The sequence below is a fragment of the Capra hircus genome, chromosome 10, assembly GCF_001704415.2.
Source record: "Capra hircus breed San Clemente chromosome 10, ASM170441v1, whole genome shotgun sequence".
NCBI classification, from domain to species: domain Eukaryota; kingdom Metazoa; phylum Chordata; class Mammalia; order Artiodactyla; family Bovidae; genus Capra; species Capra hircus.
Genome location: NC_030817.1, coordinates 59,068,331 through 59,356,688, shown reverse-complemented (window position 1 = coordinate 59,356,688; position 288,358 = coordinate 59,068,331). Strand labels below are relative to the sequence as shown.

At 41.8% G+C, this 288,358-nt stretch overlaps 3 protein-coding genes and 1 long non-coding RNA gene across 14 annotated transcripts; 2 read left to right on the top strand and 2 right to left on the bottom strand.

Annotated features, from left to right (window-relative positions):
- ABHD12B (abhydrolase domain containing 12B) lies at positions 31,429–54,355 on the top strand. The gene is made up of 13 exons (XM_005685643.3): positions 31,429–31,765; positions 36,816–36,943; positions 38,202–38,304; positions 39,999–40,118; positions 42,053–42,083; positions 45,500–45,545; positions 45,650–45,779; positions 46,202–46,239; positions 47,750–47,829; positions 51,690–51,772; positions 52,842–52,920; positions 53,520–53,638; positions 53,738–54,355. The coding sequence occupies exons 1-13, from the start codon at positions 31,704–31,706 to the stop codon at positions 53,763–53,765; spliced, it is 1,047 nt and encodes a 348-aa protein (XP_005685700.2). The 5' UTR covers positions 31,429–31,703; the 3' UTR covers positions 53,766–54,355.
- PYGL (phosphorylase, glycogen, liver) lies at positions 40,373–93,055 on the bottom strand. The gene is made up of 21 exons (XM_018054351.1): positions 92,790–93,055; positions 87,957–88,058; positions 84,631–84,709; positions 82,400–82,503; positions 73,755–73,886; positions 70,281–70,392; positions 69,676–69,758; positions 66,358–66,501; positions 65,745–65,837; positions 64,912–65,058; positions 64,410–64,573; positions 63,810–63,924; positions 62,643–62,744; positions 62,344–62,491; positions 62,181–62,239; positions 61,937–62,078; positions 58,903–59,110; positions 57,851–57,985; positions 57,346–57,412; positions 54,442–54,614; positions 40,373–41,943 (listed from the first exon to the last, which is right to left on the bottom strand). Exons 1-21 carry the CDS (start codon positions 93,030–93,032, stop codon positions 41,940–41,942), a joined length of 2,556 nt encoding a protein of 851 aa, XP_017909840.1. The 5' UTR covers positions 93,033–93,055; the 3' UTR covers positions 40,373–41,939.
- Positions 93,050–113,367, top strand: LOC108636992. Of its 5 annotated transcripts, XR_001918687.1 has the most exons (4): positions 93,050–93,521; positions 104,719–104,795; positions 109,329–109,728; positions 110,636–110,669. It is a non-coding gene; the product is annotated as an uncharacterized LOC108636992 (long non-coding RNA). The 5 variants fall into 5 exon arrangements; XR_001918688.1 differs by lacking the exon at positions 109,329–109,728 and having other exon boundaries at positions 110,636–113,367; XR_001918685.1 differs by lacking the exon at positions 110,636–110,669 and having other exon boundaries at positions 109,329–109,816.
- Positions 126,898–247,794, bottom strand: TRIM9 (tripartite motif containing 9). Of its 7 annotated transcripts, none has more exons than XM_013967067.2 (13): positions 246,767–247,793; positions 181,134–181,229; positions 178,597–178,719; positions 162,698–162,808; positions 161,439–161,592; positions 152,835–152,992; positions 151,109–151,247; positions 139,081–139,269; positions 136,545–136,586; positions 136,100–136,123; positions 135,039–135,288; positions 131,234–131,396; positions 126,898–128,965 (listed from the first exon to the last, which is right to left on the bottom strand). In XM_013967067.2, exons 1-13 carry the CDS (start codon positions 247,586–247,588, stop codon positions 128,903–128,905), a joined length of 2,334 nt encoding a protein of 777 aa, XP_013822521.1. In that variant the 5' UTR covers positions 247,589–247,793; the 3' UTR covers positions 126,898–128,902. The 7 variants fall into 7 exon arrangements, with proteins under 7 accessions (XP_013822521.1, XP_013822519.1, XP_013822520.1 ...); XM_013967065.2 differs by having other exon boundaries at positions 134,985–135,288; positions 246,767–247,792; XM_013967066.2 differs by having other exon boundaries at positions 134,985–135,288; positions 152,835–152,980; positions 246,767–247,792.

The following is a 288,358-nucleotide window of genomic DNA, read 5'->3' as shown; positions in this document are numbered from 1 at the left end:
AAGGGGGAGGAGGGTGGATGAGGGAAGGAGTGGGAGTTTGGGATTAACAGATGCAAACTAATATATATAGGATGGATACACAACAAGGTCCTAAGTATAGCACATGAACTATATTAAATATCCTGTGATAAACCATAATGAAAAAGAATATATACACATATGTAACATATATGTGTGTATGTATAACTGAATCTCTTTGCTCTACAGCAGAAATTAACATTGTAAATCAACTATGTGATAAAGCAAGATTTTTAAAAGTTTTTTTTTCCTTGTTTCATCTAGTTTCTGCCATGAGAGTCTCACCATACAAGTTCTCTCCCCAGGCATCACTTTTTTTTTTTTTCCAGGCCCCACTTTTTAACTTGCAAGAATCCTTAAGGATGAGATTGTCATTCATTTCCAGCAGTGATTCTTGGGGTTGAGGAGATGTTCCCTATGGAGAAAACTCAGAATTGGCGGGGATTGTGTCATTTCAAAACCACAATATACTCTTTCACAAGGGGAGTAAATGGAGTGGAATTAATGCTGAAAATTACACACAATCCTCCTTCGGCACAAAGGAGGGGAAAGTGTGCAGCATGGCTACTTCATGGTGTAGCTTTGCAATGACAGTCCTGCCAATGAAGATCATTTAATGCAGTGTGCCTGCAATTTAGGTTGCACAGGGTGAAAGGTTAGTCTTGGTCCAGACTGAGTCACTGGAAGAAAGCAGGGAATTGCCTTAGAAGCTATCACTTGAGATTTTCTCTGTTAAACAAAAAATAAAGATAACAGCAGAAATAGTGGCCAAGCATCAACTCTACATTATATGCAATGTAAGAAAAAAATTAAAAGACATGTAAATGTTTACCCATAGTTAATACCCTTCACAAACCACATTCCTTATCTCTTGCAGTTTATCTGCCACTGATATCAGCTCTTACTTTAAGAAGAGCCTTGTTCAGGGACCTAGTGTCCTTAAAGTTTTTGTAGTCGACACTTCCCAATGGCTTTCTGCTACATTTTCCAGTACTGGATTGGCTTTCTTAGATTGTTAAAAAGCTGTAAAAAGTTAGCTAAAAAATAGTCCAGGGAAAATAAAGTTATTCTTTGTGTCTTCCTGCAGTAACTCTGTAATGATTAATTTAGAGTCAAGATAACAGAACTTAATTAAAAAAGGGAGTGAGGGTGGGAGATTCTAATTTCGTAAATGTCCTGGAATCTACAGAGTTATCTTTCTCTGATTAAGGAAAGGCTACAGCTCTAACCAAACTGTGTACTCTCCCTTAAAGTCATAGTTGGCTTTATGTTATTTCATAATTGCAGAATAGTAAAAAAACAAACAAAAAACCTAAACTAAAACTCTCCTGCCACTCTGTGGTAACTCCCAGCTCCTTCTATACTTGGTGTCTTTCTTATTTCTCTGATGGTTTGAACTAATCAGGACAGTGTTTGTGTAAGCAGTAGAGCTGCATCAAGGAGGGCCAAATACATAAAGCAGATTATCAGTAATAATCCAACCCAGGGACTGTCTGGGTGAAAAGGACATCACCCTCTCCCCAAAGGCCTAAGGAAATGGATGGTGAAAGGAGGAAGGGGAAAATCTGGGTTCCAGACTTACAAGTCAAAGACCACAAGTTTGCATGACAAAATATTGATGGTAAGAACCCAAGAATATGCCAGCAAGAAACAAGAGATACACAGAAGAGGGATGGGAAAGAGACAGAAAGCAAACAGATTTACATTTACATTTCCTAATTTGTACATTAGGAATTAGGATGCCCTTTATCTTCCCTCATTCAGCAAAAATAACTTATTTTTAATTGGAGGACAATTGCTTTACAATATTATGTTGTTGTGTTTCGGCCATACAACAGTGTGAATCAGCCAGAAGTATACATATACCCCCTCTCTCTTGAGCCTTCCTGCCACCCCACCCTACCTGCCTCACCCCTCTAAGTTGTCACAGAGGACTCTGTTGAGCTTCTTGTGTTATACAGCAACTTCCCATTACTTATCTACTTTTACATATGGTAATGTATATGTTTCAATGTTACTCTCTCAATTCATCCCACACTCTCTTTTCCCCACTGTGTCCACAAATCTGTTCTTTATGTCTGTGTTTCCATTGCTGCCCTGCAATTAAGTTCATTAGTACCATTTTTCTAGACTCCATATATGTGTGTGAATATATGACATTTGTTTTTGTTTTTGTTTACTTACTTCACTCTGTATAACAGGCTCTAGGTTCATCCACCTCAGTTTAAATGACTCGAATTTGTTCCTTTTTGTGGCTGAGTAATATTCCATTGTATGTATATATGTAGCACAACTTCTTTATCCATTCATTTGTCAGTGGACATCTAGGTTGCTTCCATGTCCTGGCTATTGTAAAGATTATTTTTTTAAAAGTAAGCATTAAACACCTACTCCATGTCCACTACTCTCCTGGGAGTCAAGAGGTGTTCAAAAGAAACCTCAGCCTTGGTCCTTACCCTTGAGGAATGTGTTACTGTGCCTTGGGGAGGCAAAAGTATGCACCCAGGAGAGAGCGAGGGGACTGTGAGGTGGTACTGGACGCTAGTCTGGTCCTGGAGTCGGGGACACACGTGTATATAATAGCAGAGAAGAGAGGACTGATTTCCCTGAAGCATGTCTTCTATCAGGTCCTTCAGCCCGTTGCCTTTCATATCAAGTCCTAGATCTTCTTCCTGATATTCAAGACGCTACTTGATCCACACAAATGTGTGTATCTTCACTGTCTCCAAACAAGGGACCCTCCTCCCGCTGTGCTCGTGAGTGCCCCTGCCGCTCCCCTCTGCTACTCTTTCTGCCCAGATCATCAGTTCCAAGACACTTTTGATGCCCTGTCTCTGTCCACTGTTCTTTGTTTGACCCAGCAAGTTCATGCGCAGAAGGAAGTAGTTATTGAACATGTATCCTTGGGAGCCCACAGATTAACCTTTGAGGTGCTTTCCAAATACTTGGACCTCACGTGGAGAAGAGATGTCTCCTGTGTGTGCGTGGTGGGGTAGGGAGGCTGGTCTTCACTTTTGAAAAATCTCTTTTTTTCACGTGTCTGGGATCTGGAAATACTCTACTGTTAAAAAGATGTAAGGTCTAAAGACTGACATAGTTTCCTTCAAAGTAGAAGAGATTAAAATTCTAATTTAAGAACCATTGGTATTCCTTCACCTCATACTCTCTTAAACGTTCAGTCATCATGACATGAAATCTCTACCTTTTTTTTTCTTTAAAGAAAGAGACCTTTGAGTGGAAAATGATACAACATTTTCCCCCAAGCAAGAATACTTTAAGTTTTCTAGATTTGAGGCACACACAAAAGAAATGAGAATCTGGGAACATTAAAAAAAAATAGTTTTTAAATAAATAAAACAGTTCTGTTGAAAGAAAGTGAGCTATATGTGTAATTCAAAATTTTCTAGTAGTCATATTTTTAAAGTAAAAATGAGCAAGTAAAATTTTTATATTTTATTTAATTCAATATATGCTCAATACTATCATTTTAACATGTAGTCAATATAAAAATTATGAATGATCTGATTTACGTAAATGGCTGTACTAAGTCTGAAATCTAGTGTGTATTTTGCAGCTCGTCTCCACTCAGACTAGCTGCCTACGGCTGCGGTTGGTGTTTCAGGGAGTGCAATGTTAGAATAAGAAGAGGGTTCTTATTCATCCCACCCAACACCTTGTTGTGATGAGGAGCCTGTGTTCAGGAGGGCTTGGCGATTTGCTCAAGATCATGTATCAGTCCCCTGGGCTGGGCTCATCCACATCTACACTCACCCTCCTATGCAGGCTCATGGGTGATGCAAACCACCTTCTTGGAATGAAACACAGTTTTAAAATATTCTTAAAAACTACCACCCTCTAAAACTTTTGAATGCCTAAAAGTATTTTAAAAAAACAAAATTTCAGAAGGAAATAGCCCAGTGCGCCCTATTCTAACAACTTGGAGATGACGACCTTGTAGGCCATTTGCTAACACCTGCCCCATCACCTACCTGTTTTGTGCTCAGCTGTGCCTCCACCTGCAGGGGCCTCTGAGAGGGAGGGCTGGAGGCCCAGAAGGTAATCGCTGCTGTGTGTGCCTGTCCTCTGGGGATGAGTGGGAGGGGTGCACTCCATCCTCCAGCCTTCATCCTGCCTACATCAGCTCCTGCCGGCATCCCAAGGAGCTGTGTTGTTTTCCATGATTAATCTCAAAGGCTTTGGAACAACTGGGTGACTTTTGTCTTCCACTCTGCACATTTTCCAGTGTTTTATATTTGGAACCAAGTCAAAGCTGAATGCAGGGAAGATGACCATTTCAAACACAGAAAATGAGACCAATAGGAAGAGAGTGTCGCCTCCAATAATGAGAACATTTGGGAGTAAACCGAATAATGAGGTCATCTTTTGCACCTGGATTGATGAGAGAGCAATGAGATCCTTCATTACCAAAAACAACATAAATCTTTGATTTGCATTTTGTTTTCAATTTGGACCAAATATGCATGGTTCTCTAAAGATATAATCTAGACCTCTTCACACCAGAATACTGAGGTCAATGTGATGATAAATCTTATGGCAGTGAGTTCTAGGAGTCATATTTCAATCTGTGGAAAAAAAAAATGCTTTCTTGGAGATGAAGTTTTGGGATTATGATGAGATGTCCAGATGCCATACTCAAAGCTTTAACAAAAAAGCACTTTGTCTGATTTCTGTATTATTGAGAAGTTTTCTACTGCCTCCCCTCCACATCATGCAACCTATTTTTGGATTTTCCCAAAGTACAAATAAAAGGGGATTGGGGGACTAGAAATCAGCAGGGGGAAAAAAAATGAGTGCCTGTTTATGTGTATCTGGTCACACAGCAAAGTGTTGTGTGTGTGTGTGTGTGAGAGAGAGAGAGAGAGAGAGAGAGAGAATAGGTAGGTAGATGTGCCTGTTTATCCTTCCAAATGCCCCCTTTGCCTCCTCTACTTGCTCTATTCCCTAAGAAGCCAACCGAGATGAGCTGTATTAAGGGTATCCTTTGCACCTAGCATCCCATTAGTTTGGCTGATGGGGTCAATGGCAAATGATTGGATGGAGGAAAGAACATGAGGTTGGGGTATTTACTCAGCCTGCTACCTCCTCTAGGGTCTCTATAGGCTGGCTGCATCCCTTAAGATCACAGCCTCTGTGGCACAGCCAACTCTACACAACGCTCTGTCACCAGTTCTGCCAGTGAAGCCAAGGGTTGGTAATGGTGCCCTCTGGTATCAGCTTCCAGGCAGGTACTACCCTTGCTCCTGTGCACTCAGCTCACCCCTTTGTAAGTAGTCCCTTTATTAACTGTTCTCCAAATACCTAATTTTAGTTTATCCACTATATCCTTCTGAGACTTTGATTAATAAAGGAAGTATGCATACATACATTCCTTGTTCCAGACAAAAACAAAAACTGTCTTCCCTCTATTTGCACAAATGCCTTGAAGTTTTCTACTGCCCAGAATTTTAGGTCAGTTCCCCAGAAGGAGACCCTGAGATAAGGATTTGTGTGCATGAGTCTTATTAAAGAAATGCTCTAGGAGAAGCCTGTAGGGGAGGGTTAGGAAGAAAACAAGATAGAGAGAGTAGAAGAGAAAGTCAGCCAAGGGTACAATTGCAGGCAAAGTCCCAGCCTCAGCCTAATCCTGAGTGAAGTTCTGGAGCATAAATTGCACCTCAGAGTTAGCCCTGACTTGAGTCAGAGGTGCTGGGTTTTCCACCTCCTGCAGCAGTCAGTCAGAGACCCAAGGGCATCCAGGCAGAGCACCACCAATTTATACTTCACACACATCCTTTGTAATGTGACAGCATTCAGAGAGGGGAGACATACTGTTTATTAATTGGCTTAATCATGGAGTTACTGGTGGAGAGGAAAGAATTGCCTCCAGATACCAAAAAAGCTCACAGCAGATGCTAAAGGGACACCTCCTTTGAAAAAACACTGCATATAGACAGTATTTTCTTTTAATGGATTTGGATAATATACTTTAATATTAGCAAAAAACAAAATCATATCAGGGCTGATAGTCTTCTTAAGCAAAGTCATCTTTGTAGGAATCTTAGTTACCAGATGCAGGTAGTAGTTCTATGGTGTGTGTGCATGTGGTTGGGAGGGGGCTATATCAACACTTGCCATTTCCCTCTGAAGCTTCTAACACTTAGAAATTTGTCATAGAAGCTTTTCTCATCTGCAGTTCAAACACTTTTTTTTTCAGCAGGAATTTAGCTGAAGTTGAAATCACCATCTGGCATCTCATATTGAACCAGGTTCTTTGTGTGCCAAGAACCTCTTCTCTTGGCAGTGATGTTGACTGTGATCTTTCAAAAATGTTTCTTGGGTTGGCAGTCTTGACTGAGCAGAGCAAGCAGCCTGTCTTGGAATTTAGGGAGAGATATGCTGAGCAAGTTGTTGCTCCAGGAAGAAAAGCACAAGGTGAAAAGTTGAACCTTAGGTTTTGAAACCCCAGAAGTCATGTCTTCTATTATTGAGCTAAAATCAGCTAGGAGGAAAAAAAAAATCTCAGCTATATGATTAGTAGTAGCAAAATGTTCCGTAAGACCTAGGAAAGGAATATTCAATTTGAAACAACAAATGCTATTTAAGCACCTTCCAGGTGCAAAGTCATATCCTCTGTGCTGTAGGGACAAAAGGATGACTAAAAAGGGGCCTCCACTCAGCGGTCCACCATCCAGGGGCTGGGAAGTACTTAGGTGGAAACCAGGCAGCCTCTACCAAGGAGCAGAGCTGGTGCTGTCTGCCCTCCTCCCGCATGCTCAGGGATCCCTTTCTCCATTTCTGTGCCCCGCATCAGCTGACAGGTTTTGCTTCCACTGGGCTGCACCTATGACTCTTCTTTAGTGGCTGCTCCTGGGTACAAGGTACATATTCAGAGAGCAGCAAGTGCTGGGGAGCCTAATTCCTAGCAGTGAGTGCTCAGTGTGGGAATACAAAAGCCCAGTTCCCTTTGCCTTGGAGAAGGGCTTCAGTTGCCGTCCCACCAGATCAGGCTGAGCGGCTGCTCCTGGGCGCTTGCCTAGTCTCACACAGTCTCACACACGCTCTGTCTCTTCTCTTTCCCTGTCCCACTCCCCTCATTCACTTGCCAGTCTCTCTCTTCTGGAACATCCCCTAAGTAAAACCTGACTCTACAAACCTTCCGCTCAGGATCTTCTGCTGGGAACCTGTCTGAGGACAAGGATATAATGATATAAACAAAATGTTACAAGAGCAGGAAGGAGTGATTGATTTTGCCTGGTGCTCGAGCACCTCTCCATAAAAGGAGGGGTATTTGAACTAGGCCTTGAGGGGTTATTTGGATTTCACCAGACAGATGGAATTGAGGGAGGTCATAATAAATCTGGGGAAAATGCATACATGTGCAGGGATAATGAAGGTAATGGTGGGGTGAGACCACCAAGGTAGGCTGGGAGTGAATGAAGAAGAGTCTTGAATGTCATTAAAGAGTTTGGGCTTTTAAAAAGTTGTTCATCTTAGATATCTGAGCAGGGAAGAAATGATACACTTCTCTTTTAGAAAATAATTGAGCAGAAATGTAAAGGATGGGTTGGAGGGATAAGAGACAAACAACAGAAGTCAGTTTGGGGATCACTGCAATATTCCACAAGGGGATGATAAGTGACTGACTTAGAGCAGTGGGTGTGGTAATAGGAAGGAAAGGATGGATCCAGAGATCAAAGCAAATGGTCTTGTAAACTAACTGGATGTAGGTGGGAAAATGAGAGCAATCAAAAGTGGTCAAAGTGTTGCACTGGATCCAAGGGTGAAGAATGGTATGGTACCATCAGCAAAGTAAAAGAATCGAGAAGAAAAATCCAGTTGGAAAAGAAATCAATGAGTTCATTTTTGGATATGCTGAAATTGAAGGAGACACTAGAGAACCCTAATAACTCAGACATTTGAATGAAATCAGAAAGTAATCTGAGAATAAAGAACAAACAAACACATATTCAGAGACTCATGAAGTTCTAGTTCAAGGTTAGACCAAAGAGACACTTTTAAAAATTAGCTTTCTGGATAGGAACCAAAACAAGAAAATCAATGACAGAAACTTGGACACCTTTTAGGAATAAGAACACTTGAAATTCACTTGTGACAAAAGTGCAATATTTCGGTTTCAATATGATTTTACTTTGCTGATTAAAATGAGGGTGGGGAGTCTATACAATCTAAAAATTAGATCTGATATATCAAATTTGTATGGCTGTTTCTATGGACTATGAAATTCTGTGAATGATGAAAACAGTCTTATGATAATGGTGCTGAAAGAAGAAAAATAGTGCTTTGAGCGTTCACAGCCCATTACCCAAGGGGACACATTGCTGGTGGAGGGGCTACTGGAGTAATAGTTCCACTAACTGACAGTGGCCATTTCCTGGCCCTTAATTATTGCTGCTCATTTGCTTATGGCCTTGCATTGGTTTTTTAAAAATTAGTCAGTTTGTCCACGTGGGAACTGCCATTCCTGTGTTGCATTGACATTTCAAGAGCACACAATCAGAAGAAAAAACACAAGTCCAAACTATTTAAAAATGTTTCCAAAAAAATGTTTCAGTTGAGGAAAGTCTACTGTATATAAGATACATTGTTTCAAAAGCCAAGTGAATTTTAGGGCAGCAGATAGGCCTGGGTACCCTGCAACAATGTTCCATTTAAACTCCTCTCTTTGAGAGCATTTAATACTTAGGAACAACACTTCCTCCTCTCCTTCATAGGAGGCTGTAAATTTCAGAAGCCAAGTTACCCGTGGAAACAAGAAAGAGGAAGAGTGAGTAGAAAATATAGAGGAAGGAGGGCATTCGTTGTGTTTATTCGTTCAATCTCTCTTCCTTCCTCCCTGGCTCAGTCCCACCTTCCTCTCTCCCCCACTTTAAGGAATATTTGAGGACCTACTGTGTGCCATGACTGTACTAAGTGCCAGGGAAACCCCTCAGGGAATTTACACCTGTCAAGCTTGATTTCAGATTCTACATGTCAATAAAAGCTAACAGCACTTGTTCTTCCCTCCTATGCTCTCTCACCTTCGCATTGCTTATTAATGTATATTAGGTTCGCCCATTTGTCAAGCGCATGTGCAAGGCATGACCTAGCTAGGCTGCCTCCATTTGAAATCCAACTCTCTCACTTAATAGTTGTGTCCATTTGGTCAAGTGACTTGACCTTTTGAACCTCCGCTGCTTCATCTATAAAATATCGATAACAACAGCACAGACCTCATAAGACAGTTATGAGCATTTTAAGAATTAATTCATTTAGAATTTGAATAGGCTCTGGTACATGGTGAACAATTAACTGATGTTATCCATTGTTATTTTTAGCACACACGGGAAAGTAAATAGTTGAAACAGACTGTATATTTCAAAGAGCTTACAGTTTTGCAGGTGGAGACAGACAGGTACACAGATAAAGGCGAATAATGTGTGGTGAGTGAAATGATGAAGAAAGTATGCTTAAACTATGGTGGGGGATCACAAAGAAGGGAGTGGTGAATTCTTTTGGTCAACTCTTTTGAGATGGATGTAATATCAATCCAAAGTAGTGTTTTATTTCCCTGACCCCTTAGGTAAATGATCCTTTCCTATTAAATGCCTGTTTTGCTTGCTTTATTTGCCCCTAGTTATTCCACGGTGATAATTATGTAAGCACAAATGAAAGCTTTTCACGGGGGGGGGGGACACTGTGGTCCCTCTTTATTTACACTCTGAGTAAAGGAGCTTGCCATAGCTGGTGAAACTAGACTACATTTTTCTGATTTCTTATGTTCAGTGGCATGTCTCTTATATAAATCAGACTTGTTTCTGTGAAGGGAAAATAAGCCTTTTCTCCTGCAGGAGGTGGTCTAATTCTTTTTGCCAGTGACTGATTAAGACATGGCCATAAGAACTGTACAAAAAAGATCTTCACGACCCAGATAATCATGATGATGTGATCACTAATATAGAGCCAGACATCTTGGAATGTGAAGTCAAGTGGGCCTTAGAAAGCATCACTACAAACAAAGCTAGTGGACGTGATGGAATTCCAGTTGAGCTGTTTCAAATCCTGAAAGATGATGCTGTGAAAGTGCTGCACTCAATATGCCAGCAAATTTGGAAAACTCAGCAGTGGCCATAGGACTGCAAAAGGTCAGTTTTTATTCCAATCCCAAAGAAAGACAATGCCAAAGAATGCTCAAACTACCGCACAATTGCACTCATCTCACATGCTAGTAAAGGAATGCTCAAAATTCTCCAAGCCAGGCTTCAGCAATACCTGAACCATGAACTTCCTGATGTTCAAGCTGGTTTTAGAAAAGGCAGAGGAACCAGAGATCAAATTGCAAACATCCACTGGATCATGGAAAAAGCAAGAGAGTTCCAGAAAAACATCTATTTCTGCTTTATTGACTATACCAAAGCCTTTGACTGTGTGGATCACAATAAACTGTGGAAAATTCTGAAAGAGATGGGAATATCAGATCATCTGACCTGCCTCTTGAGAAATCTGTATGCAGGTCAGGAAGCAACAGTTAGAACTGGACATGGAACAACAGACTGGTTCCAAATAGGAAAAGGAGTATGTCAAGGCTGTATATTGTCACCCTGCTTATTTAACTTCTATGCAGAGTACATCATGAGAAATGCTGGACTGGAAGAAACACAAGCTGGAATCAAGATTTCCGGGAGAAATATCAATAAACTCAGATATGCAGATGACACCACCCTTATGGCAGAAAGTGAAGAGGAGCTAAAAAGCCTCTTGATGAAAGTGAAAGAGGAGAGTGAAAAAGTTGGCTTAAAGCTCAACATTCAGAAAACTAAGATCATGGCATCTGGTCCCATCACTTCATGGGAAATAGATGGGGAAACAGTAGAAACAGTGTCAGACTATTTTTGGGGGCTCCAAGATCACTGCAGATGGTGATTGCAGCCATGAAATTAAAAGACGCTTACTCCTTGGAAGAAAAGTTGTGACCAACCTAGATAGTATATTCAGGAGCAGAGACATTACTTTGCCGACTAAGGTCCGTCTAGTCAAGGCTATGGTTTTTCCAGTAGTCATGTATGGATGTGAGAGTTGGACTGTGAAGAAGGCTGAGCGCCGAAGAATTGATGCTTTTGAAGTGTGGTGTTGGAGAAGATTCTTGAGAGTCCCTTGGACTGCAAGGAGATCCAACCAGTCCATTCTGAAGGAGATCAGCCCTGAGATTTCTCTGGAAGGAATGATGCTAAGCTGAAGCTCCAGTACTTTGGCCACCTCATGAGAAGAGTTGACTCATTGGAAAAGACCCTGATGCTGGGAGGGATTGGGGGCAGGAGGAGAAGGGGCGACAGAGGATGAGACGGCTGGATGGCATCGCGGACTCTATGGATGTGAGTCTGAGTGAACTCTGGGAGTTGGTGATGGACAGGGAGACCTGGCGTGCTGCGATTCATGGGGTCGCAAAGAGTCGGACACGACTGAGCGACTGAACTGAACTGAACTGAACTGATAAGATTAATTCTGACCAATGGGACCCAGGGAAGCTGAGGGGGTTCTGGAAAACATTTTCTCAATAATGTGAAGCTTATTCTTCTCCAGATGTCATTGGAGTGGCATGTGATGGCTGATATTGCTGCAGCCATTTTGTGATAATGATGGGGGATAGCAAAGTAGAAAGATGGAAACAAAGTGGGCCCCTAAAGGCCTCCTTGTACAGCTGGATTTACAGACTTGGGCCTGGATCCACCTCCAGACTTCTTGTTGAATGAGGAAATATCTCCCCCTTCCTTTTACTGTTTCAGCTAATTTCAGATGGGTTTTCTGTTCACGTTCAGTTAACGCCTTGTGGAAGCTTGTCCCTGAGTACTTGGGGGTACCTCCCTGCAGGAAGATTGTACACTCTCTACCTTTCAAGCCCAGGCATGGCTGTATGCCTTGCTTTGACCAATGTAATATGAGCAGCATGATGTGGGTATTTCTGGGCATTTCTTGAAGCCTGTGTGTGGCTTGCCTTGCTTCCTCACCCCTGCCCCCATAATCAGGGAAGCAAGCTGAGATGGAGCCTCTGCCAGCCTGGTTCCTCAATGAATACAATAAGCAAACCTTCTGTGACAAGTTGTGGCACGAAGAAGAAATAAACCTTATCAGACTTCCCTGGCTGTGCCGTGGCTAAGATTCTGGGCTCCCAATGCAGTGGACCCAGGTTCAACTCCTGGTCGAGAACTAGATCCCACTTGCTGTAACTAAGAGTTTGCATGTTGCAACTAAAAATCCTGCAGGCAGCAACTAAAGATCAAAGACTCCATGTGCTGCAACCAAGACCCAATGCAGCCAAATAAATGAAAATGAAGAGTGTATATATATATACATAAACCTTGTCACTGAGCTGCTGAAATGTAATGTTACTGTTGTTACCACAGATAAACCCAGCCTACTTAAACTGGTAAACATCCTAAAGACTACAGTGACTAAAAACAATGAGGTTAAAGCAAGAGCTTGAGATACAGACCTTTAACCCCAGGTAAATCAACAGTAACCAGAAAGAACGGGCTCCCTTCTGCCTGCTCCGCACACTTCCTGGTTAGTGAGATGAGCCTCAGAATGGTAAGTAATTTAATCTAAATACCACTTTAAAAATGTCTTCACTTCAATGCATTATTCAGAGTAAATTAATCACAATGTATTGAGTGTCTCTTTAGCATCCCTGACACTTGCCTCATCACTTTGCCCATCAACTTTTTTTATAGTGACCTCACTATGCACTCCTCTAACAACCTCCCCTACCATGACATCTGCCCAGGGGCTTCTGGAAATAGGTCAATGATATAGCTGGAGTTATGCAGCACAAATAAGACATGACGGTGATGTGTCAGTGGGAGAGAGGAAAATGCTGACCGTGATATTAGCAGTTCATATCAGTGTAGCACTTGCTTCACGTCAGATGCCATTCAAAGCACTTTATACATAGTAACCCACATAATGCTCACCTTATGAAGCAGGTATTATCATTATCTCTCCTCTATAGAGGAGGAAACAGAGGCACAGAGGGGTTAAATATTGTATTCAAGGTCATGTAAACTAAAATGTAATGATACTTGAGTTCTATTGTAGGCAATCTGACTCCAGAGTACTGTTCTAAAAATAATGCTTTACCAAGAGTGGGTGGGGAGGAGTACTCTTTTAGGGGCAGCAGTTCTTGGAGAAGCACAAGATTAAGAGACCAGTTGAGTTTCGCCTGACTTCTCTGACCAGGGATTGATCCCACCCATGCCCTCATCAGTGAAACATGGAGTCCTAACCACTGGACTGCCAGAGAATTCCAGGGTGTTGTTTTTCAATTTGCGAAAACACATCTACATCCTGGTTTCCTCAGCTACATGATCGTGCTGCTGGTAGCTCTGTCCTATGCAAGGTGACTGAGGCATGCAGAGATCCTGGTATTGAGCTTGCCTGCAAAACCACCAGCTGAGTGTGGTTGGGGCTGCTGTCACATTCTAAGGACAGATCCCCAGAGGGTGCAGAAGTCTTGGGTATGTGGAGAGTTATATAAAGGTGTGAAATGACATCTGGGGATTTCTCTAGGAGTCCGTTGCAGGGTATGAATTGTAAGGTGACAGGACCAGGGGAAGGCTGTCTGGAGAGTCACTTCTGAGGCCTGCAGGCACAATAGCGGCTGAGGCGCACCCAGTGCCCTGGGACGGATGACGGGATAAGCCACTGGGATCAACTGTGATTTGAGAGAGTTGAGGGGGCATTTTCCTGAGCACTGAAAGGGGTACACAAATGTGCAGAGGGCTAGGGAGGGGAGAACAAGGTGCTGGGGTCTAAAACTGTTTCAGAAAAACTTGGGAAATGTAGCTCAGGAGAGATAACTTAGTTTGGGGAGCTGCAGTGAATTGTCAGAAAGCCCCTTAGGCTGTATCTCTAAATTATACTTCCAATGTGAACACTTCTTACCATCCCCACTGTGGTCACCGCTAGCACCTACAAAGGGCCACCTAGGGGTGTCTCTGCAAGACTCCTGGCAGTCTACCTGACCTCCCTGCCTCCATTCTGGTCCCTTCCATGTGCCTCTCAGAAAACAAAGTTATCTTTTTAAAAAATGGAGTCCATTCCTGTGGTTTCTTTCCATTCTTAGAATAAACTCCAAATCTTGACTCCATAATCAACCTGCCTAACACCTGGAACTCATCTCTCACCACCAGCCCCATGCTCAGTCCACCGCCCCCCCACCCTGGGGCCACAGTTTTGACATACAAACACACCAGGCTCCTTCCCGCATTAGCTGCTCTCTTCACCTGCAATGCTTCCCCCTCTGTTCTCTGCATAGCTGGCTCCTTTGGTTCTTGATCCATACATCATCTTCTCTGATGTCCTGACCACACTGTCCCCTGGCCCTCACACTCTTTCACTTACCCTCCATCCCATTGGCAGGGTCCCTCTTACTCATAGCACTCATCACTATCTGAAACGGTCTTGTTTGTTCATTTGCTTGTTTATAGGGCTGCTGGGGCTGTTAGCAGTCTCCCCTATTAGTTTGAATGGGCTTTGTCTGCCTCGATCGTGGCAGTATCCCCAGCAACTAGATCAGTTCCCAGTGCACTGAGGCTCCATAAATTAAGAAATAAGTAATTTACACTTAATTTCCACTAGTAATACATTACAAACAATTTACTTATATGTCCCAGTGGGGAAAAGAAGAAAAATTAATTTTATTTATATTTAATTGAATATTGATGCATTCTTCAGATGATGGCAATGGGACAGCCATATTTGAACACAATTTTGTGGGGATAATCTACTACTAGAAAATTTGAAATTACATATGGCTTGGAATAAATTAGTTTTACATAGAAGATTAAAAACCCAGGAACCACGAATTATAGGTTCCTATTTTTAAATATTATGAAAATATAAAACTTAAATATTATAAAAATGTAAAATATAAGCCACAATGTTTCTATAATGAAGGCTTTAAAGTTTGTAAGAGTAAAGAATACAATGTCAAAATCTACCTCACCATATTTTCTTTACTGATTTTTTTGAATAATGCAATGGAAATGAATGTTTATTTGAGGTCTGTTAAAATATTAACATTATACTTTATAATCACAGTTGACTATTTGTCTTATTTCTGGATTCTGTACAACAAGATTGTTAATGGAGAGCCCTCTGGGATATAATCATTTTCAATCCACATATGACTAAATTTGGTCATATCTGCTGATTGTGCAAAGAGTTCTTTCTGAGAAGTAAATATTAATGCTGACTGGTTTTGAAAAAAGAACCCTTTGGAGCACCTCTTCTTTTTTCCATTTTTAGACACCTCTGTTAGCTTCTTTAACACTTGGATGGAAGTGTTTTTAAAGGAGCTTGTGAAGATTCGGAGAAGATTTTATTTTTAATATCCCAGATTGCATCCCCTGCATTGAGTGAGTTTTGTTGCATGTGCTCCATCTGTCTTGGAGATATGGAAAATTCAGCAGGAGAAAAATGGAAGGGCAAAATTGCTTCCCTAGCTTTACAGAATGTCTGAAAATGACTTCACATGTAAAAGCTAGAGTATGGATTCCTCCACTTCAAACTTCCCGACACTACCCAAGTGCCTGGCACTCTGCCTTCTTAAGTGGGGAAAGGAGAAATTGTTTAGTTATTCCCTGGTTAGAAAGTTTGCAAGTTTGAATACCTTTTGCACAATCTCTATTTTGCACAACTTCAGTAAAATTTCTTATCATTTTAGGTGACCTTAATGAAACACAGGGATTGCTTCTCTTATTATGAATATTCCCTAAACAAGAATATAATCTATTAACTTGCTGGCTACAGTTGATCTAGGATTTCTGATATCTTTCTTTCATGTTTCAGGCTTAGTATCGGATAAAAACCTTGAAAAACACAGCATTTCTTAGCCTCTCCCCAGCTGCACCTGACAGTGAAAGAAGCTGGAATCTCACTCTTCACTGGACATTACATCAAATTTCAAGTTTCTATTATCTTTATCAAAAGCCATTAGAGAGTACTTAGTAAAGATTTTGTTTCTCTGAAAATTGGCCTATTATATTTGTAACTGGAGCACTTCATGGATTGGGTGTCTAGGAGATCTAAGTGCTTTTTTTCCATCCAACTATTGTTTAGCATGATATTTGCATGTTTACTGAGAGTCTTGTAGGCTTAGAATGTGGACTTCTGGAGACTAAGGATCTTTTACGATGTGTGTAGCATCAAATAAAATATAGATTCTTCAGTATATTCTCAAAAGGGACTTTAACCTGAAGCTATAAAGGGATCCTCCTTTGGTGTGTATTTATCTGCAAATAACTTTTTGAACAGAATCAAATCTTCAGCAAACAAAATTCACAAACTCATTATGAACCTACTTAATTGAAATGATGCTAGAATTAGCTTGTTAATTTGGGGAGGACTGTTATTTCAGAATTATTGTGAGTAAAGTATTTTTGAGCAAAAGGCAACTGTTGGAGAAGGTGATACTTAAACATCATGTGATATTTAAAGCTGGCTTTGCAGTCTCCAAATCATTGCCCAAGATGATAAACGTATCCATCAGTGCCTAACCCACATAATATCAAGTTTTCTCATGTCCTGTGACTCATCTGGGAGCTCTACTCACTTGCTATCAATATCTCCTATCCCGTTACAAGACCTTGTCATCACTTAGAACTGCTTCACCTCTGAAATCCTGAACTTGGAAATTCCACTGTGACCTCAGCCCTACACATTTCCTCCCCCTTCACCTTCATCCCACCCATCTTCAGCCCTACCAAAGCACTGGTCTTCAGTCTTCCTGTATAGTAGCCCCCAGTCTTCATGGATTTAAGACACTTCTCATTAGACACAACCCCCCTATTCCTTTGACATGCTGGCACAGCCAGTCAACAAATCCTCAGTCTTGCACCCACCCCTCCATCTGTTTTCTTTGGCCCTTGAGCATTACAGGAGAAGATCACATAACACATAATTAGGTAGTCAGGTGCTAGCATGAATTTTATTTCAAATCTCAACTGGGTACTCAACACCACCTGGAGTCCTTTGATCATTCCTAGATGGTTCCCAGTATAATCTACCAGATCTGAGACAAGCAGGACTGGATAACATGAATTACAAACACTTAAAATAATACTAACTTCTTATTCAAAATATATAAAGTTTACTTTCTCCTCCTGGATTTTATGCGAGCCAAATTTCCCCCATTTTTGTGTTTCCTCTTATTTTCATTTTCTTTCCCAGTTTTACAAATAGATCACTTCTTGGAGTGATTAAAGAGTTTAGGGGAATACTAAAGAGTTTAAGATGATCACAGGATATTTACTATAGACCTACTAGGTTCCCATCTCTATTTTAGGCACTGGGGATACAGCAGTGAGCAAAATAACTCTGTCTTCATATAGTCTATATTTTAGCAGCAAGGGACAGAAAATAGGAAATCAGTAAAGTTATACTGTGTCAGAAAGTGGCAGGTGGGACTACAGAGTCCTGCTGGGAGGCACACTGTGGAGAGGCTGCTCTGTGCAGACTGCCTGGGTTCAAATCCCAGGGCTGGTACTTACTACATATGTGACCCTGGGCAAGTTACCTAACCTCTCCATGACTCAGTTTCCCTGCCTGTAAAATGAAGAATTTCATAATGCAAACATCATGGAGTTTTTATGAGGATTGAAGGGACTTAATACACACATAACATTTCCCCTGGCAAGTACTACATAACTGTCAATGATTTTATTGAGGTTTTGTTTTTTCCTTTTTTTGGCCACATGGCATGTGGGATCTTAGTTCCTTGAGCAGGAATTCAACCCACACCCCCTGCATTAAGCATGAGGTCTTAATCACTGAACTACCAGGTATGCCCTAATGATCTTATTTTAAATTTAAATGATGTGACTGACAGGGAGTTACTATCCAAAATATACAAACAGCACATACAACTTAACATTGAAAAACAGACAACCCAATCAAAAAACGGGCAGAAAACCTAAACAGACATTTCCCTGAAGACATACAGGGATATGAAAAGATGCTTAACAGTATTAAATATTAGAGAAATGCAAATCAAAACCATAATGAGGTATCACTTCACACCATTCAGAATGGCTATCATCAAAGTCTACAAATAACAAATGCTGGAGAGAGTGTGGAGAAAATGGAACCTTCCTTCACTAAGGTGGGAAAGAAAATTGGTGCAGCTACTATGGAAAACAGTATGGAGGTTCTTAAAAAATAATTAAAACTATAACTACCATATGATCCAGCAATCCCACTCCTGGGTATATATCCAGAAAAGATGACAGTTGTACCCCGATGTTCACAGTACCGCTATTTACAATAGCCAAGACATAGAAACACCAAGTGCTCATCAAGACAATTGGTTTAAGAATATATGGAATATTATTCAGCCATAGAAGAATGAAATTTTACATTTGCAGCAACATGGACAGACCTAGAGAATGGTAAACTTAGTGAAATAAACAGTGAAATAAAACGTGATGCAAAAAGGTGAAATAACAGAAAACATGAAGATGAAGCGCTTCTCCCATAGGAGTTAACAGACCCTTTGAATCCCACCCAGTTGGGCGCTTCCGCTTTAAAATGACGTCTGGCACTACTGTCCTCTTTTCCCGTCCTCCTGCCGCTGACCTACTTGCGTCCACAAGGGATCCCCACCCACACCTTAACTAACTCCTCCCGTTCTGAGCCTGCTCTTCCTCCAGCGTGCCCGCCTACTCAAGAGCAGCCAGCCCCCACTCAGTCACCTAAGCTGGGTGCCCCACGTCACACCTGCCCCTTCCACCCTCCGTCGTGGACCTGGCCCAGTTCGGCAGTAGAGCTCAGCTTGGCCGCCCTCTCCGCCCATCTCCACCTTCTGCTTTCTCCCTCAGATGACCACAACCGCCACCTCACCGCTAACCTAGACTGGCCTCACCCCCCTTCTTCCAGGGGCACCGACAGATCCACCTAGAACCTAGGTCTGGTCCTCCGCATTGTGAAACTTCTGCCCGTCTTGCTAGCAAGCTCCTGCAACCCTGCGTTCGGGTGCCTCTACACTTGTTTCTTTTGGCTGCCCCGCTGGGCAGCATGCGGGGTCTCATTTCCCGGTGGTCCAGCCCTCACCCCTTGCATTGGAAGTGCAGTCTTAACCACTGGACTGCCAGGGAAGTCCCGCCCCCTCAATTCTTGAGTTACCAAGGTAACCGAGGTTTAGAGAGGGGCCTCTAGCACCTCAGCTCAAATCCTTGTTCTCCCTGCGCCACACTTCAAGGTCTTTGAAAAATCCCTCTGCCCTCTGTGTCTCAGAGACCCACGCTTTAAAATGGAGCCGCAAGAGCAGTTGCCCACAGGGGTGTGGGAACTAGGTGATATACACGTGGAATGTTCAGGGCACGGCCACGGTGTCCTGAAAAGTTCAAGAGCCTCTTTCTTATTTCATGTTTCCTTCGTGAGGAATGGCCTTTCTCCTGTTCTCTGCTCTGCCAACAGGTCCTTTAACGCTCAGCTTGGGCATCTCCCAGTCCAGGAACCTTCCACCCGCCACCTCCCGCAGGCTGGGTGGGGCTGGGCCCTGGGCTCTAGGGCGCCCCCTCCTGCTCATCTCACCAAAACGCACCACTTGGCTGCGTCCTGCTGGAAAATGCCTAGACCTCCCTGAAAGGACTGCGGCTTCTTCCCTTCTAACCCAGGAACTGGTCAGAACCAGGCATAGGTGGCTGTTCAGCAAGGATTTGGAGGCTGAATGGATTAAAGAGCGAATACAAATCAAAGAACAAAGTGTTCAAGAAGAGCCAGCTCTCTTTCCACTCTCCTGACAATTTGCTTTTCAAAGTATCGCACAATACACAGGTTTATCTTACTACTTTTCTGAGTGGTCCTGTCTGCTTCCAGCCCTTTCCTGGCCAATTCTTGGGCCTGATAGCATCGGGTTTCTGAAGAAAGAAAGGGAAAAACAGTGTGTGTGTGTGTGTGTGGGTGTGCAGGAGGGGGCAGGAAGGAGGCCCTCAGCCTGCTCTCAGGAAATGGGTATCTAGGGACACCAGAGGCTTAACAAAGAGGACTTCAGCAGCAGGAGCAAGAACTAAAGTATATTTTTAAGAACAGAAGAGAAAACCCTGCTGTGTTGAGTCCTGCCTGAGGGCATGGCCAGCACGGCAATGGCCCTGACTGTAGTTAGAGCTATCCTCATTCTTTTCTTTTCAAGCCCTACAAGAGAATTCATTTCTTGGGAAAAGATTAGACAATGCAGAAGGGCATAAAGCAAAACAGCCTTACCCACCTACTCCCAGTCCTACTCTCCATAGGTAACCTCTGCTTCTGGGCAGATTTTAAAATATACACAGGGACACATGGCAGTCACATGTCTTTATGGCTGAAATCATGTTCAAAGAAGAAGAATCACAGGTCTAGATTTGTTCAGAGAGAGACACTGGATGGAAATAGGGCAATAAACACACACCTTTCCCTGCTACTAGTGGAAGAAAGAAACTATTTGAAATAGAACACATACAAGGAACCCTTTTTATCTGAGAGGGCCTGTGGTGTGGGACCCAAGGGGAGAGTAGGCTTCGGAGGTCGAGTCCAGGTTCTGTTCTTCCTGTTGGCTTCTCAGCAGGTGAGAAGTAGGTGGAACGCCCCACATTCAGAGTGGCGAGGGCATCTCAGGATGCTCAAAAAACAGGCCATCTCACCTGGGCCTGAGATCGCTTGGTTGAGAAATGCCTGGATTGGAGGTCCAAGAGGGGAGGACGGAGGGCTGGCCAGTGCAGGGCCCGCTGGGAGCAGGAATCTCCGTCCCTCAACCTTCCCCACCCCCTCTCTTTAAAGCCACCATCACACTTCCAACTTGGCCCAGCCAAACAAAGGCAATGGGAAGCACAACAGCTGTTGGCTTGGGCTTTGGAAAGCTGAAGCAACAGCTGTGCAAGGGGGAAGCCGGGAGCGGGAGGGCAGCCCGGCTGAGCCTAAAAGTAAAAACCAGCCTGACAGCCTGACAAAGGCCTCCTGTCGGGTGCAGCGAGAGGGGCTGACCTGATGGCTCCTTGCCAGGCTGTTCTGGGGCCACCGTGGGGAAGAGCCCAGACTCCCACCCTCTCCTCCCTCTCCACCTCCCCAACACCCGCTTTGGAGGACTAGCCTGCCCTCAGTAAACACCCCTGCCATCTGCAACTTTGCTTCTAGGCCTGTCTCATTGCCACCCTGTTCTGGGATGTGAAGATGGACTGGCTGTAGTACCTTTATTTACAACATCTTCCAGCAGTGAAAGCGAACCAAGTACCGGTACTGGTCTGTGGTCTTCAGTTTTCAGACAGGCGGGGATGAGATGAGCAGTCTTTGGCGAGGAAGAGGGTGTGCCACCACATCCCCCTATTTAAAAAGGAGCCCTCGCCACTGGCTTGCTCTGTGATGTTGTCAGCACCGGGCATTGTGGGCCGTCTACACAGCGAGCCTCCTGACCTTCCACACCACCCAGAGCTTGCTTTCCTTCCCCTGGCATTGGGATATCGTGTTCAGCACCCTTCAACTTGGACTGGTCAGGAGGAAGTTTCTCAGCTTTAAAAGACCATCAACCTCCTAAATGGACACTAAAATGTTTGAGAAGGACATTAAGCACCCGTAGGGAGCAGAAAATATACACCAGGAAGAGTAAATGTTTCTCATATTTAAAGTTTAAAAAAAAAAAAAAGTGTTTCTGTTTGGTTTAAATGATTTAAAACAGAGCTTGGCCAGCATCAATGTCTAGAGTCAAACTTTCTGGTTCAGAAGTGTCACCATTGCTATGCCTCCTCATAAGCTCACTGCTGCCCCCGCGTGTCTTATCTAAACATCACAACACAATTTTCTACTCTGCAAATAAATGGTGGAAGCCCTCCACCAGTCTGTTTTGCTCCCATGACAATAAACAGAACAGAATTAACTCTTGTGAGTGAGAGCTGTGTAACCCAGGTGAATTTTCAACAAGTCTTTAGTTTTGGAAGGCTTCATTATATAGTGTTTCTCTCTCTCTCTCTTTCAATTCATTGTGCCTTTGATGAGCTGATACATTTAATCCTTAGAGGGAGTGGTGATGATTATATGAATGATGTTAGTCCTACTAATGATACCCTTTCCAGAAAAACCACATGACTTATTCATTGATGTGCATTAGATTTATTTTACAGCCTTCAACAGAAATCTTATGTTCAGCATGATTGAAGGTTTGCATCAAGAGTCTCTGATGTGAGATAACTTCTGATACAAGGCTCAAACAAAACACACAACAAAGTGTAACCTCCCTGGGCTCACCTGGTACCTTTATCTTCAGTGGGGAGATTGGATCCCCGTTTTGATGTGGACTAGGCTGCTTTTGTGGGTGAGTGTTAAACACCAATTCTTCCTGTTTCTGGCTTATCTATCTAGTTTATCTGAGTGGCATCTTGCTCCATAGAAACTAGGGTCACAAAAAATATCACGTTGTCATGGGTGGAATTTGGAAAATGTCTTCCATCTTGAATAGACTAAGAGGCTGCTCCCTTATGTAGAAAGGTTGAAATAGTCTCCTCCCCAGCATGCACGGAGGGGATGGCTATTTGCTCCCAATATTCCTTCCAGCGCCTTCCTATACTGCAGTGGTAGCCTTGGTGTCACTTCTCAAAGTCACCTGCTGAAGCAGCCTTCTGTGGTTCCTGAGTGCTTATTTATGGGTCTTATTGATTGTTCACTGTTCAGTCCAGGAATAGCTCTGAGGGAGAATGCTCAGGTTTTACTTCCTTCAAAACAATCAAACAAGTTTGGTCAAATTCATTGCCCACATAGGACCCACTGGGGAAGATTCTCTTAGACCCGACCCCGTGTCTACTCCCAAAGGAAAGTTGTGAGGGGTGTGGTCTGAATGGGCAGCCAGGAACTGAAAAAAAAGAGCTCTTGATGGAATGTTCATCATGTTTTGTAATTCTGCCAGTCACTGATCCTGTGAACTAAGGTCAAGATCAGCTTTACCGCCCCAGAGGGGAAGGCTGAAACCATGGGATACAAACTGAGATACAAGTTCGGTGTTTCTGAGCCTTTTGAATTACTCTGACCAAAGCCTACCCTGTATGGCATATATGGAGATATTGAACTCTGAGAGCCAAGGTACCAAGCAACGTCTGCAAAGGCAGCTGAGAACCAGGCAGCAGGGGCTCCAGAATCTCTACAAGGAAGGAGCTCTGAGGAATTATCTGACTGCATGTGGTGCCGGAGAGAATGTCCGGAGGTTGCATGTGCATTTAAGCACAGTTTCAACTGTGTCTTTATCAGAGGTTGCTCTGGGGGCTGTTGATGGAGTTGCCTACTGAACTGCACTGAAAAGACCAGTCCTCCAATTTTTCAAAGAAAAGGCTCTTTCTACGTATAGAGACCTGGTGTGAAGTGTTTAATCAGTCTAGGTTGAAGTCTTCAACAGAGCAAGTGATCTGTTGATTGTTTGACAATTTTAGACATTTCGGGGTGGGGAGGGGGAAATGCCACCAAGACTTGAGACTTAGCAGCTCAGTCTGGAGGGGTCCATTTCCCTAAGTGCCCTCAGGAGGGAGGCAGAGGAGGATCTGGAGTTCAAACTGACCTTTAGCCTTGTGCCCCTGCCTTTGTCACTGACTTCTGCTGTGTCCACCCTCCCTGCCAGTTGGGAGCATGCTGCTTGTATTGCTGTATGTGTGATTATAGAGCAGCAGGGGTGGGTCAGGCTCAGCACAAGTTTTTTTAAGCTACAGGATGAATACAGTAGTATCTCCTTGGATTATTGATTTTTATTTAGAGGTTGGGGAAATGTTATAGTTCTATAAGAGAAATAATGATACAGAGTCTGAATTAGTTAAGACTGAATTCAGCTGGAAGTAGCAGAAAAATCCAAAGTGTCAGTTGCTTAAAGAAAATGGACGTTTCTCTTTTTCTTACATTCAGAAGTTTGATAGCTAGTCAGCTCAGAGCTGGTAAGACCTTCTGCAGGGCAAGGATGCGGGCTCTCTGTTGCTATTTGACCTTGAGTAGCTTCCATCCTCAAAGGCATCTCATGGTCCAAAATAGCTGCTGGAGAAGGAGCCTTTGAATTTGTATTCCAGACAGCAGGAAAAGCAAGTCCTTTAGGGACACTTCCAGAAGTCACATTGATCACTCCCTTTATGTCACATAGCCACAACTATCTGCAAGGGGGGTTTGGAGAAGTGATCTTTATTGGAGGAAGATGTCTACCATCTGAAATTTGATAGTCCTTTGATTGTATAAGAAGGGAAATTGAGATTGGGGGTCATTTTAAGCAGACTCTCGGTGATGCTGATGCCACTGGTCCACATGGACTGCATTTGGAGTAGCAAGGGACACAGAACTACATGAGCCGGCCCCTGCCAACCCTGCCTTGCCTCCTTTCTCTCCCCATCATCCCTGTGCTTCCTTCTGGTTGGAAGTCTGCTCACAAGTCTTGTCATTAAAATCTCAGTTAAATTAGTTTCTCTATGACCCAATTTCAATTTGATAGCACTTAATCTGAATTTTTATCATGCATTTATCTGTTTGTATGATTGGGATTTTTTTGTCTTCTCCCTCTAGAATGTCAGCATCATGGGAGAAGGGAAGATATTTGTCTTCTCAACACTGAATCCCAGGCACTTTCAATAGCACTAAAAACATATCTAGAGAAATAGTACAGATGAACCTAGTTCCAGGGCAAGAGTAGAGACACAGATGTGGAGAATGAATGCATAGACACAGGTGGCGGAAGGGGAGGGTGGGATGAACTGGGAGATTAGATTTGACATAAATACACTGCCATGTGTAAAACAAATACCTAATGGGGACCTGCGGTGTAGCACAAGGGAGCTCAGCTCAGTGATCTGTGATGACCTAGATATATGGGATTGGGGGTGGGGTGGTAAGAATGAGGTCCAAAAGGGAGGGATATACATATATACATATGGTTGATTCACTCTATTGTACAGCAGAAACTAACACAATGTTGTAAAGCGATTATACTCCAATTAAAAATAAAGAACATATGCTCAAATGTCTGTGGGATAAATGAAGAATGTTGCAGTCTCCCTAACTATAATATTAGTTTTGAGATCACAGGTCTTATCTTTATTTCCACTCTCCCCCACAGTACCTAGCAGGGGGTAATATGTACAGTGGGCATTTGATGAATGTTGAGTGGGGTCTCACAAGAGAAGGAATACCTGTCAATTCCTCAGATGGGTCAAAGGTAGAGTAGGGCATGATGACTACACAGAGCCAGGATTTTGGCTCTCGGTAGGGAAGGTGAGAACAAGCGGTGGGCCCTGTAATGGCTTTCACAGCAGAGCTTCCAGCCCTGGATTCTTCCTTTCTATCATCATGCAGTTCAGAATTTTATACATGTGAATCAGAGGATGCCAGAGGGGGTTACTGAGAATGCATGAGATGAAAAGATTGTAATTGTGTGGTACTGGACTGATTGCAATACAGATAGATTCAAGTTTTGCAATTATGCAATTACTCATTCATGTACTTATGAGCACCTGCTTTGTGCCAGGTGTTATGCTAGGTGCTGGGGATACATACAGCCTGTGTGCATGACATTTTGTTCCACACTGGACAAAGTAATGTCAAGCCCAAGGATTCCTAATTCCTATGGTGCAAGACTATAAGGTTGCATGTTAAACACTGTAGCCTTTCTGCTTAAAAATTGTTCAGTGGGTCACCTCCCAATGCTACTTGCACTCATGACTGGATTAATGAACCAATGTTTGCTAAGTCATCTGTGATTGCTGGGTTGGGTGGGCTCCTTTGTGAGTTCCCACCCTCTTTGATTCTCGGCAGGTTGCCCCGACCTTCTTATGTTCCTTTGTCTCACACACAGTAAGGAAGGGAGGGAATCCCCTGATGACATCAATTTTAATTCCTTTCAGTAGACCGTGAAGTAGAAGAGCGTTTCGGCACAGCCTCCTCTGTGTGTATACTTGTTTATATACTAGCATTTATTAGTAATTAAATTTCAGTGTTAGTCTGTAAGCCATAATGCTGATAATCATCTTTTTAAATTAATTCATTTGGATATGGCTAGGAACCTGACAAAGATACTATCAAATACATTCATTAATAAATAAGATCAATACTGTGCATTTGTGGGTTAAAAATCTTACCTTCAAAAGAAGAGTTCTTGTATCTATGATCTCATTTCACACTACATATGATTATTTTAAAACTCCTCTCTAGGGGCGGGTTGTTCCACACATGCACAGCCCGGGTGAGGATAATGAAGACCTGCCTCAGGCTACCTGACTTGATTCTGCACCACAAGTCAGCGAGCACTCCTGTCCGGGTCCCCTTGGGTCTCTCCCTGCTTGTTAAAAAACTAAAGGCAAAGATGAAAAAATATACTAATTTCAAGATGTGCTGAGAGCACACACTTGGGGCATGAACAGGGGAGCTAAGGAAATGAGGCTACTTTCAGGATCGTCTTTGGAGACAAATAGAGACGCACACAAACTCAGGCACAGACGACGTCAACTAATATTAGGCATCCAGAAAGCCCAGAATTGGAAACCTTTAGTCTCTTGGGACTGAAAAGCCAGTTCCTGTTTATTTTTTCTACAGCTGTGACTTATTTCCTGTCTTCAATAATTTCTCTATGCATGTGCCTTCAAGAAGATATTTTTACAGATTCTTGCCATATCAGTTAGCTTTTCCTGTAAGACTTCCTCTGGAGTCAAAGCCCCATGTCTCTGTTTCCCCTATGACTGGAATGTGGACCAGGAAAGTGCTCTAACTCTGAACTTGTTCGAGGGGCATTTAAAGAACAACTCAAGTAGAAGAAAAAAAAAAATCCTCGATGATGACTCTCTTCTCCCCTCCCAGTGTGTCTTGTCCTGAAATCAGCCGCAGTGTTTCCACTTCCCAAGAATTCAGCTGCGTCACAGGGTAAAGATAGCTTCAGAATCTCCTACCTGGATGTCTAATGAGACAACAGGACCCTGTAGGTGGTGGTGAATTCCTTCACCCTGACTGCTCACAAAGCAGTAATGACTAGCCCGTGATTAACTGTTTTAATTCTTTTCTTTTCAAGGGTTAGTGGGAGGACCAGTAACCCAGCTTACAGCTTGGTCGTCACAGCCCTGCCCCTGGGGATGCTCTGACACAGCTGTAGTGTCCTGCTAGATCCCGGTGCCCTTGTGCAGCGCATGCTACGTGTTCACATGCAGTGGGTGCTCAACACACACCGAATGAATGCAGCGTATCACCCATCATTTGGTGTCGCTGAGTCTCATTTCCTCCATGTAAACTGAGAATATCAGCAAATGATTGCTTATATATCTTCCAGTCTGAACGTTCTAAGGGTCCTTTTGGACAGCCATATAGAATTATATCCCCTCTCCAAAGCTGTTTCTAAGCAACAGAATAGTACTTCCCTGAACTCCTTGTTTGACCTCTTCAGCCTACAGAGATGTTTATCACTGAGCTTGCAGCACCACATTATCTGTAACACATATTTTTCATCTGGTGACACATCTCAGATTGGTATTGAGCTTTTCATCTGTGTAGATCCTGTCCTTTCCTTACATTAGAGTGTAAGCTCCCGAAGCCAGACATTTTATAAAATGTGCTCTGTAAATGTTTGTCAAATAAATAGATAGCACATCAAGAGATCATCTTAATTTTATCCAGAGGAAATTCTGGGCTTAAGAGAAGCAGAATAATTCAAGGGTGAATTCCAAGCTTGTAGTCTGGGAAACTTGTGTGCGATGATGCTGTTCTTCAAGAGAGAATCTCGCAAGAGGAACAGGTTTGGAGGAGGGTGTGGAGGAGGTAAACTTAGTGACAAGCTGCATTCTATACCTCCTTCTTGGAGATTTTCGAAGAACATTATCCAAATCATTATTTGAGATGAGATCCTGGCCAAAGGAATGTATTTTACTGTGTGTAGCCTAGAGTTCCCCAAATAATTGGACATGGACTTCGGACACACTGATATAACATAAGACGAGAAGCAGGGCTGGGAAAGAAGCCTGCAGAACAACTAACGTTTAAGGAAAGTCAGGAGGAATTTGAAAAGGAGCTGTTAGAATGGCTGTTACCAAAAAGACAAGAAATACGAAGTGTTAGTGAAAATGTGGGGAAAATGGAACCCTTATGCCCTGTTGGGAATGTAAATTGGTGTTGAAAATGAAACTACCATACAATCCAACAATTTCATTTATAGGTATTTATCTGAAGAAAATAAAAATATTAACTCAAAAAGATATGTGTCCAGTGTCCATTGTATCTTTATAGTAGTCAAGATATAGAAACAAGCTGTGACCATCAATGGATGAATGGATAAAGAAAATGTGATATATATATATATGTATATATACACAGTGGAATATTATTTAGTCCTTAAAAGAAGGAAATCTTGCCATATATGTGACAACATTGATGGACATTGAGAGTATTATGCTAAGTGAAATAAGTCAGAGAAAGACAAAAGACAAAGGTCTCACTTACATGCAGAATCTAAAAATAAACAAAAGCTAAATTCATACATACAGAGAACAGACTGGTTGCTTCTTCCAGAGGTGGGAATGAGGATGGATGAATGGGTGAAGGGGTCAAAAGATACAAAACAATCTTCCAGTTATAAAATGAATAAATCCTGTGGATGTAATATACAGCTTAGGGGCTACAGTTAATTATACTGTATTATGTATTTTAAAATTGTTAAGAGAGTAGATCTTAAAAAGGTTCTCATCACAGGAAAAAAAATTATAACTGTGGTGATGGATGTTAATGAGATTTAATGTGGTGATCATGTCAAAATATATAAAAATATGGAACCATTATATTGTACACCTGAAACTGATTTAATGTTATATGCTAATTATATCTCAATAAAAGAAGAAGATGAGAAAGATGTGGGCTTGATCTCTGGGTTGGGAAGATTCCCCTGAGGAGGGCGCAGCAACCTACTCGTATTCTTGCCTGGAGAATCCCCATGGACAGAGGAGACAATCCATGGGGTCGAAAAGAGTTGGACACGACTGAGTGACTAAGCACAAAGCACAAAAAAGAAGAAAATTCAAAGTGAATAAATACTTTCCTTCCAAGAAAAAACATTCTCCAAGTAATGGAAAAATCAGTGATTTGTTGCTTGCTAGGTCTTTGTTCCTCAAACGCTTTCTCACCAGTGGTTTACCGCCACAGCTGTATAGGACAGCTGTTTGGGACACTCTTTTCCTCTAGAATAATCTGAGGTGGTTAAAATTAATCTATCTCTAAGTTGGATCTTTTTTCCTACTAGAAGCACAAATAACGTTCAGCTATCGGTTTCATACCCATAGCCTTGTCTTGCCATTTCTATGACATCAGAAAGGATGTGTTCACTTATGCAGTTTATCTGTGCATTTCTTAGGTCACTTTTCTACAAGTCAGGCTGTTTAAGGTATAATTTATGTTTAGTCAAATTCCACCTTGGAAGGTTTCCAACTCAGTGAATTTTGGGAGCGTGTGCAGCCATGCAGTCACTGTCACACTTGAGAGGTAGGCAGTTTCCAGCAGCCTAAAATGCTCCCTCGTGTCCCTTTGTAGTCAACCCCTTTCTCCAGGTCCAGGCCCTGGCACGCCCCTTCCCACAGCTGTATTGATTTCTGTCCTGAGGGCCCTCTTCAATCCCTATTTTGTGCTATCATTTTATCTGCAGGTAAGTGTCTCCGCCAGACAGGATCCTGCTTTGTGTCCCTGTAACACCAAATGTGGTGCCTGGCACCTAACCTGTACACAGGAAATAGGTGCTTAATGAATAAATGAATCACTTGCTTTTTATATTTTGCCAAATCATTGCAGAGACTCTGCTCTCTGACTTATAGGATGTGTCTTTTGAAAAGGGGCTATTAATGCTGGAGAAAGTTTTCTACCAGGACTTAAAAAAATTTTTTTTATCTTTTAATTGGAGGTAAATTGCTATACAGTGTTGTTTTGGTTTCTGTTGTACAAACAAGCAAATCAGCCATAATTTTACTATATATGCATATATATATGTATATATATCTCCTCCCTCTTGAGTCTTCCTCCCCTCCCCTCCATCCCACCTCTATAGGTCATCACAGAGTGTCAGGCTGTTTTCTCTTAAGGTTTTAATTTATACGGTCTTTAAAAGCAAAAAAGGGCCATAGTGATTTCTAACTTCAGAGATTTTGCTGAGCATTTCAAACATTTCCATAGACTTGGGGCTTACATCTTTGCTCAATCAGCACATAGGCCTCTGAGCTTTCAACCTGAACAAACAGATGGACATAGAATCTGGGACCAAAAATATCTGCTCTCTCTCCCTCCCTGTCTGCCCCCCATCTCTTATCCCTCCACCTCCACAAGGCATGCCCCAGGGATCCTCCGGAGCTCCCCAGAATAAGACCTAGGAGATTCCAGACCCACTGATGAATGACTCCAGGTATGGAATCTGATGCTGGCATAACCTTTCTCACCACGCAGGGTGTGACCCACCTGCAGCTGGCTCATCAATCAGGCTTAGAATCCTTTAGTTCTTCCTGATCTGAATCGGCTTCTATCTTGATGTGCAGCCAAAAGTTGACATTCCTAGAGCAATTCCAAGAAGCAGTGAAGAAAGCTCCTCCTCCTCTGACCACTTATCTGAAATTGCCCAGCCCTGCAAGGGCTTTTGGTGCTTTGCTCCAGTCTGGCCAGTTGCACTTTCTGTGGGTGAGCAGTCCCCCCTTGTGCCTTCTGCTCAACTGGCAAAGCCCCCAAAACTTAGACACACTAGAGACCACATTTTCCCTCTGAGAAGGCTGCACCTTGCCTCCCAGATGTAGTCTTGGTGCTGACATCAAATTGCTTTCTCGTCACACTTTGCCTGGTGGCTTCCCTGGAACAGCTTTAGCGGAGGACAGTTTCTGCTCCCAGGAGACAGTGCTCTATGCAAGCATAAGCGCATTCCCACCAAATCTTTCAAAGCCGCAACTTCTGACGCAAGAGGGGTGAGTTGGGGGGGTGTGTGTGTGTCAGCAGCTAGGTAAACAAAACACCAAGAAGGTGGTGAATTTGGACACATGGAGGAACTGTGTAGTTCATAACCCTACAGACAGATAAAGTAGTAGTCAATGGAAGTGAGCCAAAGACATTTTTACTATAGTAATGATGACAGGTGTGTGTGTGTGTGTGTGTGTGTGTGTGAGACAGAGAGAGAGAGAGAGAAAGAGAGAGAGAGAGAGAGAGAGAGAGAGAGAGAGAGAGAGAGAGAGAAGGAGGGAGAGAGAGGGAGGAGATGGGGGCTGGTAAGGGAAGATTCCGGAAAAGGGGGAAAACAAAAGGGAGAAAGAAAAAAAGGGGGTTAAAGTGGAGGAAAGTGTAGATTCTTCAGGAGGGTCTTCTAAAGCTGTAACTCTCAGACTTTTATTACTATCAGAGTAAGAAATGTATTTCAGTCCACCCAGGGCGCGCACACACAGAGACGTATAGGATAAAATAGAAATGAATTCGCGCGTGGCCTGCTGGAAGAGTAAAGCACTTGTTCCTATCACAAATCCCTACGTGTGGCCGAGGGTGCGGGAAGACAGCCCGGCTCGGCTGCGCCCCGCCCTGCGCTGAGTAGGACGCCCCGCAGCACCCGCCGCAGGGCCCCCGGGTAGTCGCCGCCCTCTCGGGGGAGGAGGGAAGCCGGGGCACGGCTCCCGGCTCCCGGTTACCTGCGAGAGCTCCTGTGGTGGCGGATCGGGACGCGACGCGGGATGGAGCCGGACGAGCGGGACTCCGTGGCCGCATGGTGGCACATGGTCGTGCGGAACCTGCGGTGAGTGTGCGCGGCGCCCTGTACGCCCCGCTGCCCGGGATGCGGCATGGAAGGTACCACCCGGCGCGGACCGCGGGGCTGCTGGCCCCGCGCTGACTCTTGGTGCTTCGGAGGCTCCCAGGGCTCTTGGACGGCTGTTTCCTCAGCCCCTACCAGGGCCAGTGAGACTCAACCCTATGATTTTTCAGGAACGTGTATCCCTTTGGTGCTTCTGAAATAGAGATTATAGAGATTCCAGAGAGCTGGTTCAGGTTTCTATAAATCTCTTAACCGCCTTGACACTTTACTAACAGCGGGATAACACCAGTGACAATAATAATCTGTGTTGTTGTCTTGGATGGCATTCTGTTAGATCAAGGGCCTATCTGTATAGATGGGAAGGGTTAGAAAACCACCTCCCTGAGTGTGAACTCTGCCGTGGAGTTAAGGAAGACCTCTCCACGATGCTAGAGACGCACAGTACATCGCAACCATGACTAGGTCAGCAGGTTTTAAATTTTCTTCCTTCCATGAATCCTTGGCTTGAGCAGTAATCTTAGACTACCTGAATCAACCAGCAAGCAATATGCTGCCAGTCTTGTTGCCCTGAATCCAGGTATTGGTTGGAACACCCAGACCCACGAGCCTGGGTATCTTGTTTTGTTTTGTTGGTGGGGGAAGGTATTGGCTGTTTTGTATACTTTTCTTCTTTGTCTTCCTTTGCTTTGTTTTGCCTAACTTTTGTTGACTACAAAATATCCAAGAATCACATCCAGGCACAGAAGACCTCAATTTGGAAAATCTGAGGGGCTAAGACAACCCTGATTCCCTGTCTTCTCTTCCTGCTGTGGCTGAGGGCAGGGGGCAGAGTGCAGCTCTCCCTGGCTGCGCAGTGCCGGCTGGAGCTCCCTTTTGTATTGGCTCTGAACACCAGGCCCAATGTCCTGACTGGCTACACTTCTCAAACTTCACAATCATGGGTCTTACATCCCTGAAGCAGCTGTTTTGGGAAAGCTGGCATTTACCACCTTTTACTTTTGAGTTCTTTACAGAATGCGTGACTGGTTAAATAACACTTATTTGACAGAGAATCAAAGCTGCTTTGTGATTTTAGAGAACAGCCCACTTTGTTGATAGAGGAGTGGAGATGGGGCGTTGGGGATCCTCTGTTACTTCTACACGTGTGCACGCTCAGTTGCTCATTCATGTCTGACTCTTTGGACCCTGTGGGCTTTAGTGTGCCAGGCTCCTCTGTCCATGTGATTTTCCAGGCAAGAATATTGGAGCAGTTGCCATTTCCTCCTCGAGGGGATCTTCCCAACCCAGGGATCAAACTCTTGTCTCTTGTTTTTCCTGCATTCTTTATCACTGTGCCACTTGGGAACTCCCTATTACTTCTAAATACTAATTACTAAAAATAAGTCTTGAATGTTTCCTGAAAGGATAAAATACTTGAGCATTTCTTTATCTGAGCGGAAAATTACTGATCTAATTTAGATCAGGCTGAGGTGCAGACTGAAATCCCGCATCTTAAGTCCTTTTTGTTTCATGGAGCCTGGTTAGATCAGTAAACATTCCTGGAGGGCTCCTTGGGTGCCTGGGATGGCCTGTAGCCGTGGATCTATTGTGATGTGTCATGAGATTCAAGGAGAACATTTAATCATGATAATTACAGTGATTATTTTTTAATGCCTTGGGAATGGATTTATTTATCTTACAAAAGTCTCATCAGATGTAGTTACTTCTTAACATGGATGGGCCCAGCAGAGTAAATCTCTTGCTGCTGATTTTCTTTGAATTAGAAAAATGGAAACCATGCTCAGGAAAGAAGTTGGGGGAATCCAAAGAGCTATTTCCCCTTTTATTTTTCCCTATTTCACTTCAAGCCTTTACATTTCTAGACGGTACTTAGAAAATCCCTACGAGAAGGCTGACAAACTTTTCCATCCTCCCCAGTATATTGGTCATCTACTCCCTATCAGATATTTGCCTAGGCTCTGGGCACACCACCATAAATAAAACAGGCAGAACCCCTGCTCTTGGGTAGCTCACATTCCTACTCAAAAGAGAAGGAAGCCCTTCCCTGTCCCCCAAAGCTACCAATATGCCTTGCCTCCTAGAAATACACTCTTTTCTGTTCTCAACCTGTCATTCTATGGATATTTATGACACTCAGCCCAGGGCTGCCCTGATGGTTCAATGGTAAAGAATCTGCCTGGAATGCAGGAGGCACAGTTTCAATCCTTGGGTTGGGAAGATCCCCTGAAGAAGGAAATGGCAACCCACTCAAGTATTCTTGCTTGGGAAATCCCATGGACAGAGGAGCCTGGTGGGCTACAGTCCATGTGGTTGCAAAAGAGTCAGACATGACTGAACGCCTAAACATCAAACAGCAACAGCCCTGTGCTAGGCAGAGTGGAAAGTAAAATCAGCATTAGCTGGGACGTGGTTCTTATCACTGGGGATACAGGGCTAACAGTGAGAAAAAAATCAGCAAAGAATTAAGGGTCAGACTCTGGCCCTGACTATAATTAGTGGGAGGGGTGAAAAGAGAGGGTAAGTCACCATGGTAAGATCTGTCTAGAGAAGATTTGAAAAAGAAAGGACGCTTGAGTGGATGTGAAGGAAAGAGGTGGTCTGGTTGGGAGGAAAGGAGGGGGGAGAAAGAGGAAACTTGGTGTTTGGTGATCAGTATGTGTTGGTGGGATGAATGGGCACAGGATGCCCGTGCAGCATGTCTTAACATTTGGAACTGTTGTCTTGCCAACTGTGGTCAGAGTTGGGCTTCCCAAAGCTGGTACTTCTGAGCATTAAGCAAGAATGATTGGCCCTGTAGCAGCTCAGGTTCCAGTGCCAGTAAGAATCATCCAGTTAGGTTCTGTGGCCCCTGTGGGATGCTGTGCAGTTACAGCCACAGCTGATCAAAGGGTAGGCAAAAGAACACCAAAGCATCAAGGTGGCTGTTTGATGTGCTGGCCGTGAGCGAGGATTGGACTGAAACCACATCCTCTGCTCAAATAAGGTCTATTAGCCGCTGGTGACTTTTGATCCCCTATTGATCTAGGGGAAGTCAAACTGACAGCCCCCTAGTTAAAAGGAGCTGGTGTGCATTATTGATGCTCGGAGGGATCTGGTCACTGTGTTCTCTTCCCGCAGTGCTTCTCAGAGAAGTGCCTTGAGCTATTTGAGAGAAGGGTCCTGTATGAATTATTCTTTAAAAACAGAAGCATATTTCCCTCTATTGCCTCTGCTTCCCAAGCACCCTGCTACCTTCAAAAGGCAACTTAGTGGGAGACTAACACGCAGGGTAGCGGGAGTTCAGAGAGTCAGGAGAAAGAAAACCGGATCCAGCCAACTGGAAGGAAGCATAAGAATTCAGTTCTGCCTGTCTGTCTGCGCTTGATCTGTGGCTCAAAGTGGCTTCTTTGGGTTTTAGTTTCTTATCTCTAAAATTGGAACAACAGTGTCCTCTCCTTCCAGCCACCTTCACAGAGGCTATTTTAAAGTATGAAACAATCATTTTCATTTCTTTTTTTGCTGATTTTATGGGTATGCAGTTGCCCACGGCTGATGTATTTGAAGAGCTGTCCGTCACCCTTAGCCTGCTTATCTTTTCTGCTCCCCACAGAATTGCTGGAAATTCATTAGAGATTCATTATCTTCTGCCTCCATGCCACTTCCAAATATGTATAAGTGCCCTGGTTTTTAAGTTATTACGCTAGAGGGAGGGTTTTTTAGAGGTCTTTCTTTGATGCTTTTGGTATCTTCTGAGAATATGGAACAGGATGGAAGAAGGGAGTGGGAGGAAGGAGGGACCCTGAGAGAGGCAAGGATGCAGAAGAGACAAGGATCCTGATATAATTTTCTGTAAGAACTGGACTTGGCCAGAGCCCAGCCTCATTCTTGGGGCTCATTTTTGCTTCAAGGATGACGAGGAGAACTCACCAGGACTGTGACAGCTGGAGATCATCATGGAACTCTGGATTCACGTGGCTCTGCCATTCACTGGCTGTGTGACCTTGGGAAGGGTACTTAACTTTTCAGCCTCTTCATTTGCAAAGTACAGGTATTAACCTGTACATGTAACGTCTTCTAAGATGCCTCTAGTCTAGCAGAGAAACCAGGACATGGAAACAGTGCATCACACATGCTTTCCAGCCCCCACAACCTCATAATTTGATTACATCGATGGTCTTCCCATTGACCTTTCACAGTAGGAAAAGGGATTCATTGAAGGAATGATGTGAACAAAAATTGGGAGTGGAAGGTGGTGACACTGGCTTCCTGTATCCCTCATTTCTGAAAGGTTCGGGAGATGCTCAGCTCTCATGGGAGATGTGACTAGAGACAGAGGTGGCATGAGTGAGCCCTCATGGAAAGATCGTAAGTTGTCTGCTGGAGGCTCCCAGTTTGGATGGTTCATGCCACTGGGACAGTAGAATAAACAAGATGTGTGTGGCTCACCCTGTACCACCCACTCTGTGTCCCATCACCTGCCCAGGGCCTGCCCTGAACCCCACCCTGCTCTTCACGATCCCACTCACCTCAGAAGTGGGTTTTTTTCTCGCATTGGCTCATCTTTTTCCAAGACTCAGCCAGAAGGAGGGGGAATCTGACGATTATTCTTTCACTGCTTTATGCTAATACTAATAATAGCTAGCACATACGGCACTGAATTGTGATTAAAAACTGCAGCAGCTGTTAAACAGTCTGAACCTTGTTTCCTGCTAACTTTGGGGTCCAGCCTTGGCTTCCTGTGGGGTACACTGAGAAAGCAAGTCTGACTTGGGTGCATCCGTGTCCCCGCCTCTCCTATCCCGTCATATCAGGGCTTTCTGAGCAGCTGATCGGGGGCTTGATTGTCCTTTCCTCTCCTGGTTCTCCCATAGTGCCTGGTCTGGATCTGCCCTAATTACATACAGTTCTGTAAAGGATTTTGCATCAATGCCAGCTTGCCTGTAATTCCCAGTGTCAGTCTGTGGAATTTGATTTGGATGTTAGAAGGAGAAACAAACCAAGACAAAACTTGGACTGATTTTGAATACCTTATTTGTTTCACAATATCTTACAGATCTTTCCCACCCTCCTGTTCCACACTCGGAAGGAAAATTGCCACTCTATGTGACAGCTTTACAAGTAAATCATTAAAAGAACACATTTGCCCTCCTCTGATGCACATGCTAATTTTTGTAAACTTTTGTAAGTATGTACCTTTTGTGAATCTGCCTTCATATTTTTTTCCCCAATTAAAGAACTCACTGCCCTTACAGTAATGACATAGTGAGAAAGATATGTCAGCATCTTTGTGGCTAGACTTAAATTGTCTGGAACCTAATTATATTGCCTTTGGGGTCTAGGATGAATCCTGGTGAAGTGTTGGGAAAGGTAGAAAACCATGGCCTTGTGGGCGGGATTTCAATCCTGGAGCTCAGTCCTCAAATTAGCTGTTAATCTGGATACGTTAGTGCTTTCTGTATTCTGTGCCTTTTCCTCTTTTTGCTTGTATCCCTAGAGAGAGACAGGTTGATGTGAGAGATCTGTTTTCCTGTGTTTCTACTGAAGGCTGTGTTAGTGTGGCCCATGGTTCTTCTGGTCACAGGTGGTGCTGTCACCTGCCTGTGTCTAAGTGTTACGTTGACCTTGGACATTTCAGGGTTTATGGCTAGTGACTATGTTTCACTTGGTGCAAAAGGAACGCGTGACTTAAGTAGCAGAACACTCATTACTGGGACTTCCCTGGTGGACTAATGGGTAAGACTCCATGCTCCCAATGCAGGGGGCCCAGGTTCGATCCCTGATCAGGGAACTAGATCCCGCGTGCCACACCTAAGAGTTCAAATGCTGTAACTACAGATCCCGTAGGCTGCAAGGAAGACTGAAGATCCTGAGAGCCACAGCTAAGACCCGGCGCAGCCAAAGAAAAAACATCCAACCAAATAAAACAAACCTCTCTGCCCCAAAACTCATGACCCCATGGACTGTAGCCCACCAGGCTCTTCTATCCATGGGATTCTCCAGGCAAGGATACTGGAGTGGGTTGCCATTTCCTTCTCCAGGGGAACTTCCCGACCCAGGGATCGAACCCAGGTCTCCTGCGTTGCGGGCAGGTGCTTTACCCTCTGAGCCACCAGGGAAGCCCCATTACCTTCTTCTGTACCCTCCTATTTTTTAGATGAATGGTCTCCTTTGCTTTTCACTTGAAGCAGGGATAAAGTGGAATAAACTCTATTAGGGGCTACCACACTGGTGCTATTTTTAAGTCTAGCTTTAGAGTATTTGTGGGGGTCAATGCTTCTGCGGGCTAGTCCTAGTTTATAAAATAAAATACTTTGGTTGGAATTGAGTGAAGTGCTTGTAACTTAGAAACATGTCAAACATGAGGCTAACTATTTTTTGGATTGTGATTAAAAGACATGGACTTTGATTCTGGGAGTTGGTAATGAATTCTACTTTCTAGTCAAAGCACCATTTCTTGTGGATTTAAAGAAGCCAGAGTTGAAGATTCCTCACACGGTGAACTTCTACATCAAAGTCGAGCCTGGGGTAATTCTGGGAATCTGGTGAGTGCGCTGATTGGACACTGGGGTGCTTAGCGGGCGGGGCTTTCATGTCACAGGGCACAGGTGGGCAGCGCTGTGTTACTTGCCTGTGGAGAGGTCAGTGTTCCTTGGAGGAAGCTGTTCTACACACCTTCCCTTTGTATTGACATTTGACCTGCTTGAATTTGCTTTTTGAGAATCTTACTTTTCAGGTGCCTTGGGTCGTTCTCTTCCTTGCCTTATTCCTTGTGTGATTATCTGATTAATGTGTGTCTTTTTTACCAGACAATAACTTCATAGGTGGGGACTTTGTTAGTGGGTTTTCATTGCTCAGCATGGTGCTTGGCAAAGGCACTCCATAAATATTTGTCCAACAAGGTCATGCGCATCCTACTGTCTGTCTTCTGTGCTAATCTCAACATTTTCTTCTGTTTGGTCCTACCTGCTTGTTCTTGGCTGCCAGTTTTCCAGTACCTTCTTGGATATCTCACCTCCCTGAGTTTGAACATGTGACCGTGGAATATTTAGGAACCAATATGGGTTCACATAACTTTTTTCTAATCTGTAGGGTGCAGTTCCACTGATAGTGCTGGAATTTGAAAATATTTTTATTCTTTGCTCTTGCCCCACCTGCCCTTGGCTGAGTGAGTCAGCTGTCCTCAGGACCACTTATCTAGCTGGCAGTGATGCCTGTCTTTTTCGTACGGAGGCCTTGGGGGTTTGATGTCAGACTTTTTGCCTCTAAGTGATTGGAGGATTGAAGATTCGTCATCATGTGGCCAGTTCTCCAAGTCCCTCGGTGACGTGTCATATGGTAGTATTTCTGTTGTCAGAGTTCATTGATTTAACAAGGCGGGAGGGGGCGGGAACTAGAGCTCACTCAGGTGTTTAAAATCACAAGGTCACTCAGTTTCTTGAGAAGAATAGCTTAATTTCATATTTAAGTTCTTTTCTCCTACCCAAACTGGTTTCCCTTTAACTTTTTTCCAGCTTGTTTCTTCAGCCAAAATAGCAGCTGGCAAATACCTACTATCTTTTACTGGTTTCCACTCAAAAGATTGCATTTCAATAAGCCACACCTAAGAATTGCAGTTTTGGAAGCATAATTGGTGTAGGAATCAGAAGAACTAAACCGTAAATGGTCCAAAGGGGTTATCCCTGGGTATGGGGGAGGTGGGCTAGGGCAGTAATAATTTTCATTATAAGATGTTCATGGTATTATATTTTAATTGGTACCATGTGCATATATTGGCTGTGTGCGTGCTAGGTTGCTTCAGTCGTGTTTAACTCTTGGTGACCCTATGGACTGTAGCCCACCAGGCTCCTCTGTCCATGGGATTCTCCAGACAAGAATACTGGAGTGGGTTGCCATGCCCCCCTGCAGGGGATCTTCCTGACCCAGGCATCAAACCTGTATCTCCTATATCTCCTGCAGTGGCAGGTGGGTTCTTTACCAGTAGGGCTGCCTGGGAAGCCCATGCGTATATGACTCAGATAAATTTTTGTATATAAATAGATTAAATATTTACATATAAAACTATAACTTATTATATATTCTGATAATTACTATGGGCTTTCCCAGGTGGTTTTGTATATAATATGTTTTATATACATAAAGATGTATCTGATTGACATCAGGAGGTTTTAGACTGTTGGCGAGGATAGAGAATTCTTCTCTGTGTCCATGTTGGCTAAAACCTTGCCTTACTTTTCAGGCACACGGTTCCCAGCTGCCGGGGGGAGGATGCTAAGGGGAAGGGCCGGAGCTGGTATGAAGCAGCCCTCTGTGATGGCAACCCAATTGTTGTTTATCTTCATGGCAGTGCACAACACAGGTTAGTGCCTTTGCTTGAATTGTTTTTTCCCCTCAAACAGAGCAAAAGACCATTTCATTCCTGTTGGGGAATGAAAGGCAGAGCTGTTTTTAACTCTGTAAGCATCCTTCCACACATTTGTTTCCATTTGTTGGAGTTCAAGGGTGTTCTGGCAATATAGGCTTCTCTTAAAAAAAAAAAAAAACTATATATTCCACATGTAGAATAATGTGGATCCTTAACTGGAAGGGAGACAAACTTCAAAGTGTGGATACTGATTTCAAAGAAGGCAGTGTTGCTTTATTCTGTAAGAGTGTTGGGAATGATGAACTGAAGCCATGGATGACTTGATAGGAAACATACATGAGGTATGGAGGATAAGGAGAGTTTCCACACAAAGGGTCTTCTCACAGAACCACATGGAGATTCCTTCATATAGCAGTGAATTCTAAAAATCAAATGTATGATCTCCAGGAGAGATCCCCTAGAATTCTGATCCCAGGCTCTGGGGGCCACCTGACTAATTCTAGCCTGGAATACTGATGCCTCAGCCCACTGCTATCGTCCCAACCTTGCTTTGTAACAAAGAGTGCCTCCTGGAAGCCTGACTCTGCTTTGATGCACTGCCAGCCCCTCTGTGGGCCTGGGTCATTACAGTGGGTGATGAATATTGGCTCTGACTCGGCTCTCAGCGTGGGGGAGGGGCGACGCGCCTCAGAGACCCACAGACCTTGCCCAGTCTCTGGGCGGGGGACACTTCAAACTCAGTGACAAGCTGTGGCCTCTGCCCCTCAGCTCCCTCGCCTCTGTCTCTTTTACTCACTGTCTTTTGTGTCAGACAATGGCTTTCTCAAGCCTTGCCTTTGCTCAAGGTGCCTTCTTGAGGTATATGCCTTAGAATCACATTTTACTGAGATTTCTTGTGAAATCAACGTTTTTCAACATTGTTTAACATTATTCCAATTGTGCAAACTTGGGTACGGTGCTACATTGCACTCTTCTTTAATGTGTCCTCTGGGTCACACTATCACATCTGCCCTCTGAGTGAATCGGCTCTTGCTCCCAGTTTTCCTAGATTTTCTGGCTTGGGGCTGGCTACCTTCCTCTGTCCTGAAGTCTCAGCTTGTTTCCAGCAGTACTGAGCTGGAAGGAGGCCAAATGACAGGTCACAGGGAACCTAGATGAAAAGAGTGGTTCTAGACTTAGGATCCATAGAAGCCTCAGAGGGTCCGTGAACTCCCAACCTCGAACTGTACATGAAATTTGAAGAGTGGATACATTTTTCAGGGCAGTGGGTCCATAGCTTTAATTATAGGTTCCAAGGGTTTCATGACTCACTACTGTTTAAGAAATGTGGCTCTAAAAATTCAAATGGTTTTTAAAGACTCCTCTGTCTTTTGAGTCATCTTTTTCTCCCTTTTGTTGTGGTTCATAAAGAGCAGACTATGGTTATTTGGAAGAAAGTGTTTCTTGACCCTCCAGGGTTGTGAGTTTCCTCACTTCATCATGTCCTTCATGGCAGAGCAGACAGGATGTAGGGAGATCTCACTTTAGTGAACTTGACTGTGTCATCCCTTTTCCTGAAAAGCCACTTTCTGGGACTCACGTTCCTTTGGCTTCTAGAAGTATTCTGAGAAATAGGTTTTGCTGTGCAGCAGTGCAAGAAGATGGATCGTCAGCAGTTCATCAGATGCTTATGTGGTGAAGCGCTAGTGGTCTGGGCAGGCGGTGCTCACTGTGGGGAAGGCGGGGAGTGGGGAGCCGTGGGGAGTTCACCCTGATGCAGGCACGGGGGCTCCAACACCAGGAAGTAGTGCCCTCTCCCCTGGTTATTTATTTGTCTTACCTGAAAAAGAAAGCGGTGAGGTCAGACGCCAGCACCATGATAGTGATTTTTGTTGAATGTGCCATCATAATTCCTAACTCTTGCTTTTTCTTTTAAACCTTCTCTACAGGGCAGCTTCTCATAGACTGGAGCTAGTGAAGGTACGTCTGAAGGGGCCTCAAGGCACCAGTTTTACATCTCCACTTATTCTCTTCTGGGCTACAGCCCTAAGATCTTCCTAGCCTACAGCCTGGTTATTTCCTGAGAGCTCCCTGGTGTGGGGGCCAGGGGGCGGGTGGTGGTGTCTGGGACCTAAAGTCCCTTGAATGCACTTCTTTTCCTAAACTGACCTTGGGGGATTGAGACAGATGTGAATGTCTCTGAGTCTCAAACACTTTCACGGATTTGTTCCTTTCATCACCAGATGGAGTTGAAGACACATTTCTTTGCTTTTTCTGAGGGCTGGGTTGAGAAAATATATTAAGTGCAGAAGCCACCCCTTCTACCGGGAGCAACCTTTCTGTGGTATGGGGTAAAGACAGAATGTCTGCTCTTACATCATTCAGGCCCTTCTTCGGCCCCACAAAAAGTTCAGCAGAGGGAAGGTGGCCAGCTGCAACTTGGTGTCCTCACCAGCTGCTACAGGCTCTGGTTTATTGGGGTGGCCCCTGCACTTCCCAGCATGAGGACGATGGCAGCCTCCTCCCCTCACCATGTCTGACTCAGAGCTGGCTGGTGAGCTACTGTTTAGCCCTCCCACACTCCCGTGAGGTGGTTAGGAATCCCTCCCTCAGGTGATCTGGCTGCTTGTCTTGTTATTGATCCCCAGACCTGATCTCTCCTCCCACAAGCCAGCTCCCACCCCAGAGTCCTTTCCTGATTTAACAGCATGAATGGGGTCCAGAATCCTGTCGGGCTCAGCACTGTAGCACCATCTTCATCCCCCTTCCCCTCTTCAGACAGGGCCATCCTCTCCTGTCTACTCCCCTCTCCATCACCCCGTGTGGTGGGCTGGATTACCACTTTGCCTGGGGTGATGATGCCTATTAATTTTTAGTTTTGCTTTCTACTCTGAACCCCTCTTTGTCCTTTCCAAGTGGGAGGGTGTGATGCTGATGACTGTGAGAATATATATATTTTTTTCCCCTTCTACTCTTGGCAAAACTCAATTGTATGTCTCCTATGTCGTAGGTGTAGAGGTGAAGAGAAGCCAGATCCTCCTGGTGGTGGGTGGGATGTGTAGGGATGCTATGATAAGACTTCTTCCTCTGGGTAGATTCTGGATTCCACACACCATAGTCATCATTTTCCAGCCTGACCAAACTTCCTTAGCTCTTCATTGTCTCCTTTGGATAGGCAATTTTCTGTTAACAATTAAGTCCTTATTAAATTGTCCTTCTTCTCTCTCCCCCTTTCTCATTCATTCATTCATTCATCACTTCAATCATACGGCAAGTAAATGTTTTCATTTATGTGCTGTTCCCACCTAGTTTTTAATCTCTATGAAGTTTTTATGTTACTGATTGTTTCTCTATATAATTTTATGTCATGCTCTTTTATTATTTTAAGAATGTTCTTCGATGTTTTTCCATAGTTTTCAGTTACCCACTTAAATGGTGCTCATTCTCCATTATTTATAGACAATTATTTATTTACTTAAATATTCTACTCCTCTTTGATACAATTTTTTTTTTCTAAATTCTTTTAGAATTGTATTGCTACAGAAAACTTTAAGCAGGTAGTTTATGCTTCTTTTGGAATTTTTTTCCTAGAGATAAATTCTTGGGAGTAGGATCTGTTGTTTAAGTTGATTGTCAAGTGGTTCTTCAACTTAAGGAACCACAAACAACACATGGGTGTTCCAGTTTCCCTGGATGCTGAACTGCCCTGTGTCTTGGATAACTTGTTTGGAAAGAATGTAGTTTAAATGTTAGAAAGTTTCATTTAGTTCTTCATTATTAGTTCAGTTGTATTTAAAGTTCAGTGTCTCACATCTAAAGGTTCCCTTGGTGGCTCATACAGTAAAGAATCTGCCTGCAGTGGAGGAGACCTGAGTCGATCCCTGGCTCGGGAAGATCCCCTGGAGAAGAAAATGGCAACCCACTCTAGTATTCTTGCCTGGAGAATTCCATGGACAGAGGAGCTTGGTGGGCTACAGTCGATGGCATTGCAAAGAGTCGGATGCAACTAACAGTTTCACTTTTCTCTTTTTCCTCCCACATCTATGCCTGGTACGGAAAGCACAGTGTTTGAACCCAGGCAGGCCCAAGTGTGATCTTGGGTCTGTTGCTGTGGTTCAAGTTCTGGCCATTTGGATGTGTGTGAACAAGTTACTTAAGTTCTCCAAGGCTCAGTTTCTTTATCTGTAAAATACAGATAATACCTACCTTGTAAGACTGTTGTGAAAACTAAATAAAATTTTAGAAGTGCCTGCATAGTAAAGTTTTGTCCCCCTTTATCTCCCTTCTCGTCATCTGTCATTTGTATTTTTTCATTAAAAATTATGTTTTTATATTCTTTTCTCATTTATCTATTCAGGGCTTGAAAGTGGTTTCATGTAATCCAGTGATTTATTTTTGATCAATATTAACTCTTTATCTGTTCATACTTAATATGAATATCTTCCCATTATTGACTGCTTCTACTACAACTCTATGTAGCATTCTTTCCTTCAGGAAGTTCCTACAAAAGATATTCACTATGTGGCTCAAACAGTAAAGAACCTGACTGTAATGCAGGAGACCTGGGTTCAATCCCTGGGTCAGAAGATCCCTTTGAGAAGGAAATGGCAACCACTCCAGTATTCTTGGCTGGAGAATTCCATGGACAGAGGAACCTGGCAGGCTAGAGTCCATGGGGTCACAAAGAGTTGGAGATGTCTGAGTGACTTAACACTTTCAAGGTGCTTTAAATTTATTAAATTATATTTTTGGCTTCGTTGCATCTTCCTTGCTGTGTGTGTGGGCTTTCTCTAGTTGCAACAAGCAGGGGCGCTACTCTTCATTGCAGTGCACCAGCTTCTCATATTTGTGGCTTCTTTTGTTGCAGAGTGCGAGCTCCTAGTTGCGTGGGTTTCAGCAGTTGTGGTGCACGGGCTTAGTTGCTCTGTGGCATGTGAAATCTTCCTGGACCAGGAATTGAACTAGTGTCCCCTGCCTTGGCAGGCAGACCCTTAACCACTGGGCTACTGGGGAAGTCCCCCAGGTACTTTAATACATCATCTCATGCAATCTTCCAACCATCTCATGCAATACTTCCGCCTGAAAGTATTGTTTTTCACTTCTCAGAATAGATTACACAAATGTTAATCTATGTAATCTATGTTACCAGCTTGACCAAGGTCAGATAGCTGGTAAGTGACAGAGCTAGGGTGTGACCCAGGCTGTGTGATTCTGCTCTGCTGTTCTTTCCTGTTGAGTCTGATCTTAAGTTTGATGTCAAACACCAGATTTCAGAAATGGATCTTTTCTCTACCTGTTAACCATTACCACCAGGATTATGGAAATGTTGAGGAGGTGAGGCCACCTTTTTGTTTGCATCTCCTAATTAAAGTGATAACAGCTCCTTTGTCATCCAGGTGCTGAGTAATGGTGGCTTTCATGTCTTGTCTGTTGACTACAGAGGTATGTGTTAAGAACAGTGTACAAAAAGTTTTCAATAAGCAGGGGACTTTTGATGGCCTCATTTTGGAGGTAGTGATATTATGTTTGCCCTTCCTCGTGGGCAGGGTTTGGGGACTCGACGGGTACACCCACGGAGGATGGACTGACTGCAGATGCAGTTTGTGTCTACGAGTGGACCAAGGCGAGAAGTGGTACCACCCCTGTGTGTCTCTGGGGCCACTCTCTGGGGACAGGGTAAGTGGGGTCTGAAGATGGGTCTTTAGGTGGATCCTTGGGGCGTTAGTGTCATATCATAGGCAGCAGTGAGCAGCAGGAGGACCCCTGAGCTGGGAGACAGTTTCTCTCAGGTTCCACAAGTGGCAAGTCTCCTTACACTCAGCTTGCTTGTTTGTAATTCAAGGGAACGTGTCATGGCTATCTATGGCTATCTGTCACACTGACGCCCATTCCAGAACTCTCCTTGAGAGTTTTAAATGAAAGGATTCTTGTTTAGGGTCAGTGGACTCCCTTGAAATCCTGTGCAAGATTTTGTGTTTATGCACATTTGAGGGTCAAGAGCTTTCATCAGATGCTCATATTGGAGGTTGCATTTTATACTGCTTACTTGACTGTTAAGTCACTGCTTCACATGTGTACTAATTTTCATTTCTTTACAGAGTTGCAACAAATGCTGCGAAAGTTCTAGAAGAGAAGGGTATGATAAAATGCTTACATGACATACTTTCTTGGCTTGAGATGGGAAAATAAAAACAGTGAAGAGACTATTGTGTACAATCTTAACACAGAGATACCTACAAGCACCCCAACTTTAGGCAGTTCTGGATACTGTAATGAATTTTCTTTTTTAGTATTTAAAACAATAGCTGGTTTTCAGAGGCATGAAATTAAAAGTAAATACTAAGGAAAGAGGTAAAAATTACCTTTAAAGAGCCATCATGTGAAGTGATAAATAAGTATTGTTATGGAGTAATCTGCTACAGGAGGGGAAAATTATACTTTATGCAATAGTAGGCAAGAGTTGCTTTCTGCAGCCCTCCTTATGTAATATTTATGTCATTGTTTCTCAAAGTGTTCTGAGAACTGCCTTTATCAGAATCTGCTGGGGGTGTTTGTTATAAACACAAGTATCTTGGATCCTGGCTGTCTTCATGAACTAGATACTCTATGAATAGGACCAGGTGATTTGATTCTGATATGCATTGAAAGCTTATAATCACTTGCATTATATCTGAAACTTTACTTGGCAGTACAGGTCAGGGTGAGTTACATAAACATTTTAAAGCATGTCACCTGCTATACACAATCTTAATTACTTATGGAAATAAAGCAAACATCATTTCATTGTTCCTTTAAGCTCTATGGCTTCTTTAGTGTTGACAATGCTGAATTACCTGAACTAAATTCCCACATAAATGAATACTTCACTTCCTGGATAATGTGATTATCTTAGAACATTTTAAATCCATTAAGTGCCCAGCTTATGAACTTTTGCTACCATGTATTTTAATTTTCTCTATATCAATACTCCATAAAACATTATTATTCTTATGTTATAAAGTCAATATTTAGATTTACCTCCCTCTTTTTGCTCTTTATTATTTCTAACATGTCTATGCTTCCATCTGGGATTTTTCTTCCACCTGTCTGTTGGTGAGGAATTCTTTCCGTTTTGGCCTGAAAATGTTTCTATTTGCTCTTCACTTTTAGAGGGCATTCTTACTGGGCATAGAGTTCTAGAGTGGCAGTAAAATAAATATTTCACTATTTTACCATTTGTTATTTTCAATAAGTTATTTTAAAGTCCATGTATGGTAACTTCAGCATTTGATCTTTTGTTCTCAGACAGTGTTGGCCAATACAACCTAGTCAGCTTCTGCAGAACACTCTCCCTTCCTATAATACTTTGCTTTCTTAAATTATCCAAGTCATGAAAATCTGCTTGTTTTAAAAGGCAGTGATTTTCTTTATCATGTGCACAGAAATGTTAAAAATGCACATTCTCACATTTCCCACCCTCAAGATCCTGACTTCTCACTGAAGTCTGGTGCGGGGTCACTACTTTGCATTCACAAATTTAACAATTTATTATGATTCACAAATGGTTTTGATGCAGGCAGTTCATGTACAAGACGAGGATCCGTTATTTAGGAAAGACGGTATTTAAATATGATAGGGGAGTTCTTTCTTTTTCATTATTTTTCAAGGATTTCCAGCTGATGCAATTATCCTGGAAGCTCCATTTACCAACATATGGGTTGCAAGTATCAATTATCCCTTGTTAAAGGTGAGTCTCATACATCTTTACAAGATGTCAAAGTGCAGGCTGTTTCTTAACCATTTTTCCTTTCTTAATTAGTCTTATATATTTCTGCTATTCTAACTTGTGATAGGTTAGTAGCCAGTTATTATTGAAGGAGGGCACATGGCTTTTGTATTTTTAGTTCTTCTATTTCCTTCTAATAGATTGAGTGGCTTGTGTATGTGCTGTGCTGAGGTGCTTCAGTCGCGTCCGACTCTGAGACCTTACAGACTACAGGCCGCCAGGCTCCTCTGTCCGTGGGTTTCTCCAGGCCCTGCTCCAGGGGATTTTCCCAACCTTGGACTTGAATCCGCATCTCTTATGTCTCCTGCATTGGTGGGCAGGTTCTTTACCACTACCACCACCTGGGAAGCCCTTGAGTGGCTTATTAAGAGCCAAAGCTTTTTTTCACTGGCCCCCCCTCCCTCAATTAACTAAATTACACCTCTTCTCTTTTATAATTTTTTCATAGATAGATTTGACTTAGGTTCACTTATTTACTGTCCCTTTTCAAAGTGAAAACAAACCTTTCATATGTCATTTTTAGCCCTATGAATGTCAACCACGTATCTTTCATTATTTTATGATAAGAAAGTCTCTAAAGAGTTCAAGAAGCTGCCAAATGGTTTTACATGGCATCCCAGGCAGAGAAGACAATCTTTCCAAGAAGATAAATTAGAAAAGATTGACTGACAAGATGTGTTTTTTTTAATCTGTTGTATCTGTACCATTAGCTAATTTCATAATTTCATTCCATGTCTCATGCTCAATTGCTTACAGTTACACCTCTATATAAATGTTAGTAAATGAGAGAGGGAGAAAAAGGTGAGATTCTTAGAGGAGCCCAAATTTGCAAATTGTTGATTACTGTTGGAAGGCATCTTAAGGGTACTTAAATCCAACGGTCTACCCTTGGAATTTTTAATACAGTAAATCATCATAGAAGTGTCTGGAGTTTGCTTAACTATTTCAGCTTATTACATCCTGGGGCAGCTAGTTCACAGAACCACATAATCTTAAAAGGCCTGTACACCCTAAACTCAACTCATTACAGGAATCCCCTCTACAATCCAAAATACTGAATGCTGAGTAATTTAAGATTCAATAAATCATTAATTGGTTCCAGACAATTAAATATTAATTTAAAGATAGTTAATTGACATCTGTTACTATTACTCTGAATAATTACTAATAAATTCACTAGCTTGTAGACATGTTACAGTTTAGAAATAAGTTTACAATTTACTTTTTTTGAAACTTTGTTAATTCTGAAATTGAACATGATAGAGACATCTATGATTTAATAGTTATAAACCGAACCTCCATGTAACCACCATTCAAGTCAAGAAATCAGCACCACTGGCACTCTGGAAGTCTCCTGTAATGTTACTTCTCAATGCAGTGAGCCTCACCTCAGGTGTAATCCTTAGTCTGAAGTTTATGGTAATTATATTCTGCTCTCTCACTGTGTTTTCTATTTGTGTCATCTCATCTGTGTTCTTTTGCCTCTACTTTCTGGCTTTCTTCTGACTTGGCAGTTGTTTCAAGGAGCAAAGTGGTGTTGAGTGTGAGGCTCACCTCTCTGGGCATCTGTTCTCTCTGGGGTCTGGACCACTCGAGACCTCACTGCCTTGGTAGATCTCTGAAACCTTCACAGAAAGGTTTTAATATATTTTCTTTAAGAACCATTGCTCTGGTGTCAGACTTTCTGGTTTTTTTCCCCAGGGCGTCACTTAACAGCTATGTAACCTTGGGCTAATTGCTTTTAATGCTTCATTAAATCTATTCAAGATTATTTTGATAAATAAATTCACATATGAAAAGCATGTGTAAGAGTGCTGACACAGAATAACCACTCAGTGGCCATTAGCTGTTTTTATTAGCAGTGGAGTGCCGTTGATAAGGCGCTGTTGACTAAGAAAGTGTAGGTGGTATGAGACATGGATACAGTAAAAGGCATAGGTCCTAACCCTTAAGAAGTTTTCTGCAGTTGGGGAGATAGGGATATAAAGTAATGACATGGATTTCCATGTATCACTTTGGAATCAATTAGTTGGAATAGGAAGGCAGCATGGCATAGTGGAAAAAGACTCTGGGCTTCATAAAGCTAGACAGGTTTGGGTTTGGGTTCAAATTTTGTTTCTGCCACTAACCAATTATGACTTTGGTAAACTACTTCCCTTCGTTGTATTTTTCCTATTTTTATAATGAGGTTGATACTGCATAGGGATTTGGTGTATTTGTATTTTTGAATTAAGTACAATAATCATGCAAAATATGGGCACTTAACAAACACCTGTTCCTTTTTCCCACCCAGGTACAAGTAGACTAAGCTAGGTGTTGGGGGAGGGCCCAGACAATAATTTCAGGGGCAGGAGAATTCAGCGAAGAGAAGGGTCTTGTGCACAGGTGTGATCATTGAAGACTTACAAAGAGATAGGATCTAAGCTCATTTTTTAGTGAGGTGAGGGAGAGGGAGAGCAGTTAGGAAACACAGACAGGAGGGGCAAAGGAGAGCCAAGGCATGTGGCCAGAGTGGGGCGATTCTGTCTTAAAAGATACCCGAGAGGCACGGAGGACCTCTATGTAAGAGCTTTTGCATTCGTCTTCCTTTTAAATCCTCACAGCACCTGAGTCCGGCACCATTGCCTCCACGGAGAGCTGAGGGAGCTGGAGGCTCAGTGGCTTGCCCCATTGCCACTCGCCCTGTAAAGAGGAAACAGGACTCAGCCCTACCTTTTCTAACTCCTGGCAGACAGATTTTGGGATGAAAGACTGTGGCCGGATGTGGATGGCCTTGCAGCCAAGAGGAGCTGTTTGTTTTTCTAAATAGATAGAGTTCCACTCCCTACAATCTGTAACAGCAGATTTAAAGAATATTTATCTGGTGCAATTCCAGAACCGAGAGGACGCAGGGAGACCAACTAGGAGCCCCTGGAGGGGAGTTGGACCTGTAAGTCCCGAGGGGCACCCCTGGCTGGAGAGGAGTGCGGGATCACAAGAGTGGATGGACTGAGGCCCACTTTCTCCTCCTTCCTCTGGAACCTGAGATGAACTGCTAAAGGGCTTCTCTTATTGAGCTCTCATCAGAGGAGTCCTGATTCGGGGGTAGAAGAACCAAAGACAAAGGAAAGAGAAGACAAGAAATCTTGCCCTTAGCACTGATAAGGGCAAAGGAAGGGAGGGAAGGAGAAGCAGTGTTAGAATCTCCAGACCACACCTGAATGTGGGTTCTGTGCTTTGTGACCTTGCCAGAAACACAGGCCGGGCAGACCCTGGGGAACCACGCAGGTTCCCGCAAGCAGCAGGCCCACATCCAAACTGTGAAGCAGAAGTTTGTCTTTACTGGCCTCAACCTGCATATTCTGTACCCACTGCCCTACCAAGTGTGAAAATGTGAAAGTATTAGTTTCTCAGTTGTGTCTGAATCTTTGTGATGCCATGGACTGTAGCCTGCCAGGCTCCTCTGTCCATGGGATTCTCCAGGCAAGAATACTGGAGTGAGGTTGCCCATTTCCTTCTCCAGGGGATCTTCCCAACCCAAGGATTGAACCTGAGTCTCCCGCTTTGGCAGGCAGATTCTTTACCACTGTGCCACCTGGGAAGCCCCATGCACTGTCTACTTTATCATGTGTGATTTCTTTTTTCTTCCTTCTTGTATTTTCCAAAGTATGGAAGTGAAAGTAACATGCATTGTTTTTAAAATCATGAAAGTTATGTTTTCCAAAAAAGTTTAGTATATTTAGAAAGTCACTACACTATACTACTACAGTTCATAGTGAGAACCTCTAACAAATGACATAGCTTTAGGCCATATTTTAATTTTTTTCCTTTTTGAAAAATAGATTTACCGGAAACTTCCAGGATTTTTAAGGTCAATTATGGATGCCCTGAGGAAAGACAAACTAGTCTTTCCCAATGATGAAAAGTAAGTTAATCGTGTAAAGATGTCCTTTATTAGATTCGGGGGGGTAATTATCATGTGACTTACTGAACAGGTAGATGAGAATTCTTAGATGGGCAGTAGGATTTGGGGTAAAGTGTCTACAAATTTTTAGTATTTGTATTATGTTTATGTCTAATTTAATAACTTTACCAATTCAGTACTTTTCTCTGAAGTTATGAAGGGATTGGTAGCTTATGGTGTTTTAGGACCTTTTAAAGGTCCTGTAGGGTCTAACCTAGCATTCCTTGGAGGAATCTCTGACTTCTAGGCCTTATTCCCCACGTAACCAAAATCCATACACCATCCAGCCGACTACCCAACAGCAAGTCCGGTGACTAGAATGTGCCAAGCTAGCTTCTCACAGTTGGAGAATCTAGGGTGCTTGCAAACAGGTAGTCGTTATCAGTAGGCTTTCCTATTTCAACACACTTGAGGAATCTGACATCCGAGGAGTAGCAGTGAGTCACTGTGGCAGGATTGGCTGGTATCAGGATTTGGGAGGGGCCAAGGAAGGGCTTTTGCCATTCTTCATGTCATGGCCTTTTTGACTTACCAAATAGGAAGTTGACCAGGAAGCTAGTTGGACCTGTTAACATCTCATGTCCATCCTGTACATTTATGGGGAAATGTAAATAAATTGCTACAAAGAGTTCTCTTTGGTCTTGTGGTAGTTCTTATTATTTTTTGGTTTTGTTATTATTTTTTTAATTTTAATTAAAACATTCCACATATTATGAAATATGGTAGAATAAGAAAAAAGTGAAGTTCTTTTAATTCTGTACAAATTCATTTTTTTTTGTTATTTTCAAAAATCACATAAGAATAAATTAAATACCTAATTAAATTATATGAGTAAATAGAAGAATCTTGGCTGGGAGGAAAATGTCATTATATGAAGCTTATTATATATAAAGTTGTTATTCCTGGTGAGGGACAGAAAGAGTGTCTTTTATTTTGGGTGAACCTCATGTTTTGCTAAAGCCTGAACTTAGAAGAGGAGGAATCTCAATGTATTTCTTGAACTGAATACTTTTCTTCCACTTGTTCCTAGTGTCAAATTCCTGTCTTCTCCCCTTCTCATCATACATGGTGAGGATGACAAAACGGTACCTTTGGAATTTGGAAAAAAGGTATACCAAGCTCAGTGGCTGACGGAAACATACTAATGTCGCCATTTTCTCAGCCAGCCAAAATTTGATTAGTGCCGAAAGAAGGGTCTCTGACATTATAAAGGATTCCGTGCACCCTGAGTTGCTTGCTGCCTGGTGTATACAATAAGTATCAGTGTGCGATGCTGTTCAGCTCAAAGGAGTGTTTGTGGGGGATCCTGCTTCCTCATCTGGGGTCTGGATCAGCAAATGTAGAGAAGATCCCAGAATGCTCTGGGAACTTCCAGGCAGTCTTCCCTGCAGTGGCTCTAAAAATAGGGATGCTGTTCCTTTTTTTTAAAACACATAGTGGGGGTCCACTGAAGCCCCTTGTCCCCCTGCAGGGAGGTGCTGGCAGGGGGACGATTAGGTCTTGTCACTGTTGTGTGTGCTGTGCGGCTTTCCTTCCTTGGTCGTAGAGGCAGCCACTCAGAGATATGCAGGGTGCCACGTCACCAATTAAATGGAACTAACTCCCTAAGACAGTTGTTTCTGTACCCTTTCAGGAAAATTAGCCTAGGAAAACAAAACGAGAGCTTCAAGGATCAGCCTTTGAGTCCTTGTCTTTGTGCCCCTTGCAGCTCTACGAAATTGCCCACAATGCATATAGGAACAAAGAGAGGGTGAAGATGGTGATCTTTCCTCCTGGCTTCCGACACAACTCCCTTTGTAAAAGCTCTGCACTGTTACAGACCGTGAGGTAAGAGTTGTTTTGCTAAATGCAGTGAGGGCTGCTCTGGCTTACTTAGACCATGTGGTGGGAAAGGCATGTAAGATCATCGAGGTCTTTTTCCTGCAGAGATTTCCTGAGCCAGCAGTGGGCGTGAAGTCTGAGAACAGCAGAGAGTGAAGACTTGGTCTGGACACTAGCTGTGATGTGAACTTTTTATGTAAAACTGTATTGGGCTGCTTGAGTGAGCTGAACCTGCTGACATTTTTACAAGTCACCTGCCATTTTAGTAAGGGAAAGAAAGCATGGATGTTGGGCATTATGGAATGTTCTCGTTTATCTTATCATAGCCTGTTTTGGGGAACATGCAGAAACATCACCGTGGAGAATGAGAATTTGGTAAAAATTTGATTCCATCTAAAAATGTACAGTTAACCACATTCTGAGGATATTTGTGGATACGGTGGTCTTTGATCTGGACCTAGACAGCAATATAAGAAAGATGCTCCAATAGTTAAACAATTTGTATTTCAGCTTAGTTAATTTAAAAGGCATTAAAAAGCTCCCAGCTGTTTTCTAGCCTTCTGAATAGCACTGGGGAAAGTCCTAGTCTGCTCCCCAATCTGCTACAAAATAGAGAGATATGGCACTCATATAGCCTTTGGAAAGTGACACTTTATTAGCCCTAGTAGAGTCATACACTTTCCCTTCCAATTCCCAGAGATACTTAACTAGATTATTATTTAACAAAATGAAACAAAATCAAAGAATGTTGTAAAAATGTTCAAGTCCAGTAAGAAGCTATTTTTTTCTCAGAACGTTTTACGACTTACTTTCCATTGGCTTTGTTCGCCCCACCGCTGGGTTCACTGGACAGGGAAATCTTTATGTCAGAAGGCTCCATGTTCCAGATGTCCCGGGCGTACTCCTTAATCGTTCGGTCACTGGAGAATTTCCCCGAGGCGGCTATATTTTTGAGGACCATGATGTTCCAGGCCTTTGGATTCTGTAAATTACACACGCATCTAAGGCCCAGGGCCTGAGTGCACACCAAGCTGTGTGACAGGCATCAGGCCAGGCACATCCAAGAGTAATTCAGGGGGAAGTGACAGGAGTAAGCTGTAATGAGTCACAAGGACACGTGTTTCACAGCTGGGAGCTGGATAGGCAGCCTGTGCTGTTCTCCTATTTAAGATTGTTGTGCTGTGCTAAGTTGCTTCAGTCGTGTCCAGCTCTTTGCAACCCTATGGACCATAGCCTGCCAGGCTCCTTTGTCCATGGGGCTCTCCAGGCAAGAATACTGGAGTGGGTTGCCTTGCCCTCTAGGGTATTTAAGATTATATTTCTCTAAAATGAAAAAGAAAGTATTTTTCACTCTCAGAGAAACCTTAATTGATCATTTCTGCCATAGTTACAATGTTCTAGCATGTAAGCTGTATTTCCTATCTTCATTTTGAATGAAGATATCTCAGCTTCCTTTAAACTCCAGGGGAAAGGAAGGGACTAACTTCCATTGTCTGCTAGATGCCATATAAGAAATTTACCCTGTGGCTCATGGTCAGAGCTCAAGAAACACTACTTTAGAATGTTAGCTGTCACACAGGCAAACAATCCCAAAGGAGACTTTATTCACTGAATTCTCTTTCCTCAGTTTTTTCTGAAGGTAGATACTCCAATAGGTTTACACTGAATCCCAGATACTCCACTGGGGTTTGAAAACAGGACCAATTAAGGTTTTAACTTAAATAAAAAATATATGACTATATATCTAAATAAAATACATCTCTCATAATTTTATGTAAAAAAATATAAGCTATTTATTTTACAGCCTCGTGATTTTGTAAAGGACTCTAAGAAGGAGTTTGATGGCAATGACTAGAATATTATTTGAAAAAGATAGCAATGCATTAAAAGCACTTAAAACAAAAACTAAAACTGTGAGTCTGAAACTATTCACACTTCGGAAACTTACTAAAATAAGAAGAGAATAAAGGCTTCCTTTTTTCATGTTCTTTATTTAAGGGGATAATGACTAGACTTCCCAACCACATGGGCCATGTTTTCTACGCCTCAACAGTGCAATTATTGTTAAGAGTAAAAGCTGCAATTTGCACGAACAAGAAAGTGGAGCGGAATGTGGGGCCTCTAGGTGGGCATCCCTTGGATCAGGGCCATTATTTTAACAGAAGGGACTACTGTGCAAACCCCACATTCACATTTGTGCTTACGCTCACGTATATTTTCCTTTCCTGCTCTGTTTCACTTCTACTTTTTTTCCTCAACATTCTTTCCACACACGAGCATGGGTTGAGGGCAAGAGGAAGAAGCTGGAGGTGGCCATTCTCCTCCTCTGTCTTTGCGTTCCCAGAGGCCGTGTGTGGCTGCTTTCTCCAGTGTTCCAGGAGCTGGAAGTGAGCTCCTCTGCTTAACTCCAGCACTGCCTCTGCTTGGGAAGCATGTAAAATTGGCTTATATACACTTAAGGGGGGGCTGGGATATGCCATAAAGCAGTATGGGCCTTGAATGATCCTATTTTAACACTCCAGTGGGATATCTGGGATGACTGTAGGAATCGCCTTGTCACCTGGCTTTGGAAAAGAAATATAAATGTCAGTGAAGTAGGTTTCTGTTGTAAGCAGTTACTGGTATGTCCAAAGGGCAGGAGGGGGAGATTGTAGGAATTTCCATGGTTCTGCTATATAGTGGCTTTCTAGCTGGGGAGCAGAAATGGGGACTGTATGGGCAAGAAGCCAGCGCTGGAGTCTTGGCACAGGGCCAGCTTCCTCCTGTATCTGTTCTTTTGTGGTTTCTGCAGTTCGCTAAAAGTCTTTCCTATCAGAGATGATCACCTTTCCATATGCTTACCAAATGTACCTAGAGGGTTGGGCTATTTGGTAACGATGCATGATTTTGCATATGGAGGGTTCCTCACATGGTTCTAGCCTTTTTCTCTTCTCTTTCCCTCCCTCCCTCCATCTCTCTCTCTCTCTCTTTTCCTTAGTATAGTCTTTCTTGTTTCATTCCTTTTTTAAAAAAATTCAAATATGAACCCCCCCCCTTTCCGTCCATTTATATTCTGTTCATATAGCACCACTCCACGGATAGTCCAGGAGAGGTACTTATTTTGCAACTTTCAGATACCCTCCAGTATTCTAAGGCTCAGTCTAAGAATCCCTTTAGCAGATTTTTCAAATGCTGACAGTGATTCTACCCACTACTAGGTCAGAATCCCTGAGGGCAGTGGGCATCTGTACTTTGAAAAAACTGCCTGGTGACTCTGATGTGCTTCTGCTTAAGGGCCCTGGCACCAAGGAGGCTCCTTGAGGGGCCACGGCTTTGTCCCTGCTGGGTCTCAGTGTCAGCACGGTGCCTGCCTTGGAGGAGGCACTGGTGTCTCTCTGCTGAATAAATGAGTGGGTAAAGTGAGTATTTAACTTGGCTTTATACTCTTTAGTTGCTAGGACATGCTTGCTACATGGTGGGTGCTCAATAAATACCAAATAATTTGTGACTTTTTATTTGGATATTAAAAAAATTTACAACTGCTACTGAAATGTCAAATCCCAACCTTGCCTGAACTTGGGAACAGTCCAGTTTTTATCTGAAAAACCAACATTGCTGCCTCACTTCCCTTTTTTGATTGGTTAGTGGGGCCCTGTTATTTAGAAAAAGAAACTAAAATTTTAATGAACAGTAGTAAACTGGCATCGTTTGTTAAGTCTCAGCCTTGAACTCACCATGTACAGCTGGCTGACTTTTTCTTGACATTTGACGTAGGCTTCATAGTCTGCAAAAACTTTAAACCTGTTTTTGTGATTAAAAGGAAAAAACAAAGCATCAAAAACTTCATTAACAGATGTGTGTTCAGATTCCATTTAAAATTCTCTTTTGCTTAATGACAAGCATGGCTAGCTTACCAGTCTGATATTTCTGTTTGTAAGGGTTTCAATCAGCCCTCAACCTTTCTATGGGTCTTTCCACAAGTAAGAATGTTATCACATGGATGCATTTGAAAGCTGGGTACACCACAGGAAGGAGGAAACGAACACCAGATTTGTGGATCTTATTCTTAAGTCTTCCTAGCATTGTTAGTGGAGAATACCTACTTTTTCTTTCTAAGCCTAAATTAGTTTATCAGATCGCAGATCCATGCTAATCTACATGGTTATGTTATAGTTGATTTAAGAAGTTCTCATCCTTTTTCCATGGCCCAAGTAGCACCATCTTCTTGTGGGAACTCACCTGTCATGATAAAACAGCATGTTGACTAAGTCTTTGAAGAGGTCAGGCTGCTTGGGAGAAAAAAATCCCTTGTCAATTTGATCAATGGCCAGCTTCAGCTCTGGAAGTGCCTCATAATATTCTTTTGCGTCATACCTGTGGGGTAGGTGGTGGGGGAATAATAAGAAAAGGTTCTGTTAGTGTTTGTGATTAACAGCACACTAGATGGTACATTAGTTGTGAAAAAGGCATTCAAAAATACTGGCATTTATAGTCATAGAGTTCAACAGGAGTATAAGTATAAATAATATTTAACTAGATCCTGATATTTTTCCCCCACTAAATTTGATTAGTTCCTTGTAACCAAGACACTAAGGACAATAGATAATAAAAATCCTAGTCACAGAGCAATAGTCTAATCTGGTAAATAAAGTAAGATTCATTTCAAACAGACTTTATGACTCTAAACAAACAGGTGCTTTTTGGACCCACAGATCCCCAGATATGTTGCTACTGGGCAAAAGTTTACTTCCAAGGGCTGGGAAGTATATTTGACCTCCTCCAAATTTTGTGATTCCCATGGTTCCTTTGAGTGGCACTCTTTATTTACTTCTCATTTGAATCCAGGTTAATAAACTTATCCAGATACTTAGCGGAACAAGTATTCTGGGTGCTTCTATACAACCAGGCCTATTCTCTACTGCCTTTTAGTCCATCTCTTAGAGACCTTAAAGGAACACTAGATGGTTAAATTATAGGCAAAACTTCAACTCCACACTGATTCAGTTTTTTGATCAAAGTAAAAATCACAGATGAGGGCAAAGTGAGTAGCTCACAAGGCCAGCTCTGCCACAGCTGGTAGCAAATAGCAAGGAGCCCGTGTACCTGTGCCCAAGCTCCTTTAGCTTTCACATGCTGGGCAAAGGCTTAATCTGCAGTCAGGAAGGTCCCCTGACTTATAGGAGATGTTCTGCAGCCATGTCCCATGTGACCCAACTTGATGGGACACCTGGGTGGGGGAGGCAGCCTCCTGGGGGGATATACATGCTCAACAAGCAGGACTGCCCTCTCACCCTTTCTTGTCCAAAGCAGCCACGTCCTCTACTCTCATGCCGAAGATGAACAGGTTCTCTTCCCCGGCTTCCTCGGCCATTTCCACGTTGGCCCCATCCATGGTCCCGATGGTCAGGGCCCCATTCAGCATGAACTTCATGTTGCCTGTCCCTGAGGCTTCGGTGCCTGCGGTGGAAATCTGCTCCGACAGATCTGTGGCTGGAATGACTGCAAGCAAGGCGTTAGTGATAGAATGAGTGGTTCTGTCTCTCTGGATCTGCTTATATAGTATCTAAGCATTCATCTAGCTGGTCTGTTTTGATCATTAAAGTAGTACATGCACATTAAGATAAACATTCAAATGGTGTAGGATGGATCTCATCCTTCCCCTCAACTCTAGCAACCACTCTTGCCCACTTCTGATGTGTTATCTTGGTGGTTATGCCCACAACGCTAAATAGGTATATGCTTATATTGTAGTACAGTTCATGGGGTCACAAAGAGTCAGACATGACTGAGTGACTAACACACTTTCACATTGTCTCTCTGCTACAAAAGTTGACACTACTGTGAAATAAAATTCAATTTTATGGCAAGACAAGACAAATTTAAACAAGAAAAATTTTTTTTCTGCCTTTTAGTCTCCTCTCTCCCCTCTACTGTGCATTGTGTATCTTGGATTATGCATGGACCATACCTCTCCATCAGCAGAAATATCCCCATAGAATGTAAACTGATACAGCCACTATGGAAGACAGTATGGAAATTCCTTAAAAAACTAGGACTAAAACCGCCATATGACCCAGCAACCCCACTCCTAGGCATATACCCTGAGGAAACCAAAACTGAAAAAGATACACGTACCCCAGTGTTCATTGCAGCACTATTTACAATAGCTAGAACATGGAAGCAACCCAGATGTCCATTGACAGATGAATAGATAAAGAAGTTGTGGTACATATACACAATGAAGTATAACTCAGCCATAAAAAGGAACACATTTGAGTCTGTTCTAATGAAGTGGATGAACCTAGAACCTATTATACAGAGTGAAGTAAGTCAGAAAGAGAAAGAGAAATATCACATACTAATGCATATATATGGAATCTAGAAAGATGGTTCTGATGAATTTATTTGCAGGGCAGCAGTGGAGAAACAGACATAGAGAATAGACCTATGGACACAGGGAGAGGGGAGGAGAGGGTGAGATGTATAGAGAGAGTAACATGGAAACTTACATTACCATATGTAAAATAGATAGCCAATGGGAATTTGCTGTATCTCTCAAGGAACTCAAACAGGGGCTCTGTGACAATCTAGAAGGGTGGGATGGGGAGGGAGAGGGGAGGGAGGTTCGGGAGGGAGGGGACATGGGTGTACCTATGGCTGATTCTTGTTGATATATGACAGAAAACCACAAAATTCTGTAATGCCCTTCAATTAAAAAATAAAAAGAAATATCCCCATAGAGAGCAGCATGTTCCTAGCACCAACAAGACAGCTCCTTAAAAGATAACATTCCCTCTTGATCTTGTTAGGACCTGATGACCTACAACTTTGTACTTGGCAGATCTGGATTGTAGAAACTGTCATTAATACGGCATTTAGTGTAGAGCTATGTCTCAAAAAAAAAATTTATAGACCTGCTTTGACTTCTAATGGGTGGAACAGTTCTCAGAGCTTTCTGATCTGCAGTTCCTGGGTTATAATCCTCAATTTGGCTTGAATAAAATTTTCCATTTCTTTCTTAGATTGATTAATTTTTTCATACACCTTATACTTTTCTTCTCCCCCGTCTTTCATTCAGCTTCTGTTATGGTTTTATTTCTTCTATTTGATAACTTTATAGAATGAATATTGAAACTTCCATTTCTTGATCCTTAAAATTCAGAATCTCTCCTTTAGCATCTGAGGAAACTGGATTGTGTCATGCCTGTTACTTCTTATCACCTTCCTTCCACTTTGGAAGGAAGCATCTGCCTGGAATGCAGGAGACCCGGGTTCGATCCCTGGGTCAGGAAGATCCCCTGGAGAAGGAAATGGCAACCCACTCCAGTACTCTTGCCTGGAGAATCCCATGGAGGGAGAAGCCTGGTAGGCTACAGTCCATGGGGTCACAGAGTCAGACACGATTGAGCGACTTCACTTCATTTTACTTTACTTCCACTTTGACTGCAGGGAAATAAGCCACAGGCAACTGAGGCATACCTGTGGCTTGATTCACACAGAAATACTGCCTGCAGCATCCTCCCCACCCCACTCAATATAAAGCATAGGGCTTTGAGAGCTTATTTGTGGATTAGATATATCTTCATTTGCATCCATAAGAATCTGCCTCTTTGTTCTTTATGCAGACAGTTCTTAAATTGTAACATCAGAGGACCCAAAAACACCTCAAAAAGAGAAAGGTCCCTTTTCAATTTGGGAAAAGGGTAAACACACAGTTGGCACCTGCATGTGGATGATGCTTTGTGATACAAACAAGTAAAGGTCCCAGGGGAAGAGAAAGGGATGTGGCTTCTTGCCAGTCGGGCTGTCCCCAGGTGGGGATGCCAGGCTAGTTCTGCGTGCCTGTCTGAGGCACATCTAAACGTAGGGCTTTGGCAGCCTGACACAAGTCCTCACTCCCTGCTGCCACCTGAACAAATGACAGCCCTTCTTTCCAAGAAGTTTCCAGAACAATACCTGGGGACTGGGGAATTGGTGTTCCACTGCAAAACAGGGGCTGGGAACTGAAGGGCTCTTTTTGCTTTTGTAGAGCGCAGTCTGCACTTTATCAAAACCTCAGGGCCGCCTCCTCCAGCACCCAGCTTTGACCAGCAGAGAATAAAATGTGCTTGCAAATGCGACCTCTGATGTGGACCCTGGGGACACTCACCTCAGTGTCAACTGGGCCACCTTAAACATTCTTAGCCTAGGGTCTTATTCTGCCTAAGAATGGCACCTTCTATCCTAAGTCACAGGCTCCCGAGGCCAGTGGCTCCATTTTCCTGTAGTATGTGATCCATCCCTAGACTGTGACCCGGCCCCCATGGTTCGTGAGGACCGCACTACCTTTTTCTGCAAGAGACACTCTGTAGTTTTCCAGGAAGATGAGTTTCAACTTGCTTCCAACCATAGGGTCATTGTTCACCACCTCTGCCACTGATGTGATCAGCTTTATGATAAGTTTGGCCATGTAGTATCCAGGGGCAGCCTTGGGGAAGAGTGTGGACATAAGAGAAGGCAGGCATGAGGAAGTGGAGAAACGGCAAGAGAGGAGAGCCCCCACGTCCCCAGGGAAGAGAATCAAACTTACTTTGCCACCGATTATAACTGTTCTGGGCACGAATAGCTTCTTTGGGTCTTTCTTAATGCCTGAAAAAGATGGAGATAGGGGATGGAATCGATGACGGTGGACAGCAGGGGTGCTGAGACCCACACCTCTGGGGGGCTGTCTGGGGGCTGCAAGGCCGACTCACGGTTGTACATGGTGACCACGTGCAGGCAGTTCAGGAGCTGTCTCTTGTACTCGTGGATCCGCTTCACCTGCACGTCGAACATGGAGGACGGGTTGATCTTCACTTTGTACTCCTTCTCCAGGAACTGAGAAAACTTCAGCTTGTTCTCCTGTTGAGATAGAGCCTGGGGTCAGAGCCCTTGAGACTCAGAAGGAACCGGTGCAGGGGGTGGTGGTGGCGGTGGTGGTCTGTTTTTAAACACTGGAGCATAAACCCTCCAAGTCAGTGCCCAGGAAAGAATTCGTGCGGGGAAGCCTCACCTGCTTCACGTTGGAGATCTCGCGGAGGAAGATGTCGTCGCCCAGGAAGCTGTTCAGCTTCGTCAGCTGGCTCAAGTCCTTCACGTAGTCCTCCCCAATTTTCTTTCAATTTAAAGCAAAAGGTGACTTTAATCAGAGAGGGCCGCCAAACCCACATGAGCAGTTTCTATCCATCTGTGGTGGGTGCTCACATTCCTAAAACTCATCTACACCCCACAGCACAGAGAAAGGCTTGACTCACAGAAGATGCTAGAAATGCCGTGTGGGAAGAACACTGGCTAGTTCCTCACAGGCAGTTTCTCTGGGTTTTGTTGTGTAGTCACTCAGTTGCATCTGACTCTTTGAGGACCCCATGGACTGTAGTCTGCCAGGCTTCTCTGTCCATGGGATTTCCCAGGCAAGAAAACTGGAGTGGGTCGCTATTCCTCCTTCAGGGGAACTTCCTGACCCAGGGATGGAAACCACGTCTCCTGCATTGGCAGGTGGAGTCTTTGCCATTGCTGCTGCTGCTGCTGCTAAGTCGCTTCAGTCCTGTCCGACTGTTTGCAACCCCATAGACGGCAGCCCACCAGGCTCCCCTGTCCCTGGGATTCTCCAGGCAAGAACACTGGAGTGGGTTGCCATTTCCTTCTCCAATGCATGAAAGTGAAAAGTGAAAGTGAAGCCGCTCAGTCAAGTCTGATTCTTTGTGACCCCATGGACTGCAGCCTACCAGGCTCCTCTGTCCATGGGATTTTCCAGGCAAGAATACTGGAGTGGGTTGCCATTGCCTTCTCCGTCCTTGCCATTGAGCCACTGGGAAAGCCCATTAATTTCAGTGGTATTAAGTGTTAAAAACAGAAAATCTACAAAAAAGGGTGACAAAAACTCAGTCATTTATATGATCTTTGTTATCCTCTTTTATTAAGTAGGGGTATCGCCTGGGTATCATGAGTACTGTTAACCAGGGCTAGTTACATAATGTGTGGGGCTTCCTTTTCTGAAATTAAGATTTTTAAGATGGCTACAGCAGAAAATGAAACCAAGCACAGTGCACGTGGGGCTGCACAAGATGCTGGCTTGCGCCTGAAGCCAGCCCTGCTGCAGGCTGGATTAGCAAACTGTGAGTGTGCTCCCTGCCTCCGCATTCCAGTCCTGCCCAGCTTCCCCTCAGCACTCCCCGGTTACCTCTGCTATTAACTCTGCCAGCCCCGGGTTGCAGAGTAAGAGCCAGCGCCTTGGAGTGATCCCGTTGGTTTTATTCTGAAACTTGTCTGGTTCTAGCTCACTAAAGTCCTTGAATCTGGAGACAGAAGAGATACATCACTGAACTTGGCTGGAATGGCAGGTTCCTGCATGCTGGATGAAGCTCAGAGTTACATTTAAGCAGCACAGTGTAGGCTTAGAAAGATTAAACAAAAGTGTAGGGAGGGGCTGACAGCAGCTACAGCTGTCATTCTAAAAATAAATCCATTTGCAATTCAAAATAATGACAAGAAAAAAAATCTAAATCACCCCCATATGATTTCCTGTCACTGACATATAGATCAGACTTTTGAGCAGAATAAGAATAGTTTTTTTTGCTCCTAAATCTAGAATTAGGATGGTTAAGAGAGGAAGGTCTTTTCCTTTTAGAGAATGGTTCTTTGCATAGGAAAACAAAACAAAACAAAAACTTTTAAACATTTCATGGGGCCTTTCCTCATCTCCAGTGGTAGCCCTGCCTTTACTAGTGCTGTTCTGTTACTGAGCAATGTGAGACCCACTGCGACGGGGACGGAGGCTCACACTTGGGTCTTCACGATGTCTGAGTGGATTTTAGCCACGCCGTTCACAGCGTGGGAGCCCACGATGCAGAGATGGGCCATGTTGATCCTTTTGATTCCTTCCTCTTCTATCAGAGACATCCTTCTCAGACGGTCAACATCTTTAGGAAACAAGGCAGCAATTTTCTAGGCAAAGGAAGAGAAAGGCCTTACTGATCACTCAGGTTTCTGACAACCCTGGGTAACATCATTCACTTCCCAACCAAAACCTTCCATGCAGTAAATACAAAACCTCACTCCCACAGAGAGGTGCTGGGATGTTAGCCCTGGGGAGATGCCATCCCTCCACTTCACAATATTTTCAAAAAGGTGTTGTTAACAGAGCCCCACCCAGACTTGAATGCTTTTGATGTATCAATGACAGAAAGATGTTTGGGCCTCAAGTAAGAGGGAAGACTGTAGCTACCCTTAACATCTCTAGACCTCCTTCTCCAAAGGGTTATGAATCTGTCAAAGTGACTTACATCTAAGTGCTTCTGATTTATCTCGTAAATGATTTGCAAATGTCGAGGAAGCAACTTCTCCACCAGCTCTACAGGCCAGCGCTCCAGGGCTTCTGGGAGCACCGTGTGGTTGGTGTAGGCGAAGGTCTTCTGGGTGATCTCCCATGCCTGGGGGACAGGGGGTTGGGGTTAACGGGGTAGCGTTGTGTGTGTCAGCTGCTTCCCTCTACAGAGAGGCTGCCCGTAGGTGCACCCCATCCCTCAGGCCAAACATTTCCTCAACTCTGGCCTGTCTGCCACAGGACGATTCTATCTGCATGTATACTATTAGTAGGTTCCTGAATGGTATAGGTAGTGGGAACATGTTTTCTTGGGGGTGGAAAAAAAAAAGCAGCAAAACTGTCCAATAAAACTTAACATAGCATGCTGATAAATCTTCTCTATTATCCTAACTTGTCTTTTATTTATTAAATAGACAAAATTTGAGGAATAAAGCTTAAGCAATGTTCTGAGAAAGTACAAAGTATGATTAAATTCAATGGGGACACTTTCAATTAGCTCTAATCTGAGGCTAGAGAGTTTAATTTAGAATCCTTTTAGACAAAGAAATGGGAAACACAATATAAGCCTTGATACAGCTACTGAGCTGTGTCCCATTAGCAAGGTGTTTATTTCTTAGTCTTACTCGCTCCAAGAACTGAGAAATGTCAGCACCAGTGCAAAGTTCACCTTTCCTTGTTGTAAGTTATCAACAGTGACTTATTTTAAAAACTGTAAAACGGAGCTTTTGGCAAAATCTCTCAATCACAGATATTCTGGTCACTCAAAAGAAAAAGAAGCCAAACTCTCCAGACCTTGGACCAGGGCAGTTTTTCAATATCCACAAAAATCCTCATCAGCTCAGGGATGGCAAGTGCAGGGTGGGTGTCATTCAGCTGGATGGCAACCTATAAGGGGAAAGGAGAGCAACATGAAGGTGGCCGGCGGCCCATCTCTGTCTTCCTTGTCCTTATCCATACATGCACCAAACAAGCACCTACCTTTCATGGAACGCTTGAAGTACACTGTAGCTACGCAACTTTTTAAACAGTTGAAGTCGATTTAAAATACTGTGTCAGTTTCAAGTGTACAGCATAGTGATTCAGTTATATATATATATACACACACACACACACATTTGTTTTATAGGTTCTTACAAGCTATTAAGTAATTTCCCCATGCTATACTGTAAATCCTGGTAGCTTATCTGTTTTATGTATAGCAGTGTGTATCTGTTAATCCCATAGTCCTAGTTTGTCTCCCCTCATCTGCTTCTGTAACCACAAGTTTGTTTTCTACGTCTGTGAGTCTGTTCTGTTTTGTATACAGATACTCTGATTTTTTAGCACTGAGACAGCTGATGAGTAAGTCTGATGGAAGTCTTGATCCTCCCCGTGATTCCCACCTGCATTCAGACTGAGTACTTGCCTGATCTGGGAAGGCATCAAACGCAGTTTCGGCGCTATTGCTGGAGTCAAACTTGGAGGCTTTGAAACGTCGGATGACATCTTGCAAGGTAGCAGCCACCACAAAATACTCCTGCTTCAATCTTAGCTCCTTCCCTTCAAAAAACTTCAAGCCAGAGAGATTGAGTGAAAGAGCTCACACTAGGAGTGGCCAAAACATGACTGGTATCGCCTGCTGAGGGGCCTATAACATCTAGGGGATGTCTGGTGGAAGGTGGCAGGTTGAAGGCCAGGCATTAGCCTCCTGGAGCTCCATGAAAATGACAGTAAGGATTTTAGAAAGGCATACTGATAAAGGATGAAGGGAATGGAGAGAAGACAACAGCAACAACTTTCAGAAGCTGAAAAACAGATGGATAAATGGTAATTGAGCCAGAATATGCAGGAAAGCTGATTCTTGACCTAGTGGGGAAAAGCCAAAGGAACAGCCCAGTGTACACATCGAAGCTCCCCAAAGGCCCAGAACCTGTCAACATTGTGTGCCTTTAGACATAGGGATGAAGAGGGGGTAAAAAGTTAGTTGAGAGTCTAAGAAGCCCTTGGCCTCAGACCTCATCTCCAGTTCCCTCAAATGAACAGTCTCCTTTGCCACCTCAGGCAGAAGGTGGAGATCTATTCCCTGGAGATGGTTAAGCAGGTGCAGGTGGAGGCAGGAGTACCATCCCACACTAAAATGGGGGAAGAGGGTTCAGTGAAAGTGTATGTACTGAATGCTGGTACTTTCAGCCTTCTTCTCCCAACCAAATTTGAGAACACAGGCAGTTAGTGTTAATTCCACTGAGGAAGACAGCTGCAAGCATCTTCTCCAGGGAATCTGGCCTGCCCAGAAGAGAGAAACTGAAGACATGGACATGCAGAGCTCCACCAGGAAATGGCCCCAACAGGCCACAGGACAGTGAAGCCAAATAGATAAATCCCAACCAGAAGTACAGAGCTCCCCAAAGCTTGCCAGTACCTCTTTCTTTTAGTGGGCACTTTAGGGCCATTAGCCATCTAAGAAAAGCTTCCAAAAGATGTTGAAATAATAAAAGTTAACTTAGAAGAAACAGAGATTAAAGAACGATTATAAGACTACTATCAATAATATACTCAGATAGATTAGATTTTGTATTCAAGAAATAAGAATAAGATGCTTTAAGAAAATATCTAGAGTAAAAAAAGACTACTCAAAAATTAAAACATGATAGCCAAAATGAAACAGATTGAGAGAGTTGTGATTGCCCATAAGGTGAGTAGGAAGACAGAGATGATAAATAAAAGACAAAAGGTAAGAAAATTAAAGAACCAGTTGAGGATGTTTAATAATTCCAGACCATTCCTCAGAGAGCTGTAGTCCTGTGTTCCCAGACTGAAAGGGTACCCAGGTGTGAGGAGTGAAAATAGACTCACACCAAAGCACCTCCCCCTCTAAAAAAAACTTTCAGTACATTTTAGTACACTTGGAGATAGGGGGTTTAGAGGGGGATAGAAGGAGAGGAGGAGGGAAACTAGAAGCTTCCAAAGGGGAAAAAAGCAGAATACAAACAACAGATCAAGAATTCAAATTGCACTGCATTTTTTAGCAACATCAAAAACTAGATTAAAAAAAAAATCCTTGTGTCTTTGATATCCAGGCAAACTACCAATGTGAGGGCAAAAAAAGACCTCTTTCAACATGAAAGGTCTCAAAAAAATTGGCCTCACATACACCCTTTCCCAGGAAGCCCTAAGCATGTGTACTATCCAAACGAGGGATCAAACAAGCAAAAAGAAAACGTGGGATCCTGGAAACAAATGACCTCAGAGAGCATAAGAGCACAGAGGTCCTTAGAACGGTGGGAAAGTCCCTCCAAAGATGCCAGTGGAGCAGCCAACCAGGAGAGATCCAGAAGGGACTTCAGAAAGACTGAGTCAACAGAATACTGAAGGTATTTGAATATATTGAGAGGAAATTTCTACAACTTTGGTAGAGTATAGGATAGGTTAGGGCAAAAAGTACTCAGAAAACCAAGCCAACAAAACAAGCATCAACTCCAGGAAAAACAAAAACTTTTTACAGAAAGGAAAAATAATGACATGAAGATATGGACGGGCATAGATCAGCTGTCTGTAGTGTTGACAGGTCATAATAATGTAAACACTAATTGAAGAGCTAGTGAAAATTACCATGTGATCATGTTGAGAGACTGTGTGCTGTGCTTAGTCGCTCAGTCATGTTCGACTCTTTGTGACCTGAGTCCACCAGGCTCCTCTGTTCTCCAGGCAAGAATACTGGAGTGGGTTGCCATGCCCGCCTCTAGGGCAGATTCCTCTGAAATGTACTGAAGTTACATTGTTTCTCCCAAATAAAAAATAACATATACCATTAAGTTCCTGATAATGCTGCAGCAAATCCACTTACTCCTCCTTGGAGACAGGTTTAACAGCAAGTGGGTATCTAGTCTTAGGACCATTTATGTCCTAGTCCCCAAGATCCTTATTTTGTGGCATCTTTGTGGAGCAGACTACTAGTTGGTTGCTTCTGAGATTATTAGTTTTTTTTTTTTTGGAGATTATTACTTAAAAAAAAATCATTATAGCTTCCAGAAAATTATTTTACTCATAGAGAAGTTAGAACTAAATACATTTAAGTCCACTAAGAATTGATAGTAGTCATTTGAGATTCAGTCTCAAGTGGTTTTTTTTTTAAACTAAGTTATTTTTAGTGTAAATTAGAAACAGTCCGCAGTCCATGTGCTGCAGTCCATGGGGATGCAAAGAGTCGGACATGACAGGGTAACTGAACAACAGCAACAGGACTGATACCTGTAAGAAAAAGTTAAACAAGATAAACCAGTGGCATAAGAAACAAATGTCTGCTGCTGGGTCTGTTCTGAGGTCCATGACCCCCACCTCTCCTGGGGGCAAAGGGGCAGAGAAGACCCATGAGTGAGGGGAAGAGGACAGGCAGGACCCTTCCACGGGCTTCTGATGACAAGGATGAAACTCCTGTTTGGAAAGGAAGAAGTGCTTCATCCCAGCTGCACCTCATCTTTTATATCCAGATTTTGGTTTGAAATACATGGACAGAGCCTCCCAAATAAGGATGGGTGAAACACCAGTTCTGATTTCATGAACTGTACAAAGTTGTTTTCCTTACTGGGACAGGAGGGGAAATCTAGACAATGCAGGACGAGATATGGAGATTATTCCTCACTGATAGGAAGAAAAACATTAGTAAGTATGTGCTTTATGGCTCCTGAATAGGCACTTGTGAAATAAGCCACTTGTTTCCACTGAGAAAGCCAGCTTGACCACTCACATTATCATTGGGATAGAGGACCCGGGAGATGTTCTCGGCCAGATTCCGGTCCAGCACGGCCTGAATGTAGTCTCCAACATTAACTGAAGGAAATGTTAGAAAAATCAATAAACAGACAGGCCAGCTGCTGTCTTCAGAACCCCCATGATCTCATCTGATGCTTGCTGAATACCCTGCTTGTTGAATACCCCAACCTTTTTGGGACCAGGGACTGATTTTGTGGAAGACAATTTCTCCATGGACTTGGGGGGGGGGATGGTTTGGGATGATTTAAGCACATTACATTTAGCGTGGATTTTATTTCTAATCTAATGCCACTACTGATCTGACAGAAGGTACTGGTCCATGGCCCAGAGGCTGGGGACCTTCTGTCATGTGGGGTTCCTAAAATTCCTAAAAATTCAAAAGGATTTCAGCAAAACTTCAAGCTCTCATTCACAGGAGAGTCTATGAAGGTCAGACTGAAGGACTGCTTTAACCGTGTTCTCCATACCTGCTCCATAAAATGCTTAGTCACTAAAGAGTTCATATCAGAAACTCAGCTCACTTTCGTTCTAATTAGTAAAGAAAAAGATTAAAGACACACGAGCCCATGCTGTACTCACAGTCTCTGAGGTTAAAGTCATTGGGCGCCCGAGCAGACCAGAGGCGCATGGTGTTTACGGTGTTGTTCAGATACCCAGGCACTGGGGTGTCATATGGAAGGGCCAGGACCACCTGTGGGATGAAACCAAAGCAGCTGCTCACTGTTGCCCACATAGGAGGATGTAGGTTGCACAGAGCTGGGAGACAGCAATGGGAATTTGTTTCCTGGCTCCATCACCAACTCAGATTGTATGATCCCTAAACCAAGATGAGGCTCCCAGGGCTGGAGTGTCCTCCTCGCACTGGAACAATCTGAATGGCTGGAACGATCCAGACAGATGGACCTCTCTATCAGTTTCACGTTGACTTCCATTTGTGTCCTTTGCCCTGATCTGGATGCAAATCTTTTGCATTTCAGATCAAGCCATTGCTCTAAGAATAACAAAATATGATGTGCAAAGTAGCAAATGTGAATCTGTACCCACTAAGAATAGTAATCAGGATAAGTTTCATGTTGGTTATTCAATGATCTGATTTCAAATATGGTGAAAAATCAATGGAATAGGAAATGTACGAAGATAAACATGACATACCATGTTTAAAATGCTATGCTAGAGTTTTCACAGTTGCATGAAGAGTTATTTTAGTGATCTAACAAATCAGCTGATAATTAGCTGGGACGGGTCTAAAAGGTGAGCTTTGGAAAATTTAGCTCAATATTTGTGATGGTCATGGAAATAGAGAACAGGAAGATGAACTGTGTTTTACATGACTTTAAAATTTTTGTGAGAAAAGACACTTCTATTCCTGCCTCATCAGAGTCAATCTCTGAGGAAGGGCAACGACAGAATGGTTGAATTGGTGGACGCTAGAGATCGTTTAGTGCAACTTACTCACTTTGGATACAAGGGGAACGAGGCTGAGACGTGACCTAACCAAGGTCACAGACAGTGGTAGTGTTGAAAGCTAACCGCAGATCTCTTTAATTTGGTCTGCTCAATTATAAATGAATGAAGGACTTTAGTCTATATCAATGACATACATTCAGTCATACTTTCATGAACATCATAATCATAGAGTAACAAATCACACTGACTTGAATATCTTTTACTAGGAAATTAAGGTCTCTGGAGATTCTTAAAGCAAGCTGTGATCAATCAGGAAGTCATTTACAGAGTGGGACTGAGGCCGGATTCAAACATGACTCATCTTCCTGACCCTGGCAGCATAACTGAGGCAGCTGGGGAAGCGCATGGCTCAGAAGTCCCTTTAGAGAACTTCGGGGAGAAATCGCCACCTCGGAGCTGACACGGGCTGCACCTTCTCCGGGATGCTCTCGTGGTGGTGGGAGCAGGAGAGCCGGGACCCCCGTCGGGAGCCTGGGCACTCGCTCAGAGCTGTGGTGCAGCGTGAGGCTCTTCCTGAGAAATCCTTCTTTCCTTCTCTCTTCACAGGTGTCACACCTGTGCAGTCTGGACGAATTCCCCCTCCTCCTGTCCCCTTCCCCCTAATTTTTCATAGCATTTCTGCAATAGGTCACTTGCACTTCTAATCCTCCCTGCTGTCTGCTTCCCTGAGGACCTGAACTGACACAATAATGACACAGACAGTTCAATTTGCTGGAAGCCCTCAAACAGGCACACACCAGGTCTGACTTCATGCTCTCTGACCTCATTAGTTACAAATCTGGGGGCTGATCAGGCAGTAGCATCAATCCATAAAGTTCTGCACGAGAAGGGTGAGCTCATTCTTTATTACATCTGCCCCATAACCTTGCCTTTGTGGGCACAGAAAAATACACTCTCCCCAACTGGATTTCTAGATATATTATGAAACTGTCTAGAGGCACTTTGTAAATACATCATCAGGTCATCATAAGGTTATCAGTGGGACCTACGGAGTAAACAGAATGCTTCTAAGATTGAATGTGTAAACTGCATACATTTAAATAGATCAGAAGCCTGGAAGTTTTAGACATCAAATACTTGCTAGTTTAATACTCAAAACATGTGAGAATTCTTTGGGCATATTAGCAATTGATTTGTTGCAGTTTTCCTGATCATATTTGTAAACAACTGTAACTCAGACTGTGGTCTATTGTTTGACCAAAATAGAAGTGGAGGAGATATAAGGAAATATCTTGAAATCACCATATTAAGTTATTCCTTATATCATTATATATAATGACCTATTTTAGCTTCTAATCCATTACTTCATATGCTGCAAAAAAAAAAGACTTTTTAAAAAAAGTCTTACTTTTCTGAACTGTGACTAGCTTTGCATGGATTAGCAGAATAAAGCATTAGTTTAAAAGTCTGCTATAACATGGGCCTTGATTCTTCTAAGATAAAATGAAGCATTTATTTATGAAGATTAGTCCACAAACCAACTGAATGTAGCATTACAAGACTGAGTTTTGCCCCTGATTTTGCTATATAACAAAGAACATTTCCCTGGTCTTTACTATTTTCTTTAAGCTTTTAAGGAATGGCCAATGAGACATCTTTTCTGGCTTAAGACTATATTTACTAAACAAGTATCTCAAGTGGAGCCTCCTGACTGGACAGTGCAGTCCAACAGTGCTTAGGGCTTTTTTATCAGGAAGTATGAGGAGAGCAAAGCACAGCTCCTCCACTGAAGGGGCTGAAAAATAAATTGTTCAGTAACAGGGTAACACTCTACTCTTTGTGTGTGCATGCTAAGTTGCTTCAGTTATGTCTGACTCTTTGTGACTCTATGAACTATAGCCTGCCAGGCTCCTCTGTCCATGGGATTCTCCAGGCAAGAATACTGGAGTAGGTTGCCATTTCCTCCTCCAGGGGATCTTCTTGACCCAGGGATCAAACCGGAAAACTGAGCCTCTTATGTCTCCTGCAATTGGCATGCTGGGAATGCTGGGGCTGGGGCAGGATCTGCCCCTGCCTGCCCTCGGGCTAGGGGCAGGATAAATACACGTCCAGGTATTAAGTCCACTTGGATAGACACCAGCATTATTCCTCTAGCAGTGATCTGGCACATAATAACAGCATGTACTTTGCAATATTTTGCATTGTTTTTCTTGAGTTTGTAATGAAATTTTTTGGTAATCCGTTGAATAAATACTTCAATTCTAAAATATTTACCTCTTAGAATTTAAAAGTCAATGTACATATGGCAGTGGTGTGAGGAATGACATTTAACTTTATTCACTCTTGGTTTCAACAACGGTATGTAAAACTAGAGAGCTAAGCATGCTGGGATTATAGAACTGATTAATCTCTGATAAAGTAGATGCTGAAATGACCCTGGTAAGTCACTTGGCCTTAGGGAAGTCACTTCTCTCTTGACCTCAGCACCCTGGTCTCCAAAATGAGTGGGTTTCACTAAGAGAAGTAACCCATTTATTTATAAAAATACATTGTTATTCAATATATAATACACTATACTGAATACCATATACACATCATACTGTGTTGTCCTCTATACAACGCTCAGTGTGAGGACCCTTGAAATACCTGGGTGTCGATCCATTTGGTCCCAGCCTCTGTGTGCTCTACTCTTCCATAGAAGTGAACAGGCAGCATGAACTCAGGGCGGGCCTTCTCCCAGGGGTTTCCATGCCTGAGCCAATCATCTGCCTCTTCTATCTGCAAAAAAGACATGGCTTATAATTTGTTTTTCAGGAGATGTGGACCTACCCTTCAGTTATAGCAAATCAAAAATATTTTTGACTGGATTAACTTAGTACTGCTTTGGCAAGAAAGATGTTGGTTCTGTCAACCTCAATTCATCTTTGTTATTATCATACAGCCTAAATCAACAATACTTGGTAATATTGCTCTAAACGTTTTATACATATATTATTGTGTTTAATCCCCATAGCAATCCTATAGGAGGGAACTTACAGCTTCTCCCTTTTTAAAGGGAACTATAATTGCTCAAAGTTGTATGGGTAGTGAATGATGCAGATAAGATTTGACGGTAGGTCTGTGGGTTCATCAGTTGAAGAATTGATGCTTTTGAACTGTGGTGTTGGAGAAGACTCTTGAGAATCCCTTGGAATTCAAGGAGACCAAACCAGTCAGTCCTAAAGGAAATTAATCCTGAATATTCATTGGAAAGACTGATGCTGAAGCTGAAGCTCCAATACTTTGGCCACCTGATGCTGGCCTGACTCATTGGAAAAGACCCTGATGCTGAGAAAGATTGAAGGCAGGAGGAGAAGGGGACGACAGAGGATGAGATGGTTGGATGGCATCACCAACTCGATGGACACGAGTTTGAACAAGCTCCAGGAGTTGGTGATGGACAGGGAGGCCTGTTTTGCTGCAGTCCATGGGGTCACAAAGAGTCAGACTCAACTGAGTGACAGAACTGAACTGAACTGTGGGTTCTAAAGCCTGTGCCTTAATAATCTGGGAAGCCAACTGTCTAGCTTGAGGGAAAGAGAGGCCTCCCAGTGGTGTTTACTGTTGGATACCTGGACCTGATGGGTCCTACATCATGATTTTCTGTCAAGAGCTTTGTGCCTAGAAAGCACAGAATCAGTGGAGAAAAGCTACTCATAGAAAGCTCCCTTATTTCAGTACAGGTACAGAACACTATAACTTTTTTTTTTCCATTAAAAAAAAATTGAAGTATAGTTGAGTTACAATATTGTGTTAGTTCCAGGTGTTCAGCATAGTGACAGTGCTTTTGCAGATTATATTCCATTCAGTTCAGTTCAGTTCGGTCGCTCAGTCATGTCCGACGCTTTGTGACCCCATGAATCGCAGCACACCAGGCCTCCCTGTCCACCACCAAATCCCAGGGTTCACTCAGACTCACGTCCGTCGAGTCGGTGATGCCGTCCAGCCGTCTCATCCTCTGCCGTCCCCTTCCCCTCCCGCCCCCAATCCCTCCCAGCGTCAGAGTCTTTTCCAGTGAGTCAGCTCTTCGCGTGAGGGGGCCAAATAATTCCCTGTGCTATACAGTGTATCCTTGTTGATTATCTGTTTTATGCATAGTAGTTTGTTAATCCCATACCCCTAATTTGTCCCTCTCCTCTTCCTTCTCCCATTTGGTAACCACAAGTTTGTTTTCTATTTCTGTGAATCTATTCTGCATATGCATTCATTTGTATTATTTTTTAGATTCCACATATAAGTGATAACATATTGTATTTGTCTTTCTCTGTGTGACCTATTTCACTAAGCATAGTAAGCATAATATTCTCCACATCCATCAATGATACAAGTGGCAGCATTTCTTTTTTATGGCTGAGTAATATTTCATGGCATATACATATCATATCGTTATCCATTCATCTGTTGATGGGCACTTGGGCTGCTTCCATGTCTTGACAATTGTCAATAGTGCTGCTATGAACATTGGGGTACATGTATGTTTTCGAATTAGTGTTTTCACTTTTTCCAAATATATGCCCATGAATGGAATTGCTAGAACATATGGTAGTTCTATTTTCAGTTTTTTAAGGATTGTCCATTGGGTCCCATAGTGGCTGCAGCAATTTATATTCCCACCAACAGAACACCATTACATTTTGTCGTCTTTGTTTAATTTAAACCTCACGTAATTTTGATCTGATAATGAACTATTACTTACAGTTCATTTTGAAAATAACACATATTAACAAGGTAAGGAATTTATTTTATTGATAATTTCAATGTATCCCCATGTAGTTACATCAGTTTACAACAAAATATTTCTTATGTAATTTTTAAAATCAGAATTTGTATTTAGGGCATCCTGGACATCAAATAAACTTTATTTTCTATAAAGAAACATAAAAATACCAAAACAACGACCAAACATACGGTGGGAAGGGGGTACATTTTTAAAGATATTATTAGTGAAAACTTTAAAATATTGTATATATATTAAAAGATGGAATTGTGTTCTGGCAAGAAGGGAGGGTTAAGGTTTTTTAATACAAAGTTCTCTTGTCAGTGAGATTACCCCAAATATGGTTATTTTACCTATTTGCTTCATCACCCTTCCCTCATAGAAAACTCAGCTTTAGTTTAAAGAGATATTAATTATGAATTATCACACAATACTGGATGCTTCATGATCACCTACATATGAGTTCAGTGTCTGCCCCAGGCAGTGTGGAGAGAGGTGAACAAACACAGCTAACTTTTGAGATATTAGATAAAACATTAATGTCAACAGCCAGACAAGCTAACACATATCCATTTATTCAAACACTGATCATGACTTTATATTGGGAATGTCAGTAAGCTGCCCATTAACAGGAACTACCAGCAACATGATGAATGAAGAGGGGACTCACAGAAACAACATCTTTAGATAGAAGGTCTGCTGGAGACAGGAGAATGTAGCAAATGCAGGAGGAAGCCTAGGGAAGGCTGGGCCTAGATGTGAGCTAATCAGTAAAATGCATCCTGTTCAAATGCAGAGTCTCAGGCAGTATTTGCCTTTAAAAGTCTGCATCTTAACATGAAGACACTGGTGCAGCCAGGAGCTACATGGTGATACAAAGTCAGGAACTATAATTCAGATCTGAGACTTCTGTTATCTCCGGCATAAAGAGAACAACAAAAAAGACAATGAAAATTTAACAAGGAAAGGACAGAATTTTTATCAGTTGATAAGAGATTGGTAAAGTTAGAGCCCACTAGCTCATATTAATAACTAGAAACTTGATGAAAAATAAATGAGAATATCCACAAAGCATCAAACATCCTTAATTACAAAACACTTCTTGCTGCACTTAGGCAAGGGGGCAGGTTCTGGGTTTCAAATACTAATTAATGTGAACACTAATCTCTGTAACAAGAATGAACCTTAGGGCCTAGATGCCTCATTTCAGCATGCAGGACTGTTGTTAATATACACCTTCAGGTTGTACATGAACCAGGAGGACAGTGAGGCAGAAACAGCTTTCCTCTCAAAAAATGTGCACAGGTTAAGGGGCCAACATACTTTTTGCTGATAAATGCAGCAGATTCAGACTGTTCTCCCCTCAAGCAGAATGAAATGTCCATAGAAGAGAAACTGAACTCCGGGCTTCCCACCACCAGCCCCTCCCGTGCAAGTCCGAGGCTGCATTTGCTCTTTTGAGGACACACTGTTAAGTGATAAGGGACTGACTAGTCAGCCAGTCACTCTCAGTGCAATCCAGTGTTGGTCTGATTTTTCCCCAGCAAATAATGGCTGATTTTAATTCCACTGGGTTACTTAACACATTCTGTAGGAGAATAGAACTCCTAGCTTGCTATTCTTTATTGAGTTTCTTCTTGATTTTGCCAAGGAATCTGTCAAAAATTCCCTCAATTATACAAAGCTTGTTTTTTAAGGTAAATTGAAGCATAGATGTTTCATAAACACAAGCTGGTATGAGCAGATCAGAAGAGAAAGAGAGAACTGCCCCCCACCCAATCCACAAAGGCTGTGGGGTGGTGATAAACCTCCTCTATCCTGCTTCCTTCCAACAAATTAGCCTGTAAATTTAGATTTCCATGTAGCCAGTGATCCCTGAATGCCCCAGCTTGCGGAGCCATATGAAGAGCAAGGGCCAGATGGGAGGAGAGCTTTCATTTATATCCAAGTGGGCTGTTTGGATCTGAACATCCCAGATGAAAAGGAGCTGAGATAAAGCAAGCAGAAGACTTGGAGTGGGGAGCAAAGTGCCCCTCTGGGTAGGGGTGAGGAGTGCGTGGCAGCTGGATTTGGCATCTTCCTAGAGAAATTACTCAATGGAATCTATTCCTGCCAGCATGGAAGCAGAGGTCAGCTCAGGGTCTCAGTCAGTGATTGAATACTAAGAAATGCTTTTCCTCTCAATTGTGGGCTACACAGGACATGAAGAACCAGTGAGTAAAAATCAGGTGGTGTCAACAAACTTTGCTGTCTGATGAAATCAATCACTGAAAAATGTTTCTGGGGAACACCGAGAACTCAACAATGGCCACAGGAAGCTTGCTGGGTAATGTGAACTGTGCATGGCTAGTCAGAGCAGGCTGGTCACGGGCTCTAAGAGACAGAAGGTTCCAGCAGATGGCTCGATTCAACTCTGAGATTTCTACTGCCAGCATACTTTTCCACCCAGAACTTTAGCACGTGACTGTTAAACTTTTAATGTGAGGCTGTCGCAACTGTCTTTCCCCCTTTCCCTCCCAGTGTCCAGTCATTTTCAGAGAACTATTCCTGATAAGGTTTCTATGATCCCCAGTAGAGTTCAAGGTAGGTCAAGCATTTTAGCAATAAAATTATTTTCTTTGAGGGCAGGGTGGAGTTCACAAAGAACACTTTGTTACTGCAAATCTTCCTTGAAGAGCGCCTTCAAAAACTGAAAGTCCATCACCCTTTAAAAATCTTCCTGCTGCTGCTGCTGCTAAGTCGCTTTAGTTGTGTCCGACTCTGTGTGACCCCATAGACGGCAGCCCACCAGGCTCCCCCATCCCTGGGATTCTCCAGGCATGAACACTGGAGTGGGTTGCCATTTCCTTCTCCAGTGCATGAAAGTGAAAAGTGAAAGTGAAATTGCTCAGTCATGTCCGACTTAGCGACCCCATGGACTGCAGCCTACCAGGCTCCTCCGTCACTGTCCATGGGATTTTCCAGGCAACAGTACTGGAGTGTGGTGCCATTGCCTTCTCCGAAAAATCTTCCTAGCCTGTGCAATTTTCATTAGCCTTTTCTATGGTATGAGCAACCCTGTAGCTGATGTGAGCCGGGGAGTGACCATGGGCTGAAAAAGCATGTTGCTTTCCTGAAAGATATATGTGTATATATATATATATTTTTTTTTTAATGGAAATAGTTTCTTTTTTATGGTATGATGTATTTTATCTTTGCTCTTTAAAATCCCATCCCAGTGAGCAATGGCTATGGTAGATAAAATTAGGTGCCTTTCTGACTCAATTTCATAAAACAAGTGATAAAGGATAATAGTGAAGCTAGCTTTGAAGACTAGCCAAAGCCATTTGGTCTCTCTTCTTCTCTTAAAACACTGGGGATGTATACTTCTTGGGTCTCACAGGAGAGAAGGGAAGGTTTCCTGGAATAAGGCCATTTAAAGGTAGCAAAGGTTAAAAGTGTGAATAACAGAGTGGTCTTTCATAACACTTTGGGGAAAATGCACTTGAAAGAATTTTCTTGAGATTGAGCAGCTGAATTTAAAAAGAAATCTTTCACAGAAAAGTAAAAAATAAAATCCTTAAACATTGTGGGGCATAATGAGTATCACACAGGATACAAAGACTGAGAATGAATACCATGTATTGCTTGGTTATGGTGTGTTAAAATCTTGGTCCTGCTGGAAATGCCTGCCAAGCTGGGCTTCTTACCGTGTAACCCTAGATTTCTTCATTGTAGAAGGCAGCCAATTATTTTTTATAACTTTTTATGATTATAAAATACACATTTCTTATAGACTCTGACTCATGTAGAAGAATAAAAGGATAGTCAAAGTCACCCATAATCCTATTTCCCAGTAATAATTAATTACTACTGAACCTTTGAGATATGTATATATATACACTTTTTTTCCCTAGCATTTTATCTTTTTTGTTTCCTTTGGATAGGTCATACTATTCACATGATCCTATATCCCTTTTTTTCAACTAACATAAACAATTTCCCATTTTACTATAATTAATCAAAAACATAATATCAATGGCTATATTAATATATTATACAATGCCACAGTTTGTGAAAGTATCCTCCTTTTATTAGGCAAAATTAACATTATTGAGTACCTATTTGTATGCAAGACATTTTACATATTTTTATCATAATTTTGGGAAGCTGGCATCTCTATTTTGCAGACAAGAAAACCCAGGTTCAGAGAAGTTAGGTAACCTAATCAAGGCAGCATAACTCATAAGGGTAATGAGTTGTAATTAGGCCTCAAATTAGAAATGAGATCTCAAATTAGAGCCCAAATGTTTTTTCCTACCCAATACTGCCTCCTAATTGGTTTAGGAGTAGCTGAAGATACCAGTCCCATCACTTCATGGCAAATAGATGGGGAAACTGGAAACAGTGGCTGACTTTATTTTTGGGGGCTCCAAAATCACTGCAGATGGTGGTTGCAGCCATGAAATTAAAAGATGCTTACTCCTTGGAAAGAAAGTTATGACCAACTTAGACAGCATATTAAAAAGCAGAGACATTACTTTGTCAACAAAGGTCCGTTTAGTTAAGACTATGGTTTTTTCAGTAGTCAGGTATGGATGTGAGAGTTGGACCATAAAGAAAGCTGAGTGCTGAAGAATTGATGCTTTTGAACTGTGGTATTGGAGAAGACTCTTGAGAGTCCCTTGGACTGCAAGGAGATCCAATCAGTCCATCCTAAAGGAGACCAGTCCTGGGTGTTCATTGGAAGGACTGATGCTGAGGCTGAAACTCTAATACTTTGGCCACCTGATGTGAAGAGCTGACTCATTGGAAAAGACCCTGATGCTGGGAAAGACTGAGGGCAGGAGGAGAAGGGGATGACAGAGGATGAGATGGTTGGATGGCATCACTGACTCAATGGACATGGGTTTGGGTAGACTCTGGCAGTTGGTGATGGACAGGGAGGCCTGGCATGCTGCAGTTCATGGGATCGCAAAGAGTCTGACACGACTGAGTGACTGAACTGAACTGAATTGAAGATGCATTGGTGGTGGTGGTTTAGTAGCTAAGTTGTGTCAGACTCTTGCAACCCCACGGACTGTAGCCCGCCAGGCTCCTCTGTCCATGAGATTTCCAAGGCAGGAATATTGGAGTGGTTTGCCGTTTCCTTCTCCAGGGATCGAACTCAGGGCTGCTGCATTGCAGGCAGTCTCTTGAATTGCAAGCAGATTCTTTACCAACTGAGCCCACCAGGGAAGCCCCTGAAGATACACTGGTCCTTAACAAAATTTGGAAGTTTGTCTTTCAATAGGTTTCCAACATTCTCCTTCTGGGACTTTGCTCGATGCAACCTCTCATCAAATAAAATCTTTTAGTATCTACTTTCTTTGGCCCAGAAAGTGTCCAAATACTGAGGGAGGAAAAACCAGATGGTGACGACACTCAGCTTCTCATCCTTCCCTTCCCTGGGGATTAGCTCTAGCCTAGGTCCCCCAACCCAATGCCTGAGTGCGCTGCCTTTGGACTGACTCTTAGAACTCTGACAAGGGCTCAGAGAGGTCAGGCTTTTTTGAAAATCCAGTATCTTTGGGGTATGGGTATGAGACAAGGATAGGGAGAAAGAGAAAGCCTAAATCACATTTAACCTCAAGGAAAACTGTCCGTGCACAGACAGCTATATGACTGTACCTCAAAGGATTACTAAAGATAAACAGAAACAAATACTTAAGAACTGGTTTGGTTATATGAAAATAAAATGAGGGTCATTTATATGGATTAATTACTATTTGTGCAATTTTCTATGGAGCACTATAATTACACATATTAAATATGTGCCAGATTTATTTGATATAATAGTTAACAAGGCTGCCTACTGTTATCTTATATAAAAAAAAGCAGAAAACTGAGTTTATATATCTAATAAGATAGGCATATTAAGATGTGAGTTTGAGCAACCTCTGGGAGATAGTGAAAGACAGGAAAGCCTGGCATGCTGCAGTCCATGGTGTCACAAAGAGTTGGACACAACTGAGTGACTGAACAAAAAAGGCATACTAAAGAGGGCAAGACTCTGAATGTAGAAAAGAATACTGATTGTGACTGGGAAATCTGGGGATGCAGATTTACCAAAAGTGTGATCTGAGGTGACTTCACCTCTTAAGAACCTCAGTTTTCTCACCTACAAAAATGGTGACATGCTTCCTACCTTCAAGGGCTATTGGGAGAGATCATGAGTTAAAAGACATGCTCCTCCATTTTGCATGCTGCAGGGATAGGACATTGCCCATTACAAGTGGTCTGCATTCAGGTACTCAGTGATAAGTATCTTCATAGCATCCCTATGAGTCTGGCACTGTAAAAGATGCTATAGGTCTGGTGGTGAATGATACTGGTGATACTGGCAGACTCTCAGCTCTTAGGGAACTTACATGGGGAGCAAAGTGGGAAGACTGACAGAATTCATCAAATGCTACAGAAATTAGTAATACCCTCTGTTAAATTCTGTACATTATAAATCATCCAGAACATCAAGACAAAATTTTACTGACAAAATTAAAAAATATGAGTCACATACCTGCCATCCATCTCGAATCTTCTGATTGAAGATTCCATATTCATATCGGATGCCATATCCATAAGCTGCAAGCCCCAGAGTTGCCATGGAATCCAGGAAGCAGGCTAAATTAAACGGAGCACAAGCAAAAGACAGAGTTATCAAGGTAAGTAAAAATGTGTCTTTCTCTAAAAAACATGGCAGCCACAAAACATTTTTCTATGAGAAACCATATTTGTATTTTAAAGCACAGAGACTGCTGCACAGTGAGTATTAATTTTTTAAAGTCACATTTCCCCAATTACAATAAAATAAATACCATAGAAAAGTTAGAAAATATAAAAATGCATAAAGAAGAAAACAAACATCATTTATTATCTCACAATCTAGAAACTACTACTACGTACATGTTGGCATTCCATTTGAGAATAGCTAAGGAAACTGGTCTGTGTTAGACATGTCCTTGTCTCTTGCACTGCCCTTTCTAGAGAAACCTGTCTCCATGCCCCCTTGCTTGAAAGACATGTATAATTTACATATGACCCGTCTGACCGACTGGGACATCTATGGCAGACTCTCCTTCTGGCTAATGGAATTCCAGTGTTGTTCACATACCAGGTTATGCTTCAGGGAGGCTGGACCTGGAAGTGAATATTGCTTGACTACACTTCTAGGCTAGTTGAGTAATTCTTGACTAGATTCTTCATGGTAATTCTATGTCCTTCACCAGTTTTGGTTTTGGCCTCAGCATACGATGAGTCATTCTATCCAATGAGAGCTGCTAGGAGGTCTGCTGGGTACAGTTAAAGAGTCTCCTTACCGCTGCTGTCTTTTTTCCATGAAAAGTCAAAAGAACCACAGAGATGCAGAGTCCTGACTGAACTGTGCTGTTGAATAAATAAACCTTGGAATGGCCAACCTCTAGAGTTGTTCTGTGATAATACATGGCCTTGTTGGCTGAATTTCTTTCTAACTTATTTTTGGTTCTGTGTTGCTGCACTCAGGCTTTCTCTAGTTGTGGTAAGCAGGGGCTACTCTCTAGTAGTAGTGCACAAGGCTTCTCATTGCAGTGCCTTCTCTTGTGGCACAAGGGTCCTAGAGTGCAGGCTCAGTAGTTGTGCACGGGCTTGGTTGCCTCATGGTGCGTAGGATCTTCCCGGACCCGGAATCAAACCTGTGTCCCTCGCATTGGCAGGCAAATTTCTAACCACTGGACCACCAGGGAAGTCCAGGATGCATATTTTTAATTTAATGCTATTGGTATTATATTTTTAATATTTTCCTCTATATTTGTTGAAAAATAATTTCTGGATTAAAAACAAACTGAATCCATACAAAAAAGGATATTCATTAATTAAATTGAACCAATCATGCGAAGAGTTGACTCATTGGAAAAGACTCTGATGCTGGAAGGGATTGGGGGAAGGAGGAAAAGGGGACGACAGAGGATGAGATGGCTGGATGGCATCACAGATTCGATGGACATGAGTTTGAGTGAACTCTGGGAGTTGGTGATGGACAGGGAGGCCTGGTGTGCTGTGATTCAGGTCGCAAAGAGTTGGACACGACTGAGCGACTGAACTGAACTGGACTGAATAGTATAACAAGTGTATCACTGCCTACTAGTCAATCAAAAAGCAAACTGTCCAATGCACAAGATGATAACACAAGGGCTAAACAACTTATGTCCTACCACACAAGTATGTGAATTGAGCAGTTGTGAACAGTGAAGTGAAGGGGCCACTGTGGAAACCCTTCAGGGCACAGGAAGCATCTGGTTAGCTTTGGGGTTTGAAGCAATGTCGCCAAACTTTTTAAGCAATGTCTCTTTTGTTCAAGTTCCTCTCTCTACTGTCTGTCTGCTGCTGCTAAGTTGCTTTAGTCGTGTCCGACTCTGTGTGACCCCAGAGACGGCAGCCCACCAGGCTCCCCCGTCCCTGGGATTCTCCAGGCAAGAACACTGTAGTGGGTTGCCATTTCCTCCTCCAAAGCATGAAAGTGAAAAGTGAAAGTGAAGTCGCTCAGTCGTGTCCAACTCCTAGCAACCCCATGGACTGCAGCCTACCAGGCTCCTCTGTCCATGGGATTTGCTGGTCAAACCACAGTGCAGAGCCAAAAACAAATACATCTACTACTAGGTTACATCTTGCACTTCTCCTAGACAGTCTGCTGGTTCTATAGGAATAGTCATGCGTGGCATCTGAGAAGGTGTCAATAGCCAGACAACACAGCACATTCACAACGTCTCTTACCAGCAAGCCTCCCAAGACCACCATTGCCAAGCCCAGCATCTTCTTCAATTTCTTCTAACTCCTCCATATCCAAGCCAAGCTGGGGATGAAAGGAAAACAACATTGAACGTGGATACAAACAGGCCACTTCAGAGAGAGCAGTCATGTCCTAAAGCTCTGGGTTGGGCATCCAGGTTCATCTGTGAACTCAATCCTTCCAGGTCCGTCAGTGCTAGAACTGACATCAGATAACCCCTGCAGATGCTTACTGAAGATGCAGACTGTCTGCGAGGGCACAGCAGCAGATTGGAGAAGAGTATGGGCTCTAAATATCCATTAAGACTCTATTATTTATTAGTTACATGACCCTGGGCAAGGTACTAAATCTCCCTATGACTTTTATCTCCTGTTTAAAAATGAGGACATGGGGGCAGTCCAGTGGTTAAGACTCCATGCTTCTATTGCCAGGGGCCTAGGTTCAATCCCTGGTGGGGGAACCAAGATCCTGCAAACTGTGCCATACAACCAAAAGAAAAATAATAAAACTAAAAAAAAAATTAAAATAAAATGAGGATAATAGTATCTGTTGGAGAAGGAAATAGCAATCCACTCTAGTATTTTTGCCTGGAAAATTCCATGGACAGAGGGGTCTGGCGGGCTGCAGTCCACAGGGTCGCAAAGAGTTGGACATGTCTTAGCAACTAAAATAAAACAATGACAATAGTATCTATTTCATTTAGGACTGTGAATTAAATGAGATTATACAAACAAAGCACTCAGAATGATTCCTGGGTAGATATTCCTCAATAAATACTGGCTATTACTATTTCTTAGTTATTTTTTTGTTGTCAGGGTAAAACCTCAGAAATAGTCTAGTACTAAGTCCACACTACCTGGACTAAATTTGAAAATTACGGAAAGATATGAGGTCAGATTCTCTGAGATGGACTAAAGTTCATCTTTTCATGACCACAACGTATTTACTCACTGAGGTCAAAGGTTGTTAACCCAAAACCAGTTAGTGAGTTGCTGCCTGTAAGATCTGGGGCCAGACTGCAGTCAGGGAAACCTCAGTCCTGTGGTCCAGCTGGGATGGGCCTAAAATCCTCTACTTCTCTCTGGGGTAGATAACAGATTGTAAGGGAACAGTCTCGGGGAAGATAAGTTAGGAGTTTGGGATTAACATATGCACACTCTACTACATATAAAATAGGTAAACAACAAGGACCTGCTGTATAGCACAGGGAACTATACTCAGTATCTTGTAATAGCCTCTAATAGAAAAGAATCTAAAAAGGGGGGGCGACAGAGGATGAGATGGTTGGATGGCATCATTGACTCAATGGACATGAGTGTGAGCAAGCTCTGGGAGTTGGTGATAGACAGGTAAGCCAGGTGTGCTGCAGTCTATGGGGTCGCAAAGAGTTGGACATGACTGAGCAACTGAACTGAATATATATATATATATATCTGTCACTTTGCTGTACACTTGAAACTAACACAATATTGTAAATTAACTATATTCAATTTAAAAAAGAAAGAAAGAGAGAGACTGTGAGAGGCTGAGGAGCATCTATAACCTTGGGGATGGATGGAATTAGTTGACAGTCAGCTCTCTGTCCTCAAGTGTTAGAACCAACACAGCCAGAGGCCACTAGCAGCAGTATGGACTCATATCAAAATTGTGTAGTCCTAGAGATCGCTTTTGGAGAAGGCAATGGCAACCCACTCCAGTACTCTTGCCTGGAAAATCCCATGGGCAGAGGAGCCTGGTAGGCTGCAGTCCATGAGAGTCGGACATGACTAAGTGACTTCACTTTCACTTTTCACTTTCATGCATTGGAGAAGGAAATGGCAACCCACAGGGATGGGGGAGCCTGGTGGGCTGCCGTCTCTGGGGTTGCACAGAGTCGGACACGACTGAGGCGACTTAGCAGCAGCAGCAGCAGCAGAGATCACTTTGGACTACTCATCTTATCATGAGGAAACTGATGATCAGATAAATTAAAAGACCTGTCCTTTGCTGCCTAGATAATAATCTAGCCCATGCCTGGCTAATGATGGTCCTTTGTGAAATGATTGCATTCTTATCTGAAAGTGATGCAATCCATGAAATTAGATATTGTTTTACATGGAAACATAATATACACACTTAAAAATGCATGCTTAAAGTGGATACCCCAGTTGCCATGGGGCTGGTTACCAATTTGAATTCCTATCTTTATATCAAAAGTTGCTTTCTGGTACAAGTCTTGATAACTGCGTCTTCTAAAGAGTTCAAAAATGGATCTGCCTCTGTTCATTGTTAAAAGGGCTTTCAAATTTGCTCCCGGTTCACTAGAGTACTGGGGTCCCTGTGACGCCAACTGCTAATACCCTAATAATTAGGGTTAGGGTTAGGGTTAGTGCTTAGGATTTGTAACACTCTTAAACATTCGAGTCTAGAGTAGGCTATACTCCTTGAGCAAGGAGTCACTTCATCCCACCTGGTTGGATTCTGGTCCAAAGGAAGTATATTTTTTCAGCTGATATCAAGGGAAGCAAAGAAAAGGGAAGCAAAGAGGAGCTGCAACTGTTCTTTGACACGGAATGCTCTGCTAAACCCACATGAAGGAAACCAGCCCTGTGACAAGCAGCTGTCCACATGAGGAGACAACAACCCCATGCCAGGACAAAAGCAATTTAAACAGTCTCTCATCTAGAGTGCATCTTTGCAAATACACATTCCTCCCATCAACCACATCAGAAAAGTTAATGACTATTTTTGGTAAGAATATACTTGAAGGTCAGGAGAAGACCAGTTAAATATGTTCATACAAACAAATTAGCACATCAGGTTCAAGACCTCAAGCTTCTCATTTAAAGAGGAAGTGTATTTTTACATCTCATGAAGCAATGGAGAAAGTATGACAACAGAATTTTAAAAGCTTATTAATTTCAGATAATGTCTTGATATACAAAGAACAGTCAAATTTTGATCATTTTTAAAAAGTAGATAGGAGTCCAAAGAAAAGCTTGTGATTCTGACAGCAGGGACTCAAGTACCCTTTAAAGGCTGTTCAGATGCAAATTTCTAAACCGCAATTTGTTGTGGAATGCTGTCAAAAACTGATTGCAGAACGAAATTCTCATGGGGCAAAACTAGTTCTCTAACTGTGTTCCTCTTAAACCAGAGATCAGTAGTAATATAGTGTACATGTCTAATAGTTTGTAACAGCCATGTCTACAGAAACAATTTTTCATCTTATTTTTTTCTTTCTTTTAGGGAGGATGATCTCTCCCCGAGGTTCCTGAGTTGAACCTGAAATTTAAAGGGAGAGAATAAGAGAAATACAGAGATAATGTACCTGGTAGATGGCCTCGTCACAGGCATTCTGCAGGCCAAGGTTGATCATGGTGTTCTGTAATGTTCGGCCCATGTAAAATTCCAAAGAGAGGTAATAAACCCTCTGAAACAAAGAAAAATGATGTCATGTGAACAGCTACGAGGCCAACCTTACTTGTCAACATAAAAACACGAGGTAACCAATAAAAAACAAATAGGCAGGACTACTTTAACTCAGGTTCAGACAAGACGCCTATAGATGCGTGAAGGGCTAAAGAAAAGCACTACTGACAAAATGGGAAAACCATCTTCTATCCTGGTTTTGGTAACACTTAAATATCTTTTACTCCCGGGGGCGGGGGGCGGGGGGGAGGCAAACTCATCTAACTAAGTAGATTCAGTGTTTTGTGGGTTTTTTCTTCTGATTCTCAAGCCTCATGAAAAAGCGTATGTTTTGGGTAAACAGCGGTCAGAATGACAGAGCTCATCATTCATCCGTAAAATGTTCCTAGGATGATGGTCAGGTGGGCTTGGCTGTGAGTGTACCTCAAGTCATCCAAGAAACACGAAGTTTAACTCCTTTCAGACACACCCACTGGCTACAAAGTAGTCCTTAACTGTTAGTGCAAGTAATATTATAATTAAATATTTTAGGATTAAAATTACTCTAGAAAGTCTATGAATTGACAAGTTTCTTCTGAATAACAAGTTTACTGGGGTTTGTTCTCAGTGAAATGGGACACTTCTCTATCAGCTTAGAAACTAGCCTTTGACATGGTGAAAGCCAGGTAAATACAACTGGAGTTGAAAGTGAAAGGTGCAAAGCTCATACATTACTAAAATCCTAAACTATAAGTACAGTTTACTAATTTAAAAAAAGGATCATTAACTTTATCACCCTCTTAAAAAGGATTTGGTCAAGCAGAAAATACTAAAAAAAATATGAATACAGTTCAATATAAGGAATGCTTATTATAATATTTAACTCATTAGTTACACATATATACTTAAAATGTTATAAGAAAATGTCAATTTAGAAATCTCAGTTTTCCCCATTTTCATTTTATGAAACAATTGAATTCGAAGTCTCCTATGGAGAGTCAGTATGTCATTTATTACTATTTTCCAGAGCACATCATTATTACTTTTATCCAAGTTGCTTGAATATCTATAATGCTATCATTAGGGCTCTCATTAGTTTATTAGATACCTTTGTGAGTTAGGAAAAGGGGGCAGATGCAGGCCAAAGGGGTGCAAGTTGCCACTCACCCCCATGACTGGTGCCCTGGTACCACTCACAAAAAGGAAGAGCTTCTCAAGCCACAAACATCCATTTATATAACATCAGGGCAATTATTTTCATTCTTCTCTGTGTGCATTTTCATGATCTCTATAACCACTATGTATGGCATTTTTACTTTTTAGTGATCTAGAAAAAGCTTGCTTATAAACACAGTATATATATATCAAGCACTTGCAATTGTGAGATCATAGCCCCAGGAATAATGACTACATCTGTGTTAATTTTCTTTCTCTCCCTCTTAAGAATTCTAAATTAGCATGAATTTAAGAGTTTTTCAGATATTTCAAGCTCTTCCTAAAAAAAAAAGTTGCTGCTTAAAATAAAGCATTTTAAAATAAAGTAATTAGAGAAGCTTGTTGCATGACAGATTTTCCAAAGACATGAATTTAAGCTGATTTCCTATTTTTCCATTAATAAATTTTTGGGGGCGGGATTGAGCCTTATATTTGGGGATACAGAAGACCTTAAAAAATTGATCTCCCTCATCCTCTTAGTTAGTGGTCTCTATTAAACATTTACAACATACTTCTGGTAGTGAAATATTTGAGCATTGCCTATATATGCTATAGATTATATACATGCCCTACTATTATTAATCTTATGTATATTTTACAAAAATAGAAATTTTCAAAGGGCTTATAAAGATAAAATAAAGAAGACAAAACAGTATGTAATATTTTAAAAATAATTTAAAAATTTCCTAGCATTAATTAGAGGCCCTGGTAGTTCTGGGAAGGTGTAGAGAAAAGACAGCAACACAATTGAGCCTTGCAGGGCAGGTGAGAACTGGGCAGAGGCACCTGGTGGGAATGGCATTCCAAAGGAAGGGTGCAATGTTGGCAGAGACCCAGAAGTGGGGAGATGAGGACAAGGATGGGGATGGCAAATCCGGTTGGTGGGAGAACATGGTAAGCCCAGGAGGGTTATGGGAAATAACCTCATCTAGGATGTGACGGGCCTTCAGTGCTAGATTAAGAGGACTGTGCCAGATGACCAGAGCCAGTGCTATAGATCTGAGCAGAGGGCACTTTAGGAGGTTTAATGGGATTGCAAACTCAAATGCCTTTAGGGGCCAGGCTGAGAACAACGAGGAGTAGTGGGCCAAGAGCTGGGTTGGACATGTCCTGCCCAAAGGCACGGAAAATAAAATTGCTTAAAGATGTCTAACAGACCAAACAAAATAAGTCTGCTAGCCATTTATTCAGTTGCATGCTGCCAAGTTTAACCACTTCTGGGGAGCAATCACTTAGAAATCTAGTTCTTGGGAGAGCAGAGATCAGGGACTCAATTAGGCAGAGAAGGGAGAATGGAGGAGAGTGGGTGATTTCAAGGCAAACTGCAGAAATCAACAGAATTTGGTGAATTGCTGAATGGGGAATACAGGAAGAAGTCAAAGGTGAAAGCAGAGTGTTTTGTCTGGATGACCTGTCAGGATGACAATGCCATTAGCATTAGAAACACAAGAGCGGGTGGGATTGGGAGGGATGATGATTCTGAGTTTTTAACATGCTGAGTTTGAGGGAATAAGGGGAGATCTAGTTATGATCACCAAGCACTTATAAATGTAGGAATGGGGTCTGAAAAGGAATTGAGACTAGAGATCCAGATGTGATCCAGATGTGGGATTCATTTGCAGTTGCCAGGCAGAAGGGGAGGTGGCAGAGAAGCTTGGACACACCTACTGGCTCCACTCTGTGCTGAGGGCTGGGACCTTTGATTAACACGTGTGGAACGCATCTTGTTCACTTGTATCACTATCAGAATACCTGGCTTGAATGCTTGCCCAGTGCAGAAACAAGAGGAGAAAACTATGAAGTCCCAGTTAAGTCACTGGAGAAGAAACATACAAGGCGAGCGTGTATTCTATGGCACTAAATGCTTTTGAAATGTATGTGTGTGTCAGGGGAGGCGGGAGTTCTAAAACACGGCTCACCATCTCACACTCCAGCTTAAAATCTTAAAGAATAATTTTTAATGTAGGTGCAGTTCTCTCTATGCAAATTAAAAATACAGTAAATATATGCATTCGCAGTCAGACACGACTGAGCGACTGAACTGAATTGAATTGAAACATATGCATACATAAAGTGTTTTCTAGGATATATTTTGGGGCTTCCAAGGTGGCACTAATGGTAAAGAATCTGTCTGCCAGTGCACAAGAAGGCAGCAGTGGTGGGGTTCAATCCCCGGGTCAGGGAGATCCCGTGAGGAAGGAAATGGTAACCCACTCCAGTATTCTTGCAGGGAGACTCCCATGAACAGAGGAGCCTGGCAGTCTGCAGTCTGCGGGGTCTAAAAGAGTCTGACACCACTGACCGCAGTGCAGCAGCAAGAAAATATTTTAGCAGTTGCTACCTTCCGGTAGAGGCCTAGTCATCAGGCGTGAGGAAGTTACTTTCCATTTGAAAGTTTCATTAGAGCTGCAATTTCTCACTCTGAGGAATATTTTGCTGAGGGGCTCTTTGAGCACTTGGAATATGGACTATTCTTTTTCATGCTTTCTGTGTTAAAACAATTTGTAATAAATGTTTGGGCCACCGTCTCCAGGATTTACCCATTTTTCACTCTTTCCAATACACTCTCTCGCCCTTATTGGGCACAACACAATCCTCGCTGCCAAGTCCTCCTCCAGCCCCGGTGCGGGTAGGAGTGGTTTGTGAACGGCGGTTCCTTAGCAGTCCGAGGGTGGCCTGGCCCTCCCCCAGCCAGCAGGAGCCAAGTTAGTCCAGGAGCTCCACACCCTACTCCAGGTACTGGGGTGCGGGGGGGGGGGGGACGGGTGGTGGTGCGAGGATACAGAGCTCTGAGCGTGGCTCCGGACCTCTACCCCCGCCCCCCGCTACTCCCCGCATCCCTTCGTCACACTCCGGCTGTGCTTTCGACCAGCCCGGGTCTTGCACGCAACCCCCATCTCATCTCCTCCTCTAAAAAGGTTCTGTGGGCTGTGATGCGCCTTTCTCCGACTCCTGCCCCACCTGCTCCCTTAAATCTTATCACCATTTGCCGACCTCGGCAGGTCTCGGCTCCCTAAACCTTCAGCTCCCCACTCCCCCAACCCCGCACCCCGCAAGGCAGGTTTTTATCCCCTTTGTTCTGGATCGACTGTTTGGGGCCTAGAACTGTGCCTGGCATTCAGACTGGAGCCGCCAGCTCTCTCTAGATTAGATGCTGAGAGTAGATGCTCCCCAAAAGTTTGTGAAACCAGTGGACAGGCGAGGGAGGCTTGGGCTTCTGCTCCAGGAGATCCCGGGGACGGGAAGCGCAGTGGTTAGAGTGGCGATGGCGCTCGGATAACCGAGACTTAACTGGGGTGTTGGCAGAATGCCAGATCTGACCCCGGCTGCACACCCGCCGCCCACACACTCTACCCCGGACTTCGCGGGGTGTGTGTGTGTGTGTAGGGGGAGAATCGGTGTTAGGAGAGGTCACCCCCAGGGCTCCACCCATCCTGCCAGGGCCATCGCCCCGACGCTCGGTGGCCGCCCTCCCAGAAGGGCAGGACGCCGCGGAGGGCACCGGGAGCGCCCGGCGGCCCCGCTGCGCGGGCAGTACCTTGGGGCACTTCTCGTAGTAGTACTGCTGCGTGCGGATCCAGCGCCCCACCAGGTGGTCGCGCACCGTGTGCGCCAGCGCGAAGAAGTAGTCGCGGGGGGTGGCCACGTTGCGGTCCTTGACCAGAGTGAAGTGCAGGTGCCGATTGAAGCCCTTCTTCAGCTCGGCCACGTTCTCCACGCCCACGATGCCGCGGATGCTGATCTGCCGCCGCTTCTCCTGGTCGGTCAGGGGCTTGGCCATGGCGGCAGCGGGCAAGCGGGACGTGCGGCTCCGGACCGGCGGCGGAACAGGGGCGGAGCAGCTCTACGCCGCTCGCCGCTTTTGAGTCGGAAGAAAGTGTGGGGTCCGCCCCTGGGCGCGGCGGCGCCGCCCCGGGTCCCAGCCCGCCTGCCTGGGTGGCGGAGGGAGGGCCCGGCTCCCCCTCTCCCTGCCTCGGGACTCTGGGCCGGCGGGGCGGGAGCGACGGTCGGTGCCAGCCGGTGGGGACTTCTGCGGGCGAGAGTCTGCGCACCCGCTATGCCTGGATGGGGCCCCGGTGGGCACTGGCGGCTGGAGGGACCTCGGGTGAATCTTCTTGGCGGTTGAAATGGGATCTGTGGTAACTCACGGACGCTCCCTTCAGGATCTGTGGAAATGAGGAAGCGGGGAGAGTGGGGAGAGGAGGGAATCCGTCCTGCTTCCCCGCTCCGGAGTGTTGAGTATAAGAAGAATGTCTGCTGTGAAAGCGTTGTAAGTAGATGGAGTGGGAGTGGGTGGGTCCCTAGAGACAGAGAAAGGGGTTGGGTGGGGGGTGGGGGGAGCTTTCTTGACCTAAGAGAAGGTATTTTTGGCCTAAGCCATTTTGTGATCTAAGCTTGGCCATAATATTTGTCCTTGAACAGGTCACAGCAGTTAACTATCTTGAGGGAAGTAAGAGAAAGCAGGAACAAAGGGAAAACAGTCAAGAAAAAATAGTTCGGTGATAAAGAGTCCTAGTTCCTCCTCAAGCGACATACGTAACAATCTGATGCTCATCTTTGAGTTCTGCAGGAGCTAAGGCCCCCACTCAAATGGAGGATGGAAGGATGGAGTGGACCCTTGTGACTTCAAGTAACTAAAGCTAGACTTTTGCCAGGCGTTTGCCGATTTCTCAGCCCAAGCCCTTTCATGAATATACCTGTGCCTTTAGCTTAAATTTTCCCCAATTTTGCTATTCAGAGAGGCACTGGTTTGGGAAAGATCCTGTGTTCTCCTTAATTGCTGCAAATAATAAATCCTTCCTTCTCTGCATCCTTGGCTTGGTTGTGTCTTTTGGCTCAACTCCCACCAAGAAGAGAACACAGCTTTCAGGTACCAGCATGTCGCTGGCAGCCTTTTGCTTTACAGACGTTTATTTGTTATGTTACTATTATTGCTGTTATTTCTCACCTGGAATGGGTTCTACCACAAGCTTCCGGAGAGTCAGCACTCTTATCTCAGTTGTCACACATCCCTGTTAGTTCTTGGCATCGCCCCCATCTAGGGTCAGAAAAAGAATCCTAGGGCACCCCCTTTGCTGTCATTTAGTTTTTGAGGACCCAGGAGTTCAGAGTTCCTAACTCTTAGACTCATGCTTTGTTAAGAGGATGAGATGGTTGGATGGCATCACTGACTCAATGGGCATGAGTTGAGTAAACTGCGGGAGCTGATGATGGACAGGGAGGCCTGGCTTGCTGCAGTCCACCAGGTCTCAAAGAGTCAGACCCCACGACTAAGCGACTGAACTGAACTGAACTGCCTTGTCAAAGCACTCAACTGTTCATCTGTAGAGACAGGTTAGTGAGAATCAAAGAAAGTCCTGAGTTGGACCTTCAGACTGATTAGGTGGCAGGAGTTTTTACTTTGTCCCCTTGTTTGAACTATGTTTCAAATGAAGGTAGGGTGGAGGGAGGGAAATGAGAAGGTGTGTCCTGTAGTAGGAAGGGGTAACTCACTGGGCTGGTTGCCTTGTTTACATGAAACAAAGCAGTCTGTGTTATTTGGCAGTACAGCCTGATCTTTGCACTATTCACCTTCCAGCTTTGAAGGTATTTATTTGCGTGTGTGTGTGTGTGTGTGTGTGTGTGTGTGTGTGTGTAAACCTTGGCAAAGGCAAACAAATGATATTTTAGGATGTCAGAATCTTTTTCTTTAAGCTAGTTTTAGAAAAGGCAGAGGAACCAGAGATCAATTGCCAACATCCGCTGGATCATGGAAAAAGCAAGAGAGTTCCAGAAAAACATCTATTTCTGCTTTATTGACTATGCCAAAGCCTTTGACTGTGTGGATCACAATAAGCTGTGAAAAATTCTGAAAGAGATGGGAATACCAGACCACCTGACCTGCCTCTTGAGAAATCTGTATGCAGGTCAGGAAGCAACAGTTAGAACTGGACATGGAACAACAGACTGGTTCCAAATAGGAAAAGGAGTGCGTCAAGGCTGTATATTGTCACCCTGCTTATTTAACTTCTATGCAGAGTACATCATGAGAAATGCTGGACTGGAAGAAACACAAGCTGGAATCAAGATTGCCAGGAGAAATATCAATAACCTCAGATATGCAGATGATACCACCCTTATGGCAGAAAGTGAAGAGAAACTAAAAAGCCTCTTGATGAAAGTGAAAGAGGAGAGTGAAGAAGTTGGCTTAAAGCTCAACATTCAGAAAACGAAGATTATGGCATCCGGTCCCATCACTTCATGGGAAATAGATGGGGAAACAGTGGAAGCAGTGTCAGACTTTATTTTGGGGGCTCCAAAATCACTGCAGATGGTGATTGCAGCCATGAAATTAAAAGACGCTTACTCCTTGGAAGAAAAGTTATGACCAACCTAGATAGCATATTCAAAAGCAGAGACATTACTTTGCTGACTAAGGTCCGTCTAGTCAAGGCTATGGTTTTTCCAGTGGTCATGTATGGATGTGAGAGTTGGACTGTGAAGAAGGCTGAGCGCCAAAGAATTGATGCTTTTGAAGTGTGGTGTTGGAGAAGACTCTTGAGAGTCCCTTGGACTGCAAGGAGATCCAACCAGTCCATTCTGAAGGAGATCAACCCTGGGATTTCTTTGGAAGGAATGATGCTAAAGCTGAAACTCCAGTACTTGGGCCACGTCATGCGAAGAGTTGACTCATTGGAAAAGACTCTGATGCTGGGAGGGATTGGGGGCAGGAGGAGAAGAGGCTGACAGAGAATGAGATGGCTGGATGACATCACTGACTCGATGGACGTGAGTCTGAGTGAACTCTGGGAGTTGGTGATGGACAGGGAGGCCTGGCGTGCTGCAATTCATGGGGTCACAAAGAGTTGGACACGACTGAGCGACTGAACTGAACTGATGGTATTAATTTATTTTAGAGACAGTCCATCCCAGAATTGAATTCTGAGCCCCCCCAAATCTTAATACAATTTATTAATAGACTTCACTGTTAATAGTAGGCCAGAGCTGATTATTTTGGGTTGATGTGGTGGTGGGGGTGGGAGTCTAAATGCAGCTCTCACCATAAAAATAAAACTTTAGATCTCACAGCTCTGACAAAATATCCAGGTCCCTAGGCCTGGATCCCTTTAGATGCTAGGCCTTTGGGGGCAGAGCCAAGACTGAGTTACAATATACAATACCTGTAGTACTGATGACCTGGAATAGGAAAGCATTTTAGAATACACAAGGATGATGGTTTGGCCATCTGAATGAGGCCAGAAATGCCCTAAATTAAAAGTGAGAGCAACATCAAAATAGCTGATCTTACAGAGAGAATAAACTAGTAGTTACAAGTAGAGAGAAGGAAGGAGGGAGAGCTTAAGATATATAAATGCTTTGTGTAAAATAAATAAGCAACAAGGATATATTGTACAGCAGAGGGAACATAGCCATTATTTTGTAATAACTTTAAATGGAGTATAGCGCTTCCTTGGTGGCTCAGATGGTAAAGAATCTACCTGCAATGTGGAAGACCCAAGTTCAATCCCTGGGTCAGGAAGATCCTCTGGAGAAAGAAATGGCTCCTCACTCTGAGATTCTTGCCTGGGAAATCCCATGGACAGGCGAGCCTGGTGGGCTCCAGTCAGTGGGGTGACAGACAGTCAGACATGATTGAGCACCCAACGCTTTCAGTTTCACACACTTTAAATGGAGTATAATCTACAAAAGTATTGAATCATGTTGTATACTTGAAACTAATATTGTATGTCAATCATACTTTAATTAAAAGTAAATTTTAAAAAAGTTGATCTTAAAATAACCAGGCCTCTGTGGTAAAGTTTGAGGGGAGGCTGAAAAGGCAGATCTCTTGACAAATTAGATTATAAAAAAAGTGTTTAAAATCAGTCTTTTAAAAATATAAATTTATTTATTTTAATTGGAGGCTAATTACTATACAATATTGTATTGGTTTTGCCATACATCAACATGAATCTGCCACAGGTATACATGTGTTCCCCGTCTTGAACCCCCCTCCCACCTCCCCATACCATCCCTCTGGGTCATCCCAGTGCACCAACCCCGAGCATCCTGTATCATGCATGGAACCTGGACTGGCGATTCGTTTCACATATGATAATATACATGTTTCAGGGCCATTCTCCCAAATCATCCCACCCTTGCCCTCTCCCACAGAGTCCAAAGGACTGTTCTTTACATCTGTGTCTCTTTTGCTGTCTCTCATACAGGGTTATTGTTATCATCTTTCTAAATTCCATATATATGCATTAGTATACTGTATTGGTGTTTTTCTTTCTGGCTTATTTCACTCTGTATAATAGGCTCCAGTTTCATCCACCTCATTAGAACTGATTCAAATGTATTCTTTTTAATGGCTGAGTAATACTCCATTGTGTATATGTACCACAGCTTTCTTATCCATTCATCTGCTGATGGACATCTAGGTTGCTTCCATGTCCTGGCTATTATAAACAGTGCTGCGCTGAACATTGGGGTACATGTGTCTCTTTCAATTCTGGTTTCCTTGGTTTGTATGCCCAGCAGTGGGATTGCTGGGTCATAAGGCAGTTCTATTTCCAGTTTTTTAAGGAATCTCCACACTCTTCTCCATAGTGGCTGTACTAGTTTGCATTCCCACCAACAGTGTAAGAGGGTTCCCTTTTATCCACACCCTGTCCAGCATTTATTGCTTGTAGACTTTTGGATCACAGCCATTCTGACTGGCGTGAAATGGTACCTCGTTGTGGTTTTGATTTGCATTTCTCTGATAATGAGTGATGTTGAGCATCTTTTCATGTGTTTGTTAGCCATCTGTATGTCTTCTTTGGAGAAATATCTGTTTAGGTATTTGGCCCATTTTTTGATTGGGTCGTTTATTTTTCTGGAATAGAGCTGCAGGAGTTGCTTGTATATTTTTGAGATTAGTTGTTTGTCAGTTGCTTCATTTGCTATTATTTTCTCCCATTCTGAAGGCTGTCTTTTCACCTTGCATATGGTTTCCTTTGTTGTGCAGAAGCTTTTAAGTGTAATTAGGTCCCATTTATTTATTTTTGCTTTTGTTTCCAATATTCTGGGAGGTGGGTCATAGAGAATCCTGCTGTGATGTATGTCAGAGAGTGTTTTGCCTATGTTCTCCTCTAAGAGTTTTATAGTTTCTGGTCTTATGTTTAGATCTTTAATCCATTTTGAGTTTATTTTTGTGTGTGGTGTTAGAAAGTGTTCTAGTTTCATTCTTTTACAAGTGGTTGACCAGTTTACCCAGCACCACTTGTTAAAGAGGTTGTCTTTTCTCCATTGTATATTCTTGCCTCCTTTGTCAAAGATAAGGTGTCCATAGGTGTGTGGATTTATCTCTGGGCTTTCTATTTTGTTCCATTGATCTATATGTCTGTCTTTGTGCCAGGACCATACTGTCTTGATGACTGTGGCTTTGTAGTAGAGCCTGAAGTCAGGCAGGCTGATTCCTCCAGTTCCATTCTTCTTTCTCAAGATTGCTTTGGCTATTAGAGGTTTTTTGTATTTCCATGCAAATTGTGAAATTATTTGTTCTAGTTCTGTGAAAAATACCGTTGGTAGCTTGATAGGGGTTGCATTGAATCTATAGATTGCTTTGAGCAGTGTACTCATTTTCACTATATTGATTCTTCCAATCCATGAACACGGTGTATTTTTCCATCTATTAGTGTCCTCTTTGACTTCTTTCACCAGAGTTTTATAGTTTTCTATATATAGGTCTTTTGTTTCTTTAGGTAGATATATTCCTAAGTATTTTATTCTTTTCATTGCAATGGTGAATGGAATTGTTTCCTTAATTTCTCTTTCTATTTTCTCATTATTAGTGTATAGGAATGCAAGGGATTTCTGTGTGTTGATTTTATATCCTGCAACTTTACTATATTCATTGATTAGCTCTAGTAATTTTCTGGTGGAGTCTTTAGGGTTTTCTATGTAGAGGATCATGTCATCTGCAAACAGTGAGAGTTTTACTTCTTCTTTTCCAATTTGGATTCCTTTTATTTCTTTTTCTGCTCTGATTGCTGTGGCCAAAACTTCCAAAACTATGTTGAATAGTAGTGGTGAAAGTGGGCACCTTTGTCTTGTTCCTGACTTCAGGTGAAATGCTTTCAATTTTTCACCATTGAGGATAATGTTTGCTGTGGGTTTGTCATATATAGCTTTTATTATGTTGAGGCATGTTCCTTCTATTCCTGCTTTCTGGAGAGTTTTTATCATAAATGGATGTTGAATTTTGTCAAAGGCTTTCTCTGCATCTATTTAGATAATCATATGGCTTTTATTTTTCAATTTGTTAATGTGGTGTATTACATTGATTGATTTGCAGATATTGAAGAATCTTTGCATCCCTGGGATAAAGCGCACTTGGTCATGATGTATGATCTTTTAAATATGTTGTTGGATTCTGATTGCTAGAATTTTGTTAAGGATTTTTGCATCTATATTCATCAGTGATATTGGCCTGTAGTTTTCTTTTTTTGTGGCATCTTTGTCAGGGTTTGGTATCAGGGTGATGGTGGCCTCATAGAATGTGTTTGGAAATTGACCTTCCTCTGCAATTTTCTGGAAGAGTTTGAATAGGATAGGTGTTAGCTCTTCTCGAAATTTTTGGTAGAATTCAGCTGTGAAGCCGTCTGGACCTGGCCTTTTGTTTACTGGAAGATTTCTGATTACAGTTTCAATTTCCATGCTTGTGATGGGTCTGTTAAGATTTTCTATTTCTTTCTGGTTCAGTTTTGGAAAGTTGTACTTTTCTAAGAATTTGTCCATTTCTTCCACATCGTCCACTTTATTGGCATATAATTCCTGATAGTAGTCTCTTATGATCCTTTGTATTTCTGTGTTGTCTGTTGTGATCTCTCCATTTTCATTTCTAATTTTATTGATTTGACTTTTCTTTTCTTTTTAATTTTTATTTTTACGTTATTTTACTTTACAATACTGTATTGTTTTTGCCATACATTGACATGAATCCACCACGGGTATACATGCGATCCCAAACATGAACCCCCCTCGAGGCTGGCTAATGGTTTGTCAATTTTATTTATCCTTTCAAAGAACCAGTTTTTGGCTTTGTTGGTTTTTGCTATGGTCTCTTTTGTTTCTTTTGCATTTATTTCTGCCCTAATTTTTAAGATTTCTTTCCTTCTAGTAACCCTGGGGTTCTTCATTTCTTCCTTTTCTAGTTGCTTTAGGTGTAGAGTTAGGTTATTTATTTGACTTTTTTCTTGTTTTTTGAGGTATGCCTGTATTGTTATGAACCTTTCCCTTAGCACTGCTTTTACAGTGTCCCACAGGTTTTAGGTTGTTGTGTTTTCATTTTCATTCATTTCTATGCATATTTTGATTTATTTTTTGGTTTCTTCTGTGATTTGTTGGTTATTCAGCAGTGTGTTGTTCAGCTTCCATATGTTGGAATTTTTAATAGTTTTTCTCCTGTAATTGAGATCTAATCTTACTGCATTGTGGTCAGAAAAGATGCTTGGAATGATTTCAATTTTTTTGAATTTACCAAGGCCAGATTTATGGCCCAGGATGTGATCTATCCTGGAGAAGGTTCCGTGTGTACTTGAGTAAAAGGTGGAATTCATTGTTTTGGGGTGAAATGTCTCATATATATCAATTAGGTCTAACTGGTCTATTATATCATTTAAAGTTTGTGTTTCCTTGTTAATTTTCTGTTTAGTTGATCTATCCATAGGTGTGAGTGGGGTATTAAAGTCTCCCACTATTATTGTGTTATTGTTAATTTCCCCTTTCCTACTTGTTAGCATTTGTCTTACATATTGTGGTGCTCCTATGTTGGGTGCACATATATTTATAATTGTTATATCTCTTCTTGGATTGATCCTCTGATCATTATGTAGTGTCCTTCTTTGTCTCTTTCACAGCCTTTGTTTTAAAGTCTATTTTATCTGATATGAGTATTGCTCCTCCTGCTTTCTTTTGGTCTCTATTTGTGTGGAATATTTTTTTCCAGCCCTTCACTTTTAGTCTGTATGTGTCCCTTGTTTTGAGGTGGGTCTCTTGTAGACAACATATATAGGGGTCTTGTTTTTGTATTCATCCAGCCAGTCTTTGTCTTCTGGTTGAGGCATTCAGTCCACTTACATTTAAGGTAATTATTGATAAGTATGATCCCATTGCCATTTGGGTTTATTGTTTTGGGTTCAAGCTTATACACCCTTTTTGTGTTTCCTGTCTAGAGAAGATCCTTTAGCATTTGTTGGAGAGCTGGTTTGGTGGTGCTGAATTCTCTCAGCTTTTGCTTGTCTGTAAAGCTTTTGATTTCTCCTTCATATTTGAATGAGATCCTTGCTGGGAACAGTAATCTGGGCTGTAGGTCATTTTCTTTCATCACTTTAAGTATGTCCTTGCCATTCCCTCCTGGCCTGAAGAGTTTCTATTGAAAGATCAGCTGTTATCCTTATGGGAATCCCCTTGTGTGTTATTTGTTGCTTACCCCTTGCTGCTTTTAATATTTGTTCTTTGTGTTTGATCTTTGTTAATTTGATTAATATGTGTCTTGGGGTGTTTTGCCTTGGGTTTATCTTATTTGGGACTCTCTGGGTTTCTTGGACTTGGGTGATTATTTCCTTCCCCATTTTAGGGAAGTTTTCAACTGTTATCTCCTCAAGAATTTTCTCATGGTCTTTCCTTTTGTCTTCTTCTTCTGGAACTCCTATGATTCAAATGTTGGGGTGTTTAACATTGTCCCAGAGGTTTCTGACATTGTCCTCATTTCTTTTAATTCGTTTTTCTTTTTTCCTCTCTGATTCATTTATTTCTACCATTCTATCTTCTACCTCACTAATCCTATCTTCTGCCTCTGTTATTCTACTATTTGTTCCTTCCAGAGTGCTGAAACTCCAGTACTTTGGCCACCTCATGAGAAGAGTTGACTCATTGGAAAAGACTCTGATGCTGGGAGGGATTGGGGGCGGGAGGAGAAGGGGATGACAGAGGATGAGATGGCTGGATGGCATCACCGACTCGATGGATGTGAGTCTGAGTGAACTCCGGGAGTTGGTGATGGACAGGGAGGCCTGGCGTGCTGCGATTCATGGGGTTGCAAAGAGTCAGACATGACTGAGTGACTGAACTTAACTGAACTGATTGCATTATTCATTACATATTGATTCTTTTTTATTTCTTCTAGGTCCTTGTTAAACCTTTCTTGCATCTTCTCAATCCTTGTCTCCAGGCTATTTATCTGTGATTCCATTTTGATTTCAAGATTTTGGATCATTTTCACTATCATTATTTGGAATTCTTTATCAGGTAGATTCCCTATCTCTTCCTCTTTTGTTTGGTTTAGTGGGCATTTATCCTGTTCTTTTATCTGCTGGGTATTCCTCTGTCTCTTCCTCTTGTTTATATTGCTGTGTTTGGGGTGGCCTTTCTGTATTCTGGCAGTTTGTGGAATTCTCTTTATTGTGGAGTTTCCTCACTGTCGGTGGGGTTATATAGGTGGCTTGTCAAGGTTTCCTGGTTAGGGAAGCTTGTGTCGGTGTTCTGGTGGGTGGAGCTGGATTTCTTCTCTCTGGAGTGCAATGAAGTCCAGTAATGAGTAATGAGATGTCAATGGGTTTTATATTGAAGCTCAGGGCTGTGTTCCTGTGTTGCTGGAGAATTTGCATGGTATGTCTTGCTCTGGAACTTGTTGGCCCTTGGGTGGTGCTTGGTTTCAGTGTAGGTATGGAGGCGTTTGATGAGCTCCTATCGATTAATGTTCCCTGGAGTCAGGAATTCTCTGGTATTCTCAGGATTTGGACTTAAGCCTCCTGCTTCTGGTTTTCAGTCTTATTTTTACAGTAGTCTCAAGACTTCTCCATCTATATAGCACCGTTGATAAAACATCTCCTTTCGAAGACAATGGGCTGCTTTTCTGGGTGCCTGATGTCCTCTGCCAGCATTCAGAAGTTGTTTTGTGGAATTTACTCAGTGTTCAAGTGTTCTTTGGATGAATTTGTGGGAGAGAAAGTGGTCTCCTTGTCCTATTCCTCTGCCATCTTAGGACCACCTTCCTAAAATCAGTTTTGAAATGATCCAAAAGGATACATGTATCCCAGTGTTCATTGCAGCACCATTTACAATAGCCAAGACATGGAAGCAACCTTAATGTCCATCAACAGAGGAATGGATAAAGAAGATGTTGTGTATATATATATACTCAATGGAATATTACTCAGCCATTAATAAGAATGAAATACTGACATATGCAGGAACATGGATGGATAAAGAGATTGTCATACTGAGTGAAGTAAGTCAGAAAAAGATAAGTATCATATGACATCCCTTAGTGCTGAATATAAAATGAAATGATACAAATGAACTTCTTTACAAAACAGGAACAGACTCTTAGACTGAGAGAATGGATTTATGGTTGCAGGGTAGGGGGAAGAATTGGGGCAAGGGATAGCTAGTAGTTAGGAAGTATGGGACTGACATGTTCAAACTGCTATATTTAAAATGGTTAACCAACAAGGATCTATTGAATAGCACAGGGAACTCTACTCAATGTTATGTGGCAGCCTGGATGGGAGGAAAGTTTGGGGGAGAATGGAGAATGTATCCATTCATGTATATGTGTGACTGAGCCCCCTTGCTATCCACCTGAAACTATCACTACCTTGTTCATTGGCTATTCTCCAAATTAAAATAAAAAGTAAAAAAATAAAATAAAATTAGTTTTGAATATCTCTAGGATGGTCACAGTGTGAAGCCAGTTTTGGGTCATTCACAGGTTGGTGTGAAGCAGCTCAACAGGAAATGGAAAGTAGAGTAGAGCAGTGAGATGAGGGAAAGCTAGGTCTGAGTAGATCTTCCTCCCGGGGGGCTCTCAGCAGCAAAAGGGAAAAGAATTGTCTGGTTTCTTAGGTAGGGAATGAGGAATTAGGGTGTACAAAAGAAGAGATGGAAGACACTAAAGGCAAACTTTCTATTTCTTGGTTCTGTTTAAGACACTTTCTAATGGGTGGATCCTAGGTCCCCAACTACTTAGATGGACTAAATTCTTATTGAAAACCCAGGATAATGATAAACTGATAAACACACTGTTACTTCTGTAGCTGGTCAGTAAACCTGCACCCCTGAGTTACATATCTCTCAAAATGGAAAAACTATTAACAGTGGGATGTCCAAACTATAGTATGGGAGGAGGGAACCTCCAAGCTTATGTGAAAGGAGTGACTTAGTGATTTAGGAGGAACCATAGATCCAGTTTTGAATGACAATGGATCACGCTGTTGGGACTTCCCTGGCAGTCTAGTGGGTAAGACTCTTTGCTTCCACTGCAGGTGGTGTGGGTTAGATTTCTGTTCAGAGAATTAAGATCCTGCATGCCCTGTGGCACAGCCAAACAAAACCAATGAGTCACATTGTCAGAGTCTTTTTCACTTCTCTTCCAGTCTTTCTAGAAAGTATTTGGTGTTAGCATGTCTTTAACATTTGCTAATCTGCATTTTTAACAGAAAGCAGCTCCAGAGTCTACACCTTCTTCAGGTTTTAACATCTAACTGGAATTTAATAATATTGTCTTCCATTTATGGTAAGTGATACTTTATCATTTAACTCTCACATAAACTTTGCTTTTTAAATTTTAAGTTAAAGTGAGTTTACTTAAAGAAAAATTATTACTTGGGTTGCACACGGGTTGACCAAAAAGTATACAAATGTAACTGAAGTTTGGGAAACACAGAGTTTATGGTCTCCTGGGTCCCTTTGAAATCTAACATCTGCTCATTTTGTACTGGTCTAGGACACCAAGGCCCAGAGAGGTGAAGTTACTTAACCAAGAAGATTACTATCTTTGAAAACATTTCCTTCAGTTTCTCCTGACTAGAAACACCCCAAACTGTAGTTCCCTGAGAAAGTATCAGACTTAAGGTCCTCACGTTTGTTCATACTTCTCTTGGCAATGGTGACCCCTGTAATTCCTGTTTCTCAGCTGCGGCTTCCCCACGGCTACTCTGATGAAATGGCCCTTGAGAATAGCTCAACAATCCATGCACACCTCATAAGACAAATATAAGTTATACTCACTGTCAGAAAAGAACATGAGCAAGTGCGTCTGAATCTTCAGAGAAGCAGATGCTAAGACAGGATTCAACATGCAAGGATTCTGTTAGGGCAAATTCTCCTGGGGAAGAAAATGGGGAGGGAACCAAGTCAGCCTGAGAAAGAGTGTCAGGCTGTGATGTGAATCTGACTCCCAGTGAAGGAGAGAGGGAGGGATCCACGAGAGGGAGCATCCCAGACTGCCCTGAGTTCCAGGAAGATCCAGCAAGGCCACTGGCAATTCTGGAGCCAAAGTCAACTGTTGGGAGTCCCCATGCTCTCTTGTTAGGTGAGCTCCCCAGGGAGGCGTGGCACCTGCACAAGCCCAGCAAGGATATCTGCAGCCCTTGATCAGTTGTGTTCTCTGCAGTTGGAAGTCTGGGAGGCCCATTCTTGTGGCTACCAGCAAGATATCAGATAACAAACATAGGTTAGCAGCCACTATATTCCAAAGTAGGGCTTACCGTGTTGGCATCCCACTTTCATCAAATATACAACTAGCATTTTCCAAAAGCTCTGGTTAGGCTCTTAATGCACATTCCTTCATTGAAACCTCTTACCAGCTCTGTGGGCAAGTTTTATTTTTCGTTTCATTTTATAGATGAAGAAACTATGGCTCAGAGAAGTTAGGTAGTTTGCTCAAGATCACTTAACAGATAAGAGGCTGAAGAGGTTTTCACATATTTGTGTTGTGTTTTCCTTCTTCCGAAACGGGTTTGGGATCGGTTGAGTAAACCTGAATTCTCACTGCACCTTAGCTGACCTAGTTATCCTGTCCCTTTAGGTTGTTTTGTACTGTTCTCAGGCCTTTGACCTACTTCTAATCAGTTCTGAAATCCAGGGAAATGCCAGAAGTCCAAAGTGGCCCACAAAGGGGCATTGGCACAACGGAGATGCTCAGTGTAGAAGATGAGCTGAGCTTTGTACCCAGTGAATGAATTTAAGTACATTTCACTTGGTATATTTAATGTGTGAATCTGTCAACCAAGATTACTGTCTAGGCTCTGCTGTTTTAAATATTTAGTAAGACGATTGAGAGCCTGGATTTATTATGCTACTGAGTGCCGTCTGGATCTGGGGATAGCACACTGAATGCATTGCATCTCTGTAATTGGCTGTAACTGAGACCATTCATTTGTTACTTGAATATATTTGGCTTGTTTTGGAAGCAATTGAGTGTTCCTGGCACTTTCAGATCCTGTTATATCTGATTTGCTCATTAATACGGTACTTTGGTTTGTTAGGCGTGGTCCGGTGGGAGTTTCTGAAAAGCAGAAAATATTTAACAACTCATTTCTCCCTATGTCTCGTTCAGTGGATGGTTTTAGTATGCCTGTTATAGAATATGCTGGAGAATTGCTTAGTGCCTCACTTCTGCAAAGTGAGGTTAATGCTCTCTGTTCTCCTCACTCCCCAAGGCAGCTAAACTCAAAAAAGATCTGAGTAGAGAAGTGTTCATAGAGACACTTTTCACAATAGCCATAGGGAAAGTGAAGTCGCTCAGTCGTGTCCGACTCGTTGCGACCCCATGGACTGTAGCCTACCAGGCTCCTCTGTCCATGGGATTTTCCAGGCAAGAATACTGGAGTGCGTTGCCATTTCCTTCTCCAGGAGATCTTCCTGACCCAGGGATCAAACCCAGGTCTCCAGCATTGTATGCAGACGCTTTACCATCTGAGCCATCAGGGAAGGCTCAATCTTTACCATCTGAGCCACTTAGGAAGACCCACCAGAGAAGAGTTAGGAAATGTTAAAAGCAAAAGATATCAACTTTGGGGTTGGGATTATATTTTGAAATCTTAGCCAGCATTTCCCTTTTCTCCTGGTCTTTTACTTTTCCCCATCTCCCTTGAGGAGCCACGCTAGCTTGCGCTCATTGCTGATGAAGGATGTAACCCCTCTGGTTTGTTGCTGCTTGGATTGGCTCAGACAGTAAAGAATCTGCCTGCAATGCAGGAGACCTGGGTTCCATTCCCAGGTCAGGAAGATCCCCTGGAGAAGGGAATGGCTACCCACTTCAGTATTCTTGCATGGAGAATTCCATGGACAGAGGACCCTGGCAGGATACAGTCCATGGGGTCTCAAAAAATCGGACATGACCGAGAGACTAACACTTTCACCTAGGTTAACATGTGCGAGACACATTGAATGAGAGCCAAGAGTCTGGGAAGACTCACAAGAGGGAGAAGATAGCACAGTGGGTGTGAGGGGAGCAGAGATGTCACAGTCTTAGAGCAAGAAGCTGGGAGGGAGCCTGCTTCCTCGGGGAGGCAGCAGGAATGCCAGGGAGCAGCCTGCGATGTTCTCTGCTTCTTTGGAAGATCCAGGGAGGAAGCAGCTGCTTGAAGTCTTTCAGAAGTCAGGGCTTAGCCATGGTCAAAGACTCCCCACCCCCAGAGAGGCATGAAGCAGCCTGTGGGTGAAGACTGGATGAGAAGGCTGACTCAGAAAACACCCAGGGGAAGACTTGTCAAGGCTTGGGTTTCCCACCTCCACCATCACTGGTGCTTGGAGTGAATGGGCCAGTGAAAGTGAGGTCACAGTTTCCCTTTCCTGGAGGATGAGAGTTCAAATTAGAAATTTAAATTATATGTAAAAAATAAAGCTGCGTTTCGTACACACCTGAGTTTATGCACTGTTTGTATTTGCTTTTCCATCTAGTATTATTACTGATGCAACAAGACTCGTGTTTCAGAAAAAGCTTTCACCTTGTTATGGGAATGAATGAGAAGATGAGTTCTGGGAAAGTTTTGCAAGGAGATATGAGCCAATCCTGACCGAGGAAGGGAAGTAAGAAGTGTGCTAAGCCTAGGGTTTCAGTAGATAATCAGCGTGCAACATGTACTAGAGACAGCCTCTCTGCCACCTTGTCTCAGGGCCTTCATCGTGCTGACCTGAGTGCGTCCACATTTTGACTTATATATGCATAATAGATTTATTGCAGGAATTACCTATAAAATGTATAGCTGCTATGCAAATATTACTGTTTTTTTAAAGACTTTTGTTTTCTTAAGGAGTAAACGGAAGGAATCACAAACACCAAGTTCTCAAATGCAAACACTTTAACTTCCCTGAGCTATTAATTATCCACCTTTAAAACTCTAACCAATAGGATGCTTGGACATTTATCAGCTTAAAACACATTTTTTTTCAAGTCTGGAGCCCAGGAGTCTGGATGATGTATTAAAAGTTGATCCCATGCACAAGTTCTGGGCTTTTCTTTTTTGGATTTCTTGTTGTCTTAGATGGACTGAGTTCATCTGATGCAGTTTTGCATAGCATACCCTATCTCTGTTTTTCAAATTTAATATTTTAATTTATTGATTCATTTTAAAAATATTTAAGCATTTACTATGTGTCTAGCCTTGTACTAGGCATTTAGTAAAATCAGTGAACCAAACAGATGACAAAGTAGCTAGACACCTTGTTTCCCATTCCCTGGTTTCCTGGGAGCTGACTCCTCTTCATCCGCCTCCCCTCTCCCATTTCTACTTAAGTAGAAGTCCATATACTTATTGTGGGAGTGGTTATTTTATAACAGTGACTATAGGACTCCCCTTTGGTCATGTTCTTGGTGAAAGAAGGAACTGGAAGTAAGGACCAACTTGGAAAGTCAACAAATCAAACATTTAATGAACACCTACTGTATACGTCCACAGTATACTATGTTCACTGTTAATGGTCTGAAGAATACAGGCCATGATCTCTGCCTTACCAAGAACTTTTAAACTATGTTAAGGCACCACACTCACATGAAAATACAAGGCAGAGTATGCTAAAGGAAAAAATAAGCCCAACTTTAAGGGCTAAGTTCATAGGGAGGAAAGAGCATCTTGTATTTGTCTTGAAGCTACATGACAACAGCTGTTTTTCTTTCTTCTTGGAAGTGCTATTTCCTCTTCTACCCTCTTGAATGATAGTATATTAGTCATTGAATCACAGTACATTTCCAGTTTAAGATGAAAACGTTAAACTTCACTCCACCCATGATTTTCATGACACATCATCTATTATATTTTTTTAGATTTAAATGTGAGAATTGCAGAGACGAGCTTATACCAGCAGGTGGAGGGATTTGCTATTTGAACTCATCTCAGGACATCAAGTGGTTCAGCAAAGGATGTGACTGCAATTTAAATTATTGCTTTATTTCTCTTTCTTTGTTTCAGATGTTTATGCACCAAAACACTCTGAACAAATTACCTATATTTTAGTGAAAAATAATGTATGTAATTTTATAACAAATTACTGTACAGCAGAAATTAACACAACATTGTAAATCAACTATGCTTGAATAAAATAAAGGAAAAACATCAAACCCAAATTACTTGTACTCTGAAGAAGATGAATTAAAATTGGTTATTTTCGTCACTCTATCCAGAGCACAAAGTAGATGGCACTTTCTCCATTTCAAAGTCTTAGATGTAAATATATATTGACATCTAAAGAAATAATTTTGACTTCCCAGGTGGCTCAGTGGGTAAAGAATCTGCCTGCAATGCAGGAGATGCAGGTTCAATCCTTGGGTCAGGAAGATCCCCTGGAGGAGGGCATGGCAACCCAGTCCAGTATTCTTGCCTGGAGAATCCCATGGACAGAGGAGTCTGGTGGGCTACAGTCCATGGGGTTGCTAAGAGTCAGACACGATTGAATTGACAGCACACACACTAAAAGAAATAGTTTATTCTCATAGAGAACATTGGAGAACTCTTTTTAAACAAACATACGACCTTAACATTCTTATGCTAGATGTAGAACACACTCAGAGTTGGGTGTACTGGTGCCTTGGGCTCCCACGTGAGTCAAGCGTCTGAGTTTGCAGGTATCAGAGTAGCAGGATCTCTATACTGGTTTATCTGAGGTCTATCGCAGGTTTTCAGGCCTGTCTGAGCACATCAGTGAACTGATGAGACAGGGCTGAGTAAAATCAATACACCTAGGGGAGCTGGAATCATCCGGGGAAGAAGTCATGCCCTGCCTGTTGCTGGGGCAAGGGCATGTCCAGCAAGCTGCGGGAGTCTGGTGGAGGCTGAGACGCTTCCGGGGCAAGAGTTCACCCTAAGGGTAGAAGGAATCTGCTGATTAGCTTGTGCCAGCAAGAAAAGCCCTAGTTGTCAGAGGAGAGCAGTAAGTCTGATGGGGATTGTACTAGTTTCTTGATAACCTGGTCTGAGTGTTTAGAAGCAGGATTCCCATGAGTAGATAGAAGGCTGTTGGTAAAAACGGAAATAATTTTCTCAGCTTTTAAAAAAGTTCTCAGATTTAAGAAATACGATTTTACCTTCTCACCTGAACAGGTGACTCAATTTCTTGTGCTTCACTCCTGCACAGCTTGCCTTCCCAGGTTGCTCAGCAGTAAAGAATCTACCTGGCAATGCAGGAGTTGCAGGATACATGGGTTCAATCCCTGGGTTGAGAAGATGCCCTGGAGTAGGAAATGACATCCCACTCCAGTATTCTTGCCTGGAAAATCCCATGAAGAGAGGAGCCTGGCGAGCTACAGTCCATGGAGTTGCAAAGAGCTGGACGGGACTGAGCAACTGAGCACAGCAAAGCAGCTTGCCCAGCGTGCCGGACCCAGTAGGGGAGGGTCTAGGGGAAGTGCTTTGTTCAGAGGGGAGAGGCATTGCCCGCAGGACTGACAGCGCAGGGAGACACCTTCTGGAGACTCTCAGAAATACAGGACTTGGTGTGCAGGAGTGGAGGTTTGGTCCTGAAAATGGGAGCAGGAACCAGTGACATTTGTATTGCAGTTAATGAGATTCTTCTGACTCAAAGGCTCATAAGATCTGGAGAAATAAACATTACATATATACTGTTGGCCAGGTTCTTAGAGTTACTGAACATTTACTAAAACAACCATAATAACTATGTCTGTCTTTTTCTGTATAAGCTCTTTGTAAAATCCTCCATTTGGGTCATATGTTTATAGCAGTTAAACAAACTTACAGACAGGTGTATAAATCTTAAGTATTTACTACAGTGAATTTTCACAGTTTAATAACTTGTGCAAATTCTGCTAAGACAGATGCAGAATATTAGAAGCAGCTCTGAAGCCTCTCTTGTGCCCCTTCTTGTCTCCTTTTTGAAAAGCTACCCTGATTTCCAGTATAGTAAATAACTTTTGCCTGTTTTAAGCTTTGTATAAATGCAATTAATTAAACAATTATTTTGCCTACCTTTTTTTTTTACTCAACATTATGTCTGTAAGTCTTATTTATGTTCTTACCAAATTTGTAGGTTTTCTTTGTTGTATAGTGTTTCATTATATGAAAGTAGCGCAATTTTATCCATTTAAAAATTTACTCATTTTTAAATTATTTCACTGTTGGTGGACATTTGAGTTGTATCCAGTTTTGATTATTATGAACAAAGCTGCCATAAAGGTATTGGTACATGTTTTACTGCACACATGTCCTCCTTACTATTTCTGTTGGGAATGTAATTGCTAAATCTGATCTATAGATTTAATGACTTTTATTCTTCCCAATGTGGAAAATGTGGTTTAGCTATACATGTTCAGTTCTCTTGCTGTAAAGGGATTGAAGTGATGAAGACAGTGAATTTGACTATGAAGCTATTAATATTACTGGAAAAAGTTGGCATTACTTAGAATAGCCAGGTACTGACAAATTGGGTACTTAATGTTGAATCCTTATTCGTTATCATAAGCTGTGATAAGTGGTAAGAGTGTACACTGTTGTACTGCTCATGTCAAATTGAAAAACATTTAGGATAGTTTTCAGCTGCTACCTAGAGTATGTTTTTTTAAAAAATATTTTTATTTTAACTGGAGGCTAATTACTTTACAATATTGTTTAAGATTCCTCCTCCTGGAAGCTAATTTTTAATATTAACCTTAGGAAGATATGCTTGGAAAGTAATTTTCAAAAATTGTTTCCATTCATCAGTAGAGATGGCTAAAAGTTAATTGCAACGCTATAGTTTGTAGCCTTTGCTACTGGAAGCTGAAAAACATCAGTTGATTTTCAGAGTTTTTAGTTTTAGTTTATCAGTTGACAAATCTTGATTTAAGTATTGACCATTGTGTTTCCTGAATTTATCTATGAAGACTGAATGGAAGGGAATAACACCAAATTTAGGTTCCAAGAGAAAAATGCTCTGTGATGTGGGCCTTATCCAGAATCCTATGGCCAAAAATATCCCCGGGGTCAAAGTTATCCAGTGGATCTTGGCCCTTCTCTGTAGACTCTAATCTACAGGACCAACACTCAGATTTGCTGGAAACTAACATTTATTTCTACTTGGCTTTTAATTATAAAAAAAGTATGTGTTTATTCTAGGAAACTTGGAAAGCATATAAAAATATAACAAAACTCTCATGTAATAGCAGTATCCTTTGTTAATACATTTCAGAATATTTTCTTTCTGGTTTTAAATTACCAGATTATTTTTTCACGTAACTCATTTATTCAACACATGTTTTTGAGAGTTTCTTATGTACTGATGGCAAGACTGTATACAACCAGAGATCTAGCAATCTCTTACAGGGTTTCCAAGACTTGAACTTACCCAGCAGAATCTGGAAGATCAGAGGTGGTGAGGGCCAGGGAGAGGGACCTCTGGGAGAGACAGTGCGGAAAGTCGTTGTCATAGCAGCCCTGAGACATCTGTTGTTAGAAAGGTCTGCTTACAATACTGGCTCTTGTCTAGCATCTGGGAACTTGGCTTTCAGGAGTTTCCCCACCATTCCCTAATGATAAGGATGGTTCACTGTGTCTAGACTGTGCAAATACCATGGTCATGCTGAAGACCTGCTTATCTTCTGGGACTCTAGGATTTTGACACGTGAATGGCTGAGAGTTCCTACATGACTGGCCTCCACTAAAAACCTTGGATGGTGAGACCAGTGAGCTTCCCTGACAGACACTTGCCAGGTGTTATTGTTGGAAGAATTAAGTACATCCTGTGTGACTCCACGGGAGAGGACTCTGGAAAGCTTCTTCCTGGTTTCTTCCAGACTTTGCCCCATGAACCCTATTCCTTTTACTGATTTTGTTTTGTGTCCTTTCATTAATAAACTGTACCTGTGAGTATAACTACTTCTCAGTCCTGAGATTCCTTCTAGCAAATTACTGAACATGAAGCTGTCTTGGGGGACACCTGATATGGTGATCCCTCCTTGGGAGATTAAATTACCTGGTGAATCATTACCTCTACTTTTTTTTTTTTTTTTAATTAATTCTACTTTTAAGGGCTTCCCTGGTGGCCCAGTTGGTAAAGAATCCGCCTGCAGTGCAGGAGACCAGGGTTTGATCTCTGGGTCAGGAAAATCCTCTGGAGCAGGAAATAGCAACCTGCTCCTGTATTCTTGCCTGGAAATCCCATAAACAGAGGAGCCTGGTGGGCTACAGTCCATGGGATCACAAAGAGTTGGTCACAACTGAGCAACTAAACCATCACCTCTACTTTTATGCTGGCCTTTAGGGTAGAGCTGGGAATACAACTCCTTGAGGGAGTCTCCTCAAATGCGATGCTATAAGAATGGAGATGTGGTCAAGGGAAAAATGTCCCAGGAGGGTTGAGGAGGCTGCTCCTGAGGAATAGCCACTTACTCAATCCACACTCTCCCCTGTCCCAAACAATTCTACTACAGAGAAACAGTCTCACTGGTGTGAAAAAAATTGCAACTGAAACTATTCAGTGTAATTTGGGGGGGCTCTGAAGAGCTCCCATACCATAGTCCTTAATGTATCAGTGCAGAGAAGAATTCATGGAGAGCAAAGTGGTAGACGATTAGTGATTTATTAGAATAGGACGCTTATGAGGCTTACAAGTGGGTGGGCGAGAAAAGCTGAGCCCCGAGAACTTACTTGGCTACAGTTTTATAATCAAAGGAAAAGTGGGGATGTCAGGAAGAACTTTTTTGTCTTTTCTGAGTAGACGTGTTTTATCATCAGCTCCTCCTCCAAGTTGGGCAGGGAAGTTTTCTTGTCCCTACGTAGTCAAACTAGGTTCACCAATTATTGTGTCTTATGTGTGAAGAGAGCATGGCCTAGGGATCATTAACTTAGTGAGTTCACCGGGCAGCTTTTGGGCCTCATGCCACCATTGTTTTATTGTTTTGGGGCACGTCTCATGTTTCTGGTGTATGGTTTTGTTGCTAAGGAATCCTGCTTAGTTTTGTGGTTAAGCAAACCTACGTTTTTGAGTAATCATTAACTTACGGGGTCGTCCATATTTTTTCTACTTATAATCTCCTAGTGGGATTAGCTATTTAATCACCTATGTATTATCCCTTTACTCTGTCCCTATGACAACTACCAACAGAGTTCAATATACCCTCAACACAAATATAGCCAAATGCTTAAGGAAAGCCAACAGCCTGACAGGTATGGATTCAATAGACAGAACCGACACACAATTGGTTCAGTTCAGTTGCTCAGTTGTGTCTGACTCTGTGACCCCATGGACTGCAGCACACCAGGCTTGTCTGTCCTTCACTATCTCCCAGAGCTTGCTCAAACTCATGTCCATTGAGTTGGTGATGCCATCCAAGCATCTCATCCTCTGTCATCCCCTTCTCCTGCCTTCTATCTTTCCCAGCATCAGGGTCTTTTCCAATGAGTTGGCTCTTCTCATCAGGTAGCCAAAGTATTGGAGTTTCAGCTTCAGCATCAGTCCTTCCAGTGAATATTCAGGGTTGATTTCCTTTAGAATCGACTGGTTTGCAAAAATAGGAAGTCAAGAGATACCAGGAGTAACATGTAAGTCTGGCCTTGTAGTACAAAATGAAGCAGGGCAAAGGCTAACAGTTTCGCCAAGCTAACACACTAGTCATAGCAAACACCCTTTTCCAATGATACTCAATCAGAAGAGAGTTAATATAGGAAACAGAAGAAAACTTAAAATTAAGTACAAATATGTAATACAATTTAGAAAATTTTATTTATAGAGTTCTCCTTACTGAGTGCACTATATGCCTTGGGAGAAACACTGCATGTGTTAACTGGGCGTTGGCTTTATTCAGTCATCCCTGGGCATTGTGGTTTACTCTCCCATCTCCAGATCACTTCTCTCAAGCACTGAGGTACTTCTCACTTAAAGTTGGCGCTGGTTTGTAGAGTTAGGGAAGCTTCTCTAAAGACTTGGTAGGGAGGGTGGTAATAGAAGAGAATTAACTCACAACACAGGAAATACCTTGAAATCAGATATTACACATCAGAGACCATTGGACAAACACTGTCAGAGGGAATTCCTTACTGACTCTTTCTTTCCTTAGGTCCTATTCTGCTTCTAAATTCCTGGAGACCAACCTTTTCAATTAGAGTGTCCCCCCCCCCCCCATCTCCTCTTTCTCTTCTGACTCCCTCCACCACAAGTTCAATCCCATGGTTGCCAGGAGAAAAAAGAAGTCCTTTAAAATGAAACAAACAACCCCCTATCCCCAAATCTTATCTGCACAAAGATGAAACCCTCACATTACTGCACAAAGCAATTTAGCTCCATACTCTCTCAGTCATCTTTGCTGGGCTGAGGCTTTCATTTCATATAATCAGAGGCCCCTTTAAAGCATTTTAACAAAAAATGGGGGAGAAAGGAAGAAAAACAGCAATTTTCATCTAAAGCAGTTGTTTACAGTGTTAAACAAAACTTGAGACTTGAAAATTCTTTAAATCTATTTTAATTTTATTGGAGTATAGTTGCTTTACAATGTTGTGTTAGTTTTTGCTATACAGGAGAGTGAATCAGCTGTATGTTTATATATCCCCTCTTTTTTAGATTTGCTTCCCATTTAGGTCACCACAGAACATTGAGTAGAGTTTCTTTTGCAATACATTAGGTTCTCACTAGTTATCTATTTTATGCGTGTGTGTGTGTTAGGTCGTGTCCGACTCTTTGGCAACCTTATGGACTATAGCCCACCAGGCTCTTTGTCCACGGAATTTTCCAGGCAAGAATACTGTGGCATGTTGCCATTTCCTACTCCAGGGGATCTTCCCAACCCAGGGATCAAGCCTGCGTCTGTTGCCTTAGTAGGCAGATTCTTTACCACTGGGCCACTTGGGAAGTCTTGTCTATTTAATACATAATATCAATAGTGTATATATGTCAATCCCAATCTCCCAATTCATCCCACCCTGCCCCTATTCCCATCCCGCCCTTTTTCTCTTTTGGTATCAATGTTTGTTCTCCGTGTCTGTGTCTGTGTATCTGTTTTGCAAATAAGATCACCTGTACCATTTTTCTAGATCTTTAAGTCTATTTTTGAGGATCCATGCAACACACATAACTTTGAAATGGAAGGTTTAATTTGTTACTCCAAATTCCAGTGGAACAACTTGCATGCAAGGGAGGAAGTTGAGCAGCCCTTGGAGGAGGTAATGTGTAGATTAATGCTTCTTTGTTATTTGTTAAGTAAAGCAGAATGGTTAGGAGTGAATGCCCCAGAGCTAACACATAGGGGGTTCAACTCCCAGCTCTGTCACCACCAGCTGTGTGACCTTGGGCAAATTACACAAACTTTGTCAGGAAGATCCCCTGGAGAAGGGAATGGCAACCCACTCTAGTATTCTTGCCTGAAGAATCCCATGGACAGAGGAGCCTGGGAGGCTACAGTCCATGGGGTTGCAAAGAGTCAGACACAGCTGAGCGACTAACACTTTGCATGCTTGTGTGTGCATGCTGAGTTGGTTCTGACTCTTGGCGATCTTATGGGCTGTAGACTGCCAGGCTCCTTTGTCCATGGGCTTCTCCGGGCATGAATACAAGAGTGGGTGGCATGCCCTCCTCCAAGGGATCTTCCCGACCCAGGGACTGAACCTGCGTCTCCTACATCTCCTGCATTGGCAGGTTTCTTTACCACTAGCGCCACCTGGGACGTCCTGTGTAGATTGGCATGAACTATAATATATTCAAGTTACATAAATCTTTTTAAAAAGTTATTTAAAGCTGAAACCCAATTGTATGTGGAGCATTCTCCATGGCAAGGATCAACAGAGCTTAATCAAGAAGAATCCTAAAGAGGTGCTGTATTAGGCACACAACGTATTTTCTAATTCACAATAGTCCTTATAATAACCCTATGGTATAGGCATTATTATCTTTAGTTTATGACAAACTTACGCTGCTGCTAAGTCGCTTCAGTCGTGTCCGACTTTGTGCAACCCCAGAGACGGCAGCCCACCAGGCTCCCCCAGTCCCTGGGAATCTCCAGGCAAGAGCACTGGAGTGGGTTGCCATTTCCTTCTCCAATGCATGAAAGTGAAAAATGAAAGTGAAATCCCTCAGTCGTGTCCGACTCTTCGAGACCCCATGGACTGCAGCCCACCAGGCTCCTCCATCCATGGGATTTTCCAGGCAAGAGTACTGGAGTGGGTTGTGCTGATTGAGACTAATTAGCTTATCTGAGCTCATATTAAATAAGTAGTTGCTCTGGGTTGAGAAACCGGTTTTTGTGACTCTATAGCCCATGTTGAGACAGATTTTCAGATCAGCAAGGCCCAAAGAATAATTTAAAAAAAATCAACAGTGTGGCTCTTTATGCCATGAGAAAAAAATTCCCAGCTCTGTTTTGAGTAGCTTAGAGGCAGCAATTTCTGTATTCATTGCTTGGAAATTTTTATTAGGTAAAATTGGCTGTGGCTCCAGTTTCGACTGAGTTATGGAAGTTCTGTTGTTTTCTGAGCTAAATAAACTTGTGAGTGTTTAGTATCCTGAGCTATAAAGTCAATACTGAAGATAACATCCCCCTTCACTGTTTGTTTTCTGCTGGGATTAGAAATGAGCTTCCTTGCTTTCTACCATTTCTTAAAGTCTTGCTTTTATAAACACACAGACACACACACACACCAAAACAACTACCTGCCCCCCACCACATCCCAGAAATTAAATGCACAGACATAGGCAGCATTCATTAATCCAAATATGACATAAATATAACCTATCCTTTTGCTTTTCTTGTTGGCTGCACCCATCCCCACCTTTCTGCAAACAGCACTCAGCTTGGATTTAGTGGTTGGGGTCCTAGTCATGGCATCAGTTAAGAGGCAGACACTGGAACAAAGTCAAATCAGACACTGCCTTTCTGGAATCAAATCTCAGCAGAGACTAAAACAGGAAATGTTGAGGAGTGTTTCTGCAGTCTTGGGGCTTGGAGGCCATTGCTGATTAGGTCCTGCCCCAAAGCTTTTACCCCTGGCTCCCTCCCCCACCCACATGCTCTACTTGTTCAAACCTCACTTCCTCAGAGAGGTCAGTGGTGACTACCCCAAACCTTCTATCTCCACTAGCCTGTTCAATTTTTGGTATAGTGTTTACTGTTTAAAATTATCTTGAGCTTTATTTACTTATGATTTGCTTTTCTCTGTTAGAATATCAGTTCTAATAAGGTTGAGACCTTGACTATTTCATTTGCTAGTATCTCTAGTTATTATAACAGTGTTTATAGGACTTAATAGGTGCTCATTAAATACTTATTGAATGTGTTGCATGGGGTACACCCTCTGTGCAGAAATCACAGGGGCCTATAACCAAATGGTTAAGCGCATGAGACTTGGAGTTAGACCATCTGGGTTCAAATCCTGGCCTGCTGTGTGGCCTTGGGCAAGTTACTTAACCCCTTTGTGCATCAATGTCTCATTTTTAAAATGGTGAAAATAAAAGTATGTAAGTAAAATGAAGATTAAGCAAGATGATTCACTTACAGCCTTTGGGCATTGCATGGAAAATTATAAGATTCAGTACATAGCTACTATATTATTAGAGTATTTCTCAGTTGTAAGAAGCTTTTGTTGTAGATTGTAAAATTCACCACTGACTTAATATTAGTTCTTTTGGAGAAAACCAAAACCAAATACAACATTAAAAAAATCTAATTTATGACAGCACATATTTATATTCAGAAATACATGAATACTTTCTTTTTCAGAATGACAGTCACAGTTGGGGTCTAAAGTGGCTCTCACTCTCTCTCAAGTATGGCCCTTGGCCATACATGTATGTGTAAGAGTCAGGTCACCCTTGCTGATGATCTAGACCTTGTCAGCATCTTCATGATGCTGCAGAATTATTTATTTGTTTTTAAATTATTTATTTATGTATTGACTGTGCTGGGTCTTTGCTGCTGCTTGCAGGCTTTCCCTAACTGCTGCCAGCAGGAGCTACTCTGGTGGTGTGCAGGCTTCTCATTGCAGCGGCTCCTCTTATTGCAGAGCACAGGCCCCAGGGCACGTGGGTTTCAGCGGTTGCAGCACTTGGGCTCAGTAGTTGTGGCTCATGGACTTAGCTGTTCTGCAGCATGAGGGATCTTCCATGACCCCTGCACTGGCAGGCAGACTCATCCACTGAACACCAGGGAAGTCCTGCAGAATTATTTAAACACATATGAAAGAATACTGTGGGTTCTGTGGGATTTTGTTTGTTTGCATTTCCCTCTTGGTTACTTTGTTTGTATTGTCAGTAATTGAATTACACATAACTAAAGAGTTTTTGGAAAGTAGCTGGAAGCTTGTGACATATTTGGACATCTGAATGATAGTTCTTAGCACATCAACTGGTCCTAACAATTGAAAATCTGTGATTTGGTCTCAGAACTTTGGCAATTTTTGTTGCTTTTAATCACATTATCCAGTGTGCAATTGTTATATATTTTCTTTTCTATGTTACCTTGTAGGGGAATCTTTTAAAAGATCTTTCAAGTAACAGTTACGATGGAAATTTAAATCTACCAGTTATCAATGCAAATAACTCCACAGAAGTAACAGACTGATGAGCTGGTAGACTCTCACCCACACATCTTATTAATTTTCCAAGTGAAAGTGAAAGTCGCTCAGTCATGTCCGACTCTTTGTGACCCCATATACACTACACAGACTATACAGTCCGTGGAATTCTCCAGGCCAAAATACTGGAGTGGGTAGCCTTTCCCTTCTCAAGGGGATCTTCCCAGCCCAGGAATCAAACCAGGGTCTCCTGCATTGCAGGCAGATTCTTTACTAACTGAGCTATCAGGGAATACGTCCAGGCAATAAAAACTGTCTCTGAGGACATGCCACCCACTCTTTCCTTTCCTGCATTCTCAACCTTGGCGGCATGTTAGAATCACCTGGGGAACTTAAAAAAAAGCCCACATTCTCAGGCTGCGGGCTTCCCAGGTGGCGTTAGTGGTAAGGAACCTACCTGCCAATGCAGGAGATGGGAGAGAGGTGGATTTGATCCCTGGGTCAGGAAGATCCCCTGGAGGAGGGCATGCCAATCCACTCCAGTATTCTTGCCTGGAGAATCCTATGGACAGAGAGCCTGGCGGGCTATAGTCCATGGGGTTGCAAAGAGTCAGACACAACTGAAATGACTCAGCATGAATGCATGCACTCAGGCTGCATCTCTAACCAGGTAAATTAGTAGCCTGTTAGCAGTATTTTTAAAGTCCTCGGGATGATGTCAATGTGCGGTGAAGATTGAGAATCACCCCTTTACCAGTGGCTAGTGAGTTTCTTTTGACACATGTAAGCTGTATCTTCACTGAAGAGATGTTAATGTGTGGAAAACAAAATAACCCTTGCATCTGAGAAATAAGAAAATAGAATATTATTATTATTGTTATTATTAGTCTAGCCCTGAGAAGATTCAGACCATGAAAAATATCATATTGAGTCAGACCCACTTGGAAGGTTCTATGTTCTTCTGTTATCCTTTATTGTATCTTTGAAAGTTCCTACTAGGAATGTGCCCCAGTGGTTGAATTTCCTCTAGTAACTGCCAAAGACTTGAGAAGGGGATTGAAGGTGAAGCCTAACACCTGAGACATCTAAAGAAAAAGAAAAACCCCTGTGAATTGCATCTGACTCTCCTCGTCGCTGAGTGTGCCCTGCATCCTGTTCTCTCTTGTTCCCATTAGACCCCTGAGGTGGCATTCTGACTGCCCCTGAACTAGCCCTCAGAGCTTCATCTGATCCACTGGGATTCTGTCTCCCCAAGCAATGAAGGGCAGACACTCAGGTTCTCTTAACATCAAGGAAAAGTGTTCCCTCAACTTGGATGAAGGACAGTTAACTTACACACAGCGCACATAACTATACTAATGTTTTGATTCTTGGTCCTAGTTGAAATCTTGAAGACATGGAATTTAATAGTCCAGCATGGAGTTCTGGCTGATCCTAAGAAGTTTTTAAGATTAACCGATTTCCTTGTTTTAAAAAAGTCCCATTAAAAAAAACTGAATTATCGTTGATTTACAACATTGCGCTAATTTCTCCTACACAGCAAACAGACTCAGTTATACACATATATACATTCTTTTCCATGATGGTTTATCCCAGGAGACTGGGTACAGTTTCCTGTTTTATACAGTAAGACCTTGTTGTTTATTCATTCTAAATGTAATAGTTTGCATCTGCTAACCTCAGACTCCGAGTCCACCTCTCCCCCTCCCCTTTTCCCCCTTGGCAGCCATGATTCTGTTCTTCATGTAAGACGGACCGATTTCTTTCTGATACTTTTTTTCCCTGCAGGCATACCAGGTCTAAGTGCTTAGCAGATAGTTTGCCTATTCAGCAAAGCTCATGTATTGTTAACTATGAAACCAACCTCCTGAGAAGCTGCAATTAACCTTCACCTACTTATCATTTTAAGCTTGGCAAATGATAAGATTGGAGGCTTATTTCTTTACATCTGACAGTCACACTTCCCACAGGCAATTAGCAAAATATATTGAGTGGAGTGGTCTTCTCACAGATCACATGTAGAAATCAGCCTTTACAGAAAGAACATTTAGGATCCTCATTTACTTCAGATGATTTTCTCATTAGAAACAACTATTAGGTTGAAAACACAGTCCAGAGTACAGAGGAGTTCGCATTTAATACCTCAACCTTTCCTTAAAAGGAGTTTGTTAAATGGCAGCATAACAATAAATCAATACATTCCATAAATCTATATCACTAGAAGTGGGTTTAGACAGGATAAAAATGGTCCCAGTTAATTAAGGAAGAAAACAGATGGCTACGGTATATGGGCAGGGATAACACAGGAGGGTTTAAAATGTAAAATACTGGTTGGAGAGGAGGTTTAGAAAATTGATAAACCTATTGTATAAACTTGCTTGCTCCTTGAAACAAAAGCTATGACAAACTTAGACAGCATATTAAAAAGTAAAGACGTCAAAAGTCCATATAGTCAAAGCAATGGTTTTTCCAGTAGTCATGTATGGATGTGAAAGCTGGACCATAAAGAAGGTTGAGCACCGAAGAATTGATGCCTTCAAATTATGGTGCTGGGGAAGACTCTTGAGAGTCCGTTGAACTGAAAGAAAGTTAAACCAGTCAATCCTAAAGGAAATCTATTCTGAATATTCATTGTGAGGACTGATGCTGAAGTTGAAACTCTAACACTTTGGCCACTTGATGCAAAGAGCTGACTCATGGGAAAAGACCCTGATGCTGGTAAAGACTGAAGGCAAAAGGAGAAGAGGGCAACAGAGGATGAGATGGTTAGATAGCATTGCCAACTCAATGGACATGAATCTGAGCAAACTCCGGGAGATAGTGAAGGGCAGGGAAGCCTGCCATGCTGCAGTCCATGGGGTCCCAAAGAGTTGGACAACCACAACAACATTGCATAAACTAATTTACAGTGACTTAAGCCTCCCTGAGAAAGATCAGATGAATATTTGCTTTTTGTTCTGGTCTATTAAAGTTTTAACTATTTAATGTTTAACCCCTTAATATCTGAGCTGTGATATGATTTAAAATATAGTTCCCAAATGGCTAACCTATTTTCAAATAATATTTTCAACATTTTGGAGTAATTTTCACTTCCTCCTTTGTAATTCTTTGTTCAACATTCATTGAAGTCTGAGTTATCCTGTAGCTGATTAAGTCAAACTATATACCATTTTGATTATTGTGGCTTTGAAATAGATTTCAATGGTGTCATATAAGTGAACTTTTTCTCAGAATTTCCTTGCTTATATTCTTCCATTAATTTGTTTTTACTTAATTTATTTTAATCAGAGGATAGTTACTTTACAGTACTGTGGTGGTTTTTGCCATACATCAACATGAATCAGCCATGGGTGCACATGTGCTCCCCCATCCTGAACCCCACTCCATCCCTCTGGGTAGTCCCAGAGCACTGCCTTTGAGTGCCTTGCTTCATGCATCGAACTTGCACTGGTCATCTATTTTACATAACTTCCAGTAACTTTTGCAGTAGAATTTGACAAAGACATTTTGTACACATTGTCTCCCAAGAAGATGATGTTAAGAATCGCTGTTGACACTCAGAATCTTACGGAAGGGACAGAACTGACATCATCACAGAATATGTGACACTTACATAGAAAAGTGTTCTTCATAACACTCGACGTGCAAAGACCTTCATGACACTTGACATGAAAAGACCTTCATGACACTCGACGTGAAAAGACCTTCATAACACTCAACAGGGGACACGTGCAAATTGGAGTGTTTTACACTAAATTTTTGCTTTCACTCTCAAAACAATGTTTCTATTTCCACTTTAGAGACATGGAAACTGTGGGTGAGTTTTCAGTTTGCTCCAGGGCACGCAGCTGGCACACCTTGGAACCAGGCCCAAGGGCCAGAATTCAGACAGTAACTGCCAGATGCTGTGCTTTCAGTCACTATGCCTGAAAGTGACCACTCTCAGGCTGTCTGACAGTGCAGAGGGTAGAAGTAACTTAATAATTATATTTAACATGTCTTTCATCTCTATTGCACATAGCACTTTTACGTAGCTTGCCTTGTTTGTGCTCCTTTCTTGGTTCAGAACATACAGACCCATAATTGGACATGTTGTTTGTTTATCTGGCCGTCTTAGTTGTGGCGTGCAGGATCTTTAGTTGCAGCATGTAAACTCTTAGCTGTGGCACGTGGGATCTAGTTCCCTGATCAGAGACCAAACCCTCCCCACTTACGGAATCTTAGCCACTGGACCACCAGGAAAGTCCCTGGACATATTGTTCTTATTGGAGAATTTAAGCCAGGGTGGAAAACAACTCACTGGTTTATATCTTCATGAAGTTTCTCTCATCACAGTGGTTTCTTTAGCTTTATGGTTTCCTTCATCATACACATTAAAAATTGTGGCCATATATCAAAAGGCAGTTTGTAAGTTGTTAATAGGTAATTGAAGTTAAACATTATTCAGCCATGCTTGTTAATGAAATTCTAATTTATCCTCATTACTTAGAGAATTTTATAAAAAAATTTGGCAGGGGGGAAAGGGCAAGAACACCAAAACATTAACCCTTTTAGATTTCACCGTAAATGCTTATTTCTACCTGGTGGGAGAAGGACAAAAGCAATGTGGGCAAGATTCATACCCACCGGGGTATGTGAGAGCTATTTTGAGTTGTTTCCTTAGCGGCAGCCAGGTTTTCCACTCTCGCCAGCACTGTGGTCAGGAAGGGAGCTGGCTAAAGTCCACGGTAGGAGGTCCAAGAGCAACATGTACAGGCAATCTTCACCACATAGCAAGGGGAAGCAAACCAAAGTCCTTCCCCTGACTAAGGGAATATGGGAAGAGGAAGAAAAAGTCAGGCCAGGAGTTTGGCTTCTCAGGCCTCGATGACCCTCCGCTTCTGCCGTGGGCTTTATTTCAGAGGACAGGTTTGGGGAGATAGGAACCTAGACTGTTAGGTAGTGAGGGAGGCTGTAAGGAGAGTCCTGGACATGTCCAACATGGCCTCTCACCCCTCTAGAGTGTACAACTCAGTGCTTTTTAATATGTTTATAAGGCTGTGCAACCATTACCACTATCTAATTCTGTGGTATCTGATTCTGTACTTGTAGCTTTTCTTAACACATCTGTAGCAGAACAGAGCTATTAGTTCAAAGGACCAGGCTGATGTTTCTGCATGTGTAATTAGCAACGTCCAGTGTTCACTGTTTTGATACTCCAAATTCTGTGTGTATCCAAAAAGCTGGTTCTTCAGAAAGACACAATTTAGGTAGCCTCAATTATGTGTGATGTAGCATGTCAGACTCCAGGTTCCCTGACCACCAGTCTCAGTGGAAGTAGCTGGCTCATATATTTGAAGAATATATGCAGATATCTTCAGCATATTCATATAAATTATAAGGTAGTGTGATTCAAGCACTTCTTTAATTACTATAGTTTCTTTGATTCATAATCAGAAATTTGGACTCAGTAGAAAGCCCTTCTTTCTCGTCAGTGAGTTAAGTAGATGGGCAAAAGATAAGCACACACATAGAGACAGAAAAAGAAGATCTCATTTCCAGAAAATAGGGTGATTTCTTGCAAATCACTTAATCACTCCTATGAGGAAACAGGCAGGGGATCAGAAGTTCTATTAACCTTAGCACCAGGGAAAAATTAAAACATGGCTAAAGCATCCCAGTAGTTAGAGGAGAGAAAGGCAGAAAACCAGAAGATAGGGCCAAGGAACAAGAACAAAGTAACAGGGTAGAGAGTGAGGAAAGAAGAGAGCAGAAACCTGGATGGATACAGAGCAGAAGCTTCAACAACTGTCAGAGGTTACATTCAGAGATTATAATCTGGACCGAAATATTATGGAACCAGGTTCATCTTGCCTGAAGCACAGTGAACCAAAATGCTGAGGCTTTTAGCAAAGCAAACAGGGAAACAAATCTTAAACCCGTCTTCCAACCGAAGGCAAGGGGCTTGGGATATTTAGGGCATAAGGAAGGAGGTCGGGCTGGGGCATAGGGCTTGAGGGGCACAGGGAGGGGCATGTGGGGCGTATGGGGCACATGGAGGGGTGTGCCCGGGAAAGGTGATAGCCAAAAGGTGTGATAATGGTCATTCTGCCCAGCTGTAACTAATTACAGCCCCTCTGATCTGGAGAGGCCCGTGGGAGCCCTAGGGAAAGGTGATTGCAAAAAGGTGTGGTAACAGTCATTCTGCCCAGGTGTAACTAATTACAGCCCTCTGTTGTCAAAAGGTCACCAAGGGGGACACCTGCCTGCACATGCCCAGTTGAGGGGTCGGTCGGTGGTCCCATCCAGTCTTAATAAGCTCAGCTCCAACTCAACACAGCTGATGCCAAGTTCCTGGAAAACAACTGCCACAAACATCTTGCAGTTTAGGCTGCTTACTACTTGGAAGATTTGCAAGTCTTAGAACAGCAATCTAGATTGGTGAAGGCAGGTGAAATGGATTTAAGCCATGCTTTCAATATGTTTTTAGATGATGTTTTTCTTTGAATATAAACCCAAGGCAGTTCATTTTAAAAGGCTAATAAGGGAGATGAACAATGTTGTAATTGTTTAAAAACAATTGTATTGCTTAGCCACTCCAAGAAATGGTGACGGAACCAAGTTAGAAAAAGTCAGTGACACTCTATCTTGCAGGACAAGTTTGCGGCTCTTCTAGGAGCAAGTTTGTTAAAGTAAGTCCCCAGTGATGGGAGGCATACCCTTAATGGCATCAACTATTAATATTTTATATGAAGCTAAGACTGAGGAGGTCAGTACCACCAGGAGACAATGCCAGGCTCCTGAGGAGACGGGATGAAGTACATATGCTTTCCCCAGTCCTAGGGGACCTTCCAATGACACTTTGCTGAAGAAATATTGCTCTGGCAAAGGTAAACTGTTGTCCCAAATAGGCCAAAAACTATGATATTCTAAAGAGACATAAAATGTTCTCTCATAAAAATCATTTATTGGTACACCAGAAATATCCATTTTCTTTCTAGTACAGGAGCTATATGCATCGATAATTGCAATTCTGTGTGAACTACGTGTTACCAGTCACTAGAAATCTAATTAGCAGGATGAATTTAATAAAGAACAAGAGTAACTATGAGTCTACAGCGGCCCAGCCATCAAGTCTCATTGGAGAGTAAATCAAATATCAAATTAGTGTTGGCCTGCAACAGAGTGGTTCTGTAGCCAAGAAAAACCAAGGTGGACACAAACAGGATAGCACCCATTCAATAAATTAGGTACACTTAATTAGAAAAACACCACAGCAGATAGAAATAATCTAAATAAAGCACAAAAGTAAACTATTAGCTATTTACATATATTACTTTTTGCCCAAACTTTAATTTGCTAGCTTTCCCATTCTACTGCTTTTTTTTCACTACTTTTTTCTTTTTTTCATGGTGAATTTCTTGACTCCCTGGCAAATATTTAGACAACTAACCAGAACTTCTTTCAAGGTCCAACATTTTCTAAAACTTCATGTCAAACAAAAGAATCTGAAAGGAAGCTTATATAGGTCTATCTCTACATGGAAGTAATACGTTTATTATTCTGCTGTTTTGCTATTATCTGTTAAGAGCAGAGCAGTGACCTACAATTTCATTTTCCTTCCAAACATTATTTGAACTAGTCCAGAAAGGTGGGTTGTGAACGGCAGCTGAGTGGATGGACAGTTCACCTGTGACAGGCACAGAAAGCGAGTCTAAACGGAGACAAGAGCATTAATCCTGAGAATGGAATGCTGTGAGCTGCAACTTAAGATCCCCCATTACTGAGAATGAGAGCGCCTCCTTCTGGTTATTACTTTTTGTTTTCACATTAAGTTTTTAAGGCTTAGTATCACTGCAGCATTAACAAATAGGAATGCTGACATCCTTTCTACTAAAGAAGGGCTTTGTGATGAATGGCAGCAGGTACCATAATTAAAATAGCACAGTTGGAAAGGCATTGAGTTGGTATGTTTCTGGTGCTATGGCCAGACTGTATGGATTTTTAGCATCATTTTGGGGGATCTGAAAGATCTTGCCAATGAGCTTCTTTGGCCCTTTTTATTTCCTTTCTAGTACTAGTAACAGTTTGCAATAATTTTATTTTTGGTTTGTTCTCCTAGGACAATATAAGCTCCAGGAGGGCAGAGACCACACCTGTGTATTCACTATTGTGTCTCCAGCATCTAGAACAGTGTCTGGTCCATAATAGGTTCTCAATTAAAAACTTGTGATAAATAAATGAACCAAATCATGAAGTCCCCTGGCCTGCCTATGTTTAGAGACTTTCCAGTTTCAATCAGTGACCAGGGTTTCTGACCCGTCCTAATGACCCAGATGTCCTTTGAACCTACACTGCTATGAACCTCTATGCAGTTGTGTAGCTATCATTTTTGTGCTTCAATGGATAGTAAAACTTTTCATTGCTGAAAAGACTAGCTATGCAGAGGTAACACTGCATGAGAAGTCACAGGGTAAGAACACTCAAGAACATTCTAAATGGCAAGCTCTAAGTTTAGCTCATTCTTCCCTACTTCTCCCTACCACCTACCTCTTCGACAGAGCTTAAGAAAAAAGTTACTAGGAGAATTTTCTCTTGGCAGTGCCAGTTCGTAACTCACCAATGACACGATCAGAAGAAAAACAAAAGATAACTCACCTACATAAAAATTAATGTAAATAAAAGCAAAATCTGGGTTTGGAAACAAAGTGACACGGTGGGCTGTCTAGGTCCTCTGTTGGTTAGAACTGCTGACTATGGAAGAGAAAGCAGGCTTTACAGCAGTAGAGAGGCTGGAGGGAAGGGTGTGTGTGGGGGCGCTGTGGGTACAAGGACCAGCGTTTCTCCTCCTCTCCCTCCAGGTCTGGCTGAGCTCCTTGCGGTCACTCTCAGGCGGGAGGTAAGAACAGGCAGCTGGCGCCTCCACGGCACATTCTTAGGCTATTGATGCTCTGCTGGAGTAGAAGTCAGGGACTTGGAGCCCCGTGTGAAGTGTGACCTAGGGGAAGAGACTGTGAGTCCTGGAGGCACTTTAGGAGCCCTCCCCCCCCAACCCCACTGGACCCTCTCCCCGCTTAGGAACAAGTGGGCTTGTTCCTAATTCAGAAAAGGATCTGTTCACTTTTCTGTAACATCTGTTCTGGTAGACATCACAGAGAACTCCAGTAGAATTCAGCCTGTGCTAAGAACCTGGGCACCATGCTGGGCTCCCTGATCCTGGAGACACTTGATAATATGATTCGAATCCACCTGCCTCTTCAAAGAATTCTGGGGAGATTGTGCTCCTTATGACTGAAGAATGAGGCATTGATTTGCAGGTGGCAAAGCCTTTTGGCCACATTGCAATGGTCACTGCCATATCCATGGATAGAGAACAGATGAGCAGACAACCCTTCCCCCGTTATTTGTCCCCTAGTTATTTCAATCAGGATAAGCCTTTCACTTTGGGATGGCCTAGATGATTGCCAAGAATGAGGAGACATGGGCACTTAAACTATTTCACTGATTTCTGTCTAACCTCAGACCTCAGTGGATGGCTGCACCAATCAGGCTAGAACCATTTCACACAGTGCTCTCTGTCATCTCTCTCCACCTTATCCCTGTCTTCCCCAGTCTAAGAGTCTTTCTCTGAAGATACTCAGAACATCCCAGAAACCTCTAAAGAGCATTGAGTACAATAGTCTTTGCAAGGGAAACAGCTAAAAAAGCAGAAAACTTTGAATGAGTGTTTTCCAAAACACACTTCTAGGGAAATCTATGGCTTTCTTTGGTCCAATGTAGAGCCAAACTCTTGATGGATTAGATTTCAGCCTTCCAGAAAAACCCATCAAGTTGCAGCAAGAGAGAAGGGCAGAGGTCACTGGGTTGCAATCACTTCTATTGCACATACTGATAAACAACAATGGTTTTTTAAAATAGCTCCCAAGATGGCAGTTCTGTATACAACAAAAATTACGAGCACTGTGTTGATGCTTAAGCCCTATCTATCTTTCGGCACCCATTTGCTGAGTGAAGCTCACAGCCAGTGTCAAGTTCCAGCTCAAATTGGAAGTGAGCGCTCCCATCTCAGCAGTGGCTGGTAGGGCACCCTCTCGCACATGCCCTGATCTGTTCTCCCACCGCCCCCCATCTGCCCCAGCTGTGGTTTCCTGGCCCTTCTTTCCCTGTGTGAAGCCCTTCACATCTTAGAAACTTTGCCCTGGCTGTTCCCTCTACCTGGAAAGCCTTACCCAGCTCACTCCCTCACTTCCTTCAAGGCTCAGCTCACCTGTGACTGCAATAAGGCCCACCTATGCTGACCACCCTGCTTAAGACTGCCGCTGCCCTCCCCACCCTGGCACTCTTGGTCCCCCACCCTTTCCTTGTCTTCTCTCCACTGCATATTGCCTTGCTGCTGTTGTTTAGTCGCTAAGTCGTGTCTGCCTCTTTGCGACCCCATGAACTGCAGCACGCCAGGCTTCCCTGTCCTTCACCTACTCCCCGAGTTTGCTCAGACTCATATCTATTGAGTCAGTGATGCCATCCAACCATCTCATCCTCTGTCACCTCCTTATCCTCTTGCCCTCAATCATTCCCAGCATCAGGGTCTTTTCCAATACTGCCTTCTAATATACTATATAATTAACACAGCAATTGTGCGTATTATTTACTGTGTCTCTTGTAACTAAAATGCAAGCTCTAAGAGGGCAAGATTTTCATTTTTATGTTTTCATTGATAAACAACAATACTTAAATACTTCAGTAGTGCCTGACATATCAAAGGCACTCAGTAGATATTTATTGAATGAACAAATAAGAAAACCCTGTTGTTTATATTTACAAAAAATCATTACTAACTTGCAGGCAGGGACTATGTTTTCTCTCCCTAACAGAAGTGATAAGTCTGCAGTGGAGAAGCCCCAGATTTCTAAGCATCTTGTTAGCACTTCAGGCTCACACTTTCACTTCTCAGGCGCTCCTGGGGCTTTGCGGCAGTCATTTCATTTGCTTTCAGGACATCGGTTCAAGAGCTTCCTTTCCACTAGAGAGGAATCTAGGGCTCAGGAGGACAGTCATTAGCCTGCCACCAGAGAATCCCAGTTTCCCCTGCTGCTGTTCACCAAGCTGTGTCTAAATATAATGAAGGGGCTTATGCTGGTCTGGAATTATCTCCCTTGTCACGTCCTCCCACCCCGCACCCCTCTCCTCCGTGTCTTGGTCTGGGCCCTCCAAGGTGGGGGACTAAGCTCACCCCACGGGCAGCCTCACAAATGGAGCAGCCGCTCACCTGCACGTTCCTGTTCAGACTGACTGCCGGGAAGAAGAGGCCCTCCACGTTCTCAAACGCGATGGGACCTTGCTGTTCGTCGTTGATAAAAAACGTCAAGGTTTTTCTATTGAAGTCGAGGAGGACCCCAATCGTGGCCCCCTTTGTGATCCCTCCCTCAGTTCTGTGGAAAAAGAAAACATAGGGTTTCATTTGCCCGTCCTTCCAGAAGCTCCGTTTGTATGGTTAAACCAGTTATTTCTTAATCTGTTTAAAATTCTCATTCCCTACCCCCAAAGCCTTCTAACACACTTTTCCTCTTAGTGACCCCTCCTCAAATACAGTTTTAACGCCACAGATATACTGTTTCTCTACTTATGTGCCGCATGGATAGCTGTGTTGTGCTGTGCTCGGTTGCTTTAGTCATGTCTGACTCTTTGTGACCCAGTGGATCATCATAGCCCTTCAGGCTCCTCTGTCTATGGGATTCTGGGATTCTCCAGGCAAGAATAATGGAGTTGGTTGCCAGGCCCTCCTTCAGGGGATCTTCCCACCCAAGGATCAAACCCACGTCTCTTATGGCTCCTGCTTTATATAAAAAAGTCTCCTGCATTGGCAGGTGGATTCTTTACCACTCACGCCACCTGGGAAGCACATGTATATAAAAAAGTAAGATCTGCTTGCTCCCTGAACCAATTCTCACATTGAAAATACACAGGTTCACTGTGCTGCTCTGCTATTGCTAAGAGTGAACCCCTTCACACACAGTCTCCGCATGGAGACACAAGCATCAAAGGCCAGGAACAAAAAGCAGCCTTTAGGCTATCAGAACTTTGCCTCGAGCTGTGTCTCAAGTTGTGAATTAAGCGTCATTCAATCCAAAACGATTTAATTTGAAAGTCAAAGTAAAGAGGCACTTAAGCTGAACCTAGAACACATGCATGAAAAATTAGATTTGGGGCCTCATGCTATTCATCAATCAGAAAAACTCATTCCAGAAAGATGGGAATTTGGGGCATACTGAAATTGAATTGAGAAGCTGGAGGCTCTCCATGAAATGGCAACATTGAAGAAGAGGAATCTCCTCTCTGTAAGGTGAAATAATTGTACTTTAGGAGCTGGAGTGATTGTCACTGGAAACAAATTGTGTCTTATGCTTTAACTGATGGTTTCATAAAAAGCCATTAAGCCTAGACAATCAGATCTGTCCTTACCTCCTCACTGAGATCTAGCAGTACTGAACTTCAGCCTCACAGACCTGTGAGAGTGTTTTTCTTTTCCCCTTGGGATGCAGAACACAGATTGTGCACAGTCGTTAAAAACACCAGGGTTTCAATGGTGTCTTGGCAGTTTCTCAGTTTCAGCAATGATGGCCCTGGTGACACGCAGTTTACATGCAAGGGGACGTGTTCTGCTTTAAGAAACTGTTTCTCTGCATAGTACGGCAGTTGTGTTATTACCCCTTCATTCCAAAATAAAGAAGTTGAAAGGGAAAAGTAAGTGGGGTACATGGGTGATGGCATCAGGGAGCTGGCGACAGAGGGTCCCTCAAATGTGAATCCCTGAAGGTAACAGCTTCTCTACACATAGTAGGTAGGATTTGTGACCAGGCTGGAATGGCATGTGTGTGTTGCAAGTGAAAAGGGAAAAAATGAGGAGTGAGTCTTTTTCTTTCCTGTTCCCGAGAACCAGGAAGATAAAGATAGCAGTGAGCAGGCCTGAACAGTCCTAGCTTTTTTTTTCACTTTAACTGCTCCTGAAAGCAGAGACATTACTTTGCCAACAAAGGTCCATCTAGTCAAGGCTATGGTTTTTCCTGTGATCATGTATGGATGTGAAAGTTAGACTGTGAAGAAAGCTGAGCACCGAAGAATTGATGCTTTTGAACCGTGGTGTTGGAGAAGACTCTTGAGAGTCCCTTGGATTGCAAGAAGATCCAACCAGTCCATTCTAAAGGAGATCAGCCCTGGGTGTTCTTTGAAAGGAATGATGCTAAAGCTGAAACTCGAGTACTTTGGCGACCTCATGAGAAGAGTTGACTCATTGGAAAAGAGTCTGATGCTGGGAGGGATTGGGGGCAGAAGGAGAAGGGGACGACCGAGGATAAGATGGCTGGATGGCATCACTGACTCGGTGGACATGGCTTTGGGTGAACTCTGGGAGTTAGTGATGGACAGGGAGGCCTGGCGTGCTGCGATTCATGGGGTTACAAAGAGTCGGACACGACTGAGTGACTGAACTGAACCGAACTCTGTAACTAAGTTTGCTTCTTTTGCCCCCTAACTCTGCAGGAGCTACACTTCACACCTATTTTCCTTTGACTCTATGCTAGACACATCCCCTGTCTGGTGTTTACCCTTGTAACACCCTTCCCATTGTAGTTACACATCAGAAAGAGGGCCACAGAGCCATGGAACTGCCAGCCTCAGGTGCTGGGTTACTGACACCAGCCAGGATGACTGCCTTTGAAACAACACAAGAGGAAGAAATCCAGATCCTAACACCTTTGTTCCCCATCTTATAGAAGCCCCTAGACTCCCCATGGTGGGGGAGGCATGAGCCTACTGTGTTCCCCTTTCCACTGGCTGAGAATTTGAAGCCACCTTTCTGTTTCCTCCAAACTCTGTCTCTGTATTTTTCATCCAGCTTTGGTGGGCAGAAAAGGCCATGATTTTGGCCAGCAACGTGTTCATTTCAAGGGACAGTGGACCAAGCTCGACTGAATGCAGATGTAGAGAAACTATTCAAGGGAAGAGGAAGTGGAGGCCTTAGGAGGCCTACTGGCTAGAAGGGAGGCAGTGATGAGCACACAGAAAAAGCTGAGACAGTGGAGCCCACTGCCTACCACTGCACGACTCACTTTCCTTCTGACTGAATATAGCTGTAGTTCCCCACACCCCCATTCCAGACACCAATAAGAATGTAGCTTGGGGATGTATTTGAGAATAAGGTGGACCATGTTCCTAAAAGACACTTCTCTACCTAGGAAATTTGTGAAAAATACATTTGAGGAAGAAAACACAAACCAAATGAAAAAGGAAGTCTAGAGAAAATGTTATAGTATGAGTTAAATTATAATTGTCTAGATTTTGGTGGTAAAGGAAAACCAAAAACAATTCCTGTGTTCTCTTTCCCCAGCATACTGGGTGCTCTGAATCCATATAATAATAAAAGGGTTCTTCAACTATAAAACTATCCAAACTGGCATCCGTAAGATTTAAATATATCATAAATTTAAAAAAAAACCATAAGATTTAGTTTAAATTAAAGTGTTCAATACCATTTAACTACTAAGAAGAACAGTGGCTTCTATTTTCAGATGCCTCTAATGGGAGGTATTTTTGCCTGTTTCATTTAATCATAGGAACATTTCTGCATGGAAAAATATGATTTTCCTAATTGGTGGATTTAGAAACTGATGTTCAGAAAAACTGAGTATCTTGTACACAAGTGCTTTTCTGGTAAGTTGTAAGACTGTGTTTTAGAATCCTGGAATGTTTTTCTATGATAGATATTCATGAGGATTCCTAGTTTGCAGCCCTAAGTGGACTACAGCAATGAGGGGTCTAAGAAAGTGCTCATGTCCCTATCATTATGCAAAAAGCAAAACACCAGGATGGACTTGGCTAAGAGCAGTAGAAGGCCTACTTAATAAAGATGGCCTGCCCGACTTCCTTCATGTTGTCTATTTAATAGGTCTCTGAACTTGGGCTATCGTTCTGGACCAGAAGCCAACATGAAGAAGGCTTGCTTGCAGGGGGCTGCAGGGTACCTGTTGGTGTGCGAGTTGTTGTGCATGAACCAGCTCCGGTTATTGTCCACATACATTGCCCAGGCTTTGTCGTCCTTTCCTAACATCACATCCTTCATCACGTCGATGCGAGCCACACCGAAGGCGGGGTCGGGGTGGTTGTCGTAGCGATCCACTGTCAGCTCCCAGTAGTGGACGCCCTTGGAGAAACCGGTCTTCCCCAGAACCACGCGGTCATCGTAGCTACTGCAGGTCACAGTCAGGTTGTCATTGGAGAAGATGATGTCAGAGTGTGCCGAGCCAGGGTCGAAAGCAAACCAGGCCACTGGGGACAACAGAGGGGAGGGTGGTTGGTTACTAAGACGGACCCAACAAGTTCACACTGTAATTTACTCCTGGGCAGGAGAGGAGTGTTTTGTCCCATTTTCATGCTTCCATGTGGGAAGGAAGTGTCCAGAGCCAGAAGGGGACATGAGTGAGCAGACAGGGGGCATGTCCTGGGACCTGGAGCTCTCTGCACCCAGAAACAGACGGATGACACACGACCAATCCAGCAGGGTTTACCTGGCTCAGACTGCACTCCCAACCAGGTGATCTGGGAGTGGAGTGGCATCAAGTCCCTTCACCCAGTGACTGGCAGAGCAGTACACCAGAGACATAAGGGGAGAGGGATGCACTAAGATGCCTGTGTAACCCTGAGACGGGAAGGCTAGTAACTAGAGTCCTAGATGGAGGAGGGATAAAACACACTCAGTGAAACACGGAAATACGCCTTCCACAGAAGTGCTCAATTTAGTTGTTTTGAAGATTTCCTCAGTGTTAGTGAAAACTCAGAAGCTTTGGAGCTATCAGCAACAGAAACTAGTTCTCACGAGTGATTGAGACTTGGATGTAAGACTGGTTGCTTCCTTCACCACAAATACAGTGTGTGTGTTATTCTTAAAACATGTAAAAAGTATTGGCGATTAGGTGCAGATGGAATGATGTCTTTGTATACAGTGCTGTGCCCGGGTTCTAAATCCCACCTACCAAGAACCTCCTCTGGACAGACGGAATCGCTGATTTATCAAACCTGTGAACCACCTCACATGCATTTTGGTCTTTGCTATTGGTAACAGAATAAGGTTATTCCATACCTGCCAACAGCTTTTTAATGTCAACTGTTGTCATTCCAAGTGAAAGGCATGGGAGAGAGAAATAGGAGGCAAAATTGACACTGATAAGAATACATGTCTCTCTTGATAGACTAACACCAAAAAAGGGCTAAGTTTAAAACTGTGTACACTACAACCATTGGTCTGATTAGTACCTTTTGCCCACAAGTTTTCTGCTTATAATGAGTGCGTGCATTGTTGTACAAGAAATCTGAGGGAAAAGTAATCTTCTTTGAGGTACAAAATTTAAAAAGACAGGCATCTTTTTCATTTTTTCTAAATATGAGAGAAATTGCTATAATGGGATTTGAATGACAATTCAACAATTTTATTGACATAGAATAAGCTGCTACCATTTATTTTGTGAAGGGAATGGAGCATACCAAGCACATAAGTAAAAGATAACAATTACAATAGGTATACTTGCCTAATTGAGAGTAAGATGTAGATTGTGTCTCAAAATTGCATCCTATAAAGAGATACTACACATCAAAGCTATGAAACAACAACCAACTCAATAAAGATTATTTGTATACACGTAAAAAGCACCAGCTGAATAGCCACCAGAGGCCTGATTCATGAAAAACCAAAGCCCTTTTTATGTTAGTTTACTTGCTGGAGTAAAAACTGCTTCTCTTCTCTTTCAAAATGAATAGTAGATCTTTTTTTTTTTTTTAATTTAATAAAGTCTCTTCCAATTGTTTCTAAACTGTATAGCTTAAATTTTTATCGTATTCTAAGTTTAAACTTTTCCATTAAAGTTTTCATATTCAGAAGAAAATGAGAAGAATTCATCCAGTTGAAGTGGAGAAATCACTGAATCTTGATAAAGCTGCATTCTACATCACTATCCCATGTTCTTCTGGTTGTGCCAAAAGGCCTTTATTGTGACTTGGGCCTGAGTCAAATGATAATTATAGAGTTAAATATGTGATGTAATCCATATGTTAATAAAGACATCTGGTAATTATTAATAATGACATGAAATAAATGTAGTAAAAACAAAAATGACCTCCTCTCTTTCTTAGATTGTTTTACTACATCATCCTTTTCACCTAAGGGAGGGGAGCCAGCATGATGGCTGATGGGGGTGGAGTGACCTCAGAAATACATTAGAATCACCTGTGGGACTCTTGCACCCACCTCCCCCTTCCTTAATATTTGGATACTCTTACCTCTTCCATGAGAGGCTTCATCAGGGTGGAGGAAGCATTCTAGTCTTAAAATGTTCAAAGGCGTGTGAACTACAATTTAAAGTGGTGTCAGTGACTGAAATGTGTTTTTGATGAGCACCAGAATATCTCCTAGAAAGGATCATTTAATTTTTTTTTTCAACTCAGTAAGGCCTTTATGTACTCAATGAAGGATAATACACTGAATTAAAAGAATTTTGAAAGAATTAAGAAAGCACCTTAGAAGGGACTAATGATTGAATTAAAAACAAAACGTAAAGATTATGACCTTACTTTTGGTTACTTTTTCTCTGAGATGAATTTATTTGCAAAAATGGCTGATAACTTGTTTAGTTTCTATCAATTATCATCTCAATTCCTATTCACAGGTGAGAACTTAGTGAGTATGAAACACATGGAGTTTTAAAACTGTATCTCATCCAGCTTTGGAAATAAATCTGTAGAACGTGAACAGGGCTTTAAATTTTTTTAAATGAATCATGCCTTGTGCAAACCTTTTTCAAAACAAGCTTTCTGAAATCTTTTTACACTACTTTAAATACACCATCGTACATTTAAGGTTCAAAGATACAACAATGGTGTCAATTACAGCCATCAAATATCCCCAAACCCACATTTCATTTTATTCTTGAGACAATGTACATTACAAAGACTATAACAATATTTCAGTACATTAGACACAAGTGAAGAGAGTTCCATAACAAAGCATTTTTAAAAGCCAATAGTGCACAGAGAAACAAGAGGAAACATAAAAGCACAAAGGAAAACAGTCATTTTAAAGAGAGCTCGAAGTCCCTGCATACTTTTTGCACTGTCATGCTGTGGCCTTCTTCATTCCAGGATGTGGGATGAGCAAACAGAATAAAATAACAAACAAAAGAAGCCTCTGGAAATGTAAAATGTGCATCATGTGTAGCCCTGATTACAATATAGTCCTGAAGAGATCAAATAGGTCTGCGCCTTAGATATTTTAAGATTCTATTTTCTAGACAGAGTTCACAGAATAGTATCACTAGTCCAACTTGAAACCTGAAACCCTGTCACAACCCTCTCAGCTGTGGGAAACTTCCGGAGGCCTTACTTCTCAGTGACTCCCATCTTTGGGCCTTAGGCTAATTCAGGCTTTCTGATTTAGCTGGTGATTTTTCCTTCCCTTTGCTTAGAAAAAATCAGCCTTGAGTACACTGTCTGACCAGTGAGCAAGGCTTTTGCAGAAAACACTTTCACTTTCTGCTCTCTGGTTTGCCTGCTTTGCACGATGCATTCTGCTGTTGGCAAGTTTTTTACTTTTTTCAGTAAAGATCTCTTGAGTCTATGTTTAATCAGACCACTCCAGGCTGGATGCACTGATCCAGTCTCCCAGACACAGCTGGTTTCCTGGATACAGCAGGGTTGCAAACCTCCCAACTAAGGCCACACACAGCCTCCCCTCAGCCAGCACCTGTGCGTGCTATGCCATGGCATGTGATGACAGAGCAGGGTTCCCACGGTGGGGGTACCAGCTTGTGCAAAAAGAACAACTTCACTCATCACTTTTCAACACCATTATATACACTGACCACAGCTCGATGTTAATCCTCACACCACACAAACATGAATGCCACAAATCTCCCATCATCCAAATGATCCTCATACCGGAAGCAGGCCACAGACATAGAGATTAGCTCACTGCCCTCCGCACGCACATGAACAGCAAGAACAAAACAGGTATTTCCGAGATGCCTTCAAGGCACAGAGATCAAGAGGAAAGGTCAGACGAGCTTGGCTCACCCGGTGCATTGAGAGACTGTAAAGAGGAATGCAAGCTCAGCTGGTGGGGTGAGGATCGGAAATCAAAGTAGGCTCTCCCGGGGAAGCTGGGTTGTAGATTAAGGGTGGAGGAGAAAGGACTCATTCTACGGAGCGGCAATCTTTCCGAAGGCACTGGAAAAGGGACTGTCTGTTCTTCTGAGTCTGTGTCTAAATGTAAGATCAATGCAAACTAGAGATCAGAAATCTGCCACCTGCCGTGCACGCTTCCCCAAGACCTGCCTCACGAATGCATTTTCACAAAGCCTCATCCACCCCATAGAGGCCAATGTGGTTTAGGGAATTCTCGGCAGGACAGAACTCAAACCAGAGGATACTTCAAACATCACAAACGATTGTCTTCATTTTTCCCTTGATTTTTATGGGTACAGAAAGTATTGGAAGTTTCCTTTTAATTAAATATCTTTAGAGTTGAACCTAGAAACCTTAAATTTACCCATTGATGACCAAGAGATCAATATTTTACCCTCTTCACATCTGTTGGATATTACTATCTGTACAACAATGGTCTCTGAAAAGGTTTCTATTTAGGAGGTGATGGTTTTTACTAACTCTGTGCTGTTCCATATGTTCCCTTTTCTCTCTTAATATATACATTTCTGTTTCTAAATGGACAAGATGGTTTGTCTATACCAGCATACTCAAGACTTGCTCTTTAAATCAGAGAAGGACAGTGGGCTGAACAAGTAACTAGGGAAGGAGCCTTACCTTTGTTTCTGAATTAAGATCAGCCCTTAGGGGTGCCCTTGAATATCTCTGGTTCTCTAAGAATAAATGACCACGGGCAATGGTGTGGTACATTGGTCCTTATTGGCAAAAATGTCTTTGTTTTCAGATAGGTCTGGAATGAAGATGGCTATTATACCATAGTAAGACATATCAATTGCTTCATCTAGTTTTAGAATTTAAAGTAATTTAGAGGTAGTTTCTCACCTCTAAATTACTGAAATCATTCCTTTCTCATTTGTTAAACAATAGGTGGTTGTACGCTGTCGATTGATCTAGTTAAAGACACATGTTTTACCAACTGGGGACTTCTTAGAACTCAATTTGATAGTAACAAATCAGGAAATACAGAGAGCATATGGTAGAATTCTAATTCCAAAACACCAAGGAAATGTCTTCTCATTGAAACAATAATTTTGTTTTGGTCGCTAAAGTGTTCCTGGGAATATTTTTCTGGTTTGAGTCTATTAGCATGTTCCTCTGTACTAAACATATCCTTCCTTATTCTATCAAAATGCTGTTCCATGCATGCTCAATGTAGCATATGCGTGCAGACGGGATCCTATTTGAGAAGCTCAGAGCAGGGCACTGGCAGGTTTCAGGTTAATACTGCCAACCTAGCCTCATTTTCATTGTTGAACTTATAACATGAAAATTAGCTTTTCAGGCTACTTGTTTTTAGCTTGGGGGAATTTTTCTTTTCTTTTAATAAGGAAAGTACAAACAAGGTCTTCAGAGAAAAGGAACTGCTATTTATGGAGCTGAGGCATTGTGTTCCCAATAATACATTCCAATTTTCTTCTACCTAAACTTCATATGGTTGGAATAAATCGGCATGTGTGACCATTTCTTATTAAGAAATGATTTATAATTATCTCAAAGGAGAATTAGTCTTTTAGTTTAATAGAAAAAGTTGAAAGACAATTGCACACCACCACAAACTAATATGGGCATCTTTTAGGGGGAGAATTTACAACTGTATTTATCTCAGTAAAATATTTTTAACAAGAAATTTCTTAGAAATGTATTTTTCACCAGGTGATAACAATTAACTCATTATATTTAAAATACTTGTTGCTCCAATAATTAAGGAAAAGGACATATATAATGAAATGAATTCTGGAGTATACTGAACCCCCGAGTAATCATCTGAAAACCAGTGAAGAGATGTGTACTATATCCAGACTCAGGGAGCAAATCCAACCCCATCATACTCACCTCTTCTATTCTCAGCACCAGGAAGAAGCACCTAGAGTTGGTGATGGGACCACTCTGCAGGATGGGGGCTGAGGGCAGCTATGGTTATTCACGGGGTTAGTAACTGAACACTAAAATGGTTAGTTTTTCTATCCTTTTCTGTGAACCATTATTGATGACCCAGTTTTCCTTGAGTCCTCTCAGTCTTGAGCCATGTTCTCTATTCAGGCAAGCTTACTTAATATCCATGTTACCCAATCATTCCATCTCTGCTCTGAGTTTTTCTTACCTGTGGTCTCCCATTCCCTACCAGCTGGGCTCTTACCTTGTACTCCTACCCCATTTTCTCTAAGAAGTTTTTTAAAACATGTCCTACTGCTTCATGAAAACTGTCCAAATGAAGCATGAGAGAGAGAGAGAGAGAGAGCGCGCACCTGATCCCAGCAAGATGCTTTGTGCCTTTCTCCCTCGGCACAGGGTGCAAATGTCAGGTCAGTTGCCTATAGGTCATCTAAACCACTTGATAATACCTTAGGGTGCAGGAGTCTTAGAGGGAAGACACTTATCTTGATATCAGCTGAGCAGCAATAATAAGCTTCCCCTTGAAATCGTCTAGGTTAGGGATCTCATGGCCTCTGGGCAGCCCCCTCCTGTTGTAGTTATTGCTTACATTGTTCTGGATATACCACTTTGGGAGCCCTACTTCTCAAGTGTAGCATTACTATCTGAGGCGATATTCAAGAGCAGCCACAGTTCCCTTTAAAAATAATCACTTTTCTGGGATAAATAGAGTTGATTTCCAATCTTTCGTCTAAGGTATGGATCTCAAATCTTTACTCTCCTTATTATGCCCCTCTGGACATGTTCAAAGACATGAACCAAAGACAATAAGACAATATTGGGAACAGTAATGCTACACCCATGTTTAGCCAAATCATACCACTCACACTGAGCATACACACAGCTATGGTGTGCATTCTGTTTTATACCCTGGGATGCAGAAAGGATGTAACCGACTTCCTTCCCTTCCCTCAAAGCACAACTACTGAGATCTGGAGAAGACTTTTCAGCCATTAATATTCTACTAGTCGTGACAAAGAGGAATTGGGTCAGTGTCTTTTTCAGAATACATGATATGAAGCTATGGTTTAGGTCATAGCTGATATTCAGGATAATCATTATTAATTTTTAACACATTGGTCACTACAGAAAGACAAATAGCTCCTTAAATATTTAAAATTTCTAATGTTTTATCACATGTAGTGATCCTGTCTGCTGAAGAGCTTTAGTAAGCAAAAGCAGTTTAGCCAAAAGAGCAAAAGAATGCCAGCTGAATACTGGTGTAGCAATTTTGGGCATACCAGTAACTCTGGGAGACGTAACAGTCCCTCTCCCAGAGGGAGACTGTTTATAATGGGAATGTGTCAGGACACACTTTCCCTCAACTTGGTCAGTGAGCGTCATTTTCCTCTGGTCTTTGCCTGGACTGCTTTCCCTTTCCATCTGGAACTGGCTGATTCTGGAGTTGGGGGCCCCTGCTTGAAAGAAACAATCAAGAATTATCAAAGCAAAGATTGACTGGGGGTCAAACTAATTATTTACTGACTTTTGGGCTTGAGGCAAAAAAAGGATATTTAAGTGGTGTATCTCTTTTTGACTTACTGAATATTTATTTTTTCATTAGCAGACACTGTATTAGAACTGAGTAACTAAATGGGAAACACTTAGAGAAAATGTCTTATACTATTGATTTTTACACTTTTGAAGACAGAATTTCTCGACTGATTTCAACATGCACAGTGCACTAGAGATTTCTACGGATGTTGTAGACTCTTTGGAAGTGTGTAGTCTTTGACGTCTTAATTTTGGAATTCAAAGAGGAAAAGCAAATTGACAGGTACATTAACCCAGCTTCCTTTATGCTCTTGTAGAATTCTTAGTTATCGTCCTGTCTGGTATGAAAAGCTTCATAACTTAAGCAGCCTTTGGATACTAGTTCAACAAAATGGTTGTATTTCAGAGCAAAATAAGGCAAAATATGTCACTACGAGTTGCACAAGCAGCATTAAAGATGAGTTCCAGTTCAATTATAAATAAGCTGTAAAATAATTTGCTTTTTTGGGAGGAATTTAAAGAGACTAAGAAATGAATGAAGAAGGTGACGTTTCCTTAAATGATCTAATAAGCACCCCAAGTCACAATTATGTCCCACTGGTACATAATTTACAATGAAAGGTGGTATTTTAATCTTTCTTAAGTGCGGCATTAATTGCAGTTGAGAAGTGAGAAACAAATCTGTTTTGAAAATCTCCTTTTAAAAGAAGAAATGAAACACCCTCTTTCTACCCTGGGATAGCTGCACACTCTGTCACCAATTCCTCCATTCCAATTTAGAACATCAGGGCATTATTTATAAGGAAACTGTTAATACAAAAGATTGGGTGCAAAAGATTCCAAAGGACTAAACTGCTCCCCAGAGGGTCAGATAGAAAGTGCATTCCCCAGAAGCAAGAATAAGGTTTGGATCCAGTTCAGTCCTATGAAAAATCAGGAAATTCCCTGGGATGTCATACATGTTGTCAAAATCAGAAGGAACAAAATCTCTTTTTTTCTCTGGGCTTTGAAAGCTATAATTATGCCTCTCACTTTGGATTTTGTAAAATCTACCCAAATTTGTTCAGGTATGATTTACCTACCTTGAAGAATTTGTCCTGGAAATGCATATTCTTCTAAGTAAACACAATTTTGGGGGGAGGTGGTGGGCTGATGCTCAGAGTCAGAAAGAGTAAAGCACAGGCAGACAGGAAATATCTCCAGTGGACTGTATACTGTTCTTTATTTGATCCTTTATTAACTATTCCTATTAGTGTTGAATTTTCAGTATCACAGGCAGCCTCTAAGAACCAACCTGGAGGATACAAGAGGTGGCTACGCTTGTTTATAGCATTTGCTGAAATAATTAACAGCTTTCAGCAGTAATTTTGAAGAAAACCAGGGTGTATTAATTGTAAAGAATTTACAATTCTAAGTTCTAAGTTTACAATTCTGTTCTAAGTTTAAAGTGTTAGAGACAAACAACCCTCTGCGCCCTCCCAAACAAAAACAAAACCCTGAAGTCCAGAAAGATTAAGGAACTCATTTAAGTCACACTACCAGCTGTGATGTGATTGGATAAAGACACAGGCAGATCAATTCCTGGTGGATACAATTTTGGGGGTGGTAAGGTCATTGCTCTCTTTTGTGCCTTGGAAATGTATAAAATGTAAGGTTGATGCTATAGGCCATGGGGCATGTATTGGTGGTCTCAAGGGTGACCCAGCTTTGTGCAGATGATCCAATTATCATTCTCCAAACCCTGCATTATACTGAGGATGAATCTTTCTTATCTATATATAGAGTAGTTCTGGGACTGTGGTGGATACAGATTGAAAGGCAAACACATCACTCTACCCTTTGGGATTCTGGCCACATGGGATGGGTAGGCTGAGAGCAGATGAGGTTCTTTTTCTCCCACAAGGTTACATCTTCTCCTGTGGGATGGGGGATGTCTTAGCGCAGCAAGGTTTAAGAGTACAGTAGCTACCCCGGCCCCCGATTGCTATAAATTATCTGCAAAGAGATTGTGAACAAAGGCATCTGGGGTCAGGCTGGGCCTACGTTTTGCCTACATTGTGCCTGCATCACTGACTATTCTCTGGGTTATTTCCTATGATGTGTGGGAGAAGGTGCTATCACACTTGAAAGGGAACTGTGATGCTGAGAGTCTAATGGGGGAGAAAAGGGCATTTTAATCTTTATGAATAACCTCTTCTGTGTCCCTTTTTTAGAAAGCAGTTTCTAAGATATCATTTTAAGAATCCCAACCCTTTAGTTGTCATCAGATAAAACAATCCTGGAAAGTGTTGGGCAGGTGGCTCCTGTGGATGTTCAAGAAAGAGGATGCTTGAGAGCACATTTTCTCTGTGCTCTGAGCTCCTGTGTGTGGGCAGTGCTGGAATTTACAGCCTTATCTAGAGCCTGATTCTCTCATGATCACAGATTATTCTTCCCACTTGGCCTCACAGTCAAGATCTGGAGGGCTGAGAGCTTCTGTGAATAGTAGCTCTTTGGTTTCAACCTGAGCAGGGCTCCCAGTTCCAGATCTCACTTGGTGGGGTCCTTCCAGGACCTCAGAGATGCAGCTCTGACATCCTTTTCCTTCCCAGGCAGCAACTGGCCACTGCCAGCTGAAAAACGTCCATGCTGGGGAGAACCTCAGCCTGGGCAGGTGTGTGTATGTGTGTGTGTTAAGGAATGACAGCCATTCCCACATCTCTTTCTTAAAGTAGGAATATTATTCTTTAGAACAAAACTCTAATGTGACTCTTTGAAAGTGTTAAAAGTCCTATTGCTGCCTGGGGTTTCTGGATGAATACGTGAAGCAGCTACACAGTACTGCTTCCACAAGCTGTTTTCAGACATTTAGCAAATAGACTTAGGATAGTTTTCTCTCTTTCCCTCCTTTTGGTTGAGTGCAAATAGCACTGTTCTAGTGTCAGCATCAAAATGTACTGCGCTGGGCATTGGAGCTGAAAGGCTTGGGCCTGACACATCATTTATCCTCTCCTGGGCTCCATTTTGCCATATGTAGAGTGGGAATAACAACAATAATATTTTCCTCCCAGAGCGTGGTAGGCAGAATAATGACCTGCCAAAAAAAATGTCCATGTCATAATCCCCAGAATCTGTGACTATGCCACCTGATATGGCAAAGGGAACTTTACAGATGTGAATAATTAAGGATCTTGAGATGGGAGATTATCCTGGACAACCAAGGTGGGCCCAAGGGATTTAATCACAAGGATCCCTTGTAAAAGGAAAACAGGAGGATCAGAGTCAGAAAGAGATTGGAAGATGCTATGCTGCTGGCTTTGAAGATGGAGGAAGAAGAATGAGTCAAGGAATATAGGTGGTTTCTAGAAGCTGGAAAAAGAACAGAACAGATTCTTCCCTAGAACCACTTCCAAGGAATGCAGTCCTGCTGATGCTTCACTTCTAGCCCAGTGAAACCCATTTAAGATTCTGACCTCTAGAATTGTAAGGTGAAAAATTTGTGTTGTTTTAAGCTACTAACCTTGTTGTAATTTGTTAAAGCAGCAATGAGAAACTAAAACATAGGGTAAATCTGGAATGCTACAGCAAGAGAACAGAAGAGAGGTTTAGACACTAGTGATGGGTACAGAGGTACAAAGTCTAGAATAAACAGAAAAGAATCTTTATGTTTTCCTTAGGCCCTTACAGAAAACGGATTGCGTTTATACAATTCCTCCACTGAATTTCAGTATCCTAAAAATATTTGCTGACTTTCACATTGCTGTCATTTTTTACAGAATCTTTTAAAGGATAATGAAGAAAGTTCTTAGAAGCTCTACACAAAATGAAGTAGGGCTTATTATCATAGTATTTGGTGAGGGGAGAGGGAAGTACTTACATTCCATAAAGCCTTGTGAGATATACTTGAATACCCTGTTACCAAGAGTTCCAGAATACATACTGACTTTCAAATGTATAATGTGGAAATCATTCTAAAATACATTCGTACTTTCTGATTTTCTTAATCTGAGCATATGCACCAAGAACATTCGCTTTTGATTTTTTGGATTTTTCAGTTTTTCCAGTTCCTCTCTTTGGTCAAGGTTGCCAATAGCCTCAATTCACTTTTATACCAAATTCTTCTCTTCTCTAATGTGATGCCTCCAATCTGTTGCACTCTTTGCAAATGGGTCAATGAACTCAATGGAATTGTGGGTAAACTAAGAGTAAGTGAGAGCCAAGTGACACCAAGGGCTCTGCTGTGAGAACATCACAGAAGCTTCTGTATCTTTTTTTTTTGTTTACCAATCATAGATCATTGTTGCTTATATCTTGATTCTAAGATGACTACCCATGTTGTAGGGTGGATATCTTGGTTCTGGAGAGATGGGGGGGGGTTACCGTAGATTTTTGCCACCCTGAGCCAGGTGCCATGAGATTCAGGGAGGAGGAAGAATAGAGCCCATAAACTCTAGGGCAGGGCCATGCTATGCATACCTGTGATCATGAAATCAACTGCTCAGTTAATTTTTTGAGAGAATGAGGATTCTTTTGCAAAGTCAGCTCAAGGCATATTTTGAAGTCTTTGCCTTGCGTACAGTTATTCCTTCTGTTTAGATTTGTCTCTCTCTCTCTGAGAAGTCTTTCCTTCCCTTTATATCATACTCATTTTCCCTTCAGTATGTTGTATTTCATGCCACTATTAGATGTAAGACAATCATATTTTCTATGAAAATATGAATTAAAAAAATTCTCTTAGAAACGTTTTTACTTTTAGAAGAAGCTGCTTGTTAGTTGAAATTAAACTCTAAATACTAGAATTAAGGTGATATTAAAAATGGAATAGCTCATACCTTTCTTGTGTAAAATCTGGAAGCAATTTGCAAACATAGATCAAGAGTCTTTAAAATGTTCATATTCTTTAGTAATTCTTAGAATGTGTCCAAGGAGCATGATCTTTTTATGCAAAGGTTTGTATTTTTTGCACAGAAGGTGCAACTCTCTGTGCTTTAACTTCCTGAAGGATTGGTGAGCTGCAGCTTCTTTTCTGCTGAGAAGGCTGCATGAAGAGGCTCCCTAGCTCTGAGAGATGAGGGGAGTCAGGGAAAGATCTTTTACCAGCCAGATAATAGTATTAGTGAATTATTTGAGTGCTAGGAATATTATCTTTGGTCTATCTTTATTTTTTTCTCCAGATTTGAAACAAAGGGGAAAAAAAGTACACAGTCTGTTTAGATAGGTAGGAGAAAAGTAGGGGGAAATAAACAAAAATTTTCTGTCCTATTCTCACCCATGTCTAAATTTTTTTTGGCAGGAGAATAGACTTCAAGACACAGAATAAGCCTGAGGACTTTATTAACAGAGCCTTGTTATATAATATTTTAAATAAATACTCTTTTGCAGATGGTTTCAGAGACTGTGACACAGCCATCACAGATATTAAATGAATCATATATATATATATATATATATATATATATATATATATATAACCAGGCTATGGGCCTTATTTTAAAATTTCATTAAAATTCTTAACTGCCTACAGTTAAGCTTCTTCTTCAGTCAGGATACTTTGGTTTAGATCTGCAGCTGGCCTTATTCTCATGGCAGTTTTAAGTCCATTCCCAAGAGCTTTGCTTTTAGGGAACTAACTAGACTTGAATTCATGTAATAATGTGTTTTCCTTTTCTTATCTCTTTTGGTAACACATTCTTATTGTTTTCCTGATTCCCTTACACAAGTCATGTCTTCCTTATGGTCCCTTTTCCTTTTCTCATAGTGTTTATCATAACTTGTAAATATGCAATATTTGTGTGTCTATTTAAGGCCTGTCTCTCTTCCTAGACTGTGAACTCCGTGACATCTGGGGTGACCTCTGCTCAACACTGTATACCCATATCATAGCATACAGCAGACACTTATCAAATAATGACCAACAAATAGACAAATATATTTGCTTTTGAAAAAAAAAAAAAAGGTAAGAATTCACAACAAACAATGTGGACCTTTGCTCTCCCCCACATAATGTTTTACCTTTAGGTCAGCAGAAGGTTTTGTGATAGTTCAAAGGGTAAAGTGACAAGTGATTTCAACCTTGGACTAAACGCATGAAAATACAAGTTAGACTTGCTATCACATATGAAATTGTACCCTTCTGTGATACAGACTTTTTATTTTGAACCTTGGAAAGGGGTTAATTCTTGCTAAAAAGAACATAAAAGATTTTGTTAAAGTAGAAAGCAAACCAACCATCCCACCCACAATAGCAGCAAAGAAAAAAACCTCAAAAGTGAACCTTTTCAGGAATGGTAGGAAATGAGGTTAATAAAGTATAAATTCATTTAATGTTATCAAAACTCTGTTAACAGCATTTTCTCATTGATTTCTAAAAAACAAAAATGAGGTATAATTCTTTAGGTCTATATTTTTCTCAATGGTTACAGATTGATCAAATCTCTCTCTCTCTTTTTTTAACAAGCTATTTGCTATGTTATTTCTTGCTTTCTAAATCTTGTCTTACTGTTGTAATGAACTAGAATGAGGGAGAAACAAATAGAACAAACCAAAGTTATGGAGAAAGTATGTGTGTGAACTTTATTTCATCATGAGAAAATCACTTCTGTGCAGTAACAGAGAATACTGACATCTACACGATGATAGGGTGTTCTTTGTATTTAGATACATACCTTATATTTGTACACAATATATAAAATTCATGGAGGAAATTAATTTCTACAGTACAGTTTCTTTGTTGGAAGAGGACTTGTTCCGTTAGTTTCTTTTAGAAAATGACCCCCAGTTCTGTGACTGTGGTACCAAGGATCGCAGTTCCAATCCTGTAATTTATTAGACACCATAATCTTATGAACATTAATCGAAACTTAGAAACTACATCCTCCTGCAGGATGAAAAGAGAGATGTAAGTGCTCAGGCTGCTATGTTGTAACTGATTTTAGCAGAATAGTATGATTTCCATGATGCATTATGAATAGAAATAGTTTTCCCGTAGGTCTGGTGAACAAAGATTAACAACATTGCTACAAATTGTCTGCCTGCTCTGATGGCATGCACTTCACTCTTTAATCAAACTGCTGTATACACACATGGGAAACCAGGCCATCCCCCGTGAGGCCCTTCTGCATGGCACCTAGGAAGGCTCCTGGAGGGCTTTAGCACTTAGCTTTGGGAAGGCAATTGCTCTCAAGCTGGTAATTCTCCTCCCAGAGAGAAGCTGCCAAAATGAGGGTCCCAGAGGAGGCTTAGCTACCACATCCCTATAACCCGAGTCAGGGTAGGTCACGTGGGTTTGTTCCTTTCATTGAATTCTTCTCTTTGAGTAGCATCACTCAGACACACAAGTGCTCCCTAAGTGTGGTTTTCACAGCTAGGGGCCTTGCAACCTTGCTGTGGGATTTAAGTTGTGCTTGTTTTTAACCATGTGAACCATTTTAGAGGGTGACCGGCACATGCTGAGGTTTGTGGGAAGTGGGAGAAAATGCCACCACAGTTCTTTCAGCTAACATTTTGAATGTGAACAAAATCAACAGAATTAGCTCTGCAGAGGGAAGTTATGGAGAATGCCATGGGACGGGGGTGGCTCCTGTGATTAAAATGACACCCAGAAGGTCTGAAAATGCTTTGGCACCGACCACAAATTCCTCACCATAGGTTGAATTTCATGTATAATGATTGCTTTTAGAGTAAAAATGTGAAGTGGCTCAGAGGTTATACCTGGCCATCAAATCCAAGCCCCTCTCCTGAGATGGGTGGCTTGCCTCTGATGACCAAGATATTTACAGTATAGCCAAGAAGCAAAAGTTTTCTAGAGATGGACCTGTGCAGAGGGCCCAGGCAGGCTAACCAAGCCTAGAGGGACTGGCAGAGGTGAGAATGGCCAGGTAATGCCAGGGTGCTGGTCTCCTCCTGTCTGGTGCCCACAGGGAGCCTGGTCCTGGTGCATGAAGGTTAACCAGGAGTGGCCAACAGGCCCTCTTGGCACAGCCCTGGGCCCCATACCCCTTGGAAACACATTCAGTTGGATAAATCCACAGCTGGAAAAGACCTTGGCCCCACCCTCAGACACGAGCAAGTGCTACAAAGCAGTTTAGAATCCTCTGGGCAAAACTGGCCAGTGACTTGTGTCGTGGAGAATGGGAGCCTGCCCTAGAGCCTAGGTAACATTCGCCTCACACACCGCGGCACATTCAGGCCTTCACTTGTCAGCTTCTTCCGCTGTAGCTTATTTAGAGTGTTATCAAAGGAAGCCGCCGGCCCAGGCCTTTGGAGCTGCTGCTGTGGACACTTTGGTCTGATCCCGTCCACACACCATGAGCTCTCTAAATGCAGGAGAGAAACAGCGGCTCTGTGCCAGAATGCAGGGCAAGTCATGGAAACACTTGTGAATGTGGGCAGTGGTGGGGTTACCTCCGGGCTTGCCAGCCATTCTAGATGCCTCGCAGTTCTCGCTCTGAGGGATACTGCTGAAGGGCCTTACCCTCGGACGTCTGCAGGACCAGCGTCTTGCTGTACTGGCTGACTCCTGTTTTGTTGAAGGCCTTGATGCGAGCATTGTATGTGCTGTTGAAGTGAAGACCATCCACCGTGCACATGGTCTCCTTTCCAACATATACTTCCTGAGGGTCAGAAAAGATCGGGCCACCATTTAACTCTAAACTTGGCTCAGAGAGTAAAGAATCTGCCTGCAGTGCAGGAGACCTGGGTTTGATCCTGGGGCTGGGAAGATCCCCTGGAGAAGGAAATGGCAACCCACTTCAGTACTCTTGCCTGGAGAATTCCATGGACAGAGGAGCCTAACAGGCCATAGTCCACGGGGTCACAAAGAGTCAGACATGACTTAGCAACTAATACAATACTTTGTTCTAAGTTATTCAGGAGGCAAGTGTTGCAGGATGGATAAGAGAAGGTGCTTTGGGGTCCGCCTGATCTGACTCATCCTGTGAAATACTGGGCTCTGAACTGACCTCTTTTAGCTTCAGTTTCCTTCTCTGTAAACCTGGGACAAATATACCTATCTTATGAGGTTGGTGTGTAGATTATATAAGGTCATATGTGCAAACTGACTAGCATAGTGCCTTGTATTTAGCATGGGTCTGTCAGCTCACTGAATGCTAGTTATTAGCAAATAGGGCTTCAAAGATTAAAACTGGGTATTTGGGGTCACAGGAGTCAGACAAGACTGAGCGACTAAACACCACCACCACAGATAGCACTATCCTTATTAAGCTGGCATAATATATTATATATAATATGATATAATATATTCAGTATATTATACCTACTGAGCTCTTTATTCACCAGTATGATTTATATTTAAAAAACAGGTTTGGAAACATGAATGTGGTCTCTCTGGTATGTTTATAATCCACTTATAGCTTCAGGAACTGTCACAAAGATGACATTCAAAGCAAAAGAGTTTCGAAGTGCAGGAAGGGAAATCATGACTTCAGATTTTTCCTCATAGTACAGAGGGAAGAGGGAGGAAACAGGGAAGGGAGGAACAGTGATATTTCAAAAGCTTAAAATAAATACTAGCATAATGCATCGTTAGCATAGGTTAGGTATTTACCTCCCTCTTTAGCTGTACATGTTGCAACATTATGCTGATGTAATGAGTAAAGATAATTTGAGCCCCAAGGACAGCCTCAAATTGACAACTCCGTAGGGGGAATGCAAGGAAGACTGGAGGCTGGGGCTTCAGTATGCTAAGAATTTTGTATGAATGATTCAAGTGGCTCTTAACATCAATGCATGAGGCATATGTTATCATTATCATCTCCTTCTTACAAATGAGGACCTGAAGGCTCAAAGAGGTGAGAAATGGGCACAGTCCCACAGCTTTAGGGGCGCTGTTGGGGCTGGAACGCAGGCAGCCTGACTTCAGAGCTTGCAGGACTGCAGGTACTTTCTCTTCAGAAGGGAGGGGCAATTTCTATTCCGGGACTCCTTCATCCTTCTTCGATGGGACAAGGATGAAGGCCTCAGATGAAGGGTGTGCAGGCCCTGCTGGGTTGGGTCTGAGGCTCTGAGTTGGGTCCTCTGTGGTCGTCACCAGTTTGGTTAAGAAGTAGGTTTGGCAACCCACTCCAGTATTCTTGCCTGGAAAATGCCATGGACAGAGGAGCCTGGTGGGCTGCAGTCCACGGGGTGGCAAAGAGTCTGACTTTGCGATTAAACGGTCAACCATCGGGTTCTCCACTTACCCGGAACTGACCGCCGTTGCCGTCATCCAGCTCCAGAATGTATCCTTCCGCGGGCACCGTGGACAGAGGCGGCTGTTTCCAAGACAGCGTGGCGCTGTTGTTGTGGGTGCAGCAGTCCTCCAGCTGCAGGATGGGAGTCGCTGGGACTGGAGAGGAAGCTAAACAGAAATTAGTGTAACCCTGACTTCTGTGGAGCTGTCAACACGCCAGCATCTAGGAATGCTCAACACCCGCTTGTAAACAAGTGGCTGGACTAAGTTTCTAGCCTGGGGAGCGAGGGGACCTGAGTAGGATCTGCCTCACAGAACCTCCAGGCGTGGCAATGTTTCTTCACTGGTGCCTTTCCAAGCTCACAGCAGCGTTTCCTGCCTTAACCAGAGAGGAGACGACTGCTGTATTCTCATCCACTTCAGCTTGGAAGGCCTCACCTCTCAGGGTCATCCACTTCAGCTTGGAAAGCCTCACCTCTCAGGGAAATGTTTCCTGTGGTGTCTGGATTTCCCATCTTGCCCACTAAAGCCTTTATAGTTCATCCATAACATGGTTGATACATGTATCGTAAAGTTATTCTGAAACTTAAACTGCATTTTATAAAATGGGGACTGCCTATGCCGAGAAACAACTCTGAAACCACTACGTACATGTCTAAAGTTCTTTCATTTTTTATTAGTGATTCCACTTAAGATTTTGTGCACATAAGTAGCTATACCTGTGGATTTTTGAAAATTTGGTACCAAGGGATACAAAAGTGATTTCTCAGTTTTTAAACTTCTGAGGAATTTGACAGCATTCTTTCCAGGTAGCTATGCCTTGAAAATGGCACTAGCCCAAGTGTGTTTTTGTGTTGGTGTTTAGCAGTCAACTGTGAGCCGGAGAATACTATGGGAACAGATGGGGGCTAGCAGGGAGGGTCAGAGTGTCCTCCTGATCTTGTGAAAACCTGTCACAGTGTTACTAGTCTCAATACCCACCTCCCCCTTCTGTGCTGAGTCTTGTATGAAACCTGCAGATTAAGAGCGCCTTCAATCATACAGACATACAAATATCAGGGAATGAATAATCCTAGTTCCTAAGGTATGAACTCAGTTGATGAATCTGGGAGCAGTGTTTTCACTAACTGCTTAAAAACTGTTTTCAGCACTAAAACATGGTTTTATTTTTGTAGCACTTTTAACATGGGAAAGAATGGTTTGGACCACGTCCAGGGACATTCAGGTGAACAAATGTTAATTGTGGAATACCTGGTATGCTATACCAAAAGTCTGAACTCAGACTGTCATGCCCTAAATTAAATCTGTTCCTTGCCAGTCACCCCAACTAAGAAGAGAGTTACTTTAACAGTGGCTTAGAAAAAGGTTTTATGGTGGATAACCTAGACAATAAAAGCAGGGACTAGAATATAAGAGATGTAAAGGTGAAGCAGGTCTATTATACTTAAGAAGGCTGATACATTACAAGAAAACCATGTCTAAGTTAACACATCAAACATAATTAAATCAAAATTATGACCGGTGAATTGGAGGTCATCAGTTTATGAAAGGAAATCCTGTTTCGAGTTTCAATGGCACAAGAAATGGAATCTTATCAGAGGACAATGGCTTTGCAGCCTCAGAGGTCCCAGAACATCTAGATTTGGAGGAAATACACCGCTTTAGGCTTCCCTGGTGGCCCAGATGGTAGAGAATCTGCCTGCAATGCAGGACACCCAAGTTCAATCCCTGAGTTGGGAAGATCCCCTGGAGAAGGGAATTGCTACCCACTCCAGTATTCTTGCCTGAAGAATTCCATGGACAGAGGAGCCTGGAAGGCTACAATTGTGCCATCAAAAAGAGTTGGACACGACTAACACTTTCACTTTCATTCACTAAATAGACTACAGGACTGACTGGAAAGAGGCAGCAGAAGACAGAACTCCTTTGAATGATTCTAGTGACTTTCTATGCATAATAGATATCATCTAGAAACCTGTTCCCCTGGAGGAGGGCGTGGCAACCTATTCTGGTATTCTTGCCTAGAGAATCCCCATGGACAGAGGAGCCTGGTGGGCTACACGCCATGGGTCTCAAAGAGTCGGACATGACTGAGTGACTAAGCACATCACAGAAACCAGTTACTTAACTGGAGGTTAATTTAAGGTCACTATTTCAGTTAGGAACTTACTTTGTCATTTAAATTTTTTCTATAGTAAAAGAATACCTCTTAACATATTAACAGTGGAGTAAAATCTGACCCTGAATACCCTTTAGAAGGGCTGATGCTGAAGCTAAAGCTCCCATACTTTGGCCACCTGATGTGAAGAGCTGACTCAGTGGAAAAGACCTGATCCTGGGAAAAATTGAAGGCAGAAGAGGGTGAGAGAGGATGAGATGGTTAGATGGCATCACTGATTCAATGGACATGAACTTGGGCAAATGCCAGGAGATGGTGAGGGACAGGGAAGCCTGGTATGCTGCAATCCATGGGGTCATGAAGAGTCAGACACGACTTTGCGACTGAACAGTAACAACAACAAAATCTGATGAATTTAAGCAAACCATTCTTCAAAGGGCTTCTAGAGACAGGCAGTGAGTCTCCCTGGGAAATACTTGCTCTTAACTGTTGGTATTGCTAAGGGCCTTCCATAAAATAACAACTCCTTGGACTTTCTTTATTTCATTATGTGCCTTATCAGTCTTCATTTTCCCTTTTTTCATGTTTCAGGCAAGTCTACATTTCACCAGTTTTAAAATCAACAAATAAGATCCAGAAAATGGTTTCAACTTGAATCACACAAATGCTTTCAATGTCTCTGATAAGAAACTCAAATTTCCCACTTAGTCATAGGTATAATTAAAAGATTCATCAAAATATAGTGTCATGTGTAATTAAAACATGTGAACTTCATTTGTAAGTACTCAGTGCGATACACTTTCAAAGGACAAGGAGCTAGAAAAAAGTCTAACTGGTCTCTAATCTTCAGATCTTAACACTATCCCAAATTTAAACAAATGAACAAAACAAACAAAAAAAGCAAATTAAGAGAGAAAGAGAGAGGAAGAGAGAGAGATGGAAGGAACCTGGGAACATCTGCATGTGTCTAAATCTATTTCTCAATGTGCTGAGAATTATTTTTTCTTTTTCCTTATTTACCCCAAAGTGACATTGCATATAAAAGGAAATGTGATAAAATTACAGTCTTGTTAACAAAGACTAAGGCTGGCATTTCAGAACAAGAGATTTTATACTGGGTTTTGTATCTTTATTACCCCTCTTCAACTTATTAGGTATAAAATAAATGGTTTACAAGAATCCAGAGTATTTTCAAATTGATTTATCTTATGCTTTGGAAATGGATAGCATTACAGTTGCTGGGCTGAACTCTGAGAGAAAAGGTTTTGTTTTATTGAAATTCCTATAACTGGAGCTACAATAACTGTCTTAACACATTCATGATCATTCCTGGACATCTTTATTTTTCCTAAATAACTAGTTTCCCCTGATCTGATGAGAATTCTAGTACTCAGTATCCTCCTAGCCTGTGAAATCAAGTTTCCGGCTAAAAATTCGCTTAGACACAGAATGGTAGCTGTTCTTACTGACTTCCTTGGGGTCTGGAGGAGCCTCATCTCAAAATTAAATTCTGCCACTGTGGCCTGTTAATACCAAGGTTTTCAAAAGTCTTACCTTTTTAAGGTCATTCTAGTGCAAATGATCTCTCATGATTTTCATATTTACTTACTTTTCTCTCTAACCCTTCAGACTGACAGCCCTCACACCATCGAGAATTCCTCTGTGCGGGATAACAAGAGTGTGGTGAGGACAAGGGGCAACAGGGAGCTGTGCGGAGCCGCGAGAACGTGTGCGAGGTGGAAACACTGCCGAGGGCCAGGCTGTGGGGAGGAGCTTATGCGTCCACGCATTTAACTTTCAACACCAGCCCACAAGGTAGGTACTGTGATGATCTCTAGTTGTAGACAAGGGAACTGAAACACAGGAAGGATTCAGGGTGAGGCAGTGGCAGAGCGGGGTTTTGACGCCCAGCAGGTTGGCTCCCTGGGCTGGATGTTTACATCACTGCCTCTCCAGTCTGGGGCTCAGGAATAGTGAATTAGAGGGAGAGTGCAGGCCTAATTCCAAGAGCAGTGTTCCTTCTCAGTTCCTATAATGTGAACGATAAAGCTTCTCAAGAATTGCTGGTATAGATGATAATAGTTCACCTTCAGAGCTGTAGTGGCTGGGAGAGCAGCTTTACTGTCATCATCTCCGAAGGTTCCTTTGTGGACTGTCATTCCTTTTTATGATGGTTGAACAATACAAATAGCATCTGAGGAAAGTTTAGACTTCAGCACAAGAATGGGCTGTTTCCGGAAAGCTGGCATCAGTACTTTGCTGAGGATAAACTTGCACACAAGGCTCTGAGGACATGAATTCCAGGCCCCCAGAGCATGAACAGATTTCATGCAACTTCCCACATGTGGGGGCTTCCCTGGTGGTTCAGTGGCAAAGAATCTGCCTGCAATTCAGGAGATGCAGTTTTGATCCCTGAGTTGGGAAGATCCCCTGGAGAAGGGAATGGCTACCCATTCCAGCATTCCTGCCTGGGAAATCCCATGGACAGAGGAGCCTAGTAGGCCACAGTCCATGGGGTTGCAAGAGTTGGGCACAACTTAGCAACTAAACCACCACCCCATGTATGCTCATCCCTATCTCTGCCAAACCCCTGGGTGTTCTTTTTCCATGATCTATAGGAGAATCTGTTTAGATCACATTGTCCTTGCCCATGACCTCGGTGCATATTCAGGGCTTTTTAACATTCAACATGAGTTAATGGAGATAAATGTGTCCTTAGGTGAGTAGAGGCACTCAAGAGATTGATATCTGTTGGTCTATGTGTTAAAAAGGCTTGATGGACTGTCAGGTCAATGTATCACCCAGGGTCAGAATGAACACCCTGACATCTGGCGTTTTATTTCAGCGCTAACTCATGAACCTTGGGATACTTTGTGTCCTTAAACAATTCTGGGGTAATAATATTTTTCTGGGAGAGAGTATGTATCTGGAATCTATCCTGAGCCAGGCAACAGAGCCCTTGATAGACTGGCAAAAAAGATATTAAAATTTCCTTCCCATGACCAGGTAAAAGTTGAAAATAGCAATTTAGGATTAAGGAAAAAAATGTTTCTATTACTCTATAATAAAAACAGAAAACAAAGTTTAATTGGTTGTTGTCTACAAAAGAAAAGCCTGAGAGATCAAACACCACTCCCAGTAGTCTGGAAAGAGGGTAAGATGATTTTCTAATCAAAATGCAACTGGAAAAAGGCCCTTACATTTTGTGATGTTTGAACAAAAAGGGTACCAACATTCTTCACTCAGATCTCAATTGCTTGAGGGGGATATGGAATCCAAAAGAGCAGATCAGTTAAATCCTTAGCTAATAAGAGAATAATTTTAGACAATGCATTTTAGTTGAGTAGCAGATGCTGTGAGAATATTTTAAAATGGGCAAGAGACCTATCTTCTCTGATGTTAAAAAAAAAGGCATCTGAGATAAAATTTCAAAATCCGAGAGATTCTCAAATTTTGAGTCAGGAAGTAGACAGATATTTTAGTTGTAAGTTTGCGTCACAGACTTAAATGCCTATTTCAAGTAACTTTGAAAATATTAAACTTTCTACTAATCCACTTAGCACAACTAGAAATTATATATTAAAACCAACATATTGTTGGTCTTACAATGGTCAGATTAACACCATTTCAAGTGCTGCTTAAATTTGGCTATTATTACATGGATATGAGGGTGCAATTTCTTTAGATATTTTTCCTGACTGTGAAGCTCAGTTTGCTAAACTGACTATGAATATCCTAAGAAAATAAAAAGACCAACAATGCACTAGGCATGGTTGTGTATGTGCTAACAGACATCAAAGGGGCAAGCAAGAGAAGTCTTAACTGCAGGTAACTGAGTTCTGGGTCATGACCTTTCAGCCTTTTCTCTCCTTTAACAGTGTGACAGATAAAAATTATTCAGATTTTTAAGGAGGACTGGGCTCTTACTGAATTAATTAAATTTAGTGAACACAACACACACACACATAAACATATAAATTAACTCCTCAGAGGGATACTTATCAGAAGTAAATTCACATGAAGTATTAAAAAGAAAAGGAAAATGGAACAATCCAGTCTCATACCAAGTGGCCTACTGTATTAACTTCATAAGTAACTGTTTTGGATAATTTTGAATTCTCGGTGAGTTTTTGCTATAAGAGTGTTCTGCACTTTAGCCTTTCACATGCATGGCATTCTCTGCTGTGTGTACAGTCATGTCCACAGTTACGCTTGGGTACAGCCCTAAGTGGCCAAGTGATAATGCTTTAGGAGTGTGATCTGTGATGCACAACATGTGAACCTGTAATTGCTACTTCCAAGGAAGGGCCTGTTTACTCCAATACAGTTGTTACCACTGTGTCAGCTGGCGTGGACTCCACCATGGCAGATGGACATCTCTCAGAATGGATGGGGGAGGAGAGGGCTTTCAGCTGATTAAAGCATCTGAAAGCCCTGAGGCCGCTATGCTCTACCTACCCCTCCTCCTGCCCCTTCACCAAGGCTAATTGGATTGACTTTTTTTTTTTTTTCCTTCTCTCTTTTACCAAAAGCCCTTACGTTGCCCTTTTGTGACACATTTTCTCCTCTGAGCTACTTGTGACATAACCTTTCAATGATTCTACCTTGTTGAAGGAACTGGGGACAGAAAGAGGCTGATGAAGGGGGCTCTGCATATTACTGGGATGGTGGCACACCACAGGCTACCATGTAGGTGTTAAAAATTTTTTTTAAAGCCTGAAAGCATTGCTGCAACAACAACAAAAAAATTTAATTTCTCAAGATTAAGAGAAGAATTCAGTTACTTCTTAAAGAAGTGGCTTTAGTAAGGCACTAATTTTACAGCACAAACTAGAAGTTGTAGGTGTGGGTTCTGGAACCACGATCCATGGGTTTGAATTCTGGCCCTGCCAGTCACTAGCTGAGTGAGTCCAGGCAAGTAACCCAGTCTTCCTGCACCTCAATGTCCTCAGCTGCCTACTAGGATTGGGAGAATAAAATGAGTTAATCCATGGAAAGCATTTTGTAATCCATGGAGAGAGTATGTCTGATTTGGTAGGCAGCCAGTAAAAGCTAAATGTTTTTGTTACTACAACAAAGCATTTTTATTTACAATCTATATATTAGTTACTTTGAAAATTAATAAAGGCATTATCCCAAAGCAATAAATATTAAACAAAAAGATGAGGAAACTGAAGATAAAAGAGGACAAAACCTCATTAAGAGGATGAGAGAAGTACTGTACATTACCTGGGACAGGAATGTGTGTAGTATAAACCCCTAACACCTGCGGGGTTATATGGTTCTGCCTAATAAAAGGACATATGCGGATTTTTCTTAATACACAAAACTTCTAAACGATTGGATTCTAAGTTATTTATTACATGGATGCTTAAATTGGGAGAAGCAAAGAGCAAATCAATTACTTTAGTTTTAAAAAAGATCAGAAAATGACAAAGTCATGGAGATGGAAGCCAGATCAGTGGGGATGGGGGACTAGAGGGGCAGGTGAGGGAGAGCATTGATGGAGTAGTTCTGTATCCGGACTGCAGAGGTGGTTACACTGTGATGGCATGAACTACACATACACACACACTGTACTGATGCCAGTTTCCTGGTTTTGATGTTATGTGACAGTTATGTCAGATGTAACCATGAATGGAAACTGGGTGAAGGGTATAGGGGACCTCTCCTTACCATTGTTGCAACTTACTGTGAATGTATAAGTTATTTCACCATAAAAAGGTTTTCAAAAATCAGAAATATGTTTCAAATGGGATATTACTTACACTGCCATAAAAATATTATTGCATGGTTGGCTTGAATTTTTACCTTTTCTTCAAAGAGTTATATTCCTTAAGATAATTTTAAGTACTTGTATGTCCCCTCAGCAGATACTACAAATCTTGGGATCTTGCCATACCTCTTAATTTTAGAGACCAGAAAATTTAAAATGTTAAAGTTTTTATTACATACTTTCATTTTCCTTCTGTACCCAGGCTCTCACTTTCCTGACCAGTATAGGCAAGCCAATTCTGATCCTCTCAAATTCCTGCTAATCCACGATCAACTGTCTGCCACTCTCTCTGTCCTTGTAGAAGCAGTTTCAATGCTGAACTCCCTTGATTTATATCAATATATTGGGGTTACCATCTGTAACAAGATGTTATTTACGTACAGTGATGTTCTCTCTTTTTCTTCCTCTAATGCTGAGCATGTGAAATCTCTTATGTCTCTCAAAAAGGCTAGCATTGAGTCCATCTGATTTATCTGACATTCCAGCTATAAGGATATACATTTCCATTACACAATAAGATGGGAGCTATTCCAGATTTTTGTAACACTAACCAGAGGGGTGTGTGTGTGTGTGTGTCTGTGTGTGTGTGTGTGTACTTTCTCACCTCTCAGCTGATTTATAAACCTGGCGGCTGCCTTTTGTTTGCTGCAATCTGCAAGCTGCCTTTACCCTGCTTCCAGCAGGGAGTTGCTCTGACTGGGTGGGGCACAGGCACGCACCTTTCATTTGCACGAAGTCGAGCTGGTGGATGGACTGCAGCAGAGGGCTGTTGTCCAGACTCAAGTCGAAGTCCGTGGTCATTCTGGGAGTGAGTGTGCCTTTCCCCCACTGATCCTCAGTCAGGTGCACTCTCCTTATGAGGGCGTCAGAAATCTATTCAAACAAAGAGCATAGCCTAAGAAATACAACCCCACAGTGGGCACCCAAATGCTCTTTGGCTCTCCCAGAGTACTCCACCAAGTGCCTTGGGACCCACATCCTTCCTGTTTCTATGCAGGCAGCAAGGAGCTTCTGATGATGAGAGTAAGCTGTGATTTATCGTGAAAATCTGAATACTTCTGGGACTCAGAGGGATCACTATATATAACTAGAAGCTGTTAGTTGCTCTATTATATCATCTGGATATATGATCATGCTATTTATGACTGATTAGTTAAAAGCCAACAACATTCAGTAGTGATATGTTAGCAATTAGTGAAATCCGCTAGCACCAACAATCATAGGTTTCTGATATGAGCTACGGGTATCATGTCAAGACCTAAGACCTAATGACTTTTATTAAGTGGTTCAGAGAGGTTGCATATGATCATCTGTAAGATAGGATTTCCTGTATGTCATCTTCATGCATGATCTCATTCTTTGGTAGAGGACTTTTTCATTTCTCATATTTAGGCACCCCCTCATCATTCTTGGCCAGTTTGGTAGAATGTTAGTTGAAAGGAAGCTACATGTTCCTTAATCAAAGGTCCATTAATCACTGGGATCAAAAGTTAAGTAAAATTTAGCTGACATCACAGCATGTCATTAAAGCAACACTAAAGAAACCATGAGACATCCAAACAATGAAAAAATTTCACTTTTTTTCACTGACTTGCCAGAAGGAGATGTAAAAAAGGGAGAAACATGTGTATACTTACATTTCTGACAAAACTGTCCAAGATATTAGTAAAGGGACCCAGTTCTTATGCAAGGTAATAAGTTTGCTTTGGAGGAACTTAGAGGGCATTATGTTTTCATGATCAAACATAAACAAAAACAAATTTAAAAAGCCTTTTCAGTCTTGTAGCCCATGATGGTAGAGTCTTCTGAGAAGCCAGTGAAGTTCCAAAGGCACCCACATCCATATGGCAACACAAAGGTGGGTTCCATTGTGGAACGTCCCATACCCAGCTAGGTCTGTTGGGAGTCTGGCCTTGACATCATAGAGTCAGTCTCACGGAACACTGAGAATCTGAAGCAGAAACTAGTTGACACTTACCTGCAAAAAGCCACTAGGATCATTTTCCTTAATCACCTCCAGGCAGTACTCCATGAGACCCGTGGTCTGGCGCAGTTTCACTGTGCAGTGAGAGATCTGATCTCGAACCACCTAGGATTGATGAGACAACAGAATGGTCCAAAGCGGCAGAGCATAGAAAAGAAAGCAAACTAGGACTTTGGAAAACTTCTTCAAACCAGAATCCAAGAGCATCATGGAGTGGGACTCAATTTATGAGAATATTCTGTGGCAGCGTCTGCTGGGAACAACGGCTCTAGAAGACAGATTGGATAACGGCTCTTACGGGGCGGGATCTGTAACAATGGAGCCATCAGAGAGGCACACGGCTGTTGGGCCTCTGGGAAGCTGGTTACCTTGGTGCCTCAAGGGACATCTTGGTTCCATCACAGGTCTCCATCACTCCCCTCTCTGGGAGCTGCTCTAAGTGGGAGGTCATGGGAGGGTCTGTTAAATGACTGAGTGGCCGGAGGTACAGCTGCAGCGTCTGTTCTGTGACACAGCCACCCACCATCTTTGCTCGCCCTCTACCTGTCCCTTCTAAAAAGCAGATATCACCATCGGAACCCAGATCCTCTCTTGTTCTGATCTCTTTTCCCTGAGTGGGTGGTAGGGTAAGCCTAGAAGTGGTTGCTGAAAGACAAAGAGCTAATGACAGCAAGTCAGACAAAGATGGATACAGAATCAAGTTATAATCTACTTAGCATCATTCACTGCCTCATTTGGGAAAGCAGTTTTAAAGGCTATTTGCTCAGCGATGAGTCTGCCTGACCTAGAGAGGTATCTCTCTGAACATGCTGGTTCTGCCTCTGGGAAGTTATCTTTGCGTGTCAAGTGCATGACACTCCTTGAAAAATTTCTTTCTTTAGAAATGCTTGTCTTCTGTGTCCCTGCTCAGTGACCCAAATCCTGAAGCAGGTTTTGAAGCATAGAATTGAACAAGGGCTTTCTAGGAACCTATTACTCACCTTGGCAAAAGCCTCAAAGAAACCCCCCAAATCCCCACAGCATTCTGGATTTTATGGGTAATAACTAAAATGGGCTTTAATAATAATTATTTAAAAACTTTCCCTTATTCCTTGTTCAGTTTTGATTATAAATTTATTTTCCATGAAAGACGATTACATCCTGTTTCAAAAACAACAGGAAGATAGGTTTAAAAAAAGCAAATAGTCTCACTATTCCAATGCAAATTTTTAAAGAATTTTGATGTTTCCTTTTAGTTTTTCTCCCTTGAACTAGATTTAGTTATAGTTGCAATTATAGTATGTGACAATTTCACCTCTTTCCCATTTAACACCATATCACGGGCATTTTCTGTGTTGCCAACCATCAAAAAATGTTACTGACTACGAAAATACTGTATTGAGTGGGTTAAATTTATTTAACCTATTTTTGACAAAGTTCTTTCTAATTTTTTAACAGTTAATTCATTCAATATTGTTGATCTCTTATTTTATTGTAATAAAATATATATAACATATAACTTAAACCATTTTAACTATTTTTAATTGGATAATTCTGTGGCACTAAGTAAGTTCACATTGTTATATAACCATTACCACCAACCATCTCCAAAACTTTTTGTTCTTCCCAAACTGAAGCTCTGGACTTATTAAACAATAACTCTACATTCACCCCTCCTCCCAGCCTCTGGCAACCACCATTCTACTTTCCGTCTCTGTCAACCTGACTGCTCTAGGTACCTCATCCACGTGGAATCACACAGTATTTGTCCTTTCGTGACTAGTTTATTTCTTTTCTGTAATGTCTTCAAGGTTTATTCATGTTGTAGCTTGTGTCAACATTTTTGTCGAGACTGAATAATATTCCATTATATGTATATACTACATTTTGTTTATCCATTCATCTGCTGATGGACATCTGTGTTTCTTCTGCCTTTTGGCTATTCTGAATAAACTTATGAACATAAGAATACAAATATCTGGGTGAGAGTCTGTTTCACATTTTTTTTTTAGGGAGGGGGTGGTTCATATACCCTGAAGTGGAATTACTGACTTGTATGGTGACTCTATTTTAATTTTTTTTGAGAAATCACCATACTACTTTCCACAGTAGCTGTATCATTTACATTCTCACCAACAATGCACAAGGGTTCCAATTTCTTTACATTCTCACCAACACTTATCAGTCTTTTTTTTTTTTTTTCCCCAAATAGTAGCCATTCCCTCGTGGCTGAGTTGGTAAAGAATCCACCTGCAATGTAGGAGACCCCGGTTCGATTCTTGGGTTGGGAAGATCTGCTAGAGAAGGGATAGGTTACCCACTCCAGTATTCTTGGACTTCCCTTGTGGCTCAGCTGGTAAAGAATCTTCCTGCAATGTGGAAGACCCGGGTTCAATCCCTGGGTTCGGAAGATCCCCTGGAGAGGGGAAAGGCTACCCACTCCAGTATTCTGGCCTAGAGAATTCCATGGGGTCACAGAGAGTCAGACACAACTGAGTGACTTTTGTTTCTTTCCCATCCTAGTGGCTGTGAAGTGGTATTTCATTGTGGTTTTGATTTGCATTTCCCTAATGACTCATAGGGCTTACCTGGTGGCTTAGAAGGTAAAAAAGCTGCCTGCAATGTGGGAGAACTGGGTTTGATCCCTGGGTTGGGAAGATCCCCTGAAGAAGGCAGGGGAACCCATTCCAGTATTCTTGCCTGAAGAATCTGCACGGACAGAGGAGCCTGGCGGTCTGCAGTCCATGGGGTTGCAAAGAGTCGGATATGGCTGACTGACTAAGCACAGCACAGTTTCTCATAATCTTGAGCATCTTTTCATGTACTTATTGTATATCTTATTTGGCAAAAAGTCTGTTCAAGTCATTTGCCCATTTTGAAATTGGGTTGTTTGTTTTTGTTGTCTTTTGACAACAAGAATTTGCAAATTTTCATGAAGTCCAATTTGTCTACTTTTTCTCTTGTTGCCTATGTCTTTGATGCCATATCCAAGAAATCATTGCCAAACCCAGTGTCATGAAGCATTTGCCCTATGTTTTCATCTAAGAGTTTTATAGTTCCAGTTCTTACTTTTCAGTCTTTGATTCATTTCAGGTTAATTTTTTGTACATGGCTTTCGGTAACTGTCCAACTTCATTCTTTTGCATGAAGATAGTTTCCCACCGTCATTTGTTACTAAAACTACCTTTTCCCCATTGCACAGTCTTGGAACTTTTGTCAAAAATCACTTGACCATGTATGTGAGAATTTACTTCTGGGCTTTATTCGATTTCCAGTGGTCTTCTGTCTATCTTTATACTAGTACAGTATTTTGTGGTTTGTAGTACATTTTGTAATCAGGAAGTGTGAAAACTCCAATTCTGCCCTTCTTTTTCAAGCTTGTTTTGGCTATTTGGAGTCTCCTACTATTTTGACAGATGATTTGTTACTGCTTTTTAAAATAAAAAAATAAAACGTAGGATTTAAAATCTCTTTATTGGAATTGGTGAAAGAAACCAACTTTGATGTGAAGATTGTTTTGTGATTTTGATTAGGGGGAAAGATCACTTTTAAGTCCACTGGTTGATTTATTTTCTCCTAACAAATTTGGAAAACTCAGCAGTGGCCACAGGACTGGAAAAGGTCAGTTTTCATTCCAATCCCCAAAAAACGCAATGCCAAAGAATGCTTAAACTACCGCACAATTGCACTCATCTCACGTGCTAGTAAAGTAATGCTCAAAATTCTCCAAGCCAGGCTTCAGCAATATGTGAACTGTGAACTTCCTGATGTTCAAGCTGGTTTTAGAAAAGGCAGAGGAACCAGAGATCAAATTGCCAACATCTGATGGATCATGGAAAAAGCAAGAGACTTCCAGAAAAACATCTATTTCTGCTTTATTGACTATGCCAAAGCCTTTGACTGTGTGGATCACAATAAACTGTGGAAAATTCTGAAAGAGGTGGGAATACCAGACCACCTGACCTGCCTCTTGAGAAATCTGTATGCAGGTCAGGAAGCAACAGTTAGAACTGGACATGGAACAACAGACTGGTTCCAAATAGGAAAAGGAGTACGTCAAGGGTGTATATTGTCACCCTGCTTATTTAACTTCTATGCAGAGTACATCATGAGAAATGCTGGACTGGAAGAAACACAAGCTGGAATCAAGATTGCCAGGAGAAATATCAATAACCTCAGATATGCAGATGACACCACCCTTATGGCAGAAAGTGAAGAGGAGCTAAAAAGCCTCTTGATGAAAGTGAAAGAGGAGAGTGAAAAAGTTGGCTTAAAGCTCAACATTCAGAAAATGAAGATCATGGCATCCGGTCCCATCACTTCATGGGAAATAGATGGGGAAACAGTGGAAGCAGTGTCAGACTTTATCTTTCTGGGCTCCAAAATCACCGCAGATAGTGACTGCAGCCATGAAATTAAAAGACGCTTACTCCTTGGAAGAAAAGTTATGACCAACCTAGATAGCATATTAAAAAGCAGGGACATTACATTGCCGACTAAGGTCTGTCTAGTCAAGGCTATGGTTTTTCCTGTGGTCATGTATGGATGTGAGAGTTGGACTGTGAAGAAGGCTGAGCGGCTAAGAATTGATGCTTTTGAACTGTGGTGTTGGAGAAGACTCTTGAGAGTCCCTTGGACTGCAAGGAGATCCCACCAGTCCGTTCTGAAGGAGATCAACCCTGGGATTTCTTTGGAAGGAATGATGCTGAAGCTGAAACTCCAATACTTTGGCCACCTCATGCGAAGAGTTGACTCATTGGAAAAGACTCTGATGCTGGGAGGGATTGGGGGCAGTAGGAGAAGGGGATGACCGAGAATGGGATGGCTGGATGGCATCATGGACTTAATGGACGTAAGTCTGAGTGAACTCCGGGAGATGGTGATGGACAGGGAGGCCTGGTGTGCTGCGATGCATGGAGTCGCAAAGAGTTGGACACGACTGAGCGACTGAACTGAACTGAACTGAACTGAACATCTAGTATGTTTCTGTCAAACTAACACCACTGTCTGTTGGTCTGGGCTCAAGTGATGCAAATTATTATATTATATTTTCATTTTATTATTTTACTTTAAAATCAGGAGGTAAAGAAAGGTTAAGTTTCTCCTTCTTGGGGAAAAAGAAAACATCCATAAGTTAAGCACTTAAAAAAATGCAATGCAGGGGACCTACAGCTATCATACTACTCATCTCTGCTATATGACACTTGACTAAATTGTTCCCAGAAAGTGTTTTTACATTTCAGCAGCTGCTGCTACCTAGCAGCATTTACATCAATGCTGCTAGGTAGCAGAAACCTCAGCAGTCACCTTTCCCTGTCCCAATGGCATTTGCCCTAGGACTATATAGAAGTGACTAGTACTAAAATTCCGAATAACAAGCACAGGCTGGATCTGAGCACTACAACCCAAAGTAAGCCTCCTTTTGAGGCAAAAAACACTGAACTGTGTTTACTTGCCAGAACATTCAGCTCAATGATAATTTTATGACCAAAATGTGCTGAAATAAATATATTACTCAGGCCTCATAAAATTCTATGTCTGCCTCTATAAATTTCCTTCTCAAGCAAGGTTTATTTGGTGCCAAAGGAGCTGTGGGAGTGCTGGGGGCTCTGATTACTCTTAAGAAGCGTCATTGTTGTGCTGCCAAAGAGTCTGTGAGTTTCAGGAGTGTTTGCTGTTGGCTCCTGTATTCCATGGTTCAAGCTTCTTGGAAGGACTCAATATCCTGCTTGGCTCGCAACTCCCACTGTTGCTATAGTGCATGCTGGTTCATTTTTAAAACATTTTAATCAAACATTTTGCTATGATCACTGTAACCTGTGATAAAATTCACTGTTAAAAATGAATCAGTGGGGTTCCCAGAAGTAGCATTTTTGGGTATTTTATAATTAACTTTTAGTTTCTCAATTAATCTAGCAAGATTTCCCATATTATGGCAATCAGCCAGATAATTAAATCTTTTAAGAGTATAAATATTTTTTTCTGTGAATGTCTTCATTCAGCTTTCTTACTTGCTACCTTCTACACTTGGTGTTATTTCTACTTATCAGTACTATTTACTTCTACATTATATATTTTTTAATGAAAAACAACTGGTAGGAAGTCAGGCCATGTCATTTTTCCTTTGAGTTCTCTATTTCTTTGCAGTGGCTCTGATGCTCTGGAGAAACCCTTGGCACTGTGTTTTCAGCTGGCTGGATTTAAGGAGTTTCTAAGGAAATGTACATGTTGCAGGAGTGACATGAATCAGTTCAGTTGCTCAATCGTGTCTGACTCTTTGTGACTGCATGAATTGCAGCACGCCAGGCCTCCCTGTCCATCACCAACTCCTGGAGTTCACCCAAACTCATGTGCATCGAGTTGGTGATGTCATCCAGCCATCTCATCCTCTGTCGTCCCCTTCTCCTCCTGCCCCCAATCCTTCCCAGCCTCAAGGTCTTTTCCAATGAGTCAACTCTTCACATGAGGTGGCCAAAGTACTGGAGTTTCAGCCTCAGCATCAGTCCTTCCAATGAACACCCTGGACTGGTCTCTTTTAGGATGGACTGGTTGGATCTCCTTGCAGTCCAAAGGACTCTCAAGAGTCTTCTCCAACACCACGGTTCAAAAGCATCAATTCTTCGGTGCTTAGCTTTCTTCACAGTCCAACTTTCACATCCATACATGACCACTGGAAAAACCATAGCCTTGACTAGATGGACCTTTGTTGTCAAAGTAATGTCTCTGCTTTTTAATATGCTGTCTAGGTTGGTAACTTTCCTTCCAAGGAGTAAGCGTCTTTTCATTTCATGGGTGCAATCACCATCTGCAGTGATTTTGGAGCCCAGAAAAACAAAGTCTGACACTGTTTCCACTGTTTCCCCATCTATTTGCAATGAAGTGATGGGATCGGATGCCATGATCTTCATTTTCTGAATGTTGAGCTTTAGGCCAACTTTTCCCCTCTCCTCTTTCACTTTCATCAAGAGGCTCTTTAGTTCTTCTTCACTTTCTGCCATAAGGGTGGTGTCATCTGCATATCTGAGGTTACTGATATTTCTCCCAGAAATCTTGCTTCCAGCTTGTGCTTCTTCCAGTCCAGCGTTTCTCATGATGTACTCTGCATAGAAGTTAAATAAGCAGGGTGACAATATACACCTTTGACGTACTCCTTTTCCTATTTGGAACCAGTCTTTTGTTCCATGTCCAGTTCTAACTGTTGCTTCCTGACCTGCATATAGGTTTCTCAAGAGGCAGATCAGGTGCTCTGATATTCCCATCTCTTTCAGAATTTTCCACAGTTTATTGTGATGCACACAGTCAAAGGCTTTGGCATAGTCAATAAAGCAGAAATAGGAACTAGGAAATAGTCTTCCAGTCTTCATGTGTGTTAAGGCCTAAACCAGCTCTTAGAGGACAATTAATTAATCTGTGGTGCATAGTTTCAGAGAAGGCCTTCAAAATGTTATCAGCAGTCACCATCTGTTTTGGATGGCAAATCCTATTGATCACTTGAAGAGTTTTATTTTGTTAAGTGGCAAATTTATAAAGGTCATTTTTTGGGGGTCAGGATATGATACTGTACTTATTTGGAAAAGGAGAATTTGAGAACAGACTGTATGTCTCTTTGAATGCTTAGACTTTTTAGTAGCAGAGAGTAACCCATGACAGCTTATATAGTACAAATGTGAAATTTTGCTCAGTCTATCTACAACTGTATTTTCCACTGCATCTTGAACAGGTCAGTCTCCCATCACTCAGCTCAGGTGATACAAAGGGCAGCTAGAACTGAGATTAATTAAGGGGAATTTCATTATTTTATCTAAATTTCATCTGTCCATCTTACATGCGGCTCTTTAAAATTTTTTCTTCAAATCTTCTTTTTAATAAATACTTTTCTCATAGTATTTTCTCTCATCATGGGGTCTGGAGAGAGATCACTGTTGAATTTTTAGTCTAAGTAAATACCAACATTCTCTCAATGTTTCAAGACATTCTTTCTTAATATAGATTTCCATCACTGTTTAAAACAATTTCCTCTAAGTATAATGCAATTCTTTTCTGTTTTTCTAAGATATAAGTACTTTCAAGAAACAAACTTGAAGAATTTATTCTACACAGGTCCCTTTGGTCAGTGGAGATAGTTTTCTCTATGTGTTCCATAATGTCCTGTCTCAAGATGACTAACTGATACTTGGAATTGACTCACTGGTGATTTTTGGTGAAGTGCTTTGACCAATAGATTCATCTAGTAAAATAAATAATTCTCTTGATTTTCCCCTAGAGTAAAATATTATCTCCTATATTATCATTACATTCATTGAAACTTAGGGACACTTAAATTAATGAAGAGCATTTTAAACTTCTTACACACCACCATTCTCCCACATGGCTTATGGAAATATGCAAATATTTCCCCCATTCTCTTGATACTGTCTTCTGTAGCAGTATTATTAATTTAACCACTTTGGCGACTAGTCATTTCAAAGACAAATCTGATGCTTTGAGTTTTAATCCATAAAAGGATCATTTAGGCCTATTAAGTAAATAAAACACATGCCTGTCTTTCAAAAGGCTTGAGATTTTAACAGTAAAACTGTGAACTTTCAGTCTCAGAAGTGTGAATGACAATAAGCATTGAGTGGAATATCCAAAGCATGCTCTTAGTACATAGAATACTGTATTCTTGTACAGAAAAGTTAATGAAGGAAGAAATACAAGCTGTTTGGAGAGAGAAGCATCTTGATGTGGCCCCACCCACACAGGAGAACATTTATCATGTACAGCGTCCCACAATAAAAGTGTTGCATCCAATCTGGTGGTGTTTTGTAGGATGTGAGAAATGGTTTAGTCCATCATCTGTGAAGTATGCTTTAAGTGCCTTCTGGAGCTAAGTGTGTCTTTCATATATGGACTCAGGCAAAGCACATTAAAGAAGTTCTGTGACTGCCCTTCACTGTCATTACCAGAATAGATCAAGGGTGTTCAAAGGCATGTCCCCGAACTGTGGTGAGCTCCAGGTGTATGCCGTGGCATCCTGGTGATTCCATGGGCAACTTGGGCACTCTGTTTCTTACAGGCCCTCTATGGATTTTGCTTCTACACGTGGGAAGCAGAGGACCATGGAATTTGCCAAATGAATTCCCAATTAATGATAGGCTTATCATCAATAATAACTGTGGTTAGATTATTAGAGTTGGTCCCCAAAAAAGTTCTGCTGAGGGCAGTCAAAAATTTTAAGTGTTCCAGTATGCCTAAATTTTTTCAAAGTCTTCACTGTAAAGAGCTAATGGAACGTCTTGCCAGTAGTTTTATTGTAATTGAGTGGAGTTTTTAGTTTGTTGCTTTTCTTTCTAGTAATGGCTTTTAACAGTCAAATCCTACCTAATTATTTTTAAATTCTTTGTGAGCTTGGGCAGACCTTTCCTTCCCTCCCACCTCTCTTCCTCCCGCCTCCCTCCCATCTTCCTTTCCTTCCTTCCTCTTCTCTCTTTCTCTCAACCTGATCAAGGGATTATTTACCTATTATGAAGCATTGACAAAATGGCTAAAGTAAGCTGATAATATCCCTAGTGTAAATCTGTACTATTAATAATATGCCCATATAATTAATTCTTCTTTTTTTTTGCTAACATAATGGGAACAAACAGCCAATACATGGTAAATAATAACAAAGATAATAATGACAATCATGATAATGAGTCTAACAGAACCCAACTGGATTCAAAATCAAGCATTCTATAGACAATTACAATTGGGACATGGAGGCCCTCTATAAAAGTAGAAGCTCTAATAAGCAGTAAGTTTTATCATTTTTATCATTATCCCTCAGCATTCTCACTGAGTAATGTCATTGGTATGTTAACTTACCAACCACACATGGAAATTAAAGATTAGATTTTTTCAGAATGTATTTGAATAACTATAACAATTTTTTTTTCTTTAAGAGGATCTAGACTTGCAAGGGACCAAGAAGACATCCATCATTTATTACTATTCAACACACAATTCATTCTAAAATATTGGAGAAAGAACACTTGTAAGATGACTGTGGAGTTATTTCAAATCTGAATGTTACATAAATAACAATAATTCTCAGATATTTCTTTGGGCTTATCAAAAGAAAAATGACGTTTGTAAAGTTCCTGAAAAGAGCACAGATCTTATTAATGGCACTTTTAAAATGTTGACACAAAGTCCCTGTGAGGATCACAGACAATGAGGATATTTTAAAGCCTTATTTAGCCAAGGAAGACCTGGGAAGGATGTTGACACAACACACACAGTTCAGACATGAAACCTAGGGGCCCAGCTGCCTCTGCTGATAGAGGGAATATTGTCCAAGGCATTAAATGTGACTTAATAATAGTTTTTGAAAGCTCAAAGAGCATTTTTTCCCTCCAGTAGCTTTCTGACATTTGATTAGTTTATCACATCCTGAAAATTTAGGTATTTGGCTCCCAGTGTTTTTTCAAACCACAGAATAGTATTACTGTAATTTAGACAGTGTTCCTAATATAAGGTCACATCTGTATATGCCTCAAAGTCTTGTTTTTAGCTTTTAAAAATAGCCCACCAAGCTTAGTGTACTATTTTGTGTGGTAATGAATTATACCCAAGCCACCATTCCTAGGTTCGGAGATAATTAATCACACTAGGTTAATTCTGCAGTCGGAACTCTGGTATTATGGAAAATACCAGGAGCACTTGCTTCCTCCGTGTTCTGAGTGAGCTATATTTCCAGTCTTGCGGTGACTGCTGTTCAGTTTCCAAGCTGTGTCCAGTGCTTTGTGACCCCATGGACTGCAGCACATCAGGCTTCCCTGTCCTTCACTATCTCCCGGAATTTGTTCAAACTTATCTCCATTGAGCCGATGTTGCCATACAACCATCTCATCCTCTGTTGCCCCTTTCTCCTCCTGCCCTCAGTCTTTCCCATCATCGGGGTCTTTTCTGGGAAAGATACCCAGCAATAACAACAATAAAGCTCACATTTTGAGTACTGTGCTCTAAGGGCTTTACAACGCCCTAGGTGGTGCTGACCACGTCTAGTCCTATTTTCCACACAGGTGAAGGAAATGGAGCTGTAGACGTGTCCACGGTTAGAGACCCAGTAAGTGATACAGTGCTCACACCCTGTTCTCTTATGACCCAGAATCTGGGCTCCTCACCACTCGGCTCCATCTTGCCTCAGAACCAGAACTGCTCCATCTGCTCAAGCAATCGGTTCTTTCAGAGAGGAGCCTGAGTGGATTATAAAGACTGTCTTTATGCACATGGCTTTCCAGCTCCCCTAGCCTTTTGGATGGCTCAAGAAGAGAAAGTTGCCAGAAAAACACACACACAACTCTCCTCTTTGTCAGCAAAAAGCAGGCCCCCAGAGAACTCTGCCAAAGGGAAGCGGAAGACCATAAGATTATCCCCTCCGGACTGTGAGTGATGGGCTAGCCAACAAAGACAGAAAGAAGCACTGTGCCTGGCAAGTGATGTCTATGAAAGGCCAGTCTTTTCTCACAAATCTGAGTAGCAACCGAAGTGACAAGAAAGAGGCAGGAGGAGAAAAGCAGAGGGAGGGAGACGTGGAGGCTGGCATCAGCAGTCACGGTGACGGCTGCACTGCCTGTTTTTAGAAGCAGTGACAGATACAATCAGCTGCAAACAGCAGAGAAACAAATCACAGAAGGCAGAAGACAGAACAGCTTTGCTGCCGTGGGAGACAACCAGCCACCTGTCTATGGTTTCTGTCGCCCTTTGGGATCTAGGGCAGGGAACTCCACCCTAGGCAGGGTGGAATGAGGACAGGCAGCTGCCTCTGCTCAGAGGTCCCTGACCATGCAGGCCACCAGCACCGATGGACTGACACCGGCCATGGGGTCCCTGCAATGTGTTACAGCTGTCCCTGAATCATCTCCACCTGCATCACAGCATAGCCTAGGCTGGTGGCTTTCATGCCCCTCTGCACTTTTTGATTCGGATAAACGATGTTTCTTCAGTCCTGGCTCCCCGCATCTGTCCAGATCACTGCCCTTACGTCTCTCCCATAGAGAAAACCAGGAGTCACCACTATAGTCACCCTATGACTTAACACAAACTGTTAACCGTGTTCTCTTTAAAGATGTCAGGGAAGCATCTGCCGTGCTTCACAAAAGAGATGCCCTTTGAGGAAAAAGTTAAAACTTTATGGCTACACATTAAAACGGCTGGTCCACTATCAGAGGGAAAATCCCAGCTGTCCAGCTCATTACCCATAGACAGCTGTGAGTTTACTTTAGATACTCTCTGTGGTACAAATGACATCTTAAGTTCCACTATAACAATAAAGGTTCTGGGTTTCTGAAGGGTGCGAATATGAAGGGCTGTAGTGATCATCTTTTTAGTAATGTCAGAGCAGGTGATGGAAACAGAAAGCATCTGTCAGTCCCTATGACTAACTGCATAGAGCAAGACTAGGGTGCATAGTGCTGCCAACCTCTTCTTCCCTCATAGCCTGGCCACTTCCTGCAGGTGAGAATGCACACCACCATCAACACATGTCTCCCAAAGTCTGGGCTCCTCCAGTGCCTGCTTTTCCATGATGCTCTCTGTGACCCCTTCAGCTGGAAGTAACTTCGCCCTTCTCACAGCTCTAATGACATGCACAGCCTTCTCTTGGAAACTCGCTCTCTGTGCTGGAGCCATTTGTGGGTGTGACTGATATCCACAGGACTGTTGGTGATGCTGCTGCTAAGTCGCTTGAGTTGTGTCTGACTGTGCGACCCCATAGACGGCAGCCACCAGGCTCCCCCGTCCCTGGGATTCCCCAGGCAAGAACGCTGGAGTGGGTTGCCATGTCCTTCTCCAATGCATGAAAGTGAAAAGTGAAAGTGAAGTCGCTCAGTCATGTCTTCCTCTTAGCGACCCCATGGACTGCAGCCCACCAGGCTCCTCCGTCCATGGGATTTTCCAGGCAAGAGTACTGGAGTGGGGTGCCATTGTCTTCTCCCATCCACAGGACTGGACGCCCCTAATTCTGAGTCACCTTCGTGTCGTTCTTCCCCTGCCCCTGAGCCCAGCACTTGGCTCCTAGCGTGTGTGCATTAGGTAGGTGCTGGCTAACTGGGAACAGGATTAGGCATGTCCCCACATGCCTTCTCTCTACACTGTACTACCAGCTGTAGGGTGCCACAGTCCAGAATCTGGACTCTGAAGCCAGGTTAACAGGACAGGAATTCTGGGTCCCAGGACCAGTTCTCAATAGCATGGTGCCATGGTTTCCTCAATAGCAGTAATAATGACCTCCCAGAGGAACAGAGGAGTTGGTCCCTATAACACAACTTGTATAGTGCTTCTGCAAAGCAAGTATCCCCAAATGTTAGCTCTTACTGCTACGAAAGCCAGGGCTTGGTCACCAAGGATCCTCATTCTGTGTTGCTACCTGGTTAACTACAGAATCACAGACCACAGTACTTCTAGATTTTAATTCAGATAAAAAATGGTTACTTCAGAAGAATTTTTCATTCAAGCCTCATCTGACTATCTTAGATGAACAGGCTTATGGCTTTAAATCCATCTCCCAGGTTGTCACAGCTAAATGTACAAGGTTAACATCCACATAGCACAGCCTTCAGAAAAGGTTTTTTTCTGAAGTATCTTTAACACTGCCTTACTTATCTCTCTCACATTTTAGGAATGACTATGTATGTTACCATGAAACACAATCCCATGGTCCTTTATAGAATTCAAAAGAAAATAACTTGATCATAGACACTAAGGGACAGGAGCCTGGAAACTGACAAGCTAGAGAAAATCATTCAAGTAAAACTTGGCCTCATTCAGTACTTTATGAGACAAGTACCACACAGGTCACTGAAAGGGGCGGGGAGGCTCCTGAGGAAAGCCCAGTGCTCCCTCCATTACCTGAAGTTCAGCGTGAAGCCTTCATGGGGCTGGGGTTGGTGTGATGACCCTTGGGGGCTTGTGTTCATTCTAAGACAAACCTGAGAGGGTCTTCCAGTTAGATTCATCATCAGGAAACAGCGACTGCCTCCCTGGAAGGAGCAGTAAGATCCCTAGTCTTGGTTCACTGTTCAAGCCCACGAACTAAGGCTCTCTCAATGTTCACTTGCTGGGTACTTTTCTTTCCTAACTTCTGGTTCAGATTCCAACTTCAAGACATGCAATTTTTCTTAACAAAGAATCTGCTAAGCCTCTTCATGATGCAACTGCTCTGTTTCGTCACATCAGGAACATTCAAAGGGACATGGCCCCGATACAGCACCAGCGAGGTCAGGCCGGCCAACATGGCCCCATACAGCACCAGCGAGGTCAGGCTTGCCAACATGGCCCCGTACAGCACCAGCGAGGTCAGGCTGGCCAAATTCACTGTAGGGCCCAGCTCTCATGAGTCCATCCTGGCTTGGACCCCACAGTCACAGCTCAGCCTCCTGTCTGCCTCCATGACACATGCAAATTCAGAATGACAGGTAGGTAAGTCACAAAGGCAGTGGAGAAAGGTATCTATTCCAGCGACACTGCCCTGGCTTTGGGGAAGGGAAGAAGCCTGTATGTGGATCCAGATGTGTCCTGGGGAACTGCGGGTGAGGAGCAGCAGAGGAGGGAACCTAAAGAAGGAAACTAGTGTTGGGGTTTCCCTTGCCTTTGGATAGAACTGTTAAGCTTCCTTGGGGAAATACTTCTCGTTTCATGCTGCCTGGCTTCCCATCTTCACAGGGGAGTTCTCTGGATCCTGAGTCTTGGAGCATGGTGGGCACAGATTAAGGACTGGGGACTCCACTGCTCAGGACTTAGCATTGCCATTTGCTGCACGTCTTGATGAGGTCTCATGCCCCAGATAGCAACTGGTTTCTTGCCTTATTTCTAGTAAACATGAACTGGGCACTAGCCTGGTCACCAAGTTTTAGCCCCAAATCTTGTAATGTCTGTTCTCTTAGTTTTTCATTTTGAAACTCTCCCTTGGTCCTCCTACTGGAATCCCACACTTTTAGAAATGGGACCTCCTCTTTTTCTCCAGGGACTAAAGCCTGTTCCAAGCCTGCTGGGGATATCTGCTACTTCCTGGGCTGCTCACCAGCCACCAGCCCCTCCAAGGCTGTGTCCACTCTCAGCTGTACAGTATTGAAGCTCCCTGACGCTGGTTGCCTGACCCCAGCAGAGAACCTAAGGTCAGACCTCACTTCTGCCTCTACCCCAACCACAGGCCAACACGGCACACTACCCACCCACCACCTGCTGGCAGCCACCCTGAAGCTTGCTGGGCATGCATGTGCTCCTGCTGGCTACTTCTTGCTTCCTTCTGCTGGGTGGTGCCCATCTATGTCTATCCAGCCTGCTCTCATGTGTTGTTGCCCTGCTCCAAGGGGGCAATAGATGGGGAAGCAGATGTCTCCAGGAGGACCAGTCCTCCTGCCAATAGGACCCCAGACCTGTGATCAACTGATTCACTGTGTGATGACCAAAGTCTGTACAGCTGTTCAGTTACACAGTTTGCTTCAGAAGTGAAGACAAATCTTGTTCGTTTTCTGACAAGTACAGATTCCATTTCCCAATTCAAAAATACATTTGCCTCTGCATCATCATTCTGTTTAAAATTTCAACTCCCATCCCTAGTATTCTCTATCCATTTCTCCTTATTTTTTCTTAGCATGTTTTATGAACATACCGGATATTTTGCTCACTTATCTTGCCTTCTGTTTATTCTTTCTGGTAGAATATAAGCCCCATGAGAGCAGGGATTTTGATTTATTTATTATGTATGTACCCAGGGCAATTTCTGGCCTAGAAAAGTCACTCAGTGAGTATCAGTGATGGAAAGAAGGAGTGAGCACCGAGTGAAGGGTATGCCTGCTCCTCATTGGCCACCCAAGGCTGTGGGCATTCAGCTGTCCGTCATACCCCAGAAGCCTGGCCTCCCGCCCCCCACAGGGTGCAGCGCTCACCTTTAGCTTATGCTCATGCTCCTTGTTGACACGGGCAAGCAGCTGGGCTTTCCTCCTGTTGAGGGCGTCAATGAGGGCATCACACTGCGCCACCAGGCAGGCCTCGAACTCCACGCTGTTCTCCTACGTGAGAGAGCACAGTGTTCAGCAGCAAAGTGACTGGGTGCCTTGGGCTGCCAGAGACAGCAGAGCCCCAGTCCATTTGTGGGGGGAAGGCCCTGCTGAAGGGAAGGAAGAGGAGCCCTGCCCACAGTGCACACATGTATTTTATAAATAACAAAATAAATTTTATTCTGCAGTGGTAGCGTTTCACTTTAGATTCAAAGAGGTAAATGTTACTTAATACATTTGTTTTTATCAAGAGGAAATCATCTCTGCAATTTGAATTACATCAAGTAAAATAAAGTTTTAGTTTGTAGAGTTGAACATGAATTGTTTTGAGAGCTGGTATATGGCCAGCTGTGCAGGGTGGAAGGTGTCATTCAGAAAGGCTGGTTGTCGGAGGGAGTTGGGTATTGTTGAGGCATGAGAGCGAAAGAATCACTGAATTTACAGGCAGAAAGAAGAAAGCAGATGGCAATGGTCTTCAATATTAAACAATAATACAAAGACAATAGAAGTTTAGACGAATAGTCATGGGCAAAACACTTGCTCCTTTCATTAAAAAAAGCAGGTAATAAGTGCAGGTAGGCAGTGAAGAATCACTGGTATATGAAACAGGCTGATATCAGCCTGCTGTGAAAGTCAGCTTGTGGGAGAACAGTAACCACGCTCTAAATGAATCATAACTTTCCATGATGTTTAAATTGAATGTTGGATCTAAATTTTTTTTTTTTTTACGTGCGTGTGCAGTCGCTCAGTCGTGTCCAACAGAGCGACCCTTTGGACCAAAGCCTGCCAGACTCCTCTGTTCATGGGATTTTTCAGGCAAGAATACTGGAGTGGGTTTCCATTTCCCTCCTCCAGGGGATCTTCTGGACCCAGGGATCGAACCCGATCTTCTGTGTCTCCTTTACTGTAGGCAGGTTCTTTATCCACTGAGCCATGCTATAGACATTTTTAAAAGCAATTCTCTCATTAAATTATAAGCATTCATTAGAGGTAATCCTTTCAATAAGTTTTATATGTAGCTATGATTCTCAAACCATAATCTGGAAAACAATTATAGTTTACAGCCAATGAGAGCTAAATACTTGTTACATGTACAGTAACAGCACTGAAAAAATAGTACTCAACTGAGTAAGCTATAAAATTTGGGGGGTTAGAAATGAAGGAACAGCTTAGCCTATCAAATTTCAATTAATTCTCAGTCATTCAGAACTGTGTCTCCTAATATAAGGATTAGTAGTTAGGCATTAGGTCACTGTTTCAAATGCAAGGTCTTCTTTGTATAAGGCATGCATTTACAACTGCTTGAGCAATCACTTCTACAAATACTAAGTTTTGGCTTTCATAGTAATTTGCTTTCGAGTTCTCACAGAAGACCCCTGGAAATCATCACTGCAGAGCTCTGTAACCAAGCAGGTTATTATTGGTAGGGAGGGGGAAGCTTTTTCAGTAAAGGCTCTGATAGAGTAAAAGAAAGCTCTGCTCTAACGAAGTGACGTGCAGGGGTGAGCCTGGGGCTGCACACTTTATGCCAGCAGGAGCAAAGAAGGGACCAATTGATAAACTTTGTTGTTTTGGAAAGCAGAAGGAAATATACAACTGTTGGCTTGCATGTCAACACAGGTCAAAAAAAATCAGTGTGAGGGGCTCTAGAAGGCTGGCTTACATTTAAAAAGCCATTTCTGCCTTGACATCGGTTAGATATTAACTCAGAAAGTCAAGCTACTGGAGGCCAGTGCTCAGGTTATTTCTGTGAGGCAAACCTGAAAACGTAAGAACATTAAACAGTGCAGAAGGTCATTATTTTAGCATTTCATGCAATTTAATGGTTTCTCCCCTTCAGCTCTGGTAGGGAGTTCACAGGCTCTCAAATGCCAAGTGATTTGTTGGTTACTGTGTCCACATAAAGCAATCTGAAATTATAGTTACCATGGGATCATGGTTGAAAAACATTTAAGTATCTAGGTAGAGGAGAAGCATTATTATGGGATAGGAAGGAAGGAAAGAAAGACATAAAAAAGAGAAAATGTGACCTATTTGTTACTATTAGATAAGATATAATTTTTGCAAGGTGCTTTGGGAACATATAGATTTAGAAAACTCAACAATAATGACTGAATTCACAAAGAAATAGACGTCTTTCTGAATGCATGGCAGCAAAGAATTAGGAGCTCAGTGTGGAAACCAGGGTTATGTCCTTGGCTTGCTGGGGAAAAGTAACCTTCTTGAGAAGGGGTATATTTGAAGTTGGTCTGTATGTGTGTTTGCATGTATTAGAACAGAAAGAGCAGAAAAAAAATATGTAGGAAATTTCCTAGGAAACATAAAAATAAAAGATAAGACAAGGAAACACTCCACTCCCAACCCCAGGTACACAGTTAACATCTTAGCACGTGGGCTTTGCTTTCTGCCTTGGTTGCTACCAATACCTGGATCTGCTGGACCATGTTGCGCAGCTGCACCAGGAACTCCTTGGCTTCCTTGGCCCTGTCTGACAGCCCGTTCAGCGCCTGGGAGAGCTGGCTCTGCAGAGACAAAGAAGGAAACCATAGAGTGCTCATCGCAGAAGGCAGCCACACAGAGTGGTTTTCATCCAAGAGCCCTCACCCCTTCGGATTCCTCTTGTCTCAGCCGGGCCACTGGGTCAACACCTGTAACCTGAAGATTCTGGTAATAACAGCATCCCGACTCCTTCCAGAGGCCCCTGAGGAGTGTTTCCTCTGAGGCAGTGAAAACTTCTGGCTGTTGTAGTCAAAGGCCCTTACCAGATATCTGCCTAGAAGTCTCTCATCTTATTAATTACTTAATTAATTCAATAATGGTTTATTTAACTTTAAATAAAAAAATAGTGATGCAGGTGATCTGATACTTATCAACACTATTTAGCCCAAAGTGCTACTGGGGTGAAAGCGGAAAGAATGAAGAGTTAACAGGATGAGAGAAGGAAGGGTGAGAGCACCTGTGATGCCCGGGGTCACTTATATGTAATGGCGAATACAAAGGGCAGGATGAGGCTCCTTCTCATCAACCTTCTCCCAAGCACATGTCCTTCTCCCAGCACAGCCCACCCCACCTCCTCTCCACACTAGCCTCCTAAAGCAAGGCGTACTTCTTCCTTTCCACACTGCACAGGGGTCCCACAGCTGCTTGATGAGATCTAAGTGGAAGCTGGCTGGAGGCTGGAGGGCTGAGAAAGCTTCTGCTTTTCTGCTAACATGGGACCAGTGTGGCTGGTGCGGCCTCTTCCCTTTTGCTCCCAACTTTATGGCAGATGCTTTGGGACTCTCAAGAAGCGAAGATCAACATGGGAAGGGAGGATGGTGAAAGGAGACAGTGCCAGGTTCCATCGGCATCTTTTAGCATCTTAACCAATACCTGAAGTCTCCTGCCACCAGGCCTCTTGTTATGTGGGGGACAAGTTACCTCCTATATTTAGTCCTTATACAGGAGCTCACCATTACTTGCAGTCATTACCGCTGTACTTGATACAAAATTCCTCCCCTAGCAGCTGCGGCAACACCCCTCCTGGAAATTACAAACTCCTTTCCCCACATCACCTTCTTTGAAAATGAATGTCTTTTCTCCTCCTTGCTAACATGATGAATTATCCACTCATCTTTTTAGTAAAAGGGTAGAATCTTAAAATTGTATTTCTTGGTCGTATGGTGGTTTTTTGCTCATATGTGCATGACTAAATAGGAAGTCAGTCACTGAATCTCCTTAAAAATGTGCATGCTGCATGCCACCGTGGGGTGGGAGAGCACAGGCTTCAGAAGGGCTCAGATACTGTCCTTCCCTAAGCATGACCTTGAGAAAGTGACCTCTGTCAGAGTTACTCCAATGGAAAAAGTGGGAAAAATAATGTTTAGCGGTTAGATTATTGTGAGGGCTGAGTACATTCATCAATGTGACGGCTCCTGCTAACAAAGAATCATGGTAAGGGAAACCACTCCAAACTCATAAATGGTGCCAGTGACTGGCTGTTCATATCTCACATATAGCTCTACCTCATCCATAAATAAGAATACTATGGTTTTTGGTGCTGTGGGCATTGCATGAGGTGTTGTATATAAGCCAAGAACCCTGCTGGCACATGGTGCATGCTTAATAAATGTTGGCTGTTATTAACTCTTATTCATCTGTTCCTTCCTGCCCATAACCCTCTGTGGACTGACTAGGGTGGGATTTGCAGGGCAGATTCCTGGAACAGGACCTGTTGGAGGATACCCTCATTGCTTGTACTTTGATTGAGGTACTTAGACTCCAGGAGTCTAAACCAAGACAGACTAGGAAGAAAAGGAACAAAGTGAGCTTACAGTTGCTGAAAGGGCTACTCAGTAATTGAATACTAGGTCCCAGCTGCACTATGAGCTGTGCTGTGCTTAGTCGTGTCTGACTCTTTGCAACTCCATGGACTGTAGCCTGCCAGACTCCTCTGTCCATGCGGATTCTCCAAGCAAGAATATTGGACTGGGTTGCCATGCCCTCCTCCAGGGGATCTTACAACCCAGGGATTGAACCCAGGTCTCCTGCACTGCAAGCTGATTCTTTTATCATCTGAGCCAGCAGGGAAGCCCATGAATACTGGAGTGGCTATCGCTTCTCCAGGGGATTTTCCTGGCCCAGGAATCGAACTGGGATCTCCTGTACTGCAGATGGACTTTTTACCAGTAGAGCTACCAGGGAAGCCCCAGCTACACTATAACTCGGGGTAAAAAATTTCTTCTCAAGAACTTTTTCAGGAGCCCAAGAGATGAAGAGAGTCTCATTTGGAACAGAGGGCAATAGAATGACAATCATATTCTAAAGGAGACATTATGTTATTGTGACTTTAGAATTCATATTCCCTCTTTTGCTGAATGAGTCAGAGTTTGCTGGGCTATCACAGTGTTCTTCCCCCTTTATTGCAACCTATGCCTTAGTTATCACATTTGGAGGTTTGAGTAGAGGGTCAAATTCATTCAACTACACAAAGCTAGAGCCACCTGGTTTCTTAGAGTCCAGTCTTGTAATTCAAGGCATCTGTATAATATAAGTCAGACCCGATGCCCAATAAGAATTGTTGATCAGGTGCTGGTATATACGTAGAAAAAAATTATACTATAGTACAAAATTATACTATAGTAGACAAAGAGTCAAAAACGACAGAATGATCTCTGTTCATTTCCAAGGCAAACCATTCAATATCACGGTAATCCAAGCCTATGCCCCAACCAGTAACACTGAAGAAGCTGAAGTTGAACAGTTCTAAGAAGACCTACAAGACCTTTTAGAACTAACACCCAAAAAAGATGTCCTTTTCATTATAGGGGACTGGAATGCAAAAGTAGCAAGTCAAGAAACACCTAGAGTAACAGGCAAATTTGGCCTTGGAATACAGAATGAAGCAGGGTAAAGGCTAACAGAGTTTTGCCAAGAGAACACACTGGTCATAGCAAACACCCTCTTCCAACAACACAAGAGAAGACTCTAAACATGGACATCACCAGATGGTCAACACCGAAATCAGATTGATTATATTCTTTGCAGCCAAAGATGGAGAAGCTCTATAGAGTCGACAAAAACAAGACTGGGAGCTGACTGTGGCTCAGATCATGAACTCCTTATTGCCAAATTCAGACTTAAATTGAAGAAAGTAGGGAAAACCACTAGACCATTCAGGTTTGACCTAAACCAAATCCCTTACGATTATACAGTGGAAGTTAGAAATAGATTTAAGGGACTAGATCTGATAGACAGAGTGATGAACTATGGACAGAGGTTCATGACACTGTACAGGAGACAGGGATCAAGACCATCGCCATGGAAAAGAAATGCAAAAAAGCAAAATGGCTGTCTGGGGAGGCCTTACAAATAGCTGTGAAAAGAAGAGAAGTGAAAAGCAAAGGAGAAAAGGAAAGATATAAGCATCTGAATGCAGAGTTCCAAAGATTAGCAAGGAGAGATACGAAAGCCTTCTTCAGCAATCAATGCAAAGAAATAGAGGAAAACAATAGAATGGGAAAGACTAGAGATCTCTTCAAGAAAATTAGAGATACCATGGGAACATTTCATGCAAAGATGGGCTCGATAAAGGACAGAAATGGTATGGACCTAACAGAAGCAGAAGATATTAAGAAGAGGTGGCAAGAATACACAGAAGAACTGTACAAAAAAGATCTTCATGACCCAGATAATCACGATGGTGTGATCACTCATCTAGAGCCAGACATCCTGGAATGTGAAGTCAAGTGGGCCTTAGAAAGCATCACTATGAACAAAGCTAGTGGAGGTGATGGAATTCCAGTTGAGCTATCTCAAATTCTGAAAGATGATGCTGTGAAAGTGCTGCACTCAATATGCCAGCTAATTTGGAAAACTCAGCAGTGGCCACTGGGCTGGAAAAGGTCAGTTTTCATTCCAGTTCCAAAGAAAGGCAATGCCAAAGAATGCTCAAACTGCCTCACAATTGCACTCATCTCACATGCTAGTAAAGTAATGCTAAAAATTCTCCAAGCCAGGCTTCAGAAATACGTGAACCGTGAACTTCCAGAAGTTCAAGCTGGTTTTAGAAAAGGCAGAGGAACCAGAGATCAAATTGCCAACATCTGATGGATCATGGAAAAAGCAAGGGAGTTCCAGAAAAACATCTATTTCTGCTTTATTGACTATGCCAAAGCCTTTGACTGTGTGGATCACAATAAACTGTGGAAAATTCTGAAAGTGATGGGAATACCAGACCACCTGACCTGCCTCTTGAGAAACCTATATGCAGGTCAGGAAGCAACAGTTAGAACTGGACATGGAACAACAGACTGGTTCCAAATAGGAAAAGGAGTACGTCAAGGGTGTATATTGTCACCCTGCTTATTTAACTTCTATGCAGAGTACATCATGAGAAACGCTGGGCTGGAAGAAGCTGAAACAAGCTGGAATCAAGATTGCCGGGAGAAATATCAATAACCTCAGATATGCAGATAACACCACCCTTATGGCAGAAAGTGAAGAGGAACTAAAAAGCCTCTTGATGAAAGTGAAAGAGGAGAGTGAAAAAGTTGGCTTAAAGCTCAGCATTCAGAAAACTAAGATCATGGCATCTGGTCCCATCACTTCATGGGAAATAGATGGGGAAACAGTGGAAACAGTGTCAGACTTTATTTTTTGGGGTTCCAAAATCACTGCAGATGGTGATTGCAGCCATGAAATTAAAAGAAGCTTACTCCTTGGAAGGAAAGTTATGACCAACCTAGATGGCATATTAAAAAGCAGAGATACTACTTTGCCAACAAAGGTCCACCTAGTCAAGGCTATGGTTTTTCCAGTGGTCATGTATGGATGTGAGTGTTGGACTGTGAAGAAAGCTTCTGTTGCTGCTGCTGCTAAGTCGCTTCAGTTGTGTCCGACTGTGTGCGACCCCATAGACGGCAGCCCAAAGGCTCCCCTGTCCCTGGGATTCTCCAGGCAAGAACACAGGAATGGGTTGCCATTTCCTTCTCCAATGCATGAAAGTGAAAAGTGAAAGTGAAGTCACTAAGTCGTGTCCTACTCTTAGCCACCCCATGGACCGCAGCCTACCAGGCTCCTCCATCCATGGGATTTTCCAGGCAAGAGTACTGGAGTGGGTTGCCAGAAGAAAGCTGAGTGCCAAAGAATTGATGCTTTTGAACTGTGTTGTTGGAGAGGACTGTTGAGAGTCCCTTGGTCTGCTAGGAAATCCAACCAGTCCATTCTAAAGGAGATCAGTCCTGGTGTTCATTGGTAGGACTGATGCTAAAGCTGAAACTCGAGTACTTTGGCAACCTCATGCGAAGAGTTGACTCATTGGAAAAGACTCTGACGCTGGGTAGGATTAGGGGCAGGAGGAGAGGGGGATAACAGAAGATGAGATGGCTGGATGGCATTACCGACTCAATGGACATGAGTTTGAGTGAACTCTGGGAGTTGGTGATGGACAGGGAGGCCTGGCGTGCTGTGATTCATGGGGTCGCAGAGAGTCGGACAAGACTGAGCGACTGAAGTGGACTGAACTGAGACAAAGAGTGTTGGCCTCACCTACTCCCTGGATTTTATATAGCAAAGCAGTATGTAAGCGGCAAAACTCAATTTATTTGCAGATTTCCTCCCTTTGTGTCTATATTTAGGCCTTCTTCCTGGCTAATGATTGTTCTGGTATTTGATAAACAAATGCATTATAAGATAAATATCTAGAAACCTTTCTCTTAAGCTTTGCCACCTTGTAGAAATGGAGCAGCAGACAATGGAAAATCCTGGAAACTATTTATCACCAGAAAATGCTCTTCTTCTATGGATTTAAATGTGTGTTGCTTTTATAGGACAGTCTTCTGATCATATTTATAAGCCACATCTGATGTGAAAGAACATTATTATTTATTTATTTTGTTTACCAGGAGCATTTGAATTCCTGCTATATGCTACCAGAGATGTTCTGTACTCAGGACCACAGAGCAGCCCTGTAAATTTATACCAGAACAGAGAAGATGCAAATATTTAGTGTGTGTTTTCAGCTGTATATGTAGCCATCAGAAGCTGTCTGTAATGCCTACGCAATAACATTCTGATGTCTTGGATATTTGTTTTCTCATTTACTGAAAAGGTATCATGATTAGAAAGTGAATGGGAGTGTGAAAATGATGTAGCCAAAGAAGCACTGACAGACAGATCTCCAGTCCAGAGCTCTGAGCATGCTTGGAACAGCCAAGATCGCCCAGAAAATGGCAAGTTGTTCCGAGCTTGGAGGAGAGAGACAAAGAACTCCACCCCTTTTCTCCTTCTCTCCTGCTTTCCCCCTCCAACTCCTCCTCTGACTGGCTCGCCCAGCCTCCCAAAGGAGTATATGCTAAGAGAGATCTGAGCACAACCTGGGAGCCCTGTGGAGCATGTCTCAGAACCACAATCACTTAGGCTCAGGAACCAGCTAATGAATTCAGTGCATGCGCCCAGCTGCCAAGCTTTCCCAGACAGGAAACCATGTCTTCATTCCTTTTCCTGCCGTGAACATTATTCATCTGTCATTTCCCCCCTCAGTTTATTAATACTATGAATACTGGATGGAGACAAATTAGAACAAATGAAAGGATACTCCCTAGCTGTCTAGGATCTGAAACTACAAGCCCAAGATGGGTCACAAAGAGTCAATCAAGAATCATACAAAATAGGTGAGGTGGCAAACAGGCAAAGGCAGCTTGGTGGCCCCCAAAACAACCTTACTCCTTCCTGGGCAGCTCTGACATAGTGCACCCTGCTGCAGACTGTGGCCTAGCCTCCTGCTTCCTGGGTACCAAGGTCAACACAAAACACAGAAATGAGGATCAATGGAATACTCTTCTGAAGGAAAGTACTCCCTCCCAGAAAATAACAATTTTTCTTGAAGAATACTGATTTTTGAGTCTTACTATATTATTGATATTATATAATTAAAAAGTAAAAACAAGAAACTCAAATGTTGTCAACATATTGGTCATTTCTTAAATACCAGGGACTTTGATGAGCACTTTTAACAGATGTCCTATTCAACTCCAGTCACTCCCCTGCCAGTTTGCAGAGGCTCAGAGGTCTGGATACTCCTGAGTTAAGGTTTTGCCACTCACATATGGAAGAGCCAGAACCCCATGATTGGAGACTGGCTGGGACCCTCTTGCCTTGATTTGAGAACAATCCCTAAAGGTCATCCCAGCTCCAGAACTCCCTGCAAGAATTGGTGGAGGCCCCTGCAGGTCAACTCCTCCCTCTGCTCAGTTCTGGTCATCTCACTTCCTTGTAGATGGATCTATGGAGACCACTGGGCAACTAACCATCCCTATTCAACTCTCCGAATCTGTGTCCAGGGCATTCCATCTAATAAACAATTTTCTAGCCTTCAGTTTCTTCATCTTCAATATGTGGTTAATAGCAGTATCTGTATCATAGGATGGGGGAGACTGGTGAGACTTATGTACTATATAAAGTTCTATACAACACCTGGCATATTGTAATCATTTAATAAGCAGTAAGTTTTACAATGAGAATTGTGTTAAAACACACATACATAAGTCATTAAAATATTTAGTCATGTCACATGTCCCAGTTTGGGGTGTGGTCAATTACAGTTATCCAGACAGCGGGGTATATTGTAGCATTCACAGTTGTTTGTTCCTTGCCATAGGACTTGGGGGACCTCCTGTAGGTGGAGCATGTGTCCTGCCTGTGTCCCTGCCCTATTGTCACCCTTGGCCATGTGATTTACTTTAAACCTGAAGAGGCCTTGTGATTTTCTGCTAGCTTTTTCCCTCTTCCTCTTTGTCACACAGATCCAGGCGTGCATTGATAAACTGGCCCTCATAAAACAAAAACAACAAATGAAGTTTGATTTGTAGTGTCTGCCAATTCCCACGGTTCATATACATAGTTGATTTTAGGTCACCAACATGGCATCACTGAACAGAGCTGGGGAGAGATGTGTATCATCGACTCTTTAGAGCTGGGGCTGTTATGAGCCAGGTCGGAATGCCACAGGGCATATCCCACATGGTGGCTGGGGGGCTTAGAAAGAAGACATGTAGAATGGAACTTGAGACTACTTCCCAGGATATAATATGAGCAAGAAATCAACCTTTGGTTTACAAGCCACTGAGATTCGGGGACTTGTTTGTTACTGCAGCAAAACTAACTAATACAGATAGCAATTATAATTTTCCATTCATGATTTTAATTTAATCAACCTCCCATTTTTAGCATGGACCAGTCACAGTGACTCATGCCAGGAAAATTATGATAAAGGAGACAAATCCCTCCCTCAAGGAACTGTCACTGCATTGCAAACACCACCATTCTGATCTTAATAATATCACATTTAAAAGTTCTCTCCCATAGGCTTTCTAATGAAGCAGAGGAAGACTAGAATACTCTAATGACTAACAACATAAATGTAGCCTCTCCACTTATGAGGGAAAATGAAAAGCGTCTGCTTTCCTACCAAGACTCAGCCAGTTCTGGCCAGAGTTTGAATTTCAGAGATAATCTACACGGACTGTATCCACCAAACTTCAAATATTTCTCCATCTTAGACAGAAAACTCTCAAAATGGAGATGCAAATCAACATGGCAGGTTTTTTTCAGCAATGAAATAGAGGAGCCATTTTTTGCCTCAGAGCAGAGCAAAAAAACTGTTGCCTCACCCCAACGTTCATAGTTTCTTGGTGGAAATTGAATTGCTACATCTCTATGGTTTTTGCTTAGAGTGCTGGAAGCCATGAAAGAATTCATGCAGCAACTGCTGTGACTGAAGGCTTGAAACTTTAATAAAGTGGCAGGCACACAGGCTGGAAGGTCAACACCACTCTGCTCAAGGCTGAGCAAGCCTTTCTATGGATATTCTAACCCACCACAGGCGTGTTGTCAGGCAGTTACTAGGTATTTACACCCGAGGATCAAAAATATGCCTTCCTTGGGCTAAGTTTTTGTGCAAATATTGGATTTTACATCCTGGAGATGGCTTATAGGACAGATCTCCTTTGTGCGTGTGTTGTCTTTTCTCCTAGGTAAATTCAAGGGCCCCAAATAGCAGACTCTGAGTCCTTTTCTAGAAAGCTGTATGGATCCCCCAGCTGTCTTCACATTCACACTGTTCTGCTGTGTTCTTCCAAATGGTGTTACAGCATTCTGCTTTGTCTGATACTACCAGGGAACAGCTGAAGCAAAACAGATTGAGATCTGTAAGTTTTCAGTTCTTAATAGTATTTAAATGTTCCAGATAGAAACTCTCAGTTCTATAATTAGGACTTTTCACTAAGCAGTTTAAAACATAGTCTTAGAAATATATATGAAAAGGTAAAAAAAAAAAGCACTAAACTATTTTTCATATAGAAATGCTTTGTGCTTTTCAGAGACTGAATTGTTAGGTGCTCAAAAGAGGAATGACTTATTCTTTCAAGTTTCTTGGCAAGAGTAAGACTTTCATTTGTTTTAAGAAATAACTTTTCCCACCTTATTTTAAAGGCAGAACATGTTCATTTCACAAAAATAAGAAAGAAAGAAAAATCAGAAAATTAAGAGACTTAGAAGAAGAAAAGAAAAATTTCAGTCTCACCAGAGACACACTACTTATTAATAGCCTTGATAATGAACCCTTGGTGTTTATTTTTTAAAATTTTGTATACCCTTATAATTAAATATGTATGTCTCCATACAGTATATTGGAGAAGGCAATGGCACCCCACTCCAATACTCTTGCCTGGAGAATCCCATGGATGGAGGAGCCTGGTAGGCTGCAGTCCATGGGGTTGCTAAGAGTTGGACACAACTGAGCGACTTCACTTTCACTTTTCACTTTCATGCATTGGAGAAGGAAATGGCAACCCACTCCTGTGTTCTTTCCTGGAGAATCCCAGGGACGGGAGAGCCTGGTGGGCTGCCGTCTATGGGGTCGCACAGAGTCGGACACGACTGAAGCGACTTAGCAGCAGTAGCAGCAGCAGCATACAGTGTATATCAACAAAATGGACATCAGGTTATATACTCACTGATGTCTTGAAATCTGTCCTTTTCACTTAATATGATATAAATATTTTTCCATCTGACTAAGTACTCTACTGCATATCTGACTAATAGCTAAATAACACTAATCACTAAAAAACACTCTGGTAACATTTACTACATGGCAGGCAAAGCTTTATACATCTTAACTCATCTTTTTTCACAAAACAGCCCAGCAAAAGTAGATACAATATTATCCATATTTTTTATAGGCGAGAGAATGAAGGCAAGGGAGGTTAATTGTCCAACATCATAAATTTGCTAAGAAGCAGAGCAGGGATTCAAACCTAGGAAGCCCACAGCCAGAATCTGTGCTATTCACTGATAAACTGTAGGATAAACCAGGGTGTAGGCACATCACTATTTAGAGAACCTCCTATTTTAGCATATTTAGTTTGTTTCCATCTTGTTGCAAAGAGCTGAATGAAATTCATACAGGAATATTGTGAATACCTTCTTGATTATCCCCATTTCCAAAAGTGAAACTGCTTGATCTGCAAACTTTCCTAGAGAGTTTTAAAAATCATGTTATCAGAATGTCCCTTTATGTGATCATCTAACTTACACTCCTGCTGAAGGTGATATATAGGTAGATATTCTTGCCTATATATCTCACTCCAAATATTATCATTTGTATTTACCTTTGTGATCTGGTAGGCAAAGAATGGAATCTAAATTTTTTAACCTGCATTTTAAAATTACCAGGATGGATGGGTGAGTTTTTTTTTTCTTCAAAAGCTTCTTATTGATATTTTCCTACTTAAGGGACAAGTTCCCACCAGTATTATTTGTGAAGCCCTTAGTAGAGGTCCTAACCTATGGGGTGCTACCTAAGTGTGTATTACATAAACTAGTTTTTTTCCACTGCTGATGACTAGACAAGGCTGGCCTCACTGCACGTATTTGCTTACCTAGAAAGCCTTAGAGATCCAAAACTGGACAGTGATCTGGAAAATTCGGGTGGGCCAGTGAACAGGAAGTGAAATCATAGATTGTTATTAATAACTTGAGTAGATTATGGTCAGAATGTCTGATTCATAAGATCTCTACTGTTTTACATGTATAATTATTATTTTGTGGACAGATACAAGTACATGATAGCTTCTGGTAAACATGCAATGAGCGTAAGAGAAGAATATACTTTCTTTTTGTGGGAGAGAATATATATAATACAAAAATGATATGTAATATAAAATTTTGTAACATATTTGTAAACACAATTTAACTTGTTAATTGCATTATTCAGATATCCTAAATTTTTGTTATTTGTCTCCTTGGACTGCAAGGAGATCCAACCAGCCCATCCTGAAGGAGATCAGCCCTGAGATTTCTTTGGAAGGAATGATGCTAAAGCTGAAACTCCAGTACTTTGGCCACCTCATGCGAAGAGTTGACTCAGTGGAAAAGACCCTAATGCTGGGAGGGGTTGGGGGCAGGAGGAGAAGGGAACGACAGAGGATGAGATGGCTGGATGGCATCACTGACTCGATGGACGTGAATCTGAGTGAACTCCGGGAGTTGGTAATGGAGGCCTGGCGTGCTGCGATTCATGGGGTCGCAAAGAGTCGGACACGACTGAGCGACTGAACTGAACTGAACTGACTTACAATATTCTAAAACAAACAAGTAATCAAATTTCCCACAAAGATTGTCTTTGATCCCATTCTCCTTTAGTTTTGCTTTCTGTATTTGTGGCTCTGTTGTTTGTTATATCATATTTATACCTTTTAACATTGGAGCTTATCCTTTTATGTTTCACTTAGTTCTTTTGATCTTGAATTCCATTTCATCTGATATTGCTATATTTATACCCTCCTCTCTCTCATACAACTTTGCTCCTCTTATTTCAAAACTATATTTGTTTTTAACTCAATCTGATTTTTTTTCACTGTCATTGGGAAATTTGAGCTATTTACACTTATTGTATTAATTGATATAGTTGGCTATATTCCACCAATATTATTTATATTTCTATTTGTTATAATCTATTTTTCCTTTTTAAAAAATTTGTGGCTTTATCACATTTCTTTTAATATCTTAATCCCACTCAAGAATTAATTTGGATGGTTTGCTGTGCTTTTCCATGTTACCTTCCCATCTTGTCATCACATGTCAACCTACATTTGTCCATCACTAAATAGAAATTTACTAATAACTTTGATTCACCTTTCCTACTACAGTCCCCCAAATGCTTAGCTTAATGTATCTCTCAGAAATTAAGAAATGCCATTCTAAAAACCCTTGGATGAAACTGATAATTGAAACAGAATTTATAAATTATATAGATATTGAGGATAAATAGTTTATAAAAGTACATTACATTTAAAAATATGATTATTTGGAAGAGGTAGGAAACCCTAATGCTGGTTATAACAAGGTTCCTACTAGAAATATTATTTTTAGATGGAACCTGGAAAACCTGCAACATTTTTTCCCCTTTCCCTATCTTGACCTCCTAGACCCAGAATAGAATCTTTTCCATCTCTAATACACTTTCAAAGGTAAGTCACAGTGGTGGCCAGACCATAAAGGAAAGAAAAGGCTTTTTTTGCACGTAAGTGCTTATATAAGGATGGCTTGGGCAGCTGTTCTTATGTTCTGAACATTCAATGATTTCAGTGTCTTTTTTCCCTAGTATTACAAGTTGCATGGCAGGATGCAGCGGTCTCTATCTCTTTTTAAATATATATATATTTTTTACAGCATCAAAGAATAGCTAAGCTAAGCAAGCCTATAAATGAGGTTGAAGTCACAAGTTTGCTTTGAACGTTACTGGTAAACAAATACAACTGGTGGCATTCCCATCTGCTCTTCAGCCTTTGTGACCCTTTGGGAGGAATAAAAGCCACCCTGTGACATCTATACCAATGAGCAGCATTGGGGAATGTTCACTCCAGTGGAGTACCTGTGCCTCGTAGTGTCACTGAGAGCAGGGCTCAGCCACCAGATTCCAGGTGAGCTGGTTCAATTTGTGGATATCAATTCTATTTCTTGATGTTGTAGGCAGAATAATGGCTCCTTGAATGTCCATACCCAAATCCTTGAAACCTGGGTTATCTTACCTCACATGGCGAAAAGAACTTGGCAGATGGGATTAAGGTTTTGGACCTTGATTCTAAGAGATCATCCTAGATTATCTTGCTGAACCAGCCTAATCACACAAGTCCTAAAAAGTAGAGGATCTTCTGGGCTACAGTCAATGAGAGTGTTGTGACTATGGAAGAATCAGGTGTATCTTTCTCCTTCAACCTGTTATGATCATCAGTTTATAAGTACCCTGAAGTCTCAGCGCACCTGAACTTTTACTTATTTTGGAAAATCTACATTTCCCAATGGGGTCATTGGGAGGTTGGGAAATATTAATCATGACATCTGAATTTTTATTCTGACCATAGGACCCCATGACAACATTGAGGCAGATATTAACACAGCTTCTTTAACAAGCTTCTTTAGAGAAAAGGGCGCACAAGGAGAGACCACTGCACATCCACTGGACTGGCAAAACTAGGTGCTGGTGAGGATGAGAGTCTCACACGCGCTATTGAAAATTACACGGCAAAACCACCTGGGAAACTGGTGCTTTCTAGGAAAGTTATAAGATACCCGACATGACAGCATATGTCTACAAAGACTTAGATAAAAATGTTCATAGCAGCTTTATTTATAACAGCCTCAAGTTGGAAACTGCCCAAATGTCTATCAACAGTAACATGGATAAATAAATTCTGTATATTCATACAATAGAACACTGCTTAGCAATGAATACATTCAAGCTAATGATATACATGAAACATAAATGAGTCTTAAAACATTATGTTGATTAAAAGAAGTGAGACAAAAAGATACATATTGTCATTTATGCAAAATTCAAAAACATAAAGAACTAATCTATGATGATGGAAGTCAGGAAAATAGTGACCTTGGTAGGTAGGAAGATTGGAAAAGTGTTTTGTGAAATTCTCTGAGGGAAGATTATGTTCTATATCTTGATCTGGGTATTATATATATATATATATATATATATATATACACACACACATATGTATTAATAGATGTAAAATTTATAAATATAAAATATAAATATAAAAAATTCATTGAGCTATAAATTTAAGGTTTGTATATTTTACTGGAGAAATTTTATGCTTTTTATTTTTAAATGAATTTTTTCCCCCAAGGATAAATCTTGTATATAATTAATCTGTTTTCTAAGACCCCATGATGTGGGATAACTTTTTTTTTTCCTAAAAACAATTTAGTGTTTTTTCAGATGACCTTATTTGTTTTTCAACTGAATCTCTGAATTTAAATAGATACCTATCAAATCCTCAAGAATCTTATAACTGACTACTAAAAATATTTCACTCAATTTTCTGTAATACTTGGTATTGGGAGCTGTTGCTGCCTTGGATGAAGACTGTCATCTCTCAGCCTTGCCTCTGACCACGTTGTCATTTCTCTTCTGTTTCAGATACCCAGCAGCACCTGAAATCTAGCCACATGGCATCCACTAACTCTGGTGTGTATATCCACTCACAATGATGCCAGTTTAATTTAAAAGATGTATCTGGTTTGATAGATAGTAAGGTCCTACTGTATAGCACAGGGAGCTAAATTCTGATAGTTCCTCTGATAAATCATAATGGAAAAGACTGTAAAAAGGAATACCTATATATGTATAACTGAATCACTTTGCTGTACAGCACAAATTAACACAACTGTACTTCAATAAAAAATAAAAAATGTGTCTGGTTGAAGGTCCTTTAAGAGGAAATGTGTGCCTAATCTGAAAAGTGGTAATTTCTTAGAGGGAGCAGGGATGACTGGGGCTATGGAGCGAAAAATGGAACGGCTTTCACCACCTCTGCTGGTATCTCCACCAACCCTCAGAAATGTTCTGTCCTTTTAGGAAGGCACAAATACCGTAAGGCTTGAAATACACATGTTCTTTCTGGTCAACTTACGATGCTATAAGTTTGTAGGAATAAGAACTTGTGAACAGACATGCTTGGTTTGACTATGAATTTGAGATGCACACGATCCTTTCATTTTGATGACAAACCCACATATTACTTTTCTGACATTCTTAACATTTAACTTATAAAGCTTAAATACAAAGAAATTGAATTATCCTTAACATAACTACCATGGCTTCAATTATTCTGGAACAAACTAAAACACAATCTTACTGTTCTAATAAATGATCCTCGTCATTGGCAAGAAAGAAACTCTTTGGGTTATCTTAAATAGCTTCTAAAACATACTTTGGTTGTTTCCCCCCAGTACTGAAAGGTTTGTTAGGATCCAGTATAGGTCAATTTTCCATCCAAAGTAAAATCAATAGTGATCATCGATACTGTTCAGAAAAATAGATCTAAGCCATGTCTGATTTCTTTTCACCCTTTCCCTCGGCATCTTTGTCAATCCATCTCCAGCAAGTGAATTGAAGCTCCAGCCTAGTGAAATGGGAATGGTTTCCATGACAACAGATTTTTGCTCTGTTAGTTAGAATCTAAGATTTGACTCCCACAGAAATAAATCTCACTATGGGAATTGGTTGATTTTATAAACGACTAAATAACTGTGCAATCATTTCCAAAGAAAAGCTTGTTAAAAGCTTGTGCGAGCAAGGATGGGTTATGTGAGGTGACTGCTGAATCTGCCACTGGCATCACACAGACAGAGCAACGTGCACGGAAAAACCTATTCAGAGCTGCAGTTTGCTCCATTCTGTACCCGCCAAGTGTGGGCTGCACAGCCTGGCCCTCCTGTGAATTTCAATGATGTTTTCATCTGAGGTAGAGGGAACAGATTTGAGAGCACCTCACAGCAAATGACAAGTGTTCACCCCCAAATGTCTTTCCTCTTTTTCCCAGAAACTATTAGTTCCCTGAAAAGAAGAGATTTCCAGAGCTGTTCTTAAGTATGATATGAATTTAATTGCTTATTATCTATTTCTCTGTTAAAATTAGGTGCTGCTTTTGTCTAAGAATACACTTTTCTCTTTTACCGTGATTTCCCCTTCTTAGTAAAATCATTTTATCAATTAAAAACAACTTAAATATATTACTTATTATATATATTAGAAATATAAAGAAACATTCTCAGGTTTTTAATTTTTATTTCAATACTTCACATGACATTATGTGTTTCAAATAAGGTTTTATAAACATATTTCCTAATAGCATTTATACAAATCATAATGGTTAATTCTGATTTGTAAGAAAAAATTATTATCAATCTCATTAGTCACTCAGTCTTGTCTGATTCTTTGTGACCCTCAGGCTCCTCTGTCCAAGGGAATTTTCAGCCAAGAATACTGGAGTGGGTTGCCATTATCCTCCTCCAGGGGACTGTCCTGACCTAGGGATCGAACTCATGCAGGATTCTTTACCTGCTGAGCCATGGGCGAGGCAGTATGTAATTAACAAAGTGAATTTCATTCCTGAGCCCCCTAAGCCACATTTCCTTCTGAACACAGGGACTTACTGCTGGACCAGCAAGTTCTGTTGGAGTGAGGTGGTGTCCTCAGCATAGAACTGAAGAGGGAATGGGTATGTGGCGTTGAATAAGGATGCTGATTGTTCAAGACTGCGATGAGAACCCTCTGCAGAGTGAGAATTTGATAGCTTAATCAACCCCTCTCTCCCCAGCCTGTGATACACGATGCTAAGCGGGCTAGTTTTCAAACGCCACTGAAAGTATCCTGTTGCGATTCCTCAGTGCCCCACCTTGTCACTGTCCCCACCCAGCAGAAGACAGTTACGGCTAAATCTGGTAAAGTCTGCCTCTCTGTGTTGTGCAGCTTCCTTGTCCCCCTAGCCTATCCCCTGATGCCACAACTTCTCCTTTCTCCTCTGAAAGCCAGGAAGGATCAGACACCAGTCTGATCCTTAAGAGTGATTGGACAAACACCCCATTATCCTTTCATTGAAATTCATTCACATTAAAATTTTATCTAAACTAAAGATTTCCATTTTAAATCTTTTATTTCTGGTTGTCAAATGAAAGACTTTGTAGTTAAGGAAATTTTTGGCAATGTTGAGAAAAGTGGGAATAATTTTGGTGAGGAAAAGGGACCTTGAAATTAGTTTTACAGATGTGCTTGGCCACAAAGGCAAACCTGAAATGATCTTTATAGGATAAAATTTCTCTCCTCCCACCCCTCCCATTGGACAACTTCCTCCTTAGGGTGAGTGCAGCTCTCTGAAGCCTTTGAAGGCCTGTTCCTATGGCAGGTGCAGATGGAGGAATTGGTGTCCCTTCATCTTGAACCTTTCCCAGGAGCTGAGACTGCTCCACTGTAGTCCTGCCTGCTTCTTCCAGACCTGGCCTTAACCTTCTGGGGGTGAACATAGGGCTAGCCTCCTCCTCTGCCACTTTTAATTATGTAAATATCACACCTATATATTCCTGGCACAAAACATTTAGCTTATTGTTAATAAGGTTTTTTAAAATTTAAATTTATTTATTTTAATTGGAGGCTAATTACTTTATAATATTGTATTGGTTTTGCCATACATCAACATGAATCCGCCATGGGTGTACACGCGTTCCCAATCCTGAACCCCCCTCCCGTCACCCTCCCTGTACCATCCCTCTGGGTCATCCCAGTGCACCAGCCCCAAGCATCTTGTATCCTGCATCGAACCTAGACTGGCGATTTGTTTCTTATATGATATTATACATGTTTCAATGCCATTCTCCCAAATCATCCCACCCTTGCCCTCTCCCACAGAGTCCAAAAGACTGTTCTATACATCTGTGTCTCTTTTGCTGTCTTGCATACAGGGTTATCGTTACCTTCTTTCTAAATTCCATATATATGCATTAGTATACAGTATTGGTGTTTTTCTTTCTGGCTTACTTCACTCTGTATAATAGGCTCCAGTTTTATCCACCTCATTAGAACCGATTCAAATGTATTCTTTTTAATGGCTGAGTAATACTCCATTGTGTATATGTACCACAGCTTTCTTATCCATTGGTCTGCTGATGGACATCTAGGTTGCTTCCATGTCCTGGCTATTGCTTATACGAGGTCCCAACATGCATGCATTATATCTCCTATAATGTTTCTATCTCTGAATTTCTAAGAATGTGATTACTTAAGATTTCCCAGGTGGCTCAAGTGGTAAAGAACCTACCTGCGAAGCAGGAGACACAGGAGATATGGATCCGATCCCTGAGTTGGGAAGATTCCCTGGAGGAGGGCGTGGGAACCCACTCCAGTATTCTTGCCTGGGAAATCCCATGGACAGAGGAGCTTGGTGGGCTACAGTCCTTGGGGTCGCAAAGAGCTGGACACAGCTGAGTGACTAGGCACACACACACGCCTGAGACTGCACACTTCAGATGGGACTTGAGCCCAGCCAGAACTCAGTTTGGACTTGAACCCATGGGCTGGGACTCAAACCCACTGCCTTTTAATTGATATCACATACCTGGTCTCAGGACTTAAAGAAGATAAGATTCTTTATGTCTCAGTACAGAAAGAATCCAGAATGTCATTACAGAATGTTCCATAAAAAATCAGTTTTATGGGAATTGTCTTAATGTTTTCTATATAGAATATCATCTTCTGCCTATTTCCAGTTATATATTTAAAATGACAGAACTCCAGTATGCTGATGGCTAATAGATTTAAGAATGGAGAGAGGTGAGGTATTGGGGAAGAAAGAAATCAGAGGGGGTAGAAAATGTGGTCTCATGGGCAGAGCATCAAACTGATGGCAGGGGTATCAAAGAGGGGAAGGCAGAGAATGGTGGGGCCAATGGAGAGAAGAGAAAGGTAAAGCCTTGTGGAGAAAAGATGGAGAACAAGCTAGTATCAAAACACCAGACCAACTGGGGCCGTGCTGAAACACTTGTTAACTCATAAGCTCCCTTGGCTAGTTCCATCTAAAGCAGTTTTATGTGAAATTTGGGAGGAAAGCAAATATTAAGATTTATAACTTTTATCTGTTTTTATTAGCTGTACATACAGAACTAATCGAACTCCAACTAATTCTATGACTGCTTTTCAGTTCTCTGCTTGTAGAATGAAACTGAGAAGAGGTGGTGGCTCTGAAATGTGTCAAGGAGGGTAGAATGACATTCTCTAGAATTCCCTTCCCTTGATGTCCAGTTAGAGTGGGCCACAGGGAGATCCTTGAGGGAGATTTGGAAGAGGGAGGGAATTGTCATTTCATAATATCAGCACAGTGAATATCTAGCTCTACCAAGTTGGATTCCCCAGTCATTGCACATTAAGAGCTTTTCAGGGTTCAACTGGATGTCTGGCAGCTTACAGAAGGATCATCACACAGGCTGTCCTTGCCATGTGAACGTTTGACTGCAGAGGTCAGGTTGGATAGCACGCCTGTCCTGGGAATTCTCACCTCACAGACTTTACAGACATGAGTCATGTACAATGTGACAGCCTAGGAAGAGAGTCACTAGGGCTCTTCCCCAGTGAGAATGATAGCAGGGTGCTGAGCATGTCTTCCCCCATATTTTTTAAGCGATCTTCTCAACAGAGCACTGATAAGACAGTTCACACATTTGTCTGTCTGCCTGTCCATCCATCAGATCCTTCTATTCAGTGTGTCCTATGTCAAGGTCATTGGTCAGTTAGTAAGGACACAAACACCAACATGACCCCAGACTCTGCCCTGGAGAAGCTGGTGACCTAGGATAGTGGAAGTGAAGTGAAGTGAAAGTCACTCAGTCACGTCTGAGTCTTTGCGACCCCATGGACTATATAGTCCATGGAATTCTCCAGGCCAGAATACTGGAGTTGGTAGCCAGTCCCTTCTCCAGGGGATCTTTCCCACCCAGGGGCTGAACCCAGGTCTTCCACATTGCAGGTGGATTCTTTGCCAGCTGAGCCATGAGCGTAGCCCCTAGGACAGGGGGCAGGCATGCAAACTTACATGAATGCCAAAAAATGTTATGGCGTGTGAGCGAGTACCATGGACTTAACAGAAGGCAGTGCTTGGTTCTCCTGTGGCGGGTGTGGGTTAAGAGAGCACCAGGAGGTAAAAGCTCAAGTGTTGCATTCCCAACAAGCAGGGCTGTGGAAGGGTAGGACGGCCTGGTTTGATTGGGAACTGTGAGTCGCTCAGCGTGGCTGTAGCTCAAGAGAGAGGAGATGTGGTCCAGAGATGTTTTGATGTTTTTTCTCTGCTTCCTGTAGTAAGCAGAGCCATCACTGCTCAAGTTGTTGCTAAATTTCTTAAACGAGTAAGCATAGGCATTACTTGATTTTATTCTGCTGGCTTTCAGAAAAGGTCTGAACTCTCATCTCCTTCAGTTCAGTCACTCAGTCATGTCCGACTCTTTGCCACCCCATGAATCGCAGCATGCCAGGCCTCCCTGTCCATCACCAACTCCTGGAGTTCACTCAGACTCACGTCCATTGAGTCAGTGATGCCATTCAGCCATCTCATCCTCTTTCGTCCCCTTCTCCTCCTGCCCCCAATCCCTCCCAGCATCAGAGTCTTTTCCAATGACTCAACTCTTCACATGAGGTGGCCAAAGTACTGGAGTTTAAGCTTTAGCATCATTTCTTCCAAAGAAATCCCAGGGCTGATCTCCTTCAGAATAGACGGGTTGGATCTCCTTGCAGTCCAAGGGACGCTCAAGAGTCTTCTCCAACACCACACTTCAAAAGCATCAATTCTTCGGCACTCAGCCTTCTTCACAGTCCAACTCTCACATCCATACATGACCACAGGAAAAACCATAGCCTTGACTAGACAGACCTTAGTCGGCAAAGTAATGTCTCTGCTTTTGAATATGCTCTCTAGGTTGGTCATAGCTTTTCTTCCAAGGAGTAAGCATCTTTTAATTTCATGGCTGCAATCACCATCTGCAGTGATTCTGGAGCCCCAAAAAATAAAGTCTGACACTGTTTCCACTTTTTCCCCATCTATTTCCCATGAAGTGATGGGACTGGATGCCATGATCTTCATTTTCTGAATGTTGAGCTTTAAGCCAACTTTTTCGCTCTCCACTTTCACTTTCATCAAGAGGCTTTTTCGTTCCTCTTCACTTTCTGCCATAAGGGTGGTGTCATCTGCATATCTGAGGTTATTGATATTTCTCCTGGCAATCTTGATTCCAGCTTGTGTTTCTTCCAGCCCAGCGTTTCTCATGATGTACGCTGCATAGAAGTTAAATAAGCAGGGTGACAATATACAGCCTTGATGTACTCCTTTTCCTATTTGGAACCAGTCTGTTGTTCCATGTCCAGTTCTAACTGTTGCTTCCTGACCTGCATACAGATTTCTCAAGAGGCAGGTCAGCTGGTCTGGCATTCCCATCTCTTTCAGAATTTTCCACAGTTTATTGTGATCCATACAGTCAAAGGCTTTGGCATAGATCGGAAATAGATGTTTTTCTGGAACTCTCTTGCTTTTTCCATGATCCAGCAGATGTTGGCAATTTGATCTCTGGTTCCTCTGCCTTTTCTAAAACCAGCTTGAACATCTGGAAGTTCACGGTTCACGTATTGCTGAAGCCTGGCTTGGAGAATTTTGAGTATTACTTTACTAGCATGTGAGATGAGTGCAATTGTGCGGTTAGTTTGAGCATTCTTTGGCATTGCCTTTCTTTGGAACTGGAATGAAAACTGACCTTTTCCAGTCCTGTGGCCACTGCTGAGTTTTCCAAATTAGCTGGCATACTGAGTGCAGCACTTTCACAGCATCATCTTTCAGAATTTGAAATAGCTCAACTGGAATTCCATCACCTCCACTAGCTTTGTTCATAGTGATGCTTTCTAAGGCCCACTTGACTTCACATTCCAGGATGTCTGGCTCTAGGTGAGTGATCACACCATTGTGATTATCTCGGTTGTGAAGATCTTTTTTGTACAGTTCTTCTGTGTATACTTGCCACCTCTTCTTAATATCTTCTGCTTCTGTTAGGTCCATACCATTTCTGTCCTTTATCGAGCCCATCTTTGCATGAAATGTTCCCGTGGTATCTCTAATTTTCTTGAAGAGATCTCATCTCCTTAGCAGTACAGTTTCTCTTGAACCCAGTAAGATGTAAGGCAAGTTGTCCTTTAAAATCCATTACAAGATTTCCCTGGTGGTCCAGTGGTTGAGAATCTGCCTGCCAGTTCAGAGGATATAGGTTCAATCCCTGGCCCATGAAGATCCCACATGCCGTGAGGTGACTAGGCCCATGGGCAACATCTATTGGGCCTGCGCACTGGGACTCGCCAGCCACAACAAAAAGCCTGCGTGCTCCAACTACTGAAGCTTACACATGCTAGAGCCTGAGCTCTGCAACAAAAGCAGCTACTGTAGTAAGAAGCCCCTGCACTGCAGGGACAGTAGACCCAGCAGACCAGCATAACCAAAAATAAATTCTTTTAAATCCATTCAGTTCAGTTCAGTTGCTCAGTTGTGTCCGACTCTTTGCGACCCCATGAATCGCAGCATGCCAGGTCTCCCTGTCCATCACCATCTCCCGGAGTTCACTCAGACTCACGTCCATCGAGTCCGTGATGCCATCCAGCCATCTCATCCTCTGTCATCCCCTTCTCCTCCTGCCCCCAATCCCTTCCAGCATCAGAGTCTTTTCCAATGAGTCAACTCTTCGTATGAGGTGGCCAAAGTACTGGAGCTTCAGCTTTAGCATCATTCCTTCCAAAGAAATCCCAGGGTTGATCTCCATTACAGAATCCTATTTACCCTTAAGTTTTAACTGTTTGATATATCATCATTAAGGCAATGCTCCACTATTTCAGAAAGCCTCAAGGATTATTGATTTTGGCACAATCAACCAACAAAGGCAAAGAAGGGCTGGGCTGGACTTTTGAATTCACAAATCACACCAAACTTTACCTAGTTTAGCTAAGTACTATGATAAGCTTTTCTTTTTCTTTCATCAAGATTGAAAAGACTGATTATACTGGGTCTCATTGTGACTTAGCATTTAGCAGGTATACATGTTGTGGAGCCCTGCCCTTCCTAATCCTCCCAGACATGCTCATTACAGTGCTGCTAACACTGGTCACAACAACTTGGGAATGGCCTTCAGGAAGAGGTAATATCCCTTTGTTTTTTTCATTTGCTCATTCAACACACATATACACATAGAGCAGCACTTCCTCTAGGGTAGACACTGTTCTGTCTATTGGAGACAGGTGGTGAACAAAATAAGTTACTGCCCTAGTAGAATTCATATACTGCCGAAAGCAAAAGAACAAAGCTTTATTATCTGTATCTAATATATGACATTATATATATGGTCTGTCTAGTCAAGGCTATGGTTTTTCCAGTAGTCATGTATGGATGTGAGAGTTGGACTGTAAAGAAAGCTGAGTGCTAAAGAATTGATGCTTTTGAACTGTGGTGTTGGAGAAGACTCTTGAGAGTCCCTTGGACTGCAAGGAGATCCAACCAGTCCATCCTAAAGGAGATCAGTCCTGAATGTTCATTGGAAGGACTGATGTTGAAGGTGAAACTCCAATACTTTGGCCACCTGATGTGAAGCGCTAACTCATCTGAAAATACCTTGATGCTGGGAAAGATTGGGGATGGGAGGAGAAGAGGAGGACAGAGGATGAGATGGTTGGATGGCATCACCGACTCAATGGAGATGAGTCTGAGTGAACTCCGGGAGTTGGTGATGGACAGGGAGGCCTGGCATGCTGCAGCCATGGAGTCGCATAGAGTTGAACACGACTGAGCGACTGAACTGAACTGATCTGATGGTCTCCATCTCTTTCTACCCATCTATCTATCCACCCATCTATTCATCTATCTTTCTACCCATGATGTCAGGTGGTGACAAGAGCCTTGAAGGAAAACAAAGTGAGGTAGAGAGGAGAGAGAGAAAGTGAGTTTGTCCATGGGCAAGCAGTGAGGACTCACAAGGAGAGCCCTTCTCAGAAGGTACCCTTTCAGTAGAAACCTGAATAAAGCATGAAAGCAAATCAGGTGACTATCTCAGAGAAAACTGACCCATGCAGAGGGAATGTGCTTAGCAGGTTTGAGAAGCGGCAAAAAGATGAGTGTGGGTGTAGGAGAGCGGTTCATAGGGAAGGGCCCGGTCACACAAGGCTTTAAAAAAATTTTTTTAATAACGTAAATATATCTATTTTAATTGGAGGCTAATTACTTTGCAATATGGTATTGGTTTTGCCATACATCAACATGAATCCACCATGGGTGTACACGTGTTCCCCATCCTGAAGCCCCCTCCCACCTCCCTCCTCATACCATCCCTCTGGGTCATCCCAGTGCACCAGCCCCAAGCATCCTATATCATGCATGGAACCTGGACTGGTGATTTGTTTCATATATGATGTTATACATGTTTCAATGCCATTCTCCCAAATCATCCCCCCACTCCCTCTCCCACAGAGTCCAAAAGACTGTTCTATACATCTGTGTCTCTTTTGCTGTCTCGCATACATGGTTATCATTACCATCTTTCTAAATTCCATATACATGTGTTAGTATACTGTATTGGTGTTTTTCTTTCTGGCTTACTTCACTCTGTATAATAGGCTCCAGTTTCATCTACCTCATTAGAACCGATTCAAATGTATTCTTTTTAATGGCTGAGTAATAGCCCATTGTGTATATGTACCACAGCTTTCTTATCCATTCACCTGCTGATGGACATCTAGGTTGCTTCCATGTCCTGGCTATTAACACATAAGGCTTTAAAAGTAAGGAATTCTTGAAAGTAACTGATGGAAAGCCATTAGACAAATTGATATTACCTGATTTATCAATTACATAAAATAGTTATTATAACCACAGGAAATTCTCCCCACAGAAGGCAGTATTTTCCAAAAGATGGCCATATCTATATATTTATCTCTTCCTAGATGTACTTCTAACAACGTGACCCACCAAGAGAAGTGGTCTATGTTCACTCTCCTTAAAGTTGGAGAGAGTCTTGGGATTGTCCCAATCACTGGAGTATGACAGAGGGAACTTATATACCTTCCAAGCCTAGGTCATAAAGAGGATAAAGCTTCCTTCTGTGTGGTTTCCAATCTCTCACTCTCGCTCTCCCCTTTCCTCCCTTGCTCTCTCCATGGATACTCAACATAGGAACTCACCTGCCAGGCTGTGAGGAAGCCCAGACCACTTGGAGAAGCTGATGCTGAGAGGCTTCCTGCAAACAACCAGCCATACAAGTAAGCCTCCTGCGATAGCATTCTCCAAACCTGCACAAGCCTTCGGATGACTTTGACATCAGCTAACATCTGACCACAACCTCATGAGAGACCCTGAGCCAGAATCACCAGGCCAAGCCACTCCTGATTCCTGACCCACAGAAACTGCAAGAGATGATGAATTGTTTTTAGTCACTAAGGGGTGTCACTGAGGGCTAGATCATGTAGGGCTTTGTAGGTCAACGTAAAGAGCCTGGATTTAGTTCTAAGCCTGATGGAAAGTCTTTGGAGAGTTTTTAGTAAGGAAATGATAGGCTCTGATTTACCAGTTTCAACAATTATTATCATAACCAGATAACTACAGGAAACCCTCTTTGTCTCTGAACATTATATCTATCTTTTCTCCTTCTTCCTACCTCTTCACCTCATCTCTCTCACTCAGTTTCTCTTTAATGTCCCTCTCCCTTGCCGTTGCTCCTTTCCTTTCTCTCCATTACTCACAATCCTTCCCTCCGTGGCCTCCTCAGTACCACTCAGAGGAGCTGCGATTCTCTCAGCCAAACCACTGCTCTGGAGCAAGTAGTGAAGAAAAATTTGGTGTGGGTGGGGTGAAGGCAGGCAGGGCTTACCTGGCAGGCCTCTGCTGCACATCGAGGTTGAGAGATTCTTACACAAAACACCCAGGAAAAGATGCACTCACCTAACTTGCCAGTGTGGGTGTAATTAGCAGAGGAGTATAGTGCAAAATAGCTAAATCATCCTAAACTTGGACTTTAGTGTGGGCTCCCCGAAGAAAAGATGGAGCAGTCAAACAATCCATACTTTTTATACAACAGGCACAATGGTCCAGCTACTGAATTCTACTAATACCTTATCTGGCTTGTCATTAGATTAATTCTCTCAACATATATTTTCTTCAAATCATTAGGTGGAAAAAAGTGGGAAAAAAGTGGTGGAAAAAAGACCTATGAATGTTGTAAAGAAAACTGCCAACTTTCTAACACTTGAGGAGACTCTTTGCAAATAACAAAAGGGCCAAGGTTTATAAGAAAGATTAAGAAAGATTAATAAGAATTGCTTTTTAGTTAATAAAGACTCTTTAAAATCTTTTTACCCCCTGTTGTGTGTCTGCTGGAATTCCTCTTCTTAGGGGAATTAAGTTTGATCATCAACAGCCTAGTCCCTTAGTGTTTTAGCTATTGTTGTTATTAGAAACATTTAATTTGTGTTTAATCCATCTATGGGTTTGATTTCGAATGGGAAGGAGACGGTGATTCTGTTACTTGAAGCAGCACAATCTGACAGCTCATCACTCTTAAATTGATACGAGTCCTTGTTTTCAAAGTAGAGTTTTGATGTAGGCACAGAGGTTGCCAAGATTCTCTAATTCAGTTTAGCTACTGTCACTATGCACTCAGACTTCAACCCTCATTTTTGCCTCCAGATACAGATATCATTGGCTATAAATCTCTAAGTGTTGAGAGTTAGGGTTTGGCAGTCACATCACTTTATTATCTACCTGCAATGCAGGAGACCCCAGTTTGATTCCTGGGTCTGGAAGATCCACTGGAGAAGGGATAGACTACCTGCTCCAGTATTCTTGGGGTTCCCTTGTAGCTCAGCTGGTAAAGAATCCACCTGCAATGCAGGAGACCTGGGTTCGATCCCTGGGTTGGGAAGATCCCCTGGAGAAGGGAAAGGCTAATCACTCCAGTATTCTGGCCTGGAGAATTCCATGGACTGTTTAGTCCATGGGGTCACAAAGAGTCGGAGGTGACTGGGCGACTTTCACTTTCCCTGATGGTTCAGCCGGTAAAGAATCCGGCTGCATTGCAGGAGACATAGGAAATACAGGTTCAATCCTTTGGTCAGGAAGATCCTCCACAGGAGGAAATGGCAACCCATTCCAGTCTTCTTGCCTGAAAAATCCCATGGACAGAGGAACCTGGTGGGCTACTGTCCAAAGGGTCACAGAGAGTCAGACACAACTGAGTGACTTAAACACACACATCATGTTATTAGTGCACAAGATAAACCCCACGGGCTTCCCTGATGGGTCAGATGTGAAGAATCCACTGCCAAAGTAGGAGATGTAGATTTGATCCCTGGGTTAAGAAGATCCCCTGGAGAAGGAAATGGCAATCCACCCCAGTATTCCTACCTAGGAAGTCTCATGGACAGAGGAGCCTGGCAGTCTACAGTCCATGGAGTCACAAAAAGACTGACATGACGTAGCGATTAAACAACAGCAACAATGAACCCCTACCTTCTCCCTGACACTGATGGAGAGAACTTGTCATGTATCTGTAGACTAAACCAACAAAAAACTCAGAATTGAAAAGAATCTTGAAAAATATTTTGCACAAAGCACTGTTATTGCATATGTGTGAAATGTTTTATTAATGATATTAAGATGAACTTTATTTTAGGTATTCTCACAGTATTTATCAGACTTTTAAGGGCCCCAAGGTGAGTCAAGGTGTCAAGCCCATTTCCTCCCAGTCCTGAGAGGAATCCTCTGTTTCTTTCTGGTAATATCTTTTAAAGAGCTTAGTCTTTATGGAGAGGTGTGTGTGTGTGTGTGTGTGTGTGTGTGTGTGTGTGTGTGTGTGTGTGTGGTGGGGGGCTCTTATTAATGGGAAGAAATGCCCTGTGTACAATGACAATAGAGTATGAAGCTTCAGTGAAAATGCAGAAGGGTTCATTTGACACAATCTGCAGTTCATAGTTTACACTCTATGTTTCAGACAAACAAGCTCAACTGCAAAACTGATCAAAACAAGTATTCTTAGGGATGAGAGGGGTTATAAATTATCACCTGAAGATAAAGAATAATATTTATGGGCAAAACTGAATCTACAAGGGTCTGTTGTTTTAAAATCTTTAACAAAGGAAGCTGTCAATTTAGTCGGCCATGATCTCTAAAGATAGATGAGTGGTGAACCTGAATTTTATTTTATTTTTTTAAGGAGTTTTTAAAATTTTAATTTAATTAAAAAAAAAAACTTTGTATTTTGTATTGGGGTATAGCTGATTAACAATGTTGTGATAGTTTCAGGTGAACAGCAAAGACTCAGCCATACATGTATCCATTCTTCCCCAAAATCCCCTCCCATCCAGGCTGCCATGTAACACTGAGTAGGTCCTTGTTTGTTATCCATTTTAAATATAGCAGTGTGCCATCATTTAAAAGTGGACATTTAATTTCCAAATATGTGGGGGTTTTATGGTATCTTTGATATTATTAATATTTCTTATTTTGATATTAATTTCTTATTTAAATGCTTTCTTCTCCACAATCATCAGATGTGTTTTTTCAGTCTTTTGACTTCACTGAGGCTTTCAATGACTAAGCCGAAGATCTCTCTTGGTAACGTCACATTGTACTTGAATATGTGGGTTATTTCCAAATATCTTTTGATATTGATTTCTAATATAATCCTACAGTGATAAAAGCACAGACTCTGTATGATTTCAATACCTTTAGACCATGAAATTTCTGTACCTTGTTTTATGTCCCTGGATAAGTTCCAGTTGATTTATAGTCTATGGGAACTGAATTTGTATCCTGCTGTTTTGTGAAAACCGTATAATTCTTAATTACGTTGAATTGGTCCACAGTGCTTTTAAGGTCTACTATATCCTTCTACTTTTCTGTCTTTTCATTCTATTAATCTATGAGAGTTTGATATTGGAATGCCAACTAAAAATAATTTACTTACTTAAAAAAATAATTGTAACATATAGTAGGGTCTGTATTTTCCAAGTCTCCTGTAAATGTGTTATCATACATTCAGAATTCAAAAAATAAAGAAGAAAAAATATAGATCAGTGTGTACAGGCAACCATAAGTTTGTTCTCTAAGTCGGTGAGTTCCTTTCTGTTCTGTAAGTTTGTCTGTATCTTTTCTTCTTGGGTTACACATATGAGGGATGTCATATATTTCTCCTTCTCTGTCTTACTTCACTCAGTGTGACAATCTCTAGGTCCATCCATGTTGCTACACATGGCAGTATTTCATTTTTTTAACAGCTGAGTAATGTTCCATTGTGTATAGGTACTACATCTTTATCTAGTCCTCTGTCAGTGGGCTTTTAGGTTGCTTCCATGTCTTGGCTATTGTGAACAATGCTGCAGTGAACACTGGGGGGAATGGATCCTTTTGGATCATTTTTATCTCTGGATTTATATGCCCAAGAGTGGGACTGCAGGGTCATATGGTAGCTCTATTTTTAGTTTTTAAAAGAATCTCCATGCTGTTCTTCATAGCAGCTGTACCAATTTACACTTTCACCAACAGTGTAGGAGGGGTCCCTTCTCTCCACACCCTCTTCAGTATTTATTGTTTATGGATTTTCTGGTGATAGCCATTCTGGCTGGTGTGAGGTGATAGCTCATTTTAGTTTTGATTTGCATTTCTCTAATAATTAGTGATTCAACCTGAATTATAAAAATTCATTATCTTAAAATTTAGTAATTGAAGTTCAGGGAGCATCTCAGAGTTAGTTAATCTTTCTTTAGAAATAATTTTGATATCGTTTTGAGAGTATGATTTACGACTCACACAGAAGACACTGTGCTCATTTGGCTTATTACTTTGAAGTTACCTTAAATTATTGCACTAGGTTTAAATGTCATCAATCCTAGGAAGCACCATCATTTTATGTTCCAAGAAGGAAGAAAAGCATTGCCAGTTAAACTATGAAGCAGTTTTTTTCTTTTTTAAATGACATGGACTATAAGTCATATCCTGATTGTGGAAATGGAAAAATGTGTGTGGTAGGCAGAATAATGGCCCCAAGCATGTCCGCATCCTGATTCATATATGAATATGTTAGGTATTCATATAGATGAATACATGCAGATGTTAATCAGAAGATGGGGAAATTATTCTGGATTATAATCACAAAGGTCTTTGCAGTAGAAGACAGAGGCAGAAGAGTCAGAGGGAGACGTGACCTCAGAAGAATTGTCAGAGAGGAGCAAGGTTGCTTTGAGAAAGGAGATAGGGACATTAAGTCAAGCAGTGTGGTGGCCTCTAGAGGTTAGAAAAGGCAAGAAAATAGATTCTCCTCTAGAGCCTCCATAAGGAATGCAACCCTGCTGACACCTTGGTTTCAGCTGGGAGAGACCTGTATTGGATTTCTAACCCACAGAATTGTAGCAGACAGTAAATCTGTGATGGTTCAACCCATAAACTATGCATAATTTTTTTATGGCAGGGATAGGCAGCTAATACAATGTACATCTTAGAATCCATGACTATAACTTATACAAATTTGAAGACTATAATATTTATGTTTTATTAGATATATACATTTATGAGACTTATTCAAATGTTATTAATAAAACAACTTTAGACAAGACTGAAAAACTGATTATGCACTCCTCTGCCATAGGGGACAACCTTCATTAGGGTGTATAAATTCAGATAAATATGTCCAGAAACCAATTTCATTACTCAGCATTCCACTTTATGTCTCTGACATTTTGCTCATTTCTATTTATTACAGACATGAAACAGCAAACTTTTACAATGGGACAAAATAATGCCTATGCATTCATAATCCCTGATCCAGCTGAAAAATTAGAATATATCAGAGTATTGAAACCTCTCTAACCAGATCAGAAATTAGTTTTTAGTCAGTGAATCTTTATTATATAATGGAATGAAAAATATTAATTGATATTTATTTGGTTTCAATATTTTAAAATAAAATTTTTTGTGTTAGTCCTCAGTCTATCACATAATACATTCATTCTATACAAATGTGTTTGCAACGGTACTACTAATCCAAAGCTGAATTTCTAAAACAAAACAAAATAAACAAATATATCTTTGAATAATCCCCAGCACCAGATATACTACACTCCAGATCCCAGATCTCATAATCTCACGTAAAAAACTTGACATTAAACAAATGAGTCCAACATTTTCCTGGCAGTTTGAAAATGTCACCTCGCATGGGCACAGCGAGCTAGCCTTCAGAGGGCACAGTACTCTGAACACAAAATAGATGACCTAGGCGTTGGTTTAGAGCCACAGCTCAGCAAACTACCAAAGAAAATTATTGTTTTGTATCCTTATGCCACTATCCTTCTTTCTAGTTTCATAATCCGAGGATCTTAATTGTATGTAGCTGGTCCAAGATCTTGGTTTTTCCTGGCCAATAGTGTTTTCTTTTTATTTCTTTGTTTCCTCTATCATTGTTGTCTTGTCATACATTATGTAATCTGCCCAAGCCTTTCCCTGATCTCCTTCAAACTGAAGGTCACTGTTTCCAGCTTCCGGGATCAAGAAGCAAATATTATTAAGGTGAAATAGAGATTTAAGGCAATATTTTCTACCTTAATATTTACCTGACTTGGCTAAGCTTCTGCCCATCAGATTGAAAAAAGGAATAAATGAGCCCACCTCCCATTCATTAACAGAATTGTTCTGGAGACTTCACTTTTCAGAGCATTTATTGACAAGGCTCTTTGGGTAGCCAGCATAGCGCTTTAGACGTACTATATCTGCATGGCCATGGATGCTGTGCTCTAAGTCTTCCCATCCTTATTTAATCACCCTAAAACTCCCCACTCTTTGACAGAAATCGCTGCTCATACTTTCAATGGGAAGTAAATTGCTTGGGTGGTCTCAGCAGCAAATGACTGAACTAATGAATTGTTCTATTATTGTTATTAGCCTGATTATTTGAAGCGCCACTCATTTTACAGGATTAAGATGTTTCTGTTTTCTAAAAATAATCCAAAGAAATTTACAAATATTCTTTTCGTTTTCCTCAAGAAGGTTATCAAGCAAATCATATTATTTCCTCTTGAAGATGAAGGAATTTGTTTTCTGGAACTCATTAAAATTAATATTAAAACTTGAGTCACCTATCTAATAGTAATATTCTATCTGCTAAAATAAAATACATTAAATTTAACATTACTGCTTTGTCACACTTAACATTTTTTTCTTAGAGTTTATCTTTTAAATCTGCTTGCCAACTGTTCGTTTGTGACCCACTGAAAATATGACATACATGGGGAGAATAGCACTGTATAATATATCAGCATATTTCAGAAGATATGAAAATCAAGTTTTATTTTTGTTATAAAATAAAAATCTGGTCTTTTAATCTGAATTTATCTTTCTTCTAGTAATATAATCCGTTGACTAAAAAAACAAATCACCAAGCTTATAAAATCCAGCAATTAAAAAGATTGCTTTTGAGACCAAAACATTTGTGTACGGCTAAACCATCTCTCTGGAATTCAGTAAGAAAGAAGAGGTAGGTGGAAAAGATGTCTACAGAGTCACAAGATACACAAGGTTATCCAGTAAAAGATCAATTCAAGATAATTTGCTTAAAGGGGAGAAATTTGGGCCCTGATTCCAAGACAATTTAGTCTGATTTTAAATTGAATTCTAACAACTTCCATTATTTATTTTTGAAGTCGACAACTCATTAAAAGTAACATTTTTATAAACAGATTTCAGCAAGAGGCAACAGCAGATCACCTTTCAGTAAAGCGACTGAAAAGTGACAATGGAGAAAAGTCCCACTGTAATCTAGGGGCCTGGGCTAGCACCTTCAACCTCCTTCAGTAGGGCTGAGGGGTCCTTGCAGTACAGCACAACACAGTCTTGCACTGGAACTCAGACCTGAAATTGATCTAGTCCAGACATAACCACTGATTATCCGAGTGTCCTGAGCTAGTTACTGAGGTGCTGTGAGCCTCACATGCACAGAATGGGAAGACTTGTTCCTGCCTTGACTACTCTATCAATGTACAGGATGGGAAGACTAAATGAGATCACAGTATGTATTAGTGGTAAAGAACCCGCCTGTCAATGCAGAAGGTATAATATATGTGGGTTCAATCCCTAGGTTGGGAAGATTGCCTGGAAAAGGAAATGGCAACCCATTCCAGAATTCTTGCCTGGCAAATCCCGTGGACAGGGGACCCTGGCAGAATAGTCTATAGGATTGCCAAGAGTCAGACACAACTGTAGCAATTTAGCATGCATGCTTGTATAAGTTAGGTTATTGATTCAGCTGCATGTGGATTCTTTCCACCAGAATAAAGACTGTATTTCTCAGCCTCTCTTGCAGCTGTGTGTAGCCCTAGAACTAACTTCTGGCCATTGCAGTGGTGAGAATGCAGGTGTGATGGTGAAAATGCAGGTGCAGTGATGAGCAAGCTCGGGTCAAGAGGACAATGGCAATAAGACCAAAGGGGCATGGTTCCTGATGATATGCTCAGATATACTCAGCTCAGACTTTTATGGAAAAGAAGCAAATTTCTGTCATGTTTGAATGCCTTCAATTCAGCTGCATGTGGCATGTCTCTATCACACTAAATCAGGATGTCCTGTGAATTCTGGATGGGATTTGCTATTTTTGAAGAATAAGAAAAACATGGCTGATTCTTAAACTTAAAAATTATATTCTTATCCCTCCACATACAAGTAAAAATTCTCATGATGGTCTGTATTTTTCTTCAGAGATTGTAGTAGGAAACAAGGATTTTGGAACCCACGGGCTGACTATATAGTTCTCCAAGTTTTCTAGGGCAGGTCAGAATATGCTTTTAAGGAAGAAGTGATGAGATGGAAGTGTAGTTGGCCAGGCCTGGGACTAGCTCAATGTTAGTGCAAAGCCCCCTCCTCCCCATAATGGCTGTTGGGAAATCAGTTCTCTCCTCCAAGGATGGAAACAGTGGAGCACAGAAGATCAGAGAGACGGAGAGGGCAGAGATTTTTTCATTTTCCCTAAATACCACTTCTGCAACATCTTCTGATGTTACCATGGTTACCACATGACTTTTGAGTTAATTTCTACAGAAACAGCAATTGTGGACACTGATAAGCATAGCGTTTACCCACGAGCCTTCATTAAGAATAGGAAATACAGGCCAACTGCTAAAAATATACATGATGGGATAGTTTTGTCTTTCAACATTTGCTTTTGATTGTTTACCACAAATTGGGGACACAGAATTCAGGACACAATGAAAAGAAAGGGGAAAAATACAGCTATGTGAGGGAATTTAATATTTCTCTACTATGGCTGTGGACATCTAACCATCAGTATAGCTTCTTTAGAATACTGGTGACTAGCAAGGCCCTAAAACCAGGTTCCAAATAATTCATTGAGTGGAAAATGTGGAATAAATTCTGTAAAAAGAAATGTTTTGTCCTAGTTTCAAGATTTTTATGGCTTTCATTTAAAAAAAATCCACTAAACTGGAATACGGGGATGAATCACCTCCTGCCTGGAAAACTTCAGAATTTGTAATGGGTTTTCTAGCTTCCTGTTTCCTCCTTCTGTAAAAAAAAATGCACTTGACTGGGAGGATAGTCTTCAGAAAGCATTTCTATCATATTATTTATTTGACAAGAGTCTAAATATTATTATTTTGGTCAATTCTCACTCTCTAGATTACCTTTGAAGTCCTACATTGGCTAATCTTCCTGTTGCCATCTCGTTGACCTCTACTCCTTCATTACTTCTTAGGTCAACATCAGAACATACTTTGCACATATCATACTTTTCCTATTTTTATAGAACTGCTGCTGCTGCTGCTAAGTCGCTTCAGTCGTGTCCGACTCTGTGCGACCCCATAGACGGCAGCCCACCAGGCTCCCCTGTCCCTGGGATTCTCCAGGCAAGAGTACTGGAGTGGGGTGCCATTGCCTTCTCCTTTATAGAACTATACAGCTGCTTTTATTCAACATTAAGTTTTTGAGATTCATTAATACTGTTACATTTTCATTCCTTTGTGTTGATGAGTAGTATTCCACTATGTGGATATTCCACAATTGTTTATCCATGCTCCTACTCACAGACATTTGGGCTGTTTACAGTTTTAAGTTATTATGAATATGACTACTATGAATATTATTGCACAAGTCTTTTGTAAACATATGCTTTCATTATTCTTGGGTAATACCTGAGAGTGGTATTTTTGATTCATAGTGTAATAGTGATCAATTCATTATTGATCTGTGTTTAAATCTATGAGAAATTGTCAATTTTCTAGAAATCATTTATTCTCTCATCAGTGATGGATGAAATTTCTAGTTGCTTCACACCTTTGCTAGTATTTGATACTATCAGTCTTTTTAATTATATAAATAATGTATTAAATATAATGTAAAAATAATTATAATGTATAATATAAAGTGGGGCTTCCCTAGTGGCTCAGCGGTAAAGAATCCACCTGCAGTTCAGGAGACCCGGGAGACATGAGTTCGATCCCTGGGTCGGGAAGATCCCCTGGAAGAGGGCATGGCAACCCACCCCAGTATTCTTGCCTGGAGAAGCCCATGGACAGAGGAGTCTGGTGGTCTATAGTCCACATGGTCACAAAGAGTTGGACAGGACTGAGGCAACTGAGCACATAACATAAAATGATTTATTATTGTGGTTTTAACTCATATTTATTTAATGATTAATGACTTTTGAGTACTTTTTCATGTGCTTAGTGACCATTCCTCTGCTTTCTTTGGTAAAGTGTCTGTTCAAGTATTTGTCATCTTAACATTGGATTGTTTGCCTTTTATTGCTGGAATATATATACCAGATTCAAGTTCTCTGATATATGTTTTATATCTTGATGCCTTTTGACTTATAAAAAAATTTTAAATTCTGATGAAATTAATTTCTATACTGTTTTTCTTTTAAGGTTAACACTTTCTGTGTCCTCTTTAAGAAATTTTTGCTTTTTCAAAGCTGAAAATACACTCTTCTGTGTTGTCTTCTAGAAGCTTTATGGTTCCAACTTATACTTTTAGGTCTAAGATCCAATTTAAATTACTGGGAATATCCCTAATTCTTTCTGGAACATTCTAGGAAATTTCTTTCTTCTTTCTCATGGGGAAACTTAACTCTCACTCCTGAAATAGTGGTCTTCATACTTTGTCTTATTACATGAGAAAAAAAACTGAAGGAGGATAAAGTAATTAGACTTCTATGACAAATCTTTTTGGTATGTCTGACCCCATCCAGTCATCCAAGGAAAGTTCCCTAACCTCTGAAATAGTGAACTATTCTTTGTACTTTTCTATATGCTTGCCATAGAATCAGTTATGGATTAACAGATTGCACTCGCGTATCTAAATAAGGATTTAAAAAATAAGACAGCTCGCCCAGCACATAGGAGGAATTCAATTTTTAGTGGACAAGGTTCTGAAAAAAAAAAACAACACTGCAGATATGGAACAAAGCTTTTCCATGGAGATAATACAAAGAAAAAAGAAGCCTTACCTTTGAAAACTTTTTAAAAATTCATATTTAATACAGAATCAGAATGACTTTTTCAGGTTACTGAGGTTTCAACTCCTTTCTTTCTTAGACTATTTGAATAGCTCTTACTCTCATTTAAGAAAGAATTGTTCTCTTTTTAAAATGTATTTGCATTTGCATTAAGTGTTTGCTCTTAAAAAGTCCTTCTCCCTAAATTGCTTCCTAATATTGCTAAGCGACACTATGAAATTTGTACAAAATCAGATGACTTGACAGAGAGCAATGTACAGTGTAGAGAAAGCAGAGGTAGCAAATCTTTTCTAACTAGCACCTCTGGGCCCCAAGGAAAAGTAGCTTATTTCAGAATTCAGATTTTTTTAGTATCTGTGAGTTAAAAAAGAAGAAATATTTAAAAGACAAGTGAGTAATAAGAAGGCTGCTGCTGCTGCTGCTGCTGCTGCTAAGTCACTTTAAGTGGTGTCCGACTCTGTGCGACCCCAGAGATGGCAGCCCACCAGGCTCCCCTGTCCCTGGGATTCTCCAGGCAAGAATACTGGAGTGGGTTGCCATTTCCTTCTCCAATGCATGAAAGTGAAAAGTGAAAGTGAAGTCGCTCAGTCTTGTCTGACTCTTAGCGACCCCATGGGCTGCAGCCTACCAGACTCCTCCATCCATGGGATTTTCCAGGCAAGAGTACTAGCGTGGGGTGCCATTGCCTTCTCCGAATAAGAAGGCAGATAATTCAATTGATGAGTGGGAAAATTACTTAGCTGACTACACATAAAAGAGGATACTAAAATGATCAGAAATCATACAAAAATGTTCTCAATACCACTGGCTATCATAACACTGATAACACTATACATGTGTGCTTAGCTGCTCAGTCATGTCGAATCTTTGTGACCCCATGGACTGTAGCCCACCACACTTCTCTGTCCATGGGATTCTCCAGGCAGGAATACTGGAATGGGTTGCCATGCCCTCCTCCAGGGGATCTTCCCAACCCAGGGATCAAACTCAGGTCTCCTGCATGGTAGGCAGATTCTTTACCATCTGAGCCATGAGGGAAGCCCAAGAATACCAGAGTAGTAGCCTACCCCTCAGAGAAGGCAGTGGCACCCCACTCCAGCACTCTTGCTGGAAAATCCCACGGACAGAGGAGCCTGGTGGGCTGCATGCAGTCCATGGGGTTGCTAAGAGTCGGACATGACTGAGCAACTGCATTTTCACTTTTCACTTTCATGCACTGGAGAAGGATGGCAACCCACTCCACTGTTCTTGCCTGGAGAATCCCAGGGACGAGGGAGCCTGGTGGGACGGGGGAGCCCCTTCTGTCTAAGGGGTTGCACAGAGTTGGACACAACTGAAGCGACTTAGCAGCAGCAGCAGCAGCCTATCCCTTCTCCAGGAGATCTTCCTGACCCAGGTATCGAATTGGGGTCTTCTGCATTGCAGGCAGATTCTTTATCATACCTCTATATATCTACCAGCATAACTAAAGTGAAAACACAATTAATAGCAAGTGTGAGTGAGGATGAAGCACAAGCTGGAATCAAGATAGTCGGGAGAAATATCAGCAACCTCAGATATGCAGATGACACCATCCTTATGGCAGAAATCAAAGAACTAAAGAGTCTCTTGATGAAAGTGAAAGAGGAGAGTGAAAAAGTTGCCTTAAAGCTCAACATTCAGAAAACTAAGATCATGACATCTGGTCTCATCACTTCATGGCAAATAGATGGGGAAACAGTGACAGACTTTATTTTTGGGGGCTCCAAAATCACTGCAGATGGTGACTGCAGCCACGAAATTAAAAAACACTTACTCCTTGGGAGAAAAGTTATGAACAACCCAGACAGCATATTAAAAAGCAGAGTTATTACTTTGCCAACAAAGGTCCGTCTAGTCAAGGCTATGGTTTTTCCAGTAGTCATATATGGATGTGAGAGTTGAACCATAAAGAAAGCTGAGTGCCGAAGAATTGATGCTTTTGAACTGTGGTGTTCAAGAAAACTCTTGAGAGTCCCTTGGACAGCATGGAGATCCAACCAGTCCATCCTAAAGGAAATCAGTCCTGAATATTCATTGGAAGGACTGATGCTGAAGCTGAAACTCCAATACTTTGGCCACCTGATGTGAAGAACTGACTTATTTGAAAAGACCCTGATGCTGAGAAAGATTGAGGGCAGGAGGATAAGGGGACAACAGAGGATGAGATGGTTGGATGGCATCACCGACTCAATGGACATGAGTTTGAGTAAACTCCGGGAGTTGGTGGTGGACAGGGAGGCCTGGCATGCTGCAGTCCATGGGGTCGCAAAGAGTCAGACATGACTGAGCGACTGAACTGAACTGAACTGTGAGTGAGGATGGGGGGTATTGCTGGTGGGAAGGTACTATGGTACCACCACTTGGGAACACTGCTTGGCAGCATGTGCTAATGGTGAGCTTATGTGTACTTGATGCTGCGGCTCCCCTCTTGCAGACATAACCCATGTAATTGCTTATGTGCGTGCATCCAAAGACATGTACAATAATATTTATAGCTGCACTACTAGTAATAGCCAGTACCTGGAAACTTCCCAAATGTCCATCAATGGTACAATGGATAAATTGTGGAAGATTCCTAAAATGGAATACTATAAAACAATGAAAATGAATAATTTAAAACTACATGCAACAATATAAATGAATCCAACAAACATAACCATAAGCATAAAAGCCATGCTGGAGTGTGTGCTGTCTGATTATATTCCTGTGAAATAGAAACCAGGCACAATTAATATGCTATTAGAAGCCAGGATGCTTATTACCCTTGGCAGGGGCAGGTGGCGGTATTGACCGGAAGGGAGCACAAGGACGCCTTCTGGTGGCTGATAACAATGTTTCTTGATTTAGTGCTCATTATATGGGTGTACTCAGTTTGTGAAAATTCATTGAGCTGTACATTCACGATTTCTACACTAAAAATTTCTGTAACGTTTCTTTTCTTTCTTTTTTTTTTTTTTGCAGCTGCAGGCCTAAACAATTCTAGAAATAATTTCGGAGAACTTTCAATCTGGTACTTCCTCTGGGGTCTGACACAAGCAGAAGCATTAACAATGAGTGGTGATGTGCTGGAGCTGGCTGGTTCTGACTCTCTTCCCAACTCCAAGGTCAGTGCTTTCAACGTTAGGGAAGCTTGAAGTCAGACATAGCAATGCTGCACACCAGTGCTCTACATTTTTCCCCAGGGCACTACAGAATCACAGCAATGACCACCGCAGAAACCAAATACCCATTTCTTCTGCATAAATAATAACCACTTGAAATTGAATAAATTTGGCATCTAAAATGAACATCATCCTTAGAGGATTAGCATCAAACTGGCTCTTGCCCTGAGAAAAGGAACCTACATCAAGACGCAAACTTACAAATCCTCATGATGGAGAAGTGAGAAGGCAAGCGCATATTCATCCATTGTTTTCACCTTTTATCTCTCTCAATCAAATCTGAACCCTCATTTTAGGAAGTAAATAAAGCATCTTTTTTATTCCTTTTAAACCACTCCTCTCCACCCTGTCCTTTTCTTTCTCTGCAAGGAGGCAACAATGAGTGTCATCTGCAGACAAAGGTTATTACAGACCCACCTGTGGGCTGTTCTACCCGGCATAGGGGGGCAGAGGTCACAACTGGGTGGCATGCACTCCCCTCTCTCCACCTGGAAGCCTCTGCCCATTCCTCCATACACTGCCAGCCTCCCTCTCACAGGGCACTGGAGCCCCTGGGGCACTTCCAAGACCAGGGTAATAGGAGGGGAACGAAAGATGCTGTAGCTATCCGGTCCATCTTCTTTTGATCCCCAGGTATTGAAGCCCCAACTGAGAAACTTGAAATAGTAAGAAAATTAAAGTGTCTCTTCACAAAGGCACAAGCAGCAGGTAGCAGACAGTTTTATCCAAGAAACTCTTGTCAGGGACTCAGAGAGAGACATCAATAAATCTAGATCCCAATTAAACCTGACACCGACGGTGACTCTAGCTCTCATCTCATCTTTACATCCTTATTCTATACATAGGAAGCTGGATGTCCAGGGAAGCCAAGTGGGTTGCCCAAGAGGTAGACACAAGGTCAGAACAGGGGCCTCTATCTCTGTGTCTCTTGCTTTTTCTAATATACTTGGCTGCCACTTTTCTCAATTCCCAGTGGACCCTCTCCCCCACTCTACTCCATGTTATTATTTCTGAAATTGGGTGTACCTTGTAATTCTCTTTAAAATTCTTTTTCTTGTTTATCACTTTTTTTCCTAGAAAAAAATTGAAGCCTGTTATTAATGCTGGGGTCCTGGAATCTATGAAACATTTACATTAGAAAAATACATACCAAAGATTTCTTTGTAGGAAATGTCTCTTGTACATTTAAAATATGATTTTTTTTCACGAAGTTTTCAGGAACACATGCCCACTTGGGGCTGCATTTTGGAAGCACTCCCTAGCAGCTTTTTGCCAGTCAATCTTTTTTTCCAATTTTGCAGTCCTTCTTGAAGTCATGGCCCAAGTTCCTCATAAACACGCAGAGGTGAGTGGGAGTCAGGAAGCCTTGGAACAGCCACTGGGGAACAACAGACAGCAATGTGATGGCCCAGCTGCCCTTGCTCTCAAGCCTTTTGGGGGGTGGGGTCTCATCCATCTGAATTTCTCATTGCCCGCTCCTGACTAACCCAATGTGATGGTGAATTTTGTGTGTCAGTGTGCCTGGATCCAGATACTTGGCTCCACATTATTTCTGGGTGAGGATGTTTAGGATGAGATTAGCATTTGGATCAGTGGACTGAGAAAGCTGATTGCCCTTCCCAGTGTGAGCAGGCATCATCCAGTCCACTGCAGACCTGAACAGAATAAGGTGGAAGAAGGGAAGGTTCACTCCCTGTGACTGACTGCCCCAGCTGGGACATTGTTCTTCCCCTGCCCTCAGGTTGGGGATCACACCATCAGGTTTCCTGGTCCTAAGGCTTTCAGACTCAGGGTGGACTACACCACCAGCTTGGCCATGTCTCCAGCTTGCAGATGGCAGATCCTAGGACTTGTTAGCCTCTAACTGTGTGAGCCAATTCTTAAAAATGAGTCATATGTATAAATGACTTATTTCCGGTCCCATTTAACAGGAAACAATAGCTCACACTAATCATGCACTTATTCTGGTCGGGTTCTGTTCCAAGGGCTTTGTATCTATCATTCCTTTCATCTTCACAACAGTCCTTGGAGATCAATCTGATTATTATCTGCATTTTACAGATGAGAAAACCAAGGCACAGAGAGGCCAAGTAACTTCCCCAAGTTCACACAGTTAAATGGTAGAAAATCTAGGGTTTAAACCCAGGTAGTCTACCTCAAAGTCCAAGTTTTTAAGCCCTCCATTGTGTTGCCTGAATAACAGCAGACCCAGGAACAGAGCTCAGCTCTTCTGACTCTATACCAGCTCTTCTGGGCCAGTACCATGCAGGCAGTTCCATCATAGCTTTTTCATGAAAAGGCCTCTCCAGCTGGGCTCTAGTCCTTTGGCTTCAACTTTCATTATAGCACTTGCTATGTAAGGGCTTAGGGATTCCCTGGTGGCTCAGATGGTAAAGAATCCTCCTGGCATGTAGGTAGACCTGGGTTCAATACCTGAGTTGGGAAGATCTTCTGGAGAAGGGAATGGCAACCCACTCCAGTATTCTTGCCTGGAGAATCCCATGGACAGAGGAACCTGGTGGGCTACAGTCCATGATGTTGCAAAGAGCTGGACACAACTGAGTAACTAAGCACACACACACACACACACACACACACACACACGGACTTAACTAGAGACCAGTTCTTACATTCTGTCAAGCTCCTTCTGTTTCTTGTTCCTCCTATTTTATTGTCTGTTACCTAGATTCCCACTGTGCCTCTCAGATTCTTCTAGCTTATATATAGTATTGAAATCCTTATCATCATTTGTTCTCAGCCAATGAAGCATTGATGCGGCAACATCACAATGGCACATAAGATCAACTGCTTTTAGGAGCAGGAAGGAAGGAGTCTCATGTATCTTGTAGGTGATATGGTGGCCTCAATAGGGTATTTTAAGGTTTAAAGTAAAGTGATCATGAGCTGTCAGACTTTAGTCCTGGCCCCAAGTCTCAACTTCAATGTGCATGAAACCCTCCTAAGCCAATTTTAATGATGATCATTGTTAAATCAAAGAAACAGTTCCTTGTGGAAAAGACACTGATATGATATCACATCTCATAGCACAGTTCAAACAGCAAATCCTGTTCTGGCAACAACTGTTTCATGATGTTGGTTTTAATACATCACCCAGAACCAGTTCTTCTCAGAGGTGCTTGGGAGTTAAAATGGTCACATACCATTATCTGTGTAACCATTATCCAGTCCTCTTTCTGGTGTATAAAAGTGCTTCGTTTATATGATCAAACTGGAAATATCCCTCACTGTATGAATTTTACATTCCGCTATTGAGTAGCCGAATAAACCTGGAGCTAGGGGCTGACTACACAGCCAGTGGTCTCACGCTATAACATCAGTGCCCTAAACTTGATTCAACAACAGTAAGGCCCTTACTCAGCCCACACTGGGCCTTGAGGAAGTTAAGTGAGGATGGCACTATGAAAATAGATCATTTAAATTCCTTAACATGGCTGGGAAGACTAAAGAACAGCAGGAACATAGGGGATGTAGTAGACCACTGATAAATATGGTTTAATCCCTGAAGAAAAATCATGTGATATGAACAAATATGAAATGAATTTTCAAATCTAATATTTATGCAAATTTTATACCAATTGCTTCAGATTGGATTTTTCTAAAAATACTGGGTTAATTTTTGATGGTTATATTTCACAATAATAACCTCTTATACATGCAGTTTTTAAAAACTTAATAATCAACCATAACCCCAAGGCAATGGCACCCCACTCCAGTACTCTTGCCTGGAAAATCCCATGGACGGAGGAGCCTGGTAGGCTGCAGTCCACGGGGTCACACAGAGTCGGACACGACTGAAGTGACTTAGCAGCATAACCCCAAACCATCATAACACTCGAATTAAATGATGTAAATGGTAAGTTGATGACTTTGTTTTCATAAAAGTAAATAGAAGACCTAAGGGAGTGAAACTATAATATAATTCCTCTCAGAGGAGAGGAATTGACCTGTCTTTGGCTAGCCTCCAAATTGGGTAATAATCTTCTATCTACTAATTCATTCCTTCCCAGTTTTGCAGATGAAATTTATAAATTATGCTTTAATTCCTACCTTCAGTGTAAGCAGAGCTTCCAGGTTCTACTAAATATCTGCCATATTTCATTTCAGTGGTGGCTGTAAGTCAATGAATTCTGTGTTTATACTTAGTTAAATCATTTTATGGCATGTTTCAAAAGAAAAGTGTTATGTGAGTTCATTTTTACACAGCCCAGATGTATATGTCGTAGTCTTATTTTAACATTACAGGTGATCGGCCAAGTACATTACAGTAATCTATTGCTGGGATCGCTGCCAGCCCTGAAGCTGCTATCCATGAGGTATGAGCTGAGGAGCTGTCAGCACTGGGACCTTTACTGGGACGGAAGCCAGGGCTGGGAAAGTCAGAGTCAGGCTGGAGGCAGAGGGTGCACAAGCCAGATGGGTTGGTATAGAGACTCCCTGAAGTTACTTGGTCAAGGTGCTGGATGAGCAGACTTGACACACACTGGTCAGAGCAAGGCATGGAGATAACCAGGAAGGAAGGCACAGTCATTGCATCCAAAGCTGGGCCTGTAGACAGGCAGGCAGGAAACCAGCAGATTCACAGGAGACCACAGCAGGAGGGGAGCGGAGGAGTAGAGGGGGCTGGTGGTCAGTAAGGTGCCAACAAGACGGCAACAGCGCACCAGAAGCAGGAGAGGAGCGACAGGAGACCCTTTTGCTGCATCTCATAAGCTTCTTTTGTGCTTTTGGCCAGAGGAGGAACCAATCAGGGAAAAGCCATGCTGCAATGCAGCAGTTCTCTCTTCAAGGGACAAAGGAAAGCCTGTTTCTACAGATACTTCCTTTCCCAGCCTTTACGCTGAATTCCTACCATTGGATAGATCTTTTGAGCAAAGGCACTGTCTACTGAAGGCCAATGTTTAAAAACAAAAAAAGGACTACCTGGTGGAGGGAGCACAAGATGGTGGAGAAGTAGGTGGATGTGGAGTACATCTCCAGCTGTACAAGCTGCAGATTAAATCCACATGATCAACTAGGAAGACTCTGTGTCTATAGAATATATAAGAGGTCATTGAGAGTTCCCACAAGAGAAAACACACTAGTTCTGATAGCTCTGAACACTGGAGGCAAGAACACATAGGAGCAGGACCGGATCAGAATCTGAGCTGTCCCCACAGCAGGTCCAGAGAGCAGCACAGCGTTGGAGGACATCCTGGAGGTGAGGTGGACTGTGACTCCCAGTGAGGAAAAGGACTCTGACAGCAGACTCAGGAAAAACATTTATTATTCTTATGTTTTAACTTGTTCTGTAGATTCTTTTGGATTCTTTTTCTTTTCTTCCCCCCTCTGTTGCAGTTGTCGACTTTAATGGCACTATGAAATCTAATTAAGCCTTTGAGCTTTTTTTTTTCCTCAGTCACATTTTTTATAGTTGTTATAAACCTCTGCCTCTACATTTGGCTTTTGCAGTTCTGTGGAGTTTTCCTTTTTTTTTCTTTCTATTTTTTTTTAAAATTTTAATTTATTATTATTATTTTTCTACATTTATTTCCTAGTTTGTTTTTCCTACTGTTCTTTCCCCCTTGCAGTTAATCTTAATGCATATAAATCTTCTTTTTTTTCCTCAGTCACACTTTTTATTGTTATTATAAACCTCTGTCTCTATGTTGGGCTTTTGCAGTTCTGTGGAGTTTTCCTTTTTTTTTCCTTTTTTCTTCCTTCTTTTGTTTTCTTTTCTATTTTTCATAATTTTAATTTTTTTAACCTATTATATTTTTTCTACACTTATTCCTTGTTTGCCTTTCCTACTGTTCTTTTCCCCTTCCAGTTAGTCTTTAATGTATATAAATCTTATTCATCTACCTCTATTTAACTTTGCATATCTATTCTATCTTTCTTTTATTTCTTTCCTTTCCTCTCACTATTTTGTTAGTTTCATTTTCATTGCTTTATTCCTTAATTGGCACCTTTCTTTATCTTTGTTTTCCAGTTTGTGCTTTAGTTCGTTCTGTTCTGGTAGATATAATTTTTGGTTTCCTTTGTTCACCAGGTCAATCTATTGTACTTTATTTTTGTTGGACTGTTGTGATTTTCCTTATGGATGTATCTGTATATGTGTATATTCCATTATTTTAATTACTATTTGCCTGATTTTGTAACTGCCATTTGTCTTGGGTTCATCTTTGGTTTCTGGTTTTTGGATATTTGTTTTAATCTCAATGCCATAACAAACCACTTGCGGAATCTTTGTTCCTGACCAGAGATCAAGCCCTGAGCCTTTGGAGTGGGAGCACTGACTGACTACAAGAGAATTAATCCTCGTCGTCGTGAAGTCACTCAGTCGTGTCCGACTCTTCGTGACCCCATGGGAGGATCAAATAGTGAAAACTCACACAAAGGAAACCATTTGAATACAAGAGCTGGCCAACCAGGTCGGCCGACCAAGACATCACCCAACCACCAGTAGCACCCTGTGCAGGACTCCTCATCTAGAGTGAAGTGAAGTGAACTGAAATCGCTCAGTTGTGTCCAGCTCTTTGCGACCCCACGGACTGTAGCCTACCAGTCTCCTTGGTCCATGGGATTTTCCCAGGCAAGAGTACTGGAGTGGGTTGCCATTTCCTTCTCCAGGGGATCTTCCTGACCCAGGGATCAGACCCGGGTCTCCCACATTGTAGGCAGATGCTTTACTGTCTGAGCTACCAGGGAAGATCCATCTAAACAACAAACAAAATAAAACTACAAACCCAGTCATCAGCAGTCAGGATTACCAACTCACTCAGCCTTGCCCATCAGAGGAAAACAAACAAACAAACAAAAATTCAGCACAAATCTCACCCTATACGAAGCTTACACAAACCACTGGACCAACCTTAGGAGGGCAGAAACCAAAAGGAAGAAAGAATTCAACCCTGAAGCCTGGGAAAAGAAGATCTCAAACACAATAAATTAAAAAAAATAATGAAAAGTCAGAGAAATACTACACAAATGAAGGAACAAACTAGAAACACGTAAGTCCAAATAAATGAAGAGGAAATAGGCAAACTACCTGAAAAAGAATTCATAATAATTATAGTAAAGATGATCAAAAACCTTGAGGACAAAATGGAAAAAATGCAAGGATCAATTAACAAAGACCTAGAAGAATTAAAGAATAAACATACAGAGACAAGCAAAACAATTACTGAAATTAAAAATACTCTAGAAGGAATCAATAGCAGAATATCTGAAGCAGAAGAACGAATCAGCGAGCTGGAAGATAAAATGGTGGAAATAACTTTTGAAGAGCAGAATAAAGTAAAAAGAACAAAAAGAACTGAGGATAGTCTTAGAAACCTGTGGGATAATATCAAATGCACCAACATTCGAACCATAGGGGTCCCAGAAGAAGAGAAAAAGAAAGCATATGAGAAAATTTTTGAAGAGATTATAGTTGAAAATTTCCCCAACATGGGAAAGGAAATAGTCAATCAAGTCCAAGAGGCACAAAGAGTCCCATACAGCATAAACTCAAGGAGAAACATGCCAAGACACATACTAATCAAACTAACAAAGATTAAACGCAAAGAAAGAACATTAAAAGCAGCAAGGGAGAAGCAACAAGTAACGTACAACGGAAACCCCATACACTTAACAGTTGATCTTTCAGCAGAAACTCTGCAGGCCAGAAGGAGATAGCAAGATATATTTAAATTACTGAAAGGGAAAAATCTACAACCAAGATACTATACCTAGCAAGGATCTCATTTAAAATTGATGGAGAAATTAAAAGCTTTCCAGACAAGCAAAAGTTAAGAGAATTCAATAGCACCAAACCAGCTTTACAACAAATGTTAAAGGGGCTTATATAGTCAAGAAATACAAGAGAAGAAAAAAGATCTACAAAATCAACCCCAAACAATTAAGAAAATGGAAATAGGAACATATATATCAACAATTACTTTAAATGTAAATGGATTAAATGCTCCAACCGAAAGACACAGATTGGCTGAATGGATATAAAACCAAGACCCACATATATGGTGTCTACAAGAAACCTACTTCTGACCTAAAGACACATATAGACTGAAAGTGAGAGGATGGAAAAATATGTTCCATGCAAATGGGAAGCAAAAGAAAGCTGGAGTAGCAATCCTCATATCAGACAAAATATACCTCAAAATAAAGAAGATTACAAGAGATAAGGAAGGATACTACATAATGATCAAGGGATCAATCCAAGAAGAAGACATAACAATTGTAAATATCTATGCACCCAACTGGAGAAGGCGATGGCACCCCACTCCAGTACTCTTGCCTGGAAAATTCCATCAACGGAGGAGCCTGGTAGGCTACAATCCATGGGATCGCGAAGAATTGGACACGACTGGGAGAATTCACTTTCACTTTTCACTTTCATGCATTGGAGAAGGAAATGGCAACCCACTCCATTGTTCTTGCTTGGAGAATCCCAGGGATGGGGGAGCCTGTTGGGCTGCCGTCTATGGGGTTGCACAGAGTTGGACACGACTGAAGTGACTTAGTAGTAGCAGCAGCATGCACCCAACATAGGAGCACCTCAATACATAAGACAGACACTAACAGACATAAAAGGAGAAACTGACAGTAATACAATATTAGTAGGAGACTTTAACACCCCACTCATACCAATGGACAGATCATCAAAACAGAAAATTAATAAGGAAACACGAGTCTTAAATGATACATTAGATGAGAGGGATCTCATTGATATCTTCAGGAAATTCCATCCAAATACAGAAGAATACACTTTCTTCCCAAGTGCACATAGAACATTCTCCAGGATAGACCACATCTTGGGTCACAAATCAAACCTCAGTAAATTTAAGGAAACTGAAAACATATCAAGCATCTTCTCTGACCACAAGGCTATAAGACTAGATATTAATTACAAGAAGAAAAACTGTAAGAAACACAAACACAAGGAGATTCAATAACATGTTTCTAAATAACCAACAGGTTACTGAAGAAATCAAAAGGGAAATCAAAAATTTCTAGAAACAAACAACAATGAAAACACAACTCAAAACCTATGGGATGCAGCAAAAGCAGTTCTAAGAGGGAAGTTTATACCAATACAATCCCATCTCAAGAAACAAGAAAAATATTGAATAGCCAACCTAACTTTGTACCTAAAACAACTGGAAAAAAAAAGAACAAAAAAATCCCCAAAATTAGTAGAAGGAAAGAAATCATAAAGATCCGAGCAGAAATAAATAAAACAGAAATGAAAGCAATAATAGTAAAGATGAATACAACTAAAATCTGATTCTTTGAGAAGATGAACAAAATGACAAACCTTTAGCCAGACTCATCAAGAAAAAAAGAGAGAAGAATCAAATCCACAAAATTAGATATGAAAAAGGAGAGATTACAACAGACAACGCAGAAATACAAAGGATTATAAGAGACTATTGTGAACAATATGGCAATAAAATGGATAACCTGGAAGAAATGGATAGATTGTTTAAAAAGTTCAATCTTCCAAGACTGAAAAAGCAAGAAAAAGAAATTATCAACAACCCAGTCACAAGCACTGAAATTGAAGCTGTGATCAAAAATCTCCCCCCCCAAAAAATCCCCCTCATCTCCCCCAAAACAGGACCGATTGGCTTCACAGGAGAATTTTATCAAACATTTAGAGAAGACCTAATGCCTATCCTTCTAAAACTCTTTCAAAAAATTGCAGAGGAAGGAACACTTCCAAACTCATTCAAGAGGCCACCATCTTGATCACCTTGAACACTTCCTAATACCATACATAAAGATAAACTCAAAATGGATTAAAGACCTAAATGTAAGACCAGAACCTATAAAACCCTTAGAGGATAACACAGGCAGAACACTCGATGACATAAATCAAAGCAAGATCCTCTGTGACCCACCTCCTAGAGTAATGGAAATAAAAACAAAAGTAAACAAGTGGGACCTGATGAAACTTAAAAGCTTTTGCACAGCAAAGAAACTGTAAACAAAGTGAAAAGACAACCCTCAGAATGGGAGAAAATAATAGCAAATGAAACAACTGACAAAGGATTAATTTCCAAAATATACAAGCAGCTCATACAACTCAATGCCAGAAAAGACAAACAACCCAATCAAAAAGTGGGAAAAAGACCTAAACAGACATTTCTCCAAAGAAGACATACAGATGGCTAACAAACACATGAAAAGATGCTCAACATCGCTCATTATTAGAGAAATGTAAATCAAAACTACAATGAGGTAATATCTCAAACTGGTCAGAATGGCCCTCATCAAAAACCCTACAAACAATAAATGCTGGAGAGGGTGTGGAGAAAAGGGAACAGTCTTGCACTGCTGGTGGGAATGTAAATTGATACAGCTACTATGGAAGACAGTATGCTGCTGCTGCTGCTGCTAAGTTGCTTCAGTCATGTCTGACTCTGTGCGACCCCATAGTCAGCAGCCCACCAGGCTCCTCTGTCCCTGGATTCTCCAGGTAAGAATACTGGAGTGGGCTGCCAATGCCTTCTCAGGGAAGACAGTATGGAGATTCCTTAAAAAACTAGGAATAAAACCACCATATGACCCAGCAATTTGACTCCTAGGCATATACCCTGAGGAAACCAAAAGTGAAAAAGACACATGTATCCCATTGTTCATTGCAGCACTAATTACAATAGCTAGAACATGGAAGCAACCTAGATGTCCATTGACAGACAAATGGATAAAGAAGTTGTGGTACATATATACAATGGAATATTATCCAGCCATAAAAAGGAATGCATTTGAGTCAGTTCTGATGAGGTGGATGAACTGAGAACCTATTATATGGAGTGGAGTGAGTCAGAAAGAGAAAGATAAATACAGTATTCTAACAAATACATATGGAATCTAGAAAAATGGTCCTGAAGAATTTATTTGCAGGGCAGCAATGGAGAAACAGACATACAGAATACACTTATGGACATGGGGAGAGGGGAGGAGAGGGTAAGATGTATGGAAAGAGTAACATGGAAACTTATATTACCATATATAAAATAGATAGCCAGCGGGAATTTGCTGTATGGCTCAGGAAACTCAAACAGGGGCTCTGTATCAATCTAGAGGGGTGGGATGGGGTGGGAAATGGGAGAGAAGTTCAAAAGGGAGGGGATATGTATACCTATGGCTGATTCATGTTGAGGTTTGACAGAAAACAGCAAAATTCTGTAAAGCAATTATCCTTCAATAAAAAAATAAATTGAAAAAAAAAGGACTACCTTATTTATAATGGAGGAACATTATTCAATAGTATAGAAAGAATGATGCTGAAGCTGAAGCTCTAATACTTTGGCCACCTGATGCAAAGAGCTGACTCACTGGAAAAGACCTTGATGGTGGAAAAATTGAGGGCAAGAGGAGAAGGAGGCAACTGATGATGAGATGGTTGGATGGCCTCACTGACTCAATGGACATGAATTTGAGCAAACTCAGGGAGAGAGTGAAGGACAGGGAAGCCTGGTGTGCTGCAGTCCATGGGGTCACAAAGAGTTGGACACAACTGCGTGACTGAACAGCAACAACAGACATATAATTTCCCCTTAAAGAGAGAATGAAGATTCCTAGGTGGCTCAGGTGGAAGAGTCTGCCTGAAGTGTGGGAGTCCTGAGTTCGATCCCTGAGTTGGGAAGATCCTCTGGAGAAGGAAATGGCAAGCCACTCCAGTATTCTTGCCTGGAAAATCCCATGGATGGAAGAACCTGGCAGGCTATATAGTCCATGGGGTCACAAAGAGTCGGACACAACTGGGAGACTTCAATTTAATTTAAAGAGAGAAGAACAAGGTTAAGGTAAACTTTGACAGTTATAGTCATGGAATATGGAAAAAACTGTGATTATACTTGTCTGAGGGCATGAGAGAGCCTCTAAAAGAGAGGTGTTAGTTGCACAGTCGTGTCTGACTCTTTGTGACCCCATGGGCTGTAGCCCGCCAGGCTTCTCTGTCCATGGGATTTCCCAGGTAAGAATGCTGGAGTGGGTAGACCCAGGGATTGAACCTGGGTCTCCTGCATTTCAGGCAGATTCTTTACTGTCTGAGACATCAGGGAAGCCCCAAAAGAGAGAAAAGGTGTTTCCATACACAGCACACATAGAAGTCACTGAAAATAGGTCCTTGGATGTTCAGAATAGTTACTATAGTTCTAAGAAATCAAAGCTTTTTTTTTTTTTTTGGTAACAAATTGTGTGATTCTGGTAATTTAGTGAAGTGTTTGGGGATTTATTTTTCTGACTTTTGAGGGGGTTAGGCAAATAATCTCAAATACCCAGTATCCCAATTCTACCAATTTATAATTCTTAAATACAGGGGAAGGGCCCACCACTTTGACACCCTAAGTGACTTTTTCGAACACCACCATGGTAACCTGCAAGTAACAGAACCACAACACCCCTGAAACTTAATAATATTGAATGCCAGTGAACTCCAGCACCAAAGTCAGGAAGAGTGGGACCCGAGGCAAAGAGGAGGCACAGCCACCATATTCAGGGACTTTGATGATGGAAATGTTTCCTCCTCCTGCTTTTGGATTTTTCCATGTTTCCTATTTGTCATGAGCCAGTCCTGGTAGAGCTTATCTGAGCTCTGCTTCAGACTTGGCTGACAGAGGTTACTGGGTGAGGGAGCAGTAGGAGTTCTGGAAGGTCAGTCTTGACCAGTTTTTTCTTCCTCTCATCTCCGTGTTGGCTTTTTATTTCCTGTGTCTCTCAAGGATGAGCCTCATGTTTCTATTCCCCTTATTCAAACAGTGAATAAATATCAGAATATAAAGAACTCTTACAACTCAACAATAAAAGAGAACTTATCTAAGTTAAAAATGGGCAACTTTAAAAATGATATGAAGCTAGGCAATAAACACATGGAAAGATGTTCAACATCACTAGTCATTAGGGAGTTGCAAGACAAAAAAAAAAAAAAATACAATGAGATACTCTGTCAACATCAGCTTGGATGGCTCTAGTCAAAAAGCCAGATATTAACATGTGTTGAGGATATGGAGAAACTGGAGCCCTCATCCATTGCTGGTAGGAATGTAAGATGATGCAACCTCTTTGGAAAACAAGAATCAAGGATACTCTCCATGCTGCTGCTGCTACCGCTAAGTCACTTCAGTTGTGTCCGACTCTGTGCAACCCCATAGACGGCAGCCCACCAGGCTCCTCCGTCCCTTGGATTCTCCAGGCAAGAACACCGGAGTGGGTTGCCATTTCCTTCTCCAATGCATGAAAGTGAAAAGTGAAAGGGAAGTCGCTCAGTCGTGTCCGACTCTTAGCGACCCCATGGACTGCAGCCCACCAGGCTCCTCCATCCATGGGATTTTCCAGGCAAGAGTACTGGAGCAGGGTGCCATTGCCTTCTCCAACTCTCCATGCTGGAAGCATTAATTTTATCTTTGGCTTGGTAATTTTTAAAATTACTATAAAATATTTATGTGATTTGCCAACTAATACCAATATTTATTAGTATGTTTTTACCTACATAACAGGATCTTGAAAAGTGAAAGTGAAAGTGAAGTCGCTCAGTTGCGTCCGACTCTTCACGACCCCATGGACTGTAGCCTACCAGGCTCCTCTGTCCATGGTATTTTCCAGGCAAAAGTACTGGAGTGGATTGCCATTTCCTTCTCCAGGGGATCTTCCCGACCCAGGGACTGAACCTGGTCTCCCATGTTGTAAACAGACACTTAAGCGTCTGAGCCACCAGGGAAGTCCTTATGTCAAGTCAAACCTTTCTACAAACTTTCTGTATGCAGTGACCAGAGCAAACATTCTTTCTTCAGGTGGAGAGGTACCATGTTTGAATGCTAAGGGGATGGTAGTTATGCTCTGTACACTTGCTTACCATGTTTGTTAAAGCTAGCTTGGAAATTTAGTATTCATACAAGTATATATATTCTATATATTTTGTTCCTCAAAGTAGAAAGTAGAGAAAAGTTTATTAAATTCTGAATAATATTTTAGTTCCATCAATGGCAGATTTGCTTCCATAATGGCACAAGGGGCCAGATAACAGGAGCTGAATGCAAACATGCAGCTTCTTCATACTGCATTGACTGTGTGCTAAAAGCTGTTTATCATATTTGCTTGCTAAGTCTTGGCCAGATGATTGATAGTCAATAAAATCAATAACAATTGCTCATTAAAAGCACCATGGATTTATCTGTGCCATGTAAGATTTATTAGACTGAATGGAAGTCCAATTCTACATTTGAGTTTTTGTGAATAATGTGCTTGGATAACATTTCATGGATGTGGAGGGGGTGGCATAGCATAAGTGACACCATTTTATCAAGTGCATGAACTGGTGCACCTGGGTGATGGCATAACTATCAGTAGCATAACGTAACGGACTACACACCTTTATAGTAAAGTCAGCTGTTGATTGTTTGCATCAAAAATAGTATATTATGTTATAAAGTCATTTCCCTTCAGCTTTGAGTGAGTTATAATTATAACTGAATCTGGGTATATTTGACCTTCTGAGCATTTGCTCCCTATCAAGTCAAAAAGCCTATTATGAAGACCTGCCTGGGGTAGAAAAACTGTTTACTCCCCCATATTCACATTTACTTCTTTTTGCAACTGGTTTTGTTCAGAGACTCGATAATGTCTTAGACTGATGAACAGCCCAGGTCACAGCGGCATGACCCTCTCACAGCTCTTCCTGGAGTGTGGCAGAGAGTGATAAGCATTTGGTGTCAAACAGTTGCTTCTTAAAATGCAAGCTGCAAGCAAAGTAAGAGAAAAGAGAGGATGAAGAAAAAGCTCAATAAAGCTGAATAGATGCTATCTGGCTGGAAAGTCAGCTTCAATGAATAAATCAGTGGTAGATGAGGATTAACCATCTACGTGTATGGGCTAATGACAGAATGCGTATTCCCACACCAAAGCACAATGTTCAGCATTCTGCTTCCAAAGCTAATTCTCCAAGGAACAGTTTCTTCTTTGATCACAGTTATTAGTATAAAATGTGCAGTGCTGGTTCTATGCAAGCCTTATGAAAAACAATTTTATTTGGCTGGACTTTAAACCCTTCTTAAACAATGAGCTTTCCCAGGTCATATATTCCTTTTAATGTTTATGGTAAAAGGCAGGTCAGGTCTTTTCCTGAATAGGAATATACTTTCTTAAAAATTTTTTAAATTGAAGGATAATCGCTTTACAGAATTTTGTGGTTTTCCGTCATACATCAACAAGAATCAGCCATGGGTATACCCGTGTCCCCTCCCTCCTAAGCCTCCCTCCCATCTCCCTTCCCATCCCACCCTTCTAGATTGTCACAGAGCCCCTGTTTGTGTTCCCTGAGTCACACAGCGAATTCGCATTGGCTATCTATTTTACATATGGTATTGTAAATTTCCATGTTACTCTCTCCATACATCTCCCTTTCTCCCTCTTCTCCTCCCATGTCCATAGATCTGCTCTCTATGTCTGTTTCTCCATTGCTGCCCTGCAAATAAATTCATCAGTACCATCTTTCTATATTCCATATATATGTATCAGTAAACGATGTTTATATTTCTCTTTCTGACTTACTTTACCCTTATAATAGGCTCTAGGTTCATCCACCTCATTAGAACTGACTCAAATGTGTTCCTTTTTAAGGCTGTGTGGTATTCCATTATAATATGAACCACAGCTCCTTTATCCATTCATCTCTCAATGGACATCTAGGTTGCTTCCATGTTCTAGCTATTGTAAAGAGTGCTGCAGTGAATATTGAAGTACATGTGTCTTTTTCACTTTTGGTTTCCTCAGGGTATATGCCTAGGAATTGGATTGCTAGGTCATACGGTGCTTTTATTCCTAGCTTTTTAAGGAATCTCCATACCATCTTCCATAGTGGCTGTATCAGTTTACATTCCCACCAGCAATGTAAGAGTGTTCCCTTTTCTCCACACCCTCTCCAGCATTTATGGTTTGTAGACTTTTTGATGATGGCCATTCCAACTGGTGTGAGGTGGTGAATACATTTATTTTTTTAAACCATCCCAGCAAAAGGTACAAAACGAGCGAGTTTAAACTGAAAGTCAACGTGGAGTTACTGCTTACAGGTTTGAATGCATTTTTATGTTTCCCATAGAATAGACTTATAAATGTTTTAGATTTATAGAAATATACCTAACATGCCAAACAAAGCCACTTTTTGTTTTATATCACTTTTGCCTATAAATTTTAAGATGATTATTTTATTAGAAGAGGACAGTGAATTCCTGGCTGAGCTGATAGAACCTTACTGCCTATCTGTTGCTTGCTTGGTTCTGACAAGGAGACAGAGGTACCTAGCACACTTCCGAGGATCTGGTCTAAGGAATACTCAACATACATGTCTCTCCCTTCCCTCTACCCTGTATTTTCCTCATTAAATTTATTTTGTCACAAGAAAACTTAGGAGACAAATTACTTTTAATTTCTTGCTAATTTTCATACATGAGAACTAAAAGATCTCAGTTATGTCCTTGAATTTATAAGACTGCAAATTGTGCTTTGCAGATCATATGTTTTCTGTGATTATCAGAAGGGAAGACAGAATAAGCAGTTCCACACAGGAGCTCTGAAGTCAGACAGCCTGGATTCAAACTCTGGCTTTGCCTTTTAAAGTCAGAATGACTTTATAAACTTTTTGTGCAGGAAGATATGTGAATCCTGAAGATTAGATGAAAAAGTGGCTGGAAAGGGCTTAGTGGCTGGCATGCAGTAACTCAGTATATTTTTAACAAAAAGTGTGAAATACAGGTTTTCAAATTTAATTCTTACTGTCAGGCTCATAGGAGAAACTTAAAATATTGGGATATATATGTGTGTGTGTGTTAGTCACTCATTTGTGTCTGACTCTTTGCAATCCTATGGACTGTACCCACTGGGCTCCTCTGTCCACGGAATTCTCCAGGCAAGAATACTGGAATGGGTAGCCATTCCCTTCTCCAGGGGGATCTTCCTAGCCAGGGGATCGAACCCAGGTCTCCTGCATTGTAGGCAGATTCTTTCCCACCTGAGCCACCAGGGAAGTCAATATATTTGCTAAGCATTAATCTTCAGATTTTTCCCATCAAACAAACCTTCTAAAAACATCTCCTGAGCATAGGAAATGGGGCAAGGTTGTGGAGGCGGGCTCCCAGGAGCTGGGCCTGCCAAGCTTAGTGGGGGTGAGGTGATGATCTAGTCTTAGAAAATGGTGGAGGGAGGCCTGGTGGACAGGGAGAGGGCTGGTGAGGAAGCTGGAAGGCCAGGAAGGTCAAGAAGGAAGAGGTAACTTAGATAGGCACACAGGACCATGGCTGGATCTGCAACATAAACCAGAAAAGTTAAAAAAATGGCAAAGTCAAACAGAAGTGAAATGAAATGACAACTTCTCTGGTGATGTCAAGTATATTCTGTGAAGTCTGCTTGGGTTTTCTGGGTAACCTTACTCTGAGATAGTTCTTACTTTAAGACAGGGACCCAGTTTCAGGTTAGGATAAAACTGCTGTAAGAACACCTCAGTACAATGGTTTTTTTGCTTTGAGATGTCTTTTGGGATGAATTAGACATGCTGTTGACAAAACCTAGAGGGTCTCTGATAATCTGGGTTCACTGATGGTGGCCATTTCATACTAACTTCTCTTCCAAGGTTAAAAATCGATCCTGAAGGTCAGTGTGGGAATATTAGAAAGCCTGGGATGTAACAGGCAATGTACCACTCTTTTGACTCATTGTTCTGCTCTGGTGTCACAAAAGCAGCATTAGTTTTGACCTTTTAATATTGTCCTTTTTGTTTTTGCTTTGTAAAAGGACTCAGAACAATTTGTTTCTATTTATCACAATTTAATGAAAAACTCAATCAAGCCAGTCATTTGGCATCATGTATATAAAACCTAGCAGCAGTCAGAAGTAAATCAAAGCAGTAATTTTTAATTATATAACATTAGTATTACGGATGTCCAAAATCATCTTTCAGTTATTTATAGCAGAAAGAGAAGCAACTTATAGTAAATATATGTACATAAATACTACAAAATTCATATTAATTGCTTTACCTCTTTGTCTTTGCCTTTAATATTTAAAAAATTAGATAAATGTAACTTTTAATATTTTATCAAAAGATTAACATAAGATTTAAGGATAGGCTGAGTAGGGACATTCATCCACAGGCTGGAGTTTTAGAGTCATCTACTCGGCACACAGGGGCTTCCCTGGTGGCTCAGACGGTAAAGCGTCTGCCTGCAGTGCGGGAGACCCGGGTTCAATCCCTGGGTTGGGAAGATCCCCTGGAGAAGGAAATGGCAACCCACGCCAGTACTCTTGCCTGGAAAATTCCATGGACTGAGGAGCCTGGTGGGCTACAGTCCATTGCGTCGCAAAGAGTCGGACACGACTGAGCGACTTCACTTCACTCACTCTGCACAAATAAGAAATGAAGAAAACCGACCTCCTTACTGACTTATTGGCTAGTCACTGCCTAGAATGGTGCTTCCCAAACTTGTGTTGAAGCAAAAAGAACTTCTACGACCTAAATGTCCCTCAATAGATGAATGAATAAAGCAAATGAGATATATATGCATTTGTGTGTGTACATATATATACACACACATATATGTCATCATCAACTCTGGTGCTCCGCTTTTTAAACATCTCAAGCAATTAGCTCTGTAGTTAAAATGCAGAAGATCCAGGGAGAGCATACAATGGAATATTATTCAGTATCCTCAGATACAATTGTTTATATGTGATAAATCTCGGTTGCAAGTGGCAGAAAACCAATACAAATGAGCTAAAGCAGAAAGAAGGGGGAGGTTTGTTGACTGACAAAACTGGAAAGGCAGGAGTGGGTAGCTGGCCTTGTTTATGAAGGCCAGGGGTTCAAACAGTGTTTTCCGAATTCTCTGTTTCTTCCTGCTCTATCTCTGTGGGTTGCCTTACTTTCTTCTACTAATATAGGAAGAAGAGGAAGAGGGAGGGATACAGACAGCTCCTGTCTTTTCTTCTAGCTGCAACAAGTCAGAGGAAAGCAAGGCTTTTCTGTCCCTGACTCTGTTATCTATACACGGTATCTATAAACCTCAGAAGAGGATTCTCACTGGATGGGCTCCTGTCATATGCTCATCCTTTGAATTATCAGTTGGCCAGAGGGGTAAGGTGTGACGGCTTGCCAGGCCCATGTGACATGCTCTCCCACTTGGCCGGGTAAGGCAGAGCCCTGGATTGGCAGCCTCACAGAGTCACAAGGACTAGGCTAAGGCAGGAATTGATGGTGAGGAGAAGCACTTAACTGAGTAAGAAGAACACTACTGTTATGAGACCAAAATATAAAAATCACAAAACACTAAATTCCATGGTTACCATAAGCTCTTCTTTTCTTCTAAACAGATGGAATTATTAAATGAAACTATACAGTTCCTTCAGAGAAGGCAATGGCAACCCACTCCCATGGACGGAGGAGCCTACTAGGCTGCAGTCCATGGGGTCGCTGAGGGTTGGACACGACTGAGCGACTTCACTTTCACTTTTCACTTCACTTTCACTTTCTGGAGAAGGAAATGGCAGCCCACTCCAGTGTTCTTGCCTGGAGAATCCCAGGGACGGTGGAGCCTGGTGGGCTGCCGTCTTTGGGGTCACACAGAGTTGGATACGACTGAAGCAACTTAGCAGCAGCAGCAGCATACAGTTCCTTATACTCTCAACCCAACCACATACTTTAAAAGAGACACCTGAAGTGAATGCAAAATCATATTTTGGCACCTTTTACCATCCTCCTTCCACTCATGACCCCTCAGGGCCAGGACTAGGGTGAGGCGAGTGAGGCACTTTCCCCAGGTGTGGAATTGAAAGGGGTGCCAAAACCTCAGTAGTCAACAGAAATAATATTTTAATGTTATATTTTTAAAAAATAAAAATGAATGCCAAAAAATCTATGATGAAGAAAAGATCAAAATCTTAAAGACAGGATCAATACTACTGATTTTCCCTTTTGATTTAGGCTCCAATATGGCTCAGCATGGCACTGTCATTGATCAACATTTAAAATGTTGATATTCTGCTCACCGTGAATTTTTTTGCATTCATTTTGTGTTTTAAGGTACTGCCTTACAGGACTTCCCTGGTGGTCCAGTGGCTAAGGCTCTGTGCTCCCAAAGCAGGGGGCCTGGATTCAATCCCTGGTCAGGGAACCAGATCACACATGTCACAGACAAGAGTTCGCAGGCTGCAACTAAAGATCCCCCATTCCACAACTAAGACCTGGTACAGCCAAATAAATAATTGCTTTAAAAAAAAAGAAATAAAGATATCGCCTTATAATATTTTTATCCTGATTACTGAGTTTCTGGCACCCCCTTATGTTTTTCACCCAAGGTGAGTGCCTTACTTGTCTCATTCACGTCTTCTGCATCCACTTCACCAAAGGGGTAGGCAGTCATCAGTAAACCCTTCACTCAAGCTGAGTCAATCACATTCTTTCTCTAAACTTGAAAATGAGGCCTAAGAGACACAGAGACACAATCCGATGAGAGTGGACACCTGAACTGCAAGTGATGCTGCACTGGAGCTGGAGGAGTCGTGTTGGGCCTTGTGCAGGCCAAGGAAGCCCGTTCAGAGACAGGAGCGGGCATGAGAGAATCAGGCATGTGCCAGGTTGTATTATTTGTTCAAAATATTTTCTGCCCTCTTCTACAAGGCCCTTCTCTGGCACCTCTCTACTGGAAGAGTGAATTTCCTACAGCACGGATGTCAATCTTGGCCACATGGTTTGCTTTAGCCAATGGACTGTAAGCAGAAGTGACATGCCATGCCTGAATGGAAACTTTTTAAGTGCCATTGAGTGGATCTGCTTTGCTCCCTCTCTCTGCCATAAGGCTGGCATGTTCCAAACATATTTTTTCAGCCTAAGTTCAAGAAGTTGAACTTGAAGCCGTGCATCTGAAAAAAATGAGTCATATCACTTATCATTTTAGCTTTGTAATCGAAAAACAAAATACCTTTGTTTATACACAAATAAATCTTTGTGTAGTGTTCTTGTTCCTTGGGTTCAATTCAACTGACTATTCTCTCAGGACCCATTAGGATCTGGCTCACTCTTTGAGACCATCTTTAAGAATAGTCTTTATATTGCACCCTGTGCTATTTAAGGAGCAAGCAAAGTATCCCAGGTTGGGGGATAGGATTTCCATGCAGTAATAGCTCAGAGTTTCCCTGGTGGCTCAGATGGTAAGGAATATTCCTGCAATGAGGGAGACCCGGCTTCAGTCCCTGGGTCAGGGAAGATCCGTTGGAGAAGGGAATGGCTACCCACTCCAGTATTCTTGCCTGGAGAATTCCATGGACAGAGGAGCCTGGCAGGCTACAGTCCACGGGGTCACAAAGAATAGGACACAACTTGGTAACTAACACACATACACATACACAACAACAGTTGACTAATGAGACAATAACTTCTGTTTTATGCAAAAACCTTCTACTTTGGAAAACTAAAATTACTAAGTTACAAACATTATAATTATTTTTTCAAAATACTGTCATAAATATAGTTTTAGCTGCTTTACATCCTGTGGGTAGGAAGCACAGAGAGGTTATAGATTTGCCTAAGGTTACCAGCAGGTAAGTGTAAAAATCAGGTCTGGAAGCCAGAACTTCATCTAGCTCTTTCTGTTTTTGCCTCAGCACAATGAGAAACAATTTATTCCTCTGTAACATTCTCCTTAATACTTGTAAGAATGTTTACATTGCTTCAGAATGTTCTCATTATACATGAAGTAAATTTTTAACAATTTAAGAACATGTACGTATGTTACCTGTTGCATTTACCATAGGAGCATCTAGGTTATACTGTGTTTACTGCTGATGTATGTATCTAACTGAACACCACTTTAGTTACATTAAATAACACATTTATCACGCAAATGTTTGATGAGATGCCACCACACTACAAAGCTGGTATTTCTTTCCCAGAATGCCTTGAAGATGAATGCATAATAACTGATGGTTTATTTTAAAGTGCTTAAATTACAAATACTTATTTAAGAAAAAGAAACTAAGAGAGAAATAACATTTGAGACAAGATTTAGAATGAACAGTGATCAGGGTAGAAAGGAAAAGAAAACTCTAGCTCAACAGTAAAAACACGAAAGAATTTATAAATATATTACTGATTCAGTGATTGATAAAATACATCAGGAATCCAAGAATAATGTCAAATTTAGAAATATGAATTGCTAAAATTACAAAGTAATAATAATGGTTCCAATTGCCTATATTAAAGTGCCTACAAAATCTTGTTTTGTGTGCACAGCATTTCTCTATACTAACCTAAGTTAGATAAGGAATAGAGAAAGTACTGATGCTAAATAAAAAATGTCACCAGATATTTTTCCTACAAGGACACTTCCTGTATTATTATTTTTCATGGATTTCAAAGGCCTTAGATATCTGAAAAGTAAATCAATTTAGTCAATTGACAACTAATGAGTTTCAACCAGTTGTTTTTAAAAGCACTTAAAAGATAAACTTCAGCCACTTTGTCTTGTTTCCTGAGGGAAACACTTATTCACACAGTTTTATCACTGGAAATGACTAAATATTAATGAAAACTTAATCTGTGTTGATAACTAACTGTCCAACTTTGGGAGAACTACTTAGTATAGTTCTTTGCTTTCCTATATTCTGAAGGACTTAGGAATTCTGGCTCATGAGTTTTTTGTGATGATGGAAGACAGACTCTATGAGAAAATCGAACGTTAACACATCAGCTATCTTATTAAGCAGACATGGTGAGGGAATAATGTTTGTTGTTCATCTAACAGTTGATAAATGAATGGTAAAATCTGTCATCCTCCTGCCTTATATTTCTTGGCAGTTTAATCATTGTGATATTGACAGAACAAAAATTGTATTTACTATTTTGAAGAAATATACAAAAGATCAGAGAAGAAAATTTTTTTTAATGAACCAATATTCCCTTCCTGGTCTACTTATGTCACGTCTTAAGGGCTTTACATTATCCTCTTTTAGCAAACATCCAAATTTCAACTCTGTCTACACTACAGTGTCTACTCACAGCTTCCATTACTGATAAAACGAATGATTTAACATTTCTCTTTTTTAATATAAATTTATTTAATTGGCGGCTAATTACTTTACAATATTGTAGTGGTTTTGCCATACATTGACATGAATCTGCCACGGTGTACATGTGTTCCCCATCCTGAATCCCCCTCCCACCTCCCTCCTCATCCCATCCCTCTGGGTCATCCCAGTGCACCAGCCCTGAGCACCCTGTCTCATGAATCGAACCTGGACTGGTAATCCATTTCACATATGATAATATACATGTTTCAATGCCATTCTCCCAAATCATCCCACCCTCGCCATCTCCCACAGAGTCCAAAAGACTGTTCTACACATTTGTGTCTCCTTTGCTGTCTTGCATATAGGGTTATCGTTACTATCTTTCTAAATTCCATATATATGTGTTAGTATACTGTATTGGTGTTTTTCTTTCTGGCTTACTTCACTCTGTATAATAGGCTCCAGTTTCATCCACCTCATTAGAACTGATTCAAATGTATCTTTTTAATGGCTGAGTAATATTCCATTGTGTATATGTACCACAGCTTTCTTATCCATTCGTCTGCTGATGGGCATCTAGGTTGCTTCCATGTCCTGGCTATTATAAACAGTGCTGTGATGAAGATTGGGGTACATGTGTCTCTTTCAATTCTGGTTTTGATTTAACATTTCAAATCTACATGGGGCTTGATGGAGATTTAAAGGCTGCCTTTGGTCCTAATGAATAAAGTATAGGTTCTTCTTCACAGAAAACTGATGCTGTAGTCTGACCATCCTAATTAGTGTATGCCTGTAAGTCCTTTTTCCCAGACAGCGTGATTAATTTCTTAGCTCCAACAATATGGTAATTTGTAGCGCAATTCAATGTAGGCTATAGTTAGCAGTTTAGGAGTGAAATCATAATAGGAAGAAAATATTGGCCATGAATTAAAGTTTTGAAAACTTTCAAAATTAAACATCATTTAAACAATTTAAATTGAAATGTTTAAAAAGTGGCACCCCTGCCTGGGGTGGGGCAGAGCTCAAATTTGTGCTGAATTGTCTCCATCAGTACTAATACAGTTCAGTAGGCTATATGTGAGAACACAAATAACTGTAAATGTGGATCACATTCAATCAATACTGAGTTGAGCTCCCTGACTGCTGAAAATGGTGGTGCTTTACTTTTTCTTGCTTTAAATGAATTATCAATATTTCCCCCCTTAACCCGAGGGCCTTTCTCAAAGGCTAGCTTTTCTGGTCTCCAGAGAGTGCCAAGAAACCCTGAGTTGGGGGGCCCACAGCTGATGCCTCTACTGCCCTGCCTCATTCTTGAGCTTGCAACTCAATGGTGTAAAGAAAACCTCCCTATAACAGTCCTGAACCCCTGCCTTGACCTTTGCACCCCCGACAAAGTGGATTTTTAAAAAAAGTAAAAGTCAGATTCATGTACATCTCAAGAGTGGTTCCCTTCCTCCTAACCAGTGTGGGCAATATTATAAAGATCTCTTTCCTTCTGAAGCTTATTTGTGTGTGTGTTTATCCCCTATTGGGGGAGCAATAGACAAACACAAAAGTAACATGTTAATTAAAATATATAGCATGCCAGTTAGTGGTAAGTACTACTGGGAAAAATAAAGCAGAGAGGGAACTAAACGAATCACAAAGGTCTCACTGCAAGGGTGACATCTGAGTAATGATCTGAAGGAGGCAAAAGAATGAACTATTAAGATACAGGGTATTTGGTCTGGGGCTGAAGGAGTATCAGAAGCAAAGGCCCTGGGGTCAGGGGGGCCTGGTGTTTGTGGAGGAACAGCAAGAGGGACAGCCGGCTCAAGCAGAGGGAGTGGGAGGAAATAAGGTCGGTGAGGCCAAAGGAAACAGGTCATGTGAGGTCCTGGCGGACCTTCTTAAGGACTGTCTAAGAAACGTGGGGGGAACGGAAGGACTTTGAACAGGGGAGCGGCATGACCTAACAAGTTGTTAAAGGCCCTGTTCTCGAGGCTAGCTTTGGCGGCGGTGCCATCAAAAGACATCAGAAAGATAAATTTGGTAACAGGTGCCTCAAAGTTTGCACAGACAACTACTGATAAAGGAAAACGGCTGAATTCTGGACAAACGGGTGTGTAGGTGGTCAATAGGAGGGGTTACCCTGAGAAACTGGAAGATGCACCTGCCTAGTTTTCAGGCCGCGACCGCGCAGAAACCTCGGGTCCTGCTCCTCTAGCCCACGTCCTCTCCGCGAGGGTCAGGGCCTCAGCCTCTGGCCGTGTTGCCATGGCGACTACAGGATTTTTTTTTTTTTTTTCTTTCTTCCACCCTACTCCCCACTCATACACCTCCTGAGCGCAAAGCACCCGGATCCGCATCCTTCCAGCGCGGACGCTGGGATGGGCCAGCGCCTACTAATCAGTATTCCGCTCGCAGCGTGTTTCCCGCCCCCGCCGCGACTCCAGGCGCCAGCCTATTCAGCAGCTCCGCACCCAGCGGTCCGCGCCACCCAACCGCCCCCACCTCCTCCCCGGGGATCACGGCTGGAGCCCCACACCGGCTCTGCCCTGGAGCGTCCCTGAGAACAGCCGCGGGTCGGCCCAGTAAACGCATCGCTTTCCTACTCGCTGGTGGCGGCCCAGAGTTGCACGTCTGCGGCGGGGAGGGGGCGCCCTGCGCCTGGCTCGCAGGCAGCGTGCCCGGGGAGACCCGCTCTACGCATCCCCAAAACAACTCTCTGGAGAGGTTCAACTCCCCTGTGCGCCGTTTAAGGTCCCCCTGCGCTTCCTGCAATGCACCAGACGGGGGAAGCAGATATCGGAGGCACCTGCATTGCGCTCCCGTTGGGATGCACTGTGAGCAAAAGGGGGGGGGGGAGTGTCATCTGCTGCAAAACGGAGGGTCGGAGGTGCGGGGAGTTAGGGGCGGGTTTTCTCCGGGCTTACCTTGTGCAGCTTCCACATGGCCCCTAGAGCCTTGACCTCGTGGCTGGAGTGCTTGCCCTCCTCCAAGCACTGGTAGCACACGGGCATCTTGCACTGCACGCAGTACATGCTGTGGTTCTCCAGCTCGTGGTCTGTGCAGGTGGAGACCTTTCGTGGGCTTAGCCGCCGGCTCACGCGGCCCTGTGCCGGGGGTACCAGGCGATGCTTGGCCAGAGGACCCCGGGGCGGGTGGCAGCGCAGGCGGCACGGGTCGCAGTAGAAGACATCGCACTGTTCACACATGACGGTGGCTTCCTTGGGTGCCTTCTCGCACAGCTGGCATTTAAGGGCAGCCGCTTTGCTCTGCTGGTAGCGGTCAATTACCCCTTCCAGGACGCGGTTCTTGGGGAAGCCGCGGAGCCCCCGGTCGTCCAAGATGAGGCTGCGGTGGCACTGGGGGCAGGTGATACAGGAGTTGCGGGGCACAGAGGCCAAGGCCGGTGACAGATGGGTGGCCGGTGGCGGCATAGCCGGGGGGAACACACGGACGCCGTTGGGGGACTTCTGGCACGGTGTAGTAGGGGCGCTGGCGAACCCCCCGTAGGAGCCATAGCCGCTGTCCGCCTCGCTGTACAGGCTCATCTTGTCCAGATCCAGATAGTCATAATCAGAGACCCCGGAGCCCGAGGCCCGCCGGCTCTGGGGGGACTCTGACTCCGGGGTCTGTACCAGGATGTTGCGGGCGCACGCCTGACATATATTGTGAGAGCAGGGTAAGATGATGGGCTCGCGATAGAAGGAGCCGCACACGGGGCATTTTAACTCTTCTTCCATCTCTTCCATGGGGACCCGGCTGGGAGCGAAGCAGCTGCGGCTGCAACGGGCGCCTGAGCTGACGAGGTGGCCGGCTGGCCTGTCGTGTCCAGCACCTTGGCCAGCAGTGGCGGCGGTGGTTTTGGCAGTGGCGCCTTCTCGCGTCGCTTAGGCGCCGACTCTCAGCGAGGCGCTCTCTCTAAGAGCCACCGAACCTCGGCGCCCAGAGCCAGCCTGGGAACGCCCCCTCCTCGCCCCTTAGTCCCGCCCCAGCCTGTAAACAGCGGCCGATTGGACGGAGAGCGAGAGAGCGAAGCTCTCATTGGCCATATGCCCCATCCTTCTCCTCTTCTCTGCCGGTCACAGGGGGTTTGGTGGAGGATTCTGAGGGTGAGGGGAGTTTTCACTCCCGGCTGCCTGATCTCGGGAGGCGGCCGGCATGCGGAGGCGAAGGGACCGGGAAGGAGGAATTAGGCGGGATGACTCATCCCTCGCCCCGCTTCCTTCCGACCTCCGGCTCAGTCTCCCGAGAACGGAGCGTGAGAAACCCCTCCTCGCAGGGAGGGGGCTGGCAGAGGGGTTGATGCCTATTCCCCGCGTTTGCGTTTGGCTTGCAGCTATGGTCTCCGCGCCGACCTCCCCTCGGCTAGTGCTGCACCACAGAGGAGACGGCCCTTCTCCTTCCGCTGCTGGCGCCTCACCCAGACCTCGGTTTCTGTACCGCAGCGGGGACTTTCTCCCCAGCTCAGGAACCCGCGGAAGCCGGTCCCTGTGCTCCAGCTTCCTGGGACCCGATGGTGCAGGCCTTGAGCCCTGGCGGGAGTCAACTCTTCTTTGTCTTCTTTCTGTCCTAGTTCCTGCTGTCTAAAGGGGGACTGACAATATCGATTTCCTAGTGTTGCTGTGTGACTTAAACTAGGGACTCACGTAAAGCTCAGTATACTAGTTAAAATCTATGCTCCCTTCATTTCACGCTTTCAGTACAAACTCGGCCCAGAGGCTTCTTACCGTGTGATGTGACTGTGTCCCTATATCCCCACTTCAGTCCCCGTTACCTCAAAGCTATCCTCTCACCAGGCTGTCAGCACCTGGCTGAGCTTCCACAAGAGCAGCAGAATATGGTTCAGTTGAGGCAGGATTGGGTTGCTTATTTCTGAGTGCCCACAGTTCAGTAAATGGATCACTGTGTCACTGCAGAGTCTCAGTGTGTGACACCAAATAGCGTCTACCACAGCTTCCAGGATGGTGGGTTCTTCCTGTTTCTTCTAGTGAAGTGCATAAGGTGATGGTGATAGGGGGATGGGGGCGGGACAGGGTAGTTCTAGTGTCAGTCCTTAAATATTAAGCACTCTTCTCTCTCTCCCCAGTCATCGCTGGAGATAACTGGTCCTGTCCCTTGCTTGCAGAACTGCTGATCTGATGATGATGTGTGTGTGTGTGAAGTCGCTCAGTCGTGTCCGACTCTTTGCCACCCCATGGACTGTAGCCTACCAGGCTCCTCTGTCCATGGGATTTTCCAAGCAATAGTACGGGAGTGGATTGCCATTTCCTTCTCCAGGGGATCTTCCAGACCTAGGGATCAAACCCAGGATGGAGGACCAAAAAAAAAAAAAAAAAATCAAAAACACCCCCAAATCCACCTTTAGGTTAAGTGACATGGTGATATGCTGAGGTAGTAACTTATTTCAAGTAGCACATGGCTGCCTTTTGCTGAATGATTCGTGAAGTAAATGACAAAATTTCTTTCCAAGTTTTAACAAATCTTCCAATTTTCCATCTTCCAAAAAGATGACTTCATTGCAGCTCATTTAAACCACTCTACTGTGCGGTGTGCGGAAGTGGGGGGGGTAGTTTTTACAACCCTGCTGGCCCATGGGGAAATAGACCAATAAACTAGGTTATCTTTCCAACACCTTTCTTCAATTGCAATAAAAACAGCACCTGATCATTGTTTGGGGGGGGGGAAGTTCTCATTGTTATTTAAAGTTATGTTAACACAAATGCTATGTGATTTTTTTTTATTGGAGTATAGTTGATTTCTATGTGATTTATTTTTAGCTTTTAATTAGTTGAGTCCAGAACATCCAAAGGCCTACTTACTCTGTTTACAGAAATTGAAAGTTTTCATGTGAGTTTGGAACATCATCTATTTGCAGGATACATCTAATTTATAAGTCCCAAGAGAATTTGCTAATAAGCAGTTCAGTTCAGTTCATTCGCTCAGTCATGTCCTACTGTTTGCGACCCCGTGAATCGCAGCACGCCAGGCCTCCCTGTCCATCACCAACTCCTGGAGTTTACTCAGACTCATGTCCATCGAGTTGGTGATGCCATCCAGCCATCTCATCCTCTGTCGTCCCCTTGCCCTCCTACCGCCAATCCCTCCCAGCATCAGGGTCTTTTCCAATGAGTCAACTCTTTGCATCAGGTGGCCAGAGTATTGGAGTTTCAGCCTCAGCATCAGTCCTTCCAATGAACACCCAGGACTGGTCTCCTTTAGGATGGACTGGTTGGATCTCCTTGCAGTCCAAGGGACTCTCAAGAGTCTTCTCCAACACCACAGTTCAAAAGCATCAATTCTTTGGTGCTCAGCTTTCTTCACAGTCCAACTCTCACATCCATACATGACCACTGGAAAAACCAATAGTTAGTGATTAATAAATTGTTAGAAAGGAGTGTTAGTGCCACTCATAATTAACAGCCCTTCAAATGACTTTTATATGGATTTGGTCAATTGTAGCAGCCTTAGCCCAGTGCTTCTGACATTTCAAGGTAAGCAGCTGTTACTCTTTTTATGAGTTTGAACTTTCTTATCACAGATCACCATTTGCTATGGATTGAATATATCTCAGATGATGGTATCTGGGGGTGTGGCCCTTGGCAGGGCCTTCATGAATGGGATTAGGGCTCTTAGAAAACTAGCCCAAGAGAGCTCCCTTGCCCTCTCCCATCTGGTAAGGAAGCAGATCTTCATCAGTTACCAAATTTGCCAATACCTTAATCTTGTACTTCCCAGTCTTCAGACCTGTGAGAGATATACATGAAATATATCAAGATTTCATTGCTAGAAATATTGATTATGTATCATTGATTTGTTAGGTCTATTTGGTCAGGACTAGCTTAGTCAAAATTCTGCAAGCCAGGCTTCAGCAATACGTGAACCGTGAACTTCCAGATGTTCAAGCTGGTTTTAGAAAAGGCAGAGGAACCAGAGATCAAATTGCCAACATCTGCTGGATCATGGAAAAGGCAAGAGAGTTCCAGAAAAATATCTATTTCTGCTTTATTGACTATGCCAAAGCCTTTGACTGTGTGCATCACAATAAACTGTGGAAAATTCTGAAAGAGAGGGGCATACCAGATCACCTGACCTGCCTCTTGAGAAACCTATACGCAGGTCAGGAAGCAATAGTTAGAACTAGACATGGAACAACAGACTGGTTCCAAATAGGAAAAGAAGTACATCAAGGCTGTATATTGTCACCCTGCTTATTTAACTTCTATGCAGAGTACATCATGAGAAATGCTGGGCTGGAAGAAGCACAAGCGGGAATCAAGATTGCTGGGAGACATATCAATAACCTCAGATATGCAGATGACACCACTCTTTTTTTTTTAATTTTTTTTTAAATTTTTTAATTTTTTTTTATTTTTTAAATTTTAAAATCTTTAATTCTTACATGCATTCCCAAACATGAACCCCCCTCCCATCTCCCTCCCCACAACATCTCTCTGGGTCATCCCCATGCACCAGCCCCAAGCATGCTGCACCCTACGTCAGACATGGACTGGCGATTCAATTCTTACATGACAGTATACATGTTAGAATTCCCATTCTCCCAAATCATCCCACCCTCTCCCTCTCCCTCTGAGTCCAAAAGTCCGTTATACACATCTGTGTCTTTTTTCCTGTCTTGCATACAGGGTCGAGATGACACCACTCTTATGGCAGAAAGTGAAGAAGAACTAAAGAGCCTCTTGATGAAAGTGAAAGAGGACAGGGAAAAAGTTGGCTTAAAGCTCAACATTCAGAAAACTAAGATCATGGCATCTGGTCCCATCACTTCATGGGAAATAGATGGGGAAACAGTGTCAGACTTTATCTTGGGGGTTCCAAAATCACTGCAGATGGTGACTGCAGCCATGAAATTAAAAGGCGCTTACTTCTTGGAAGGAAAATTATGACCAACCTAGATAGCATATTCAAAAGCAGAAACATTACTTTGCCAACCAAAGTTCATCTGGTCAAGGCTATGGTTTTTCCAGTGGTCATGTATGGATGTGAGAGTTGGACTGTGAAGAAAGCTGAGCACCAATGAACTGATGCTTTTGATGCTGTGGTGTTGGAGAAGACTCTTGAGAGTCCCTTGGACTGCAAGGAGATCCAATCAGTCCATCCTAAAGGAGATCAGTCCTAGGTGTTCATTGGAAGGACTGATGCTGAGGCTGAAACTTCAATACTTTGGCCACCTGATGCAAAGAGTTGACTCACTGGAAAAGACTCTGATGCTGGGAGGGATTGGGGGCAGGAGGAGAAGGGGACGACAGAGGATGTGATGGCTGGATGGCATCACGGACTCGATGGACGTGAATCTGAGTGAACTCCGGGAGATGGTGATGGACAGGGACACTATGATTCATGGGGTCACAAAGAGTCGGACACCACTGAGTGACTGAACTGAACTGAGCTTAGTCAAACCCAGGAGATTTAAATGACTATCATTTTTTTAGTTTTCATGCTGTTCCAGGCAGTGAGTTAATAACTGATGGCTTATTTTTAAATGTTTAAATTGGAAATCTTTAAGAAAAGGTAAGAGAGAAATAACATTTGAGATAAGATTCAGAATGAACAGTCAGTAATTTGAGTAGAAAGGAAAAGAAAATTCTTGTTCAACAGCACAAACACAAAAGAATTTACGAATATATTACAAATATATACTACAAATATATTACTGACTCAGTGATTGATTAACTCACATCAGGTAGTTAATTTATTTACATGTATTATCTACTTCAATCTCTGTGATAACAAGAAGAGATGGGTATAAATATCCCTATTTTAAAGATGAGTAAACTGAGGATAAGCAAAGTACTAAAGGTCAAATATTGGTGAGGCTAGGATTTCTTTCTTTTTTTGTTCATTCATTCGTTCAACAAATGCTGAACTTCACTCTCTGTCAGGCTCTGTGTGTAAAAGATACCAAAAATGAGCTTTAAAAAATGTTTTTCTATGCTTATTCTCCCTGGAGAAGCAAATGGCAACCCACTTCAGTATTCTTGCCAGGAAAATTCCATGGACAGAAGAAACTGGTGGACTACAGTTCATGGGGCTGAAAGAGTCAGACGCAACTGAGCAATGAACACACGTGCTTATTCTACTTACCTTCCCTGATAATTTATCATTTTCTTGAATTTTTTTCTCTAAAATATTGTATGTATTTCCCCTCATGTTGCAGTATTTGGCCATAATGTACTTACAGCCCTCCAATGAATTGTGTTTAAAGGAAATAAAGACCTGAATGAAGTTGATGCTATAGAAGTACTATAGGGAATATCTTCTCTGTTCCAGCTGGTGATCAAAACATGCCCTGAAGCACAAGGATTGATAGGGTTGACTGTAGATGTTCTTGTTTGTGTGAAATGCCTCTGAAACTTACTAAATTCTTCACCCAAATGATGTTCCTTAGTGATGTTTCAAGCAAATTAAGCTGAACTAGTGGCTTTTCCATTTTTTTTAAGACAAAGGTTTTTCAATGAAAAATTTAAGTGCTTTCTTGTTTACTTTTGATTACAGTGCTTGATTATTAACACAGAAGTCTCTGATTCTAAAGAATGAATACTCAGAGGAGAAAGAATTCTCTCTTCTCCCCACATTCTTTTCTAGAGTCATCAACCCTTAGTTACAGGGGCAAAATTCCCTCTTTTGGCCATATGAGCATAATCCTCCTTCCATAAATGCCTAAAAAGCAGGATAACTATAGGAAACAACTATGGTCCGACCCTAGATAACAGACAGTGTAGGACTATAATTCCTGAGAGAAGAAAAACAAAGAGGTAAGCCCTACCCTTAATCAGGCTTTCTACCAGACTGTAAATTCCACACTGACACAAGAAGGAGGAATTCTAACAAATCCCATCAATCTCCCTGAATTGAGAGGACAAGAGATTTGATCTTTAAGAAGGAGAAGGAAGCTAGAATTTGGAGAGAGGAAAGAGCTAGACAAAGTTTCAAGGAATCTGAATGGGGATTTGCTTGGTGTTTGGATATCCTATGTGCATGTACAGGGTGAATCTCTACCAGGATGGGCAATGACAACTTCCGAGGAAAGAGCAATTATTGGAGTTGTAATGTAAACAATTCTGACAGCACACACAGAACCAGGTATCATTCATATTCTCTTCAGCCAGAATGAAGAGAGCTCATTGAATATACAAAAAATCAGTTGTATCTGTATATATTAGCAGTGCACAATTACCAATTGATATCAAAACTATACTATTTATAACAGCATCAAAAATCATGAATTTGAATTTTGACACTGACAACTACAAAACATTTCAGAGAGAAATTAAAAGCAACTTTAATAAATGGTGAGATACACCATGCTCATAGACTGGTAGACTCAATATTGTTAAGATGGCAGTTTACCCCAAATTGATCTATAAAGTCAATGCAATTCCAATGAAAATTTTCAGAAGACCTTTTTTGGGGTAAGAGACTGACAAGCTGATTGTAAAATCTACTTGAAGATATAAAGAAGAACAGCCAAAAGTATTTTGAAAAAGATACAACTTGAAGATTTATATTAACTGATTTTAAGCCTTCTATGAAGCTATAGTAATTAACTGTTGTGTTAATGGCTTAAGGGTAGAAATATATATCAATGAAACAGAATAGAGTTTAGAAATAGATTCATGCTGCTGCTGCTGCTGCTGCTAAGTCGCTTCAGTCGTGTCCAACTCTGTGCGACCCAATAGACGGCAGCCCACCAGGCTCCCCCGTCCCTGGGATTCTCCAGGCAAGAATACTGGAGTGGGTAATAGATTCATAGGTATGGCCAATTAATTTTAAATAAAGATTATAAATAAGCTTATGGAAACATCTATTTAAGTTAAAGATATCAATAAAGTTAAAAAGTTTGAAAAGTGAGGAGAGATGCTAGCTTAGTCTTTATATATACTGTTCTAGGTTATTTCACTTTTTCACTTTTTCAACAATCATGTGTTGAAACATCTATTTAAGTTAAAAATATCAATAAAGTTACAAAGTCTGAAAAGTGAGGAGAGATGCTAGCTTAGTCTTTATATACTGTTCTAGGTTATTTCATTTTTTCACTTTTTCAACAATCATGTGTTATAACTTGAAAAATATCTAAAAAATAATTCTTAGAAGTTCAAAATAATTTCTGAAGGGGTGTGAGCACTATTACTTGGAATTCCCTTTCTCCTGTCTAGTCTTCATTGTTACCTGCCAGAGTTAAAAAAAAAATCTCATGTTTCGGATCTTAAATTTCAGAATTCTACTTCACACATGCTGTTACAGTATTAATCTGACTTTATATCATTTACTGTATCCTAATTAGAAATCAGAGCTATTAATACTTTCTCCTAAGTGCCTAATACAGTTCTAATGCCATTGTTCCCTGTGATGTTCTCTGGAAGTGTCTTCCTGGATAATTTCTCTACCTTCTATAAGTTTTCAAATATTTTACCCCTGTCTTTAAGAAGCAGATAGTTTGCTTGGAAAATTAACTTGTCCATAGAGTTTTTCTTTAGGTGTTCGTAAACACTGCCCCAAGCTCTTCTCCGTTTAAGCCTCAAAGTCAGAAGTCATTCACAATTTCTTTTACATTTAGCTGTTACCACTTTTGGTAATGCTGGAGGACCAGTATAGGAGAATATAGGGTACAGGAATCCTTCTGTTAGGATTTTGAGTTTGGGAAACTGAAAGACAGAGTATGTTAATCGAAGGTGCTAAACAGAAAGGTCACGAAGTGTACTAGAGGCTAGATTAGCCAACACAGTTATATGGAAGCTAGTTTCAAGGAACTTGTCTGGGGGAGCAGATGTTACCAGTGCTTAGCAATACCTTTTCCTTCCTGGATATAGGGGAGACTATGAAATTTTTGTTTTTAGGCAAGACTTTGTTGGCCAAAGAAATATATGCAGAAGTGATATGTGTGACTTCCAGACTGGGTTCATAAAAAGCTCCCACACAAAGTTATGTATGGAAAATGCGTTGAGATATTATTGAACCATGGATCAGAGCTGCCTGGATCACTGAATCTGCATACAGAAAACAGCTGTCAGAATTGGTGGTTCACTGCCTAAAGAACAACTAAGGAAAATTAGCTTTTGCTGTGTTAAGCCAGAGGTGTGAGAGTTGTGTGTTACTGTCACACAGCACAGCCTAACCTGACTAAAACAGCAGTGAAGAGACATGAATGGAGGAGATAGGCAGAGACAAGTCATGAATATAGCCTTCAAAAGAGACAGTGCAGAAACCTGTGAGTTTTTGAGAGATTTTTTTCTAGCCAAGGGAGCATGCTCAGCTGAGACACAGGGGAAAGCTGGGGAATTAATGCCTGTGGAAGCAGCCCCAGCAAGTGATGCTGGATGGGTGAGGGGTTGGTGGATAAATATCTAGGTTCCTTACATCTCTTGGTTGAGATCATTTTGAGACTTGCTTCACACTTGCTTGGAGTCTCCAAGAGGTCTCCAGTGGGATCAGTTTACCTGCCCAAGTGAAAGTGAAAGTGTAAGTCACTCAGTCGTGTCCAGCTCTTTGTGACCCCACAGACTATACAGTGCATGGAATTCTCCAGGCCACAAGACTGAAGTGGGTAGCTTTCCCTTCTCCAGGGGATCTTCCCAACCCAGGGATCTAACCCAGGTCTCCTGCATTTCAGGTGGATTCTTTACCAGCTGACCCACAAGGGAAGCCCAAGAATACTGGAGTGGGTATCCCTTCTCCAGCTGATCTTCCTGACCTAGGAATCGAAATCGTGTCTCCTGCATTGCAGGCGGATTCTTTACCAACTGAACTATCAAGGAAGCCCTACCTGCCCAAAGTGGCTTAAAAATTCACCCTTTAGTGGGTAGCTTCTTGTCTTCTTACTTCATTTCCTTAACAGTGTTTCTTAGGATCATCCCCTAAATAAAATATTTGCACTTAAATTCATGTCTCCAGATGTGCTTCCAAACCAAAATAACCATTTTGTGTGCATAAGTAGGGAATGAAGGGAAGCCTTATCTCATAAAATTGTCACTTACTCCTTCATTTTTTTTGTGAAGTTAGGCCCATTATTCCTTTTTTATTACCTAATTTCAAACTTCAGTTGGTTCTTCTTTAGTTTTTATCTTTGTTTATGCATCATTTTGTTCATACATCGTTTTTCTGTTTTCCTTTAATTGTTTATCTGTGTTCTATGCACAGTGAACTAATTTTGAATTCTTTGCCAGGTAATTCATAGATGGACTGCTGGATTTTTTTTTAGGGTCAATTTCTGGTGATTTATTTTGTTCTTTTGACTGGACCATATTTCGCCCCCCCCCCCCACCCTTTTTTTGTATGCCATGTAATTTTTTTTCCCTCTGAGAGTTGGATATTTGAAAAAACAGCCACCTCTCCTAATCACTACGGAATAGTTTTGTACAAGGCAAGACCTTTCCAATCAGACTGACCAGAGATTCTGGGAACCTCTCAAACATTTCCCGGGAATTCATGTTCTGTGGGCTTATGCAGGTAATTTCCCAATAAGAGAGGTTTGCTGGCTTACTGTTTAGGAGCTTGTAATCACTTGCTCAGGCTTCCCAGGTGGCTCAGTGCTAAAGAACCCACCTGCAGCGCATGAGACGCAGGTTGGATCCCTGGGTCAGGAAAATCCACTGGAGAAGGAAATTGCAACCTATGCCAGTATTCTTGGTTGGGAAATCCCATGGACAGAGAAATCTAGTGGGCTACAGTCCATGGGGTTGCAAAAGAGTCGGACACGACTTAGTGACTAAAGAACAGCAAGAATCTCTTGCTCTGTTTGTGGGACTGCAGGTCTGGTGCTGCAAGTCCCAGAGTTCTCTTTTGTCCTCCATGATCCCCAGGCATCAGAAATATCAGGAAGACAGAGCCAGTCCCGTGGGCAGCCTTAAGAACTCAGAATGTTAGATGTACATTCCATGGCTTTCTTTCCCTCCCAAGGAGAAGCCACAAGTTTGGTGTTTCCTCCCTACTGAGCTACAGCTGTGCCAGATGAAGTGAGGTAAGACTGCAGAAAGAATGTACTGGCTTTCCTGACCCATTTCAACATGGCTCACCCGGAGTACTGCAACTTCTTAACTGGTTTTTGGAGTTTTCATGAAGGCATTTGAGTCCATATATTGTTGAGTCAGAGTCTCTGTGTGGGAATGAGAACTGGAGCATCCTATTCTGTTACCTTTCTGATGAAATTCTTATCTTACATTTTAAAAATAGAATTTAACTTGTTTATATTTCTACCCCATATAATTTTTGCTTTCAATCCTTAAAAACCTTTCAGGAGCACACAGAATAATAAAAGTATCTGTTCACTTAGACCTATATGATTTAATAGAAGATATTCACATTCATTATCTAAATTATTAAAATTCTCCAAAGTAATTCAGATAGGCATCTTAATTTTACAAAAACTGGGACTTAAAAAAATCCTAGTGACTTATCCAAAGTTATGGAGCAGAGCCAGAACATTAAGTTAGGACTTTTTGCATCTGGTTCAGTTCTCTTTCCCCTACGTTGAGCTAGCAGAAAAGCCAGAATTGTTGTTTATATATATTTTTTTCATGTTGGTAAGGGAAAGAACAAGGTAAGACAATTTGTAAAGATCTTGGACTTGAATATAAAGACCTAGATGTACTGATTCTTTCAACTTGGTTGCTCCTTGAAAATAAAGCAGATTACATTTCCAAAATTAGATTTCTCAGGATTGTATGAGCTATATGATCTTGTGCATGTCCTACACTGTGTGAGTCTTAAATTCTCAAGTCTTAAGAATGCCTAGATGGTTCCTTGAAGCTCTATGGAACTCTGGCTTTAGTATCCACATTAAATTTCTGGGAAGAAGAAGGAAGGGAAAGAGAATGGGATGAAGAAGTAGTATATCGAGGAGGGGTGAAGGGGGAGAGGAGGAGGAGGGAGAGGAAAGGAAGGGGGAGGAAGAGGGGGAGAAAGAGAGGAGGAGTGGGAGGGAGAGGGGAAGAATGGGGAGCGGGGGTGAGGGCAAGGGGAGGAGGAGCACATGCCTGGTAGTCTTCAAGGAAAAAATGTTTCAGATCATTTTCTCCTCAGTCTGAATGAGAATGAGAATAGGATCTGGGGGACACTTAATACTTAAAGCATCCTGTACAAGGTTTTGCAATAAGTGAAAAGTAAGAACCACTTGTTACACGGTAACATCTAAATAAGATAAAATAGAGTTCAAACTTATTTGGTAGAAGAAAGTTGCTAAAATATGGCTGTAGTACTACTAGACAGTTCATTATTAATTTCTGTTCTTTGATATGAAGTTTCTGTCAAATGTCGAGAAGAAAATATTTATGCCTTAAAATAAAATACAAGTTTAATATAATAACCATATTGATTAAATATTTAAGCAGAGAATAAAACAGAATAATACATATGGCATGGTACCTATTATTTTTACCAACACTGTATTGTCCACCTGCCAGTGCGGAAGATGCAAGAGACCTGGGTTTGACCTCTAGGTTAGGAAGATCCCCTGGAGAAGGAAATGGCATCCCACTCCAGTATCCTTGCCTGGGAAATCTCATGGACAGAAGAGCCTGGCGGACTAGCCCATGGGGTCGTAAAGAGTCAGACATGATTGAGCATAGCCCTGGTAAGTGACTTTATAGACACAGAGATGCTTGAAGTTTAAGTGGTGTGCCCAAGTTCATGAAGATGGTTTTGGGGTATAGTTCAGTTCATACAAAGGAGTAGCCAAGCAAACTGGTAAGATAATATTTTGTTGTCCTAATTTCTAATAGCATTCTACTATGCAACGTTTTCTTAGCTTCAGTAACATTTATAGGGTAGTCACATTGAGATGCCAGTTTTTATGAAGTGGTTAATATTTATTGCTCTATATTTCTCTTCTTTGATGCTGCCAAAGAATACTATGTTAGAAGATTTTTATGCAGATTCTGGGTTAGTTCTACTTACTGCTGGTTTTTGAGCCCTGGATTTTCCAATTTTACTGATCTACTTCTGAGGAGAGCCTGAATGAGCAAGATCATTTTTCTTGCTCCAAATCCATGATCCTAATCTCTTTGAATTGCTTGAAATCACCTCTTAATTTATTGGCTGTTAAATTATTTTATAACACTTCACAAATTTGGATGTACGTTTGGTTCTTCACTGCGACCTCCAATTATCCTGGAATAATTATTTGTGCAGTGTTGATGATAAATAATTATCTATGGGTTGAATGAAAGCCCTCTTTTACATTCTTACAGATTTAATAACTGTAATACAGGCTTTTATTTGAGTGGCATGTTTCTTTGTGGTTTTGAAAATAACTGATTCTCTAAAAGGACAGTTTAAAAAAATTTGAGTAGAGATAATTATGGGCCTAATTTTTAAAAATAACACAATCAATTAAAATATTTATTGCTCATTTGCTGATTATGAGAGACAAACGAAAGATATCCTGCCCTCTCAGAGTGAATGTTTACTAGAGAATAAGACAAAATCACTCAAGATCACAGTATGAGACGATGAGTGCTGTGAAAGGGTTCCATAGTGTCATGGGGGTCAAAGGAGGGAGCATGTGTGGGTGAGGTTATGAAGCCTTCATGGGTTGGATTTCAGAAGAAACAGCTAGGATGGGGAAGAACATTAAATAGGGAACATAGTAAGCAGAGAAGTTGGAGTTTGGGGCTTTTGAAGATAAAATTTGTAGTGAAGGGGATCAACCCAGAGTCATTATTTTAGTGTATAGGACACAAAAACATATGAATGAAAGGAGAGGGATTTTTCTGAAAGGGCAGAAACAGGTCCATGAGTCTTAGCATCCTCTGAAAGACTCAGAATAATTCCTTGCTAGCTAATAAGAATCTGATTATCTCCAGAGTCTAGACAGGGAAAGTGGAATTTATTTTAAGTAAAAAATAATACAGGTTAATTGCTTAAAAGAATAAATAACTTAGAACCAAGAGCTGAAGTACTCTTACTTTTGGGGTTCCCTTTCCCTTTTATTATAGGGCCAAGGCAGGGTCACATAGCATTTATCCAAGTTATTCAAATATTGTAGTCTTTTCTATTTGAGTATCTCCATTCCAACTGCCATGTGCAGTGAAAAAACAACCATGTGTATTGGGATCAGATGGATACAGATTTAGACCCACTTACTAGCCAAAAGAAAATGGGCATAAATTCCATGAGGACACTTTTTTCTCATTGCTATATATCCCCAGCATGAGAACAATGCTTGAGATATAATTATGCTTCATAAATATTTGTTGGATAAATTAATTACCTTTTTGAACCTTAGTTTCCTTATTAATGTATTGGGAAACATAATACCTAACTCAAGGAATTCTATTAAGAAATTAAACAAGAAAATGTAGGGGAAATTGTCTAATACAGTATATATTTCATGTACCAGGTTTCTAAACATGACTTTCTGTTCATCTTCAAATCAAGATGCACTAACAGTATCTTTCATTAATTAATTGCTTTTTGATTTTTATGACTGTATGTCTGGTTTTGAAAAATATGTGGTTTTCAATGACATGACTGACGAATTTAGTTTTACAAAAATGAAAGCAGGCCAGTTGATCTAGACTTTGTCCATTAATGCAGCTCAAGTTAGAAATAAGTCACTTAAAGGACTAGCTCCTTTTATTCAATATAGATGAGACTCTTATACTAATAATTCCATTGAATTTTACAAAAATTCAATCCAATAAAATGTAGCCCAAGAACTATGCTAGATGTTAGGGATACAAAGACAAATAAGAAACTTCATTCTGTTTTTAGATTCAGGATAAGACTGGCAAGTGACAAAGAAGAAATAGCTAGGCTTTGCCTGTGGGTCAAATGACCTTTGAGAATAGTTAAGATATGCCCACAAAAGTGGCTACAGTTAGGCCCATGACTGGATAGGCCTTTGAGTAGTAATAATTTGGCTCAAACTTAAAAATTAAAATCTCTATCACCAAAGACAGCCTTCTGAATGGGAGAAAATAATAGCAAATGAAACAACTGACAAACAACTAATCTCAAAAACATACAAGCAACTTATGCAGCTCAATTCCAGAAAAATAAATGACCCAATCAAAAAATGGGCCAAAGAACTAAATAGACATTTCTCCAAAGAAGACACGCGGATGGCTAACAAACACATGAAAAGATGCTCAACACCACTCATTATTAGAGAAATGCAAATCAAAACCACAGTAAGGTACCACTTCACACCAGTCAGAATGTCTGTGATCCAAAAATCTGCGAGCAATAAATGCTGGAGAGGGTGTGGAGAAAAGGGAACCCTCCTACACTGTTGGTGGGAATGCAAACTAGTACAACCACTATGGAGAACAGTGTGGAGATTCCTTTAAAAATTGCAAATAGAACTGCCATATGACCCAGCAATCCCACTTCTGGGCATACACACCGAGGAAACCAGAATTGAAAGAGACACATGTACCCCAATGTTCATCGCAGCACTGTTTATAATAGCCAGGACATGGAAGCAACCTAAATGTCCATCAGCAGATGAATGGATAAGAAAGCTGTGGTGCATATACACAATGGAGTATTACTCAGCCATTAAAAAGAATACATTTGAATCAGTTCTAATGAGATGGATGAAACTGGAGCCGATTATACAGAGTGAAGTAAGCCAGAAAGAAAAACACCAATACAGTATACTAATACATATATATGGAATTTAGAAAGATGGCAATGATGACCCTGTATGCAAGACAGCAAAAAAGACACAGATGTGTATAGCGGACTTTTGGACTCAGAGGGAGAGGGAGAGGGTGGGATGATTAGGGAGAATGGCATTGAAACAAGTATACTATCATGTAAGAATCGAATCACCAGTCTATGTCTGATGCAGGATACAGCATGCTTGGGGCTGGTGCACGGGGATGACCCAGAGGGATGTTGTGGGGAGGGAGGCGGGAGGGGGATTCATGTTTGGGATCGCATGTACACCCGTGGTGGATTCATGTCAATGTATGGCAAAACCAATACAGTACTGTAAAGTAAAATAAAGTAAAAATAAAAATTTTTAAAAAAGAAAAAAAAAATAAAATCTCTATCACCATGCTTTAGATGATCAGGTCAACCTCTGGCTCTAGAGAAGGGAGAAGTCCTTCCCCATGCTTATTGCAAGAGCCACCTCCATTCGTATTCAAAGATGCTTGGCAGTGCACTGTTTTTTCCTGTCTCTAGAGACTGACAGGGAAGTAGCCATTCCCTTTAGGCATAAATAGGAAAAAAAAATTCTTCTGCTATTAAGGGCAAAGATAGACCCAATACATTATTAAACCGAACACTGAACATCTCATTTGGAATTATGTGCATTCTAGTTAATGCTGACAAGGCGGTTTTCTAGCAAACAAAGATGAGTATTTGCTTAGTTTGGAGAATTTTATGAAAAAAATCTGTTCCATGGCTAAAGAAAAAAGAACTATCCCTCTTCAATGATACTTCCCTAGTTTAAGTCTCCATCACCTGCTGCGGAAACTGATTAAGCTGGGCGTCATAAGTGTCTGTGGTTTGTCAGTGACTGCACATCTGTGAAGGTGCAAACTGGAGTCACATTTTGGTGCCTCCCTTGTCTCATAGTCTGTTAATGAGTATCTACTAATTGCTTATGGGGAGCATTACATTATATTCATTGCTTTTAATTTCATGTTATTCCTTTAGTTATTATTCTAAGGGAATTCTGTGATTGAGCTAGTCATAATTATATTGTCTGGTGGGGTTCTTTTGCCTGTATAATATAATAGATCTGCTTGTGAGAGCATATGAAGATTTTATCAGGTCCTGCAAGAGACAGCGCAGGACATTCATGGCAGCTGTCCTATCTAGTTATATCAATCCAAATTCCTCTGTGAATCACTAAAAAAATTCAGAGGATTACATCACTATCAGGTTTTGTCTTCTTTCATTAGTATAACCTAAAAGAATTTAAAAAATAAAAACACACTCACCGGTTGATAAAATTGACTGATAAATTACACTGTGATGAAAGGAGAGCCAGTCAGTACAGAATAACACACAAAATCAGTAACGTACGGAATCACTGAATCAAAGAGTACGGGTGTGCACTTGGAAACCAAATTCACCCATGCATAGCTAAGGTAGTCTAGGGAGAGAGGTCACTCAAATGATCAGGGAAGCTTCTTAGAGACTGAAGGATGTAACACAAAGAAAACCAAGCGTGGTCCTGTCTTCCACCCTCATGTTTCACTATAAGATTTAAACAGAGAGGCTGAGCTAAATGACCTATTGATTCATCATTACTTAAGAAAAGCAGAAAACAAATACACCTTTACGGAGTTCAGCAATTGAGTGAAAATATATATACAATAAGATGCCAGTTATAGCACTTATAAAAACTGCAAGTCAATTTTTCTTCATTCTTCTGCTAGGCAAGGGGGAGATGTCAGGCTAATAGAAGCTTAGGGAACAGTCATTGTGGTAATTTCTGTTCCAATGGAGATGTTGAGACATGGTTTTCTGTGAGGCTCATGTAAAGAATTATTTACAACAGAGAATTTCACTTGAATTCAAAGGAGGTTACTGGCTTAGCCTCTTCGAGGAGAAAATAGAAGTCTAGAATAGAAAATCTTTCTCTATTTTTCTTTTGTTAGGTTACTTCTTGCAGGATTTTAATGTATATTCATTTTGGGTGGATTTTGTTGCTATTATTATTTTGGCTGCTCTGAGTCTAGATTGCTGAGCTCTGACTTCCTCTCATTGCTGTGAGCGGGGGCTACTCTCTAGTTATGGTACACGGGCTTCCATTGAGGTGGCTTCTCTTGTTGAGGGCTTTGGGTTGCGGTGTTCAGGCTTCATTGGCTCGCAGTATGTGGGATCTTCCTGGACCAGGGATTGAACCTGTGTGCCCTGCATTGGCAGGCGTATTCTGAACCAATGGACTGCCAGGGAAGCCCCATTTTGGGTGAATTTTAGATTTGGGGAGATGCTAAATTATCAGGCTAATGATTCACTCAATAGCCAGGCTCCAGAGGCCTGCTATTAAGAATGGGACCTGGTTCTCCCCTCCTTTCAGCCTCTCTACTCAGTATTTCTTGAGTCTGTTGCACAATGTGATCAGCTGTATTACACAGGGCAATAGATGAGAGATAGATAACTCGAGGAGGGGAGGTGTAGTGGGCCCTGGGTACCAGAGAACAGATGAGTGAGCCTTGCAAGAAGAACGAGGAGGGCAAAACAGAGCCCAGGACTGCGGGATTGGTAGCATTATGGACTCAAGATTAATGAAAGGAGATATCTTGTGCCAGAGTTGGGGCAGAGAGACAAAAAAGGACAGATCTCTGCTGTTGAGAGGGAATGGCCAGCATAGACTGTGAACACTGGGAACAAGACTCAGAAGAAGGCTACCTCTGGTTTTATATTTTGGCATTATGTACCTGGTGTTTCAACATCAGCTTTATTTCCATTTATAGATAAAAGCATAGGAAAAGCCTCGAAATATGCAGTAGATGCTAATATACTTACATCTAAAATCTGAGAACCCAGAGGTCCAACACAGCTCTATTCCTGCTTTCCTCAGGGATGCCAGGCAGCAGGACACGTCATGTTGACAGTGTAGATTGCTTTGTGGAAAAATAGTTTTAAGTGATCTGTTTTATTACCTTTTTTTTTGAAAACTGTGGGGTCAGAGAATGGTATCAGTTTTAATGTTGTCTTCCTTCCCTATGTAGGGAGTTTTGATTGCTAGAGGAATCATTTATACTAAAAATAACTTAAATGTTAAAAGACAGAATGTTTATTTGAAATTTAATGTGCCTGACCTGAAACCAAAGTTATTAAATAACTTTCCTCCAAGGCAAGACATTTACCTAAGACTCTTCACTTAAGACGCATTCTCAGAAAATTAAGAACAAGCTATTTCCCATATTAGTATAAATTGTTTAATAAACTAGTGGTTTTAGCATAATTACTCAGTTATTGAAGTTTAAATTCTATTTAATTTGTTGGTGCAGACTCTTATCTGTCTCTTTCATTGCAGGATGGATTTTCCTTATATTTTCCCATAATTCTTATCTATATTTTGGAGATTAAGACCACACCTGTAGCTTCTGATGCCAACTCTATGGGAATTAAGGGCCCCTTAGGAGTGAGAGGCCACCATTGCAGTGTGATCCAGTAACAGATACTTTTTGAGTATCTGTGGTATAAATACAAGTGATGTACAAAAGTACCCATTTCGTTCATCTATATTTAGTTAAAATTCTACTTCAATAATAGTAATAATTGTACTGATGAAGTGCTAAGTGCCAGGTACCATGTAGACATTGTGCTAGCCAATAATGTATATTGTCTCATGTAATCCTCATACCCAAATGTTCTTCAATAGAGGAATGGATAAAGCATCCATATTTACATACATACACTGGAATATTGACTCATTGGAAAAGACTCTGATGCTGGGAGGGAATGGGGGCAGGAGGAGAAGGGCATGACAGAGGATGAGGTGGCTGGATGGCATCACTGACTCAATGGACGTGAGTCTGAGTGAACTCTGGGAGTTGGTGATGGACAGGGAGGCCTGGCGTGCTGCGATTCATGGAGTGGCAAAGAGTTGGACACGACTGAACTGGACTGGAATATTGGCCATAAGAAAAGAACAAAATAAGGCCATTTGCAGCAACATGGATGGACCTAGAGACTGTCATATTGAATGAAGTAATTTAGAGAAAGACAAATATCACGTTATCACTTATATGTGAAATCTAAAAAAAAATAGTACAAATGAACTTATTTACACAACAGAAATAGAGTCACAGATGTATGAAAACAAATGTTCAGCTACCAGGGGGAAAAAGGAGAGAAGGGGTAAATTGCAAAGTTGGGACTGACATATACATCTACTACTATGTATAAAATGGAGAGTTTCCCAGGTGGCCAAGTGGCAAAGAATCTGCCTGCAAGGCAGGAGACCCAGGCTCGATCCCTGGGTTGGGAAGATCCCCTGGAGTAGGAAATGGCAACCCACTCCAGAATTCTTGCCTGGAGAATTCCATAGACTGAGGAGCCTGGTGGGCTACAGTCCATGGGGTTGCAAAGAGCTGGACACTACTGAGCAAAAGAGCAAGCATATATAAAATAGATAACCAATCAGGATGTATTGTATAGCACAGGGAACTCTATTCAGTGCTCTGTAAGAATCTAAAAAAGAGTGGACATATGTATATGTATAACCGATTGACTTTCCTGTACGCCTGAAACATTGTAAATGACACTGTAGATCAACTATACTCCAATACTACTTGTATTGGTCTGCTTGGGCTGCCATAACCATATACCATACACTGGATGGCTTACACAACAGAAATTTATTTCCTCATAGTTCTGGAGGCTGGACGTCAAAGATCAAAGTGTCAACAGAATTGGTTTCTCCTGAGACTTCTCTCCTTGGGTTGTAGATAGCTGTTTTCTCCTTGTATCTTCACAGACTTCCCTCAGAACCTGTCTGTATCTTAATCGCCTCTTCTTATGAGGACACCTGTCACATTGATTAAGATCCATCCCAATGATTTCCTATAACTTTAATTACTTCTTTGGAGGCCCTATCTCAAAATACAGTTGTATTCTGAGTCATTGGGGGTCAGGACTTCAACATATGAATTTGGGGGGAACACGATTCAGCTCATCTCTTTTCAAGTCATAAAGACTATGCTTTGCCTATAAGAGGAAATATTAAGCCACTAATCATTGATACATATGAACTTGTTTTTCTACAGCTAATTTCCTGCAGAAAGATTTTGATGATGAAAATAATGGAGAAAGTTGGGGCACTGGATCCTTTAAAGAAAGAAGAAAAATGAGCAAGAAAGGGGAATCAGGGATATTAGAAAGCTGGCATCTCCTAATTTGCTATTTTTGGTAGGGCCAGATTTATGGAAATAAATTAAACACAAGTGTTACTTTCTGTTTTTATTTCTATATTTCATCTTTCTAGCTTCTTCACATTTATTTTTTCTGAAAGTGTCACTGCTATCCATCCAAGCCAGCAGGCTCCTCAGCTCTTGGAAAGGCTTCTCAATAACCTCATTGTCACTTCTGAAATAGTGTACACACACACACACCAGTTACAATCTGCTAGATTCTCTAACATTTAAAAGTAAATTATTAAAAAATTATAGTCCTCCATTGATTTGATTGCAATTCAGAAGTTGTTAGGACATATTTGGAACCGTTAATATAAATTTAAAGGGAGCCAATCAGGAGGGATGAGTTTTTCCTGGTGAGTTCCCAGTTTCCATTGGAGCTGTTTGATGGAAAAGAACATATCAGAGGGTAAACCTGAGCACTGCTCACATCCTGCCTTCCAGAAGCCCTGATTTCTATCAGCGTAACCTCCTGGGAGCCAAGCCTGATGGGAGGGGGCGGGCCTTCCCCTCTATCCTCATCTATCACGAGCAGGTTCTGCCATGCCTCCCTCTTCTCCCACGCTAGTGAGTCTGCCTATGGAGGCATCCTGCTGGAACTGCCACTTTTCCAGAGGCAAAATTAACTACCAGTTTACTTTTGGACACCAAGTTCAGTGTTAATAACCCCGCCTGACAGCCTGTTAAGAGCTTCCTGAGTCAGGAAGGACGAATAGGTTTCAGTTTGCATGCCAACTCCAGATGATTGATTGTTACTGACTGTCTAGGAGAGGAGGGTGTTATATGAAGGCTGTGAGGCCATTTTTAAAAAGAAAGAAAGGCTTAATCAATTAGTGAGGTTTACTATTGGGAGAGAGACTAGTGGCACAAATATAAATTCATTTCCATCATTAATCAATTCAGAGCTGCAATTTACCGAGAGCTTACCCTGTGCCAGGCACCGGGCTCAGCCCAGTACATTCATCATCTCAGTGAATCTTCACAACTCTGCAGGATAGGTGATATATATATCCTCTTTGTAAGGGTAAAGAAATGTAGGCATAGTGAAATCAAGTAATGAGTCCAAGATCACCGGGATAGGTAGAACCCGAGCAGGAATTAGCACCCTGGCAGTCATAACATAGACTCCCTGAAACAATACACCAAATGTGTGGATTTGGATTTGAACTGAGGTTGCCACAAGCAGAGGTGCTCCAACCATTACTAGACAATCACCAGCAAGGGCCAGGGAGTGTCATTTCCTTACATATGTCCTCTATACAGCCTTCCTGGTTTGTAGGTGGATATGGAGGTAAAGGTGGGGTTTGGGAGAGAAAGACTTATCTTTCTCTAGTTAAGTCCACACATATTTGATGAGCACCTACTTGGTGGCAAGAATTTTGGGATACAGCAGTTTCCTGCCTTCAAGGAGCTTATGCCCAAGTGGAGAGAGACAGCCAACAAACTTAAATAACTTCAGACCCTGATAACTGTGATGGAGATGCTTAAACAGGGTTACAGGGTGGGACTGAGCAGGGGATTACTTTAGCCAGGGATGAATGCCTCTTGAGAAAGGGGAAGAAGACAGCTAATGGAAATCTAGGGACAAGCACCCCTAAACAGAAGAAGCAGAAATTGCAAGGCCCTGACATGTAAGGAACTTGCCATGTTTGAAAGAAAAAGGCTCAGCTATTTGCTATTACCTCATTCAAGACTAACATGGCCATGCTACAGGAACTGTCTGGAGTTTCCCTGCACAAAACCGCTTGATAGGGGAGACAGAGGCAAGTGATTTGCCTTCTCTTTTCTCCTTTTCACTCTCCAAATGTGTTGTGTTGATAAATCAGTGAGAGGTCACACATGCCAAAACCTTCAGCTTCGGGAGGGATTAAATTCGTTTGCTGGGAGAAGAATAGAATTACTGTGTGCCTTGCCTGTAGTTCCTAGTTCATTTTCACATACCTTCCTTTGTTTCACCCTTGCACTGGTCTTCTGAGATCGTTATTGGTGGTATCCCCATTTCAAAGATGAGGAAACTGAGGCTGGGAGAGATCAGATACTCAAGATAACTAATAAGGGGCAGAAGCAGAGTAGGTCGTAGTTAAGACCTTGGACTCGAGTCAGACAGATTGGGTTTTTATTTTTGGTTTCAACTCTTACTAGTTTTGTAAACTTGGGCAAGTTCCTTACCCCTTCTAAGCCTCAGTTTCCCCATCTGTAAGAATAACAACAATGCCTTCCTTCCACAGGTTTTGTGTTAAATTAGAAAGGTACTGAAGATGCTTAGTCCAGGGCTGGGACCACAGCATGCACTGGGTGAACATATCCTTTGCTATGAGGAGGCAGAGAGCTGGGACTGAATTCCAGCATTTCCAGCTCCTCAGTACAAGGCCCTTCGTGTGTGACTGTGAATGAGTTATTCAACTGCTCTGTGTTTCTGTTGCCTCCTTTGTAAAGGAGAGATAAAATAGTGGTTACTCACAGGCTGATGTGAAGACGCAGTAACTTACTACACATCCAGTGCTTAGAACAGTGTGTGCACACAGTAATCTCCCTAAAGCAATGTACTCATAAAGGGTGAAAGATGGAGGTGGGGTGAGTTTAGCTAGCAGGCGTTTTTCAAGCAGCACTTGTCACTTCCATCCTGATGGAACAAATACCGGCAGGAACCTACACGTACATCCTGCTCATCACCCACCTCGCACTATTGGGGGCGGCATTGAGGCTTGATTTGCAAACCTACCTCTGCCGCCTCTCCTGCACCTGTCAAAACTGTGGGGCTGCTCAACAACACATGAAAAATCTAATTTGCTATAAAGTCATTTTTTTCCCCCCAAACACATCTGTCCATACTTGAAGGTGGCAAAAACACATTTGAGAATTTGCAATCCCGCATAGAGGGTATGAACTTGTCAGCTTGTTCTGTCAACAGGCTTGATGTCTCAGCCTTGTTGTCATCATAGAGCGGCTTGTTATCTGCCAAGCCTGATTGTTTCTCTCTCAGGGGGCAACTTGAAGGCTCTCTAATGGGAGGGAAAAGCTTTACCAAGCCCTAGAGATAATTAAAAGTCACAGCCCTTGACTTTGGAAAGTGGAAGTTTTGACCTCTGTGTTCTCAACTGGTTGAACTCTCAGGCCCTAAGGCTCTTGCCTGTTTCTCTCCTCTTGTCTCTGCACTTCTACTTTTCTTTCTTCCTGTCCATGGCCTGACTAATGGGGGTGGGAACTGGGTCAGCTTTGTTTGCCACTCTGTAAGTTTCAAATTAAGTTTCTATTTATTGTACATCTATCAGGTGCTTAATACATGACCTTGTTTAGTCCTTAAAAAACCCCTGAGGATTTGATTGGCCTACTTCATGTCAAAGCCAGGAATTTAAACCACAATGCTTCCTCTGAGTCTATGCAAAGAGCTTGCCTCTCTTGCCTGTTGAGTCATGGAAGTTTGGGTTTTGTAATAGGGGACTGTAGTTTAATACTATACCTATATTTTGGACAACTGAGAAGGGTCAAATATAAGCAAGTAGTAGATTAAATAAAAAACAGGAGAAAATAATCCAAGATGCAGAAATTAAATTAGATGCATCTTGATGGCTTCTTGTAAGTGTCATTGAAGTGAAAGTGAAAGTATTAGTCGCTTAGTCATGTCGGACTCTTTGAGACCCTGTGGACTGTATTTAGCCCATGAGGCTCCTCTGTCCATGGGGTTCCCTAGGCAAGAATACTGGAGTGGGTTGCCGTTTCACTTAAATAGATTTTATTAAAATCTGACTGGATAATAAGAAAGAGGTAGATCTCTGGCTGTGGGATCAGACCCAGGTGGGATCATATTTGAACTCTATGTGTTGTCTTGGCAAGTCATCTAAATAAGCTAATGTGTGTAAAGCATCTGACCCATGGGTACTCCTAAATTAGTGTATACTTCCCTCTGTTTGAATCATACTTCTCTTTAGTGGATATAAAAGGGGACTTTTTCAACAACTTAAAGAACCACAGCATGAATGTAATTTTATGATGAAAGAAACAATAATCTTTCACCATGACCTGTCCAGATAGGTTAAAAAAATTATTTAAAAACGAAAACTAAGGAGACTAATGAGGCCTATATATATAAAATCACAACATCCTGTCATTGAGTAACAGTTGGTTTTGGCTACCATTATAGCCCTTCAGTTAATTTTTTTGGGAAACCATTGCTACATAGCAAAAAAGAGATTGAATTAAATGAATATAATTTTCAGCTTCTTAGAGGAAGTTTCATTGGTATACAGCATAATTGCCAGGAGAAAGAAGCTTATGTTTTGAATATGGGCAATGACTTCAGGAAATCCAGGCTGGACTTAGAGAAAGTGATGGAAACTGAGGTCCTTTTGCTTTGGGAGATTCTAGTTTCTGGTAATTGATGATACTCATGCCCAAGCCCAGTATCATGGAAAACAAATGATGCAGATGTGGGCATCTTTTTGTTTCTTTGTTAGGTATAAAAAAGGGCATGTGGACAAGTCTCTTTGGTAACCCAAGTGTCATAAAAAATTACTGGGGAATGTTACTTTTTCCATAGACTGACTTAGGGAAGACTTATTTTGAAACCCATTCTCTTCAAGCTGTTTAATTGTAAGTAAAAATAATAAGTGAAAATGTCAATTAATTTCATGGTAAAAAAAGAAACTTTAAAACAAAGATATGTTTAATGATGATTCAAGAAGTTTTTTTCTTTCTTTAGAGTGACTGTTTATTTCTTCCTCTTGGCAACTTCTGCTATGTCAGTTTTAGTAATAACATATGGATAAATATCACGTTCCATCCATTAGATAAATGTGATTTATCCTTTAGCTTTTTTAAACCACATGGTTGGTGGTTTTCACAAAAGGAGATGTTTTGCTCTTGCTAAATGACTAATGGTACACTTTGTTTTATATCACCAGAAGAGGAGAGTAATTGACTTAAATGCTTGTTTAGAAAGGATTTTTGAAGAAGCACTTCATCTTTCAAGAATGGGGCACCTGAAGCCTGAATGAAGGTCCCAATCAATTCTCCTTTGTTTCAGAAAATTGAAGGCTGTTTTAAAAAAAAGAACAAAATGCAAAGAAAAGACGAGGTTCTAGAAAAGGTATTGAGCAGAAAGAAAAGCTGACGGATTTAAAAGTTAGGGATTTAAAATGTTAACACTGGCATCTTCTTTTGTAGTATCTATTTTCTGTAGCCTTTTAAAAGTATAAAAGTGAGGACAGTGGGTTAAATCAATTTGTGTCACAGCATTGGAAAAAATGTTTGACATTTTTTCAAGATCAAAATAGAGGCATGTTCATCCCAATCTGAAAGCTTCCTGCTTTTTTTTTTTTTAATTCTCTTACCATGGGTAATGATTGTGGGTACATCTCTTTCTCCTGAATCTGAAACTAGTTCTATGTCAACTAAGATCATGAACTGCTGTTGAAACTGGGATAGATTGAGAGAAAACAAACCCCCCCAAATTAGTAACTCGATATGGAATAATCTGAGAAGTCTTCCTGAAGGAGGAGAATGTTATATTGTGGGAATAAATCATATTTAATATAGATAAAGTAACTTATGTAGGTTGTTCTCTGATTTCTCTGTTTCAATCAATGATGATCTATCTATGAATCTATAAATTGGTCTATCTTGTGTATTTATACACATACACCATGCAAATATAAGATGCAATCACAGAGATGGAATTGCCAAGTCAAGTAGCTTTATAAATTTTTGTAGATATTGTCAAATTGTCATCTAAACAGTTCATAGAAATGTATATTCCTACTAACAGTATAACATCATAACATCATGAGAAACACTGGGCTGCATGAAGCACAAGCTGGAATCAAGATTGCCGGGAAAAATATCAATAACCTCAGATATGCAGATAACACTATCCTTATGGCAGAAAGTGAAGAGGAATTAAAAAGCCTCTTGATGAAAGTGAAAGAGGAGAGTGAAAACGTTGGCTTAAGGCTCAACATTCAGAAAACTAAGATCATGGCATCTGGTTTCATCACTTCATGGCAAATAGATGGGGAAATAGTGGAAACAGTGGCTGATTTTATTTTTCTGGGCTCCAACATCACTGCAGATGGTGAGTGCAGCCATGAAATTAAAAGACGCTTACTCCTTGGAAGAAAAGTTATGACCAACCTAGACAGTATATTCAAAAGCCGAGACATTACTTTGCCAACAAAGGTCCATCTAGTCAAGACTATGGTTTTCCCAGTAGTCATGTATGGATGTGAAAGTTGGACTATAAAGAAAGCTGAGCACCAAAGAATTGATGCTTTTGAACTTTGGTGTTGGAGAAGACTCTTGAGAGTCCCGTGGACTGCAAGGAGATCCAATCAGTCCATCATAAAGGAGATTGGTCCTGGGTGTTCATTGGAAGAATTTATGTTGAAGCTGAAACTCCAATAATTTGGCCACCTCATGCAAAGAGCTGACTCATTTGAAAAGACCCTGATGCTGGGAAAGATTGAGGGCAGGAGGAAAACGGGACGACAGAAGATGAGATGGTTGGATGGCATCACCGACTCAATGGACATTGGTTTGGGTGGACTCTGGGAGTTGGTAATGGACAGGGAGGCCTGGCGTGCTGAGATTCACGGGGTCGCAAAGAGTCAGACATGACTGAGCGACTGAACTGAATTGAACTAACAGTATATGAGATTGTTTTCCTCATATTTATACAGGGTATTATAAAAGTTTTAAATCTTTGCTAATCTAATATGTGAAAGATAGTATCTTATGATTTTTATAATTTTTTTAGTTATAAAGAAGATTAAGTTATAATCTTTTCACACGTACAGGCCATCTGTGATTCTTTGTAAACTGTCAGTTCATCTCTTCACCCATATTTTTTAAAAAATATTAAGCCTAGCTTTTGTAATTCTTTGGCTTTTAACTTTGAATGTGGCTTCTTTCAACTTTTGATCTTTATTTACCTTTATAAGTAAATACTTATAAAAGTATTGTAAAATACTTTGTACTATTTTCCTGTTAGTATTTTTCATCTTTACTCCAAAATAATCTCTTGTGTTTTTTTTCTATGTAAATTTATTTATTTCGTTCCTTTTGCTTTTTAATTCTCTTATTTTGTAATCAAGCTTTTGGTTGTGTTCTCTCCTTGGCCATGGAACTTTCCTATTTAACTCAGGAAGGCAAGGTAGACTGGAGGTCGCCTCTGCAGCTGCCCTGTTACCACTCCCATCCCCTTCATGAACCTCTTATGCTTTCACTTCTACCTGAAAACCTTAAAAAATAGCTGCACTTGCCCAGGACAACTCTAGTTTTCTCTTGGACAGATGGCGCTCTTGTTTTCCTGCAATGGTGATAGTTTTGATTACTCACACTATCCACAAACCATCTCCAACTTCTGAATAGTAGCAGGGGGTCTGTGAATGGGAAAGGAGATGAGAACCTGTCCTTTGTACTTATCCTTATCTGCACTGTTTGAGGTGTTTCCATAACTATGTAGTATTTTCATAAAATAAACAAGAACCAGGAAATCCTGTATTCTTCAACATTTATAGGCAATGGCCATGGGACAAAGCATGTCGTTAGTGTCCTACTTATGGCATGAGAATTCTGGACCCTGCTCTGATGTTGGTAGATATGTCTTGATAGATGCTCCTGGAATGTGGCACTACTGAACATCTGCACCCATGTGGTGGACAGACCCTAAACTGGCCCCCATGACCCCGGTCTTCTGGTATTCATGGCCTGTGTAAACCCTTTTTCTTGTGAGTGAGACCCAGGACCCGCTTTTAACTGATAAGCTATGGCAAAGGCAATGGACTGGCAGTCCCATGACTGTGTCCATTATTCCAGATCACACTGCTCGTTGTTGACTCTCACTTCTGCTTTTCTGCTGCCTTTATAGAAGCAAGGAAACTTTGCCACTCCTTCACCATCCTTCCTGAATCCTTGTCCCTGAACTCCTGTGGCTACAGTTTCAGGTCACTGCTCTGGCTTCCACTGACCTCCTTTCTGGCATCAGGGGGTGTCCCTATTTTGTGTATGTGTTAATTTGGTTTTTCATTTAAAAGAATTTTAATTGTATTTTACAAACCATTTCTAGGAGTTGCAGTGGGAGGATTTTCAAGGTTTCTTAATCTGCCATATTGCTGAAACTGGGTCACTCAAAAGTAAATTTTTCTAAAGTTGTAAGTCATACTTCCTATCTCCGGAGGCCTTAAAGTTTTGTTTGGTAACAACCACTTCAATACCTCAAAGTGTCAGCATCACCCTGAAATCTCCTTCACTCAGCATCTCTACCGTCCACAAATCACAAGAATCTAGACACCACTTGGTAAAGTCCCACCTCTGCTCACCTTCAAATGCAAGCCATGTACGAACACATGCTTGCACATATGCATATCTTTACCCCTGTCAACAGAGTTTCTGAAAGTGTTAGTCACTCAGTTGTGTCTGACTCTGCGACTCCATGGACTGTAGCCTGCCAGGTTCCTCTGCCCATGGAATTCTCCAGGCAAGAATATTGAGGAGTGAATACTGGGGTGGGTTGCCATTCCCTTCTCCAGGAGATCTTCCTGACCCAGGGACTGAACCTGAGTCTCCTGCACTGCAGGCAGATTCTCTACCCTCTGAGCCAGGGAAGTGGGACACCAATGGGCCAGAAGGTAGGCAGTGAGTTGTAGCATAATGAACTCTCCCTTGTTCCCTGAGAGTGCCTTGTTCTCTTGGGTGTTCTTTGAACTTACTATTCCCTACTTGGGCTATTCTCCTTCCTCCTACATGGCGAACTCCTGTTCATCATTCAAAACCCAGCTCAGTCATCCCTTCTGCAGAGCTTTTCCTGCCCCTTATTAACTTGCATATCCTTCTAATTATTGGATTCATTACACTACACCTTTGCATTTGCGTGTCTATCTTCTTCACTAAGCTTTGAGGTCTTTGTATCTTTAATGCCTAGCATGTTCATAGCAGGCATTCAACAAACGTTTACTGACTTTAACTTATTAAGATTGCAGTGTGACTTCAGGGAAATGTATTGACAATAGGGATGGGAATCGTCCTCCATCACTTCAAAATTTGGGAAAGTCACACAAAGTTTATGTACGTTTAAAGGTGTTAAAAGGGGGAATTTGCTGGGGATGTAAAATGCTACAGCCACCAGGGCAACCAGTTTGATGGTTTCTCAAAAAGTTAAAGTTGGAGTTAGCATATGATTTAGCAATTCTACTTCCAGTATATACCCCAAAGAACTGATACCGGAGACTCAAATAGGGCTTAACATCAATATTCATAATAGCATTATTCACAGTAGCCAAAGATAGGAACAACCCAAATGTCCATCAACAGTGGATCGGAAAAACAAAATATGTATACAATGTGTGTATGTTGAAAATACAGTGGAATATTATTAGGCCTTAAAAGGGAAGGAACCTCTAACACATGCAGCAACATGGATGTACCTTGAAAACACTATATTAAGTGAAGGAAGTCAGACATAAGAGGACAATATTATATGATTTCAGCTATATATAGGCAAATTATATATAGACTAGGCAAATCATCAAGACAGAAGGTAGAACTGTGGTTGCCAGAAAGTGAAGGGAGGGAGTAGTGGGGAGTTACTGTTAAATGGATACAGAGTTTCTGTTTAGGATCATGAAAAAGTTCTTGAAATGGATGGTGGTGGCGGTGGTTACACAGCATTTTTTGTATACCTAATGTCACTCAGCCTGGTTCCAAGTAGGAGAAGGAGTACATCAAGGCTGTATACTGTCACCCTGCTTATTTAGCTTATATGCAGAGTACATCATGAGAAATGCTGGGCTGGAAGAAGAACAATCTGGAATCAAGATTGCCAGGGGAAATATCAATAACCTCAGATATGCAGATGACACGACCCTTATGGCAGAAAGTAAAGAGGAACTAAAGAGCCTCTTGATGAAAGTGAAAGAGGAGAGTGAAAAAGTTGGCTTAAAGCTCAACATTCAGAAAACGAAGATCATGGCATCTGGTCCCATCACTTCATGGGAAATAGATGGGGAAACAACGGAAAGAGTGTCAAACTTTATTTTTGGGGGCTCCAAAATCACTGCAGATGGTGACTGCAGCCATGAAATTAAAAGACGCTTACTCCTTGGAAGAAAAGTTATGACCAACATAGATACCATATTCAAAAGCAGAGACGTTACTTTGCTGACTAAGGTTCGTCTAGTCAGGGCTATGGTTTTTCCAGTGGTCATGTATGGATGTGAGATTTGGACTGTGAAGAAAGCTGAGTGCCAAAGAATTGATGCTTTTGAACTGTGGTGTTGGAGAAGACTCTTGAGAGTCCCTTGGACTGCAAGGAGATCCAACCAGTCCATTCTGAAGGAGATCAGCTCTGGGATTTCTTTGGAGGGAATGATGCTGAAGCTTAAACTCCAGTACTTTGGCCACCTCATGCGAAGAGTTGACTCATTGGAAAAGACTCTGATGCTGGGAGGGATTGGGGGCAGGAGAAGAAGGGACAACAGAGGATGAGATGGCTGGATGGCATCATTGACTTGATGGACGTGAGTATGAATGAACTCCAGGAGTTGGTGATAGACAGGGAGGCCTGGCATGCTGCGGTTCATGGGGTCACAAAGAGTCAGACACAAATGAGCGATTGAACTGAACTGAATGTCACTCAATTGTACACTTGCTGCTGCTGCTGCTAAGTCGCTTCAGTCGTGTCCGACTCTGTGCGACCCCATAGATGGCAGCCCACCAGGCTCCCCCGTCCCTGGGATTCTCCAGGCAAGAACACTGGAGTGGGTTGCCATTTCCTTCTCCAATGCATGAAAGTGAAAAGTGAAAGTGAAGTCGCTCAGTTGTGTCCGACTCTTAGCGACCCCATGAACTGCAGCCCACCAGGCTCCTCTGTCCATGGGATTTTCCAGGCAAGAGTACTGGAGTGGGGTGCCATTGCCTTCTCCAATTGTACACTTAAAAGTGGTTAAAACAGTAATATTTAAGTTGTATATATGTTACCATAATATTAAGCAAGTTGGTCTCCCTAGGATGGGGGAAGGGTAAAATTCATCTAGAGAAAGGACCCACATCTGAGGGTCTGGCATCCTGTCCCAGGGGAAGAGTTGACGTCTGCAATCAGAGCTTAATTTTGTTCTGCAAATTACTTGGGAATAAAGAGGGAAAGGAATAACCCTTTATTGCTTTTTCTGAAATGAATTTAGATTCAAATAATACTTCCCTGTACCATCTGGATTAACTCTTAATATTTCCAAGTAATACTATAGAGATCTAAACAGCTTTGCTGCTTAACCAGTCACTCTGTAGTTAGAAACAGGTAAATGTGACCGTATAACCAGACATTTCAGCCAACCTGGTTAAGCCTAGGTCAGTGATTAGCTTGTGCTGCATTTCCTGCACAATAGGGAGAGAAAGGCTTAAACCTTCTTTCTTGCAGGTTAACTTGAAGACCTGGGTCAGAGAATGATCACACTTGCCTCTCCAGAATTTCACCAGATAATCACAATGCAAACTGACAGAGGGAGTAGGAAAACACGCTGTATCTGTCTTCATTTGGCCTGTGTTAAATACAGACAGCATGTGGTTGCATTATGAACTCTTGAGACAGACCTGCTTCTGGAGACCTTTCCAGTCCTGTTGCTGCTGCCATGGCAACTGCTGGGTCTTTCTCTTTTAGCCCTTCCTCCAGTACTTGACCGTGAAGCGTGACTTCTGGTTAGCGCTCTAGGAAAGTCCCATTTTGTAGATGGCTGCAGTCTCTGAATATATAAGTGGAACTATGTCTTCTTGCTGCACAGAGCAAAGTTGCTATTTGGGGTCTGAGCCTCTCTCTGTGGATGCCACTCAGAGAATCTGGGTTGCTTCTTTCGGGTAGGTGCTTATGTAACCTGGAGATGTTATGGGGCCTGCTTCTCTCCCATTGTGTGACTCCCACAGTAGAAACATAACCACAGTCATGGTGGTGAGGAACTAGGGGAAAACACAAAGAACTGAATGATGTGCTTCTCCGGAGTTGTATGACAGACAGTTTTGAGGGGGAGATTCTCAAGGGGTGATGTCATTATAGAGCTTCAGGGTAGAAGCAACAGTCAATATTGAAAAATATCAAGCAGCAGTTCCGAAAATGTTGATTTCAATCTCCAATTTCATTAACACGATTTTCTAGGTTAGTGGATTAAATAGAATGGACAATCTAATGAGTGGATTTAAAGCATCTTTTTCGGCTTTGTCTTGATATACAGTATTTACAGGTCACTGTGGCATGTGACTCTGACAGTTGTTGAGGCTGGAGGACCATTGTTCACTAGCAGTTTTTCATAAAGAGAAATGATTTTGTAAGACATTAGAAATAGACCTTTGTATTTAAAATGACTCCTTTCTTCCAGTTTTCATTTATACATAAGTAAAATTCAAAGAAGTGCATAAAAAGCACTTTTTTTGGATCTAGGGATGGTCAGATCTTAATGTAGTAAGAAGAAATTAGTTTTCTATATAATAAGGGCTTAGGAATTTGTAATTTATGGCCTTATCACTTTGCTGTGCCTTATATTTTTGCATTGCTTAGCACTGTGTATTAACAAATATTCATTAAATCCCTGTGAGCAAGATCCCTTGAATTAAAAGACTGATATCATCATTGTCTTACCTACTTTGTCAGAAGAGAGAAATGAAGATGGATTAAGCTTATTCTTTCCTTCCTAGAGGAATTTGGCTAGAAAATGATTTACTTGCCTAAAATTGGCTGGAAACATGGGAGGGAGGTGGAAAGGAGAGAAGAAATCCTCTACGTTTTAAAATTTGACTTATATTCAGACTCCCTGGAGATTTGAAGGAAGGCAAGGCTCTGGGCTTCATCTTGACTTTGGATCATGTTGCTTCTGCTGATGACTATGTAAATAAATTTATAGCACATAACACATGCCAACTCACATGCCCCTTCTGTTTTCTTCTCACCACACTGCAGATCTGCCTTTTTGTGTTCTCTTGGTCTCCCTGGGACATTTGCCTCAGATGCCCTAGCACCAAGGAGTCCTTTGATCAGAAGAGTGGAGAGTGCAGCCCAGAAGCAGATATCTGGGTTCAGGGAGATGCTCAGCAGGGAGAATCCCAGAGCACCTGTTCCCAGCCCAGGGGTCACGTCACCTGCTACACCATGGACATCTACCATGTGACCCCTGGGAGCGAGGGCCAGTGCCCACAAAGCAGTTGCCATCATGTACCATGAGCTTCTCAAACCCTCTAAAGTCGCCATCGCTCTTCCTATTGACCTTTCTCTTTGGGTTAAACTTTTTGTGGTTAGTTTTGTTTATTAAATCTTTACTTGATCACATTCTGTATTTGAGTAGAGTATCTCTGTTTTGAAATTGAAGTTCTATTTCATACTTTTCTTACAACACTTATTCCTACAGAACAGATAAGCAGGAAGAAAATTTGTTATTTTGAGGTTTCATGGAGAAATTAAGGAGGTGCAGGAAAAAGAGACAGTCTCTTCAGAGAGTGGAGAGAAAGAAATCAGACCTGTCAGAGATGGTAGGTGACTTTAAAAACAGTGAGGTCTGATTTATACATCTATACAACTATATATATATATATTTATATATATATATATAAATTCTTATGGTTCAAAACTCAAAAATTGGGATTTCCTTCCCACCTCATCCTCAATTTATCCAAACCACCTCTTCTACTTTCCCTGCCCTAGTAACAACTGTTATTTTCTTAAGAAAGTTTCCAGAGTTTCTTTGTGCATATCCAAGTAAATATGAATACATCTATTGATTTATTTGTTTATTTAACAAATTATCAAGTGTTCCAGGCAAAAAACAGAGAGATTCCTGTCTCCCCAAAGATGACATTCTAGCTGGAATTTATAGATTAGATGTATTAATTTTATAGATGAAAATCTTAGACTCAGGTTATGAGAACTGGTCAAGGTCGCAGATTCTAAGGTCTAATTCTGAAGCTAAAGGTTATATCGTGGTTTAGGCTCACTACAGTCTTTGCTTTGCAAGGTAAATACCAGGCTGAAGAGTCATGAGCCTTCTGTCCTTCATGTTTAAAGTAGCTGGGCCATGACTTTGAGTAGCACAGGTGAATGTGTATGTAATACATGGAATGCTATCATTCTGCGGTTGCTTACAGAATGTGTGATACTTGGCATTCAGCTTGGTATATTTTCCCTTTTGCTATAAAATATCGTACCAAATCCACCCCTGTGAGGCCATCAAATGTCCTCATTGGCTGTCAAATCTCTATGCTTTCCTGCAGGTTGCTAAGGTGGTTTTAAAATGAATTGCAAGGTTCCCACATAAAACTCATAGTCATTGTTTTGCTATGATGATAAAATAGTATAGCTGTCATTTGAAAGCTTTTAAGAACACATAATCTCACATAGCTTCCAGACTACTATTTGTCAGGTGACCAAATTCCTTGATTTGTTGCCGACTGAGTTTACAGGAGAGAGAACAAGTTTTCAGCCAAGTAGATCTGCTTTAGGAAAAAAATAGATCCCGCTCATTACATTGTAATGTAATGTAATTTACATTACAGTTGTACCTCTGATGTTCCTATCTCTATCTGATTTCTTTTTTTTTTTTTTTAATATTTATTCATTTATTTGGCTGCACCAGGTCTTAGTTGCAGCATGTGGGATCTAGTTCCCTGACCAGGGATCAAACCTGGGCCGCCTGCATTGGGAGCTGAGAGTCCTAACCACAGGACCAGCAGGGAAGTCCCTCTATCTGATTTCTAAGAAATCATTAAACTCTAGAAACATAACATCTTTATGGGCTAAAACCCACTTCTAGTCCAATGTCAGCTGCTTCATTTAAGTTACTGGAGCTGGACTGTCAATTCTGTGCAGCAATATGCTGCTGCTGCTGCTAAGTCGCTTCAGTCGTTTCCGACTCCGTGCGACCCCATAGACGGCAGCCCACTAGGCTCCTCTGTCCCTGGGATTCTCCAGGCAAGAATACTGGAGTGGGTTGCCATTTCTTTCTCCAATGCATGAAAGTGAAAAGTGAAAGTGAAGTCACTCAGTCATGTCTGACTCTTAGCAATCCCATGGACTGCAGCCAACCAGGCTCCTCCGTCCATGGGAATTTCCAGGCAAGGGTACTGGAGTGGGTTGCCATTGCATGCAGTCATTTTTCTGTTCTTCTATCTTTCTCTTTGATTCTTGGAAAGCAAGAACTAAAATAAACTTAGCTTGTAACCCTGATAAAGAATTGACCCAAATACTTCTCCCTGTCATTGAAAATGTATTGATATTTTAGTGAGGAAACAATCAGCCTTGGAAGTACTCCATTTTGCAGAAATGAAAGCTCTGAGAAACCGCTCAGTTAAGATCTTTTTACTAATTTATTAAGTGGGTTTCCCAGGTGGTATAGTGGTAACGAAACTGCCTGCCAAATGTAGGAGATGCAAGAGAACCAAATGCAGGTTCTATCCCTGGATGGAGAAGATCCCCTGGAGTAGCAAATGGCAACCCACTCCAGTATTCTTGCCTGGAAAATTCCATGGAGAGAAGAGCCTGTTGGGCTACAGTCCAGAGGGTGGCAAAGAGTCAGACATGACTGAACAACTGAGCACACACACACTATTTATTAACCAAATGCTTCTGTGATTCCAAAAACAGAATTTTAAGAAATACATCTAATTACGGTTTCTCAATATGCCACATATTCACTTCATTTTTAGGTGCAGGCTATTAGTCACCTTCATATAAAAAATGGCTTTGTTTGTGCTCATTCATGCTAAGTTGCTTCAGTTCAGTTCAGTCGCTCAGTCGTGTCTGACTCTTTGCAACCCCATGAATCACAGCACGCAGGCCTCCCTGTCCATCACCATCTCCCGGAGTTCACTCAGACTCACGTCCATCGAGTCAGTGATGCCATCCAGCCATCTCATCCTCTGTCATCCCCTTCTCCTTCTGCCCCAATCCCTCCCAGCATCAGACTCTTTTCTAGTGAGTCAACTCTTCACATGAGGTGGCCAAAGTACTGGAGTTTCAGCTTTAGCATCATTCCCTCCAAAGAAATCCCAGGGTTGATCTCCTTCAGAATGGACTGGTTGGATCTCCTTGCAGTCCAAGGGACTCCCAAGAGTCTTCTCCAACACCACAGTTCAAGAGCATCAATTCTTCGGCGCTGAGTTGCTTCAGTCATGTCCAACTCTGTGTGACCCTATGGACCGTAGCCCACTAGCATCCTCTGTCCATAGGATTCTCCAGGCAGTCATGTGATACATAGCAATGATATATGAAGGACAGAGATAGAAAAGAGTTTCTGACATTCTGTTGTGTTTTAAAAATTACTTAGAAGCAATACTCAGAAATATTCACTAAATAGTTGACAGCTTCAGTGTACATTTTGTAGTAAACTCCAGTTAGGTGACCAAAGATATCTCTTTATGGGAGAAAAACAAAAATCATAAGTGTAGAACCACTTGGCACTTTCTAAAAATCCTTGTAAGCTGCCAAATAGTTCTACCCTGCAGTGTAGACATCAAAACAACTGAAATCAATCATGTGATTATAAAGGCAAAGATGTCATTGTTATTATGATCATTGATACTAAGTCTAGGAAAACTGCTTTCTATTGGCTTTAGGTGCAGGCTCTTGGTTACCTGCACATAACAGATGGCTTTTTCATGCTCATTTGTGCTAAGTTGCTTCAGCTGTGTCTGACTCTGTGTGACCGTGGACCATAGCCCACCAGGATTCTCTGTTCATAGGATTCTCCAGGCAATAATATTGGAGTGGGTTGCCATGCCCTTCTCCAGGGGATCTTCCTGACCCAGGGATCAAACCTGCATCTTTTAGATTTCCGGCACTGGCAGGCAGGTTCTTTACCACTAGCACCACCTGGGAAGCCCAATAAATGGCTTGGTAACCATTTTTTTTTAAATGAATGAATGTGTACACTTATGGCTGAAATGGGAAAAGAGTTGGAGGATCTTAAACATCAGAGTTGCTACATCAGTTAGCATTACAACCCCCATGCTAAAGAGAATCTTTCAGAATTATCTTCTCCCAAGTTATTTCTTGCATGAATCGTTCTAAAGTTCTTTCAGGCACAGTGGGACTCCCAAATGCCTATGATGTAAAGCCTCGACAATGTGTGAATGTGTAGGAAGTGTTTGTAAGATTTTCTTTCCCAATCATCTTGCTTTTTGGCAGATGACACAATTAAGGTGCAGTATGTAGGTGGACATCTTCTAAATTATAAAATATAGGAGGCTAGTGGGTGACTGCAGAGGCAATGGCGTTCACAAAGTAGAGAAGATCAGGTTTCTTATCTTCTCTTAGAAGAGTCTGAAAAGGCACTCATTCTTCCACAAATGTGATTTACAAAACAAAATTAGAGCATATAGGACCTTTTCAGTACAGTAAAAATTTGAAACCATCTTCTTCGTGGAGGATTCTATATAGTAGTATTGAATGGTTCAGTCCCAAGTCACTGAGTTAGGGAGCTTGCCACTGAGAGCTTAGCAGCAATAGAAGCTTGGTGCTGAGACCTGACTTTGTTGTTACACCAAGAGTGGATCCATCTCCCTAAGGCTGAGTTACTGGAGACTGATGTGTAAAATCAAAATGCCAGTTTCTTATTGAGCCATGAAACAAAACTGTCACAAAGGCAGGAGTCCTTACATTGACATGTCCAGCTCATTTTCTTCCTAAAGAAAATCAACAAGGGAAGTCAGATTGGGACTAGAAGATTGTAGGCCAAGCATGGATTCAGTACACAGAAAGTAAGACCAGCTGAGTAGCTGAAGGTATTAGGCTTAGGGGCAGCCTTCGCAGATGTGTCCAGGGGTCTGAGAGGTAAGTGAGCTGAGTGAAGATGCTGGTGGAGGCTGTGGATGGCGGGAGCTGTCTGCAGGGGACAACTCTTACACAGTTCTAGCTGATTGTTGCCACATGGCAATGTGGGATTTTTCTCAAAAAAAGTAATAAATGAAGAATTTTATATAAAATATTTACATTTAAAAAGTTTCCAATTAATTTGAATATTGGGCTCCCCAGAGAAGGCAATGACACCCCACTCCAGTACTCTTGCCTGGAAAATCCCATGGACAGAGGAGCCTGGTAGGCTGCAGTCCATGGGGTCACGAAGAGTCAGATACAACTGAGCGACTTCACTTTCACTTTTCACTTCCATGCATTGGAGAAGGCAACGGCAACCCATTCCAGTGTTCTTGCCTGGAGAATCCCAGGGACGGGGAAGCCTGGTGGGCTGCTGTCTATGGGGTCGCACAGAGTCGGACACGACTGAAGCGACTTAACAGCAGCAGTAGCAGCGGGTGGTGCAGTGGTAAAGAATCTGCCTGCCAAATGCAGGAGACATGGGTTCTGGGTGGGAAATATCCCCTGGAGTCGGAAATGGCAACCCACTCCAGTATTCTTGACTGGAAAATTCCATGGACAGAGGAGCCTGGCAGGTTACAGTCCAGGGGGTTGCAAAGAGTCAGATATGACTGAGTGACTGAGTACACAAACATATAAACACACACACATACATTAAAAAAGAACCTAACAAAACCAGACAAATCCAGCTGGGAGCAAGTTTAGGTGTCCATACTCAAGTCTGTGACCTCTGCCTTGAGTTTTCAAAGCCTGACACGTCTGGCTCATGTTAGGGGTGATCTTTCCATGAGACTCAAATAACTCAGAGCCATTGGTTAAGGTTGTTGTGCCCAGAACAATGTGTAGACACACAGAGCCAACACTTGTTTGAGTGACACTCTTTCCTATATTTCTATGATGGATCAACATCACCTGGTCCCACACACTTTGGTGAAAATACCCTTTAGGTATCATAATATATTCATTCTTTCACAGCCCAGGCTTGCTGACCTGACGGCTATCTGGTTTCTAAGCAGTTTTGTATTCTCAGCCCTTATCACACTATTGATTGTAGAGTTTAACCCTTCAGTTCAGTTCAGTTCAGTTCAGTCGCTCAGTCGTGTCTGACTCTTTGTGACCCCATGAATCACAGCATGCCAGGCCTCCCTGTTCATCACCATCTCCCGGAGTTCACGCAGACTCACGTCCATTGAGTCCATGATGCCATCTAGCCATCTTATCCTCGGTCATCCCTTTCTCCTCCTGCCCCTAATCCCTCCCAGCATCAGAGTCTTTTCCAATGAGTCAACTCTTCTCATGATGTGGCCAAAGTACTGGAGTTTCAGCTTTAGCATCATTCCTTCCAAAGAAATCACAGGACTGATCTTCTTCATAATGGACTGGTTGGATCTCCTTGCAGTCCAAGGGACTCTCAAGCGTCTTCTCCAACACCACAGTTCAAAAGCGTCAATTCTTTGGTGCACAGCCTTCTTCACAGTCCAACTCTCACATCCATACATGACCACAGGAAAAACCATAGCCTTGACTAGATGGACCTTAGTCGGCAAAGTAATGTCTCTGCTTTTGAATATACTATCTAGGTTGGTCATAACTTTTCTCCCAAAGAGTAAGCGTCTTTTAATTTCATGGCTGCAATCACCATCTGCAGTGATTTTGGAGCCCCCCAAAATAAAGTCTGACACTGTTTCCACTGTTTCCCCATCTATTTCCCATGAAGTTTAACCCTTAGTGAAAGTGAAGTCGCTCAGTGATGTCCGACTCTTTGTGACCCCATGGACTGTTGCCCACCAGGCTCCTCTGTCCATGGGATTTTCCAAGCAACAGTATTGGAGTGGGTTGCCATTTCCTTCTCCAGGGGATCTTCCTGACCCAGGGATCGAACTAGGGTCTCCTGCATTGCAAGCAGATGCTTTACCGTCTGAGCCAAACCCTTAAGTCATTCTTTATTTCTCTCATTTTCAAGTTCCAGGGAGATAAATCACTGTACATTCATGAACTGACAACACTGTCTTATAAAAAGTACATCATTTTGTCGGAAAAATAATTTTCTCTTAGTGCTGGGATAAATTATTTTACTTACCTTGTAATAAAAGCAATGGTCTCCCAGGTTGCTTATTTAAAAATAGAACCCATCAAATGGGCCATCTGTATGATATCTGTATTGCAGTTTTGAAAAGATAGAGTAACATCTGAGAATTGTTTAGGACAAAAGAAACTGCAGAAATGATTATTAATGTTTTCCTGTCTAATCACAGCTGGCTCATTAGCAATGCTATTTTTAAAAATCAGCAGCATGGTCATAGAAACATTTTCTTCTCAATTTGCCACACCAATAGGCATATGCTGCTGATGTCAGCATGACAAAATTGAGACATCAAGGCCTTAAAAAACAACCCATATTATTATGTTTTACTTTTGGTGCTAACTTGAGATTGAGCAGCTGTTCAAAAATTGTGGGAGGCATTTCAGAGGCAGATTTTTGGTCTGGACCTGAAATTCTGCAGAATGGAATGGAAGGTTCTGTCCTATATTTTACCAATCTAGGCATCAACTCGTAGGCAGACCAGGTACTCAGTGGAGCCTGTGGTTCACAGTGCCTAGCTCTCCACAGAGAAGTGAAGTGTATTTTATTTGGTCAGTCTGATCTGAAAGAAGCGTTTGGACATATGGTATGCAGGGACATTTTGTCTGACAAATGACACCTGGTCCTGAAGTCTTGGTTGACTTTAACAGTTAAGTTTTGGTCGACTTAAACAATTGTTCCATGGAGGGAGAATTTTCAGAACAGGTCATTGAAGAGACAGCTGTCTGAGTCATCTGTAAACAGGAACTTAGCGGTC

Bases quoted from the DNA above. Each gene is read 5' to 3' on its own strand.
- ABHD12B (XM_005685643.3), top strand. From the start codon at position 31,704: ATGGAGCCGGACGAGCGGGACTCCGTGGCCGCATGGTGGCACATGGTC. The intron at 45,780-46,201 runs GTAAGTGGGGTC...ATTTCTTTACAG, and splicing joins GGCCACTCTCTGGGGACAGG to AGTTGCAACAAATGCTGCGA. The intron at 46,240-47,749 runs GTATGATAAAAT...TTATTTTTCAAG, and splicing joins GAAAGTTCTAGAAGAGAAGG to GATTTCCAGCTGATGCAATT.
- TRIM9 (XM_013967065.2), bottom strand. From the start codon at position 247,588: ATGGAAGAGATGGAAGAAGAGTTAAAATGCCCCGTGTGCGGCTCCTTC. The intron at 139,270-151,108 runs GTAAGGCCCTTC...TCTTACATTTAG, and splicing joins GGTCCTGCAGACGTCCGAGG to ACACAGACTCAGAAGAACAG. The intron at 136,124-136,544 runs GCAAGTATACCT...GAATGACAACAG, and splicing joins TACATCTTACTCTCAATTAG to TTGACATTAAAAAGCTGTTG.
- PYGL (XM_018054351.1), bottom strand. From the start codon at position 93,032: ATGGCCAAGCCCCTGACCGACCAGGAGAAGCGGCGGCAGATCAGCATC. The intron at 65,059-65,744 runs GTCTGGAGAGTT...CCTGTCCCCCAG, and splicing joins AAAAACTGCCCTGGTCCAAG to GCATGGGAGATCACCCAGAA. The intron at 62,240-62,343 runs GTGAGTCGGCCT...CATCTTTTTCAG, and splicing joins CGTGGTCACCATGTACAACC to GCATTAAGAAAGACCCAAAG.